The sequence below is a fragment of the Spermophilus citellus genome, assembly GCF_964194105.1.
Source record: "Spermophilus citellus genome assembly, chromosome: 17".
Lineage (NCBI taxonomy): Eukaryota > Metazoa > Chordata > Mammalia > Rodentia > Sciuridae > Spermophilus > Spermophilus citellus.
This window is the reverse complement of record NC_138199.1, coordinates 74,455,335-74,738,000: the sequence shown is the minus strand read 5'-3', so window position 1 is coordinate 74,738,000 and position 282,666 is coordinate 74,455,335. Positions and strand designations below refer to the sequence as shown.

Below are 282,666 nucleotides of genomic sequence, written 5' to 3'. Positions count from 1 at the left end.
AAGAAGGCAAAGAAGCAGTTACATTGACAACAACCTGTCACAGTGGCCAGAAGGTGGAGAGAGCCCAGAGGAGGCCCAGACAGAGAGAAGGTGATGCAGCCATCGCGGGAGCAAGGGAGCACAGAGCATGACGCGGAGGGAAAAGCCAGACGCCAAAGGCCAGGGCTCCGATTCTGTTGACCACTGACGTGAAATATTCACAGTCCTCAGCCCTGGTCAGGGGGCAAGAGGCGGGCATGGAATGGGGTCAGGGGGCAAGAGACGGGCATGGAATGGAGTCAGAGGGCAAGATGCGGGCATGGAATGGGGTCAGGGGGCAAGAGACGGGCATGGAATGGAGTCAGAGGGCAAGATGCGGGCATGGAATGGGGTCAGGGGTGACAGCGCCCACAGAGCACCTGGCGTGCTGCTTTCTCACGGACAGAGAAGGGAAACCAACCCTTCCCTCGAGGCCATTCCGCCCTTCCGCCCTTCCGGCAGCCCCAGCCCAGGGAGCCTTCCCCATTCCTCACTGGAGGCTCTGCTCCCTGCCTCCAGCTCCAGTGTGCGCATGCACCAGAGAGGCCTGGGTCACCTGGGCCACCTCTCCTGCTCCTGTTCTCTTCATGGACAACGTGCAGGTATGGTGGCTGTGAGGGGCCAGCCCACGAGCCTGCACCGTGCAGACCCTCCGGGCCTCTCTCTGTTGGCTCTGGCCTGCACTTTCCAAGGAGCAGGCACTGGCCTGCTGCAGGCGCTGCCCCTGGTATGTGAAAGCACAGACGTCCTGCCTGCACAACGCCAGGCACCAGGCTGAGCAGACTGCAGTGGGCCCGCAGAGAGAGGTGAGGACACCTGCCCAAGGTCACTCAGGTGGGACATGAGCACTAAGACTACCTCAGCTGCCTCAGCCCCAGAGCCACCTTCCTGTCCCTGATGTGACCCTGCCTCCCAGAAGGACAAATGGGGGCTGGGTGGATGGTGGGAAAGGGAGGGAGGTATACCTGCACGGTGAGCGCAGGAGCTTCCCTGCGTGGCCCCTGCGGCTGGCCTGTCATCACGCCCTACAGATCAGTTCAGGGAAACAGACTCCAGCTTCAAGCAGAGACTTAACTTCCATGAAAAGCAGCATATCGGCCCCAAATAATTGCCTCCTATCAGACTATGTTAAAACCCAGGAGTAACCGGGGCTCCAGTACCTGAGGATTTATGGCACCTGACACCCCATTCTTTCCACACAACACATTTGCATAAGATGCTTATATTCCTGCAGCTTCACCGGACCTGAAAATGCAATATGATCCCCATGGCGTCTCTCTGGAGATAGACAATGGGCTGAAACGAAAACAGGGGCTGCCTGGGAGCTGCATCTTTATTAGCAAACATGGCAAGATGCGCTGCTCCAATGGCTCAGTGTGGTCGCACGAAGCCCACCCCGTCAGGGTGGCTCTGCAGCTCCCTGGATCCATCTCTCCATCTCTCCAGTGTCCACGTGCTGCTTCAAATAGGCAATAAAGCCCTCAGCTGAAGGCTAGCCTGGCTGCAGTTGGCCCCTTGCCCATCCTCACTGGGCATGGTCGGGGAGACGAGGGGCAGGAGGTATTAGGTCTCCTGAATCTGTGTTCTCTGCTCTTTCTACTGAAGGCAGTTCCATGTTGGAGCCCGCCCTCCTGAGGCTGGGATTATGGCTCCCTGGGCTCTGATCAGAAGGATAGAGCACAGTCCTGCTGGAGGCCGGGGCTGAATGGCAGGGCTGTCCACACCCTTCCTGCCAGAGAGAGGACTTTGTCCCTGGAGGGTGGGCAGGACTCAGTGGGAGACGGCGCTGCCACCTGATGATGCTCCTTTACTTCATCCTGGGTCTGTCTCTTGAACATCTGGTGGCATGAAAGCTAAGACTAAGGCCAAACGTGGGAAGATGCTCTACCTCATTCATAATTTTTTAAAAATGCAAATTAAAACCATACAATAAATATTTTGCCAACTGGCGAAACAGCAGAGACTTAGAAAGTAGCCAGCTTGGGCTGGGGGTGTGGCTCAGCAGTAGAGCACTCGCCTAGCATGCATGAGGCACTGGGTTCCACCCTCAGCTCCACATAAAGTAAAATAAAAACATCGTGTCCACGTATAACTTTTTAAAAAAGTAAATAATTGTTAAAAAGAAAGAAAGAAAGAAAGAAAGTAGCCAGCTTTGGAAAAGGGGTGGGAATGGAACCCGTCCCCTGCACGATGGCACCTACAAATGGGAGTGATGTCTTTAGATCCTTGCTACTCCACACAGGGTCCAAAACCAGCAGGGGCCAGCCACGGAGCTGGCCAGAGTGCAGATTCCCAGGCACCAACCTGGTCCTGCTGAGTGGGAGTGTGGCCAGGCCCAGCCATACGCAGCGTGCCACCTGCTCCAGGTCATCCTGCGACAGCCCAAAGTTTGAGACTCATTGCTTCAGAGGACGCCTGGGCCCAGAACCCCCCTCCTTTCTCTTGCTATTACATTTTCTAATTGGTCACTGCTGGGGTATAGGAAAGCAATTGATTTCTTAATGTGCGGCCTCCATGTGGTCATCTTGCTGAATCCTCCTGCTCGTCCTGATAATTTCTCCGCTGATTCTATTGGATATTCTAGGTAGGAGTTTCTATTGTCTGCAAATAATGACAGATTTGTCTTGTCCTTTCTAATTCATGTAGCTCTTATTTCTGTTTCTTATCTTCCGTTCCATTTGCTAGGGCCTTCAGAGCAATAATGAAATCTGTTCTGCTTTTAGAAATTATTCCACAAATAGGCCTATTTGGACATGCATGCCAGGAGGCCTGGGCAGGCACGTCTAGGGCAGCTGCAGCCACGAGAGAAAAACATGTTAGGGTGCCCAAATGCCCCTGGGTATGGGGCTGGTTGGTTACACCAGGGCTTAACCCAGGCAATGAAGCATTATGCAACCAATAAAAGGGCTGGGCAGACCTAAAAGCACCAACGTTAAGAGGTATCGCACCTGTCATGACCGGGGAGGACGTGAACAGCACGGAGAAGGTGGAGACACACAAACACCGATATGGAGGAGACAGGAAATTCCCTACTCTTGCTTGTGAGGAAGAATACAGGGGGCCTGAGGTGGCAGCCAGAGGTGAATGCCTCTGTTTATTATGTTACTTTTTATCTTCTGCAAGTATTGCTTTTTCAGTAAGAAATCAAGTGTTTCTTTTCTTTTTTCTTTTTCACCAATTAGCTCGGGCCCACAGAGATGTGTGCCTCCCTGTTCATTAGGCTTCTAAACTGGGCTGTGCACCAGAGTCCCCCAGACCTGGTGTCAGGGGAGGAGAGTGAGGAGAGCCTGGTGTGACGTGTCCCTCCGGCTGATGTCTCTCTGGCCCTGGTCCCCCCTCCAGGTGGGCCCCACGTCAGCTCAGGAGCATTCAGTGGTAGGGCTCAATGGCGCCTTCTCTCTCTCTATTTAACTTGAGTAGTTCCACAGCCAGCAGAGTCGGCTCCGCCCAGGATGCCCTGGCAGCTTGCACTGTGCCCCTCCTATGACCCACGGGTCAAGGGAGTTCCAGGTGCGAGTCCCACCACCGCCTGCAAGTGGTGGGACGCAGCACAGGTTTCCTAACCTCAAGGGGCAGCTTCCTGGTCCATGAAGAGGTGGATCAATGCCAGCTTCCAAGGGACGTTACCAGGGTTACAGGACAGTGTCCAGCGAGGACTCCAGCAGCGTGTTCCTGGAGTACCTCCCAGGGAACTCAGCTCCTGGGCCATGAGTCTCCAAGGTCAGCTCTGCAGCTCCTGTCAGGTCAAGGTCAGGGGCAGGCAGCCTCCTGCTGATGCCTTTCAGGTACCCTGGGCCCCCTGGTTCTTATCCCAGAGCTGGGACCAGGAGGACTTGTGACACCCTCTTGCACTAGGAAACCCAGGACTCAGACTACGACCTGGAAGAGGCAGAGGCAAAGGGGCCCTGGGTCTTTGCACCTGTGAGGCTCCTGCTGCCACCCAGACCCACCCTCCCAGCTCCGGAACACTCTCATCAAAGAGCCTGACCCAAAGCGACAGGCTCTGCGGACGCGTCTTTCCACGTTCGGAGGGCAGGGGAAGATGGGAAGGTGTAGAGCAGTGAGCCACGTGGAAGGTTATGAAGGACACCTCTCTTCCTGTCTTAATTTTCTGAAATTTGCATAACGAAGATGGAAATGCCTCCTCTAGATGCTTGGTACCAATTTTGGAAAACACATTAAGTACTGATACACAGAACTTGAAAAAGCATAAACACGCCTACAAAGTAACAATGGCATAATATTCAATAGCAGAAGCACGACACGAGGCGTGCCTCTGAGCCAGACTGCAGAGCCCAGGATGGGTGGGGGCTCTCAGAGTGACGGCTACTGGTCTTCTGTGTTTTCTGAAATGTCCACCATGACAAATATTACTTTTTAAAATGTTCAAATGTCACCTTTTCAGAGGGAACTTTTGTAAATACTATACTAGAAACAATCTCCTGCTCTCAGAAGAGAAAGCATCTCCGTCCCCTTCTCCCATTTATTTTTATCCGTGGCCCTTATGGCCACCTGGGAGTGTGCTGTGCAGGCAGGTGGCTGCCAGTCTCCCACAGGAGTGCCAGCTCTGAGGGTGGGGTGTTTCTCTGGAGCAGAGTGCGGCACAGGGCAGCATTCAGATAGATGAATGGATGGAAAGACAGGTGAACGGACCAGGGGAGTCACGTGAGCCCACACCCTGGGAAAGGCGGTGGTTCCCCTAGAAGCCGAGCAGCCTCGCCAGGCAGACAGGCTTATGGATCGGCAGACACTGCCCCTTGCGGGCAGACAAATAAGGTCACCACAGGGGCTGCCCGGTTCTCAGGCTGGCATGTGGTGCCAGGGTGACTGGAGACAGGTGCAATGAGAGCTTCGTCATCTCCATACACATTTAGTGCCAGTGATGTACCCATCTCTGCTGGGTGCCTGAGCACAGGTCCCCAAGGAATTTGGCAAGAGTTCAGTGGGGCATAGGAGAGAGGGAGAAAAGGGACATTTATAAGAAATTTATTGTATGCTGAGGTTTGCATAATATTGTGTCATTTAATCTTAAGGGCCTACAAAACCAAGAGTGTAGGAGCAGTTACCCTATGAGGTCAGCAGAGACGAGCTAGAGATCACGGGGGAGCTGGCATGCACTCTGTGAGCTACTGCTTGACACCCACCCTCACAACACCTTCATGGAGCAGGGAATCACACTCCCAAACCAGAGACCAACCTGGGGCATTCAGGGTTGAGGGCGGCGAGGCTGAGTAATTTGGCAAAGAATGGCACTAGACCCCAACCCGGCATGTATATATAAATTCCAGATATTGGTTCACAGCGTCACTGTGAGGGGTAAATGAGAAGATATGTCAGAAATGCATGGCAGGTAGTAGCTCATTACAAAATGAGTTGTGTGATTGACAGATGAGGAAACTGAGGCTCCAAGATGTTCTGTGATTTCCCCAAAGTCACGAAATGTAAGTGATGGAACTAGAATTCAGATCCGCTTCTCTCTGGCACCCAGGCCCTGCCTACCCACATTCCCAGTCTGTAGACAATGACTTAAATGCAGAGGGACAAGGACTGACTGTTAGCAGGAGATGCAAGCTGCTCTGTGAACCTGAGGACCAGGTGAGACGGTGAGCGTAGGAGGTCATGAGGTTCTGTCCAGGAGAGGCAGCGAGGCTGGAGTGCTGGGGGAAGCATCCAGAACATCGAGAGGCGCTGTTCTGCAGACAAGACGGCAGGGGGAAGGCACAGAGGTGTGGAACTGCCCGGGCTCAGGTTTGATGAGACCTGAATGTGGGTCTGGGAGCAGGACAAGGCAGGGGTGGGGAGAGGGAGAAGCTGGAAAGAGGGACTTGGGCCAGGTCAGAGACATGCCAAGGGGGCTTAGCTTCGTCCCAGAGCTCCTGGCTCCCAGCAGGCTGCACACTGGAACCTCAGGGTAGATGAAGAACACCCCCTGTTACTCAGGAAGCAGAGACAGGAGGATCATAAGTTCAAGGCCAGCCTGGGCAACTTAGTGAGACCCTCCTCAAAATAAAAAATAAACAGGGCTGGGATTGGAGCTCAGTGGTAGAGCACCCCTGGGTTCAATCCCCAGGGGAAAAAAAAAGAATTCCCCAGTGTCCAGGGCTGCTGGACCCATGATAGAGAAGGCAGAGCGGCCAGGGTGCTGGAGAGAAGTTGACGTGGGAATGGGCCCAGGCATGGCAGGTCCTGGATGGCCACTGTGAGGACTTGGGCTTTTCATCTAAGATTTTAGCAGGGTCTCTCTGTCCCCATTACCTATGTCTTTGGGTGAGGGAGAGGTTTAGAGGAGGCAGAATCTGCCCAAAGGGGGAGATGTCACTGGGCTACTGCCGAGTCCACATAAGAATTCAAAGTCCTGACCCAGACTCGGCTGCAACAGGAACTGGGAGGAAAGCAGAGGGAGATTCCAGAAATAGCCGTGGGGCAGGAAGGTGCACCAGGCCTCGGTGCTCAGTCCTGGCAGGTACCAGGCCTGGTGGCACCGGCCTCCACGGCTCTGCACCCCAGATACCACCTGCAGCGGTCCAGCTTGGGTCCCTGCACAAGCTGCCCCTGGACTTGGTTATCACCCAGCAGGGTCAATGGCCCCTGGGGTGGGGGAGGTCAGGGAGGAGGAGTTGGAATCAAGGACAACAGTGGTGGCAAAGGAAGCCTTGCCCGAGCAAAGAGAAGCCACCTGGGGAGGGAACCACCAGGCTTCAAAGGAGGCTGCAGCTGGGCCTTGGAGCCTGGCATCTTGGTCTGTCACCAAGTGTGGGTTCCAGTCCTGCTTCCCCAGGGAACAGAACATGACAGGCTCATCTCAGTGCGGGACCTGGAAGCTCAAAGCCCAGGGTCTGGGGCAGAGGGGCTGAGACCCAGGCGGGTGTCCCTGGGCATCGGGTCTACCCGGGGTTCAGTCCTTGCCCGAGTCTCTCAATCTCTCCATTTCATATTTCTGTTAAAAAATCATGACAAAGGCCAAGGGTCAGGGAGCAGCCTCCCCTCCTCAGTAATTACCGAATTAACACATTCCGGTGGGCCAGCCCTAGTGCGCTGTGATTAATGCAGGAGGACAATTAGCCGCAGAGCCTTCCCTGGGTTGCAACCTCCCTAAACAGCCCAGACAGGCACGGGTCTCTGGGGCAGCCTCTTCCCAAGCGCTCCTGCCCCCTGCCCCCTCGACTGGAGGATGCCCAGGCTCAGCTTACCCCGCCAGGCGCCCCATCCGGCCCTCCCTCTGGGCCTCAGCGGCAGGTCAGGGAGGCGGCCTCCCCACAAGCAGGAGGCCTGGAAAATGAACCCCCAATTAATTTATTCAGCCAATTCATTAGGCAGGCGCTCACGGAGAGCTGGCTCTGCCCAGCCCAGGGCCGGCTGCAGGGGGCTGCATCGGGAACCGGACACCACCTTCCTGGCGCTTGCTGTCCTGCTGGGGACCAGGGTGCCCACTTTAAGGGGAATGAGGAAGAGGCCCAGGAGACACAAACCCCAGGCTCCTGAGGATTCCCAGGAGAAGGCATGGAGCTGGGTTCTCGGGGCCGTGGTGGCCATGTGCCTGGTGGAGCAGGAGCCGAGCCATGGATCAGGAGCTGGGCCCAAAGCCGAGGGCAGCTCCTGGAAAGACGCGGGGGGTGGGGGGGGGATGGCTGCGTTCATCCGGAGAGCGGGAGCCTGGCCTGGCCTGGCCTCGCAGGATGGGGGGTGGAGTGGTGAGTGACGCCCGGCTTTGGCTGGGGTGGGCTGGTGGGAGGGAGGAGGACGGTGGGGGAGCTCAAGGAGGGTGCGGGACCTATACGCGTGCACATGCGTATGTGCACCTGTGCATGTGCATGTTGAGGGCGAGGTCCACCAACCCTGAGCCACCTGGGCTTCTAACCCACAGGTGGAGGGAAGGCAGGGTGGAAGCTGCGGAGCTGGCATCTGACAAGGCATCTGAAAGTAGGCAGGGGCTGTCCAGGGCCAGAAGACCTCGGGAGGCCACACAGCGCAGGCAACTGAGAAGACGGGCCATAGGGCCTTCCAAGAGGTTCCAGGAGGCACAGGAGACCTCTCCTCGGAACTAGCAGGTTCTTGAGTCATTGCAGAAACGAATTTAAGGACTGATCAGGTTTTAGCGGAGAGAAGAAGAGCTGTCTGGGAAGTCAAGGTGAAGGGCGCTTCCTCAGCGCAGAGTGGGCGCTGCTCCGCTTCGGAGCAGCACTTCTGGGACCGCAGGCTTTTCTTTTAAAGGAAACTGTGCCAGGGGCGGCTTGGGGAGGTCGTGGAACGCTGGCCTGCTGCACCCAGTCTCCAGCTGTGCATCAGGAGACGTTTAGGGCGTCTGGTCCTCCTGTGGGTCTTCACGTTGATATTGTCTCTGCTGTCTAGATGGTGTTTGGAATGCGCCCCGATTGTCGGTTTCTTAAAATACATCTCTCCTGCCGGGCACAGTGGGGCACACCTGTCATGCCAGCGACTCTGACTAGGAAGGCTGAGGCAGGAGGATGGCGAGTTCAAGGCCAGCCTCAGCAACTCAGCAAGGCCCTGTCTCAAGTAAAAAATAAAAAGGGCTGGAGTTGTAGCTCAGTGGTAGAGCACCCTGGGTTCAGTTTTCTGTGCCCCACCCCAATACATCATGCAGGCTAAGAGGGCATAAAAGCATCAATAAATTAAGGCCGTTTTCATAGATGGGTGAATTCACAGTACCTCCACAATTTGTGGGTTTCTCAGGAATCTGGGAATGGCAGGCTGGGGGCAAACAGAGGTCTGAGGAGTACGTCTGACTGGGGGCTTTAGGTCAGACCTACAGCCTCTTTTTCCTTCCCTTTGCCTCTGTATCTTCACTTCTAGCCTACCTCCGGGTTGAAGGGGCATGGGATTGGAGCCACTCAGGTGTCAGTCTCTGGGAACCTGCTCGGGAGCCCAAAGGTGAGAAATGACAGGGTGGGGCTCTGGGTCAGGTCTGGAGACTGGAATTTACCCAGCCCTGGCCTGGGAGTTCTGAGGTAGCATGGCACCCTCTGGACCTCTTCAAGGCATGCCTGGCGGAGGGGGCCCTCTTCCGGGCTTCTTTTTCTGACCCATCTGGCTGCAATGGTGTGGCGAGACAGCACATCCACCCATGCAGCAATCTGCTTTCAAAAACTGCCAGCCTCTCCTGCCCTGACTGCAGGACCTGGAGCTGGGAGGTGAGCAGGGAAGAATTATGGGGCCTCCCCCACCCTCACTCTTTGGTACTGGAGATAGAACCTGGGGGTGCTTATCCACTGAGCCACATCCCCAGCCCGTTTTCTGTTTGAGTCAGGATCTCACGAAGTCGCTCAGGCCCTCACTAAGATGCTGAGGCTGGCTTTGAACTTACGATCTTCCCGTCTCAGTCTCCCAAGCTGCTGGGATCACAGGCGTGCGTCACCACACCCGGCACTGCGGGGCATGTTCAAAGGAGATGCCTGGCAGCTGGCAGCCCACCTGCCCACTCAGAAGAAGGGTCTGGTGGTGCCAGTGTTTCCAGCCTACTCCAAGGCAGATCCGTAACTCCCTGCAAAACCAGCCTGCCTGCTTAACTTCTTTCTTTCTTTCTTTTCTTTTTTTTTTTTTTTTTTTTAGCAACACTAAACACCAGCTTCAGCAACACCCAAAGGGGTAAAAGAAACAGTGAGAAAAGCGTCCGTCACGTCTCCACCCTCAGGAGAAGAGAGGAAAACTCAGTTAAGTCCCTCACAGGTCTGCATGGAAGGGGATCCTGACAAAGCCACCTCCCACAGGCCACATGACAGGCCCTGTCCACCACGCACACAAGGAAACCAAGGCCTGAAGAGGCCACCTGTCCAAGGCTCCAGGCTGGTGTGGCCCCTCCAAAAGGACGCTGAGAGAGTGGTCCAGGGCCACACCCTCAGGGCCAGTAGGATCGGCTCTGAGGCTTCCCCAGGGGCAAGGCCAAGTTCAGCTTCAGCATCCAGCAGCTGTGCATTTGGAGCGAGTTACTGAACATCTCCAGGCCACAGTTTGCTCCAGGGAAACGAGGCTCGTGACATCTCCTATCTTAAAGGTTTCTTAAGAGGATTCATAACATCAGCAGCCACGGTGGCTCCCTGAGGTGAATTTTAAAAGAGCATTAAAGATTAAAGAATGCTCAGGTCAATTATTGATACAAGGAAATGACTTTAGGAGTCATTACATATAATTTTGTCTTATTTATTTGGCATCAGTTGTAAGTGTCCATAATGCTGGGTCCCAGGGGTCCTTCACCTTGGATTTGCTTTTGGCAAACAAAGGGACGTGGCTCCCCTCAAAGAGGTGATGAAGGGGAGGGGGCAGACCTCTCTAGACCCTCTAGTTGATTAGCTTCCAATCTGCAGAGGTTCTACCATCCCAAGTTGTCCCCAGGAAGTGTCTGTCCCTGTCAGGGTTCTCCAGAGAAACCATGATGGGGTTGATGGATGGATAGATAGAGGGATGGATGGATAGAGGGATGGATAGATAGAGGGATGGATGGATAGAGGGATGGATAGATAGAGGGATGGATGGATAGAGGGATGGATAGATAGGGTGATAGGGAGATAGGGAGGTTGACTGTGGGAATTGGCTCCTATCATCATGGTGGCTAAGTCCCATACTGTGCCATCTGCAGGCTGGAGACTGGTAACCCTGTGGTGTCATTTAGCCGAGTCTGAAGGCCTGAGAACCAGGGAGCCAATGGTGTAGCTTCCAGTTCAAGGCTGAAGGCCTGAGAACCTGGAGCTGCTGGCCTGAGTACCGAGGAGCCAAGAACCAGACGCTCTGGTGTCCCAGGGCACATCATGGATGCTCAGCACAAGCAGAGAGAAGACATTTTCCTTTCCTGCAGCTTTTTGTTCTACCTGGGTCCTCACTAGATGGAATGATGTCCCCCACCTTCATGAGGGCAGATCTCTTCAGGAAACACCCTCACAGACCCCCCCCCAGAAGTGATGTTCTAACAGCTGCCTGTACCCACCAATCTGACCCCTAGACTAACCTTGACCGAGCTTGTCCACCAGGCCATGGGAGGCACCAGGACCCTCTGGCTCAGGTGTCCACAGGGGATGTGGATGCTGGTGCTGGGGAAGACAGAAGATGCTTCTGGGGCTGCTGTGGAGCAGGGGAGGAGATCGTGAAGGGCAAGAGTCAGTCACCAGGAGGGAGAGGGAGGGCTGGCGAAGGCCTTGTGTGGACTTAGAAGTCAGGAGGAGGGGAAATTCCTAACCTCAGAAGGAGAGAGGAGAGTTATGGCCAAGGACTCTCTTTGCCTTACCCAAAGGAACAGAAATCTGGGTGACCTCATCTAACCTGATTATACTTGCAAAGAAAAAACAATTTATCCAAACAAGATTGAATTCTTAGGTTGTAGGTGGACCTGAATTTTGGGGGACATGACTCCATCCAGAGCAGAGTCAACAACAGAGACCACCCCCAAGGACTGACATGAGATAGTTCCCTAAGACTGCAGCTGGGAACTGGACCACTGGGGGCCAGCGTGAGACTGCCCCATGGGGCCACTCCTTGCCCAGTCACCATTGACTCCTTATAAGAAAAGCTAGAGGCCAGCAAACAGGAAGCACAAAGGAACAACCAAAGTCCCCAAAGGAAGAATTGTTAGCCTATAACTCTATGTCTCATGAAAACACCCTTAAAGCACAAAGTAAAATAATAAAAAATACAAACTGGGGATTGAACCCAGGGGGTGCTCCATCACTGAGCAACACCCCAGCATGGTTTATTTTTTATCTTGAGACAGGGTCTCACTAAGTTGCTGAGGCAGGCCTTGAACTTGTGATCCTCCTGCCTCAGCTTCCTGAGTGGCTGGGATTACAGGTGTGCACCTCCATGCCTGGCTAGGTAAATACCAAACAAGTCCCAGAATAAATACTGTTCTGGATCTACCCTAAGAAAGCTCAAATAGTTATTCCCCAAGGCTGAGTGTGTGACTCAATGGGAGAGCACCTGCTTACCATGCATGAGGCCTTGGGCTTGACACTCAGTATCTCTCTCTCTCTCTCTCTCTCTCTCTCTCTCTCTCTCTCTCTCTCACACACACACACACACACACACACAGGTTCTCTAAAGGATCAAGTGGATTCCATGTAACCCGACGGGGTCCCACATGGTGCAAAAGTATTTAAATGAATGGAGCAAAAGCTAGCACAGAACAATGTGAAACCAAGATGTCTGGTATTCAATAAAGACATGCAAATTAACAGGAAAATACATCCCGCATCCAGAAAAAAGTCAGTCACTGGGCTGGGGTGGCAGCAGGCCCTGAGATGACAGAAATGATCACATCAGCAAAGGAAAACACAAACGCAATCAGAAGAGACAGAAATCAAACTTCTCGGGAGCAATTGTGTAGTATCTAAAACAAAACACCCTGGATGACATAACATTAGATTACACAGATAAAGAGATCAATGAAATTAAAGAAACAACTGCAAAAATAAGACTGAAAAAAATGAATCAAGCATTAGAGATCCACAGCACAATATTAAAGGTCTACTGTCATGTACATGGAGTCCCAGAAGGAGAAGAAGAAGAGAGGAGAACACCCATATCAGAAAACACAGTGTCTGAAATGTTCCAAACTTGATAAAAATGTACACCCCACAGATCCAAGAGGATTGGCAAACACTAGGGAGGAGAACCATCAAGGAAATGAGGCCAGCTGGGCACGGTGGCACATGCCTGTACCCAGTGACTCAGGAGGCTGAGGCAGGAGGAACATAAATTCAAACCCAGCCTCAGAAACTTAGCGAGGCCCTGGATCTAATAAAATATTTAAAAGGGCTGGGGATGTGGCTTAGTGGTCAAGTGCCCCTGGGCTCAATCCCTGGTACCAAAAAACAAAAAACAAAAAAAAAAAAAAAGAAAGAAAGAAAGAAAAGAAAAGAAGGCCAAGAACATTATAGACAGATTGCTAGAAAATAGCCATGAAGAGAAAATCTTGAAAGCTGAGAGAAAAGACAAAAAAAAAAAAAAAAAAAAAAGAATGATAAGTTGCCTCTCACATAAAACGAGGCAAGTGATATGGAGTGCTCTTTAAAGTCCAAAGAAAACAAAAGTCCATCTAACATTCTGTACACAGAAAAAAAAAATGCCTTTCAGGACAGCAAACAGTAACTGAGGTGTTCCTCACTAGAATAACGGCTCCCTGAGGACCATGGATAAAAGTCCCTCAGACAAACGGAAAATGCCTGGAGGAAATCTGGGTCTGAACAAAGGAATGAGAGGAATCATAAACAGTAAATAAGTGAGTAAATACGAAGCACTTTGGGGTATTTCGTACTTTAACATTTTGTATTGCTTTACAATGTACACATACAGAAGTCAGGTCCAAAGGACAGGGGGAGGGAAAGAAGTCCTGTGAAGTTGGGAAGTTCTAGAGGTACCCACAGAGTTATCCCAAGTGAATTGTGATCTAAGGTACATATTGTAAGCACCATGATAGCCACGGAGACAGAGAGAGAGAAATAAGCTAATTAATAGTAGAGATAAAATTGAATCATAAAAATAGTCAAATAAAATAAGTCTGAAAAAAATAAATTAGAAAAAGAGGGGAAGCAAAATAAGGAACAGATGGACTAAATGGAAAACAAACAGCAAGACAGTGTTGAATACATAACAAAACCACACTAAATATACAGGGCCTAAATACAGTAGCTAAAGGGCAAAGACTGTCCTGTTGGATTTAAAAAAAAAATACAATGATTATATTATCTACAAGAATCCCACTTTAAAATAAAGTGTATATTTGTATCTATAAATAAAAAAAAGAAACACTAAGCAACATTGGTCAGAAGAAAGCAGAAGTGGCTATATTAATACCAGACCCAGTGGATATGAGAAGGAATATCCTTAGAAAAAAAGAGGGGCATTTCATGGGAAGGAGACCCATTTACTATACTGATCTATTTGTACCTAACAGAGCTTCAAAGCACATGAAGAGGGAATAGACAAATCCACAATTATAGGTTTCAGCATCCTTCACTCAATAATTGATTGATCAAGAAGTCTTCTGTCGGTAGAAGCAGGAGACTTGAACGGTCATAATGAATCATAAATGAACATGGAATATATCAAAATTTGAAGGTTGCTGCTAAATCTATGCTTAGAAGTTTATAGGATTTAAAGGCTAATAATATAAAAAAGAAGAAAGGTCTCAAACTGGTGATCTAAGTTTCCATCTTAGGAAACTGGGAAAATGAAGAGCAAATTAAACCTAAAAGTGTGCAGAAGGAAGGAAATAAAAATAATAAGAACAAAAATAAATAAAATAGTAAAAAAAATCCAGATGAAAAGTAAAAAAAATAAACAGAAGTTGAGTCTTCAAAACTTTATTAATTTTTTTACAAACAAAAGTATAGTTTTTTTTACTAATGAGGAAAAAATAGAGAAACAGATTTTTCAATATCAGGAATGAAAGGGGGAATATCACTACAGATTCTGCAGAAATTAAAAGAATTATAGAGGAATATCATAAATGACTTTATGCCAATAAATTTGACAGCTTAGATGAAAGGCACAAATTCCCTGAAAAACACAAACTACCATGCTTACTCAAGAAGAGATAGATAAACTGAATAACAAAATTTGTGTTTTAAAAAGCTAAATTTGTAGTCAAAATTTTCCTACAAAAATTAATCCAGGCACAGATTACTCCACTGATGAATCTGACAAACATTTAAGAAAGATATTATATTCATTTTGCATAATCTTCCCCAAGATTTAAGAGGTGAGAACATTCCTCAACACTTTTTATGAGACTGCATTACCATGATACACAACCAGACAAAATATTACAGTAAAAGAAATATATAGACACCAGTCCCCCTCATGCACACAGATACAAAGACCCTTTTTAAAATTTCAGCAAAATAAATTCACTCTTATTACATAAAGTGGATTGTACATCCTGGCCACATAGTATTTAGCCCCAAAATGCAAGACTGGTTTACTATTCTAAAATCAACCAATGTAATTCACCTAAATTGACAAACTAAAAAAGAAAACCATGTGGCCATCTCAATAGTTACATAAAAGCATCTGACAACATTCAACATCAATTCATATTCAAAACTCAGCAAAATAGAAATAGAATCCCCCCAACAGAATAAAGGGCTTCTAAAAACCAAAACCAAACAAAATTTCAGCCAACACTGTATCTAGTGGTGCATGTCTAATCACAACTAAGGCAAAGATATCCTTTCTTACTACTTCAATTCAACATCAAATGGAATTTCAGCCACTGCAATAAGGCAAGAAAAAGAAGTAAAAGCCAACAGACTAAAGAGGAATAAGTAAACTGTCTTTCATCAACAGATAGCTTGATTTTTTATTTCTACCATGTTAGCTCTCTGGCTTTGGGTTGAGCTCACCTAAGGGGAAGCACCAGCAGGTTTAACAGGCAGGAGGAGAAGGAGGTCAGGTTGTCTATGTCCCCACTTCCTCCCTTAGGGATGCTGAGCTGGTCCCATCGGCTACTCTACTGCTTCAGTAGCCTTTGAAAGTCATCAGATGGACAGCTAAAAGAAACCAGAGCTGGAGTAACAGTGTGTATATTCATGAAGCTGGACTCAGAGTGAGCAGGGCCACGGTTATAAGCTCAGCTCCATTCCTCATGCTGAGATGTTCAGGGGAAGGGGTGTAATTACTTTAGCTAGCAAACGGTTTCTTGTGACTGGAGCAACAGAGCGGCCAAGTGGACCCTAGGTTATTTTGGGGTGATTGTATTAGCAACTTTGTTTTACTGTGAACAAAGTATCTGATAAGAATAACTTAGAGGAGAAAAAGTTTAGTTTGGCTCACGGTTTCAGAACCCTTAGTCCGTGGTCAACCAAATCTATTGCTCTGGGACTGAAGTGAGGCAGAACATGGCAGAAGAGTCTGATGGACCCTTTTAAGTTCAAGGTCATAGCAGAGAGAAAGGGAGAGAGGAATGGAGGAGATAAACCTGTCCAGGGCATGGCTTCACTGACCTACTTCCCCCAACTGGGTCCCACCACCCAATACTCCATTCAGCTGTCAATGGAATGGATCAATCCACTGAGAAGGTCAGAGCCGTGACAATCCAATCTTCGCCTCCACTCTGTACCCATGAGAATCTGGGAGACATTCCAGATCAAAACCATAGCAATGATCTCCAATCACAGCCCCCCTTTAAGGTTTATGAATCTTGTGGGGGGAGGGGAGGGACACAAAACCCTCTAAGACTTTATGCAGTCTGAAGTGACAATCCACACTGCTTAGCCTGAGGCTCCTGTGGCCCCCAGACCTCCCTGTTCCTGCATGATTCATATCTACGTCTTCAATTCTACCTCTTTGTGGAGTAGGAATGCGTGAGTATTCTAAGTGAAATGAATTTCCCTTCCAGATCTTCAGACAATGCTGTCTAGTAAGGCAATTATGTTCACTCTCTTAGTAATTAAGTCATACATGTTCAGGGAGCACCTAACACCACCCTATAGGGGTTTTGAGTGTTAATGAGTCGAAGCATTTAAAGCACACTCAGCAAATGCCTACCACTCAAGAAGTGCTATCCACTGTGGTTACTAGGTTCAGCATCTATCTTGTGTATCCATCAGTCTATCTCAGTGCTCCTGATATTTTTATGGTCTGTTCCTATCAGAATAAAACTTGAATACCCATGATATACATGCAATCATTGGCAAATGAATTCATTTGTAAGAGTTAATTTGGTTCTACTTGTCTTACATGATTTACCTTCATAAAAACCTGTAAGGATGGAACTGGTCTTCTCTAGCATTAAAATCAAAGTACAAGGAGACTTGAATGGCTCAGTAGCTCAACCTCAGCACCATGAGCATTTGGACTGGTTCATTGTCTGCTGTGGATCCATTCTGTGCACAGTAGGATGTTTAACAGCATCTCTGGCCTCTGCCCACAAGATGCCTGTAGCAAACCCATCCCAGTTACAACTGAAAATGTCTCTAGACATGGCCTGATGTCTCTTGGGACAAAATAGTTCCAGCCTGAGGACCACTGACCTAGAATGGTTGGTAGGATACACATTATGAAATGTATACAGTACTCCCTCTGATCTGCAGTTCCACTTTCCATAACCTCAGTTGCCTGGGGTCAACTGCAGTCTGAAAACTTTAATGGAAATTCCAGAAATAAATCATAAGGTTAGGTTTTACCCTGTTCTTCGTGTGATGACGTCCTGTGTGGCCTGCTCTGTACTGTTCAGAATGTGAGTAATCCTCTCCAGCGTATCCACACGGTATATACCACCCTCCTGTTAGTCACTCGGCAGCCTCTTGGAGACTGGATTCCCTGTTACAGTATTAAAGTGCTTGTGTCCAAGTACTCCTCATTTTACTTCATAACGGTCCAAAGAACAAAAGTGGTGTTGCTGGCCATCAGACAGGCCAAAGGGAAGCCATAAAGCGCTTCCTATCAGTGAAAAGGTGAACATTCCCAGCTTCATAAGGAGAGAAAAAACAACCGTGTGCTGAGATGGCGCAACCCCTAGTGAGAACCATTCTACCCCGGAAACTGTGAAGAAGGAAAAATCCACGCTAGTTGTACTGTCACACTTCCACCATAAAGGTCGCCACCACTGTCTGTGGTGGGTGTGCGTTTAAGACGGAGGGGCGGGGTGCAGCTCCGTGGAGGGCTCTTGCCCAGCATGTGTAAGGCCTGGGTTCTAGGGAAAAAAAGAAAAAGAACAAATGGAAGACAGAAAGGAGAGGGGGAGGGAGGGAGGAAAGGAGGAAGGAAGGAAGGAAGGAGATGGAAAGTATCCAATTCTGGACTCCAGTGTTGTGCTTGGTCTCGGGCGTTCCCTGGAGTCTTGGAACACATCCGTGGTGTCCAAGAGGAAACCACTCAGCATAAAATAAGAAAAAAAAAAAGATTATACTAAAAAATAAATACAGGTAGACCTTCTAACGTTCCCTTTTGACCTCTGATGGGGGGTTCTGTGTGGTCCCCTTTCTCAGGCCACCTGCCCTGGGATGCAAAGGCTGTAAACCCTCCTTGGCTTCAGGTTTGAAATCCACAGGGTGAAATGCACATGGAGGAAAGCGAAGGATTCAAGACTGTGGCTGCACAAAGTGTGGCTGGTGAGCGACGGCGTTCCCCTCCCTGCCACCCGGCTGGATTCCAGGCAGACCCTGGGCTGGGCTCAGAGAAGGACGGAGGTGCCCTCGGGGCCCCTGGTTCCCTGCTTCTTCCTCTGTCCTGCCGTCTCCAGCTCCTGGGAGCTTCACTTGTCCGTTCATCTGGCAGGGATTCACCAGGTGCCTACTCTATGCCAGGTGTGGTTTGGGGATTGGTGAGCTGTCAGAACGTGGACAAGCATAGCTGCTTTGGGGGTCTGAGCCGCTAGCACCCCTTTGTGTCCAGCTTTCCTGTCAGTCTCCTGGCTCCAAGCTGGTGGCTGAGCCCCAGCACCCGCTGGAGTCCCCTCCAGGAGGAGTCCAAGGCCGCAGGGAGCAGCCTGTGCCTCAGTCTTCCCACCTGTGAGGTGGGCTGCTAACTGCCCCTCATGACTTTGTGGCAGGTACCGGGAGGTCACGCAGGAAAGCGCTCGGCACGGAGTGGACTGGAAAAGTGGCCGGGGAGGGTGCTCCCTGTGAGCCCAGGGGCTCCTACCAGCTGTGACCCGGAAGCCGAGGTCTGGCCCAGGAGTGAGGAGTCTGCGGTTAAAGCCTGGGCTCAGCCACATGCAGGGCAGCGGCCGGGCAGTCCTGGTCAGCTGTAGGACATGAGCCCCCCTGGGTTCTGCGGGCTCCCTGACACACCTCTTCCTGGTTCCTGCCTGGTCCTCTCCGTAAGCCCACTTTCTCAGGCTCTTTAGAGGCAGCCGCGGGTCCTTCCGGTCTGTCCTCTGAGGCAGGGCAGGGTGGCCGCCCAGGTTTTGTTTCCCCACGTCTACTGCCAGTGCCCCTTTCTCTTCTTTCTTCTGCCAGTGGGTTCTCAAGTGGCCTCATGTCTGTTACCGCACTGCCCCTTCCTCAAAGTCCCAACACAGTCACAGTCGGGCCAGTCGTCCCAGCTCTGCCCCTGTGGCAGACGAGGTGGCCTCAACATTCTCTGATACTCCTCCCATTGAAGGGGGTCTGTGTCCCCACCCCTTGGACCTGGGCACATTGTGAAGCACTTAAACCAACAACATGTGGCAGAAGGGACACTTGTGACCTCTGAGGCCACTAAGATCCCTGCTCGCTCCCTGGGGCACTGGGCTTGGAGCCCTGAGCAGCCATGAACAGTCTGCCTACACCAAGGCCACCATGATGTGAGGAAGCACAAATGACCCAGGGAGGCAGGTGGGACAGGGACTCCAACGTCCCAGCCAACAGCATCGCTCACAGGGCGTGAGTCAAGATGCCCCCAACTGCCACACCATGATGGCAGCGAGCCTCCCCAGCCAATTCCCAGACTCTGGGGAGCAAGAAGAGTCATCCCTCTGTGTCCCACCTCAATTCCTCACCAGAGGATTTAAGTATAATACAATGACAGTTTTATGCCACTAAATGTGGGGGTGGCTTGTTACCGGTTGAACTGTGTCCTTCAAAAATCCACATGTCCTCATCCTAGCAGCTCAGGCCTCCAGAACTTCAGACCTCTGGCCTCCAGAGCTGTGAGGTGACACATTTCTATTGTTGAAGCCACCCGGTCTGAGGTGCTTTGATACAGTTGTGCCAGCAAACTACACAACCTCCACTGCCCGGTGACAGGTGACCAGCACAGGCAGCTGGCTTTCAGCTGATGGCACAGAGACTGGCGTCATGAAGAAGTCACAAAATGTGTTCGTCCTTCCCCACTGGGCTGCCAGTGTCCCCCACACAGACAAGAGGCCTGTCCCTCCCCTGAGGATCCCAGAGCATGCCTGGCTGGGCCTGGCCCTGGGTCTCCTCTGAGTCATGCTCGGTGTCCCTGGGGCTGTTTCCACGTACAGAAGCTGGGCTCCATTCTCCTCTCCAGGTTTCCCCGATTCCGTTTTCTTCACTCGTTATGTTCACAGTCCTGTGCCTCCTCACAGAGTGGCCTCCAACAACCGCCTCCTGCATTATTATTGCCATCTTACGTCTTTGCTGGATTGCCCTTTAAAAATCTTTTGATGTTTTCATTTTTATTCTCTTTTATGGGTCTTCCTGGGCAGCTTCCTTGGCTCTGTAAAAGAGCAGCATTTAATTTTAAGAGCTAAGAGCCGGGCAACCCAAAGCCTGGGAATGCTGTTCATGACCAGGGAAATAAGAGCACCATGGTGTCGGGCTCTGGAGGGTGAGGGCACGATGCACGCTGCACCTTGGGCGGGCACAGGGCCAGGCACTGCCAGAGAGGATGCCAGGCGAGGTGACCCAGGGCTGGAGGAGAATCTACCGCACCAGCCCCGATAGACCTGCCCAGCCCAGAGAGCAGTGGCTGTGTCTGCATGGCACAGTGTCTTGGTGTCTTTTCCAGGCCACTACAGAGCTCCTGGCACACACTAGGTACATAAAAAATATTTGTGCAAGAAAGGAAGTTTCCTAAGGCTGCCATGACAAATCACCCCAAATGGAATGACTTCAAACAACAGAATATTTATTCTTTCACTGTTCTGGAAATTAGAAGTTCAAGGTCAGCAGGCAGGTCTTTCCTTCTGGGGTTCTAAGAAAGCCTGCTTCATGCCTCTCTCCAAGCTTTGAGTGGCGGCCAATCCTTGGTGTTCCTTGACTTGTAGACACATCATGCTGTTATCTGCTTTGCTCCATTGACCTTCTCTGTGTCTCTCTTCTTCCTATAACTCAAATGCCATGTCCTTTCTCTTAGGAAGACACCCGTTGGAGTCTGTTTTCCATTGCTCTAACAAAATACCTGGGAGCAGGAAACTTATAAAGAAAAGAGGTCTATTTAGCTCACAGTCTTGGAAGCTGCAAGTCTGAACAGCACTGCACTAGCTCTGGTGAGGGATTCGTGGCAGAAGACATCGTGGCGGGAGCATGGGTGAGAGGAGGGGACCACACAGTGAGACAGGGAGCCAGAGAGCAGGGAGGGGCCAGACTCACTCTCCTGTCACAACCTATCCTCCCACCCTTGCAAGAAGGGTGGACTGGGAAAGTGGGTCCCACTCATTCCCAGGGCCCCCCAGGGCCCTAACCACCAGGCTCCACCTCGAAGGTTCCCCCGCCTCCCGACACTGCCAGGTTGAGGACCAAGCCCCAAACACACAAACCCAGAGGACAGAGCAAGCACACCAGGCACTGGGTCCCCTCGCGAGACCCTCCTCTCAGTTGTACCCGCAACAACCCTTATTCCAGGCGAGAGCCCTTCCTGGGGTTCCAGGTGGACAGGAATGGGAGGGGCATATCTGACCCACCCGAGGCCCAGGAGAGTCACTTCCCTGGGCCACGCAGAGAAATTGACCAGTCTGAACGGAATCTCACAGCTGGGTTGGACGGGCGGGTTCAGCAGGTGCAGGTGGAGGGGGCAGAGGGTGAGGAGGCAGGGTGAAGGGGCAGAGTGCTTGGGGGGCCTCTGTCCCATGCTGGGATCCGGACCCGCCCCCTGCTCAGCCAGGGCCTGGCTCAGGCCCCAGGAAACCAGGCCTCCTCTGCGGTCTGCTGATGCCCACTCGGCCCTCCCGGCTCCTTCCTGCCCCTCAGACACCAGCAGCTCACAGACCCAAACCCAGCAACTTCCCCGCCCACCTGCTGGCAAGCCGGGACCCTCTCAGGGCATTTACTCCAGAAGGACTCAGTCCTAGAGAGCAGGAGAACCTGGAGGGTGACCAGAAGATTCCCTGGTCTCCGGCCACGTCACTCAGGTCCACTGGGCACTGAAATCCCGGGATGGGCACTGAGTCTTCCTATTGGGCACTGAGATGGCATCCGGGTAGTGATTTCTAATCTCAGATGCAGAATGGCAAGAGACAGCACACTGGAGGTCACTCTGGGTCATCTCGACGGCAGCACCAAACAGTAGGTCAGTTCAGTCGTAGCAGTTGACAGAGACTGGACTGTATCCCGGGAGTGACAGTGACCCAACAGAGTGACAGTTTCCCAAAGCCTGACGCGCTGCAGCTTGGTCTCCGATGAAGCCACGTGCCGAGGTGGGCTTTGGGAGGGTGACCAGAGTTTGACGGTTCTGACCTCAACAGAGGACTGAGAGTTGATGGTGTTATCTGGAGGTGGACGGACCTGGCTGGAGGAGTGGGTGCCTTGGGAGGATTTCTTGTCCCTGTCCTCTTTCTCCCCGTCTTATTCCTGGCTGTCACGAGCTGAGAAGCTTTTCTCTGCCACATCACCATGATGCTCTGCCTCACCTTGGGCCCGAAGACTGCCCCCAGCCCACCCCGGGCTGCAGACTGTGAAACCATGAGCCCAGACCACCCTCTCCTCCCCTGGGTGGATTCTCCAGAGAGTTTGTCACAGCAACACAAAGCTGGCCACGCCACGACCGCCCTAGGGCCTCCTCACACACTTGGCTTTGGTCAAGGTCAGGGGCTCTGGCCTCCAGGTGATGTCTGGGTTCCTAGGGGGACTCCAGGAAGCGCTTGGTGGCTTCCTCCATTGGCAGACCTCCTGCCACCAGGAAGCTTCTCCGTGTATTTGGGAGGGATGATTGACTACGGGGAACCTTTGTTGTGCTATCAGCCCTAATTATTTTAATTCCAGCACCCTCCCTTATAGGACTGACATCATAAATGCTGTTTTCTAGAACAAATAGCTGTCAGAGCTGTCAAGCAGAGCTGCTTACTGTTTTATATCATTACAATATTTAATTTCAACTCTGCTATTTTTTTTTTCTTCTGTGAGCATTTTTTCAAGACGATTTCTTGCACTCATGTCTGGAAAATGAGAGTCAAGAAAGGTAAGAAGGAGACAGCTCTTCAGCTTGCTGAGACCTGGGAGTTCAGAACCAAAAAGGAGCGAGAGAAAGTCAGTCCTGGCGATCTAGTGTCAGAGAAGAGTGGAGATGCAAGGAGAGGAAGAGGGTAGATAGAGAATGGAGGGATGGAGGGATGGATGAGGAGGGATGGAGGGATGGATGGAGGAGTGATGGAGGGATGGATGAGGAGGGATGGAGGGATGGATGGAGGAGGGATGGAGGGATAGATGGAGGAGGGATGGAGGGATGGATGAGGAGGGATGGAGGGATGGATGGAGGAGGGATGGAGGGATGGATGAGGAGGGATGGAGGGATGTATGGAGGAAGGATGGAGGGATGGATGAGGAGGGAGGGATAACGGTTAAGTCAGGAGGAAGGTGGGAGGCGGAGAGGAGAGAGACCAAGGTCAAGGGCACCCCTCATGGTGAGGAGATTTTCTGGCTGACCAGGTGGTAGTAACTACTCACTGAATTTCTTTTGCTGCCTGAGCCCTCAGCAGAGAGAGGACCCAGGAAGCCCTCTCTGGAACCTGGTTAATGGCAAGCTCCTTTGGGATGTTTCAGTGGTTGCATAGAAAGGTCATGACCAAACAAATCCACTTTATATTATGTGACTAGGAGACTCTCAGATCCTAAATCAGGTAGTTTTGTTTTGCTTTTGCTGTTTTGTTTTGGATCCAGTAGTGGGGGGTTGAGCCAAGGGGTGCTGTACCACTAAGTCACATCCCAGCCCTTTATATTTTGAGACAGGGTCAGACTTGGAATCCTCCTGCCTCAGCCCCCTGAGCTGCTGGGATCACTGGGGTGCATGCTGCGCGTGGAGGGCCCCACCTCTTACCGAAGGTTTCCACCACCTCCCACCAGCACCCCAGGCCAGAGACCAAGCCCTTGGCACACAGCCTTGGGGACACTTGTCCCAGCCACAGTGAGCAGCTGCAGGACCTCCCACCCACCCTCCACCAGTCACCACGTTCTGTGCCTTGACGCTGACTTCCTCTTCTCTGGGCGCGTTATTTATTTTCTGCCTGTACCTTGTGGGCCTCGTTGGAGACCTCATGCTCCACTTCTGGATACTTCAGTGTGCATTTTCCTGAGAATAAAAACAGCCTCTCACAGAACCACATATGATGACCAAAATGAGGAAATTCACTATGATTAACACATTATCACTGAATCCACATCCACATTCAAATGCCATCGATTGTCCAAATCGAGTCCCTGTCACCACAAGCTGCCTGGTCCCGAGCCTGACCTGGGCTGGCCAGCGCACTCGACTGGGACATCTCTGCTCCTGCGCACGTGAGCGGCTTCCTGATTTTCATCCTTCTTTACCATGATGTTTCTGAAAAACGCAGACATGATTTTGTGGAATCTTCCTTAACACCGGCTTCTCTGATGCTACGTTGGGAGTTGTTGTTGTTGTTGTTGTTGGGACAAGACAGAAGCAACCAGTGGCCTCCTCAGCACCTGGTCTAGGAGGTTCAAGTGGCCACTTTGCCCCTGCCTGGGTGGGGCTGGTCCTGATGGCTTGATGAAGGCGGCTGGCCGGGTCTTCCCAGCCTGCAGGTTCTCGTTTGTCTTCATAATTAGGAGGTAATTTGTGGGGAGAGGTTGGAGCCATAGAGTGTGGACACCCTGCTCCTGATCATTCTTCTGCCCTCCCACCCTCGAGCATTAGCCCCTGATGATTCTCTGGTCCCCTGGCTCCATGGTCTCTGCGGTGCCCAGGGGTCTCCTCCTACTGCAGAGTCAAGCCTCCTCTGTTGCCTGTCGGTGCACCTATGTCCTTTCTCTTCTCGTGTCTTAGCATCTCCAAACTCCTTCATGGACAATTCTGGCCCCAAGACGGTGGCTTGCCACTACCCAGGTCCCAGGGCTTCCCCTGAGAACGCGAGCTTCTGGCTCAACCCTGGAGCCTGCTTCTCAGGCTGAGCTGCTTTCCCCTGAGAGGCAGGACAGCCCAGAATCCTGGGCGCTCACTGAATTTTACAGCACACTTTACAGAGAGTGCAGCTGAGGCTGGACAGAGAGGAGGGGATTGTGGGGGGAGCCTGCGGCGGGGTGGGGGGGCAGGGGGGCACACCAGGGCGGAGCTGGTGTGAGAAGCCGGCCAGAGGGGCCAGTCATTGTCTGCGTCCCAGGCTTGAGAATTACGATACCCTCTGCAGAGAGTTTGGGGCGAGTGAAAGATGACACACAGGCTCTGAATGCGAGAGGATGCATCCAACGCCTCCCAGAGGAACCCACCTCAAGTGAGCTAGCGAGGCAGACATGCATGTTACGGAAGGTGTGCGGCTACCCACAAGGAGCCAAGTGCAGAGGGTTATGAGGGATCCCCTGGAGATGAGCCAAACTCAGCTCCCCTCTGAAAGGCACACGGTCACAGCCACTGGTCATTTTTAGAAAATTCTAATAACACGCAACACATTGAGCAAAAATTCTCCCGGCCTTGGCGTCTGAACTGCAAGGGACGACAATGGGTTTTGCCCGCTCTAGGGCATCCAGCTCATTGCAAGGGTTCTAGAATCCAGAACTCTGCCTGCCTAGGACCATACAGGCCTTAATGAGTGCAGCGTCTCCCATGCACAACCGAGAAATAATTAGCCCTCACAGAAGCAGAAACAGCGTGCGTTGTGATTCATGATTTCTCTAATTGTTCTCCCTTCTGCACCCTGTACCCTCCCTCCCCTGCCTGGAGTAACATATGCTGCGCGTGCTCACAGACAAATAGCGTGTGCACCAGCGTGAGCAGCGCGGGGGGGGGGGGGGGGGGGCTGAGGCCAGCCAGCTGCTCCCTGCCTTCCTGCTGTAGGTGTCTCTGTGCCCTGGTGTTGAGGTACGGGCTCCTGTCGCTGCACGTACAGGCCTGAATGTGCTCTGACACCCCCGTAAATTTCCTGACATTCCAGTGACCTTCATGGGGTCTGGAGGAACCACACCACAGATGGAGCTGTAAATATTCTATCCGTGCAGTAAACACCGCACTGACGCTGGCACCTCACTCCTGTCCTCCTGCGCCTGCCACCTCTCGGAGGAGATGTATTTACTGCCATGGAAAATTCCGCCCCAAGGCAGGCGGCTTGCCATCGCCCAGCGTGGAGCATCTTGCTTCTTCTGCTGCCTGTGCCACACACACACATGCACACATGCACACACACACAGGCATGCAAACACACACACATGCACACATGCACACACACACAGACACACACACACACATCTCCTCCCCTCCTCTGATCCTAAAGCTGGCAGCAGGAAAGCCCCCCGAGAAAACTAGAGCAGAACGCAGTCTGTGGCGTTAGCAGTCTCTTCTGGGCGGTGGGGCTCTGGAATGATTTACATTTAATTTAGTTTTCTCTTTGCTCAACTGAATTTTAATTTTTTGGCAACAGTCCAATAGTTCTTACATGGTCGTTTCACAGTGGCACTGTCCGCTGGGAGAAAGGGAGCGCGGAACGGCCAGGCTTCGCCTTCTCCCCACTCCGGCACCTTCCTGGTGGGTCAGTTGGCCAGTGGACAGCCCAGAAGAACCCTCCTGTCTTGGGTGGGTAAATGGCAGCCCTTGGAGCTGCAGAGACCTCTGGGGGGTCATGGCCTGGGGGAGGCTGCTATAATCACTGTCTTACAGCTGAGAGGTACCTACGGCTTTCAAAATAGTGTCTTCATTCTTCTGTTGAGATGGGCCTGGAGGCCACTGTGGCTTTCCACCCTGGCTGGGCCTGCCCAGTGTGAGCCCGGCCAGGATTCCCAACGAGAGGAAGCTGGAGCCCTGCCCTACCCCCAGCCTCTGTCGAGCCACAGGAGCATCCGAAGCAGGAACTGCAGTCAGGGTGCAGAGGGCTGGAGGGCAGCTGGGAAGCCCAGGCAGGTAGGGGCACGGCTCTGAGCTCCCAGCAGGCCCCCGGCAGACCAACCCCACAGCCTGTCTCTAGAGACCCTCCTCCAGGTCTGGGACCACCTCTGCAATATTGACCTTCAGTTCTCCATTCCGCCCGAGAGCCAGGTTAGGATTCCCAGTGGAGATTCAGAAACAGCAGCTCAGAGACAGACGGGCTTCACCTGAGGTCTCCCAGCACAGGGGAATCCACAAGCTGCAGACTCCCCTCTGCTACTTGCCGCCTCCAGGGGCACAGCAGAGAGACTCACAGACACCATTTTGTGACCCAAAAGGTTTTAGGGGCAGCCCTTCCAAAGCAGGGGCCTCAGGGGGGTACTTGGAGTCTCTGGGCTCCAGACCTTACCCATGGGAAAGCTGTCCCTACCCCAGCTGTATGCAGGAGAAAGCCAGGCAGAAGTGCCCTCTCCTTTCTCTTATCCCTCCCCAGAAATGCCGGCCTCTTAAACCCCATACTCCCTCCCTGGAGAGGAGGACCCTACTTCACCCCCTGTCCCACCAGGAAATCAGGGGTTAAGGATACCCCCACCCACACAGCTCCCAGCTATCACTCCCTACCCCCCAATTTATTTCTGCAATTGTAATTAAGGTCCTGGCAGAAGGGGTTAGCTGCCCGAGTTATTTGTTCAATTTATTGATTAGCTATTTCTCAGAAGTTCATTACCATCTCGAGGCGGGGGGTGGGGGGTGGGGAACTGGGTCTCCGAGGTTTCTCCAGGCTTGGGCTGCTCTGGTGATTAAATGCAGCCAGGACACATCCATCCTGCTGCGAGCAGCTCTACCCAAGGTCAAACATGCATGCAAAACAGCAGCCAAGATCTGCATGTCTAAATATCAGCAGCCCAGCGAGCGACTGAGAGCCAGGGGAGGGGAGAGAAGGGGAGAAAAGGAAGGAGAGAGAGAAATGGCTGTAGAGGGAAAGCCAGCTCCAAGGAAAACCAGAGGCTGGGCGAGGTGCCTGCTTCTCCCAGGACACCCAGCCGATGAATTCAGGCCCCACCCCGAACGAGGTCTGCAAACTGGGCTTTCCTCCCAGGGACCTGCGTGTCCTCATGGTCAAAAAGCCAAGGGGAGGATGAAACCCCTGTGTCTTATCCTGGGGGACCAGGACAGAGCCTGGCTGAGATGCAGGCTTCTGGGCAAGGACCATGGACCCCAGGGACAGGCAGGAGGGACAGAGGGGTGCGGGCAGCAAATGCAGAGCAATTCCTTGCTCCACACACAGGTGTTCCTCTCCGGGCTGCAGAGGCCCAGCATGTGGTTTCCCATCTCCAAAGAAAGAACAAGGAGGACTCAGCGAATGGGACATTTTATTACTCCGGGGGGCGGGAGGGCAGGGGTACAATGATGGGCCACCCGTGCCTGCCAGCAGGGGGACATATGGGATGGGGTGCGTGCCCACTGCCAGGCGGCTGTCTCCAGATGTCTCCTTCACTTCTCGTCGGCTTCGCCCTGTTCAGACCCTCCCAGGGACTGGAGGTAAGGAGAGTGGCCGGCTCCCTCCCCTCCTCACCACACTCTTGTCCACTGCAAGTCTCCAGGGCTCTGATGAGGGTTTAACCCGGCAACAGGCCAGAGAGGAGCATGTGTGTGTGGAGGGGGCCTGTGCTTCCGGGGGGCTCAGGCCTTGCCCGGACGAGGTGCTCCTGTGGGTGGGACATGGTCTGAGAGTGTCCGGCAAAGGCTCACGTGTTGGGGGCTGTCCCCTGGGTGGAGGCCCTCTCAGGGAAAGCTGCTCTGCTGTGGTCTGGCTCTCATCGGATCCAGGTGCTGTCAGAGCCCGAGCTCAATCTCTGACATGCTCTCTGGCTTCCTGCTTGGAGATGTGTTCTCTTCCTCCCTCAGGCACATCCACCAGGAGGCCATGAGGTCCTCACCAGAGCTGAGCTGAGGCCAGCACTGTGCCCTGAGTGTTCAGAACTGAGAGCTAAATGAGCCTCTTTTCTTTATGAAGTCAGCCTGTCCCCGGGAGTCTGTTGCAGTAATGAAACGCTGACGCGTGCAGGCACCGCACGATGGGGAGCCCCAGAGAGCGTGAGCCCAAGGGAAAGAACACCCCAGAGACAGGGCACGTACTGGATAGCTCCTCTCTCTCTCTCTGTCTCTCTGTCTCTCTGTCTCTCTCTCTCTCTCTCTCTCTCTCTCTCCCTCCCTCCCTCCCCCCTCTCTGTTTTTGGCTGAGTCTCATCTGTCTGTCTGTCTGACTCCTGTGCACTCACACCCCACAACAAGGGCAGCTGAACATGAAAGCCTCAAGGGGTGCCCTCTTCAGAGCGGAATGTGAGCTGAGGACTTCCTTCGCCAGCCGTTTACTCAAACAGAATTCAGGAGTGCCTTTCCATGGAGCAGAAAGCGGTCACCCAGGGTGGCACCTCCACCCAGGGCCTGCCCAAGACTCAGCCCCTGAGTCTCCAGTCTGTTGCTGCCTACTCAGCTTCTCCCTGGGGGCGGCCCTGGTCAGTGTGCAGCAGGCCCCTAGGAGCCCCAGGGGCTCCTCTGGAGAGCATCATCAGATCTGAGGACCCCCAGAAGGAAGGCCCTCGTCCACGAGAGTGTGGCCTCCCTGGCCCTCCCACCCCGCCCACTGGCCACCTAGCTGCAGCTAACCGGTGCCTTGTTCGGGGTTTGTCTCCAACTCCGACGGTTTTTGCTCTCAGATCCTCATCTCCCAGGGTCACCTTGAGAACTGCAAACCCAGGGTGCCAAAAGAGGTGGAACTTGGCCCTCTGAGTCCCACTCCTGTGCCTGGCCCCGGTAGGATCCAGACCCCAAGTGAGCCTCTGATGGCCGTGATGGTCCTCCTCCCCACTCCCTGGGGCCGGAAGCCCTGCTGAACTTGAGCTCTGAGCTTGGACAGATCTGAGGCCAAGTTAGTTCTCCTAACTGCAAAACCCCCCGTGGAAATGGCAGGCTAGCTGCGAAGTGACCACGTCCCCCGATGGCCCTGCTGTGCAGGAACAGGGTCGGGAGGTCTTGGTGCCCAGTGAATGGGGCAGGTGGATTTGTGGGTTCATGGGGGAGGAGAGAAGAGGGAGGAAGGGGCCGCTCCCCCCGGCCAGGCCATTTCACTCCTTCTTTAGCGTGGAGCTTAGGCTAAAAGGGCATTTCACAGGGACTTGCTGTTCCAGGCGCTGCTCCCCGCGCCCTGTCCTGACCCACCCCCCATGCAGGAGTGTCAGAGCGAAGCCTCACCCAAACGAACGTGTGCAAGATGTGATCGTTTGTCACCGAGATGGAGTATATGATATGAACCATGGCAAACACCGTAATGACTGATTTCAAACATTTATTACAATTCTTGAGAGACTTGAAAGCTGTCCCCGCTCTTGATTTTAATAAATGCAGTCTTGAAGCAGCCGCTTATCAAAGTGACACAAATTGTGTGGTAAATAGATTATGGCACAGCTGAAATACTGGAAAATGAGATCAGAAATGCTCCTTCTCTCCCATTTAAAACTCCCGGCGATCCTTCAGCCCCAGCCCCAGCACCAGGCAGCCTTGGGAAGTGCGACAATTGGCTTTTCATCAGCTTCTCACAGACCCTCCCTGCAGGGGAGCTGGCAGCTGGGGGCCCTGGCCGGCAGGCTGGGGGTGTCCAGGAGGGAGGGAGGCTGGTCTGGGGTGGGGCTGCTTAGGGAAGCTGTGGTAAAGAACGCTGTGTCCCCAACCTCACGTCCCCAATCTCTCGTCTGACTAGATCAGGTTCGAAGGTGCCCGCGTTCTTACTAGTTCGGTTTGGGTGCTCCTGGCTGAGCCCCTGTTCCCTACCCTCTGCCGGCTTCCTCCCACAGACCCAGCTCCTGTCCTGCACTCTGAAGTGCACCTGGGGTGGGACACTCAGGGTGAGCCCCCGCAGGCGCCCTCCAAAGGCTCCAGGTCCCATGGCGGAGGCCAAGGTGCACACGGCAACGGCGTCCACAGATGACACACGCCAGGCTGGGCCTGCCCGGACGCCTTGGCTGGAGGGGACCAGAGACCCTGGGGCAGCTGTGCTGCTCAGCGGTGGCTGGCCAGCAGTGTGGCACTTCTCCCTGGTCAGATGGCCTGTGTAAACACCAGGACCCTGCCCTGCCCACATCTCTGGGCTTCGTGTTCAGACTGCCTTGTTCTTCCCCCAAAAACGGAATGACCAGGGGAAGGCGTGTGCATCCAGAGAGGACAGGAAGTGGAGGGCACTTCCCTGTTTGCTGAGAACACCCGGGACTCGCCCACCCCATGCCCACCCCACCTACTCACCCTCAGGTTCTTGCTCGCAGTACTCTCGGAAGTGGGGCGGGGGCCGCAGGGGGCCACCCTCTGCCACCAGGATGTGTCCCCCGGCTGCCTGGGGAAAGCCAGTGTGCTTCTCCGCCTCAGAATGAACAGAAGCAGCCTGGCACTCCAGATCCTCGTTGGCAACTAATTGCTGGTGTAACTTGTCACATGCCATCTATCAATGCCAATTAATATTCAAATAAAAGCACAGTGTGTCTACTCATGTGCAGCTCCGTCTCCCACAAGAAGCCCCGCCCTCCCCTCTGGGGGGGCCGCCCTGGGGAGTTTGGTAGTGGGGATACTGTGCAGCTGAGAGGTGACTCCCCAGGTATGGGGCAGGGGGAGTGATGGCCCACACCCCTGTCGGCATGGCAGGGGCACCACCGGGGCTTCTCGCTGGTAGAGAACAGGGGCTGTGGCCTGCTGAGAATCTGCCCTGGGCAGGAGGGCTCTGAGGAGCAATTCCTGTTTTATTTTTTAAAAATAGACATTGATTAAGTAATTAAATCGTTTATTATTTAAACCCAAGTTAATAGATATTAAACTTTATTATTTATTAAATGTTAATCATTCATTAGGTTTTTCAAATTAAACATCAAACCTCTAACAAATTAAATTTAAATAATTAAGTCTGTTATGAGGAGAGGGAGATTGAGGTTGGGAGCAAATGTGTTCCACAACTGTTTTTTTTTTTTTTTCACAAGAGCACCAAGCCGGATTACCCCCATTACAGGTGGGGAAAGGAGAGCTGGGGGGCAGAGGCTGTGACCTTGAACGCATGGCCAGTACAGTTCTGAGCTGGGACCTCGGCCCCATCTGTTGGTTTCTAAGGACTGACGCACCGTTTGGAGTCCGCGGGACGAGTTCGAGTGATTATGGGAGGACGGGAGGACTTGTCAGGATGGGGGTGGGAGGGCTAGAGCAAGATGCAAAATATGTCCGGGTTATCGGAGGAAAGGACGCGAGGAAGTGGGGTGCTGCCTTGAAGGGCAGACACAGGCCAGGCCTGGAGAGGGCACCCAGCCAAGAGCAGAGGAGCTGAGCACCCGGGAGGTGTGAAAGCCGGAGGACAGGTGAAGGAGGGGACAGAGCACAGGCCTCCCACACATGCCAGGAGGGGGACACCCTGCCCCTCCCATGGAACCCGCTGCTCTCCCTGCCTGGGCCTCCATAAAGACATGACCAGATCCTACTCCAGAGCCTGTGACTGGGACATAATGGGTAAAGGGTGTCTGCCAACGTCGTGAGCCGGGGACCCCAGGAGACTGACCAGAGTGCCCGAGGGCCCTCACTCCAGCAACAAGTACCCTCGCCAGAAATGGAAGAGAAGGGGGCCAGGTGAGGATGGCTAGAGGTTAGAGTGCTGGCCTGAACCCAGGAAGGTCCCCAGACACCAGCAGTCGAAAGACAGGGTCACCCCAGAGCCTCAGGGGGAGCCACGTGCAAAACCAGGCCTTCAGGCCGGGCTGTGAGGTTTGAGCTGTGGTTTGAGCCCCGGGTCTGTGCAGCCCGAGGACACTAACACAACGTCAGAGAAACTCACCTGCCCCATCTTGGAAAGGGAGCCTTGTCCCAGCCGTCTGCTGGGCTCTGCCTGTCACCCTCCTGTGCGTCAGACATCAGCCCTTGCCTGGGGTGCTGGCAGGGAGCGGGGATACCCGACCCAGGGGTTCAGCAGAGGGAGACTCTCTCCGTGGCTTGAGCTCAGGCCTGTGGGGACAGGACCGCCCAGTGACACACGGATAAGGGCCATGGGCTCTAAGTTCTAAAACTCCACATGGGGAAATCCAAACCCAGAGGACATGGGCTGTCTGTCGTTAGTCTGCTTAAGATGAGTCTTCCCTTTACAACAGAAAACCAGGGCCAGTGGCACGATGCTTGCCTCACTGTGCGAGGGCTCAGGCTTGGTTCCCTGGCTTCAAAATCAGGGAAGAAAGATCCTTGGTCCATCCTGTACCCATGTTGGGTTTTGCTCCTCAGGTCTCAGCCTCCATCCAGGTCCATCTCCAGCATGACCGCCTCTGTAAGGCCCTTTGGTCTCCCCCAGAGCATGTGACCCCACTCCTCAGACCACACACACACACACACACACACACACACACACACACACACACGGGCTTCACCGTTACGCCCCTCGTTCCGCTGAGTACCTGTGGCCTGCACCACGCTCACTTGCAGCAGAGGAGACCCCCGTCGTCTTGGGGGAGCATGGACTTCAGAGTCAGAAGACCAAGGGCTGCCCCTCCCCGCAGGTGCCAGCTGCTGGGGCTCTCCTGAGCTGCTTTGACCCCTCAGCTCCAGTGGCCAGCTGACAGGGCTGGCCAGATGGTGACTTTCAACTCCTCTTTGCACAAGCAACTCTTCAAATAAAGATCTTAGGTGGAGGGAAGATCTGTACCCCGCAGGCTCAGCCTTCCTCCTCCCCACCAGCTCCACCTGGGCCTCTGCAGAACCTTGGCTCCTCCCCACCTCCCAGGGAGCTGATTGGCAGGAGGAGACAGACCGGTCCACAGGGGCAGGAGGAAAGGACCGGGACTCTGACTTGGGGACTCCATTACGGCTTTTGTGTGTTGTGGAAAATCCATGTCGTTGGTGAGGTAAAAAGGAGAGAAGAAGCTGCGCTGGAGGAAAAGAAATAGACGGAGTGCTACATGTTGCTTAGACAAGGGTCCGGGGATTGGCATCAGGGTTCTCCAGTTATTAGGAGTTGTTAGGAGGGGGCTCACACCACTGGGGCCTGGCAAGTCTGTGATCTCAGCGCAGCCAGTTGTCGGGGACTTCAGACAGGTGAGGCGCTGCTATCTGGAGGCAGAATGTCTTCTCAGGAAAACCTCAATTTGGGGTCTTACAGTTTTCAACTGCTTGCATGAGGCCCGCCCACATTTCCAAGGGACATGTCTCTTATTTAAAGATGGCTTCATGCAAGTGTCCACCACACCCACAAGACAGACGGTCCCTGACTCACCAGGATTTGACTGAGGACATGTTCCACTATGATGGGTTTATGGGGCACTAGTGGTTTTTGACTTCTGACGCTCATCAGGGTCAGAGGTCAGAGCATGGGCACCTTCAGGCCAGCTCCTGGCTTTGTGCTGATGGATGACGAGGGGCTGCAGTCTGGCCCAAGGACCACAAGACTGATGTGACAGTGAATTGGGAATGGTGGCATCTAAGAGAACAAGGACAAGAGGGGGCGTCCTGGACAGCATCCTGGGGGTTAGGACACGGGTCCCATTAGCCTCTTCCCAGTTGCTGCATCCAGCCTCTGCAGGTGTCTGCAGCCTGGGTCACCTGGGGACCTGGCCTAGCCTCAGGTCATACTGATGGGGCAGCTGATAAAGGAGGGGTCAGCCCCCCTCTGCCAGGGAGAGAGGGCTGGGTGGGACCTCCTGGGACCTCAGCCTTCCAGGGCAGGCATGGTCTCCTGTGTAGACTGAGTTATGCCTGGAAAGAGCAGAGGAGCCGGAAGAGAGCCTCGATTGCCTGCCAGGCCCTCCATCACTTTATGAATCCCGGTTGGTAAAGCTACTCGGTTCCTCTCCAGTCCGAAGCCCGGGGTCACGCAGGCCTCATCTCTCCACAATGCAGACCAGGTTCCCACAGGAGACATCCCCACCATGCTTTTGCCCCCCCAGTTGGCACATCAAGTGTGTGCAGAGGGGGACGCATCCCTGCCTGCCACCCGAGGACCCCCAGCTAGGCCTGGGGAGCCTGTGGGGTCATTCAGGCCTAAAGGAGCCCCCAGAGACAGGCAGGGCCTTATCCCAGTTCTGTGCCACCACAGACTGGCTACTCAGGAACCAGAGAAGCTTGGCTCACAGTCGGGAGGCTGAACGCCCAAGAACCGGGCTGGAGGCAGGGACTGTTCTGCTGTGCCACACCATGGCAGAAGGACAAGCAAACCCGGGACACAGCGGGGAGGGAGCCAGTGTCCTCGTGCCAGGATCCCCCTGTTGAGGACCCCACAGACTCCCACGGCCCAACCCTTCCCTGCGGGAGGAGTCCTCGTGACCTAAGCCCCTTCTAATGCAGTCCCAGTGGCAGTCGGACGGCTGAGTGTATTTTGGAAGGCACATGCAACCATAGCAGGCCTCTACACACTCACAGACGGATTCACGGCCTCCACCCCCATCTCTTCCACATGGACGTCTCTCGAGCACCCACGGTCTAGGATCTGGACCAACCACTGCTGCTCCCCACCCAGTGACGTTCTCATTGCAGCGTCAGGACCTGACTGCAAGAGACGCCGCACACTCCCCACCCCATGCCCAGCTCTGCTTCTGCTGTGTCCTCTCTCCGTTTGGGACCCCACGGCTTCTTTCCCACCCAAGGCTGCCTGGAGCCGGGCACAGGCAGCGTTAGCATAGGATGGGAGGCTTGTCGCCATGGCAACCACTCAGCCGATCAGCAAGGCAGCAGCCAGGGCTCTGGGGTCTGTCACTGTGGGGCTGTGGGGCTGAGTGGCTGACAGTGGTCACTGGGGACCGCAGAGGAGGGCTGCCCTGCCAGGCTGGCTCTGGGGAGTCTGGTCATCCCCCAGGCAGGATGTGAGCCTCTCAAGATGGAGACCCTCCCTCAGCAGGAGGAAACTCGGGTCTGAGAGAGCTTGAGCCACCCACAGGAAAAGGGGTTCCCATGCCAAGCTCTGGACACAGCCCTGTCCCTCCGGAAGCCAGAGGGGGGCACAGAGGGGGGGATGTGCTGCCAGCCCACGGGGGGAAGAAAGTCCCAGCCCTGACATTTCCCAAGTGGCTCCTCCACGCACTACTGACTCAGAGAGATGGGCAGAGCACACCTGCGGCTCCACCCACGGCTTCCCTCCCTCACCTGAGTGCACCTGTCCTGCAGCAGATGGGACTGGCACTCTCCGTGTGGCAGGGCGGGTGTCACAGCCCTCCCAGGTGCTGGGCTCTAGCCTCGATTCTTGCTGGCCCTCTGATAAGGAGTATGGATTGTTGGCTCTTGTGGCAGCTGGGGACCCAGAGGCTGTGGGCGATGGAGGACAGGGAGCGTGAGAGGAGGGGGAGGATTCAGCATCCTCAGGCAGAACAGACTCTGCTTGTCTGTCCGTGCCCCAGGGGTGCCCAGGCCCCGGGGAGACAGGAGGCCAATCCACTTAAACCATGGTTTATGTTCCTTCTGTGGCTCAGGGGAAAGGTCATTCTCCAGAACATGGCTCAGAAGCCCTTTCCTGATCTGGTCCCCAACTGCACTCTGCCTGCTATACAATCCCTCTCCTAATTTCTAGAATGTTCTAGCCAAATGAAAACATCTTTATGTTCTCTAAGTCTCTGCAGGGTCTGTGCAGAGAACACTCTCTTCCCACCTGCAGGTCTCAGTTTAGACCTCGATTCTGAGAGGCTCCTCCAGTTCTGGTTAGGAACTGAACTATGTGGGACAGTGCCCCCCTGCCCCAAATCCATGCTCACCTGAAAGCACAGAAGGCGACCTTGTTTGGAAATAGGTTCTTCGCAGACGTTAAGTGGTTAAGATGGGGTCGGGCTGGATTTGAGGGGGCCCTAAATCCAGTGCGTACGATCTCACCTCCCCTCGAGCCTTGTAGGAGGTGTGCCTTGCCATCTTGACTGCAGACTTCAAGTCTGCAGAACTTTGAGACAATGAATTTCTGTTGTTTCAAGCGCCCAGTTTGTGGTAATGTGTCTCAGCACCCCTAGGAGCTAATTCAGGGCCCCTGATATGAAACCTGCCTTTCTGGGCCAATTTGTCGTAGAGGGTAGTCGTGGAGGTTCGTCACTTAGACGATGCTTCTAAGGCAATCTGTGCTCTGGAGCTCCCCACCTGCAGGATCCCGTCTTTTTCAGGAGATCACCCAGTGGGAGGTACTCCCTGCCCAGGAGCAAGACTTTGGGGTCGGATGGACGTGGTGTGGAAGCCCACCCTTCTCTTGAGAGCTGTGCAGCTGGGCAGGTGCCTTGCCTTGGCCCGTAAAGTGGGGGCCTGTCAATGGGCAGAAGGCACCAGCTTGCGCCACTCAGCAGCTTGCAGCCCAGCATTACCAAGCTCTGTGTGTGTGTGTGTGTGTGTGTGTTTGTGTGTGTGTGTGTGCGTGCGCGCGTGTTGATGGAGACGGAACTCTGGACCTTGCACATGCTGGTTCACTGAACTACCACCTCAGCCACAAGTTGCATTTGGGGGTACTGAAAATTGAACTCAGGGGTTCTCTACCACTTAGCTACAACCACATCCCTTTTTAAAATTTTTTTCCTTTTGAGACAGGGTCTTGCTGAGTTGCCCAGGCTGGCCTCCAACTTGCCATCCTCCTGCCTGGGCCTACTGAACAGCTGGGATTGCTGGCGTGGCCACCACCCCGGGTCCAAGCTGCATGTTGCTTATTGTTTACGCTCGTTCCTCTTCCCCAGGACAAGGAGTGCTGCAGCAGGGACTGCATTTCATCTGTACCAACTGAAGGACTGAGACGTGATAACTGTTTGAGGATGAAGAGTGACAAGCTAGCATCTAGCTGTTAGTGGGAGGGAGGTGAGCAGGACCCCCAGGGAGAGAGGGGTTCATGGGGTCCCAGCAGTCACCGATGGTGAGAAGATCAAGCCCTTGGCATCCACTCAGGACTGAAGTCTTATTTTGAAACATCTTGATTCCAAATCTTGCCTCTCTGGGCCCAGCTGGCAGTCCTCCTGGCTGGCCTCTGAAGGTCTGCAGTCTCCCTTTGTGCCCAAGGAGGGAGGATCACCCCTCTGTGTCCTCTGTCCTCTGCCCCTCCCTCCTGCCCGCAGCTCTCCCCTCCGTCCACCCCAGGCCTCGCCTCTCCCTCTTGTGCTGGTGGGATGCAGGCCCCTTTATGGATGGATGGTCCCTCATATATTCACTCAGCTCCTGGGTCACTGCAGGCAGCCCCTGACTGGATGCTGGTGAGCTGAGGCCTGGGCCAGCTCACAGGACAAGTCGCCCCCTGCAGTGGGTTGAATGGAGCCCCCAAAAGATGCACCCACCTGGAACCTAATTTGGAAAGAGGGTCTTTGCAGTGTAATTCAATTAAGGATCTCAGGAGGAGATTGTCCTGGATTATCCAGGTGGACCCTAGATCTCACGACAGGGTCCGTATAAAAGAAGCCAGAGACTCAGACCCAGAGAAAGCCAGGGGAAGACAGCAGCAGAGACTGGAGCCAGGTGGCCACAGGACAAGTGCCTAGGATCCCAGAGCCTAGAAAACACAGGCTCGACTGTCCCCCAAGAGCTCTGGAAGGGTGTGGCCCTGCACACCTGGCGACTCCAGACTCTGGTGTCCACAGCACATTTCTGTTGTGCGTGCAGAGTCGGTTCTTCAGCACCAGGAAGCAGACGCAGCCCCCGTGAGGCATCGCCACCTCCATGTCTTCACGGGGTATAAGGGGCACAGCCCTATGGGGGCCCATTCTGCAGTACCCACGGGAGATTTAATATGTGTCCTTCTGGTCCCCAGGTCTTGCATGGGCTGTGCCATCCCCAGGATATTTTCCCCCACCCTGTTGCCTCCCGACCCGGCCTGGCACCTCCAAGCAGAAGATAATCCCAAACATGCAGGAAGATACCGCACACGTGGAAGCTCAGGTCCACAATTCTTCACAGTTCAGCAGCCCCGAGATGAGCGAGTCTCACGGCAAACGGCATGTCGTCGTTTTCAACTATCGGTATCTTTTTCTTTCTTGGTGCCCCGTAAAGGAACAGTACATTTTGTGATGGGCTGCATCAGACTTTTTGAAATGGAAGGCTAATAGCCCAGGACGTTCACCCCCAGCCTCTCCGGAGGGCTCCCCAGCTCCCCAGCTCTCCTCTAAGGGGCTGAGGCTGGAACGCCGCCTTCCAAGCTCAGGTACCGGCTCTCCCCGGTGAAGAGAGAGCGCAGACGCTCGCCAGAGCTGGGCCGTGGTGGTAGGTGCACAGCCGCACTCAGCCATCAGACTCAGAGAAATGGGCACCTAGAAATCACAGTGGAAATTAGAGCTCACTAAACAGGACTTTTAAAACAGTACAAGAAGGTCTGAACCAAGGGAGAGATTCCATTTCTTGCACAGGATCACGTACAATAAAGATGTCAGTTTTACCAAATTAACATAATTAAGTAAATCCTATTAATCTACATTAATTAATATATAAAAATAATACAATATAAATAAATGTATTATGCAATATAATCCATTTATATTAATTTATAACATAAAACTCATATTATGTGATTAATAGAATCATGTTATTTAGCTAGCACATAAATATAATATTTATATTTAGCTAATATATCATATCAATTAACACAAATACACTTATAAGTTTAATGCAATTGTACCTGAAACCCTTCTTGGTTTTTTGTGCAGAAGTATGATAAACATTCTAAAATTTGTACAGAAAAATTAAATAAGTCATAACCCCTGAAAATGAATGAGGACAGGGTCCTTGCCTTCCTAGACATTAAAGCCCATTGCCCAGCCTTGTCAGGAGCAGTGTAACGGGCCCTGACCCCCAAGTGGGGCACCGTGGACAACCTAGAGAAGGACTGGCACTCCGAGGACAGCAAGCGTGCGTGAGAATGATTGGAAACCCCTGAACAGGAAGGGTCACTGGTAGCATGTTTCTCAATCTGTAAGATTCCCCCTTTTCTGCATTTCAGTGGTGCCCAGTCTTGAGTCACTGTCCTTCTGGTCAGCTGGGAGAATGGGACATCTAGTCACCTGACCTCCTGTAAGCATCAACAGTGCCCATCTCACCGCCATCCAGGTTCCAAGGCCTTGCAGGAAAAGCCTGGTGTGGTCACCAAGGATTCTTCTAAGAAGTGCTGCGTGGCCAAGGCTCGTGGTGACCCAGAGGATCCAGTGAGGAAGGGCCAGGCAGACTTCCTCTCTGCCTTGCTTCTACTGTCCCTTGTATGTCCACGTAAAAGTAAAGTGTGATTTTTAAAAGTCCAGTGTACCCAAGTAATTCTAAAACAGCTCTTGGGCCAGTTCAAGATATCCAAGCAGTACACGACATGAGTGCTCAAGCGAACTCGAAGTTCTGGTTCTCTTGGGGACAAGTTGAAGCGAGAGCTGTCCTCAAGGGAGGTGCAGGGCCACCCAGTGTTGTAGCCCACCCGTGTCCCTGGTGCAGTGGGGGGAAAGGGAAGCAAGTTCGGCTTCTAGTTTGGAGCCTGTTTCTTCAGCATTACGCAATGGCCAGCACTGCCCACCTCCCAGGGTGCCAAAGGGTTCCTCGTGGGAACCTCACAACAAGCCACAGCCCCAACCTTGGGGACAGTGTGACGAGCACCGAGCAAGGCCAGTGTGAGGCCACTCAGACTGGGGAGGCTCAAGGCAGGCTTCTGGGGGGAGAGGGTGTGAGTGGGAAGGAAGTGAAGGGCCGGGAGGGCAGGGGGCCCGAGTGTTGTCCCTGCATAGGGAAGAGCAGGGACGAAAGCCCAGAGCAAAGAAGGGAAGACAGTTTGGGACAAGATCGTCTGACTCATGGAACACAAGAAAGAATGGCAGAACACTCTCAGGAGACTGGAGAGGTGGCCGAACACATCACCAAGTGCCTTCCTATTGGACTGTGAGGTTTAGCTAACCTAAAGGCTCAGTCTGGTTGCCCAGTGGAAAACGTCCTGCAGGGACCAGCCCTTGAGGCTGGGAAAGTGTGAAGACACTGCTCCAAAAACCAAATGAGTTCAGGTACAATGGGGAAGGGAAAATGTCCCCCAGCTTATCAACTGGTAGCCTTTGTTGACCTCATTGAGTCCAGAAGACCAGAGCACCATCCAACAATAGCTCCAGGTTGACAGAACACTCCACCCCGTGACAGAAGGCACATTTTGGGGTGTCCAGGGAACATTTGCCAAGATTGACCTGGGTTATAAAACAAACCCCAACAAATGTAAAAGAGGCAAAATCATCTCGAATGTGTTCTCCAACCAAAATGGAGACAAAAGAAAATTCTAGAAAAAAAAAAAAAACCAGGTCACTGCCATGTGAATCTTTAGAAAAAGAAAGATGATTACAGAGTTGGTTCATGAACACATAGAGTCAGCACGAAACTAGAAACTTCTAGAAATAAGACACAACAGACCTGCCTTCCACTTTGAACAGATCATCAGATTGCTGAATCTAAGAATGCCCGAGGCGGCATACTGGTTGGCGTTCATATTTATACACTAATGTTCACCCAGGGACTAGACGGTCACCCTGGAAGGAGAGCTGCAGGGAGGGCCACAGGGCTCCACCCTTGTTTGGGTGTCAGTGGGCACTTCTAGCGAACCTTAGATAGAAGCAGGTGAGCTTGTCAGATTTGCATACAGCACACACCTGGGGGGCAGAGCCATGATAGAGTCAAGATTCAGAGTTAGTGAAACACGGTGCCTCCGGGTGCAAAACCCGGGTCAGATGCTGCTGGAGATCCCCGGCATCTCCTGGTGCGTTTTTGCAAGCCAGGGCAGCCCGACCTCACCGAGGACTGTCGTGTGGGAAGCTGCCAGCGAGGGGCGGAGGGGCGATCTTCACGGGAGCAGTGGGGACCCCAGGGGAAGAGCAGGGCTGCCTTCGGAAAGCTGAGGCTCGGCTCAGAGGAAAAGCCGTGGTCAGACCACACCTGGAACCCAGCCCCGGACAAGAGTGCCCTTGGGGAGCCCCATCAAGGGCAGCACAGCCCAGGCGGATGCCAAGGGGTCCGGAGCGGAGGAGAGAGGCACTGATGCAAGCTGTGCCTGGAGGGGAGCTGGCAGGGGACCTCAGCCTAGGCAGGGACCTCATTTCCAGAGCTGCAGGGAGAAAAACAAATGGTGGTTGAGAGCCACAGAGACTGCAGCTGGCCCTGCCTCCCAAGGAGGGTGGTGTAAATCCTGTCAGCAGGAAGACAAACCCAGCGGGACCCCACCCTCGCTGGAGGGTGAAGGAAAAGATGGACCGTAGTGGATGCACGCTGCTCTCCTGTCCTGCCTGAGCGGAGGCTGGAGACCTGAGGGGCTGGGGACGGGTGGCCCTAGGAAGCACTGCTGGGACTAGAATCGGGGGAGAAGCAGGAAGGGGCTCCTGAGCGGGACAGTGGCTGAGGTCCTGAGGACAGTCTTGGCTGGGAGGGATTCCTGCTGGCACGGAGCCAGCAGAGACATTGCTGGGCCTGGGGTGGGGGCTGGGGTGTTTGGGGAGCAGTGCTGTGCTGTGCGTCCCCCTCCTCGGGAGCACAGGCTTCCCCAGGAACGCACCTGCGGCTGTTCTTCCAGGCCACAGGCACAGTATGGGGACAGTGTGGGGGATGCCGAGAGCCCATTTGCAAAGGAGGACGGGGTGGTGGGGGGGTACAGAAGCTGCTCGCCATCCCCAGATCACAGGAAGTGGGGGAGAACGTGGGGCCCCACAGTGGGGAGGAGACCTTTTCAAAGCTCAGCTGAAAAAGATGCCCCATGGACAGGTCACCGTGTTTGGAGCTGTTCCCTGGAGAGAATGAGGCCCCTCCATGGGGGCACAGGCAGGGGGTCCCACATGGGGCTGACTCCCCGCAGGCCACCATGGGCCCATGGTGGACTTGGTGGAATGCGGCGGCCTCCTGGGGTGGATGCCCAAGAGTTCTGATGGGCAGGATGGAAGGCCAGCTTGGTGGGCTGAAGTTAAAGACGGTGAGGGGAGCAGGGGGCGTTCATATAACTCAAAGGTCCAGAAGGTTCCACATGGTTGGTCCCCTGTGTGCAGACTGTCCTCGAGAACTGCTCTGTCCCCTGACTCTGCTCTCCCCTGTGCCAGGTTCCTTTCCAGGTGGTCCCCACCCAGGTGGATGCAGGGACACAGGCCTCCAGCCCACGGCCCAGTGAGCCCAGGAGAAGACAGCACACCTTTCCTCCCTTTCTGAGAGGTCCCCAGTGACTCTTTCCTGCTGGAAAAAGTCCCTCTAACCAAGAGGCTCCAACTGGCTGAATGGCCAGGCCTGGGCAGGTGACCGTCTCTGGAGCAGGGCCTGTCTGTGAGGGCAGTGTCCACCCCACAGATGACCTGCCAGTCTCCACCTACGCAGCTGTGACTCTCACAAGCTCCTGTACCTCAGGCACCTCAGGGAGGGCCAGGAGGCACCAGATGCCCAGCAGAACTGGGCGAAGCTTATTTGACTTTAGAAATGCATGGGCAGATTTCCTGCAGTCCCTACCTAATTACATTCTTATCAGACTTGATATTCAAATTAGCTAGGGTCCCCTGGGGTCACCTCCACCCCCGGGAAGGAGCAATTACTCTGGAATATGCTGTGATGAGGCCCAGATATATGCATGGATAATCCCTCTGTGCATAATTAAATACTGGGCCCCCTTTGAAAAATAATTTTGCAAAGATGAGGCCAGAACTTTGTTGCCGTGGGCTGACTGCCATTTCCAAACTCCTGGCACAGGGAACAGGTAGGAAGGCCTCTTCAGAAACGTCACAAGGGTAAGCGGAGCTCTAGGAAGATTCCAGACCCTGCAAACTGATGCCGGTTCAAAGTAGGTTAAGTCAGGGATCCGTGTCACACCACATCTGCCTGATGGCACCCGTGGGAGTCCAGCTCTGGTTATGAAGGCCAAGCTAAGAGTCTTGGAAGCTGTGTGGATGGCACTTTTAGAGTTACCTCTCCCAGAACATTTCAGGTCCATGCTGTTTATGCCCAAGTGAGCACTTGGCTTGCACACAGGAGTGGCAAGATCCACAATCCTGCATCCACAGGCTTGCACACACGAGTGGCAAGACCCACAATCCTGCATCCACTGATGGGTGGGCCTGAGCAGAACGGGCAGGGGGCCCCTTACAGCTGTGGCATGGTCCTTGGGGTCCAAAGCAAGACAGCGCATGAAGGCGGGGCCTATCAGGCAAAGCCTTCGTTAGGATAGCTCTTCATCAACGTGCCACTTGGCAAAGCTGTTCCTAGTACAGTCAACCGAGAAGACATTTGTATTCCTAAACCGGCCTCCTAGATACGCCCCTAAATATCACACCCACCTCCCTGAAAATCTGCCCCAGTTTCAGACCCCAGTGTCTCCCTTTTGTAATGCCTTCCAGTGTTCCTGACTGCCACCCTGTTCCATAGCTTGTCACTTGCACCTTTGAGCAAGCTGTTAAAACCCAACTGGACACCCCTTTCTCTTCTGAAACTCTTCCACAGCTCCACCTCATCTTTAATTTTATTTTAAAATTTTGTTTATTTTTGGCACGGGAGACTGAACCCAGGAGTGCTTACCCACTGAGCCACATCCCAGCACTTTTTCTTTTTCTTTTTTTTTTTTAAAGAGAGAGAGAGAGAGAGAGAGAGAGAGAGAGAGAGAGAGAATTTTTTTAATATTTATTTTTTAGTTCTCGGCGGACACAACATCTTTGTTGGTATGTGGTGCTGAGGATCGAACCCGGGCCGCACGCACACCAGGCGATTGCGCTACCGCTTGAGCCACATCCCAGCCCTTATTTTTCATTTTGAGACAGGGACTGGCTAAGTTGCTGAGGCTGGCTTTGAACTTGCGACCCTCCTGCCTCTACCTCCCGAGTTGCTGGGACTACAGGCGTGCACCACCGCACCCGGCTATCTTTCTATTCTTTAATTAAAATGAAATTCACATAACATCTGTCATTTTAGAAGGAATGGTTCCTAGTTTGTGCAACCACCATCTCCATCCAATTCTGAAACACTTTGTCAGCCCCATTTCCATAATTACACCCCATTCCTCCTCCCTCCATCCCAAGCAACCTCCATTCTGCTTCTGGGCTCTGTGACGTGCCTGTTCTGGGCATGTCGTCTAATGGAGTCACGTGGTCTGGCTTTTCCAAGGTTCATCCACGCTGTAACCGGGTAACCGGTGTCGAGACTTCACTCGTTTAGAAGGCAGAAGCACTTGAATACATTCCACGTGGGCACCACAGTCTGGGTCCCTTCACCTCCTCGGTGTGCTCTGGGGGTGTCCTCGTGTCCTGGTCTACCTTCTTTCCTGCTACGCCCTTCCCATGTGGAGCTCCTGGGTTCCAGGCCTCTCCCGACAACTGATTTCCAGCTCTGCCCTGTTCCTGCTGTTCCCCCAGCTCATGCTCATCCTGTCCCCTCCACTCCTCCCTTAGGACCCACGGAGATGCTCCCGACCCCAATCAGTGTGAGCCAGAGTCCCTGCCTTCTAGTCCCAGGGCTCTCCATGCACTTCTGTGGACCAAGAGTGAAATCTACCAGAGTCAAGCCAGCTGACAATGTGCTCCAAGGGATTCCCAGACAGGGGTCTCGTTTAAATCATAAGACTGCAAGGGTGGCCACACCAGTGCTTCTCAGGAAGAGCAGTCGGTAGCAGCAAGAGTCAAGCTGTCGCGTAAGAAAGGTGGGTGTTGTCTTGTCCCAGTCTCAGGTTGTTTAGGGGAAGCAGGAGGTTTTACAAGCAATGACCAGAAGCTAGTGAATTGCCATTTGGCCCAAATCAAAGGTCAATGTGCATCAGGTAGAGGCAGCCCGGTTCTAAGATTACAGTGGCCTCCTAACTCCATTTCATGTGTCCTGAACCAGAGCTATGCCATGGTGATTTTCTTCCTTGATACCTCTTCCCACACCAAACTACAGTCCTGGTTCCATGTCTGTGCCCCAAGTCTCATCCCTCCACAAGACGAGGCTGGAAGTCTCTGTGCCAGGGCCTCACGCCTGCTTCCTGCTGCACCCCAGCTTGGTACCATTGCCCGGTGTACAGAGGATGCTGAGCTGCCCTGAAAATCCCACCATGCAGAGGCGTCCAGCCAGAAACGAGACTCATTAATCCACTGGCAAAGAATGAGGTTCCCATGTCTACTCCAGCTCTTTTAACCCTGAGACAATACAACACGGTTTTGACAAGGAGGCTTCAAGGGAACCATATAACTTTTAAGGAAAAAGTTTTGAAGATTATATTAGGGCATGTGAACCTGAGCTCTGGGTCCCTTCGGGACAGAGCCCTTGTCCAAGTCTCCCCAGTCATCTCTGCAAGGAACCCTGCTGGTCAGGGAGACCTCTTGGAAGACAGAGCCGCGAGAGTGTGTGGCCTGTGTGCCCACCCATGCTCTCCCATGAGGACTGGGCTGGCCTTTGCTCCTCAGGTCGCCTCTCAGACTAGGCATGGCCATTCCTGGTGCGCTCTGATGGTTTTTGCGAACAGGTGACTCACAGTGAGGGCAGAACTTGCCAGAAAGACAAGCGGGCTGGGGCACTCCCTCAGCCTCCAGGCCAGTGGCTGGAAATGGAGTCCTGTTGATCAGGCCCACACAAAGACCCAATAAAACTGGACGTCGGAAGCTTGGGCGAGTGCCTCGGGTTGGCACACAGCAGCATGCCAGGGGGTTGGCATGTCCCGGGAACAGGGAGGCTCCTTGTGCATCTCTTCCTGTGGCTGGTTCTGTCTGATTGAATCCTTGATAATGAAATCTCCGTCATGAGTACAGCCCTTCCCTGGATTCTGAGAGTTGTTCGGGTGAATTACTGAACATGAGGAGGTTGTGGAAACTCCTACATTTGTAGACAGCTGGTCAGAGCCTGGGTGACCTGGGGACCCCTGGGCTTGTGGCCAGCATGCAAAGTGAGGGCAGTCTTGTGGGGGAGGGTGCCCTTCCCCTTGGATGTCCACCCTTACTCCAGGTACTTGGCGTCAGAATGGCAGTGCAGATGGTCACACATTCGGGTTCTGCCATTACTCTAGAGGGGCACAGAGCAGGGGAGGAGCTTGCTCGTCCCATCCCGCTGCTCAGTGGAGCTGTGTGCTTGGGCCCCTGAGGACACCCTTTCTATGATGCTGGAGGTGAAGTTCTGAGCAGGCTGCTGAGGGGGATGGATCTGGGGGACCTCGGAGCCTCCTGACTGGGCTGAGTCCTGAGGGGAAAGAGTCACAAAAGCATTTGGGTTGGAGCGATGGATCCAGAGGCAGAACCCCAGGGACACCGCATCACCTCCGCCCTTCCTGCGCTCATCCGCACCCTGAGCAGTGTTTATCCACCCAGGGGGGTTCAGTGGGCGATGCTGCTTGCCACCCTTGTCTTCCACAGAGGGCTACAGAGAGGGGAGCATGCGGGACACGTAGGCCTCCTGCAGGCTGAACTGCAGGGCCCGGGATCACTTCCTGCTCATCGCCAGGTTGACTGGGGGCTGGGGAAGGGCATGGTTCACAGGAAGTCATGGAGAAGGGGTCAGAGGCCATTGGGGCTGCAGGAGGGCACAGGAAGCTGGCTCTCAACCACCTCAGAGCTGGGGGTTATCTCCACTTAAGCCTAAGGTTGGAGAGAGGAGGACTTCCGGGCTGGGTACTCAACCCCAGCCTTCAGAGGGATGTGGCTGCTCAGGAAGATATCCTTCCTCCACCATCCATGACGAAAGCCCTCCATCAATCAGGCAAGATGGCGCATCACCAGAGCCATGCACAGAAGAGAGGGTGTGGCTTTCTCAGCAGCACAAGAAGTTCACCCCTGGGGTCCCCAAGTTTCCTCAACTGCTGACCACAACAGCAAAGCAGCAGCCAATTTCTGGAAGGAGGGGAAGAGGAAGTCTCAAATTAAACACCAGACCACAGGTGTCCACATTCCGCAAATCCCAGAAATCCAGCAGGACCCAGGAGGCTCGCTGGACCTCAGAGTGAGGTTTGCAAGCTCCTCTTATTTGCAGGGGGTTTCGGGGGGGGGGGGGCTGATGATCATTGGGGACTGCTAATTACTCATTAGCCCAATCCAGCTGTGGGCACAAAGCTGGCCCTGGAGGACTCTCTCAGTTCCCTCCAATGAGCCACATGAAAAGGGTGGAAAGCAACTTCAAAAGCTTTTGGGACTTCAAATTGCTCTTACAAAACTTTTTAAGGAGTTAAGCAATTAATCCAAACACACATGGATTCAATTTCCTTGAAACTGAAATTTTTTAAAAACCAAGGGAGAAAAGTGCTCAAGGACAAATCCTTCTGAGTTGTGTGACCCCCAGGGCACGTGGAAAGAAACAGCAGGACTGGGGAACTGCTCCCCACCAAGTTTGGAGCCGTCTTCTCAGCAGAGGGAGGGTGGCAGGGCGCGTCCACGTGGACTGTCTTTGGAGGACACAGGCGAAGGAATGAAACCAGAAGACCTACTGGGCATCTGCTCTCTTTCTCTGCAGAACGTTTTTCTCCTGGTTTTCCTTGAGGCAAAAGAAGGGGTTTCAAGGCAAATGTTCTCTTTCCCTCCTGCAGAGGGAAAACCTGGCCTCAAGTATTCACTAGGGACGCCAGGGCTTAACAGAACCACTCTGAAGCCTCTGAATGACCTCCGCAGACAAAGGAAATTAAAGACGTGGCCATGCTGATTTACAGCTCTAGGGCCCCGAGGGGAGCAGAAGGAAACCAGAACTTGGAGCTGTCCCCTCCTGGTCCCACTGACTCTGGTTGAGGAAGGCAGAGGGTGGGGCAGGGCTGACCCCACTTCCCCTTGGGAAGATGGGGAGAAGAGAAGTTGGAATAATACAGAGTTGGGCAGCTCAATGCAGGGGGTACAGCTTCATATATATATGTAAGTATTAAGTGTTTCGCAAACGTCTGTCCTTGCTACCTGCTGGGGTGTGGCCTGGTGCCCCACAGTGAGGGCAGCCCCTGCTGTTGATTGTTAATCCCGCCTCTCCTCCTGCCTCATCTCCTCCACTTTTCCCCTCCTGTGGAAGAAAACAAGCCCCTCTTGGGTATCAGCAATGCAGCCTCCAAACTCTCTGCAAAAGAGTTGGACTTTGTCTCCACTGTGTCCTCACACTCCACAGCCATCTGGGGCAGAGGCTGGCCACTCGGGCACGGGGACACTCCCGGGTCCCAGCCCTTCCCCTCCTCATCTCCACTGCGGTCACCATCATCTTTCAGAAGCCCTTGCAAGTTCCCTTGCCCCGACCCAGGACCCCTCCCCCCCAAGACTGGGCTCCAACATTGAAGTTGGCATTTTATCATGCAAACTGGCTGTCACCCCAGCTCTCATCTCCAGGGGCGCCCCACCCACCAGAGAGGAAGCTGCAGTGCTCACAAGGCCAAGGCTGCCCTCTCGCCAGGCTGCACCCTCTCCCACCGCCCCCCAGCCCCGCCCCCACCTCGCGGCAGCCACACTAGCTCCCAGTTTCCAGGCAGGCCCAACCTCCCAGCCTTCAACTTGCTGTTGCCACTGCCTGGAAGGTCCTTCTGCAAAACATCCCACCTCCTGTGGGGGCACCCTCCTGTCTCTTTCTGTGCAGGAACCTCCCCAGCCAGGGGAGATGCTCCCTGAGCCTGGGTGCTCCCTGAGCCTGCGCTCCTGCCCCAGCCCAGGTCCCCTCTGCTCCCTTTCTGCTTTATTTGCAGTGTCATTGAGTGTTTGTTGCTTTGCCCATCTCCCTCCGGAATGTCAGCCCAGGAGAGCAGGGATCTTGGCAGTGTGTGTGTGGGGGGGTGGGGGGCTCTGGCTGAGAACAGTGCACTCACTACAGCAGGAGGGAACGTGTGGGTGCAGGGATGGTGACCCCAGCACAGGTGTCCAACTCTGCTCCTTATGAGAAATGGCTAGGTGGGCTCCTGCAGTCTGCCCCTCGGGCTTCCCTGGTTACAGCTCAGAGCTCACCCCAGGCCCTCAGGCCCCCTCCCACCTTGGTGCACACTCCGAGGGCGATGCTTGGGTGGCCTGCTCAGAAGGCTGTCCTCGGGTTGCAGACCACTCGGCAGGAGGACCAGAGTGCCTGGGAATTTCTGTCCCTCTGACCCCTGACTAACGGTGAGGTCTACACCCTGGCTCCTGAGCCCTGACCGGAACTGCTCTCAGGGTCCTCGCCAAGCTTGCCTGGGCCTGAGGCCCTCCCACTCCCCACTCTGCTTCTCTGCTTTCCTCCTGACCCCTTTGCGTAGGTCCCCACATCAGGGTCTGCTCCCGGGCACCCCAGCCTCAGACAGTTCCAGTGTCATGAAAATTAAAGTAAGATTTGGGGCAAACACGTGAAGCCCCACGGCATGCATTCCCACACAGAGTCCTCACCAGGTTCCCAGAGGCATTATCCCACCCAGTGAAAAGATGAGAAAACAGAGGCCCCGCCCCCATGGTAAAGGGCAGCACCAGCACTGGATAAACATGCATGTATTTCATGTTCCTAATAAGTGGAGGCAGCTATGAAACCCCTCTGTGTTTCCGGGTGTACAATGTAGCACCTACAGAACCCCAGGGCGTTACACACTGTAGCCGGGCCTCAGTGTTGGTGGTACACACCTCCAGCTGCACAGCTACCCACTAGACACATTGTTTCATATTACAAAGACAGGTGGGCTTGTTACTCCTCCGCCAACACATTCTCTAAAACTTTTTTCCCCTTTTCAGAAAGAGAGGGACTTACAACTGTGCCCCTGTCCCATCCCTGAAGAATTTGCTCCAGGAGAAGAAAAAAAAAATCAACCCACATATTTTTAACAGATCGCTTGCTTGTGCCTGTTTGGTAAGATTTATTCTCTCATTAATCACTGCCCTCCCTTCATTCATGTTAAATAGAAAATTGATTAGGAAAGATCCCCATCATGGTTAAAAAAATAATTAGCTGCTACATCATGTTGCCTACAGTGCGACAGAAAGGAGTGATTAAATTAGGAATATTAAAACCCCATTAATCTGCACTCAACTTAAGCTCTGCTTGTTCATCTCATGGTGGCGCTTATTATTTCTGACACTGAAAGATATTTGAATTACCAGCTGCTACAAGGTCACTCACTGAAAGATGTCAGGTCGGCCATTAGTCAAAGGTGGAATAGGAGACCAGAAATGAGAGCTGTCTGCGTATCAAGGAGACCCTCCCCATGGACGTCATTCCAGAAGTGAGCAACACCCCACAACCGAGTGGGCCGGGCCCAGGCACCGGGGGCTTCCATACACACCTCTCCCCATCGCTCTCATGGGTCACCTGTGACATCAGGGCCTTGGTGCGTCCTCTGGTGGCACCAGCAGCTCTGCCAGTCTCCTCTTACTGTGGCTCTTGGTGGCCGTGTTGTGGTGATGGCAGTGACAATAAGATTGGCACACGAGGCTGGTGCACCCCCAGCCCCATACTGAGCCTGTGTCCTCTTTCCTCTTGCTCATGTCCCCACTAGCCCTGCAACGAGGCCTTCTCTGCCTTTAGTAATCAGAGGAGAGGCCAGAGGCTCTCAGACACTTCACTAAGGTCACACATCTGGCAAACCACAGAACCAGCGCTTGGCCCCCACTCGGTTGGCTCCAAGGGGACCCATTTAGCCTCACTCTAGAAGCTTCTGAAGCCTGTCCACCTGGAGTCTGCAGGGCCTCTTCAAGAGGACGCTGCTGGCAAAGGCAAATGGACGTGCTCTGGGGAATCGTCCCTGTTTTTCAAGCTTTTAACCGTCAAACTCCACCGGCACCTGAGCCACCTGCTACCGCAGGGTGAGCTGGGTAAGGGTGAGCTGCCCCGGAGACCGGCTGAGCCCAGAAGGGCTGTTACCCGAGAACCCAGGACAAGTGATCAACGGAGGATGAAAACTCCTCACCTTCTCCTTTTTCTTTAGAGTAAAAATTTAGGGACGGGGCGTGCAGCTCAGTGGCAGAGCATTTGCCTGACATGCTTGAGGCCCCGGGTTCAATTCATGAAAAAGGCAGCTAAGCTCTGCCTTTGGCTGTATTTAAATTGATTTCTCCTTCCCTTGTGTACCACTTGCTGCTCTGTTAAATGAACCCAAATCGCACCCAATGCATTCATTTCTGTGACTCTGGGGGGGAGAGACTGGCCAGGTCACTCCTCCTGGGTATCCTGTTTATACTGCCCTCGCCCCCATCCTGTCAGCTGGGCCTGAGGGTGGCAGTCTTGAGGGTCTGTGTTTGGGGTGCACCTTGGGGACTGGACTAAACCAAGGACATATCTCTAGGACACTGTGAGTGGCAACATCAAAGACAGGGACACATTGGAAGGATGGTGGGATCCTTGTCAGTGAGGGAGAGGCAGCGGCAGGGCCTCCAAGCAGGCGCTCCACGGGCTCTTTCCCAAATGAATGAATGAAGTAAAAGGAGCCGGGAGGTCAGCACTGGTTTGGGAGGACAGGAAGAGCTGTCCAAGGCCAAGGGTACAGAGCAAGAGGATAGGGGTGGGGAGAGGAGGCTGGCCTTTCTCCCCAGGTCAGGGCCGTGGGTTCCACGGTCCAGGACCCTCTGGTGCAGAGCTGAGCACACACTGCCCTTCCTGCCCAACTGGACAGAATCTCCTCTTCCTGGAGTGCTCTGTGCTCCCTGGGGACCCTTCCCCCACAAAGCGACCCTTGACCTCCCTGAACAGGGAAATCATTTAGCATGGACAAAACCAGATCTCCTGGTCCTTTGTGCTGTGTGTCTTTGTGGCCTCCCCATCCACTAGCCAGGTCCATTCAGAGGCCTGTTTACTCCACTCCTGAGACCTGCTGCCCAGTGCACATGAGTCTCAGCTCACCCACAGGCTGGGGATGCCGTGGCACATGCCCCTCAGTACTGATTCTGTCCTGCTGGCACAGCTGGTGGGCAGCAGGCTGCTTAGGAGAAACGGCTTGAGTTACTTAAGGGCGAAGCGTTCGGACTCCATAGAGATGATCTTCTCCATAGGGATGCCTGTGCTATGCCAGAGCTGCCCCTTACAGCGCTCTCCATCTTGGTGAGAGGATCACCAGATGCGTCCACAAGAGTCAGGCCCAGGGAGAGGCACGTGGGTCTGGGCACCACTGTTCATCCCAGATAACCACAGTCACCTGCTGGCCACAGGGCCAGTCGGCCCAGAAATAGCCAAACTGCTGGCAGCACGGAGCCTGTTGTCCCTTCCCAAGTGGCAGAGGGACGATCCCCCTGCTCCTGCAATTCTCAGGCGTGGCCCAGGAGCGCTCTGCAGGATGACTGGAAAAATAAAGACGGGACCTCTAAAGGCCGCGTGCCCTCCTGTCCGTGGAGTCAGTCAGGACTATGCCAAACCCACAGGAGGAACCTGGGCAGCCTGGATGGATGTCACAGGACCATAGTTTTGTGGAATGCCGGGCACTCTTGTCAGCCACATACTCTGGCTGGGACCCTGAGCAGGCTCAGACCCCAGGCTCCTTGGACAGCTGTGTTGTTCAGGGTGAGGACCAAGTTTAGGTCCCCAGTCCCCAGCACAAATGTGGTGTCAGGGTCAGCTGGGGTGGGGCATAGCTCTGTGGCAGAGCTCTTGCTTGCAGCCCACAGTGCCCAGTTCCATACTGCAGTAAAAAAGAAAATGACCTTTTGACAGTTTGACTAGCATAGAATATAAAGTGTTCACCGTGACTTCTGGACAAAGTGTATTGCAAGATCAAGAGAAATCACTTCTTCACCTGAGAGTCTTGGTCATGCAGCAGACCTGGGCGTGGCCAGGGAGGAGCCAAGTGTTCGCTGGCTCTGGCCTCCCACGTCCTCCACCCCACCTGCCCCTTGGGAGCACAAGGCTGGCCTTGTGCTGTGGCCCTGGGATTGCCCCAGCCCGCCACACTGCAAGGTCACGAGGAAGCCAACAGGAAAAGGCGAAGAGGCCAGTGAGCCTCGGGGAAGGTGGTCCCCCCCTAGGGGTCCTGGGGTCCCTGCCTTTGCCAGAACAGAGCTTCCTTCTTCTCTGAGTCTGGGACTTGGGTCCCTGGTGACCAGAAGTCTCCTGGTTAACACAAGCCCCTGCCGTGTGCTGGGAGCGTCATTTCCCCTAATCCCCCCTGCAAGGACGGGTGGAGCCAGGGCCAGAAGTCAGGGTGGTCTAAGTCAAAAGCTCCTGATCATTTTTCTCTCCCTCCGAGTCTGAGTTAAACACAAAACGGCTGCTAAGAGATCAGGGCAGCTCCAGCCTTCACCTGAAATGTCACCCTAAAATCTCAGCTTTCCCCAACACCCCAATGACTCCCAGTGGCTCTGTTTACTTAGTATCTCTTTTATTTTGATGAATCGCAATTCTGACTTAGAGAGCCAAGATCAGGGCGTTGTGTCCTGATGTGTCTTCCTTGCTGAGCAGACTAGGTACAGCAGGGGCTAACCCACACCTGCCCACCTGGGGACGGAGCCCTGGTACCAGCACGGCCTGCCTCTGGGGGCCAGGCTGATGGCCTCCACCTTCATTCAGAGATGGACCCCACTGTCACAGTCCGGCTGCAGCAAAATAACCGGGAGGTGACGAACAACTTGTGTAGATTGATGCAGCAGGAGTGGGAGCCGTTTATTGTAGGACAGGAGGGGTATATATACATTCCACACAGCTTATCTTAATTAACATAAGCTAGATACAGCAGTCAACCAATAAGGAATCTCCACACTTAATGGCTCACTGGCAAACCACTCCCTCTGGCAAAATGCCAGGCCCCATCCCGACTTGTTTACAGACCCTAACACCCCACCATGCTGTAATAAGGGAAGGCCTGGTGGCCAGTACAGGAACATCTGGACAGAGAGTGGTTGACCCAGCTGGTCCCATCCTAAATGGAGGCACAGCCCACTCAGCTCTGGGCGGTAGCAACACAAATTGTCCCCAAACTGGCTTGTGACGGAAGCTTCAAAAGTCTAGCTCATCCCAGAGCCATGTGCACAGCCCACCCATCACCCCCGTCCTCTCCAGCAGGAGAGAATTGCCCCTGCTCTCAGGGTGGCCAGGAACAATAGATCTAGGCTAAGCATGAAAACCAAGCAGCACTTTATTCTAATTGTCAGGGACTCTAAGATTCTTAATGAGGTGCAGAAGAAAGTCTAGGGTGAGGGTTGGGACACCAGGCCGGAGACCCCCAACTCAGGGCCTGTGGTCTCCGCACCACTCACCTGCCACCTGGGCCTCAAGTCCTCTTCTGTGCAGGGCACGGGCTCTCTCTAAATAGGCCGGGGGTACCCTCCCGGGACCACCAGGCCAGTACAGGGTCAAGAGGACCCGTCCTGGCCCTCAGCGCTGCTTCTTGGACTCCCCACGTGCATCTCCGGTGGCACGTGCCTCTGACCACGTCCAGAGTTCTCTGTGGCTCTCTCCTGTTCCCAAAATCTGCCTCAGCCCAGTCCTGTCCTGGGGTGGCCACAGCCTCTGCAGCCCAGGCCTTACCTGCTGGGCCAAGCACCTTGCTCAGGGCCAGGGTGACCGCTGTGCAAGAGCCCCGGGAGTGACAGTGTGGCTTGAGCTGGACGGAGTATAGACAGACTCCCCAGCTGGGGCCCAGGGGCAGCGGTAGGTCATGTTTATCCTGTCACCAGGAGGGCCCCACAGGGCTTCCGTGGACACTTGTTGATGGACGCAGCTCACGGAGGCTGCTTCAGATTGGGGATCCTATTGGGGGGCCCGCCTGGGGAGGCAGTGGCTCCTCTGGGTGAGCACAGAGGAGGAGAGGCAGGGAGGGAGGCCTCAGGGTCCCCTGGATGCTGCATCGCAAGGGGCCACCTGTGGTCCTGAGGATCACACTTGGGAATGAGAGCTGCCTCTTGGCACCAGACCCGCAATCCACCTGGCACAGGGAACCACAAAGCCGAGGACGCGGTGGGGCCCAGGGAAGCGAGGCTGGGAGGGAGAAGCGGCTGCAAGCGATGGGGGAAGTTTGCCACCGGCAGGTGCACGCTTAGCAGGCAGCCTCCTCCCTCACCTCCAGGCCCACCTGCCCCTGTGCAGCTCCTGCTCTCCCGGGCAGTGGGGGGAAACAGAAACAGGCTCAGTTCACAAACCCCTACAGCACTGTGCTTTATGGCTGCCCACCTGTGCCCCGGCCCTGTTGGATGCCGGCATCTCCCCGAGGAGGAAGGGACAGCCGGGCAGCTCGGGGGCAGCAGCCGGGCTCTGGAGGAGCTCACTTACCTGTGGAGCTCAGGCTGGGCCAGCCACAGGATGGGCGCGTTTACTGTTCTCTTTGGAGGAGGGGAGAGAAAAGTTTCAAAACTCACTATTTGTGCATTTCAAAAACAAAACAGGGGCTCGGCTCAGGGGAAGGGCGCTTGCCTGGCATGTGTGAGGCACTGGGCTCAATTCTCAGCATCTCATATAAATAAATAAATAAAGTTCCATCCACAACTTCAAAAATATTTTAAAGAACACACACCAAGCAATCAAAACGCCCATGCCTTTACCCACTCTCGTCCCAGATGATGGGGACACAACTGGCTTGTCAGGCAGCCACCTTGGAACGACGAGGCCCACTCTAGAGGGTGAGAAGAGGATGATTATACACACCTCCGTCCCCGCAGAGCTTGGGGCTCGTGGTCCCTGGGGTGGGTCATTGCTGCATCTCAGGCTGCTGTGTAGGGCTGGGCTGCCTGCTCAGCCCCAGGGAGCACCCAATTTGCAGGTAACGATTCCCAGGCCCCATATGTGTTGGCATCAGGAACAGGGCATTTTGATTGCTTTGTGTGTGTTCTTTAAAATATTTTTCAAGTTGTGGATGGAACCCAGAGTCCCGCACACAGAGACATTGATGGAAGGCGAGGAAGGCGGGGCCCTCTGCACTTCTCCACCACAGGGAAGGGAGCAGGCTGCAGAGGGCCAGGGTGTCAGTGGAGAAGAGGTGTCTCATCAGAGAAGCCAAGGGGACAGGGGACAAGCGCTATCTTTAAGCAGCCAGAGCCAGAGTGGACCTGCCCAATCAGGCTCTTTCCAGAAATCAGTGCTGTGGCCACATAGGGGGGTGGGGTGATGTGCCAGGCTGTTCATTTTGGGGAAAAAGCAGGACACTTGAGCTACCAATGACAGAGCGAGGCTCTGCTGGACTTGGTCCTCCCCTGCCAGGCTCCTGGTGGAGCCTCTGCCCGGTGGGGTCAGAGGATCTGCTTCGGGTTTGTCCTGAGACAGTTGGGAGTCACTTGCAGGTCCTCATCTGAGGTCTCAGCTGTGCCTGGTCCACTTTGGCCTGAAATGAAATAGCCAGTTCTTTGGGTTGAGGCATAGATGCTAAAGGCTGTGCAATCTCATCAGCTCCAACGGCTCCGAGGCCCACCCCAGGGCCTGCTCTAGCTCTGCTGCACCTGATTGCTCACCCAAGGCCTGTGGGTTGAAACGGCTGACCCTGCGTCAGAGTGTGTGCTCAAAGACCCTCTTCCTAGAGCCCGGGAACCCAGCTCTCTCTGCTACATGAGCTCTTCTCTGTCCTCTGCCCTGTTCTTCATTCAGATGCATGGGTTTGGGAGGGAAAGAACTAGCTCCATGTTGAGCTCCACTGGAGAACTTCCCCACTGTGCGAGCGACTAGAGCTTGTCCTCCCCACCAACCAGACTCTGCCCCCTTCCCAGCCTAGGTTCTGGGTTTCTGAGCTCCTCCTTTCCCAGTTCTCTTGCTTCCCCCTCCCCAGAAGAATGCTCAGAAAATTGTCTCTGGCAGGAGAGGGCGTCTTTGTTACTGGAACTCAGGTCAGAGTTAGGTTGCTGTTGCAAACCGTCTGCATATTTCTGTCTGCAAGTGTCTTTGTTGCAGTGGGGAGCAGTGCTCTCTGAAAAACCAACCCAAATAAATGCAAGCAAAACCCATTTGATTGATTGATTTTACCTTAAAAACTGGAACAGATGCATGCTCCCGGGGTGGAGACTGGCGTGGACAGGCTTTCTTCCGTCTTGCCTTTGCTGTGTGGAACCAGAGATGTGCAGAGGGGGAATTTGGGACGGGTGCATCAGCCACACTCCAAAGGAGAAGGAAGTCACAGGATACTCCTCTTAGCTCCAGAAGAGGGGGCGAAATGCCCAAAGCCAAAGCTGCAAGGAGATGAGGGTCTGGTTGTGAGTGGTGTGAAGCCCAGAGACGGGCAGCACCCCGGGAAGAGTGGAGGGAGGCCAGATGTGTGGTCAGGACCCTAAGACAGGACCCAGCCGGCCACGAGCTGCCTTGTGACTTTGTTGAGCTATTTAGCTTCTCTGGGCTTCCTTTTCCTCGGCCCCAAAAGGTGGCTGGAACCAATCTACTACTTTCTTTCCAGCACTGAACTCTGTTTCTATGACTAGGAATTATGGAAAATGAGAATAGTTGGAGAAAACACATGATAACCACCTGTTCACTTATTCAAGTTTGATCTGCTGTGTGATCTCTTGACCAGGGAAATCTGTTTAGGTGATAAAGCTGGCCAAGCTTGGTTTTTAAATAATTTGGTCCTTATAATCTTTGAACTAGTGATTCCCCTTCTAGATGTCTCTCTGAATAAAGGGTCAGAAAAAAGATGAAACAGAGACAAAAAGAAAAAGAAAACAATAAAGTATGGAATAGCCATTAAAATGTTTCCAATGAGATTGTAAAACATGAGAAAGTAAACCCAACAGTGTTGACTGTACCATGTTCTGAGAGACTGGATTCGGCTCGGAGTCCTTCTTAACCCTTAGTACTCCAAACCCCCACTAGCCATCAATTTCAGAGGAAGCCCCCGAGGACCTCAGGACGGACATTCTTCAGCAGTAAATGTTAACACTCAAGTCGGGAAGGAAAAAGGAAGCTGTGTGGGAAATCCAGAGCCTAGAGGGCAGGGGCAGGGCAGATCGGGTCCTTGGAGCCGTGGTCATTTGTTTCAGACCCAAGACCAGATTGGAGGCCCAGAGGCGTCTGCAGTCCAGGAGGAGCGGGGAAGATGGTGCAGAGCATCAGGCAGAGGGTCAGGGCCTGAGAAGGTCAAGCAGAGGCAAGTGTGGGGCGGGCAGCCATTCCCAGGACGGGGCTGTTGGCCTTCACTTCCCGTCCTACTGCCTGGCCTCAAATGGTAGCAGCAAAATCTGTACTTTTGAGACACTCACAAGATTTTAGGTTTTCCTTATTTCCCCAGAGGCCAAGTGACCCGAGAGCAAGCAGAGTGCGGCTGTTGCCAGAGGCCAGGCTCCCGGAACTGAGTGGACAATGGGCACAGTCACTTCTTGCTCCTCAGGGTGCCACCCGGGCTCTTGGGGCTGGCAGAGGAGGGATGGACAGTCCTCCGGGACATCCTGAGAAGGAGGCTGGGAACGTGGATGGGCCACCTCCCTGCTGGTGGAGCTGATGCTCTGAGGCTGAGCCAGGGAAACGCAGGGGCCATGCAGGGGGCAGGCAGAGATAGTGCTGCTGCCCGGGACACCTAGGTCAGCCAGAATCTAACACGGAGGGATGCCCCCTGGGGCCACGGGTCCCTCCTCCACCGACACACTTCACTGCCCCCGTGGGACTGTTTGAATCCAGGGATGGACTTTTCTAGATTAGGCCCTTTATTAACCCCAGGCTGGGAGGGGAAATGGGCGGAGACGAGGGTCTTCTCGGAGTCTTCATTTCTTCTCCCCCCGACTCCATAAATCCATTCCAAGCCGATGACATTTGCAGAGTGTGTCTTCATGGGTCTCCATAATCCCCTCAGAATATTAAGGCTGCGTTCCTTTATCTTTGGTTACATTAACTTCGATTTTCCTTATGAGTAAGTATTTGGCTAAAAATTAATATAGTGAAGTTGAAAAGAATCTTATGATAGGAAAAAGACTCATTCCGTCTCTGGCTGCTCAGATCCCGGAGTACACCGGGGTTAATGTAATTAACTTACAATTTGAGCCTGGGTTGTGTACATACACTGAATCTCCCCGCTGGAAACGAGATTAGATTTTATTACTCTATATATCCTGGTTATCTTCACGGCGCCTCCAATATTACTTCCCACAATGACTTCAAGGCTCTGCGCCGTAATGAAAATGCAGAACCATCTGGTACTGAGCCCATGCCGTTTATTTAAGGATTTAATTAAATGCTCTAAATGGAGAGCTTCTCTGAATTAACATTTTAAATGTGACTTATTGCAGGTTTAATATTGTCTTAATGCCAACCTGGGAAACTCCATCGCCAAGTTGTTGACGTTCAAATTGAATTCATTTGGGTGGCTCCAGGGGGACCCATTAATTAATCTAAACAACTAATGGGGATTGGTTCTGACTTTTGATGAAGATTATTTACTGAGACAATTTGCAATGAATAAAGAGTCACAGTAGGCAAATGCTTAATTGAATTCAAAAAAAGAAGTCTCATTGTGTTTAATATCAGGGATGCATCGTGTGAGTGAGCTTTGAAATAGCATGAAAGGGGCGATTGCTTCAATCTTCTTAGCTGTGCACTAATAACAAAGCGAACGGGTAATTACATTTTCCTGGGTGATTTGCCGCTTGCAAAAGGACAACAGGTCTGCCCGGCTAATTGCTTCCTTGAAAAGAAATTTCCGAAAGCACAAACTTTGCCCTGGGATGGCACTCTGCGGCCCCACCAGTTGCCCAAGGCGAGAGGATGGGACACTTCCTAGTCACATCCAGAAACCCCACGGCCACAGGCGCTGCCTGCAGCCCGCCCCCACCTGGAGTGGGCTTGCTGACAAAGCTCTTCCCCCTCCCTTGCCACCAGACTCTCCAGGGTCTCCCTCGACACTCCAGGTGAACTAGGTGGGAGGGAGGCTGCCCTGTCCGTGTTTCCTTCCGTTTTCACCTTTGAGGTCAAAGCAGCTCAGATCTCTGCTCCCAGGAAAACGAACCGTCTAGAGAGTAAAATCTCTGCAGGGTCAGAGCAGCCCCAGCAAGCCTGGGGCTGGCTTTCTGCCCTCCCGGCCAGCCCGTGGCTGGTGACAACCTGGCCTCAGCAGCTGGGACCTCCTGCATCCTGTCCCTCCCGTGGGGTCTAGGGCAGCCCCTGCTGCGTGCAGCCTCCCCAGATGCTGGAGGCTCACTGTGCCTCCTTCCTGTTCTGGGTCGTGGGGCTTTGCCTGGCTTCTCAAAGCGTGGCTCAGGGGCAGCATCGTCCACCTCACCTGGGCATCTTGGCAACGCAGGTCTCGGGCCCTGTGCCACCATGAATGTGCTGAACAGGGCGTGCATTTTATGATGCCTCCTGATGATTCCTGTGCACGTCAATCTCAGATGCACTGACCCACGGTGGGTGCAGCCTGTCCACCCTGTTGGACAGCCTTCCCTCAACTCTCACTCACCTGCAGGCAGCTCCCTGGGCTCAGGGCTCAGAGCTTTGCTTCTCATGCCTGCAGTAGCACCTGGGCTGGGAGGAGCCAATGAAAATGTGGCCACTTGGGGTTTCTCTCACCCCGCCACCTGGCCCAGTGGGGACCTTGGGAGCTGCCTCTGTTACACAGGGTACCATAGAAACCACGCCTGCCACGGACGAGCAGGAAGCACCTGCTCCTCCCGTGACCCCTGAGAGCCCAGGGCAGGGGGACGCTCCGTAATTACAGGTTGACTCCACAGGGAGGGTCCTTGGCATCTGCAGCTCAAAGCAGGCAAATGCCTGTGGGTGGCAGTTCCAGAGGGGACTGACCTCAAGGGAGAGGACTTGGTGTCCCCAGTAAGGGTCATCCTTCTGGGCATCCTGCCACCCAGATCTCTTCCCCAAGCGCAGGCTTGTCAATGCTTTCATGGAAACACTCCTGGTTCTGACTTTATAAAGCCTGTCCCAAGGGTACGTCACCAACCAACCAGTGACAACCAGTGACAGAAGGGGGAGGAGCAGTAGAGGGCCTCGTGTGGTCAGGCAGCTGTTTCAGCCCACCAGAGACTCCCTCAAGAGGACAAGGAGCAAAGGCATAAAGAAATTAAAGTGTTAAAAAGTCAAGTGGTTGTTCCAGCCAAGAAAACAGTCAGCAGGTGAGAGGCACCGGACGAGCGGGAGAAGATATCTTCCTACCAAATATCTGATAAGGGGTTAATATCCACAATATATAAAGAGCTTCTGTAACTCAATAGCAACAAAACAAATAATAAGTTAAAAGCGGGCAAAAGACTTGAACAGACATTTCCCCAAAAAAGACAGACAACTGGGCAACGGCTTTGTGAAAAGGTGTTCAGGATCATTGACCAGCAGGACGTGCAAACAAAACTGCCGCGGGCTACTGCCTCCCGGCAGATGGAGTCACAGTCATTCAACAATAGCCACAGGGAGGCTGCTGGGGACGGGGAGAAAGTGGCAGACTGGGCCCTGTTGGTGGGGACATAAGATGACGCAGCCACTTATGGAAAGCTGTCTGGGGTTCCTCAAAGAATTAAAAGTAGAACTACTGCATAGTCCAGAGATCTCACCTCCATTATTCATCCAGAACTGGAATCAGAATCTCAAAGAGATCTCTGTGCTCCCGTATCCCCTGTGCAGGGTTGAGACAGCCCCGAGGCAGGAGCCACCTCAACGTCCACCGCTGAATGGAGGCTTAAGTGAACGTTTCATCATGTGGATGGAATATTATTCACCCTGAAAAAAAAGAAAACCCTGCCATACGGGACCACAGGGGTGAGCCTGGAGGACTTGGTGAGTGAGATGATTCCGTGGTCGAGGGGAAACGTTGCCTGCTCTGCTGTGTGAGGCAGCTCACGTGGTCAGACTCACAGAAGCAGAGAGCAGACGGCAGTTGCCAGGGATTGAAAAACAGGGAGCTGCTGTTTAGAGTGTGGAAGGCATCCGTGATGAAAGAGGAAGAAGTCTTAGAGCTCTGCCGTGCAGCTCGTCTTTAAAAACTCCTCGGCAGAGCTGGGCGCGTGGCACACACCTGTGGTCCCAGCGGCTCAGGAGGCTGAGGCAGGAGGATCCAGAGTTCAAAGCCAGCCTCAGAGACTTAGTGAGACCCTGTCTCTAAATAAAATATTTTTAAAAGGGCTGGGGCTGCGGCTCAGTGGTCGAGCACCCCTGGGTTCAATCCCTGGTACCAAAAAAAAAAAAAAAGCCTAACTCCCATGCGATGGTGTCAGGGTGGGGCCTTGGGGAGGTGGTTAGAGCAGACCCGACCCACTGACCCACTGACCCACTGACCCACTGACCGCTCCGCCCTTGAGACCTGGATCAGTGACCTTATAGAAAACCCTGAGGGACCTTGCTCTCCCCTTCTGCCCCGTGAGGGCCCAGAGGGGACCTCCAGGAGGAATCTGCTTGCCACTTGACCTCGGATCAGTTACCCTACGGTGTTGGTCACGGCAGCCCCAAGGGACGCAGGCGGTGACCACGGGGTTGTACAGGGCTAACTGTGGTCGCCGTGGGAGGAAGTGGGTGAAGGGCTTGCCAGGGCCGAACTGCTCTGCTTGGTGGGCCCCGGGGCCCAGGCTGCGGAAACTGTCTTTTGTGTCGCAGGATCTTTAGGGCGTCCCTGTCCTCCACCCACCAAGATGGCCTGGTCACCCGGAATCCTCACGTTGGCCTTGCTCCTCACACTAAGCTCTGTCTTTGCCTCATTCTATCAACCTAAAATTATTTCAAAGTAAAGCAGCTTAAACAAAAAACTCAATTGAGGTTAAAGCTTTTGCAAACCAATGATGTCCCGCGAGTCCCTGGGGGAGTCATTCCAATCATCAGCACTTTGTGGACACACAGGTCTGAAAACTGCTGCTCCTAGGGCCCCGCGCATCTGACTCTGACCCCATCCACACCCACTGCTGGCCAGGCTGAATGGCCTGTCCTCTGCCCGTCTGCTGTAGGCAGTTGGACCCTAAGACGTGAACCGATTTCAAATGTGAGGTTCAAAAGCCATGCACAGCGGCACGTGCTTGTGGTCCCAGCAACGTGGGAGGCTGAGGCAGGAGGACCACTCAAGTCCAGGAATCCAAGGTCAGCCTGGGCAGCTCAGTGAGAGCCTGTCTTTAAAGAATAAACAAATAAAACAAATAACACAAAACGAGGAGGAAGCGAGGTGTCGCGGTGCACTCCTGTCATCCCAGCAACCTGGGAGGCTAAGGCAATGGGACGGTGAGTGTGAGGCCAACCTGGGCAACCTAGCAGGACCCCATCTCAAAATAAACTCAAAAGAGCTGGAGACGTAGCTCGGTGGAGAGCACCCCTGAGTGCAATCCCCAGGACTGCAGAGAAGAAGAAGTGAAGGGCCGAGGTGTTCGAGGACTGCCCTCCACCAGTTCTGGTCCTTCCTGGTGAGAGGTGCAGCTGTGGCTCTCATAATGTGAGAACAACAACACTTAATCAAAGCTTAATCCTTAGCCTTTTAAAACTCATTGTTAGTTCCCTAGTCTTCTAGGTACAAAAGGACCCTGGGGCCAGAGTGGACTTGCATTCAAATCTGACATAATCGGAACCTTCTATTAGCAACCCACTAGCACAGCAGCAGAGAGATCCTTATACAGAGATCCGCACGCACTTCTAAGACTGACTGTTTGGTCAAAGTACCTAATTAAACAAATCGGGGGCTGAGCCATCCACTGGAATACGCCTTGCCCACTAAAACCAGAACTGAACTCGAGCTCCATCTGAATAAAGGTGTCCAAGGTTTATTACAGAGTGGAAAAGAACAAGTGTGGAGATTGTGAACATGGTGTGGCCCTCAGTGTGCAAAAATGGCAAAATAGAAGACACACGTGTTAGCTGTGTGTGCAGGATCTCCAGCACGGTCAGGAGCCTACCAGTCAGGGCGGCCTGAGAAGCAAGACCGAGCCACAGGGTTGCAGGAGGCAGGGCCTCTTACTGCAGACTCAGTGCTTCTGGGTCTTTCTACTTACACGCACATTATTTTTAAACAACCGATTAAGAATTCAACTTCCAGGTACATCAGTATGATAGGTCTCATCACTTATCATCAGAAATCTGGGGCCTCCGTTGTTATCTGTTCCAGAACTAACTTTCTCAAATGAAATGAGTCCTCCCCAGAGGTGAACTGGTTTCTTCCCAGTGCTTGGTGACCTTCTCTGGCCAGTGGCCTCTTGAAATGCAGACAGGCCAGAAAAATAAATTCCAAATGGACACTTTGAATGAGCAGGATTGGAGGTGTGCATCTCTTCCCTGGGGGGAGCCCCCTGTTTCCCTCCCCCCAACTCACTGCACAGAGGGGCTCACCACACATTGCCCCAAAATGATTCGGTTTGTAAAACCTTTAAGAAACCCATACAATTTTTGAACAGGTAATGTACGTACAGCCCTTAAGTACAACCGTGGTAGCAGTGGTGGGTCCTTGTAGTAGAGAACCTCAGCCAGAAACGGGGCTCAGAGGAGCACTGGCTGTTCCTTGGAGGAGTATGGGGGTCTCAGATCCAGAAGCACCCACTTTCCATCCACGAGACACGTTTCCTCAAAGCTGCAGGACTCAGGGGCCTCTGTGGCACTCATGGGGCCTCCCACCCACCCGAGAGACCTGCTCTCCCCTGGTAGGATCCCCTCCAGGTGGGGAGGGCTGTGGCAAACTTCTTAACTGTCGTGCACCGGTGTTGGCAGCAGGACGTCACTTGTACCTGCCGCGTCAGAGAGTGTACATCGTCCCTCGAGACCTGGGAGTGCCTCTGTATCCCTGGGGCACACAGAGGGATGATGGCCACAGATGAAAACCACCATGCCCCCTGACGACTGGGGAGGCCAGCTGAGCACTGAAACCCCTGCTCCTGGGACCCCTTGGTCCTGTGCCATCCAACAGTTGTCCCCTCCACACTATTACGAAACACAAGTCCAGCAAAGCATGAGGCCCAGGAGGCTGAGAGGACAGCAGGGAGGACCAGCCTTTAACAAGGGTCCAGGGACCAAGGGGAATCGGCCCCAGTGCCTGTGTGTCCACCCACCCTGCAGCACAAACATCCCCTGAGGGGAGGCCTCTGAGGCTGGCCTCCACAGGATCCCCCAGAGCCCTCACCAGCCCACAGCCTTGGGGCCTGAGGACAGGCAGGTTGGGCAGCGGAGTGTGGGGGCTTTTCCTCTCCCTCTGTAGCCCCTTCTCCAGGGTCTTGAGCTGGTGTCGGGGGAGAGCAGGAAACCACAGTTCCACAGAAGCCACACCTCACCCTTGGCCTGTGATTCTTAGCAAGCCTTAGATAGGACTCTTGAAGAGAAAGCCTGAGATAAGACTCTCAAGAACCTTCAACAGGTGGACACTCGGCTGTAGGGTCCACAGAAGTCAGTGCCCATCAGAGCAGTCGGAGGCTTGGACGTCCTGCTCAGCCTCACGCTGTCATCAGGCAGGTACAGGCTGTCAGTCATCAGGCAGAGGAACAGGCTGTCAGTCATCAGGCAGGGGTTCTGGCTGTCAGTCATCAGGCAGGGTACAGGTTGTCAGTCATCAGGCAGGGGTACAGGCTGTCAGTCATCAGGCAGAGGAACAGGCTGTCAGTCATCAGGCAGGGTACAGGCTGTCATCAGGCAGGGGTTTAGACCATCAGTCATCAGGAAAATACAGTCTGTCAGTTATCAGGAAAGGGTACAGGCTGTCAGTCATCAGGCAGGGGTATGGGCTGTCAGTCATCAGGCAGGAGTACGGGCTGTCAGTCATAAGGCAGGGGTACAGGCTGTCTGTCATCAGGCAGGGGTACAGGCTGTCAGTCATCAGGCAGGGGTTCAGGCTTTCAGTCATCAGGAAGGGGTACAGGCTGTCAGTCATCAGGCAGTGGTTCGGGCTGTCAGTCATCAGGCAGGGGTACAGGCTGTCAGTCATCAGGCAGGGGTTCAGGCTTCAGTCATCAGGAAGGGGTACAGGCTGTCAGTCATCAGGCAGAGGTTCGGGCTGTCAGTCATCAGGCAGGGTAAGGGCTGTCAGTCATCAGGCAGGGTACAGGCTGTCAGTCATCAGGCAGTGGTTCGGGCTGTCAGTCATCAGGCAGGGGTTCGGGCTGTCAGTCATCAGGCAGGGGTTCGGGCTGTCAGTCATCAGGAAGGGGTACAGGCTGTCAGTCATCAGGAAGGGGTACAGGCTGTCAGTCATCAGGCAGGGTACAGGCTGTCAGTCATCAGGTAGGGGTACAGGCTGTCAGTCATCAGGCAGGGGTTCAGGCTGTCAGTCATCAGGCAGTGGTTCAGGCTGTTAGTCATCAGGAAAGGGTATGGGCTGTCAGTCATCAGGCAGGGGTACAGGCTGTCAGTCATCAGGCAGGGGTTCAGGCTGTCAGTCATCAGGCAGGAGTTCAGGCTGTCAGTCATCAGGCAGGGGTTCAGGCTGTCAGTCATCAGGTAGGGGTACAGGCTGTCAGTCATCAGGCAGGGGTACAGGCTGTCAGTCATCAGGCAGGGGTACGGGCTGTCAGTCATCAGGAAGGGGTACAGGCTGTCAGTCATCAGGCAGGGTAAGGGCTGTCACTCATCAGGAAGGGGTACAGGCTGTCAGTCATCAGGCAGGGGTACAGGCTGTCACTCATCAGGAAGGGTACAGGCTGTCAGTCATCAGTCAGGGTACGGGCTGTCAGTCATCAGGAAGGGTACAGGCTGTCAGTCATCAGGCAGGGTACAGGTTGTCAGTCATCAGGCAGGGGTACGGGCTGTCAGTCATCAGGCAGGGGTACGGGCTGTCAGTCATCAGGCAGGAGTTCAGGCTTTCAGTCATCAGGCAGGGGTACGGGCTGTCAGTCATCAGGCAGGGTACAGGCTGTCAGTCATCAGGCAGGGTAAGGGCTGTCAGTCATCAGGCAGGGTAAGGGCTGTCAGTCATCAGGCAGGGTACAGGCTGTCAGTCATCAGGCAGGGTAAGGGCTGTCAGTCATCAGGCAGGGTACAGGCTGTCAGTCATCAGGCAGGGTACAGGCTGTCAGTCATCAGGCAGGGGTACAGGCTGTCAGTCATCAGGCAGGAGTTCAGGCTGTCAGTCATCAGGCAGGGTACGGGCTGTCAGTCATCAGGCAGGGTACGGGCTGTCAGTCATCAGGAAGGGGTACAGGCTGTCAGTCATCAGGAAGGGGTACAGGCTGTCTGTCATCAAGTAGGGGTACAGGCTGTCTGTCATCAAGTAGGGGTACAGGCTGTCAGTCATCAGGCAGGGGTGCGGGCTGTCAGTCATCAGGAAGGGGTACAGGCTGTCAGTCATCAGTCAGGGTACGGGCTGTCAGTCATCAGGAAGGGTACAGGCTGTCAGTCATCAGGCAGGGTACAGGTTGTCAGTCATCAGGCAGGGGTACGGGCTGTTAGTAATCAGGCAGGGGTACGGGCTGTCAGTCATCAGGCAGGAGTTCAGGCTTTCAGTCATCAGGCAGGGGTACGGGCTGTCAGTCATCAGGCAGGGTAAGGGCTGTCAGTCATCAGGCAGGGTAAGGGCTGTCAGTCATCAGGCAGGGTACAGGCTGTCAGTCATCAGGAAGGGTACAGGCTGTCAGTAATCAGGCAGGGGTACGGGCTGTCAGTCATCAGGCAGGAGTTCAGGCTTTCAGTCATCAGGCAGGGGTACAGGCTGTCAGTCATTAGTTAGGGGTAAGAACTTTCAGTCATCAGGAAGGGGTACAGGCTGTCAGTCATTAGTTAGGGGTAAGAACTTTCAGTCATCAGGAAGGGGTACAGGCTGTCAGTCATCAGGCAGGGGTACAGGCTGTCAGTCATCAGGCAGGGTAAGGGCTGTCAGTCATCAGGCAGGGGTACAGGCTGTCAGTCATCAGGCAGGGGTTCGGGCTGTCAGTCATCAGGCAGGGTACAGGCTGTCAGTCATCAAGTAGGGGTTCAGGCTGTCAGTCATCAGGCAGGGGTACAGGCTGTCAGTCATCAGGCAGGGTACAGGCTGTCAGTCATCAGGCAGGGGTACAGGCTGTCATCAGGCAGGGGTACAGGCTGTCAGTCATCAGGAAGGGTACAGGCTGTCATCAGGCAGGGGTACAGGCTGCCACCAGGCAGGGACAAGGCAGGCAGAGATTCCCACTTGGATACAGCAGAGCTGGGTTGGAAAGCCCAGGACCCTGGGCCCCCTGGGAAGCACCACCTGCCACAAGCTCAGAAGCCAGCTCAGCAGTTCTTTCAGGGAAAGAGACTTGGGCTCCGGGGAGTGGTACAGACATGGTCTCCGGGGAGTGTGGTGGGTCCTGGGATTTCTATCTGCAAGTAGGAAAGAATAAATATAAAAGGAAAAGGGCGAGGCTGTGGGGCTAGCGGCAAGGTCAAGGCAGAATAACCCGGTGGACACACGGGTTCTGAGTCCTGCTGGTCCTCGGCTGAGACACAGCCTCCACCCCAGGCTGGGGAGTCTCAGGATGCCTTTGGAAGGCTCCGTGCCACGCAAGGGACAGGGTCTCTATGAAAAAGAACTCAAGACTGAAGGGGGAAGACCAAGGGACATTTGAGCTCTTGTGACCCTGGCGATTCTGAGAGACCAGGCCTGGGGCAGGGCCTCCCCCAGAGGAGCCACCTGCCAACCTGGACGTCAGACGGCTGGCCCCCAGGACTGTGTGAGGACACATGTCCAGTGTTTAAGCCCCTGGTTCGTGGTGCTTGGACCGAACAGCCCAGAGCAAAGGTAAAGGGTCATGTGAGGAAGACCAGTGTGCAGAGGGCCAGGGGCCCGAGCACTGGCCATTGGTCATTCCGTTTCCTTCTGTCTCCTTCATGATGTTCCCCAGAGGGGTTCCCTGGGTGCCACGCCCACCGACCCTTCCTGCTAGGTGGGGGACCCTGCCGCCCCTCCACCCTGTTCTTTCCTCCTGGCACTTCTGTGGTTTTCCTGGACCTGGGCTGTGGCGGTGATGCTGAAATCCACTTAGAAAGGGGGAAAATGGTCAATGCTGATGTCATAAAATCTGGAGTTTGAAGGAGCAGGGACAAGGAAAGATAAGACCAAGTCCCAAGACCTGAGCTGAACTGTCGCCCTTGGAAGGCAAAGGTGGACGAAGGTGATGGACTTAGTGTGAGTCTTGTTGGATGGAGAACAAAGAGCCAGGGAGTCAAAGTCACCAGAGATTCTTTCAAAACAAAACTGAACACTACCACCAAGCAAGCCGCCCCCGAGCTGTCCAACTTAGGACTGCGGGCGGCGAGTTCATCCCTAAATCAGTGCCCAGCAGGCTCCTCCCCTGACCAGGAAGCAGGACAGCGGCCCAGCCCTCCTGCCAATTACTCCGAAAAGAACTAAAGAGGAATACAGAACTATGGCCTGAGCCCCTCACCACACGCAGCTCCCAGCGACACGAGCCCTGAAAGAAGACCTGCCCCCTCCTGCCATTCACTGTCCCCTTTGGGTCTGGTGCCCTCTGAAACCAACCCCCATGGCTACAGGGCCACACTATCCCTCAACACGGGTCCTCAGTCTCCGAGATCCAGCAGCGGCGCTGAGCTAAGATTCTCAGCTCTCTGTTGCACAAACACCGCGGCTTGTTGTCCTGAGAGGACGTCCTTCCAGAACTGGAAGCCGCAGCAGCTAAGGACACTGGGAGCCGTGGGGCAGTGCAGGCGGAGGTCCCCACAGATGGGAACAAGAGGGAGCATGTGTGCAGGACCAGGCTGAGCCCATTCGGCCCACAGCGGGTCCGCAGCTGGCTCCACGGAGCTCACAGATTCCCCCCAAATGCTGCCCCTGACCCAGGGAAAGTGCAGCCAGAGTCGTGGCCCACAGCAAAGCAGTGAGCTCTAGGGAACAGAGGCCAGAGAGGGGTCAGGAGGACGAGGGGAGAGGGCTTGGGAAACAGAGGGACCCAGAGAAGCAGCAGGAGGGCAAACTGAAGGTGACCCAGAAAGAAGCACAGACTCCGCCCAGCTGCAGAGGCAGGTGGGGCCCAGGAGAAGAGGCCGCCCACGAGGTGACCTCTAATGCCCTCAGCTCGGTTCTCCAACTTAGCAGATCGTGGAACCCCGCGTACCATAAAACGTCCATGAACAGGCCAGTGCGCCTGGTGACACAGAACGCAGGCGTTTGGAGCAACGCTGTTCGGCTCCTAGTACTCATCCCGTGGGGATCATGCCCCCCCTCCCCGGAGCACTGAGGGCGTCTGGAGAGACTTTGGTCATCATGACAGAGAAGGCGTCCAGTGTGAGGGGACCAAACTCCACAGCACATGAGGCAGCCCCTCCAACAGGAGCCCCCAGTCCCAACGTCCACTGTGCAACAGTTGATGGGGTGGGGGATGGGGGGATTTGCAATTCTTCTGCAAAAACTACTGAGGTGGCTGAGCGTGCCCTCCTCCGCAGCAGTGGCCTGGGGATTCCCTGTGGTAGGGACTGTACTGGTGGCAGTGATGGGGGAAGGGAGAAGAGCTAACGGGCCTCAGAGCCCTGGGGCAAGCCCACCTGTCACTGGAGCAGGCTGACCGCCATCATCCTGTTGACTCAAGTCTCCTCTCAGCCGCTGCAGAGGTGTGGGTCCCCAACAGGGAGAGCAGACACCCCAGCTGAGCGCGCCTTCCCCAGGTGGAGTGGCTGCCCTCCCCCTGAGAGGGTCCTCAGTACCCAGGGGCTCCTCCAGGTGGCCCTGCAGCGGGCGTCCCCATCTCCCTCCTCTGCCGGACCCCTTCTAGGGCACAGCAAGAAACCTCACGCCAACTCCACCTCACTCCATTTCCTGCACTGCCAACCTTCGAAATGCCACCTGCTGCGGCTCCCCCAGGGGAGGTGACCTTGTCTCACGGTGTCCCTGAATGTCACCACCACCGAGGACACTGACTTCCGTCCCCATGCCCACGGCTGCCTGGCTTCTCCAGCGTTGGCTCCAGCACCAGGCATTAAAGACGGCAGCTCCCCGCTGCCCCGGGGGCTCTGGGTCCACCTCCTGTTCAACTCACAGCTGCCCTGTCCCTTCCTGAAAGGGACAAGCGGTCCCCTCACAAACAGGGCCTGACTGTGATACGTCCGCATCATGAAATTCTATGCAGCTGCTTATAAAAATGAAAGGCTGTGCGTGTCGAGGACTGTTCATGGAACAGGAGAAGCCCCGGTGATGATGTCCACTAAGGAAAAGCGGATGTGGTGTGATCCCAAGTTTGTAAAAATAAAGAGAGGGAACAAAAGAAAAGAAAAAAGAAGACCGTCTTATCTCCATACGGAAAGAGCGTAGATGATTTGTTTAGTTCTTGGTGCTTTTCTCTATTTTCTCTGTGAATACTTGTTTCTTGGACAATATGCAGTTGAAAGCTGCTTTAAGAAGAAAGCGTATGTCCTCTCTTCAGGCTCAGAGCAATGATGTTCTTACGAGGGACACCCCACACTGGAAGCCACCAGCCGTCTTCTACCCTACTTGTCACAGAGAACCCACACAAATGGGCCCACAAAGGACATTTCCAGGAGACTTCTTTCTAGTCGTGGGGGGAGGGGCAGAAGGGGCACTAGGGAGAAGGCGGGACGCACCTGCGGCAGGTGGGAGGCGGAAGATTCCATTCCTAGGGGCCTTTCCACCCGCCTCATTCACACCCATTTCTTGAGCAGGCACAGGTCTGGGGTCAGACAGGGCAAGGGAACACTGTGACACCTACATGTGGCCTTTCTGCAGAGCAGCAGTTCTCAGGTGGCAACAGCATGGGCGTCACCGGGGGCTCTCGGTGAAATACAGGCACTAGCCCTCCTCCAGTTTCCGACTCAGTAGGTCTGCAGGGAGCCCCACGGCTGCATATCTAGCAAGTCCCCAGGCAAGGCTGCCATTGCTGGCCAGGGGACCCCACTTTGAGAATCCTTGAAGAAACAATAAGAAGAGACGCAGTGCCAGGGATGGCAGGACGTGGGCACAGCCCCGAGGGCCACAGCCTTGCTGCCCGCTGGACGTGGGGCTGCCTGCCTGGGCTGGTGAGAGCGGAAGGCAAACTGCTCTCCCCGTAAGCTGGTGTCTGGGTGGAGGGACAGGAGCAGGGTCCGTCCTACCCTTTGTTTCTTGGGGACCTCTGTGTCCAGGGACAGAGTGGTCTCCCAGCCAGCTCCCAGGAGGCCGGCTGCAAGGGACTCATTGGGATTCAGCTGGCTGACCAACACCTGGAGGTTCTGAGATTGTGCTGAGGTCCCAGCTCAGGATTTTGCCTGGGGAGTTTATCACATTAAGTCTGAGGCGTAGGTAAAGAGGTGGCTGCGTCTGGTGGGGGAGGTGCGGGATCCGTGAAGATTAGTAAATTATTCACACATCTCTTTCCACGAGAATGAGGCTCGCCCTCCACTCAAGAATGCTTATCAACACTCTGAGATTTTTTTTTCATCCATTTTTAAAGGAGGCGAAAGGAAAGAATATAATAACATTTAATTAAGAAATTAACCTATCTCCTTCCTAAATATTCCGTTCTGCGTTTATTGCCTCCAGGAAGGGGGAGGGGAGAGTCCAACCACTGCAGGGAAATGGTTTCCATCATCTGCAAAATCCGATGCCCAAAATAGCCCCACGGTTGCCCTGGCAACTAGCATTTGCTCCCCCTCCCCCTTCCTTTGCATATTGCCGCATATTTCTATCATCTCTTTCCAGGCACAGTTCATAAACACGACGGCATAATAAAGAATGTCATCACCAATGACTTACAGCCCAGCTGCGCCCGGCGAGATAGGAAGTGGTAAGCGAATGCAATTTCATGCAGTGAGGGCAACAGATTGATTGGGTGCCCTTCAAATGTGATGCCACTTCTTTCAGTCAGTCCAAATTCAGAAATAAAGTTGGTCTCGCCCTTCCCCGGGCTGCCTAGACAATGCACAGGGATAATGCCCGGGAGTCTCATTAGGGCTGGAAGGATCCTGCCCGAGACAGGGATCATGCAACAGACTCTCAGCGCTCTCCCTGGCCTCCCTCCTCCCGCTTGTCAAAGGGCCAAGGCTTTTTGAATTAATTGTCCTCTCTTCCCAAGGATGGTTCTGGTTCCTGTGGCCAGGGGCGGGGGGGGGGGGGGGGGCGGCGCCCGCTCTGGATGAAGGTCCCCAGAGACTTTGCACATCTGTTTCCAGCTCCTCGAGTTTGGGGGGTGGGGTGGGGTTGCTCTTTGCTGGTAATGTCAGGATCGAGGGCCCTCAGCACAACCCTGGAGAGCCACTTCTACCCAGAGAGGGGAAGGACTTCTCCTGTCCCCGAGGTTTATCCAAGTCCTTCATGAATCCACTCCTCTGTCCTTGTTCCAGATGGGGCCAGAGCTGTGGATTGTGCTTACAAAGATACGAGTGGCTGCCCATGGCGGGGGGACCTGTCCAGAGGAGGGAGGAGTCCCTGGCTGGGGGGTCCCGCGACCTCCTGAGGCAAGGACAAGGAGTCCAATCTCACCTCCCCTGCAGAGCCTGTTGGGCCCTCCCTGGGTGGTGCAGGGACCCTACACTGGGCACCCTGGTTCTCCGGATCTGGTGGACTACACAAGCCAGGGGCCCCGCTCTGCCCTCCACCACCTGTCCCACGCATGTCCCTCCCAGGCCACTCTCAGCCAAATTAGACTGTCCACCTGAGCTCAGGTCTGTCAGTGGCTGCCCCCCAACTCAGGGGAGTGTGGATGGAGGACAGAGGAGCCCCCGAGGCACAGTAGAGGATTGAGGAAGCTGTAGCTTGGGGTGGGGAGGGGGGTCAGGCATCAGGTAAGTCAGGGGCCACAGGGGCCAGTGGTTGGTCACAGCCTCCTGGGCCAGTCTGGCGCCGTGCACAGAAGGCACAGCACATCCTTTAGTGGCAGAAGAGACCAGACTGTGCCCTCAGGTGAGCTGCCCACTATCTAGTCCAGGAAGACCCACTCGCCACACCTGGCTGTCTCTGAGCTTCCTCCAGGACAGGGAGCCACCTACAGCCCGACTGGCCCTCCAGGGGCCTGCTGGCAGGGGAGGAGCTAGCAGACATGCCACCATCCAGGGCCACCTCCAGGTTGCAGGCCAGGATGCTGGACAGGAGGTCGTGTGGGGTGGGGTGGCAGGGGAGGGGCTGTGCGCGGCTCACCCTTCCTGTCACCCTGGGGTTCTTGCTCTTCTGTGATTCCCAAGGCAGCTCCCGGCGGGAGTTTGGCCACTACCCTACACTGTCCCCCAAACCGTTATTCCGGAGCTGTAGGAGGCCAGAGGAGAGCCCCATCTTTACCCACTCACAGCAGCCCCAAGTCGCCTGCCCGGAGCCCAGTGCCCAGGCCCCACCTGGGCCACAGTGGAAGTCACGGTTCCAGATGGCATTTAGCACACCCACAGTGTCACCCACCACTCTACCTGGTTCCAGGACGTTTCTCATCACCCAAGGAAGCTGCTTCCGTTTGACTGTGAGTGTCCCCCAAGGCCCATGGCAGCAGGCTTGGTCCCCAGGGTGGCTCTTTAGGGGGTCACTGTGGGCCTAAAGGTAGAGGGGCCTGTGGGCAGTCCTGAGGTCACTGGGGACATGACCTTGAAGAGGATCTGGGGACCCCAGCCTCCTCCTCCTCCTCCTCCTCCTCCTCCTCCTTTGCATCCTGACCATGAGTGAGCAGTTTGGCCCACGAAACACTCCCCACCATTGCTCACGGGCGACCCAACAGATGCCTAAAAGTCATGGGCCCATCCCATCCTAGACTGGAACCTCTACAACCAAGAGCCAAAATAAACCTTTTCTCTTCATAAGTTAATTATCTCAGATATTTTGTTATAGTGATGGACCGCTGACTAATACAGGAACCCTGTGCTTAGCAAGCAGCTGCTCCCCAGTCTCCCCTCCTCCTATTGGTGGGCAACAATTAATCTGCCTTCCATATCTATGGATCTCTCTGTTCTGGATACTTCATATGAATGAAATCATCCATATGTGACTAGTTTCTTTCATTTAGCTTAATGCTGTTGAGATTCATCCACATTTAAGTATCCCTACTTTATTCCTTTTCATGGCTAAACAGTATTCCATTATTACATACCAGATTTGTCTTTCCACTTATCCAGACATTGAGGTTCCTTCCAGCTTTGGGCTCTGATGAATACTGCGGCTATGAACACTCACGCACAAGTATTTTTTTTTTCCAATTCTTTGGTATAGGTACCATGGAGTGGAATTGCTGAGTCACAAAAGTAATTTTATATTTATATTTGAGAAACCACTGGACGGCTTTCCATTTGGGTGGCAGCACTCGACACTCCTACCAGGAATGCGCAGGGGGTCGATTTCCCCATGTCCCCGCCGGCACTTGCCACCCTCTGTCTGGGTCTGCCCATTGCAGCAGGTGTGAAGTGGATCTCCTGGTGGTTTTAATTTGCATTCCCTAGTGACCAAGCAAGCTGGGGGTCTTTCCACGATTGTTGGCCGCGACTTGAACGTGACCAGGCATCATAGTCACAGGTAACATGACGGGTTCATTTTGACATGACCACACACGTGGGATGATTTGCTCCATGTAAGTCCCCGGTGCTTCCTCCTTCCTCCCTCTCTACTCTTCTGTCTTCTTTCCATTCACTTATTCCATAGACACACATAAAGGTGGGTTCGCTGTGGTACATTCACGTGTGTTCACAGCATGACTTTGTGCACTGCGTTCTGAAGTTCCTGCCTGTCTCCACCCTGCCTGCCCGCCCCCAGTCCCCTTCCACTCGTCTCTGGGTATTTTCAGGGGACCCACCACCCCTCCCCTTGCTCCCTTGCTTTGCTCTGGCTTTTTGCGCAGGATGGAACCCATCCAGCCCTTGACTCTCTGGGGCCCACCTAGTCCACTCACATGATGTTCTCACCCTGTATCTGGAAGACGCAAGACTCCACCAGAAGACACCTGATAAACAAGTTCAGCAGAGGACAGGATCCAAGGTCAACGTACACAGACCCATAGCTTTCCCAGGCTCCAGGAGTGATTCTGCTGAGAAAGGAATCAGAAAAACTGTCCGGCTCACAAGTAATCTCAAAAACAAACAAAAAACCAAAAACAACTTAGGAATAAGTCTAATCAAGGAGGTGAAAGACCTCTACAGGGAAAACTATAGAACACTCAGGAAGGAATCGAAGAAGACCTCAGATGATGGAAAGAGCTCCCATGTTCATGGATAGGGAGACTCACTATTGTTAAAATGGCCTCACCACCAAGAGTGCTGGGCAGACTCAGAGCACTCCCCATCAAAGTAGAACTAGGAGGAGCAGTTCTGGAACTCATTTGGAAAAATGAAAGACCTAGAAGAGCCAAGGCAATACTGAGCAAAAAGAGCAACGCTGGAGGATCCCAAAGCAGATCTGAGAGTTTACTTCAGAGCCATAGTAACAGAGGCCACAGGGCACAGGCACCAAAACAGACATGAAGACCAGTGGGACAGAACAGGAGACACAGAGACAGGACCACATGGTCATCTGATACTCCGACAAGGGGCCAAAAATAATATACACTGGAAGTAAAAAGAAACAGCCTTTTAACAAATGGAGTTGGAAAAGCTGGATGTCCATATCTAGAAGGATGGAACCGGGTCCCTATCTCTCACCCTGCACAAAATTCAAATCAAAATGGATCCAAGACCTGGGAGTCAGGCAGAAACTTTGCAACTGCTAGAAGGAAACACAGACTTAACACTCCAACGGATCGGTGGTGCAGCGCCCACGGGAGGAGAGCTTTGTCCGCCTCTGCTCCGACAGGGGCCCAACAGCAGAATGCACGGAGAGTTCCCAGAGTGTGGCTCCTTCTCCTGCTCCTCCTGGCCAATAAGGGAGTCACTCACACAGATCTCCATTCCCAGGACCAGGCACTGCCCACCGGACCCTGGGACACTGTGGCTTGGGACAGGATCCCTCCGAGCAAGACAGGGTTTCCACCTCTTCTCTCAGACTTTCCTGGTTGTAGAAGACCAAAAGGTTTCAGAAAAGATGAGCATTCTCCACTGTTCCAGGGAGAGCACCTCCAATGTCCCTCTAAGGGGAAAGGGGGGCACATCTGCACCCACCACACCCATTTCCTCCACGACAAATAAGGTGGGCGAGGGGGTTTCTTCCGGCTCTTCGCACACAGGAGGTTAGTGAATCCCATTCATCTTCTCGTCTGGAGGACACTTCCAAGAAAAGCAAAACAAAATCAACTTTACAGACAAGGAGGGTCTTTGTAGGACAAAAATTCACCATTATTTTTTCCCTCTCCGGAAACCTTTTCACCCTGACGCCATCAAACATCTCCATGGGCCATCAGATGATGGGGTCTCATAATCTATGGGACCATTAAATGCAGAAAAATCTGCAGAGAAGTGACACGGTGACTCTGCCCCTCCCCACCCCTCGTGCCTTGGCGGCTCCGTGTGTTTGTCATCGCAGGTCAGACACCCACTTCCTTTTGTCACTCTGCAACGTGACAAACGTCCCTGCACACGACTCGGTCTCATCAGTCTGTGAGCTGGAGGGTTGTCATCCTTTGTCCTGGAGAAGAGCCTGCAGGGGACAGGGGCACTGCACAAGATCCCCCTCCGGGTTGGAGGGGGCGTTGAGCAAGGAACTGTGGCCCCAGGAGAACAGGGGTCACGGTGGCCGCCCAGCCGCCTCCCTACACTGAGTTGGCTGTTAGAACAGAGGGCCATTCCACACCCACCTCCTCCCTCCTGCAACTGCAAGCGCGGTCTCCTACAGCCGCAGGGCACAGAGATCCTCCCCTGAGCCCCCTGTGCCTTGCTGGTCCTCCTCTTCTGTGGAACCCGGTGTTGTACTGGTCAGGAGTGGACCAAGGGGTCAGCCTGGGTACCCTCTCCTCCACCTCAGCACCAGGAGAGCAGAAACAGCATCCACGTGGCTGGAAGGGCCACGCTGTCACACAGGACCAGAGGAACGGCGTCTTGGGGAGGAAGGATGATGGCTCTCCCTGGTTCAGGGGACTGGGAAGGTCCTCGTGGAGGACTGAGTTTGCAGAGAGCCTCTGGGGACGTGGAGGGCTGCCGCAGCCCTGAAGGCAGGGTGGGGCAGGCCTGGGGGGGGAGGTCAGCTGGAGCGAGGTAGGAAGTGGGCAAACTGTGTCCGGGGCTCACTGGGACCATCTCTCTGGACGCTGGGGAAGGGATGGGGGACAATGAAAAGGAAGGGGAGGCCCCCAGGGAAGGCCAGGCCCCAACCCAGGCCGGGGGCTGTGCTTCCTTCTGCCTCCCCCAGACCTGGCCGGGTGAGCCGGGCAGGGCTCCTGGTGGGAGCATCGGCTCTTGTCTGGAAGGAAGTCCCGGCCACCTACTGCCTTTGGAACAGGAAGCAGGGAGACCTCTGCTTGCCTTCTGAGGCCCTGGGGCTGAGGTTAGGTGGCAGGCCAGTGTCCCCTGCTCCGCCCCAGGAGGTGTTGCCCCACGAGCCCTAGCACCTCTCTGCTGACTCTGGTCCCCAGATCCTGGGCCCTGCTCCCTCCCCAGGTCACACCTAGTCACCCCCGCCACCCTGGCCTATGACTCAGGTCCAACCCACATAAACGGCACTGTGGTAAGAAGTTTCCTTTACTCTCATCACTGCCATATCCCCAGCCTGCTGACCAGCACCTGGCACCCAGTAGGCCCTCAGTAAACCATGGGGGCTGGAGGGGCTGAGGAAGTGCCCCGGGACCCCATCTATCTTTCTGTCCTTGCCCATCCCGGACTCCACTGAAGCTCGGTCTGTCCGCGTGAAAGCAGGAGTGCTCTTGGGCAGGGGAGGACAGTGCCTCCTTGACCTTCATCCACGGAGAAGGCTGATCCTCGGCGGCCCTGAAGCCACAGAGGCCGGCACAGCCTCCGGTGGGCCACCGGCCGGTTCCAGGAGTCGACCTGAGCTAGCTACAGAGGCCCCTGGCTGATGGAGATAAGGTTGATAAACAGGCCAGTACCTTCCCGCCGCCCTCTTTTAGAGACCCGCTATTCTTTACGGCTTTGCTCAGGTAGATCATTCGGCACCATAAATTTTCTTATCTCCAGTGCTTTTCCAATTATGGATAACAACAGAAAAGCCGTCATTGGCTTCTAAAAGGTCATCAAGATGTAGAGCCCACGCGGGAAGGGAATGACGGATGCAGTTGGCTTGTATAAATCTCAAGAAGTTTTATGCACGAGTCAGACGAGAAACGTAAGTGAGATTCATAAAATATATAAAGATTTATGGGGTCTCTGTTGATGAAAATTGCCTCTCCTTTTGCTGTTTGTGTGGGAATTATTTGCTCTTCCCAAGTGTTTTACATATGGATTGCGGGGAGCCGAGAAGTCCTTATGAAGCCCTGCCCGTGGCTAGTGGCATCCCAAGGACATGTGGCAATTGGTCTCCACCTCATGGAACAGCTGGACAGAAGAGGTCACAGAAACCGCGGGTCTGAGGGACACCAGAAATGCTGGCGTCTCATGGACAGTCAACTGGCTCCTGGTGACACCGTCCTCCTGACATGTGAGGGGTGGGACTTGTTGGTCTGGCTTTGATTGTCCCAGGGCAGGTCTGAGCCCCCTGCCTGGGAGCCAGTGTGGATTCTCAGCCTCCCCAGGGCAGGTCTGAGCAGCAGCTCTTGTAAGCATTTACCCAGGGGTTTCACACGCACCAAGGAGGAGAGGAAGAGCACCGGTGTGGAGCTTCCTCCTCCCTCTGTGGAGAGTGCAGAAAGGTGAAGTGGCAGTTAGTGACACCGCGGCACCCTCTGCTTTGCAGGGACTTGTGATATTATCAAAGACAGAACCGTGATGCCAATGTGGAGAGCGCCAGGCGGTGCATCTCTGGGAACTGTTGATGTAGGCTGATCAGAAGGCGGACCCCAGCCTGAGGGTCTGCATGCGTCAACTTCGCATGACTGTGAGGAGATACTGGAGGCCGGCTTCTTGGGAAGACAAGGAGGGTTTTTGAGCTCACTGTTTTGGAGGTCAGGGGACCCCTTGCTTTGGGCCTCTGGTGAGGGTGGTCATGCACGTTGGAGAGAATACCCTCTCCACCAGCCAGCAAACAGGGAGACTGAGGTCCCACGGCCCCTAGGTCCCCTGGAGGCTATGTCCCCAGTGACCCGAGGACCTCCCACCAGGCCCACAGCATCTCCAGCAGGTCTACCCTGGGGACCAAGTCTTTAAAACAAAGCCTGGGGACACTGCCCCTATTCACACCATAGGTCTCTGCTGCTCTTCAGCTGTCCCTTGCTGTGCCAATGCAGCAGCTGTACCCACCCAGAGCAAGGCACAGAGGGGAACCTCAGACGCGATGGAGTCCCGCACCATGGTGCAGAGGTGGGCTGCTGAGTGTCCCACAGCTGGCCCCAGGGGCGGGCAGTCCTGATGGCCTCATTTCCTCATGCCCATGATAAAAATACTCCCACTGTGGCCAATCTCAAGGGCACTCTGCTGACCTTGGAGCCAGGGTGGGCTGTGCCAATGGGCTGTCTCAAACTGGGCTGAGCCAACCCAGCACCCACCGCACCTGCCGCACGGGGAATGGGCTGCAGTGAGGTGGAAGGGCCCAGGTGAGAGCAGGAGCCGGCAGCCACCTCAGGGCCAGGCAGGCTAAGCCTAGGATCAGCCTTCTCCGTGGATGAAGGTCAAGGAGGTGCTGTCCTCCCCTGCCCAAGAGCACTCCTGCTTTCACGCGGACAGACCGAGCTTCAGTGGAGTCTGGGATGGGCAAGGACAGAAAGATAGATGGGGTCCCGGGGCACTTCCTCAGCCCCTCCAGCCCCCATGGTTTACTGAGGGCCTACTGGGTGCCAGGTGCTGGTCAGCAGGCTGGGGATATGGCAGTGATGAGAGTAAAGGAAACTTCCTACCACAGTGCCATTTATGTGGGGTTGGACCTGAGTCATAGTCCTGTGTCCAGCCACAGAAAGGAGCCAAAATGACCCTGCGTGGCCAGAAGAGGACCAGTCAGTCCCCATCCCTCTGACTGGCCTTGTGGAACCTGACTATCCACCATGCAGGGATGATGAGCTGACAGAATTCACGGTGTTAATCCTGGCCACCAGGAGAGCATGAGCATATCAACCAGCAGAATTAAGCACCACTGGGGTACGCAGAGCTTGAACACCCGAGCACACCTTCTAGGTCTCTAAGGAGCTCACAGTTGGTGGCTCATGGCCACCTGGGGGCAAACATCGTGTCCCTGAGCTAGAACAGGGGGAATGGGGGGAGTGCCTTGCTCCTGGAACTACACCTCTCAGGGTGGACAGCAGAGCTCAGAGCCCTGAGGGGCTCCCATCCAGAGCGCCACCTCTTCCTGGCTGTGCCAGGAGACCAAGCACCTCATTCCCCTGGGCCTCCAATTTCCACAAGTGGAGAGGGTGGCCAGTGAGGGACCCCAGACAACAGCAGAGGGAAGGGGTACCGGAGACCAAGACCCACAGCAGGCAACAGGAGGAGCCCAGAGCCCACCGCTCAGCCCAGGCCGTGGCTCCCTCCGCCGCCCTGACCACCACACATCCGTGCCTGAGAGCGCTTCGCATGGTTCCTGATGCCCGACTTGCAGCCCACATTTGGGAGCCTCACAGGCTTCTCATGGACCAACAGTGCCCCAAAAGAGCAGACGGGCAAAGTGAGTCGTTGATGATGGTTGTGGTTCTGAGCTGGCCAGTGGCCAGTCCCTGGGGCCATTTTAGAGGCTTCCTCCAGGGTACCTGGAGGGACCCAGAGGCCTGTGGTGTGTGTGCACACATTCACAGAAGGGGCCCTTGTGCCCAAGGGGCATGACCCCCCTAAGCCAGGGCTGCTGCTCCCCGTCTGCCTTTCTCAGGGAGACTCCAGGCTTCCTCTGCACTGGGAACACAGCCTGAGGGAACCAATCTCCCACCTGGACTCCATGTCACCTGACAGGGCACAGCATGAAGGCAATGCGTCCTAAGAGCCCTGTGGCAGGCCTCAGTCCTCCATCCACAGAAAGGCTTCTGGGAAGCCGGCCCTGGCTGGCGTCTGGGTGCGCAGATTTCAGGAGGGTTACCCCAGACCTTACTGACGGGGACTCACTGTGCCTAGACCCTTTGTGCCAACAGTGGTTTGTGATCCCCCACTTTCCATCTAGAATCCAGGTGCATGCTCCATGCCAAGCCCTTCATTCCATTATCTCGACCGACCCTCGCCAGTCCTGGGAGGGTGCTGCTGTCACCCCATTTTACAGAAGGGGAATGTGGAACCAGGGAGCCCAGGTCAGACAGGGGCTTAGACATAGATTCAGAGGCGTGTAGGCAGAAGATGCCTGTGACCAGAGCCCAGTGAGAAGGTTAGGTGCCACCATTCAGAGGAAGGAAATTCTGATGCACACGTGGATCGACCTTGGGAGACACGATGCCAAGGGGCACGAGCGAGTCACCAACAGGACAAATGCTACATGGCCTCACTCACAGGAGGTCCCTAGAGCAATCAAATTCATAGAGAAGGAAAGTAGAGTGGGGTCCCAAGGGCTGGGGGAGGGCAGTTGGTGTTTAATGAGGACACTTTGGGAAGATAAAAATATTTCAGAGATAGATGGTGGTGATGTGGGTACACACTGGAGATGTATTCAATGCCACCGAACTATCCACTTAAAAATGGTCAAAATGGTGTGTTTTACATTGTGTATATTTTACTACAACTTAAAAAAAAACAAACCTTCAGGAATTGGGAGTGTAGCTTGGTGGCACAGTGCTTGCCTAGCATGCTCAAGGCCCTGGGCTTGATCCCCAGCACAAAATTTTTTTTAAATTTAATTAAAAATATTTTTTCATCACATCAGTCACTCCCGCTTAGCCCCTCCCACATGCCATCCCCTGGCACCTGGAAGGAGATCCCAGCTTTTTCTGCTGGGGTACAAAGCCCTGCAACCTGATCTGGCCCTGCTGCCATCTCCCCTCTGCCACACATGTCACATCAGAGACCTCTTCTCTGTCCCTTGAACATGACAACTTTGTACCACCTTGAGTCTTTGCACCTGCTGTCCCTCTGTCTGGAAATTTATTTATTTCATTCTTCAGAATTGCTGGCTCCTCCTTGTCATTCAAATTTCTTTTTAAATGTCACTTGCTCAGAAGGCCCTGCCTGGCCACCCTATATAAAGTGGGGTCCCCTCCCCCTGCCAGTTCCTAGCTCATCACCCTGATTCAGCCTGCAGAGAGCACACACACCCAATCTTCTTCCTGCTGTTCATTTGTTTTCTGTCTTTTGAACAAACTGTCCAAAAGAAGAGGAACCTAGCCCTGTGGACAGAGTGTGGCACACAGTAGGACTCGGGGAGGGGGGCTGGAAGAAAAGAAGGTGCTCAGCAGTCACAGACCTTCACAGGGCCTCCTGCAGGGAGGTGACTTGGAGAGGAGACAGGGAGCTGCTGGGCAGCCCCCACACAGCCCCCCATCCTGCAGCAGCTCTGGAGCTCGGGGCCCTGGAGTTGTTCCAGGTGAGACAAGGCGACCAGCCTTCACCCACCGTGTCTGCCGGGCAAGGGAAATACAGGCAGCTGGCGAAGGCGGGTGACTCTGGGGAGGCTGGTTTCTCCAGCTGAAGACAAGTTCAAGGAGGACTCAGCAAAAAGCCGAGGAGAGGGGCTCCCAGAACTGGGGAGGGGGCTCTGGGGGACCACCGCCCACTAGGGCGGGGAGAGCCTCTTCCCAAACACTCCGGCTGCAAACGCTTTCTCCCTGAGGCAGGAAACGCAGAGGGGAGCGGGAGAGGTTAGACCCAGGCGGGCGCCTTCCCCAGCCGGCCCCAGCCCGCTCCGCGCCCGCTCCCCGGAGGACACGGATCTGGACCTGGGCCCGCCCCAGCATGCCAGGATGCTTCCAGAGCCCTGCCCCGCTCTCCTAGGCTGCCTGCTGCCCTCCACCCACGAAGGCCCTAGACAGGCTCTCCCAGGGGGCGCCTCGCCCCGCTCCCCTCCCCGGGGTGGGCATCTCCGCGTCGGGTCTCGGCGCTCCTGGGGGCGGGGCCTGACCTTCCCGCGGGGCATGCGCGCGCGGGCGCGTGTCAGCGGGATGCTGCGGAGCCACTCGGTTTCCTAGGCGACGGTGCGGCGGGGCGCAGGGTGCTGCGGAGTGCGCGGGGGGGGGGGGGGGGGGTCATCCTCCGCCGGCTGCCCGCTGGAGCCCCGCCCACCGCTGCCCGGCTGGAGCGGCCGCGCGAGGAGCCTGGAGAGGCCCGGGGCCCGCCGACGGGTCCGGCAGGTGACCCGGGGAAGCCGGCGACGCCCTCGCGACACCCGTCCCTCGCTCTCTGCCCGGGCGGGGGAGCCGGGCAGGCGGGCAGCAGGCCATCCCGGCCCACTCCACCGCTAATTATTTTCCATGATGAACATGTTATTATGTCTTACACTCGAAATAATCAATTTGGAATCACCACTCTGATGAGTTAATGGGCACTTGGTGGGTGTCATTTGAGAATCTCTCTGCAAAGTGCGGTTCTATTTTTAACAGCGGGTGGCTGAGCAGGGTACATGAAGCACAGGTTAAGTGTGCCTGGCCAGGCCCCGCTAGGCACCCAGGGTCCCCTCGCGCAGGGGCACGCGCTCTCCCTTTCTCTTTCCCCTGCTCTCTCTCCCGGCCCCTCCCTCCTCTCCCAGGCCCCTCCTTCCCTCTGCCCTCCCTTGCCGGGGATCTCTGGCACAAGGACTGGGTGCTCAGGCTTCATCAAGACTGGCACCAGAACCAGACCACCAACCCCCTGCACCGTTGACCCTCCTCCAGTCTCCTCCTGCTCCACGGGGCGGCGGGCTGTTGCAGTGGTCTGGGTGCCTGTGGACCAGCTCTGCTCCGTGATCCAGGCCACACCTCCCCACCTGGATAAGCCCCTGGCATGTGTTGGCTGCAGAATTTTGCAAACGTTCCCAAATGGTGATTGTGATTATTAATTCCATTGCACAGACGAGGAAACTGAGGCTCTGGGGTTTGAAACCAGAGAGCCTGACCCCAGTGGAAGTCTGCATGATCCTTCCCAACAGCCCAACCACATGACCATGAAATAAGAAGCAGGAAGAATTTCTATTCATAGAATTCTTTAAATTGCAAAGATGAACACTAGAACACAGAGGTTTCTCTCATTTCTGCAAATGTCAGAAAGGGTGGTGGACAGAAGAGAGCTAAAAGCTCTCACCCCCAGGTAAGAGTCACAGGCAAGTCTGCAGCTAAGCACCTGCATCGGCATGATGGGTGGACACTGGAGAGGGGGATGTGGGCATGAGGGGTGGATACTGGAGAGGGGGACAGCAGCATGATGGGTGGACGCTGGAGAGGGGGACAGCAGCATGATGGGTGGATGCTGGAGAAGGGGAAGTGGGCATGATGGGTGGACACTGGAGGGGGCGATGTTGGCATAATGGGTGGACACTGGAGAAGGGTCGCGGCATGATGGGTGGACGCTGGAGAAGGGGACTTGGAGGGGAAGGCGCAGGCAGACGCTCCTGTCACTGGGGCCTGTCCGTGTGCAGTGGTGGGAGCACTCTGGGCTTGGACGGATGGACTGGGCTGGCAGCAATGCTGGCGAGGGCCAGGCTATAGACAAGGGCTTTTACAGAAGAGGATCTGAGACTCACAGGGAATGCTGCACCCTACATAAGCTCCCTGGAGTCAGGGCTGGTTTTTGTCTTTGGCTTCCCTCAACCCACCCCCATGTGATCCTTGGATCCAGGCCATCTTTACACTGTGATGCATTCACACTGTCCAGGTGTGAATGGACAATGCATCCAGCCCACGGGCCAGTGCACACCAGCCTTGGCACCACAGACTTGCCAGTGACCATACCTTTGCTCCTTTGACCCTTCCCTCCCAGTACTCAGCCCTCTCTGTCAGTGAGAGACACCCCTAACCTCAGTTAGATAGAAACCTACTGGTTATCTGCTTGGCCCCTGTGCCCTCTTCCCTACAGCCTCCGTCTCTCAAAGTGAGGGTCTAATTGGGCCTCAGGAGCCTGACCCAGGTCCAGGGATAAAGCACACGACCTGGACTAAGCCAGTCAGTGAATTCCCATCCTCTTTCCACATGATTGGTTCAAAGGTAGGTCTACCATGCGGCCTGCGCAGTGGTTTCATTAATGAGGTTCTAGGCATAAAGTTAGTTAGAAGAGATCGAAATAAAACACACAAACCAGTTACCTTATTTATATTGCTAGGTCCAAGACGGCTCACCTCCCTGGTTCCCGCCTCTAGCCGCCCAGCAGGGCAGCGAGGATTACTCTGGGCTAGCATGAGAGAGAGAGAGAGAGAGAGAGAGAGCGAACACGCCGGGGAGTAGCCTTTTATTTGGGGAACAAGAGATTCAGGGGAGAATTCCATCCAATGAAGGTTGAGGGGGGGCTGCACTCCAAGGTCAGGGTCAGTGATTGGGTCCCCGGGGTCAGTGGTCAGGCACACCCCTACACGGATGGGCTCTCTCATCAGGAAAGGGTCGGGAAAGCTTCGACACAGCCAAAGCACCTCAGGCCCTTAACGGGAGTCACCCAATCACGCGTCAGAATGGCCCCCGACAGGTAGGCACCCTGGCCAATCCAGACCAGTGGACATGAGGCTCAGTACCTTCACTTGGAGCATTAAGGCAAAGAGGCCTTCTATTTCTTACTGGGCATAACCAGAAATGCCCAAGGAGCTGCCAACAGCCACCTGCTGAAGGAAGAACTTAGAGATGAAAACACACACACACACACACACACTGCCTTGGTCCTCACACAGCAGAAGGCCCTGGCTCTCATACACACAGGCCCCCCGTGGGGAAAGAGAACAGCAGGCAACCTTCTTTCAGCCTGTTCTTCAAAAGCTGGGCCAGACCTGCCTTTTCCATCTGAGAACAGAGGGAAGCTGTACCGGCCAAAGCAGAGGGGCCTCCCGTTGCAGCCAGCTCCTGTTGCAGCCAAATGCTCGTCCTCAGCAAGGAGAAGCCATGGACTGCCCCTCTCCTCAGCAAATCCCAGCTTCTCGATGGTTCCAGAGGCAGGGAACTAAGCTCTCTTTATTCCTCACATCATTTCATGCCCTGTGGCTAGGATCCGTGCAGGAGGAAGGAAGGCATGGAAATTCTTCTCTCCAGGGTGCCTAGCCTGAACCCTGCACAGCTCATGTGGTCATGGTCAAGGCCTTGCTGGACACTGAGGAATCCACGGGGTTTGTAGAGCCCATCAAAGCAAAGAACAGAGAAGCCACCAGGGTTCCTTCCCAAGAACAGAGGTGCAGTACAGGGGTGGAGGGGGAAGCTTGAGGAGGCTTGGAGGAAATTGAATTTGAGTGACTCCTGCCCAAGCTCATAGAATAAGGGGCTTTTCAAAGCCACTGGCAAAAGCACGCAAATCCCAAATTCAAATTGTGGTCCCTGAGACCCCAGAGGGTGTGTGGACCAACCACTTAGTGTAAACAGTAGGCTTGGTGGGTACCCCCTCTCCCATTGCCAGACACCCAGGGCAGAGGTGTCCACGGGGCCACAGGCCACATGCCAGCACATCACCCGGAGCACTGAAGGCTGCACAGTCCCAGCTGTTTACTGATCCCAGAAAAGAACTTGGAGGACTCAAAAGAGAGGTTTTGGACATTTTATCACTCACATGCTTCTTGGCGGTGTGGGGGGTACAGTGGAGAGCCCCCTGTGCTAATGAGCTGAGGAGGTGCATGAGCTCAGTCTCTGTCCCCAAGCAGGTGGAGTTCTGCGGATGTGGTGAGCACCTCCTTACTCTGCAACCAGGCTTGCTCTGCTTTGACTCTCACCTAAAGACTGAAGATAAGGGAGGTGGCCAGCTTCCCCCTCCAGTTCCTTCCTCACTGGGTTCTGTGAGTCCTGGTCTCACTACAAGCTTTCCTGGGTGCTGGTCAGTGTTCACCCCACACCTGCACTCGCTGGGTGAGAGGAGAGCTCTCCATCTCTAGGACCACCGGATGCACCCAGCCCCAGCCTGTGATCTACGACAGCCTCACTCATGTTCAAAGGAAGGCCCAGGGGAGCCACGAGAGGACCCCAGCAGGATTCAAGAAGAGCCTCAGGAACGCACCAGCTCTGGAGGAGGAGTGCGCCAACCAGGTGATGGCGGGAAGCCGCAGGGCACTTGGGAGGTGCTGCCTGAGGACGTCAGCCCCCATCTCCAAACAGAAAACCTCCCATCACAACCTGCCAACGTTATTGAACAGGTCCGGACAGCGAGAGAGCGGTGGGATGCGTCGACAATCCAAACACTACAAGTGCAAATGTTTAGCATTTTACAGAGAGCTAAGTGTCCCTGATATTTGTGAGTGACTGAGCACCTCACATGGTCCCTGTGTCATGTTCCTTGCCTGGTGTTGCGTATCCAGAAGTAAAAGTGGGAAGTCCTCCGCTGGGACTAGTGCCCACCCTTACTGCCAAATACAATGCACCTCCTGAGATACTTTAAAAATATCTTAGACCTGACTTTGGACTCAGAAGCAGTTTCCTAACATGTTTGTAAAAATAATCTGGAGGAAGAGATCTGTGGGTCTCGAATTCATTTACTGAAAAACAAAATGTGCAACACCTTTTAAGGCTGCAAGAACAACGGCTTGACACAGGGAAGGCTGCTAATGAAAGCAGAGAATCACAACTAAGAAGCAAGCAAGCTTGACCCGATCCTAGATGGGTAACCAGCTTCCTGGTGAGCAGGGGCGGCTGTCACTCTCCCACTGCGTGGGTCTGCCTACCTCTGCCATTTCAAAACACAGAAGGCAGTTTCAGCCCATACCCACCAAAAAAGAGCTCACAGTGAAACACAGACCTAAATATAAAACCCCAAATCTAGAATTTCCAGAAGAAAACATAGGAGAACATTGGACCAGGGACGATTTCTTAGACACAAACCATGTAGTAGAATCTGTTAAAGAAAAAAAAATGATGAACTGGACTTATTCAAAATTGTAAGTGTCTACACTTTAAGAGACACCATTAAGATAACAAAAAGAGGGGCTGGGGCTGTAGTTCAGTGATAGAGCACTTACATAGCGCATGTGAGGCCCTGGGTTCGATCCTCAGCACCACATAAAAAGTGAATAAACAAATAAAGGTATTATGTCCATCTACAACTAAAAATATATTTTAAAAAAAAGATAGCAAAAAGATAAGCCTCAGACTGGGAGCAAGCATTTGAAAAACATATCTGTTAACATATGTTAATATGTTAAATATCCAGGATATTTAAGGAGTTCTCAAACCTTAATAATGTGAAGACAAAAAACTCAGTTTTTAAAGTGGGCAAAAGATTTGAACAGATATTTCACTAAAGAAGACGTACAGACGGCTGGGTTGTGGCTCAGTGGTAGAGTGCTCGCCTCACATGTGGAGGGCACTGGGTTTGATCCTCAGCACCACATAAAAATAAAATAAAGGTATTATGTCCATCTATAACTAAAAAAAATTTAAAAAGAAGACATACAGATGGCAAATAATCCCACCAAAGGGTGTTCAACACCATTGCTTATTAGAGAAAGGTGAATTCAAACCACGTGAGAAACCACTGTACAGCACACAATCTCACCTCTGCAGCCCCGGCTGCAAAAGAAGAGTTGATGAGTCAGATTGAAACATGACTTTGTTGGGCTAGGGACGCAGCTCAGTCGCAGAGCACCCACCTGGCTTCTGTCCCCAGCCCTCTGCAGAGCTCCTCTGCAAAAGCTAAGAAACAGAAATGAGTAGTTTGCCTTAGCGATGTAACATTTATTGTCCACAAATGGGACCTGTCGGCCCAGTCAGGGCGCCATGTTCTTGAGTTGTTTTGAACAGTTTGTTCCCTGGTTGTGGGTTTGGACGTCTGTAGGGCCCCACAGCCTTTCTTCTCCCTGACGTAGAGGATGGTGACAGCAGGCAGAAGCTCTGGCAGGGTGGGTCTGCCATTCTCCCCACGCCCTGTCTTCCACATCCCCCGCTGGTTCAGTCTGGAAGCCTTGGGGCCACCACTGAGACTGTGGTCACTTGAAAGGGAAGACCCTTTTGGGACTCATCAGGATGAGAAGTGCTCTCCAGGTACATGATTGGGACAGCTTAGGCAGAAAGATGGAGGGGCAGAAAAAGGATCAAGCAGAGGAGGGGACATGGGGGCAGCGCCTCGGGAGGGGCGGGCGGGGTCACCTGAGTGGTGCAGGTGGCCCTCTGGGCAGCTCTTGGCCATCCTCTCCTCGAATCGTGAGGTGGGCAGGTGCAGGTGGAGGTGTAAGGGCCACGAGCCAGCCCTCCTGCTGGGGGTCATCCCGGCTCGTGCACAAGTGCCCTAGTGACCCCTTAAGAGCAAGCTGAAAGGGGTCTGCCGCAGTCTGGCTGGGCACAATTCAGGAGCCACTTGTCAAAAGAAACGAACTTTATTTTTAGAACTACAAACGCCAAACAAAACAGCTCCTCAGGAAAAAACCCTCAGAGCCCAACTGCCACCACCGGCTTCCACAAGCCTCTCACCCACACAAGCCTCTCCACCTCCCACAGTCCTCCTGCTCTTGAGGCCGATTGGCTGGGTTGCATGGGCGGAGCCAAAGAAGTCCCCCAATGAGCAGCTCCGTGGAGGAGCCAATCAGCTAGATGTTGCTGGGGCCACTGTGAGCCAATCATCAGCTGGCAGTCTGAAGGGCAGGGAAACAGCCCAATGAACATCACCGCAGAGGAGCCAATCAGCTAGATGTTGCTGGGGCCGCTGTGAGCCAATCATCAGCTGGCAGTCTGAAGGGCAGGGAAACAGCCCAATGAACATCATCGCAGAGGAGCCAATCAGCTAGATGTTGCTGGGGCCGCTGTGAGCCAATCATCAGCTGGAAGTCTGAAGGGCAGGGAAACAGCCCAATGAACATCACCGCAGAGGAGCCAATCAGCTAGATGTTTCTGGGGCCGCTGTGAACCAATCATAAGCTGGCAGCTGGAAGTTTGCTGGCAGCTGAAAGTTTGCTGGGGCCCCTTTGGCTGTGGCTCTCAACATCTCCCCCTCTCTGTTTAAACAACAAGCATGTGGCTTGGGGACCGTGCCTGCCGTAGGTTGTCCAATACTACATATGGTCCTTACCCGTCTTCAGATGAGCTGACCTCAGGGCGTCAGCCTCCTGTCTTAGGTTGGTACCATTGTAATTGGATCTTACCCGTCATTGACTACTGGTCCAGTATACAGCCACACCTGTGGAGAGGTCTTTGTCATGACAAGCAGAAGGGAGGAAGATACACCACGCCAATTGACAGCTCTTGTTGGAAAAATTGTACCACCGATGACATCATCAGCAAAACTACCCCAACACTACCACAAGTCGCTGCACCAACAGATAGTTCACAATGCATACAAGTGACACATAGTTTAGGCAAGTTCTGCAAGCAGTTCAGTGATGGCTATTGCAGAAACTGTAGATTAGTTTTATCTTTGTCTTCACCGGCACTGGGATGAAGATAGGAATTCTGGCAATAATGGCTAAAGAAAAAATTATGTAACATTCCAGAAGGCACTAAAAGAAAACAATTTTCTTAACAATTTACATTGTCTTCACCAGCACTGGGATGAAGATAGGAATTCTGGCAATAATGGCTAAAGAAAAAATTATGTAACATTCCAGAAGGCACTAAAAGAAAACAATTTTCTTAACAATTTACATTATCTTGAAGAGAATTATTAAATATAATGAAAAGGAAAGGTGAGAATTATTAAATATAATGAAAAGGAAAGGTGAAAGTAAACAAACAGATCTGTTAACCTCCTTTTTTGTTTACATATTAAAACAATCCTTAACAGTTATTTACCCAATTTAAATTAAACCATTTAAATCACGTGAATAAAAAAATATTTGGATCCATTTTTTCATGAGCGCTCATCATATATGATATATGGACATACGTACATTCAAACATATAACACAAAACACAAGTGTGCATGCATAATATAATACATACAACACATAACATAATAGTAAACATAATAGTAAAGGTGAAACCTCCATTGCAATGTTTAAAAACTCTATAGTCAAAAAATAGAACTCATCAGCAAAATATTAACCTAGGTCTATATGAGCTCAAAAAACAAACTTAGAACTTCATGATATGGGAAAGGGCAATAATAAAATAGATATTGAAAAAAGCATCCTGGTTCTGTCGCAGATGTAAGGATAACCAAATTGGAGTTTTGGATATTAGCTGTTATGGATTTGAGCCAAATCATCTTCTTTTTGGTCTGTAGAAATCGCTTTAGTTAATCTCTCTGGAATCCAAATCAGCTGCTGTTCTTCCTGTGGAAACACACAAACAGGCCCCCAACTCCAGACAATTACTGGGTCAGGACCTTTCCATTGTCCTGTTAGAATATCTTTCCAAAGTACCTTGGGCTTATGTACATTTTTTGGACACATATGCCTTTCTGCAGCACTAAGTCCTGATGAATCCAAATTTAAAAAGTTTAGAGTAAAAAGGGTTATTTTAAGTTTATCTTTGGGGAATATATACCCCTTCCCAATTCCGTCTTTTTGCTTTAATAAGTACATTTTAATAGTTTGATGAGCTCTTTCAACTATTCCTTGTCCCTGTGGATTGTATGGGATTCCTGTTATATGAGTAATGCCAAATGATGAGCAAAATTGTTTAAAAGAGGTAGAAGTATAGCCAGGGGCATTATCTGTTTTTAACTGTTTTGGAATGCCCACAGTGGCAAAATTTTGTAAGCAATGAGCTATAACATCTTTAGTTTTTTCTCCGGCATGAAGGGAGCCCATCAAAAATCCAGAAGAAGTATCAACTGTAACATGCAAATATTTTAATTTTCCAAATTCTGGCAAATGTGTGACGTCCATCTGCCAAATATGGTTAGGTATCAATCCTCTAGGATTGACTCCAAGATTAACTTGTGGTAAAAAGGTCACACAATTTTGACATTATTTTATTATTTGTCTAGCTTGTTCCTTAGTTATTTTAAAACGCTTTTGTAAAGTATTAGCATTGACATGGAACCTTTTATGAAAATTTATAGCTTCTTCTAGTGTAGAGAAAATATGTATGTCATGTGTAGTTTTATCTGCTAAATCATTGTCCAAACTAAGGGCTCCAGGCAATCCTGTATGTGCCCTGATATGTCCTATAAAGAATGGATATTTTCTGTCCCAGATTAAACTTTGTATAGTGGAAAACAAAGAGAAAACAGTAGAAGAAGGGGAAATCCTACCAGCATCTTCAAGGGATACTATAGCATTAACTATATACTGACTATCAGAAAATAAATTAAATACAGAATCTTTAAACATCACAAAAGCTTGTAATACTGCATTAAGCTCTACCTTTTGAGCTGATTGTTTGGGTACTAAAAATGTAAAAGTTTGATCAGGTGTAACTATTGCTGCTGTACCATTATTTGACCCATCAGTGAATATATTTGGAGCATTCATGATAGGTGTTTTTCTTGTCATTTTTGGAAAAATTACAGGATGCAATGACCAAAAAGACAATAAAGGATTAGATGGTAAGTGGTTATCAAATGAAACATTAGATTTGCACATGATTATTGCCCAAGTACTTAACTCATTAGCTAATTCATCAATTTGATTCATAGTATATGGAGTAATAATTTTATTGGGAGAAATTCCAAATACTCCCTTTGCTGTTTTTATTCCTTTGAGAATTAATTGTCCTACAGCCTCAGGATACCTAGTAAGAATAGTGTTAGGAGAATAAGATAAATGTATCCATAATAATGGACCTTCTTGCCAAAATACTCCTGTAGGAATATTTTTTGTTGGTAGTACAATAAATAATAAAGGCAAACTTATATCAATTCTATCCAAATGCATATTTTCCATATATGTTTCAATGATTTTTAATGCCTTTCTTGCTTCAGGCGTTAACATTCGGGGTGAATTTGGATCTGATGGACCTTTTAGGATATCAAATAAAGGTCCCAATTCTCCTGTTGGAATACCTAGATAAGGCCTTATCCAATTTATGTCTCCTAATAACTTTTGAAAGTCATTAAGTGATTTGAGTTGATCTACTCGTATTTGAATTTTCGGTGGACGGACCATGGTTGAGGATAATAGAACTCCTAAATAATTAATTGGAAAATTTAATTGTACTTTATCTATTGCTATCTCTAGATTATAATTTTTAATAAGTTTGTAAGTGTGGCATAACATTCTAGCAATGTGTTTTTAGCTTTGTGTGCTAATAATACATCATCCATATAGTGAAATATTTGTAGTTCAGGATTTTGATTTCTAAGTGGCTGGATTACTTTGTTAACATAAATTTGACACATAGTTGGGCTGTTAGCCATCCCGTGAGGGAGTACTTTCCATTCATATCTCTGATCAGGACCTTCATGATTCAGTGCAGAGATAGTAAATGCAAAACGTGGACTATCCTCCGGATGAATTGGAATTGAAAAAAAAAAACAATCTTTAATGTCTATAACTAAAACATACCAAGTTTTTGGCAAAGCAGACAATTGAGGAATCCCCAATTGAGCAGGTCCCATAATGACCATTTCATTATTAATGGCTCTTAAATCTTGCAATAATCTCCATTTACCAGATTTCTTTTTGATGACAAAAATGGGAGTATTATGGGGAGATACAGAAGGTTGTATATGTCCTTCCGCTAATTGTTGTTTGACCAGACCATGGGCTACTTGTATCTTTTCTTTAGTCAAGGGCCACTGAGGAACCCACACTGGTCTTTCTGATTTCCATGTAATTTTTATTGTCTCAGTGGCCCTTTGTGAAAATCCAACCCATGTCTGTCTGTTCCTTGATCTATTTGTATTGGTGCTGCTATACCTTGTTCTTGTTTTTCTAATCTTTTTCCTTTCCTAAAACCTTGTCTAGCCATAATAGTGGGTGCATTTTGATTGATGTTATTTGTTAATGTCAAACCTAATTGATCTAAGACATCTCGTCCCCATAAATTTACGGGAAGATGATCCAATACATATGGCTGTATAGTTCCTTCACATCCTTCAGGATCCTTCCAATCTAATACCATTGCACTTCTATGGGGATTAGTCGCCACTCCTAGGCCTCAAAGCGTTTGAGTGGCTTGTTGTAATGGCCAATGTTTTGGCCATTCTTGACGAGAGATGATGCTAAGGTCTGCACCTGTATCCAGTAGCCCATTAAATTCATGTCCTTGAATATTTAGTTTTAGCATGGGGCGAGAATCTAAATTTAAAGAAAGCATAGCCCAATCTACACCTGTGGAGCCTAATCCCTTGGAACCTCTTTCTACAGCATGACTGGAAAATTTATCATGTAGGCTTGGTATTATTAGTAACTGTGCTATTCTATCTCCTGGTGAAATTACTGATATACCCTTTGGAGAACTGGCTATAATTTTTATTTCACCTTCATAATCGGGATCAATTACCCCAGGACTTATCAAAAGTCCTTTTAGAGTAGAAGAGCTGCGTCCCAATAATAAGCCTACTGTTCCTTTGGGAAGAGGTCCTTTTACCCCTGTGGGAATGATTTGAACTCCCATCTCTGGAGTTAGTACTGATCTGGCGGAGGCGCAGATGTCCAACCCTGCGCTCCCTCTGGTTTGTCTGATGAGGGATCTGATGGACAATGTGTCCTGGGCACTACCCTGATGGGGTTGCTGGGTTCCTCCAGTGCTCCGTATATTTGTGGTTTGGGGCCCCGGAGCATTGGGGCCCCCTGTCCATTTTTTGGCAACGGAGCCCGATGCCTTTGTCCACGATATTGTGGATAAACACCTTGTCCTTGTTCGTTTTTTGATAATGGAGTACCCTCTATGGTGGTTTGAGAACGGCATTCATTAGCCCAATGTAATGGAGTACCCTCTATGGTGGTTTGAGAACGGCATTCATTAGCCCAAGGTCTCCCTCTACGGCATCGTGGGCAAATACCCGGTATTCTACTCCTTTGATACCTAGTTTTGTTAAACCCTCCTCCTATGGGGCAATTCCTTTTAAAATGTCCTGTTTGTTGACAATTGTAGCATGTTCTTGGCCTGGTATATAAAGCCTGTTTTACTGTAGCTGCCACAATTTGCCCTTGTTCATTAATGTCTCTGGCATCTAAAGCCTGTTTTACTGCAGCTGCCATGACTTGCTCTTGTTCATTAATGTCTCTACATAATTTAATATATGTGTTTAAATCTTCCTGTTTCCATGGTCTAATGATATCTCTGCACCAACGATTCGCTTGGTCATAAGCCAGTTGTTTTATTAATGGCATTGCTTGTTCTGTATTCCCAAAAACTCTGTTTGAATAAGCCTATCTACAAATTCAGTGTAAGGTTCATTAGCTCCTTGTATTATCTTAGATAATTGACCTTGTAAACCTCCATGTCCTTGTAAAGTCTTCCATGCCTTAACTGCATCTACAGCAATTTGTAAATATACACCAGGATCATATGCAATTTGTTGCTGCCGATCCTCATAAGGTCCCTTTCCTAACAACATATCTAGATTTCTCTGAGGATAACCAGCTGCTGCATTTCGCCTAGCCGTCTCCTTGCAAAATTCCTCATTGGCAACCTTCCATAACAGGTATTGACCTCCATTTAGCACAGCTTTACACATTTTAGCCCAATCTGCTGGTGTCATGTTCAAGTTGTTAATGGATTCGACCAAGCTTACAGTGAAGGGTGCTTGAGGACCATAGGTTGTTACAGCCTCTTTTAGCTCCTTCACTGTTTTGAAATTTAAACCCTGGTAAATTCGCTGCCCTCCTACCTCAAATACAGGGCATACTTGAGATCCTGTCTCAGGATCCCAACTATCAACTGCGGGGGTTGGGAGCCTCCCAGCATATGGAGGTGGTGCTGTTGATTGGACACTTATGCCCTCTGGTGATAGAATGCTGTTAGTAGCAGTCTCCTGTAGAGGTGGTGCTGATGGTTGGACACTTATGCTCTCTGATAGAAAGGTGTTATTAGCAGTCTCCTGTTGTAACTTTTCCCCTGATGGCTTTTTCTGCTCTAAACTTCCTTCCTCTGTCTCACTAGCTCAAAAGACCTTCTCTTTTACTTGAATCTTTTCCTCTTTCTGACTAATTTGAGAGACCTTCTCTTTTACTTGAATCAATATGTCTTCTCCTTCCTCTACCTTTGTCTGAATTGAAGGCTTTGGACTAAGCAAACCAGATACGAACATCCACAATGGCAATGTGCCAACTGGCAGAGTCCCTGGGTTGTTCTTTTCTATCTTTTTAAATCTTCACCATGATGGTTCCATTGTGATATATCTAACAACTCCTCCTTAAAAAGCCATGGGCTACATTTTTGTATTGTATCAACGTATGCCCTGACTGTTCTTGATTTTACTGAGATGCCTCCTTCCTCTAACAATTTACTTAACAGTCTTTTGGTTTGTTTTTTACTAATTTCTGTTCCCGTATTTCTACTATAATACAACCCAACAAGATGACGCCAAACAAAACCGAGACAGAATGAAATAAAAATGGAACCACACAAAATCATTATATCAGCCTTTCTATCCTCCTGACATGTGCATCCGTCCTTTCTCCCTATCTGTTCCTCAGACGCAAATAGTTTTTCCTCAGATGTGAGCGGTTTTTCTTCCGCCTCACTCATCTCCAGGGACAGGCAACTTAAAACAAAAATGAAGCAAAACAAAAGAGGAAACTTAGAATGGCTACCCATCCTCTCGCCCTGCCCTCAGGGGCGAGCAGTTTACTTACCCTCAGTCGCTCCCCATGCGAGCCACCAAATGCCGCAGTCTGGCTGGGCACAATTCAGGAGCCACTTGTCAAAAGAAACTAACTTTATTTTTAGAACCACAAACGCCAAACAAAACAGCTCCTCAGGAAAAAACCCTCAGAGCCCAACTGCCACCACCGGCTTCCACAAGCCTCTTATCCACACAAGCCTCTCCACCTCCCACAATCCTCCTGCTCTTGAGGCTGATTGGCTGGGTTGTGTGGGTGGAGCCAAAGAAGTCCCCCAATGAGCAGCTCCGTGGAGGAGCCAATCAGCTAGATGTTGCTGGGGCCGCTGTGAGCCAATCATCAGCCGGCAGCTGGAAGTTTGCTGGGGCCCCTTTGGCTGTGGCTCTCAACAGGGTCACAGCTTTTTGACCTCCACGTGGTTTGACTGGAGGCAAACAAAACTTCCTGTTGGTTTAAGGAATCTTCTCTCAAACCAGGGGCCTTAGTAGATCGCTGCTTCCTTCCACGTAGACTAAGGGACTCTCCCCAGAGCCTGGGGCTTGCTGGGAGCTCTGCAGAAGGCCATGCCCACATGGCTCCGTGCCTGTGGGGCCCTCCCCTCACCACGTTTTTTTTTTTTTTTTTTTTTTTAAGAGAGAGAGAGAGAGAGAGAATTTTTTTAATATTTATTTTCTTACTTCTGGGCAGACACAACATCTTTGTATGTGGTGCTGAGGATCGAACCTGAGCCGCACACATGCCAGGCGAGCATGCTACCGCTTGAGCCACATCCCCAGCCCTCAAGTCTGTCTTCTAAATGTTGGTGTCTTGTGCTGATTAACCAGAGGCACTGTCCCCTGGAGGACACACCTCCACCCTCCAGCTCCACATCCAGCACCCTGCCCAGTCCTCCCCAGTAGGACAGGTGCAGGATGGAAACCCACGGTGAGCTGCCAGCTGCCCCCCCGCCCTCACACTGGCAAAGGTGAAGGACCCAGAAGCCGACAGGCAGAAGCCCTCGGGGGGAACAGAATGTGGAACCAACCTTGGCAGGGGAGGGTCTTCCCCAGGGGGGCTGGTCTAGGCATCTACCACAGCCTGGGAGGAGGAGGAGGGCACAGCCACCTGCTGAGTGAGGTCCAGCGTCCTGGGTTCCAGGGGTACTTCCCCCACGCCCCCTCTTGCTTATTGAGGTGACAGCAAGCAGGCTCTGCCCCTGGAGGAGGGATTGTTTCACTGGTCAGGACTCCGAGGTTCAGGAAGGTGAAGTTGTTGGCCCGGTGTCATGTGGTCAGCAAGGAGACAGCCAGGACTCGAGCCCAGATAGATTCCCAGGACAGAGCTCCCGCAGGAGGGCTCCGGAGAAGTCAGAGAAGTCTTGTGAGCTGGCCAGCTCCCTCCAGAAGCCTTGCAGGGGCTCTCTGCCCAGCCACCAGTCAAACCATGTGCACAGCTTTGGAAAAGTCGACATCTTGTCCCTAAAGAACCGCACCCCAGGGTGGCTGTGGAGCGTTCCTGATTCTCAGCCAGGACAGCCTGTCTGTCCTGGAGCCTCTGGACACTGCTGGGCCCAGCCAACCACCTTCCCCTTGAGCCCGTCAACTGGTCTCCATTTCCTCAAGGCCCGGGTCCCAAAGCCCACCTGAGGAGAGGACAAGAGGGTCAGAAAGGAGCTGCTGTGACACAGATCTGCACAGTAAGGGGCTGACTCTGGCTGGGCAGTCAGCCTGGAAAGGGACGCAGAGACCTGAGGATGACCAGCGCAGGGCCTGCTGTTGCCAGGGCAGGCAGTGGGCGGGGCCTGCCCTGCTGCTCACCTGAGAAGAGGGTGGGGCACAGGAGCCAGGCTCACAGGTGTTGGCAGCCTGGAGGGAGGCTGCAGGTGGATCCTACCAGGTAGGCAGGGGCAGACAGATGGGATGGCTCCCAGCTGAACTTACCCTACCCTCCAGTACCTGGCAGAGATTAGCCTGGTAGGCAGAGACCTGGCTATCACCATTGCTTCTCTGGCAACCAGTGCAGAGCTAGCGTCCACCTGGAACAGGACGTACATAGGCTGAACGGCAGCCCTCTCCTGGGGTCCTGTCTTCCTTGGGCCAAGATTCGGTCCACACGTCCCCAGTGAGCAAGCCGGGCCTGAACCAAGCACCACCAGGTAGCTCCCGCTGTACCTCTGAGCCCCTAAGTTTGTAAAAACAGAAGTGGGGGGCTCAAGACAAGGAAGTAAGTAGCAAGACGCACTTTCCAGAAAGCCAGCAAGATTACCAGGTGCCCTGGGCTGGGCTCCCCTGGAGTAGGGCCCTCACCACGCCTCCCAGCCCAGCCCGGAACCCTCCCAGCCAGCTGCCAAGGGCCCACAGCAGCCTCGCACCCCGCCTGCCTCTCAGGAAGGAAACCCCTCTTCCTGGTGAAGCCCCACAGCTGAGTGGGGTCCCCACTTCCCACCAGTCCAGTTAACATCAGCTTTGGCGAGGGCAGAGGCCCTGATGCACACAGCCGTCCCTTCTCCTCCTGTGGCCCCAGCACTCCCCGTTCAGTCCTGTCCCCTCCTCTGCCATAGCACAAGCCCAGGGACACCCACCCCCGTCAGACCCCAGTCCTCCCAGGCCTCAAGAGCAGGTTCCCGCACCCAAGGCCCAACCGCTTCCCTCCAGGCAAGCCTCCTGGAGCAGCCTGGGAGGTGGGGTGTCAGCCTGGGAGTTGGGGTGTCAGCCTCCTGCACTGAGTCAGCAGGCCTAGAAACAGTGGCATCACTCTACACCTGCAGGCCATGGTTCCCCAAGGGCACCACAGGCATCTTCTGTACCCACAGAGCCCTGATCAGGCAGCAGCTGATGATCCTGTCGAGCTGGGTTGGAACGCTGGCGGGGTCCCCAGGACGATGCCTGTTCATAGTGCACCCTGCCTTCCTGCAGGCGTCATAACAAGTCTCCCCAGTTGAGAGCCTTAAAATAATCCAGACTCTTTGGGTCAGGAGGACAGTGCGGGTCTCGCTGGGCGACCATCCACGTGTCAGCGCGCGGCTCCCTTCCTTTCCCAGGCTCTAGGGGGAGTTTGTTCCCTGGCCTGATCCAGTTTCCACAGGCCACCATATGCCTTTGCTCCCGGTCCCCTCCTCTGTCTTCAAAGCCAGCAACGTTGCAGCCCTGGTCCCTTCCTCTATCATTGCATGTCCCTCTAACCACACACAGGCCTTGCGATTGGCTGAGGTGAAGGGATAACCCGAATGGTCCCCGCATCGCTGATCCTACCCGCTCGAGGCTCACTAGGTCAAGCACAGTTGAACAGGACACCTCTGCAAAACTACTACCCACCAGGTGCCTGAGGGTATTCTCACTGAGCCCAGCCATTAGCCAAGGGTCAAGTTCACTGGTAGATGAAATCTCCCTCCCTCCTGCAGAGGCCCGGGCAAGACGTGTCCTACTGGCCAGGAGTTCAAATTCACACTTGGGACAGATGACTGAAGTGACTTCTCTAGGGGACCAGGGCCCAGGCCAGCCAAGCTGTGTGGGGATGACCTCATCCTCTCCTGCTGGCAGGGATGGCCTGTTGCCGTCGTCCTGCACAAACAAAAGCAGTGCTTCTAGCTCCCTGGCATCATGGCAGCACCTTGCTCCCTCCCCCTGGCACCGCTCCAGCCCAATTTCCTGCAATGCAGACCACAGGACAGAAACTCCCTGGGTGGGGGGGGCCGGCCCACACTGCACCCCGAGTCTGCCCCAGAGAGCCCTGTGATCTTGGGTATATTTCTGTACCCCCAGGACCTCCCTCCTCTCCGCTAAGCTGAGTGGGGTCAGACCAGACCCTTTCCACAGCCTCTTCCAGCTTGAGGACCGGCTTTCCTTCCTGACACCCCAAACCCACATCCAGAGGAGAATGATATGTATCTCCAAAGAGACCCTCCCACCCGAGCATCTTGGATGTGGCTCTTTTCTACCTGTATCTCGAGGCTCCAGGGAAGGAATTATTTAATCTCGTTGTACAGCACTGTGATCATTAGCTGCACTTTAGTCATTGAAGAAATTCAAGGCCATAAATAATAATGATTATAAAAATAACAGGCATGTTCTCCTCCCTCCCCACGTCAAAGTGCTGGATTCCTTTTCTTTCTTCTTCTTCCTCTATTTTTTTTTAATGCCACTTTGTGCCAGAGGCCTTCAGAAAAAGAGTTAATTAATATCCCTTGCTGTGGACTAATTCTCGTTCCAACATGTGGCTGTCATTTCCCTGTCATCAGAGCTGATTTACAACAGGGTTTAATTAAATTCTCCGTACATTATTCAGCATTCTCCAAAGACAACACCACCGTGGCCCGGGGTATTTAAAATGTCACCTGCTGAGACATATCACCTTTCCCTAAATAAATATGACAGTGATCAAACTTTGGCTAATTACAGTGACTTAGTTATTTGTTTGTATGTTTTAATATTTAATTGCTTTCATGTTCATCCAATTACTGAGCAACAGCAAATAGAAATTAACTTTTTTATCAGCGTGTTCCCAGCCCAGCTAATAAGCACTCCAAAGCCTCAGTACAATGGGAACTGCCCAAGCTGAGAGGATTGTAGACATGTTCTCAGCTCAGTGGACGGAGAGATTAAATTAAGGAAGAGCCCTTCCGGTCTCCCCAGCAGTGAGGAGCTGCAGCCCCCTTCCAGGAAGGCAGGAGAGAGCCTTTGATGTCACCAGGCACTTGCAGGGCTTTTGGTTCCACACTGCCACCCCATGGCCACTCGGTGCAATTGCCCCAGCTCCTTTGCATGCTTAGGATTCCTGGAAAACGACAAAAGTCCAGAACTCCTGGAAACACATGCATGGAGAGTCAACTTCCCACATGGGTGACCTGAGAGCTCCTCCCTGTGGAGGCACGTCTTGAGCCTCCAGCTTCAGGGGGTCTTTGGCTCCTGGAGAGAGGCTCTAGCACCTTCTGCCAAGCTCCCTGGGTCAGCAGCAGCCCCTGAGGACAGGTGGAGTGCATGCTTTGCAGCGGAGGGTGCTGCCCTCCAGGAAGTGGGAGCCGGGAGGTGCACACAGCCCATCAGGGGGCAGCAGCCTGTCCTGGGAACAGCACACCCGGCCCCAGAGCCAGCTGCTCTGCCTTATCTGAGAGTTCCCACCCTTCCGCGTCAATCATCTGACATTCCAGCATCCGCTTATGTCCCAAGCCTGACCTCAGCATCGCAGAATCTCCACAGAGTTTAGAAATTTAAAAAAGGATGAGGAATTAAGATCTTCGCGATCCTGAACTGGATCCTAACCCACAGCCTCATGGGAGGTGGGCTTAAAACAGTTCAACCTTCCAAAAATAGAGAATCTTCCCGTGCGCTCAGCTACATGCCCTGGAGCATCTGAGAGCTGACAGAGGAGCACTGTAAGAGCTGGACAACAGAGCGGCTGGCTAGCCACCCTATGGCCCTGGACTGGACTTTGTGTAGATCTGGTTCTCAAAGGGACCAGGCATCCCATAAGGGGATCCAGCCGTTGAACAAGTACACCTACTAAGCGCTAGGTGTTGGATTTACTGGCAGTGAGTGGCCAATCTCTGTCCTTGGGGTGCTGGAGTCTGGGAAGAAACACTCCCACAAATAAGTGCAGCCAGTTGGGGTACCTGGAGGAGAGAGCGGGGGACCTGGTCAGAGAAGCGCCCTGAGAAGCCATGGGAGCTGACAGCTGAAGAAAGACAAAGGGACTTTTTCAATTAAAAAAGAAAAGTAGACCTTGAGGGACAGTTTTCCTGGGGCAGAGTTTACGAGGAGGAGCCCATCCCAGCAGAGCCTCGGTGGCAGACGCAGCCCCAGCCCACACCTGGTGAGCATCTGCATGGGGTCCTGGGGCCGATGTCACTGTCAGGCCCACTCTGGGGACTCCAGAGACTTCTACCTTAAGTTCCACACCGTCTCTGTGCCTCTTCCTCTCAAACTAATTCTCCTCTACAGACAAGTCCTTGAGAAAGTGGCCAGGTGTCAAGTCCTGGGGCTTGGCCGAGATTCGAGATCAATCCACCAAGAGAGCAGCCCAGGGAGAGACAGGAAAGAAGGCAGCCCAGGGTGGGTGAGCAATAGGAGAAGCCGGGGTCCCACCAACTGGGCCAGCCCTGGGCCCCTCTGGAAGGCAAAGGAGAGCCATTGAGGGCTTCCTGGAGGTGAGGGAGCCCAGTACAAAGGTGCTCATTAAACACCATGGCACTGTCAACAAGTACTCAGTACCTCTGCAGGGGAGGCAAGAGGCCAGGCTGCTTGGGGAAGCCCATTTTCCTCCATGCCTTTTAAATCCAATCAAAATTCTTTACTCCCCAAAGTGTGCAGCACTAACACTATTAAGTACTGATCAAGATTTTCATTCCAGGGTGTCACATAAATGTGACAGCTTGCATTTTCCAAAAATGGTCACAGCAATATTTCTGGTCTCACAAGTTCTTCCAGAGCTTTGCCACTCCCATCAGGAAGTGGAGTCCATTGGTCTCACTGGGAATCTTGGTGAGCCTTTGTGACTGGCTTGGCAATTAAAATGTAGTAGAGATAATGCTTTGTGACCAGTTGGACGATGAGAACCTGTCTGAAGGAATGTGTGCATTAAAGCTGACCCAACTTCACCTCGCTACCTCTGTCTCCCCCTCTCGCAAGTTGTTCATCCTGGGACTGAGGCCACCATATTGTCAGGAAGCCCAAACCATACAAAGAGGCAACATTGTAGGCATTCTTGCTGACAGTTAAGGTTCCGGATGACAGCCTCATCACCTTCAGACTTGAGTGAACAGATCTGTAGATGATTCCAGCCCCAGCCTTTTAGTCATGCAGCTGATGCCATGGGGCAGAGAAAGACTGTCGCCACCAAGCCCAGGAGAAAAATTAATGTCACAGTTTAAAGCCACTAAGTTTTGGAGTGTTGCACAACCCCAAATGACCAGAACAAAACCTCTCTGTTCAGTTTCAACCTCATCTGTCTGATGGCAAAGGGTATTCCCACTTTTACATCAAAGTTCTTCAACTCACTTCCTTCCCCTCTGGGCTAAGATGTTTATCTTTATCTGAATTATGTAGTTACCTAAGCAACTTGGGCATACCCAAGATGATGGGAGAAACCTACTTTCATTGGAACTGTCTGTAAGTACATCGATTATAACATCTATTTGCATATAACTAAGTTACATTCCAATCACAAAGCAAATTTATCTACTTGTTTTACCCCTTTCCTGGAAACTTTGAGACATTAGAGTGTATTGAATTGTCACTACAGATGTTTTAAAATAATTCAACAGTGCTTTTTTAAAATGTGCAATGAAGAGTGGCCGTGGTGGTTCATGCCTATAATCCTGGCTGAGGCAGAAGGATCTGAAGTTCAAGGCCAGCTTGAGCAATTGCAAGACTCTGTCTCAAAATAAAATAAAAAGAGCTGTGGATTTGGCTTAGTGGAGAAAGCCCTGGATTCAATCCCCATTGAAAAAAAAAAATTAAAATTAAAAAATTTATAAAGTTCAGTGATCAGCTAACTCCAGCATTCCCCCAGTGACCATCAGCCAAATCTTAGATCAGCAAATCCTGGAGGATCTACGTGAAGGTGTCCTGTGAGAAGCAGCTTGAGCACAAATCTACTCTTGCAAGTCACACGCCTGGTCTTGGCCTTTCCTTTGAGACTTATCCCTGTAACCAATGTGTTTTCTCTGTCCTCAGCATCTAACCAGATTTCAACTACAACCCCCTTCTTGGGTGACATGATTAGATGCACAGGGCTCAGTATGGGGAAGAGGTAGAGAGCTGCCCCGTCCTCTCTGTTGACCAGCTGGATGAGCCCCAAATCCTACAGTTTGGGAGATTCGTGGTAGTTTCGAGACGAGGCAGGATTGATTTAACCATTGGCCATTCATGACTAACTCAGGGCGAGGGCTGAAAGTTGGGTCCTCTGGTAATCCCCTTTTTTCCTAAAGCTATTTAGGTGTCCATCAAGATTCACCTCATTAACATGACTGAAAGGGGCTCGTTGTGAATAACAAGAGACTCTCACCTCCAACACAGACTTTTAGAAACTCTTGTACTAGGAACCAAGAATAAGGATTTTATAGACAGATTGATAGATACACAGAGATATGGATCTATGTCAATCACAACATCACATAGGGTAATCCCTAAATCAACTATTATTACAAGTATAAATAAGTACGAATAAAAATGCCAATAGAGAAATTAAAGTGGAACACCAAAAAGTATGTGATGAGCCTAAAAGAAGTCAGGGACACAGGAGCAAAACACAGAAGGGGCCAAAAGAGAACAAATGAGCCCGGACAGATATAATCCAGCTATATGAACAACCACACTTAACAGAAACGGACTTTACATCCCAGTTAAAAAGCAGCAACAGTCTGGCTGGACCAAATAGCAAGACCCAACTTTGTGCTGATTCAAGAGAAGCACTTTAAACATTAAAAAGACACAGATAGGCTACACGTGAAATAAGGGAAAGGCCCTGCCCGGCCTCTGCTGTAAGTACTGCAAGCAGGCATGGCCACACTCACATCAGACAGTCCAAACAGTACCTCTGAGGAGTAGAGGAATACTGCATAATGACAGAAGGATCAGTTCACTGGGAAAACACAATACTGAATGTATATGCGCCAAATAACAAAAGTTCAAAATACATAAAGCAAAACTTGACAGAATTAAACGGAGAAATAGACAAATCCAAAAATCAAAATTAAAGATTTTATATTGTACCTATCTTTCAGTCACTGATAGAACAAGTCAACAAAAATCAGTATGAACATTGCATATCTGGGTGACTAATTTGACCTAATTGATATTTAAAGAATACAACACCTAATGATGGCGAAATGCAAGTTTACAAATACACACAGGGCCTTCTCCAAGGTAAATCATATGCTGGGCCATAAAATAAATCTGGACAAATTTTAAAGATCAAAATCTTGCAGAATGTTAGACACAAAGGGAATCTATGAAAGTAAGCTCTTTTAAGCTAAGCCACTTCAAACATGATCACCCAAATTTGGGAAGCCCTTAGAGCCACACCAGATACATAAATTGAAATATACTTTTACTAATATCTAACGTTATTATCCATTTGGAGTAACATGCATGGCCTCTCCCCAGGGATGTGACTCTGTGAGGTTTTGCCGGCCCCACCATTCCCTGTTGGCACTGAGAAGCGGAAGCTCTTTGTCATGGTCAAAACCTGCCAGTACCCAACCCGGCAGCCCTCCTGGACCCTGCTCACCCTCTTCCTTGCTCTGTGGTTGGGCAAGACAGCACCTTCCTGATCTCTCCCCTGGCTGTAAGTTCCTCAAGAGGAGCACTGGGCCTGGGCACAGTGACAGCCACATACACAAAGTTATGGTGTGTAGAAGAAGCCTTTGTCATCATCGTCATCGCCATTGTCACCACCATGAGGAAATGCCATGAGGCTGCAGACTCACGTGGTACCCCAGTGACCAACCAGGGAGACCCTGCCTCCTAAGTGCACAGACCCACTGCTTCTGAGCCTCTTTCACACCCAGCAGGAAGGATTGCTGAGGGCCATTACCAAGTAGAAATGACGCATCGAAATTTCCTTGCCAGCGTACCCCATGTTAATTTCGCTGTTGACCTTGCATGTGTGTTTGAGAAAGGTGACCCTGCTCAACGACCAGGGTGGATCCAGGTTTAGAGCTGATCCAGATTTGAGGAAGTATCCCGGTCCTTGGGTTTAGGGCGTTCCCGGTTTAAGACAAGGGTTTTAGGGAAGTTGGAGGTTGAAGATTATTGCTGCCGGGATTAGGGCGTTCCTGCTGCCTGAGCTCCCATTGAGTTCTCGTGAGATTCAGAGAGCATTTTGGGAAAGAAGCCTCGTGGAGGAGGTGAATTGGGCGGTAGCAGAACTGGGATTGCCCCAGAATGTGTGTGGAGGCCGGTGTGAGTTCGGGAATAAAGAATTGCTGTTTGAATCTACAAAGCTGTGTGGTGGCTCGTGATTCTGTGCCCAGCCGAGACTGCGGCAAAGGATGGTTGCCCACAGACCCTCCTGAGAGCTCAGGGCCAAATGAGGCCTCCAGGAGCCCGCACGAGCCAGGGCGTGGGCAGGCAGAGGCGCATCTCACGTGAGGTCTTTTGCCCAATGACTGGGGTTCGAAGCCCAGTTCTACCACTTCCTAGCCATGTGACCTCCAGCACTGACTTAAATAAGCCTCCATTGCTCCTAAAGGATGGGAACAGTCCTAGCACCTCACCCCATAGGGTTGAAGGAGCGCTGAGCCACAGAGCTCACGTCCAGCGTGGGCCTGCTATTTTAACCACCCTGGAACCCGTGTGCAGTGGCCATCATCCATTTTAAAGGGAGGGCCCAGGGTTCAGACCAGGCATCTGTGGAGTGGGAGAGAGGGAGTCACACTTGAACGCACCACTGACCCCGATGTGCCCGCTCGCTCGGGTCAACACAGGTGCATTTCAATATTTTTCATAAAATAAAATATGTAAAATGACAAAGAGGACCAATGAGATTAAAATCCAGGCCTTCCTTAAAATATAAAAATTGATAGATAATACAGGCGCTTCTATGTTACCTAGAGCATTATCTAGCATTACCTAGAGCGCAGTTGCTGGTTAATAACGGCCAACATTTCTGAGAAACAACTGTGGGTGCCAGGGTGCTTCCTTAATCCTATTTATAATTCAAGGAAATGCTAGATTTCAAGGAAAGTTTCCTAAAAACAGAGATGTGAATTTACTGGATCCGACCTCGTGGACTCCCTGACTCCTTCCGTAGACCCGAGGAGCCTGGGTTGAGGACCAGCCAGGGCAGACTATGTGGGTCCTGAGTGGCGCAGTCTTCTGCTATTTGGGATATGGATTCCCTCTGAACATTGCTGACCCCCGGCCCCCTTCCTCGGGAGGTCAGGGGAGCTGAGCCAGCACACGGACCTGTGTTCTCCTGACAACTGCAAGTGGCCCGGCCCTCAGGGGCCCCTGAAACCCCGGCCAAGGTGCTCACCCTCTAAACCAACGTCAAAGCTCTCAGCCACTCAGAGTCCCTTCGAGAGGAAAACACCATGATGTTTCCAAGAATCCAAAAACCTCCAAAGAAAGAGAGACCAGGAGCAGAAACCGTCCACGGGAGAATAAAGTGAAAATGCCCCTCGCTGTGGAGGTTGGTGGCAGTTCCCACCAGGGTGCCCCATTCCAGCTCTGATGACCTCCTGGGACCCAGGTCTCCGGGAGCCGCCGGCAGCTGGAGCCGGAGGGGAGCGCGGTTATGGATGACGGTGTTCGATTCCACTAATTACTAATAATGGCCCAAACCAGGAACCAGCCACAAGTCAATTCATCTTAAAAGCTGTACAATAATGTGTAGGATGAGGAATTAATTTTTATAGCCACTAGAGCAGCTGAACATCCACCGTAACACAGATTTATTACAAATTGAATCTTCCTCAAGTGGCTAATGTGAGGACAGGTGTCCGGCAGAAAGGACGCCACCGTGCTCCCCTAGGGCTGTGCCGCACACCGAGGGCAGTTGAGTGGGGGACTGCGTCCCTCCACGCTTCCCAAGTGGCCTGTGGCTCCTACTCAGTCTCATCCCTGGCCCTTCCGCAGGCGGGAAGGTGAACTGCGCCCTCAGGCAAGGACACTGCCTCCCTGTTTTCTACCAAAGAGACCAAGGGCACCTTGCAGGCCCAGCCCTCTGAGGGCATCCCTGCTGTCTGGCTCCGACCCTGGAAGAGGGCATCAGGAGGGAGCGAGACGGGAACCCACAGCGGCCCCCCATATCAGCCCCCCACTTCAGCCTTGCGCTCACCCCTGGGGGGCTCTGCTCAGGGAATACATTTTGTTAAGTCTCTACTCACAGAACTCCCCACCGTTAGCCAATGAGAGACCTACGGGAACCCTGGGGTTCCTGGGTAGGCCAGGCCCCGCCCTTTCTACATCAGCAAGGTGCTCTTGGTGGGGCCCAGGCAAGGTAGGTGTGAGAGTCCCCTCCTCTGCCCGGCAGCCCCATCCAGCTGTGGCTCTGCACCCAGCTGGGCTTCCCAGGGTCCTGGCTAGCAGGCTGGGATGTGCATGGTGGGCTGCTCTGTGGACCTCCGTGGGAGTCAGCCTCTGCCTGAGGGGACGAGGGAGCAGCCTTCTCACCCTGCTCACCTGCAAGGGTGGAGACCTGCTCCCTCCCAGGTGCACAGCCTCTCAGCCCTCAGGAATGGCCATGGAGACCAGCCCAGGGCTGCTGGCTGCAGGGACTGCTGTGCTTCCCGACCTCGAGGTCACTTCCTTCTGGCTGCAGGTTGCTGGGCAGCACGGCCTGGCTCCGCGGGCTGCCCACTTTCACCCACCGGGTAATCGGCTCTTGTCCAGGTCCCCGCAGGGCAGCTCAGTGGTTGCGCCCGGGCGGGCGCACAGGGGCAGGCAGTGTGAGTACTTGCATGTCCCACGGGCTTGTTTCCTGGCCCAGAGCTGGATTCTTTTGACTCAGCATTTCCTCAGTCTTGAGGAGGACCTCAGGTCCCCTCCTGGGCATTTTGGACCCACTCTTCTGGTTTTATGTCTTCAAAGAACACCCAGAAATCCAGGAGACAGACCACAGGGGGAGTCATCTCCAGGACTGCCATCTTCTGGGCCTTTCACGCCCTGAGAGTGACAGGCAAGGCCGCCATGGCTCCCGTCCACCTGTTTTCTTCAACCCACAGGGAGCTCCCAGAGCCTGGGGACACAACAAGAACCAAAGCAAAGCCCTGGCCCTGTGAAGTCCACTGTCCCAGCAGGAAAGGAAGACAATCAACAGATGAATGAAATAAGGATCACCTGTCCCGAGGGACAGTGGCTGTGCAAACAAAGTCAGGTCAGTCAGGAGGTGAGGGACACCCTGGAGTGGCCAAAGACCTGATGAGCAGCATGGAGCAGGGTGTAGGACGTGCGGGCTCCTGGACAAGAGTGTCCCCAGGAAGGGGACAGCCAGCACAGAGCCCTGAGGCAGGAGGGCCAACAGGTGCCCTGTGATCCCTGCCTCCTGGGGTTCAGGGAACACAGCTCAGAAAAGCCGGGCCTCACAGGAAAAATAAGACTTTCGCAGAGTTTTTCCTGAAGTCGTGGGAAGTCTGGAGCCAACATGACCTCAGCTGCAGAAGGCTCACCTGGACCAGGTGGGCTGCTGGAGGGAGCCAGACAGGCTCCTTAAGGGACAGTTACAGCCGGGCTCTGTGGCACACACCTGCAATCCCAGTGGCTTGGAGGCTGAGGCAGCGGGATTGGGAGTTCAAAGCAGCCTCGGCAAAAGCAAGGCGCTGAACACCTCAGTGAAGCTCTGTCTCTATAAAATACAGAACTGGGTTGGGGAGGTGGCTCAGTGGTCGAGTGTCCCTGAGTCCAATCCTGGGAAACCCCCTAAAAAAGAGACTATTTCAATGATTCAGTTTGGGGCCCAGTGCCTGCATTGGAGGCCCAAGCAGTGTGGCGGGGACGTGGTGGGCGGAAGCCCCCAGGGCTGCTGAAGGCTTGGGCGTGAGCAGGGAGGACAGAGAGAAGGCAGATTGCTAGGGGTCAACAGGGCCCTAGTCACTCAGCGAGAGGCTGTGCTACCAACTGGGACAGGACAGACTGCGGGAGGTGCAGGTCTGGGCACATGGATCCAGAGGTCAGTGTTGGTCACACTGTTCTGAGATCTCAAGTGACCAGGCCAACCTGGAGTTTGGGAAAAAAGAGACAGAAATTTGGGGCTGTCCGTCCCAGATGGTATGGAGAGGGAGGTCCAAGAGCCACCTTTGGGATTCTTCAGCATTTGTGGTCACTCTGAGAAGCCATCAAGAAGGTGACGGGCAGGAAAGGAGGAAAACCAAGGAATGTGCTGTCCTGAGAGCCAGGTGAGCAGCTGTCTGAAGAGGGGCCAAGGAGGGCCAGCTAAGCTTACCCACCGTCCCACGGGAAGGGCCAACGGCCACCCAGAAGCACTGGGGGAGGGGAGAAGCCCAAGGCCCTGGGAGGAATTCAGACCTCACCGTCCCCCTCCTAGAGAAAAAGAAGAAAGAGCAGCAAGGACAGCTCCTGAGGCCACCTGAGAATCCTAGGCAAGGGGGTGGCTGGACAGGAGCTGCAGGCCTGGAGCCCCGACAGGAGGGGTCCTGCCGAGTTAGGTCCTGGGTCCCCTTCCTCCTCATGGCCCCAGCTCCAGGTGACAGCTCTTGGAATCTTGCCCTCAGCTGGCCCCCGGGATCCCTGCCTCCTGGTGCCCCTCCCCCAGCGCCACATGCATGACCATGAACATGACGTGTGTCCGCCCCCCCCCCCAGGGCCCTGCGGTGCTGTTCCCTGGGGAAGGCCATCCCTGCCCTACTTGGTAAGTAGCTATGGACACATCCTCCTCCTGAAGAAAAGCTTCCTGACCCCTACAGCAATGATGTCGCCCCAGACTGGTGACCTGCTGGTAAATGGCTTCCTGGAACGTCCAGGTGTGGACAAGATGGGGACGTGAAAACCCAAGCCCTCGACCAAGCCAGCTTGTGCCACGTGCTGCTCTGTGAGAGGGGGTCAGTCCTGTCCAGTTTCGCAAGTTCCCCATGGTGAGCAAGGACCCAGGGCAGCTGGGCTAGTGGACGGCAGATGCACCCCTCCAGGAGCTCCGGGGTCCCGGGCACCAGCTGAAGGCTCCACCAGTGCCATCAAGGGCCCATGCCCACGAGCTCTGCCCGTCTTCAGGGAGGCCGCAGCCTATAGCTATAGCCCTCCTTGGCCCAGAGAGTGGCTCCGAGGACCCACTGAAATCAATAATGTTGCAGGACATGGACACAACTATTAGGCATGTTCCTATCCCCACTGTCATCATTGCTGTCCCCTCTGAGTGCACCTGGTATGGTCACGCTAACACTTTGGTCTCCCACCAGCTCCACAGATGCAGTGTGGGCCATGAGGGTGACGGTGTCTGCCAGGTACACACGGCATCGGTGACCTTGATGAGTGTCGGGGTGTGGATATGAGGTGTCCCCCAAAAGCACATGTTTGAGACAATGCAAGATTGTTCAGAGGTGAAAGGATCAGGTCATGAGAGGTCTGACCTAATCAGTGGATTCATGCATTTCATAGGTTAATAATGTGAACGGATTAACTGGGGGTAACTGCAGGCAGGTGGGTGTGGCTGGAGGAATCGGGTCACTGAGCCTGCCTTTGGGTTCATATTTTGCCCCTGAGAGCAAAGCACCCCCCTCTCCCTCCCCCTCCCCTTCCCCCTCTCCCTCCCTCCCTCTCTCTCTCTCTCTCTCTCTCTCTCTCTCTCTCTCTCTCTCTCTCTGATTCCCAACAGCCCTGAGCTGAGCAGCTTCCTCATCTTAGGCCAGAGCTATGGAGTCTGCTGACCATAAATTGGGCCTCTGAAACCGTGAGCCAGTTTCCTCCTCTGAGTTGTTCTTGTCGGGTGTATTGGTCACAGTGACACAAGGCTGACCAACACAGTGTCCTCAGTGGGTTTTGCTGCCCAACACTAACACGGCACACACTAAGCCAAGGCCACCTGTGCAGACCAGGTCAACGGGCTCCTTGTTGAGATAAGCAGAAACAGCGGCTGGCCAGCGGCAGGCCCTCTGCACAGAGAGGCCATCGGTGTGACCTCAACAGGAACACCCACCTGGATGGTTGTTAGGACTCTGGCTTCAGAGATACAGAAGTGAGGGTGTCCAGGAGGGGACTCTGGCCAGGGAACCTCCAGTGCACACCAAGGGACAACCAGGTGCCTGAGGCCACTAGGCATCCAGGTGTGCCCGAGGGTGCCACTTCATGTCAGAGGCAGGCTCTAGTGACCCCTCCTGCCAGGGCACCAGGAGCAGTTACACTTGAGCATGGAGCATAGGTCCTGTCCCCTCTCCAGTGACCATGTGGATGGCAGGGGCCACACCTCTTGACCACACACCAGGAGACCCTCCCAGTAAGTGGGTCACAGATACAGAAAGCTGAGTCCTCCTAGGGGCCTCCCCCCTTCTGACCCTTCCCAACTGGCCCTCCCTAGGATTTTAGAAAGTGGTCAAAATTTGAACGGTGGGGACGGGCTTGGGGGGACAAGCTCTGAAACCCACTCCTGTCTTCCATTGGAATCACACTCCTCATCAGCCACAGAGGAGAATGACCCACATAATCACAGAGATGGGGACAGTCACACAGGGAGAGCACCCCCGTGACCTCCTCTCAAACGTCGTGGACACGCTGGCCTGAGTGCCAGGGACCTTTGAAACGAGCAGGTTATAAACTGGACGATCCGCAGGTGGACGGCAGTTAAGCAGAGTGTCTGGGGCCGCGGCTGGGAACACGAAGCTTTGTGCCCACCTGGGGAAACGTCAGCACCGAGGTCTTCCGAGGGCCTTGGCCCTTTCAGGACCGTGCCTGCACCTGTGTCTTTGGGAACACACTTGCCTCCATCTTGTCCGGCGGCTCTGCCTGGCTTGGCCAGGGTGACCAGAGCCGGGTGCCACCTCTGCCTAAACAGCCGAAGGCTACCTTCTCGCCTCCTGGAGGCCGCAAGCCCAAGGTCCAGGTGCCAGGCTTGGCCCTCTCTCCTGCCCTCCTCCCTGAGCCCCTTCATGTGGCCGTCAGGCTGTGCGTCGGTGCCCTCGTCCCTTCTCAGAAGGACACCAGCACTCCGGATCACAGCCGTCCCGACGTCTGCCTTGGAACCTCCCCACCTTTTGTGAGGCCCCACCTCACACCGCGCCCCCTGAGCGCTGCGAGTGCAGGGCTTTGTGCGTGAACGTGGGGGGCACGTTCAGCCTTCACAGGGGCTCTCTGCAAAAGTCGAACCCCCTGCTGCCCAGGAGGGGAGGGGTCACCGAGAACCATGCCCTGCAGAGCCCAGAGCCTCGTGAAAGGCCTGGCCCTGGCAGCTGGTTCTAAGGATAAATACAACAATAATAGTAAATAAAGTAAAGCAGACAGAAGGCCTAGAACATCTCACATGAAGGGCCCTCCCGATAAGACAGGCCACGTGCTACTTTCCAGGACCAGCGGTGGAGACTCAGAGGTAGCCGGAGCACAGGGCAGGGCAGCCTTTCACCGGCCTCCCAGGCAGGGCCGTGCCCTCGCTGCTCCTGCGTAGCCCCATGGGCAGCTCCCAGCAGGCTCCTTAGCAGCTGTCCTCAGCCTGGGGACCTGTGGTCACCTCCAGGAGCAGCAGCAGCTCTTCCCTGGGGGACACAGGCAAGGGGCCAGGGCCCACCTGACAAGTCAGATCACCATTCTCCTGGAAAAATCTTCCTCTCCTGTCTCCCTGGCCCCCAGCGGGGCCATGCCAGCATGGACGAAGACAGACAGTCCCCGTAACCATGCCATGCTGTCCCCCGCCCCCAGGGATCCACTGACAGCATGGCCCCCCAGGACCAGCAAAAAGCCTCCACCAAGCGCCCTGTGCCAGCAGGGGACGGGGACCTGGTTTCTTGCCCAGCCCCTCCCTACCAGCAGCAGAGGGGAAAGGAAGGAGGGACCCAGTGCCCAGGGGCTGCTCCTCTGCATCCTGGTGGCTGGCTGTGGCCTCTGCCTGCTGGCCCAGCAGTGGCACAGAAATGTCATTCGTGCCCCTGGGCATCCCGAGCTCCACAGGAGGCAGAGTGGGCGGAGGGTTGCAGCCCCTGCCCCCCTGCTCACTCCAGGCATGTTCTCAGCTACTGCTCTAGACACCCTTCTGGAAGATTCCTGGCTGGCTACACTCTGCTCCCACCCAGCCCTCCTTGTAGCCCTGCCCACCCTGCTTCCTGGCAACGGCTACTGTGGATGGGCTGTGCCGCGTCTCCCCTCTGCCTCAGCCTCTTCAGCCCGGCCTGGGAGGGAGGGAGAAGTGAGGGGACGAGCAGGGGGCAGAGAGGAATCAGCAACACCTGGCACAGGGGCTCCCAGCCACCAATGGGCTGTGTGACCCATGCAGAGGAGCACAGGGCAGGAGGGGTGGCCCCGGGTGGCAGGCCACCCACAACCACTGGAGGACGGTGCAGGAGGGTTGGCCTGTCCATCGCCTTGCAAACAGGAGAAACTGGACAGCTGGGAACGAGGAAGGGCACAGGGCAGAGAGGAGGGTAGGGTCCTCCCTACCTCTTCCTCTGGCTGCTTCGGGTCCCAGAGAGGAGCAGACGGTAAGCAAAGGCAGGAGCCTCCGCGTTCCCACCTCCCCCACTTCCCCTCCCCACCCCAGGGTGCCTGTGGCTGTTCATCTGCTCCTGGGTGACCACGGGACACTCGGTGTGGCCACTGCCACTCCAGGGGACCCCTCTGTGTTCTTCCCTTTCCAACTTTGTCCTTTGTTGTGAAGCAGGGGTGAGGGCCCCAGAGTGCACCCAAGATTAGACAGGCCTCCCATGGGGGGCCTCAAGGGAGGGGCTTGGTGAAGGAAGAGCCCTTGGCTGGTCCCCTAAATCACCCACCCCGAGAGGCCCATCCCGCCCACATGCATGTGAGGTTCCAAACCCCAGTGGCCACTGATGCCCGCACACAGAGGGCACTCAACGCCCGCGTGCGGAACTGCCCTCCACGGCCCAGCCCCACCCAGGTCTCACCTGAGTCGCTCCCCTCTGATCTAAGAGCAGAGGACCCCCGCCTTGTCCCCCAGGGTGACTGGCAGGAGGAGTAGTCACACTGCAGGGGGGTGGGGTGCCCGGTGAGGGTAAAGGGGCACCAGAAGGAAAGAGCCTTCCAGACCCACCCTGGCCTTCTGCAAGAAGCCACCTCAGCTCAAGTCACCCAGAAACAGCACCCGGGAGCACCTGCCACCATGGAGGGCGGCACCCTGGCCTAGCGGGGAGCCTGCAGGAGGTCCCGTGTCATCATGGGGGCTTATTATGCTCCAGCCAGACCAGAAAAGCCGGAGCCCATTACTGCTCTCTTGGTAGGATTCAAAAATAAAAAGCCCTTGTATATTACAAGGACGCAGTTAAGCTCTGATGAATGCGATATTAATTAATTGCATGAAGCTCATGCGGGAGGCGGGCCGTGCGGGTGGGGAGGAAGCGGCTGGAGCTCTGCTGCTCACATCTCTCCCTCAGAACCCGGCTCAGCCGGGGAGGTGTACCTGCAGGCAGCAGCTGTGGCTGCCACAAGATTGAAAGCCCCTGGCACCAGGCACCATTACGAGAGGGGCGGGGGCTGGGGATCGCATCACCGTGGAGGGAGGGAAAGGGGGACCCTGGCCCAGGCGCCATCTTCTCTCCCTGCAAGCGCAGATTTGAAATCCATTTCACACGTTCAGATGGCTGCTGTCAGTCGGGAGCCTGGGGAGGCTACAGAGAGAGGCCCGTGTGGCTCAGGCGCCTCCTGCATTCATTCTGTCCATAAAACAGTCTGAGCTTTGCAAGAACGCGGCCCTGTCTGCCAAAGCAGATCAATCTCCTCCAGAATATTCTACAGAAGCCACTTTAAACTCCTCTCCAGGTCTGGGCCCAGAGGAGGGCCGCTGCCATGGGAACCGGCAAAGCTGACAGATACTTCAAAGGAGAGTTCGGGGTTCCTCAAAAATCACGGACAGGAACCTGCCTCCTGAGCATCAAACAGCCCAGAGGCCACTGCCACTTCCCTGGTGGCCCCGATCACTATCAGGACTCACTCTCACCCTCCACCTCCCGCTTCCAGCCTGAAGTAGAATGAGCCCAGGACACGGTAAACCTCTCTCCTTAGGACCAGAGACTTGTCCCTGGGGACACTGAATAGATCCTTAGTGTCAAGTGGCTGGGCAGGATCTGGACCGAATGGGAAGGTAATCAGTAGGTCCAGTGAAGTGAGCCAGCGGTAACCCAGAGGCCTGCAAAGGCATGAGGTGCGAGTCCAGGCAGCAGAGAAGCAGGTCCACCAGAAGACTGAGCCCAGGCTGGAGACCCAGGGAACAGGGAGGCAGCAGGGATGTGGGGCTTGGGAAGGGTCTGAGCCACTGGGAAAGCCAGCATCAAGAATGGCTTTTGATCTTGCTGGAGGGGCTCAGGAGCTCAGGGGGTCTAGCCTAATGCCACAAATGTCACTCAAAGGGCTGGGATGCAGGCAGAAGCCGCAGGCTGAGTAAGGAAGTCAGGGTGGGGGCAGATGTGGGGCTCCTGTAACCCCTGCCCCTTTTCTCTCCTCCATTTGAACGTTGGTCAGAGCTCTAGAATCTGACATCAAGGTTTGTTTGTTTGTTTTTAAGGCGTTCTTTTGACCAATCTAGAAAACTTCAAAGCACCGTCCATAGAATGTGAGACATTTCATGATGTTGTGATGGTTAATGTCATGTGTCAACTCGATTGGGCCACAGGGCACCCACATATTTGATCAAACATTATTCTGAGTATTTCTGCAAAGCTGTTTTAGGATAAGTACAGCAGATTTTTCTCCCCTAATGTGGGTGGGCCTTATCCAATCAGTTGAAAGCCTGAACAGAACAAAGGGCCGGCCCTCCCCTAAGCATGAACAAATTCCTCCCACCTGAGGGCCTTCGGATTGGGACGCAGCTTTTCCTGCCTTTGGGCTTGAACTGACCTTAACTCTCTGGGTCTCCAACTTCCTGAATGCAGATCTTGGGACTTCTCATCCTCCAAGATCACATGAGCCAGTTCCATAATAGATCCCTTTATGTCTAGAGAAACAGAATCCGTAAGACAGATGCATATGTATGTGTATATAAGTCTCCTATTGGTTCTTTGGAGAAGCTGGATTAATAAAAATATTCACAGATCATTTTCTATGCTTCCCCTGGGCTGAGGACCTGGAGAAACTCAAGATGGGTTTGGAGCTGAAGCAGATCCTATTACCATCTCTGAAAACCAGAAGACAATTTTCCTATATGTGTGTCTCAATATTTTCAATGGCGTTCAGCACTGGTCTCCCCCACTCTGGGAGCAAGGCAAGATGGTACCTTCCCAGACACCCTGCTGTTGTAGAGGACCAGCTGCTTGGTGGGTAACCCTGGATGGTGAAGGGACACAGGAAACCTGATTCCTCCCTGCAGTGGGAAGCTCGGGAGCGAGCTCCATCACCTTCCCTGAGCAGCTCCACCTACCTGAGGCCAGCCTCGCTCCCCAGGCTTCGGCTTCACAGGTGTGAACCTGTGGTGGTGGCAGCTCTGGATCATCAAGGACCTCTGGATCATCGAGACCTTGGAGCTGGTGATGCAGGCTACCATCTGCTGCTTCAGCCTCCCATGGATTCCACGAACTCCTAATTTCCTGCACTTTAGCTACATGTATGCATGGGAGAGACCTGGAAGAACCCAGCATAAAGTGAGGCCAAACAGAGTTGTCTTCAAATGTACTGTCAAACCCACACCCGGAGGCAGCGGAGGGGAGGATGCCTGGGCTCAGGGTGTTGGACACCCACTTGGACCAAATCTGGTTGACCAGTAAGCCGCACAGACTCACGGTGAGCCCAAGGAAGGCAGGAGAAACAGAGTCGCCTCCATAGGGTAAGTTCAGGAAAGAGAAATAAAATAAAAACTCAGAAAAAGAAATGGAATCCAGAGCTACTACACTATATGATTTTAACCAAAAATTATGAGACATGGAAATAAATGGAGAAATATGACTCCTATTTGGAAGGAAATCAGTCAGTAGAAACTGACTCAGAGTGATCTCCAATTGGCTTTAGTGAAGACACCAGAACAGTGCTAAGAGCTTGGAACTACAAAAATGACAAGTTACATGCTGTGCTTATTCCACCACTATATGTAAAGATATGAGGACAAGAGAAAAACTGAAGGAAACTATATACAAAGAATTAAAGGAAACATGATGATGATGATTCAACAAATAGGGAATCTTGCTGGACATGGTAGTGCATGCCTGTAATTCCAGCAACTTGGGAGGCTAAGGCAGGAGGATTGCAAAATTTGAGGCCAACCTCAGCAACTTAGTGAGACCCTGTTTCAAAAATAAATGAATAAAAAGAACTGGGGATGTAGCTCAGTTGTAGAGAACCCTTGGGCTCAATCCCCAGTACCACAAAACAAAACAAAACAAAAATAAAAACGACAGGGCTGGGGATGTGGCTCCAATGGTAGCGTGCTCCCCTGGCATGCGTGCGGCCCAGGTTCGATCCTCAGCACCACATACAAACAAAGATGTGTGTCCTCCAAGAACTAAAAAATAAATATTAAAAAATTCTCTCTCTCTCTCTCTCTTTAAAAAAATTTTTAAAAATGACAGAGGGGGCTCTCAATAGAGACATAGAAACTATATAATTCTAGAGATTGAAGGTAATATAAAAATTCAGAAGAAACAAAAATAATAATATGAGCTCAACAGATTCGAGATAGCAGAAGAATCCAATAATTCAACAATAGATTGATCTGAAGAACAGAAATGAAAAATATTGAAGAAAATGAACAGAGTTCCAGAGACTTATAAGATGACATCAAACAAACTAACACATATGTAGTGGGACTTCCAAAAGGACAGAAGAGAAATAAAGGGGCAAAAAGTTCTTGAAGAAATTTTATCTGAAAACATCCTATATTTGATGAATAACAATAAAAATATTAACCTAAATATTCAAGCAGTTCGACAAGTTCCATAGAGTAGACACAAAGTGATACACACCTGGACGCATCATAGTTGAACTGCTAATCCAAAAACAGAGAGAATCTTAAAAGCCACAGAAGAAAAATGATGCGTTCCATACAGGAGAAGACCACTATGTACGGCTGACTTTTCATCCGAAACAATGGAGGCCACACGGCGATGTGTGGGCATATTCATCCAGTAATTATATTTCCTGTAAAATTACATTTCAAAAATAAATGCATTCCTAAATAAACTAACATGCAACATTCCCTGCTCACAGATCCACCCCACAGGAAATATTAGAGGAAATCCATCAGACCAGGCAGCTTCTCAGCCTCTGAATTATTGACATTTAGGCCAAATGATTCTCTGCTGTGGGATGCTGTGTTGTAAGATGTTTATCTGCGTCTCTGGTCTCTGGCCAGTAGGGGCCAATTGCAGCCCCCCAGCTACAGGAACAGTGTCTCCAGACACAGCTGAAAGTCTCCTTGAGAGAAACTTGGCCCTGGTTGAAAAATCATTGGGGTAAAACAAAGTGATACCAGACGTAATTCAAATGCATGTGAAGCAATAAAAAGCAATGGGAGTGGGATTCCTGAGTGAATGTTAACAAGCACATGTGCCTGTTCTTTCTTCATCTCCTTAAAAGCTTTGTGTTCGTGTAATGAATGGTACTTTTATGTCTGAAGATTTTCTAGAGAGAAGCTAGAATGTTTTGCAATAAACCCTGTTTGTGACTAGATGTTCTTTGCTCGTATGCTTATTTGTTTAAATATTTTTTTGCTGGATTTGGCTTGCTAATGCTTTCTTTTGAATTTTGTATCAGGTTTCAAATGTGAGCCTGGCCTGTAATTTTCTGTTTTATGCTGTTCTTTTCCTTGGGCTGTAGATTAGACTAGCCACATAAAATCAGTTGGGAAACTTCCCTCTATTGCCCAGTCTCTGAGCAGTTAAAAAAAATAGGATTTATCTGTTTTCCTAAATCTATTTATAAAACCATCAAGACTTGATGGGATTCTGATAGATTTTTAGCACATAGTTCAATTTCTTTAATGATTTTAATTCTAATCTTCATGAGTTTACTTAAATAAGATATGATTATACATAATAGTGATATATAATAAACACAAAATATATTTGTGGTTTTTTAAAAAAGTATATAGTTGGTTTTTAGAAATTATTGTATCCAAATTTATCTTTTGAAGATATTTATTTCCACGATTTTCCTTTCCATTCTTAATGTTGTAAGATCATCCTCTACTCTCTTCTATATTGATCCATTCTTATCTCCTTACAAGCATCAGCTTTGGGTTTTGATGAGCTCTCTGTTCTCATCTTTATTATTCTGTCCTGACACTTTTTTACTTGATGTCCTCTTTCAAACTAATTTAGTTTGATTCTTCCGTCACTTTTAATGTTTCTCTTTTCTACACACACACTTAAGGCTACCCAGGTTGGCATGAGTTTTGTGTTCTATATTTAAAATCATTTAATTCTACATATTTACTAGTTTCTAACAGTTCACACAGTTACTCTTAACATTCATTATTTAAATCCTTTGTTCCTTAACTCATTATTACATCTATAGAGTTTATAATTTTTTTCTGGGTATTTTGGTTAACTTTTGTTACTGGCTTTGATTCTCTGCTGTTGCACTCAGAGATCGTGGTCTCCACATAGCAGTCTTGGGCTGCGTTGACCCCCCCACACACTTGGCCATCTCCAGCGTAGCCAGTTTCTGCAAATGTCCCACGGTGCCATGTTAGTCAGCTCCTGGCTGTTGACACCAAGATACTAGACAAGAGCAATTAAGGAGGAAACGTTTATTGGGATTCATGGTTTCAAAAGTTTGGTCCTTGCTCTGGGCAATGGCAGAACATCCTGGTGAAGGGTGTGGTGGAGAGAAGCGGCTCAGCTCCTGGTGGGGTCAGGAATCAAAGAAAGAGGAAGGGGCACAGGGCAGATGCACCCTGGAGGGCACATCCCAGGGGCTGACTCCCCAGCCACACCCCAGCTGCCCACGGTCACCACCCGGTCAGTCCACGCAAACAAGGGCAGACTGGTGAGGCTACAGCCACCATCCAATCATCTCACCTCCAGCCATTCCTGCATTGATGGGCACCTTGGGGACACCTCATATCCAACCACAACGCGCCTGTGAAGAATTCTCCAATGGGTATGGGGGCACTAGTATCTTGGATCCAGTTTTTTAACTGCTTTATTCAAATCTGCTACAAACTCAGCAAAACTATTTGATGCCTAACTCACCCTAAATAAAGGTGTGGGTTGAGTATCCAGCATCTCTGTGGTTGCTGATTTCCCTTTTTGGTCTACAGTCTTCTGCTCTGTGCATTTTGAGCCCCTGTTACCAGGTACATACACATGTGGGATTGTTGATGAATTACTTTATCGTTATGTAATCATCTCTTTATCCCTCATATTATTCCTAGTGTATGAGTCTACTTTTTTGAAATATATTTACATGGTATGTCCTTGTTCTTTTAACATTTAACCTATTTATGCTCTTGTAGAATGGGTCTCTATGGACAGTACACAATTGGATAGTTGGGTCTTGCTTTTTTATCCAATCTGACAATTGCAGTCTTTTAATTTGATCATGTGGATCACGTACTGTTGGGTTTACAGGTATGGTTTCCGCCTGCCACAAAAAGAAAGAATCTCGATGGTCATAGCACTTAGTGAGGTAAGGAAAACATGGTATCTATAAAACACATGTAAAGATTGTTTCTTAGAAAGAGAATAATCTTCAGAATAATCAGATAATATCACTAAGTGCTTTTTTGGAAGTTAAGAACTATCATGATATTAGAAAGTTTTAAAAGTTTGGTAAAGGAAAGTTGGAAGACATCATTGAAAATATCTTTTAAAATCAAGGCAACGAAATGGAAGGTGGGAGAGAAATGACAAGACCATCGGACAGTTAATCATGAAGCAGGTTCCACCAGGGGCAGCTCCTGTCACCAGCAAGAGCCCTCCTCTAAAGGCTAACGAACCAGCCAATAAAACTATTCCTATATGCAATATGCTAATTAGCAAGGTCTCAGTTGTTGATTGGGCACAGGAGGCACGGGGCACCCCTGGGGTGAGAACAGAAAGGGGCGAGAACCAATCTGCTTACCCAGGGGCCCATCAGAGCCCATGAGCCAGCGGCGGTGCTAGGAGGGAGATGGCCTCTGTCCACCCTCTGAAATGTGCCAGCCCACGCAGCACCACTGACCAGGTTTGGGCTGGAGGTGGCGGGGGGAGGGTCCACTGCCCAGGCGGGAAGGGCCGCCAGCTTTGCAGGGTGTTCTTGACTCTGCATTTGGGAGTTGACCTGGGAGGCTGCCCCAGGGCTGGCTAGTTCCTGGAGATAAAATACCTTCCTGTGAGCACACCTTGGTGCACAAGCCAACTCACCTGAGCCACAGCCACTCTGCCTCCCCACCCCCAGTCACACACTGTGCCATGTTCCCGGCCTCCAACTGGGTGGTGGGGGACCACCCCACACACAGAGCCTGCCACAGCTGTCCCTTCCCGTCCTCAGAGCTCTCAGCTTGCCTCACCCACCCGCCCTGGAGAACCCCAGAGAGGGGTTCACCTCTGCCTAAGGCTGGTGCCTCCCCAGGTGGCCCTGCATGGTGCCTTCTGAACAAACATTCCTCATGACAATCATTTCTGTGTCCACGTGTCTCACATGCCTGACGAAAATAAATCCCAATTACAACTTTTTACACAATCAACCACGGAGACCACTAGCCTTCCGGATGCCAAAGCAGACTTTTATTGGTGAGTCCAGCGGCCTGCTAACTGGCGTGTTGGAAGCAGGCTCTCACCGCCAAAATGAAAGTTAATCAAGATACATCGAAGGCTGACTCTGATAACGGACTCCCCGCTCAAGTGACCAGCCAGGATTGTCATCTGTACCCTTAGGAACTGTGCCTGATGCTATCCCCACGGGCCGAGTGCAGCCAGTGTCTTCACTGCACTGGCCACTGGCCCCGGAGCCCAGAGCCCCACTCTGGCAGGTTCTGGAAGCCGTGCACACTGGGAAGCTGGAGACTGGCAGACAGTCACTGGGGCTACCTGAGGCTCTTGTGCCCTTAGAGCACATGTTGGTCCAACAGCTATTTGCACACGTGGGAGTTTTTCTAAGTCTGTGGTCATGGTGTCTGGAGGCCCAGTGTGAGGGGCAGCTGGCACCTCCTTCCTGCGTCGGCTACCGCCATCTAAGGCTACAGTCAGATTCGTGTGGGCCACTTCACAAGGAAAGGCCTACCAAGGGCCCAGCAAAGTGGATTCCAGTGACCACACGGAGGTGCGTCGTGATGACCACATCGAATTCCAGGACTAGAGAGGAAGAGGGTGGACCAGACATCACCAGGAAAGGAGAAAGGAGAAATGACAAAGCCAGCCGTCCACATTCCCAGAGAAGCTATTCCAAGCAGAATCCCACGTCCAGTCCAAGGATAGAGCTCAAGGCTCTGCGGGCAGTCTCAAGACTTGTTGGGAAGCCACTGGAAGGAGCTGGATCTAGGAAAAAGGAACCCCAACACAGTAGAGAGGAAAGAGGATGTCCCGCTGATGGCCGGGGCTGCGCAGCCATCCTGGGGAAAGACGGAGCAGCAGGCACCAGAGCCCAGTGGAGGCTGGCAGGCAGGGCTCACCACCTCTGGCGTGGGGAAGACGGGCAAATGTCAGCTGCGACTAACCACCCAGAAGACAGAATAGGGCACGATTTTACCATCCAGTCCGAGAGTCTAGAAAGAAATCGCAACAGTGACCTAGTAAACCAAGTCATCAGGAACAGGAGCCTCAAGATGCCTCTCCCCCTAAGAGCTGAAAGCTACCGAGAGGAAAATAAGACCCAAAGAGTTCCACCCTCAGAGCTGAAATTAAACATGCTTCTCCCAAGTCCCCCATGCCGCCCGGCAGGCAGTGGAGATTCAACCCAAACAGGACACAGGGGACAGATGGAGCTGGGAAGGAGCAGGGTGGGAAGGGGGAACCAGGGCGGATCTCCAGCCTCGGTCACTGGAGCTCGGCCACACTGCCAAGGAGGGGCCGATCCTTCAGAAACGAGGATCTGAGTAACAAGAAAATGACCAAATGTGCTTGAGAAAGGGGCCCCAGAAGCAGGCTGGAGAGAGAAGCCCAGAAGCTGGTGGCCCCTCCTCACCCCCTTTCCTATCCCTCGACATCGACTCCTGCCTACGTGCATTAGTGCGATTTTAAAAATGATTTAAAAATAGACATAGATTTTAGCGCTCTCCGAGTTAAAGGCGGAAAGGTTCTAGTGAAAAGTGCCCAACCTGCCAACGTCTAGCGGAGATGAGAGGAAGTCACCCAGCCCCCCTCAGAGCAGAGTCCAGAAAGTGGGCAGAACACAGAGGCCAAGAGGCCTTCCAAGCCAACATGCACCCTGCAACAATAAACGTAAACGATCGACATTCCTTATTAAAAATCAAAGAGGGAGCTGTGCGGTGTTGACGGGAGACGCACCCCAACAAAAGAGAAATCAAAGATTAATCGGAGATGAAAAATTAAAACGGCAGGCAAAGATGATCAGGTAAAGGCAGACGAACAGAAAGCAGAAGTGGAGACATTATCCGGCATCGCAGCGTCACCAGCAAAGGACATTGGAATGAATAAAGCCATTTCAGGTTGATAAAGGGCATAATCCACCAAAGAAAATGCATAGCACAAAATGTCGCTCTGCCAATTCCTGCGGAATCAGATGCATGAGGGAAAATGGTCAAAGCTCAAAGAAAGTTAATAGAATTCCATGTGTGGCATGAGCCATCACGGCCAGTCTGTGGTGGACAAAAAATATAACCCACAAGGTTAAGTACGTTGCTCCCTCTATCTATGACCATGAATCGAGCAGGATGCCCTCCTCCGTGAAGGGCCTCCAGAGCTCTGATTGTTGGTACCCACACCCCGCAGATTCCCCTCCCGCATAGTAGCAGGGTTGTGAATGTGCCTGTCACTACCAGGCTTCAGGTACAAAGGACATTGCCGCCTCCCTGGGTCTCTGTCTCTGTCGGACACGTTGACCTCCTCACGAGGTGCCCAGAGCCGGACGCCCCTGGCTAAGCTGCTTCTGAATGTCTGACCCACAGAAACCCTGAGATCCCAAATGTCAGTTGTTTTAAGCCCCCAAGGGCTGGAGTGACAGAAAACCATTAAACAGTCACGGGCCACATGGTGACATCTCGGTCAACGGTGCGCCAAGTCTCTGACGATGGTCCTTCCAGACAACCCGGCCCACTCAGGCCACAGCCACCTGAGTTTATGTAATGACAATCCGTGACGTTTGCACAACAAAATTGCTCACAACTCGTTTCTCAGAACGTCCCCGTCATTAGTAGGCCAAGTGTGACCGTGCAGGTGAGCAGGTGGGTGGAGAGATTTTAAATCTGCCTCCCGGGCTCCACCTGGCCCTCTTTCAAACCTCAGTGACACACTCACAGCACTGCTCCGGGTTGGACCCAGCCTGGCCTTCTGCACCCGCCTTCTGCTCCATCCCACATGGTAAGATCGGATCAGGGGTCTACACCAAATCCAAAGACCCTCACGGTGCAGAGATGAGGTGGCTGGCCCACGGGTCCAGACCCTACCGCCAGCTCTGGTGTCTGGTAGTGTGGGTCGTTTCCCTCGATAAATATATTTTTTAAAAAATATTCTCCAGTTGTAGATGGACACAATACCTTTATTTATTAATCCTTAGTGGGGCTGAGGATCGAACCCCGTGCCTCACGTGTGAGAGGCGAGCATCTACCACTGACCCCGGCCCAGCCCCTCTTAAACACATTGGCTCCTTAGAAGCCGAGTGACGTGGGGAGGCCGTGCGTCCGGCTGTCGGAGGCTCCGTGTTCTGGATACGCGAGGCCTCTGCGCTCTCTCCACGTTGCTGTGCTCACTTGTCCAAAGGTGGCACAGCCAAGAGGTGATCATTTTACTCAGTCTGACTCGATCCAAGTGCTAGTTTGTTAGCTGAAGAAAGCAACAAATATTTAAGGACAGATGGACCCAGACAGCAGGCAGAGGGGCGAGTAGGGCGTGCTCCAGCCGCGGCAGAGAAAGCTAGATCCAGGAACCCAGGCAGTCCAGGGACATGCAGGAAGTGCCGTCGGCTCTACGGAGTTTTGACAGTGAAATATCTACTACCCTTCGGTTGCTGCCTCGGTATTAAAAAGAAAAGGGTTGTGAGTAGAACACTTTAAAATCCTCCTGCCAGCGGAGGGCACCTCAAGGTCATCTGACTCAACCCAAACCAAGACTGCTCACGTCTGCTCATCTGGACACTTGGTTTTCTGACTAATTTCATAAAGCAGAGAGGGGACAGGCTCTATTTCCTACCAGAGGGTTTTTTTTAATGTAAAACAGAAATAAATTGTCCCCCCCCAAAAAAATCAAACTCTCTCTTTTGTAGGGGATTTTAATCTATTCACATTACACCTAAAGAGACAATCAATGGTTTGGAAAATTTGAAACCATCTCCTAAATAATGATTGGGTCAAAAAAGAAGTCAAAACCTCATGCAGATTACTCATAAAATAATGGGATAGTGTCAAAGTCAAATTTAGGAGTGAATTCAAAGATTTAAGAATCCTTACCAAGGAAAATAAAAAAGACAAGAAAGTGTGTTCGCTCTATTTTTTCAAAGAACAAGGTGACAGAAATAAGTCCAAATCTGTCAATGTCAATACTCACAAATAATGTGAATAGATGAAAATCCCCTATAAAAGAGAGAGTTTGATTTTTTTTTTCTTTAATTGGTTGGTTTTTAGTGAAGCAAAATTTACCTGTGGTGATCGTAAGTGCAAAACCCTGTGAATTCTGAGTGACGCATAAATGCTGTGCAGCCAGAACCCAATGCACTGTTCCGTACCCCACGGTGCTCTCATCTGCCCTTTTCCCCCAAACTCCACCTCCCTGTGGACAACCCACCTGCTAGTTTTTATCTCCATGAATTCATCTGCCCACGGCTCAGGAGGCTGAGGCAGGAGGATCGTGAGTTTGAGGCCAGCCTGGGCAACTGGGTAAGACCCTGCCTCAAAATACAAATTAAAAGGGCTGGGGGTGTAGCTCACTGGTGGAGTGCCCCTGGGTTCGAGTCTCAGTACTAAAAGAGAAAGAGAGAGAACGGGAATCATGCCTGTGTGTCTACAGTTCACTTTTAATTGCTAAGTAGAATTCCAAATCCTCTACTGGTGAACACTTGAATTTGTTCCCATCTGGCCATAATTTAAGCACAGCTTCTAGAACATTCCAGCCCTGGGTGTTTGTGGTCCCTCCTCCCTGGGCTTTGGACCTGGAATGTCTTTCCTCCTCCGCACCTGGCTGCCTGCTCTCCAGGGCAGCTCTGTCCGACGGGTTCTACGCTGTCCTCAGCACCCCTGGCCCTCAGTGCCCACCGTGCCACAGTAGCGACGCCTGATCTAGTGACCACGTGTCACTGTCTTCCCCAGCAGGCTGCCATCTCCTTGAGTCCGTCTGTGTTTCTGGGCTTAGGCTCCCGGGGGGGGGGGGGGGGGGGGCAGAGTGCCTGTCCACAGAGGATCTCAAAATCATAGAAAACGTCTTAACTGAACAAACAAGTTACTGGTCACAGTACCCGAGGATGAAGATGGAGAAGTAAAACTCACCTGTGTGCCTCGGGAGCAGCCAGGGGCTGGGGGAATCCCAGAACCGGGGAGGGGCCGCCTCCCGTCCCAGGCTGCAGCCCACCCTGACAGGCAAACCAGTGGGGGAATCAGAGCCCTGAACTCTGCAAGAAGCAAACAGTTTCTCTCTGGAGATGCGGGACACTAGACTAGCCCTTCGGGTCCTTAGTCCCCACCCAGGGTACACACTTCGCTGTGCTCCACGGCTGGCTGGGGGAGGGGCGGCACATGCCAATGTTCAGAGCACGGGAGAAAAAGCTATTAAACTGCATATTTGTTGAAAGAGAGAGAAAGAGTACAAAGAAGAATTACAAGAAACCCCCTAAATTACAAGTGTGGGTTACAGTAATTGCTAAATTACAGAGCTTCGCCTTTATGAGACACACACCCTCTCAGCTCCCACGACTTCCTAGGCCTGCCTCAAGCTGACAAAAGCCAGAAAGTTCTGCGGGAAGTCTGGCAGGCAGCAGAGGGGGCTCGCGGTGGGGGCCAGGAGCCAGAGAGCCGGGCCAGGAGCAGGGGGCTTCTGCTTTCTAAGGTGAGCACCCCTGGCCGCCGGGCTCTGCCTGCTGTGGCTGGAAGCAGGACGGGATGCCAGCCTCGTGGATCCGAGGAAGCAGCAGGGGCCTGTGGCCGATTGATCTGGAGTCCTGAGACCCTGGCCACCCCGGTCCCGAGTCACTGAGGAGGTGAGATGGAGGCAGAGCGCCCATCCTGAGATGGTGAGATCTGCTGTCTTCAGGGACTCAGCAACTGGAGCTTCCAGGATCAACACTCCCATCTCTGGTCAGTCACCGCCCGCGCCTGCACGTCTGCGGTGCCACCTTGCCTAGTAGCGCTGACCTCCACGTCCCGTGTTCACATCCTCCGTGCCCTCCGACACCACACCCACCCGGAGGCGTGCGCCACCTGCCTTCTCGCAGAGACACGTGTGAGGCGACTCATGCAATCCTCTTCTCTCCAAAGCACTTGATTCAGGGAAGACCTGATGAAGTGGGTGGAAGACTTCACCAAAGCCAGAGCCAACCCATCAGACCCGCATGGTGGAAATATATTTATTTTACACACTGCTTTAAAAAAATGCATTATGCTTGGCATACATTTTAAAAAGTTGCAAAGAAGCAGGAAAAACATGCCCCCTAATCAGGAGAAAAATCGTCAATAGAAGTAGATCCAACAGTGGCTGAGATGTTGGAATTATTAGATGAGGTCTTTGAATCAACCAAAATGAAGATGTGAAGAGACCCAGTGAAGGGAATGGTAGCCAGGATGTGTGAACAGATAGGACTTTCTGCAGAGAAATGGGAACTGTAAAAATCATCCAATGGATCTGGACATGGTGGCGTGCTCCCCCGTAATCCCAGTGACCCAGGAGGCTGAGGCAGGAGGATTGAAACTAAGGCCAGCCTCAGCAACTTAATAAGACCTCTCTCAAAGTGAAAATGCTGAGGATGTAGCTCAGGGACAAAGCACCCCTGGGTCAATCCCGGTACCAAAACTAAATCTGACAAATGACGGAGCCGGAGGTGTGGGCGTATCCACAGTCTCCGTCATGGGGATGCAAAGTCTGGACAAAGTCTTGATTCTGGGCCGCAGCTGGGCCAGTGACTCTGCTCCTGAGCATCCCAGGTATCCCCAGGAGGTTTCCTGGGCAGGCTCCTCCACCTGGCCCTTTCCCCTTGGGGACTTATATTTCCCCTGGGACAGGGCTCTGATGAAGTTATTAATCAGCAGGATGGAGATGCTCTGGCAGTTTTCCATGTGCCAGGACTGATTGATGAGCCGGCTGCCCATGCCTCTGGTGCCCCAGGAGGAGGCGGCCAGTTGTGGGTGACATGCAGCATCTCCCTGGCTGTGAGGACTCTCCAAGTCATTAGTTCTTAAATCAGGCAGGCAGTTCAAGGAGCCTCGCTGTGGGAGACTTAATCATGCCTGCTCCCTCTCCCTTCTGATCATTTGTCATCATCCTCTCTGGAAGCCGTGGGGGGGGGGAGATGTTTTCTCCACTGGACTTCCTGTGTTCCTGCAGCTCTGACCTCTGTGGGATGCGTGGAGCCACTGGGTGCCTGGAAGCTGGGCAGGACTCTTGAAGGGACCCACACTGGGCTGCCAGGGGTCCAGTGTCCTGAAATAGGATGCTTCCTGGGTCCGCCTGCTGATGGACGTGCTGCCGTGGCCCTGCTGAGAGAATGAGCAGATGTGCAGGGGGAGCGACGCACAGACTGGGGCTCAGAGCCATAGCTGGACCTGGAAAGGGAGTGGGGCCCTCCTTTTGGGGTGTAGGAGTGACTGTGACACCGGAGACAGACGGGTAGGTGCTTGCTGCAGGCAGCCCTCGGCTTAGCCGGAAATCCACCGGTGCTGGGCCCCTTCCTGCCCCGTTCCCCAGGCAGAAGGACGCCGTTCGTCAGGTGAGGGGGCTCAGTTAACCCTAGTCCTCCCCGTGCCACAATGGGGGATTGAATCAGGTGCTCTCTGCCACCAAGCTATACACCCCAGTATTTTTGCCATCCTCCTGCCTCAACCTCTGGAGCAGGGGGATTACTGGCATGTGCCACGGCACTCGGCTGGTTCTACAATGTGCTGCCCACCTTGCTGTGCCACCTTGGCCCAGGGGTGCCTGAGGGTCCTTGGCATCTGCTCTCGGCCCCTCTCCCCCAGCCCATCCTGCTCTGACCTCTAGGGGCTCCTCATTCGTGATCTAGGCGGGGTGACCTCTTTACAGGACCCAAGTTCAAGAGAGGCCAAGCTGCCTACTGCATCTACGTGGAAGAGCACTCGAAAGTGAGCATTTCAGGAATGAGATGGCAGGGGTGACTTCGTGCCTTGACCTCTGAGCATCAAGACTGTGTGTAAGACACAGGTCAGCGTGTGAGACCCAGAAGGCAGGAAGCAGGGACCAGAGACGAGGGTCTTGTCCCGATTTCTCACCCGCTTGTCCCCTACTGTCCCCCTGCTTGGATTCTGGGCAAGCCCAGTGGCTTCGGCTTCTTTCCCATGCGTTTGCCCAGCAAGTGCCAGCCGCCTCTCACCCAACCACGAGAAGGGACGGAGGGCTCAGCCTTGAGGGTCCCCACTGGGCGCCAACTGCGGCTGACTGACAGGAGCAAAGAGGGCAGAAGCTGTCACTGCAGAGGCCTAGGTGTGCTTCTATGGCAGGGTGCTACCCAGCTGCGAAGTCCTGTTTATAAAACATGAAATGGACAGGATCAGGTGGGTATCAAAGGATACGCACAACGTGAGCCTGATTTGGGGAAAACAAAACTAAAGAATGTTTGCAAATGCATTGTTTTTAATTGGCAGGGCCGGGGCTGGGGGTGGCTCAGTGCGACAGTACTTCCTAGGTCCTAGGTTCCATCCCAGCCACAAAAAAAAAAAAAAAAAAAAATTTAATTAAAACAATTTTAACTCTGTTTTATTTATTTATTTTTTTGTACTGGGGACTTCGCTCAGGGGCACTCACCCACTGAGCCACATCCCAGCCCTATTTTGACTTTTATTTAGAGACAGGGCCTCACTGAGTGGCTCAGCACCTCTCTTTTGCTGAGGCTGACTTTGAACTGTGGTCCTCCTGCCTCAGCCTCCGGAGCCGCCGGACTCAACAGGTGTGCACCACCGCACCTGCCTTGTGTTTTTGTTCTTGAGTCTCTTTTTCAAACGCTTCATCAAGAGCTGGCATCGCTTCATTATCAGGGAGACACCAGGACATTTCCTCCACGTTGAGCTGCTGGGAAAGAGCAGGGAGCTGGGTGGGGGTAGCCCCCTGGGGGTCTAGGGGCCCGCCCGCCCTGACGGACCAAGCCTGTCCTGATGCCCGTTGTGCCTGGCATTGACGGGCATCGCAGCCCACCTGGGACTCTGCCAGGAGAGACCTGAAGGTGATGTAATGGGTGACGGCTGTGTCTTGGCGCAGGGCCAGCGGCCCCCACACCGCCGGCTCTGCTTCACGGGCCCCTCCTGACAGCATCTTGGGGCAGAACAAACATCTGGAAGGTGTTTCTGCTCCAACACAGGAAGTGTGCCTGGCCCCGCACAGATCCCAGAGCAGGACACAGGAGCTGGCCCAGCAGTGGGGCCTCTCCCCTCCTTCCTGCCGCAGGGGTGTGAGGGGCTGGGGGTGGGGAGCTGCGAGGAGGGGAGCAGAGGGTGGGGGAGGGGCGCTTCACGGGGCTGGCCTCTGAGGCTGCCCCCAGGACACCTGCTTGGAGAGCCTCACCTGGGCGGCAGGAGAGACGTCCTCCAGGTGCTGGACACCAGGTCTGGCCCGGAGCTCGGCAGCGGTTTTCTTTTCTCCCTCCCTCCCAGCAGCTGCAGCCTCTTCCCTCCCAGGGACAGCCCCCACCCCCCAAGACCCCCAAGTCCGCCCAACACCAGATGCAGCAGGAAGCAAAGCAATACACAGAACCGGTTCCTCCCAGCCCTGAAGACAGTACCCTGCCATGCCAGGAGGGGCCGGGCCCGCAGCCCAGGGCCAGGGCTGGACGGCATCGTCCACATCAAGGGGCCTTTCCATTTTCTTCATGGGATATTTTTTTTCTGGCATTTTCCACATTGTCCCTACTACTTTTGTGGTCATAACCTAGTGTTTAAAAATGGGCAGGGGGATGCCGGGCGTGGGGGCACACACCTATAACCTAGCAACTCAGGAAGCTGGGGCAGGAGGATCGCGAGTTCGAGACCAGCCCGGGCAACTTAGGAGCCCCTCCACAACTTTGTAAGAGCCTGTCTCAAAATTATTTAAAAGGGTTGGGGGTGTGGGGGTGTAGCTCAGTGGCCTGGGTTTGATCCCCAGTACCAAAAAAGCAAGACCCACAAAAGGAGGGGGGCATCCATAAATAAAAATCCAAAAGCAGACCCCCGGCCGGCCTGCACTCTCCTGGTTTCCATCTGGCTCCCTGCCCAGGCCGGGGGACCCTCCCCCACCCCACTACACACACCACGGACTCTCGCTGGCCCCTGAGCTCGGGGGCTTCAAGAATCCCCAAGGCTGGGTCTGGAAGGGCCTGTTTATCCTTATTTTCTGGCTCTAAACCTAACAGCTCAGAACAGGGGGAGGAGGCAGTGAGGAACCCGGCCTCCCCATTCCCACAGAGGTCCCCCAGCCAGCCTGAGGTGGGGGTGGCTCCTTCTTGGGGCCTTCTGGGTCTCCCTGAGTCCCACCTTGGTGGCAGCCTGGCCTGGACCTCGGGCTGCTTAAGGAAGGTGGGTAGGGGGATGTGAGGCTCTACCGCAGGGTTCTGCTTGGTTGGGTGGAGGCACCCACTGGGCTGGGAGGTGTGGGGTGGGCTGGGCAGAGCTGGTGGGCAGTTTCATCAATGAGATGACAAGGGTCCACGGTCAGAGAGCTGGACTGAGGTGGCTGGGGCATGCTGGCCTGGTAAGGAGGCCCTGGCGAAGGCCACGTCGGCCCAAGTGTGGAAGCAGCTGGACCCCTGAAGCTGGGGCGGAGAGGGTCTTGGGCCCTGGAGAGGAGAGTCAGGCCCAGAGAGTGCTGCTTGACGGTGGTGATGGCAATGGGGACAGGTCAGTCTGGAGCAAGGAGGGATTCAAGGTGCAGGACCTGCCAAGAGCAAAGCCACGGCAGCTCGAAGGGCCTTGGAGATGGAGGCTCCGGGCTAGTGGCCCCCAAACATGTGGACTGACCCTCTCAGCTGTCCATGTCCACAGCAGATGCTGGCAGCCAGTGACGCCTCAGAATCCTTGAAGCAAAAGCCCCATGTGGCCACTGCCCGTCCACTCATTTTGAGATGATTTCAGAGGTCAGGTGGCCCCTGAAGAGCCAGAGCGGTCAAGAGCATCCTGAGGCTGCCTGGCCCCTGTGCAGCTGAGTGGAGGCCGAGCGAGGCTGGAGCCCTTTAGGTCCAAGTTCAAGGCTTTCCCACTCTTCTCCTGCACTGCCCAAGACGGCGGGAAGGGGGTGCAGTGGGTCAAACAGAACCCCCCAAATTCACGTCCACTCAGAACCTTGGAATGTACCCTCATTCCTTGCAGATGTAACAAAAGACCAGATTATACAGATCAGGGTGGACCCTAAGTCCACGGTGCTGCAGAAGAGGCTGGGCAAGGCCATGTGAGGACAGAAACAGAGACTAGGGTGCCACAGCCCTCAGGGGCTGGAAGGGCAGGGAGGTGCCTCCCCTAGAGCCTTGGGAGGAGCAGCCTCCCTGACACCTTGAGCTCAGCCGTCCGAGAACTCTGGGATACATTTCCAGTCTCACCCAGGCTGGGGTTATTTGTCACAGCAGCCACCGGGCACTGAGACACAGGACTCTCTGCCCACACCAGGGGCTGCTGAACCAAGATTCCTTGGGCCTCAGTCCCCACACCTTGCACACAGACAAGCTTGCCCGGCCAGGCCTGGACTGTGTGGGGACACGCTCTCTCGAGACACGTTAAGTTGGTGTGAAATTACTGCTAATCACTCACCAGCTGCTAGGTTAACCTCATAAATTTCAAAAAGAAAAACTTTCTAGACCTCCCCAGCAGAAACCCTCCAGTCCCCGGTGGCGGGTGATTTAAGGCCCACCATTTGCTTTCCTCCACAGCGGACAGCTTCTCAGTCCTACCCCTTCCTTGCCCTGTGTAACTGAGACAGCGCCAGGAGACACCTTGATGTGACCCCGACTCCCAGCAAGTCTTGTGTAGGATGTTTCCCACCACAGCTCCAGGTTCCAATCTGGCCTGACTTTTCTTGCCTGAGCCCCTCGTCCACCTGCAGTGGACCCCGGCCAGTCCTGAGGCCGGGAGAAGGGCACTCTCAGGGTAGAAATGACATTTCCACTCCCGGAGCCTCTGAGTTTGCATTTGAAACATTTATTTCAGGAAATACATTTCAACACTTTTGTTATTTATACAAAAAGAGACGAATTTCTCAGGAGGCACAGAGCTAAAGGCCATTACGGAACACAGCCCAGCAAAACGGTTCAAAATCTGGTTACAGAGAAAGGAAGCAAAGCCTTCCGGAGCCCGGGATGCTGCTAACCCCCCAGGCGACATGGGGGCTGGGGAGGGCGGGGCCATGCGTCCTGGACCCTGGGCTGCACACTTTCAAAGTCTTGGTTTTGGCAAAAACTTGGCAAGTCGGTAGTTGGCATGTAAACTGTGGGGCAGAGGGTTTGTCTTCTCCTGGAATGGGAGGCAGAAGGTCAGCTGTGCATGGTCCCTACCAGTCCCCTCTTGGGGACCAGGCTGTGTCACGGTTAAGCCTTTCTCTGCAGCCTAGGTGTATTCTGTGTATCTCTGACCCCTTGTCTCTCCCTCTCTGGGGACTTTAAAATGGACTCTAGGGTACAGAGGCCCAGGAACATGGAGGACAACCAGCAGCCAGGCTCTGTGGCCCCCCGTGTACCCAGGTCTCTGGGGCAGAGAGGGCTGAGCAGGAGCAAAGCTGGTGAAGGTGGAGGAGGGGCATGAGTGTAGCCGGAGCATCTGGGCCAAGCCGAACTCCACAGGTGCAGACGTACCTCCTGCGCCCACAGGGTGGGCCCCCGCTTCGCCCCTCACCCCTCCACCAGAGTGCGGGACATGCCCAAAATTCAGGGTGGAGGTACCTCCGTCCTTTAATCCTCACCAGACCGCACTGCAGCACCCACAGGCAAAGGGAGGAGAGGGGACACCACAGGCCTCCTGCCTGCAGCCTGTCTGGCCTGAGGGGACACACAGGGATGCTGAGATAAGGCACTTTCTGCTCCGGGCTCATGGGCGGGCAGGGGCAGCCGGGGACTTGCCACCTCTAAGCAGTGGGCAAGCTGGGCTGTGGAACTCTCTAGTCTCCCCTTGGGAGCAGGGGCAGGCAGGGTGCTGAGTCATGTCCCATGACATGTAGGGGGCAGGAGGGGCTCCAGGTCCACCTGCTGGCTCTGTCCTCCCCTGGGTACAGCCTCCGACAGGGGCCAGGGGATGTGGCCACTGGGACAGAGTGTGGCCCAGTGGTCATCCCTGCACCCTGGACCTGGCCCAAGCACAGACCCCCCAGCTCTGCAGGCTCTGCGCAGGGGGTTGGATCCAGGGGGCCCTCCCTTCTGCCCACCGCCCAGCCCTCCCAGCCCTCAGGAAGGCCAGAGGCTGGCCCGGGCCCAGGACCAGACCGAGGTCCAGCCACGTGCCTGGAGACCTCGGGCTGGTGAAGAGCACATGGGGTGACCCGGCAGTGTGTAAAAGGGGCGGAGACGGGTGACAAATGGAGAGAATGATATGAAATAAGACGGGTGAGTGGGCGGGCCTGGGGCGTGGGGGACTCGGGTGGGTCCCGGGGGCGTCTACATCTCCTCGGCGTCTGGCTCCTTCTCGAGCCCGTTGGCCAGGGTGCTGCTGCCCTCGCTGAGGCGCTTCACGCGGTAGGCTTCGAAGTGGATGCTGCTGGTGATGTCCTTGATGTTCTGCATGTGCGTCCTGCGGGGAGCGGGGTCAGCGGCCACCTGCCCCTGCCCGCCCCACCCCAGTGGCCGGGCGCTCCACGGGTCCCCTGGGCTCACCAGGCCTGGTGCCCTGAGCATGCTTCCCTCCCCAGGCTGCTGCCGCCCACCAGGCACCGGGCTCTCACCTGATGAGCAGGTCCCGCAGGTAGGCAAACTCACAGTGCGTGGTGTTCTCGACTGGGGAGAGACGGGGCTTCAGCACCACGCGGACACCCCCTCCCCCCACCCAGTAATGCTGCCGGGAGCAGCTTCTGCGGACAGTCGGCTGGAGCCGCACAGGGGCGGGAGGGGGAGTCCTGGGCACCTGCAGCACCCGGCACTGATCCCAGCACCTGGGATGTGGGCAGCAGGAAGAACTCAGCCCCTGCCCCCCAGAAGGTCCAGCCTACTAGGGAGATGGCCCTGCCACCAGGTCAAGAGCCATAGGAGGCCCCTGCTCCCTGGGTGGCCAGGGAGATGGCTGGGAAGAACTGGATGTCCCCGCACCAGCCTGAAGGCAGGTGGGGGCTAGAGTGCAGGGAGCGGGATGAGGTGGGAGTTGGGGGGCTTTTCAAGGAAACCCGGACCCCAGCTACAGAGGCACAGAGTGGGCACCGAGTACACGCACATAGAGACTGTGACAGCGGCCACCCTCCGTACAGGAACTCAGGAACGGCACAACGGAATGAGACACTGCCTGGGACTCCTGCACAGCGGACATGACCAACCAAGGGGACCCCAGGGAGGGGTGAGCACAGCTGGGGCTCACTTCTGGGGCCACCAGGGGGCGACATGCACGTCCGTGGGCTCCCCTGAGCACGCCGGTGCAGGGTGGAGCGCTGTGGGCGGCAGCGAGGTTCCTCTCATGGCTGTGGCTAACTCACACACGGCCAGGTGCGTGTGACCGTCATCAGGGGTGGGGGCGGCGTGGCATTGGTGGAGGGACTAGGGAAGCTACTCTCCCTGGGTGGCCAGTGCAGTCTCCTCAGGCCCTGCAGGCCCAGCTAGGGCATGCCCGGGAAGGTCACAGAGGGATTTGGAACCCAGGCCCCAGCTCCACAGTCCCGTCTGCCCCGTCACAGAGCAGTAGGTCTTCCCCGGTTTTGCCTGACGAGCCAGCAGGCAGGGCCCAGGCTGTGAAGAGCCGTCCCCTGGACCCCATCCCTGCAGGGCTGGGCCCCACGGGAGGCTCTGCGGCAGGCCCCACGCATGCAGCATGGTTTCCCGAGTCTGAGAGCTGGCAGGAACCGGAGCTCGGGTCTGATCTGTGTGATCGGTTTCCTGGCTTGGGCAAGTGATTCTGCTCTCCCTGACCCTGTTTCCTCATCTGTAAAGTGGGATAACAGTGTCACACACTTCTCAGAGACGCGAGGACCAAATGAGCTCATGGTGTGATCTGCAAACCCACTTCCTCTTCCAGGAAAAACCATCTCATGACCACACCTGCAGGGGTGCACCAAGCAGCAGGTTCTCTGGTCAACTCACGAGGTCTCTGGTCTGGACCCATGATGTTCTGGGGAAGTCTCTAGGGTCTTCATGAAAGCCAGGTGGCTTGAGAATCGCTACCCTGTAAGCATCTTTACAGGTGCCAAAGGGCTGCTACTTAGAGGGTCCCTCAGCTGAGTCCTGACATGCAGCTGCCTGAAGTGCCTGGCGCTGGCCACCAGGGGGCAGCAGCAGAATGCCTATGTCCAGAGTCCCCTCCCTGGGTCCCTGAAGGCTCCTTTTGATCCCAAGCGTCTCTGTTCTCTAAAACATGATTTTCGTAAAAGGGTTCCTGGAGCTAGGTTTGGGGGGTGGGCAGGGAGGAAGAGAGGAAGTGGAGGAGGGGCCTAGGGGAGGTGTCCAGGGAAAAGCCTGACAGAGCCTCCTAGTTCTGATGGCCCCCCAAAGCTGCCCCCAAAATACCTGACCACTCCCCTGGAGTGGGAGAGAAAACCAGGTCCAGCACGTGGTGCAGACCCGAGAGATGCCCAGACTGGCTGGTTTAGAAAAGCACCAGAAGGCTGGCACTCAGGTAGGGGGCACATGGGCATGGGTGGGCAGGACAGGGCAAGCAGACAGGGTTCTCGGGGTGCTGACCCTGAGAAAGGCCTGGTGCTACTCTATGAGCTCCTGCAGACAAGAACCCCTGGCCAGAGGAGTTGCCTTCGGGGCTGGGACCCTCGCTGCAGCACCTTCCTGAAAGGAGGGTGGGTGCAGGGACCTTGTGACAAGGGTTCCAAGGATTAAACAAGGACCGGCACCCTGAAGGACCAGTGCCTGCTACCTGTTATAACCTGTTTCTTTCTTTTTTCTTTTTGGTACCAAGGATTGAACACAGGGGCACCTGACCACCGAACCATATCCCGGCCCTTTTTATATTTTATTTAGAGACGGGGCCTCACTACGTTGCTGAGACTGGCTTTGAACTCTCCAACCTCCTGTCTCGGCCTCCGGAGCTGCTGGGATGACAGGCATGTGCCACTGTGTCTGGCTATAACCTGTTTCTTAAACCAACGGCTCCCTGCAAAGCTCCAGTGGTCTGTGGGACGTTTGATTTGCTGAATTCTTGGCACACGGTACCCACTTTATAGATGGTGAAAACCGAGGCTCTGGAGGATGGAGGACTTGCCCAAACTCACAGCAAGGAGACTTTCTGCCCCTTCTCTCCTGGTCTTTGGGCAAAGCCAGGCCTCCCTCCTCCATGCTGAGGAGTATGGAAGGAACAAAGGAGAGGAAAGAAGTGTCCAGGGCCCACCCCCCGAGGAGCTGCCGCCGGAGCTGAATGTGCCCCAGACATGGCCAACGTGTGTGTGGACCTTGTCCAGAAGACGTCTTTGAAGAGGTAATAAAGGGTTTCAAAAGGTACCAGCCTGCACTCAGTGTGGGCCAAGGAGAGTGACAGCGGTCTTCAGTGGCCCTGGGCCACGTGTCCTAGATGCAGAGACTCATTGTCCCCCTCCCCCGGGGCCCCAGGAGGGGGAGTACCTTCGATGGTGCCCCACTTGGTCTTCCTCCCGAGGATCCGCTTGCCATTGACTTGGTACTCTTGGTCACTGCCCACAACGGCAAACGGGATCATCTCCTGGGGGAGGGGCGGGTGGGTTGGTCCCCTGCTCAGAGAGGCCAGCTCAGTCCTGAGGCCTGGGGCCCTCCCCGCCCAGCCCAAAAGGCAGTTCCCCAGGGCTCAGGCCAGACCTCCTCGATGGGCAGACCCTCCCCACCCCCGCATGCCCACCGGCAAGCCCTGGGACCTGGGAGCAGCGCCGTGGCTGAGGCACTCACCCGGAACTTCTCGTTCACCAGCCTGTCCTCCGAGTCCTCGTCAAACTCCTTCTGGGGGTACACGTCGATGCCGTTGGACAGCAGGTCTGCGGTGATCTGGGGGACCAAGGGGCAAGCTGGAGCCACCCTGCAGCCAGCTATGCCCACCAGCTGGTATGGTGACCTCAATGCTGCGAGCTGCCCCTGGCTCAGGGTGAAGGGCAAGCTCTGGGGGCGGGACCCTGGGGCCTCCTGAGTAGGAGAGGGGTATTGCAGACCTGCCTGCCCTGAGATTCTGTGGACCTCCAAGGGCCCTGGGGTCACTCATTGCCCTGTGTCTCCCCTGACCAGCTCAGAATTCAGGGTTGCTGAGCCCCTCCTGCCGAAACCCTGGTCATAGCCACCTCCGGTGCATCTGCTGTGTTAAACTGTCTGGCCCCAGACCGCAGCGCCAGCCATGCGATGGGCAATGGAGAATGTCCCAGGGAACAGCTGTCACATCTACCCTGAGCTCCACGTGCACCTGGCCGCGGGTCCCTTTCCCTCCAGGAGCTGCGTCTCTGCATGGTGAACTGTCCTTCCCTAGGCATGCTGGAAAACCCCCACCTGGCCCCCGATGGAGGCCCTTGGAGCTGGGGATGAGACTGGAGGGCCTCCCCAGGCACCAGGCTGGCGCGCGGGCACCTCAACATGAAGAGTTCCCTGGCTGTGTGCCTCCTGGGCTGGGGTGGCCTCTTCCAGGCCCACAGCCTGCCTCGAACACCAGTCCCCAAGAAGCAGGGGACCCGGTGGAGGCGGAGCATCCTACCCGCTGTTTGAAGTAGACCCTCTCCTCCAGGGTCAGTGTGTCAGCCTTGGCAATGACGGGGACGATGTTGACCACCTTGCTTAGGCGCTTCATGAACTCGATGTCCAGGGGCCTGAGGCTAAGACGGAAGGAATCGGGTGAGACTCGGCTGCCCTGCAGCAGGGGACTGAGGGAGGCCTCACTGCCAGGACTGGGGATGAGCTGCCCGGACTGCCAGCTGGGGCTGTCCAGTGGGTCCACACTGATGAGGACCAAGTGGTGAGTGCAGGGTACGGGAGGGGCAGGGCAGGTCCCCAACAGCACCACTGAAGCACCACTGAGCTGGAGCAGAAGGGCAAGGCCAGCTCCCAGCAACCTCGTCCACGAGGTTCCCAGAGCCCAACTGCCCTGGACAGGTCCACGTGGAGGAGCTGCCCCTGCCCAGATGGCCAGGGGTTTCCCTGGCGGGGACAAGGGGGAGGATGGGAGCCAGCGTCCAGCAGCTCTGAGCCCTGAGGCTGGCTGCTCCGCAGGGCACCTGGCCTGGTGAGCCTGGGTCTCAGGTGGGGAAAGGTATGGATGGAGGTCGGGGCTAGCAAGCCCTGAGGAGTGGGCGTCACGTTCCCACTGGAGCAGACCCCCCCACAGTAATAAGTCACAGTCAGGCCAAAGCGGGGATCTGGGCAGAGTCAGAGCAAAGATGGCCAAGGTCACCCCTGCCCCCTGGGATGGGTGCTGGTGAGGGGACAGGGACCAAGCCCAGTGCCCAGCTAGGGTCCCAGTCCAGAGGGTCTTCTCCAGAGAAGCACCCTTAGCTCTCCCTTCTGGGTCTCAGCCAGAGCCTGAAACAGCTGGATCAGCTGCTCAACTCCCCAGGAACAGGGCACAGACCCCTCACATCTCAGCGGCCAATCACAGTCCCTGACACAGCCCCTCTGTGCCTGGCAGCAGGGTGGACAGACCGTGCAGGCAGCCCTGGTGCCACGGGACCTGGGGCACCCACACCAGCACATGGGGCATGACCAGGACGTACGAGTGGCCTGTGGCAGGGATGAAGTAGAGGCAGCAGTGGACGCGCGTGTCCGGGATGCGCTTCTTCCGGTTGATGTTGACCTCCTCCTGCAAGTACTTCTCGTACTGTTCGTTGATGAACTTCATGATCGGCTGCCAGCTGTGTGGAGACCCAGGTCAGCACACAGGACCCTCTCCAGGCCCCGACAGGCAGTCAAGGACCCCCACCTTCCTGTCACACCCGGGGACGTGGGGCACCCTGATATTACAACTCCCTGCCCCAGCGTGCCCATGCTGACCTTTCACCTGGGGGGGGGGGTCAAGATTCCCATGGTGACTGATCCACAGTTTTCAGACCCCAGGACGGGTGTTATAGGCACATCAGGCCCGAAGGGACCAGCCCTCGACATGGCCACAGAGTCCTCAGGGTTCTGACCCCAGGGCCCACTCCCAGAATGGCTCCCCAGCTCTCGGACCCCAGGCCTCACTGTCCCCGGGAGGCTCACCAGTTCTCGTTATTGATGTGGTCCCCAAAGCCCGGCGTGTCGATTACCGTCAGCTTCATCCGGACGCCCTTCTCCTCAATATCTGCAGGAACACAGCACCCCAGGCTCAGAGGGGAGACCAGGACCCTCGGGTTGTCTGGTCAACCCCGGGGTCCCCTGTGGGCAGTGGTGGCAGACAAGGTGGCACTGAGGAGATCGACCTCAGGCAAGGAAGCTGGTGGTGATCTGGGTGACCCCCCACTCATCCTGCCAGGGTGCACACCACTCATCCCCGAGTCTCAACACGCCCAGGGCTGTCACAGCAAGTCCCTGCTGAAGGGGCCCCGCTGCCTGGCCCAGGCTGTGGTGCTGACCGTGTGTGATGGATTTGATCTCGATGGTCTTGGGGATGCGCTCCTCGGAGGGGGGCTGCACCGACTTCCGGCTGATCTTGGATTTGAAGAGGGTGTTGATTAAGGTGGATTTCCCCAAGCCGCTCTGCCCTGGGAGGAGAACCAGAGGTAGGTTGGCAGGCTCTCTGGGGAGACAGTTCCCAGCATGGGACACAGGGACGCCAGGCTCACAGCACCCTGCAGCGTCCCTGCCAAGTGGGCGGGAATTCCTCCTCCCCAGAGTTTCTGTCCAGTGACATACGAACCCCCACAGCCGGGCTCCAGGGCCTAGTCAGACTCAGCCAGAGTCCCTTCCTGAGAGGTGGCCACCCAGGCCCCGAGAGAGTCCAGGGAGGCCTCAACAAATACAGAATGCCAAGGCCCCAGAGGTAGGTAGGGGCCGGTGCACACAGACCTGGGCAGGTGGCTCCCCAGGACAGAGGGGAAGCCCACCAGACTTGTGCTTGGTTAGGCCTGAGCTTGGGGTGCACTTCCCAGACCCCTCCTGCTGCCCCATGAAGCAGCAGGGCTCCGTGCTGAGATGGGCTTGTTTCTACCTGAGAAGCCGGGCAACCCCTACCGGGCTCCTGGGAGACCCCACGGAGCCCCAAGCCCTCAGGAACAAGAGGCCGCCCATCACACCCAGCCTGCACCCTGCTGGGCCCCCCCCCATCAGTGACCTCCCCCTGTGACACCAGTTTTTATAGCCCCCCACCCCCCACTCCCCAGGCAGGCTGTCAGACAGGCCATTGAGAAGCCTCCAGCCAGGGGACAGGCAGCAGAAGGCACGCGAACGTCATGGCCCCAGAGCCACCGCTCACCCCTCTTACCAGGGCTCTTAATGGAGGGAGCTGGCGGGAGCTGGGGCCTCCTCCCAGACACCCGTGAGCACACAGGCCACTGGCCAGAGCTGTCACCACTTTACAGAGGGACGCATGGGGCCCAGGCTGGTGTGCCTGGCCCACGTGCGGGCTGGCGGGGTCCCACGTGGGCCTGGAGCGACGGGCGGGCGCGGGACTCACCCACCACCATGATGTTGAACTCGAAGCCCTGCTTCATGGCCTTCCTCCGCATCTGCTCCAGGATCGAGTCGATGCCCACGTAGCCGAACTCCACGGGGGCCTTCTCGTTCCGCGTGGCCGCGGCCTGCTTGAGGGCAGCGTCCCTGGAGCAGTCAGCCATGTTGCCAGTGCTGCCGGGAGCTGCCTCGGGGACTGCGAGAGAGCAGAGGTGTCGGTGCTGGGGTGTCCCCAGGCCTCCCACCCCCAGGCCTGTTCGCAGATGAAAACCGAGGCTGAGAGGCCAGCCCTTGTCCCAGTGTCACCCACAGGCCACAGCCAGCTCTTGGCATTCAGCACCCCCCTCCGTGCCCACTGTGCCAAATGGGGCCTCCCCTGCCGCCAGGCGCCAGGCGGCAAGCACTTCGTCCCCTCTCCTTGGCCTCAGGCTTGGGGGACCCCTGGGGGTCCTCTGGGCAACAGAGGGTCAGCATTGCTCCGTCCTGGCCTGGCCTCGTGAAGGTATGTCCACTCTGTGTACCCACCAGCAGCCCAGGGGTGGGGTGGGATGCGGCGGCAGAGTGCCCAGGGCTGCCTGCGCCTGCCCCCACCTGGCCCAGGTGACCACCCAGGTAGTGCCTGGCCCCAGGTGCTCCTCACCCACAGGCGAGGCCCAGGGTGGGCTTCAGGTCAGACAGGCCTCTCTGTGTAAGAGTCCATTCTGTGGGTCAGAGGCTGGGGTCGGGGAGGACGCCTGAAGGTGGTCACTGGGCACCTCAGGAGCTCACAGCCAGCAGGGGTGCGCAGGGCTGTCCACTCCAGACACACCCCATCACAGGTGGGCAGGCGCGGGGGGTGCCCACCAGGTGAGACACCCTTCTACCCACTGCGTAGCACTGCCCTGGCACCCAGCTCCGGCTGCCCTAGGTCCCCTTCCCTGACCGAGCTCGGTCAGGGACTTCCCACCCCCTCAGGGCACTGAGGGGGACACTCTGCCCAGTCCTTCTTCCCAGGGAAGGCCCAGCTCCCCCCGCTCTTTCCAGAGCACCCTGGGCTCAAAGGAAAGGACCACACGGCCCATCTGATGCCTCCTCCCCCAGGACACCAGGACGCTGACCAGGGATGACCACAGGGAAGACAGAGGGGACAGGCTTCCAGGACTGAGGGACATGAGCTGACTTTGGTTAAACTGTCCTTCAGCCAACCTCACCCACTGGGCTGAGTCCCCACGTCCCCAGCTACAAGCTCTGAGGCCAGCATCTCTTCCCCCGCCCTCCCCAGGCCACGGTGGGGAAGAGACCGAGGATGAGTGGCTTCCCAAGTCAGTCCAGGGAGGGGGCGTGAGCGGTCACCCTCACAAGCAGGTCCTTCCCTGATTCTCAGCCTCTGCTGGGCCCAATAATCGACTTCACGGAATCGAGGACACAAGGAAAGAGCAGAATGCGTGTAAGACTGCCAGGAGCTGCCGGGCCCACCATCTCCATTCCCAAGCACCGTCCCCAACAAAGGCAGCCCCTGGAGTCACGCTGCTGCCCCAGCCCCAGGCGCCAGGCTGCCTGTGCCCACCCCGACCAGGGAAAAGCCCAGAGGCTTCCAGCAGGGGCTTCTGCTCCCTGCTCAGAAAGGTCCTCCTGGGCTTCCAGGATCTTTAAATAAACAAAGACTCAGCGCTGCATCTGGCCCCAGAACCTGTGGCTTTGGGCTGCTTCCTGGAGACAGCCGTGGGGCCTGCCTTGTGGGGCAGCCGTTCAGCCTCGCCCACGTGACTCGAAATTGCTTCCATCTGTCTGTGGGTCTGGGAGCCATTTTGCCCAGACGGGGGCCAGCCCCCACCCCACGGCCCCCTCGCTGGCAGTGCGCAGGGGGAGGGTGCCCCCTGAACTCTCCCACTGTGGCGAGGAAGGGTCCTCCCGGGCTCCAGCGGGCCCCCTCCACAGGCACCAACGTTCCCTGCAGAAATTCAGACCAAGCCAAACATCCTGCCCACCAGGGTCCTGCTGAGAAATAATAATAAAAGCAAGAAAGAGCCCCAGCTTCCCTCTGTTGGGGAAGCCTCTGGCCTGCACATTCCTGCAGCCCCCTCCTCAGCGGCATCCTCTGCCAGAGGCGCCCAGGAGGCAGGAAACGCTGGCCCTGGGACACTCCAGGAACAGCACCCTCGCTCTTGGGGTGCTGGAGCAGGCTGGACGGGGGCGGAGTCCACCCACCCATGGCCTGTGCTCACCACCACTCTGGACCCACCTGGTACAACACCAGGCAATACTAACTAACCTCAACTAACTAACCTCAACAAGACCCTGTGTCCATGAGAGAACAGCTCCCCACTCCCGCAGCCCCTGGACCCCCACCCCTCTCTCTGTCTCTACAAATGTGATGGCTCTAGGGAGCCTGGGTCAGTGGAAATCGCACAGTACTTTGTGTCCTTTGAAATGGGCCTGTGTCACTGCACAACACCCTCAATGTGCACCCACGCTGCAGCACATGCAGAAATCCCCTTCCTTTCTGAGGCCACATGATGTTCCTCATATGTACAGACCGCATTCCATGTGGCCGTCAGAGCTGCCACTGGGCACCACGCTGTGGCATACGGCTCTTGGGCACGCTGCTCCAACTCTCCTGGGTCCGCGCCCGGCAGTGGGGTAGAGCTGCTGGCTCCCACGGCAGCTCTATTTTTAATTTTTGAGGCTCTGCCACAGTGTGTTCACACGTGACTTCTAGCCCTGCAAATGGCAAGTCCAACGAGGAACTGCTTTTTAATTTAACTAATTTAAATAGCTACATGCCTCCCATGACAACTAAACTGGCCGGCGCCAAATCCTAGCCCAGCCCTCTTTTACAAACTGGGGAGGCGTCCCCCACCCCCAAAACACCACTGGAAATGGTCAGGCCACATTCCCTCCGTGATGCATGTTGGATACCCAGTCCCCAAACAGACCGCGACCCTAGCCCTGGGGAGCAGGCTGCACGTTTCCCAATACCCATCATCTCCAAGCTCCTGGAAGCCCAAGGCTGTGGCTCATTCAGGGGTATCCCCAACCCTCAGTCCAGGGAGGAGCACAAAGCAACTACCCAAGAAACATCTAGCCCAGCACCGTGACACACGCCTGTGATCCCAGCAACTCTGGAGGCTGAGACAGAGGATGGCAAGTTTGAGGCCGGCCTCAGCAACTTAGCAAGACCCTGTTTCAAAGTAAAAATAAAAGGGCTGGGGTGCAGCTCAGTGGGTGAGTGCCCCTCCATGGATCAATGACATGTGGCAAATCCCTGCAATGGAGCTTCCCCAGCCACAGAGAGGAAGAGAGCACTGGCCGGTGCCACACCTGGGTGAGCCCCAGAGACGCCACTCTCGGTGGAAACAACCAAGCTGCGTGGCTCGTGCCTCCACGCACACGAATCGTCCCCCACGGGTGACTCGAGAGATGGAAAGCAGATTCACGTTGCCAGTGGCTGGGGGTGGGGGGAGGTACTTTCTGAGTATGGAATATGAGGTGAGAAAATTCTAGAAGTAGACAGAGGTGATGGCTGCACGAGGCTGAGAATAAACGCCTGGGACCTGCACCTGAGGGGTGGCGGAGGGGCAGGAGGCATCTCTAGCGGAGCTGGACCACAGAGCTGGACCACAGCAGCCAGCTGACGGGGCAGAGGACAGCTGAGGCTCACGTGCCAACACTCAGGCCCGACGTGTTGCCAAGCCCCGACCCGGCAAGCAGCCTGTCACCTCCCAGCAAGGGCGTCTCGGGTGGTGACCAGCCAGAGGTGCTGGTGCAGACTGGGTCTCTCTGTAGGTTCCCGTTCTGCTCTCAGGTCCACCTGTCGCTCCCTCCCTCCCTGGGCACCTGCTGGTCCCTCTTTTCCCCAGAGTCTAAGGCGGGTCCAACTTGAAGAGAAGGGCGGCTGCCATCAGTGGAGCCCAGGCCAGTCCCACCTGCCCCCCACCCCAGCACCCACCAAGGATGGCAGAATCGAGTCACCCCTGTAGTGGGGAGGGCTGTGGGCTGCACGCCTGGCAGAGGTGCCCAGGGGCAGGAAACTCAAGGCCTTCTGGGGTCTCGCACCTCATGCCAGCAGGCTTGCAGGCCAGACCTGGGAACCAGCACCAGGGGACGCCCTCCCGCCCCTGCTGGTCTGGCTGCTCTGAATCCCAGGGGAGTCCACACAGCCCCAGGGGCCAAACGCAGAGGCAGCTCTGTCAGGCAACAGCCTCGGCTCCAAGGAAACATCTAGAAGCTGCAGGGTGACAACCAGGGTGACGCCTTTGCCCTGTCTCACGCCCAGGCATGCAACCCCTGCAAACCCGGGAGCCTCCCCCCAGACACCCCCCACACCGTGCTCAATAACTGCCCGCGGAGGGCAGCAGAACACAAAGCCAGCCTGCCCCGGACACCTGCAGGGCCCACCAAATGTCAGGGCAGTGGGGACACGGCACCCAGAGACAGCCTCTCACTCACCTGCCAGGCCTCCAGGGGCACCTGCAGCCAGCATCCTCCGGCAGGCTGGCCTTCTGTCAGCAGCGGGGCACACAGGAAGAAGCCACCGCCGCCTGGAGCTCACTCCCAGGGACTGTGGGCAAGGCTGCCAGGTGGGCTGCAGTGAGCCCCGCGGAGCACCCGACTGCAGAAAGGATGTCACACCCCATAAACATGAGATGACCCCGGTCCCCTGCAGAGCGACTTCTTAAAGGTGGCCGTGACCTGGGCACAGGAATGGTGACCAGAGCTGCTGCTCCCTCTTCTCTCACCTCCCCGGTGAGAGAACTGGCTCTGCAGGCCGTGGGCTCTCCCCAGGCCTCTCCTGGGCTTTCCCACCTGGATTTCCATGACCTCTAAGAAAAGGCACCTGAGCGCCAAGGGCTGGCCAGTGCTCCCAAGCTCTCCCAGCCTGATGAGGGCAGACCCTGGTGCACCAGAGGTTCTGGGCCCCCAAACAGGAGGCCAAGCAGGCCCGGTGCCCTGTCAAAGCTCCCAGGGACCTACACCCCAAGTAGACAGCAAAATGTCCACCCTCATCTGGAAACTGCACCTCCAGGAGCTCACCCCAGGTCGGGCTGACCAAATCCAAAGGCCCAACTCAGATGACTCCCTCTTCTGGTAGGAGAGTGGGTGGAGGGAGAAGCCGGCAGGAACCAGTTCAGGAAAGAGGTGAAGGAGAGACAGGGAGAGCCATGGGGCTAGACACCAGACCCGCGCCAGGCGGCAGACCTGGAAGGAACTGCCCTGGAGGAGGTGGTAAACCAACAGCTATAAACAACAACGGGAAAAAACGATCCCGGGGCCCCAGTGGGACAGGACCACAAACTTAAGTGTTTTGTAAATATCTATCACTTCCTTCCTTCCTAATAATAAACCAAAAGATGGCGTCAGATGTCAGTTGCTCTCTATCGCTGTGACCGAATACCCAAGAGCCACAACTAAATGGGTGCAAGACTCATTTGGGCTCAGTTTCAGTCCACGGTAACCAGTGCCTTTACTCTTGCTCCCCCCCCTCCCCGCCAGGAGGCAGAGTCTCAGGGTAGGGTGGGTGTGGCAGCGCAGAGAGGGAGGGCTAAGGTCGGACACGCCCCCAACCAGGCCCCACCTCCTACAGTTTCCACCACGTCCCAGGTTGCCATTAAACTGTGACTCCATCCATGGGTTGATCCCTTGGTGAGGCAGACCCCTCAGGATCCAATCACTTCCATAAAGCTCCCCCTCTGTACTCGAGGACCAGGCATGGGGGACACTGAACACCCAGCCCAAGACTTGAGATCAGGCTGAACGAAAACAGAGGCGGTGCATGGCACCATGGTCATTTGCTCGCAGGCAGGTTGCCTGTTGGTTCTTCTGAGGCGCTGGGGATGGAACCCCTGGCCTCACACCGGCGCGCAGGGGTCCGGCACCGAGCTCCATCCCCAGGCCCCCGAAATTCATGCATTTGAAGATCTATCAGCCAAGCCTTCCAGATGATGCAAGTCCCTTCCAGGTAAGGTGGTCACAGAGGTGCTGGACCTGTGTGTCACCAACCTTATAGAAGCTGATGGAGGGAAAGGACCCTTCAGGGAAGGGACAAAGGACACACACACACACACACACACACACACACAGATATCTGGGCAATTCAGAGGGGCCCTCCAGGCGCCCTAGGCCTGTGAATGAGCCACCAATTTAAAAAACCAACTTGGCCTAAGGGGAATTTAGGATTGAACTGGGTTATCTATCCCTGGATTAAGCTTCAGCACTTGATGAAGTTTTATCAACACACACAAAGTAGTCTTGTGTCCCCAGCTGGAGAAGGACAGGAACATGAAATGACGAGAGGTCAAAGGCCAGAGAAGAAGTCCAAGAAGCGCAGGGGAGAGGGAAAGGCTGGGTTCCCACCAGCTGGGCTGCATCCCTGGGCCTCGGAGGCTGGCGCCTGGGTTGGGCAGAGGTGGGACTGCCGCTCTCTGCAGGGCTCTGGAACCGGGGTCTGTTCTCATGTTCTCAACTCTGCTTGTCACTGAGCCGCGTCCCCATGAACGACCCAAGCCACCCCAAGCTCCTCGTAAATGTCACAAGGAACTTCCTGTTATTTTCTAAAGATGGAAACACTGAATATAAATGAGCGAATTTTGCAAATTTGCACAGGCCGGGATCAGGGGCCGGATTGTAAAAGCGCGCACGGCTCACAAGCACCCTAACGTGGTAAGTAGCTCCACTTGGAACCACACTTCTCACTTTGTGGGGGCGGGAGGTGTCTCCCTGGAGCCGGCTAAGAGCTGGCAAGCCAGAAACCGGAGCCTCTGCCCCCACCTGAGACTGCGCGGAAATCCAACACAAAAGCCCAGAGAGAGCTGGGCCTGCCAGTGCAGGAGGCTGCGCCCAGTTGGGGACTGGAAACTAAATCAGGTTCTCCTTCTCAGGAGCAGGAGTGGCAGTGTGGGAAGGCTGAGGCCCCCAGTGGCCCCATGCCCCGGCAGGACCCGGGAGGGGCAGGGTGGCCAGGCTCTGCCCCCACACAACTCTTCCTTTGTTCAGGGGCCCAAGGCGCCCCACTTTCCCCACTCCCACTGCCAGTCTGGCCGCCCCCTGCTCTTCCCACCAACCCTCTCTTCCATTGTCACAAGGAGCCTGCAATTCCGCCAAGACAGTTTCACGGGCCCAGTGCACAAAGTCACATTTGGACCAAGTCCAAGGCGCGGCCCCACCCCCCCCACCCCCTGGAGGGCTCCCTTTCAGTTCTGCCTCCTCCTTCCTCCTTCCTCCTCCGGGGCCCCTCCCCCTCCTCCTGGGGAGCTGCTGACGATTGAGACATCAATCTTGGGTCAGAACAGGCTGCAACCTGCAAGCCATCCCCAAGCACTTCCCCAAAGTCACGGAGGCCACGGAGGAGCCCTGACTTCCTGTGTCAGGGATCTACTCTGCCTCTCAGTTTTCCACAGCCCCCCCATCTCCAGCTGGGGCGGGACGGGAATGCCCCCCACACCTCCCCTCTCCCAGGGAGCAGGGAATCCACGCAGCAGCCGCACCCCACAAAGCGCACCCAAGACCCGGCCCCCACCAGGCTGACCCCATCCAGAGGCTGCCATCCAGATTCCTGCAAAGTTCAGAAAAGAAGAGTCCCCAACACCCCACCCCCATCCCCGCCAGCAAAATGGTGGCAACTGGCCATTTGTTACAGGGTGGAATTTCCTCTTATCAGGGATGTCCCCCTAGGCGGAGGGGGCTGGGGCTGGGCCTCCTCTCCCCAGACCCTCTCCTATCAGCGCGGCTGTTAGCAGATACACACCAGAGCCCCATGGTGAGACCGGCCTGAGGTGACCCAAGGTAGACCAGGGTCTGAGGGGCACCGCAGTTTGTCCCCTGGCAGGACCTCAGCAGACAAGGGCCTTTCCCCAAAGACACCAAGCGAGTCCCTTCTGCACAGACCGGCCCACACTGCCTGAGGCTTCCTGAGGCCCAGGTCACTTCAGAGAGGCTGGGGGCTGAAGGTGGACCTTCAGGGAGGGGCCCATTCCTGGGCTCTGAGTGGGAGCCTGAGCAAAGACCCCCTAAGGAGGGAGAAAGGTGTCTCCTACAGCCCTCCGACTGTGCCAGAGGCCCAGGAGGGGTGGGTGTAGGACGGTCACCTGCCCAGGTGGCAGCAGCTGCAGACTGACCATGCTGAAAGAGCCGGGTGGTCTCTCCCACCTCAGGACAGGTGGGGAGCTCGGGGAACACCGGCCTGCCGGCCTCGGGTCACCTCCCAGCTCAGCTGCTGGCTTCCTGCACGTCTGAAAGACCCTCGCCCAGTGCCACTCCAGTCCCCCTCAAGGGGAGCCAAGCAGCCAGTGGGTGAGCCAGAGGCTGAGAAAGCCTGTGAAGCATTTCCCCAGCACAGAGCTCGGCAAGTCCAAAGGCCTGAGGCAAGGAGGCGGGTCAACGTGGGCAGCTGAGTGGGCAGGAGGAAGGTGAATGAATGAGTGGACGAGGGGCGGAGAGGTGGAGGAGTGGGTAGACGTGTCATCGGGTAGGTGGATGGATGGGGATGGAAGGGTTGTGGACGGAGGGATGGGGACAGATGGATGAATGAGTGGGCAGATGAGTGGATGGACAGGTGGGTGGGCAGACAGGTGAATGGACAGGTAGCCTATCCAAGGAATCTCAGAAACACATCACCGCAGGCTCTCCCCCAGCTGCCGGGGCACCATGCAGTCAGACACCTTCATCACCTCTGGGACGCCCAGGAGAAAAGGCTGCAGACAGGACGTCCTTGCGCCCACGAGCCAGGAACGAGCAGGTGGCGCAGCCTGACCCGGTAGGAAGTTGAGCCGCACCTCTGGATTGGAGGTTCTGACCAGGCAGAGCTGCCAGTCCTCTGGAGGTGGAGGACACGGGCCACACCTTCCCCAAGCCAGGGAAATAGGATCCTGACCGCCTCTCCTCTCCCCTAATTTCCCCCCCAGCCTGCGTGCTGACCCCTGTTCCGTGGGCACCAGCTCTGGCAGAGACAGGCCTGGCTCCCCGCTGACGTCACCCTCCCCTGGACGGCTGAACCAACTTCTCCACCCAGATTCACACACCAGTGCCAGCCTCACAGCTCCGGGAGTCCATGGTGGCTCTGCACCCGTGTCCCAAGGCCCCTCCATGCCAGGCCCGGCACCAGGCGCCGCCCTGGTCAAAGCAACATGTGAAAGGCACCTGGAACTGGACCGGCCCCACCCTGAGCCCACCCTCTCCCCACCTCCCCTCAGCAGCCCCAGCCACAAGTGGTCACAGCTGACAGCCAGGCTCCTCCCTTGCCAACACCCCCAGTTCTACCAATTCAGCCCAGTGTCCCCTCACTTGCTGACCATCCCCTGAGGCACGAACTGACTGTCCCAGTCTCCCCAGGGGACTTCCTGGTGCTCTGGAGTTGGATACTTAAACTGAGGTGACCCTTTCCCTCCTTGCTACTGTGACTGATGTCCACCGTGCCTGGGGCAGCAGAGTCCTGGGCTCCAGAATCCTGTTCCACTGACAAGCTGTGTGACCCTGAGCCAGCAACCCAACTTCTCTGTGCCTCCACGTTCTTATGTGTGAAATGGGATAATATGTGTGCCGGGAGATTATGAGGATCAGGTCAGATGTTGACAAAGGGCGCAGCACTGAGCCCCCTCAGCCAATGCTCTTTGTAAGTAAAATGCCCGACCCCTTGTTCACTCTCCAGAGCCTCACGGGCACAGTCTCCCTGGCTCCCTCTCAGCCCTTCAAACAAGGCTCCACACAGCCTCCCTGCCCAGTTCTCCCCCCTGCTGCTCCTGGGAACTGCCTCTTGTCTTGTCGGACCCGCAGGGTCTCTCTATTCTGGGGCCCTGCTCAGTGAGTGGCTGCTTGTTCCTGGGCCTCCCCTGCTGGCTGCGGCACCCGGGGGTCCGTCTGCGGGGTCTGTCTGTCTGCAGGGTCTGTCTGACTGCGAGCACAAAGCCTCACACCCCCCAAACACCTACCAGGAAGCTGCAGATGAGTGGTGGGTCAGCCGGCTGTGCTCTCCTGGGCACCTCCCTTCCTAGAGCACTCCAGGGCGGCCGCGGCTCCCCAGTGAGCCCAGGTGCCCCTGCTCCCTCCTGGCCTGCGGGCCGGCCGGTGCTGGCCAGTGTCCTTTCCCACGGCTGCCGTGTGTGTGGCAGCATATGAATGAGATGCTAACAATTTCCGGTTTCCATCATCTGCTGGAGCCCAGAGCAGAGGCACAGGGAGGGATGGAAGGGCTTCCTGGGGCGGGGGCCACTGAGGACATGCTCAGGAAATGGTCAGGGGTGGGGTGGGGCGGAGAATGGGCGGCCTGGCTGGGCCCTAATCCTCCCACACCAACGCGGGGCTCTGGGCTGCGGGCAGAGGCGGAGGGCAGTGGGCAAGGGCCTCACCTGGGCCCGCCTCCCCCACAGCCCGCACTACCTGGGAGGGGTCGTCACCAGCCCAGGCTTAGGAGTGCCGTGCACAGCTGGCAAAGGGAATCCACCAGGTGAGGCGCGGCCAGGGCAGTGGAGCGCCCCACGTCCACGGCGCCCTGACCTGCACACGCTCAGCCACAGGCAGGCACCCTGGGCCTCAGGCCTGACGCGGGGCCCACCGAGGCACAGCACTTCACATCCATCGTGGGCCCAGGCCCGTCGCAGGGGCCACATTCCTATGGCAACTGGCTGTGTCTTGAAATCAGTCAACACCGAAGCGAAGTCAGCTCAATGAGGGGCTCTGGGGCCTGCTGCGGGGACCCTCCTGGGCTGCGTCCCCTCCACCCCGCAGGACCAGGGCCGCCCGGGTTTACCTACGTGGGATTCAAGCAGCGACCTCTGGGGCAACCTCTGGGAACCTGCCGACGATGGCGACGAAGGCTGTGGCCGGATTTTGCAGTCAGTGCTGGGACCTGGAGGCCCAGGAGGGTGGGAGCCAGTCCCCTCCCAGTCCCCTTTCAGCCCAGGCTCCGGGAAGGAGTCACATTCATATGGTAATTTCTCCCAGGAACCAGGAGGGACAGAGGGGGAGGGGCCGTGGCCTTCCTGAGGCTGTGCCCAGTGGGCCTTCCAAGTTGGCTGGAGAGTCAGTCCCTGAAGAGGACGCAGCAGGACACAGCCCAGGAAGGCAGACCCTGGCGGCCTAGCCAAAGGGAGAGAGCTTTGCTCTGCACACCAGGTGGGGGTTTAGAGTGACCTGGGCTCTCATTTCTTCTAGAGTTTACCTTTTGTGCCTGAGATGCACAGAACATTCCAGAAACGCTATAGCAGGGTGCCCAGCCCTGGAGACCAGTGGGCCGCCCCGCCCCCTCCTGTGCTCACATCCTCCCCCAGGAGGGCCGCTCCTGCCCTGGACTGAGGCTGGCCTGGGGGGAACAATCAGGAAAGTCACTGTCCCAGGCCTTCTGAGGCAGAGCAGGCCAAACCCACCCACCCCGCCCACCCACTTCCTGTCTCACACTGCAACAGCCCACCCACCCGTGCCCAGGGCCTGCCGATCTCCTGCAGGGAATACACACAACTCCCACTTCCCCTTTCTGACACGGCCTGCCCTGAGCCAGCAGAGGAAGCTAGAAGTCGGCGTCCAGGACCCCACTGCAGACCCAAATGGCCACTCCACACCCCCCACCCGCACCCCAAGTCATCCAGTGAGCTCAAGGAGAGAAAAAGGGACCCTTGGCCTCCTGGGGCATAGGGTGGCTGTGGGAGCAAACCTCAGAGAAACAGCTACAGTTAAAGAGAAATAAAAATTAACAGAGGGGCTGGGGCTGGGGCTCAGAGGTAGAGCGCTTGCCTGCCATGCATGGGGCCCTGGGTTCCATTCTCAGCACCACATAACCATAAAATGAAGATGTTGTGTCCACCTATAACTAAAAAAATAAATATTTTAAAAAATTAATAGAAATGATTAACCATGCTCCAAGCTGGACCAGGATCCGTCCTCTGACACACGGCGGCATAGAGGCTACTGTGCTCAAATGGACCCAGCAACCACCCCAGGGAGAGAAAACCTGGGTCCCCGTGAAGGCCACACCAAGACCACGCACTGGAGCTCAGGGCAGCCCAGGGGGGCAGCCCAGCGGCCATCACCTGAGGGTGGTCAGCACAGAGGAACGGAGCGCCAGCATGGGTGCGGCTTGGTGGCAGAGCGTTGCCTCGTAGGCCGCAGCCCTGGGTCCCGTCCCAGCACTGAGAACAAGGATGAGGCATGCCCAGGCTAGAGCAAGGACCAACCTCGAAATCACCATTCCAGCCAGACAGAGAAGGTCACGTGTCACGTGATGATAAAGGCATCTAGAACAGGCAAATGCAGAGCCGGGAAGCAGGTGGGTGGACACCAGGGGCCAGGAGGGGAGGGGACAGAGATAGGCGAAGGGCAGCGCACGTCCAGGAGTCGGGGGTAATGGCTGCACAGTCATGATGGTTATTTTAATGTGTCACCTTGACTGGGCTCCAGGGCCCCCTGGTGTTTGAATCTGTAGGGAGTCTGGGATGAGCTTAGTAAAGCCAGTGTCCCCTGATGTGGACGGGCCCCTCCTATCAGGCGAAGGTGACAGGGTTCAGAAGCTGCCCGACGAGGCACCTTGGCATGAGAAATGGCTGGAGCGGAAAGGACTGTGGCCTCTCCCTGTTCCCTTGAAGGAGGTCCTAAGACCCTGGCTTGGTAGGTCCCCTCCGCACCTGCAGAAGAGCACCCTCATCTCCTAAGACGAGGCACCTGACAGACAGACTACAGGCTGCGCCCACTTCCCCAGGCGACCATTGAGCTGACCCAAGTCACCACTGTTCCCATGCTTCGTCCAACCTAGCGCAAACCCCGGGCTCCGCCATTGCTGTGGGGCTATTTCCTTATAATGTCTTCTGTGTGTCGGGAATTCTGTGTGTCGGGAATTCCGTGTGCCGGTCTCCTATTCACTCTCCTTCACACTTAAACTGAGGCGTCGGGCCATGAACCTCCCACCTCCGAGATCGGGGGAGTGATCCTGACGATAAATCTGGTCCGCACAGGGCCAGCCCCTCTGGGCCCTCCCTCTCCGTGGCTGCAGTCACCCACCGCTGGCCACAGCCTGAACACCCTGACCTGAGCCGAGGTCCACAGGTCAGCAATCCGTTAGTTTGAAATGACCGCTCCTGTGTACTACGCAGCGGTCGCTTCCTGGCTCGTGACTGTTAATCTCCTACTGTGTCTGATTAACAAGTCAAGCTTCATCACAGGTAAAGTGGACAGGAAAAGCAGGACCTCTGGGTCCAGGAGCACCTGAGGCTCCAGGCAGGGGCACCTTGGGCACCTTGTCCCAAGGGACACAGGTTTGCTGTTGACACACACCTCCTGTGGGTCCCATTTCTCTGGGTAACCCTGACTCATACAACTTTGCAAATATACTGAAACCACTGGACGGGATACTTTAAAAGAGTGGATGTCACAACATGTGAATTCCGTCTCCATAAAGCTATTATTAAGGACAGTAAAGGCAGCAAAGAGCAGCGAGATGTGAACACCCGCTCCACCCGCCAGAACAGGGACTGTGGCCTCCGGGCAGGAGCATCCCCGCATGAGCCTGCAGGGAGGGCCTTCAAGCCCCCCACCCCGACCTGCAGCTCCTGGTATCGAGGGTCCTCAGTGGGCTCACCTCTGCTCCCCTTCCTGTTGCTCACCCCAACCGCGGCCATCAACACAAAGCTCTCACAGGCATTTTAAAGAGGGCCCCGTTGGTGCCGAGGGCTGGAGTCTGCAGTCACAGAAGGACGCTCTCGCTCTCACAGAGGAGGCAGGAGCCGCAGCAATAAAAGCAGCCATCAGGAAGCCAGGAAGACTGAGCTCCGCTGTCCCCAGTGTCTCTGGACAGGAGGGAGAGAAGGGAAGCCTTGCCCCAAGACACCCCACTCAGCACCCCACTCCCTGGAGCCCAGGCAGAGGGCTGGAGGTGCGGGGGCTGCAGCCTCCCAACAGGGCCCTGCCCTGGCCAGGGGGAAATGACCGCAGGGGCCCCGCTGCTGGGTCAGGACTTCCTGGGCCACCTCTGCAGTACCCACGCCCTCTCTCCATTCAAGCAAACCAACAGCACCCACCAGGTGCCCTGCTGAAGACGAGCCCCAGAGAGAACTCCCGTCAAGCCTGATTCGGTGACGCTGGCCCAGAGGGAGTGGCCCCTGGGCTGCTCACGGTTTAATGACAACTTTAGCGTTTGGTCTCCAGCATCACATGGGGTTAGTCTTTGTTCCCAGCAGTCCTTGGAAGACAGCCCATGGTGAGCCAGGGAGGGCCAGCCTACCCTGGTGTCGTGTCCACACTCCTGCTCCTCCACACACCCAGGTCCCTCATGGGACCCTCCCCCCTCCCCAGCCATGCTCCTACTCTGTAAACTGGGGCCAGTTTCTGCTGCTTAGTCAAGGCACACACAGCAGGGCCATCTGCCTCCCCTCCACACCTCATGGAGGGCCAGGCTGAGGGCTGCACTCTGGGGAGATGGCTGCCATGAGGTCCTCGCAGACCAGGCCAGGGCCACCATCATGGTGGCATCTCAGTACCTCAAGGCTATCCACAAACGCACAAAGGCACCGTTGAGTGGATGCATGAATGAGGACAGAGGTGGCTATGGGCCCACAGGCACAGGCCCAGGACCCTGGGGAGATGGAACCAGGCAGTCCAGCAACCGTGAGCCCTGGGGGCGGGGGGGGGGGGGCGGCCGTGACAGCTGCGGCCATGGGAAAGGACAGCTGGGGAACCCTTACACTGAGTGGCCTCCCTGTTCCCAGGTGAGCAGGAAGCAGCAGCAGCCTGGAGTGCAGTGTGGGTGGCCTTTGGGGACCAAGGCTGGAGGGACAGTTGTGCAGCAGGCATTGGGTGTGGGGGCTCACCCCTCACTGCCATCACCTCCTGGATGCTGGGATTCCCTTCCATGTCCCCCACACGCCCACACCAGGCTCCACTCCCAGAACCGAGCACTTCCCCACCTCCTGGCCCCACTGTTCCCACTGCCACTGTAGCTGGGCCGTCCCCCAGCCCCTGGCAAAGCCCCAGGGCCCAGAGTCCAATCTCCACCACCCCTGGGCATGCCACAGCATTAGGGTAGTCCATCTGACAGCTGTTTCAGAAGCTTCTGGAAGGCCATGCTCCCCCCACGCTCGGCCAGCAGCTGCCATGCAGTTGGAGTTTAACTGCAGATGCAGCCGTGGCCAGTGACCTTCTTTGAAATGGCCCCTGGTCCTCCATTCCTCCCCAGGGTGGCCCTACAATGTGGCCACCACCACTGTCCGTTTTGCAGCCAGAAGACCGTGGCTTGGAGGGTAGGGAGCCTCGGGGCATGCACGGTGAACACCGCCGCCCTGACCGCCTCCTGCCACGTTTCTGGGAAGCCCACGGGAAGGCAGTCCCAGGGCGAGCAGGACAGGATGGCAGAGCAGGTGCTGGAGGCCATCGGGAGCGTCACCCCTTGGGGACTCACCATGTGACCCATCAGCAGAGGCAGGGCCAGTGCAAATGGGACTCCTCTGCTCCCAGCTTCTGCCTTCATCGGAGCCTCACAGACAGCCTGGCCTGGCCGGGGACAAGCCACCTCTGGGAGTGGGGCTGCTCCTGGAGCACTCAGTGGCAGTGGGCAGGGCCGGCTTCCAGAGGGGCCCCCACTCCATCTGAGTAGTTGGCCCTTGGTGGGTGTCTCTCCCCACTCTGTCGCTGCCCCTGGGGCCCGGCAGTGCACAGCCTGGACCGAGGGCCAAGCAGCCCACTTCCGAGGTCACTCCCCACCCTGGGACCCCTTCCCAGGTAGGCCCTACACAGGCGGCACTCGGGGGTCTGCTGAGTGAGCCAAGATGTGAGGAAAGGCTGTGGCTGGCACCAGGTGACTTGGCACGAGGAAGACACCAGCTGGGTAGAAGCCACAACCCTCCGTGCCCTGCTGGCCCTTCACAGGAGGTGGAGACCAAGGCTGGCCAGGGCCTGCGGGGGGCGCTGACTCTAACTAGGGCTGCGAGGGGCACTGGGGCATGGCCACGCTGGCCTCGGGACAGGTGGGGGGGCAGCTCGAAGGGGTCCAGTGAACCGCTAAAGCCCGTCAGCTCTGAGTAAGTTACGCACATGAGCGAGCGTCACCTGTCCTCTGAGGAGACAGTTACCGAGGCCACTTTCTCACCAATGGGCCACTTCATAGTGACCTCCCAGCTTGCCTCAGCTGTCACGTCGGTGCAATGGGGGCAGGAGCCCAGTTCCCAGAGCATTTAGAAGGAAGCCCTGCGGAGGTCTCCAAGTGAGTGGCCAGGGCTCGAGAGAGAAGAGGACACGCGTTTCCCACGCTCCTCAGACCTCACAGGCTGAGTCCCTACCCGTCCTTCCACCGCATGTGCGTATGCATGTGCATGTGCCTGTGTGTGTGCGGTGCTGGCCGTGAACCCAGGGCCTCGCGCGTGCAAAGCACCTGCTCCACCGCGGAGCCACATGCCAGCCTGTTTCCCCATGTTTAAAACAACCACTGTGAACCGACGGGGGGAGTCTCCAGAGGAAAGGTCAGGAGAAGGCCACAGAAACATGCACCCCCCTGCCTGTTTCCAGCTGCCAGGCGGGAGGTGACCAAGGTGGCCTAAGGAAACAGGGGAGATAATGACCAAGCGCCAAAGCTAGCCAAGGCGCACTTGGAACCGCCCAGACCCCCGCCGCACCCTGGGAACAGGAGCGCCCATCAGCAAGCACCTAACTACCCCTCACAACCACGGTCCTCAAAGACATGGGACCACAGCCCTGCAGACATGGGCAGTGACCCTGAGACACAGGGTGCCCGTCTGCACCAGGCCCTCGACTGCCATTCTTTACCGTCCCCGTCTAGCTGAGCCTCAGAAGGGCAAAGAGAAGGCACAGGATCCCGTTTGGCCTGTCTGAATCTCAAATCCAGAGGCCCCTGCAGAGACCTCAGTCACCCAGCTCAGAACTGCCCAGTCACCAGGCCAGCTCCATAGTGGCTCCACTCACCCACGCTGTCACTAGGTCCCCATGGTGTGGCTGACTGTGCCCTCTGGCTCAGGGCCAGGTGCAGGTGAGCGAGGACTCAATCTTGCCTGTTCCTCACGGGTCTCCTGTCCTCCGGTGACCCGACACCCTCCTCCACCACTTGTCACACTGGGTCTGCCATCCTGCCACCCCTGTCCCCGCCACAGACAGCAGGGATTCTCCCCCCTGCTCGGTCACTGCAGACCCATCATTACTCTTCGGGCCCACACCTGACACCAGCAATTGGCTGTGTTTTCTTGGGCCTCAGCACACAACCCAGAGAAGCTGTGGCTCCCGTCCTGGAGACCTGCCACTCACACGGAGCCGGAGGCCAGGAAGTCAGAGAAGGCATTCAAACCACCCAGGAATGCTGGGTTTTGATCCTTCATTTTAAAAGCTCTCCAAGAAGACCTGTAAGAGAGGAAGGCCCAGAGACAGCTATCCCTCCCGGGGTGGCCTCACCACAAAATATTTGGATAAAAGTTGAAAATCTGCGGTCACCCAAGGCTGACTGTTCATTCAATCAAACATCAACTGAGCAAGCACCTAGGACGTCCAGGAACTGGGGTCACAGATGGATGAGTCCTAATCCTTGCACAAGTGCGTGGAGGTGGGGGCCCCAGGGGTGGGTGTGAGTCACTCTCAGGCCTGGTCTTGGCCTGGGGGTCAGGAAATCTTATCTCCTGCTCAGCAGTGACAGGCACCTGGGTCAGAGCCCAGGAGATAAGATTAGAGATAAGGATCTGGGAGGGGGGAGGAGATCCTCCACATTCCCCTGGGGACACAGGCAAGGACAACTGTGCTCACCTCATGACCACTCTCTGATGACCACATTGCTGTGTCCTCAGTGCCTGGAACCCAAAGAGCTGGATGGAAGCTGCAGATCCTTGGGGGCCTAGAGCCGGGGGGAGGGGTGCTGCGAGCCAGGGTGATGGAACTGACAGCGAGCAGCCCCTCTGCACTGGCTGCACACCCGCTCCCCATGGCCAAAGGGGTCAGGGTCAGCGAGTACTGGGGTCAGCCCCACAAGCCCAGCCTGGAGCTGGCGTTCCAAGGACACTCCTGGGACACTCAGGAGCCGGCGTCTTGCAGGAACCAGTTACTGAACCAAATTAAAGCATTCACAATGGCATTCAGGCTGGCCAGCCAGAGAGAGGGTCCAATCTGTCACCTTCAGGCACTCTGCACTGGTGACACGGAACCCCCCCACAAACCAAGGCCCAGACCCTCCCCCAGGTGCCAGCAGGGGCCAATTGTCATGAGCAGCTTGTGCAGCTGACCATGAACTCTGCCCTTGGCAGGGGCTGGCAAGGTGCCAGGAGGGCAGACGCAGCAGGACAGTGGAATTGGGCCCTGCACCCCGGGCCTCGGGCGGGGAGCCCTCTTCACTGGCCCTCACAGCCTGGAGGGGTGCAGTTCCCAGGGGGAGAAAGGAGGGAGGATGAGCAGGGGTGAGCTCCCCCGGGTCCTGAGCCTGGTCCTGAGCCTGCTGAGAGCTGGGCAGGTGGAGGCCTTGAGCATGGAGCACCTCCCACCGCCCCGGGTGGGGGCAGGCGCCCCTCACTGGCCTGTCATTAGACCTGTGCCCTCCCTGCGGACTCCCCATAAAACAAACCCACAGCAGAGCTCTTGTGCATGGCGCCGCCTGCCAACCACCCTCAGAAGGGTCCTGGGAAAGCTTCCCAAGGCCTCTGCAGCTTCTGAGAACAGGCCCCTACCTGTCCAAGCAGCCAGCCCAGCGCTTACAGACAACCCAAGCTTACACCCAACGGCAGAGTCTGGGGAGAGACCCAGCCAAGGACTAGAGTCCCGCTGCAAGTATCTTCCCTGGAGACCCAGGTGTGGGAAACGGGGACGTGCCAGGCACTGGGCTCCTGACCAGGGGAGTGGGGCTGAGAGGGCAGGCGGTTCCCGTGAGGGGGCACCAGGCATCTGCCTTCGTCCTCGTGCATTTAAATAAGGTCCCTCTTCCCACACACACAGCCAGCGAGAGAGGGGGCCCAGAAGCTTCCGGGGTGGTGTGGGAAAGTTGTTACGGGCTGCAGCGAGCAGAGGGCGTAGGAAAGCGGAAGCTCAGCCCTGGTCACCGGCTCCTGCCCGAGCCCTGAGACCTTTGGCTGCCCCCAGCGCCAGGCCCGCCTGGCCGGGGTCTCCCCTCTGCTGGAGGCGCCTCTCCCCTGCAGAGCGCCCTATCTGACAGGCACAGTCAGGCTCCTGACACAACAGGAAGCAGGGAGGATGTGGTGGCCAGGGCCTGGGGAGGGTGGAGTCAGTGGTTCTGGTGGCCCAAATGGGTACAGGGTTCTGGGACAAAGGTCCTGGGGAGCCGGCCAGTCCCCACAGCCATGGGCAGTCAATCTGGTGCCCAGAAGAGGACTCTGCGGGCCCCAAGAAGGTCCATCTTGACGTGGAGTAATGGCTGACCACAGACTTGCCACATTCTGCCCTGTGACTGGGCCTGCAGGGGAGGGCAGCAGGCCTCCACCTTGGGACGCCCTGGGGCCCATGCAGGGCCTCCCGGGTGCCCGCAGCTGGCTCTCCCCTCTCACCAGGACAGCCCACCCCCAGGAGGGTGTTCTTGGGACACACTGGCACAATCTATGGATGGATCAACGTGGTAGGTGCCCCAGCCCAGAAACGGCCAGGGGACAGGAGGGTTGTTAACAGATACAGATGATAAGAAAGGCGGGTCACAAAGAGGCCACCTTCCACAGCCAGGTCTTAGCCCAAAGGATCCCTAAGAGGGGGAGAGAGGCGTGGCTCCCACCTTCCCAAAGAGAGGGCAGGTGGAGTCGGGGGCCCACCCGGGTGCCCCCACAAGCATATTCTCACCTATTTCCTGAAAAGGAGAGCCCTGGCTATGGGGGGGGGGGTCAGGCTGGTCACCCTGTATCAAGCTTCTGTAAATGCCACAGAGGCCCCCAGGTGTCCTGAAAAGGAGAGCCCTGGCTATGGGGGGGGGGGTCAGGCTGGTCACCCTGTATCAAGCTTCTGTAAATGCCACAGAGGCCCCCAGGTGTCCTGAAAAGGAGAGCCCTGGCTATGGGGGGGGGGGTCAGGCTGGTCACCCTGTATCAAGCTTCTGTAAATGCCACAGAGGCCCCCAGGTGTCCTGAAAAGGAGAGCCCTGGCTATGGGGGGGGGGGGTCAGGCTGGTCACCCTGTATCAAGCTTCTGTAAATGCCACAGAGGCCCCCAGGTGTCCTGAAAAGGAGAGCCCTGGCTATGGGGGGGGGGGGGGTCAGGCTGGTCACCCTGTATCAAGCTTCTGTAAATGCCACAGAGGCCCCCAGGTGTCCTGAAAAGGAGAGCCCTGGCTATGGGGGGGGGGGTCAGGCTGGTCACCCTGTATCAAGCTTCTGTAAATGCCACAGAGGCCCCCAGGTGTCCCAGGAAGCAGGATGAAGGAAGGGGAAGCCCGCACTGTGGGGAAGGGGCTTTCGCCCACCTCCTCCTCCCACGGGTTTTTCAGCGTGGGATCCAAACCAAATTCCAATTCGGTCCAGTGGGGGCCGTCCCCGGTGCCGGAACAGATCTGCCAGAAACCCACTGCCCGGCTGCTTCCGGGTGCTACATTTTTCTCAAAGAAAGGAATTTCAAACTTCTCTTGGGGAGCAGAGGGATGCTGCCCGGACCTGGGCCCAGAGAGCAGGCGAGAGCGCAGGGCAGGGACAGAGCGAGGCAGATTGGAGGCTGAGTCAGTCCTCAGGGGGTGTTTGGGGTGGAGTGTCAGGAGCAGATGGCACTGCCTCTGTCCCTCCATGCTAGGGGGTGTGTAGGGACCACACCGTTGGCCACAGGATTTCAGGCTCTCTCAGCCTCTGCGCTGGCTGCAAAGCCCCCTGGACAGCAGGTCGGCCGAGGAGCTGCTTCCTCCTCCTCCTCGTCCCTGGCCGGCAGAGACCCGGGTTCCCCCACGCTGCATTCTCCAGCTGGAGCAAATGCATGCCAGCCCCCCACCCTGCTCGCTCCCAGGACGTCCCAGGCTTGTCCCAGGAACCTGAAGCTGACCCCGCAGCACAAACCCCCTGCTCCCAGCGCGGGGGCTGGGGTCTCTGCTGGCTGCTTCCTCGGTCATGGAGCTCGGCTCCAGCCCATCCTCGGAGCCTCCCACTCATACGGGCTGAGAAGCCGTGCGGAGCCACTGGAGAGAAGCAATGGCTCATTCCCGCTTCCTCCCGGCCCCTGGAAGTCAGGGCAGCCCCTTGGAGGGAAACCCTCTCCAAGACACTCCCAACAGGAGGAGAGCGGAACCACTCGCCTCCTTGGCCAAATATTTACAAAGAGAGAGCTGTGGCCACACAAAGCCCTTTTCTTCCATTCCGCCACCAAAAATCTGGTCCCCGCGTGGAGAATGAGCTCCCCGCCGCCCCTCTCCCAGGGACTCTGAGTGTCCTGCTGGCCCCAGGCCCTGGCCAAGGGGCGGTGAGGCTCCGGGCCCCACTGCCGTGGCCCCGGGGGCCCACCGGGCAAGCCGCACCACCTGAAGGCCCCGGAGCCAACGGTGCGAGGCTGGGAGAACAAAGAGCAAGGACTCACCCCAGCAGCTGAAAGTCGGGCTGCGCTGGACGCCGGAGAGCCGCGGCCCGCCCACCGGGTCACATGGCTTAGAGCCGAGCAGAGGATCAAAGGGGCTTTGTGGCCGAGGAACAAGGAGCCTCCCAGAGCAAGGGGCAGAGGTAGGAGGGCCCGCGACTGCCTGCCGAGGGAGGCTCGGTGGGGACTGCTCCGAGGGGCAGGGCAGGCAGCAGGAGGCGGGGAGAGGGGTGCAGGCTGCAGGCGCCACAACCACGGGTGCGTGGCGCGCGGGGGCCTTCTCCCTGCACGCAAGACACCCCCAGATGGAAAGGGACAAGGCTCCTGGGGAAGAGCTATGGGGGCCACTGCCCGGACCTTGGCCATGCCACCCTCGCCCTGCATTTGCGAAGTCTGTGCCCATCCTGAGCCACCATCCCCTCCTCTCGGCTGAGACAGGAGAGGTGCCCTCTCCACCCCATGGAGAGGGGTGGTGCTCTCTCAGCCTGCTCAGGTGACAGCTGTGACACCCAGGCTCTCCCGCTGAGCTCTAGCAGGGCCATCCACCCTGAAGGCCCCAAAGGTGTCCAGACCCATCATCCAGATCTGCACCCAGCCGGAAGCCATTGCCCCAGGCTTGGGGGAGGGTGGAGCACAGCCTTCCCCCTGAGTGCAAGGCTGGCTGCGGCCAGGGGAGAAGGCGTGGGCAGGGGGTGGGGGGGGCGGGGCCGCTCACCCTAAGCGCCTCCGGACTCAGGTTCTGATCTGACTCCTGCTTCTCCTGCTGGCCCCTCCTCAAGGCCTGGGCAGTGAGTCACGGGGATCTTCCTCCGCACTCCCTGCAGGCCCTGTGATGTGCTGGGACCCAGCGGGGGATGGGCACGGGGGTCCCCAAGGGGGAGCCCACCCTGCTGGGCTGGGCCTGGGCGCTGGGATCTTCCAGACCCATCCCGATGCCCCCGCCTCTGACCCCAGTGAGTCACTCCCAGGAACAGGCCTGGCCAAGGCGGCCCCACGCCAACTCCCACATGAGTGCTGGGGGGGGCTGGTCTGGGAGGTTTGCTAGGGGCCAGGAGCAAACCCTGAGCCTCTGGTGACACCTGGAAAAGTCATCTTAGGGTCCTGGGCTGGGTTCTCCAAGTGACAGCCATCCCTAGGCATGAGGTGCGGCCATGAGGTGTGGCCATGAGGTGTGGCCATGAGGTTCGACTCTAGCCCAGCCCCCAGGGCCATTCCAGTCCCACCCTGTGCCTGATGGTCAAGACCCCAGGGCACCCACTCCACTGGCCACACATGGGAACCCAAGGCTCCTGGCTGCCACTCCTGGAATCTGACCTTCCCATCTATAAAATGGGCACCGTCAAGTCTGAACTCAAGAAGGAAAGCCAGGCGCAGGTCCAGCCTGGCCCAGCCAGGAGGGGCCGCCCTCCAAACCCTCGGCTCCTCTTTCCCCCAGGAAGGGAGTTCCCAGGCCCGTCCTCCCCACCACCCGCTGCCCGCTCTGGGGCCTCTTCCCTGGTCTTTCACAGGCAGCTCCAGGACCCAGGGAAAGAGCAGGCTGCAGGGGCCCATCTCGGCAGTGTCAGGGCTGACCCAGCCTTGGAGACAGGGCCAGCACCGCCGCCTGTGGCCTCCTCCCGGGGACAGAGGGCTCCCTTCCCGGTGCTCCCCGCTGAACCTCCTGCTTAGACTCGGGCCTTGTTCTGCCTCCAAGCTTCTGGCCACTCAGGTCATTCGCTGCAACCTTTTCCTAGCCACTCTGGCCAACGGCCTGCTCTCCCGATCCCTTTTCCCACCCCCCTCCGGATTCCTGGCTTGGGAGGTGGCAGCTTGGATGCTGTGCACAGGTGCCCATCCCTCTTGCAGCTGACCTGCTCTTGTCACCAAATGAAGTTCTCCAGAGCACAAGAGAGGGAACCCCGGGCTACTCAGCTGCTTCTTCAACCTGAAATGCCACCTTGGGCACTTTCTCAGGTCTCTGCCACTCAGCACTCTCACATTCAGTGTCACAGCTTGTCACCTGCATAGGGGCCACCAACCCTCTGGGAGGAACAGAATTCAAGCCACAGCTATAAGCTCGGACCTCCTAGTTGCCAAATTCAGAACACAAGAATGATCGGGTGACACTCATCCTCATACATTTTTACCTCATCTAAGACACATGATCAACATGAAAACCCTGGAGACACCCCGGTTGCTTTCTCCGTCAATACTGAGACTCTTGAAATCCAGGGTGTTTCCCACTTAGGCCCCTCCCAGTTTGCACACATCCCATTCTACATGCTCATGAGCCACGCGTGGCCAGGAGCCGCTGTGCTGGACGGTGTGGCCCTAGGCAGTGTCCTTTCGCCCTGGGATCACCCAGGTCCTGGAGAACCCTGGACTGAGATGCCTCACTGCAGCCCTGAGTCACTTCCAGAACCGTGTCTGCACTTCCGTGCAGAGGTAGAAACACAGTGGCCTCGGCTCCAGGAGACGGCTGGCCGCCCATGCCCACATCTTGGATTTCAGTATCAGAGAGAACAGAGCTTCTCTGAGGAAATCAACCAGCTGGACCGAGGCTAGGCATCATCCAGACCTGCCCACCTTGTCTTATTAAACTCACTCCCAGTGCCCAGGGCAGGACGCACCTGAGAGCAGGAGGCTGGCCACTGGCTCGTGGCGTCTGGCCCCGGAGGGTGCCCCTAGGCATTGGCGTGGCCCCAGGAGCTGAAGCAGGAGCTTGGCTTGGTGGAGGGCCTGAGGCCGTGGGAAGCTGCCCAGGCCACAGGCAAAGGGAGAGCAGAAAACCTCGGCAGCGCAGGCCGAGACCCCGGCTCCCTCCACCCCTGCCCTTCCGGAGGCGGAGGTATCCACACGCTGGCTTCCACCAACTCACACCCTTCCAACAGCGAGCTCATCAAGCTTGTGTTTATTTATATTAAAGTCACATAGAATTGCACTTAAAAAAGAATTTATGGACACAGAAAGCAGACCAGTGGCTGCCAAGGCCAAGGGCGAGGGGAGGGGAGGGGCCGGCTCTTCGTGGACACGGAGGATGACAGGGTTCTGGAGCTCGACTAACCAACAGCCACGTGACACTGAAGGCACAAGAGGCTACCAGTGGTGCAGCCGACCTTCTGTGTGTCACCACAATAAAATATACCAGGGAAAGGGAATTTAAAGTTCTCCTTTTTATTTTCTGGACCCAGTTTATTTACATTTTAAAATCAAACTGGCCCTAAGACACATCATAAGCCCGAGACAGGCTGGCTCTCTGAGAAAGTGACTTCACCTGGCGAGGGGGACTTGGCAGATTTCTCAGGTGGCCCTAGACGCAACCCCAAGTACCAGACAGGGAGACAGAGGCAGGAGAGGCCCAGCCACCAGCCAAGGAATGACAGCGAGCGGCACCAAAGCCCAAGAGGGCAACGTCCTCATGGGGGACTGAGTCACATCTTCCGGGGCTTGGGGTACTCTGAGCCTGACCCGTACCCACCAAGACTCATCCGAGAGCTGAGGAGCCCGAGGGCACCCGGCCAGTGGGCAGCACTTGAAAGAGGGCCCCACAGGGTCCTTGCCACGTGCCCACCTGACCAGGAGCAGCACCTTCCTGGTGACCATCCCAGCAGAAGGGCTGCCAAGGAGATGGGCAGCAGTGGTGGTCAGTAGGGTCCTGCTCCAGACCTCAGGGGGACAATCACGGTTCCTTCTTCCCAGTCTCGGAGGCTGCCACCTGCCAGGAAGCGCAGGACACCACGTGCTGCCCTCCACACCCGCGGCCTCCTCGGAAAGAGGATGTGGTTTCCCAGCATGCCCCTCTCTCCTGCACACGCACGTACACACCTGCCCCCATTTCCAGGTCCTGCAGTTGCCTTCACGCTTGATCGCCACAGAGCCAGGCCATGAACACAAAGCTCAGCCTTCCCGCCACCTCCTCCGTCCACCTCACCCCCCAGGCCCCGACTCCCGCCCAGATCCCAGGAAACACTCGGCTTCCCTCTGGCCGGCGTGGGGTGGGAAGGGCTGGGCATTCAGAGGCTGACTCCGCTGGCCCATGTGCAGCTGCCCAAGCACCCCCAGGGCCACGTGTCCCTGGGGCTGGGCTGCTGGGGACCGCCCAAACAGCCCCAAAGGGAAGGCCAAGCCCAGGCTCGGTGGGGAGGGGCTGGTCTGTCACCTTCACTTGACCTTTTCCTTCCGGTTCCCTCCCTTAGCCTAGAAGAGGGTGCGCCGGCCCCATCTCAAAACCCAAACAAGCCAGCCCCCTCCCCTGCTTCCTCCTCAGAGGCTGAGCCCCCTCGGAACAGCTCCTTGGTCGATGCCCAGGCTCCATCCTTCCACCACCCCCGGCTTCTTAGCCTGGGCACCTGGTCTCTGCCCACTGCACAGGGCAGGAAAACAGCTCTGGAGAGACTCCTCAGCGCCAGTGTCCAGTCCCACCCACCGGCTCCAGGGCAGCACTTGACACTTGGGACCCCCTTATGGAGGGCAGCTGCCAGCCCCCTCCCTGGCTCCCTCTCTCCCCTTCCCTAATGCAGCAGTGAAACAGCTCCTAGTCCTGGTCCCTCACCTGGGCCTCCCGGGTGACCTCCCCTCTGCCCTGCTCCAGGTCTCAGGGCAGGATCCCTTCCCAGCTCCACCCAGAACTGCAGCTTGCGGGACAGGACCGAGGACAGGGGACAGGCCGGCCTCTCCGCTCTTCCTCTCCTGCTCCCAGTGCCCCTGGCCCTGCCTCACCCAGGCCTCAGGCTGCTGCTTCCCAGCGGGGCCAGCTGTCCCTTCCTGCCCAGTCCTGGGTCGTGCCCTTTGGCCAGTCCCCGGGAGGACTACAACTGCCCCTCACTCCTGCCCATTTCCTGTCTTCTCCCCCCAGGATGACCCTGCCCACTCCTTTCCCACAGTTCAGGGCCTCCTCCAGGAGGAGGAGATTCTTCCCTAGCACTGGGGGACCCCTGTGATCTGACCCACCCACGTCACTCTTCAGCCAGGCCCCAGAATCTCCCAGACCCCACTTATAGACAGCTCCCAACATCCTCCATCCTGTGACCACTGACCGAGTCACGGTGACTTGGAGAACCCGCCGCTCACTGCCTGACAGCTTTGCCTCCCGCCTGCCCCGTCTCCTAGGTAACAGGTCCCGTGTCCACGGTCCTCAGTAGAAGGGGCTCCCTTTCCTTCCTTTCTGTTTTTTATTTCAGGGGTGCTCTCCACTGAGTTACCCAGGCTGGTCCTGAACTTATGGTCCTCCTGCCTCAGCCTCCGGAGTCACTGGGACCCCTGGCCGGTCTCCTCTTCACAGCCCCAGCTAGCATCTGCAGTATGCCTCTTCTTTCCCTCACAAAGCCTCCTTCTGTCAACAGTGTGTCCTGTAAATTACTTGATGCTATCTGAACTTAAAGCGCAACCTCCTGGTCTGCAGCCAACGCTGATATTCACATGTGATGACCACAGATCAGTGACTGCGGCTGCAGGCACATGTCCGAGCCCACGGCCCCCACCTCACCCCGCCCGGCAGGCCCCTCTCCCATTACGGTGCAGAGACGCCAACTGGGGGCAGACACCAATTCAGGATGCTAAACACCAAGGACAAGACAGACCCAGCCCGAGTCTACACCCCACAAACCCCGCCACGCGGGGCCTCCAGGCCTGGGGGGTTCCAGGCGCCTGGTGGGACAGCTTCCCAACCGTCCTGCCTTGAAACAAGGACCAAAACAAACTCTGGGTGGCTTAGGTGTAGACCTTGGGCATTCAGAGGGGGATCCAGGCTCCCAGGCCAGTGTGGCGGGAGGGAGGAAGCAGAAAGGGCTGGGCTCCTGGAAGAGGGTTGGTGAAGTCAAGGGCTCTCTGGCAGCAGGGTACCGTCCCCGGGGGAGCATCTGAAGAATGAAGAGGGCCCACCCAGACCCACCCCGTGACTCTACCTGGACTCATCGGGGCAGCCCATATTTAAAGAGATTCTTGAAGGGACTCTAACGTGTAGCTGGGGTTCAGAACTGCTGGTCAGCACTGAAAGACAGGCACACGGACACCCCCTTCGGCTGCTTCCCGGCTGGGGGGACTGTGCTGCCTCCCTCCGTCACACCCTCCACCACGAAGCGCTGCCTCACCTTGGCCCAGAGCAATGGAGTCGGCCCATCAGGACTGACCCTCCGAACCTCTGAAATCATAAATAGAACCCACTTTCCCTCCTCTGAGTGATTCCTGTCAGGTGTTCCGGTCCCGGCCTTGAGAACCTAACACAAGGCCCGTGTCTCTGTCCCTGCTCCAGCCAGGCATCAGACAAACCCTTTCTCTCTGGACACACTGGGCAGGCAGAGGCAAGAAGCCCCACAGGTAGGAGGGCCCACCTGGGGCAGCCTCAGGTCTGGGAGTATTGTTTTAAAATCCACAAATTCCTATACCAAGGGGGGGTGCTCCCTGCAGTATTGTTCATTAAAATAAAATTAAATTTAAAAATCAGCATAGAGATTGGTTACGGTGGCGAAAGCCAAACGTCCAGAGCAATAGATATGCCGCCCACGAACGGCTAACTCGCAGGCACCGAAGGTAAGCTACGGACAGGGGCCAGCTACGCCAGCTCTGTGACCGCAGAACAAGGCAGAGCATCGCCCGGCACCCGTGGCAGGAAGGCCGGCGCGGACAGAGAGGGCGGCCAGGCGCTGGGCAGGCTGGGACAGGAGGCGGGCGGGCAGGGGCCTCCTGTCGGATGGCACCTGGTGTTCACTGAGATGGTGCCTATTTTAAAAAACTGGAAGAAAAGATCTTGGCGTGCCGGGGTGTGAGAGGCAGTGAGCGTTTCCCTAGCCACCGAGCTGGGTGGCCTGGGAGACCCGTTGGGGCCACCCGAGCCCGTTTTCCTTACCTGTAACTGGAGGGCAAGGAAACCCGGGGCTGCTGGGGAGGCGGCTGTCCACGCTTCCTGCCCTCCCTGGCGGGTTTGGGGAGGATCACGTGAGTTAACATGAAAGAGCTTTGAAAACCACAGGAAGGTCTCGGGGAGTGGGGGCCGGGCGTCTCCAGGCCTGTTTTCTTGAGCAGGCAGAAAACGCCCCAGTCAGGGAGCCTTGTCTCCCCCCCCCCCCAGGGCAGGCGGCCCAGTGGGCGATCCCACGGAGGCGCTGAGCCACTCCTCGTGGGGTCCGAAGCCCTCCTCCCTCTGCACAAACCTGGGACAGGTAGAATCATGGACGGTGGCAAACTAAGCGGCTGGTCTGACTTGAGCCCAAACCAGCCCAGCCCTTGGCTCTCCTCCTCCTCCCCTCCCAGAACTGATCCCCAGAAACAGGGAGACGGGGTGGGGGGTAAGCTGGTGGAACAGCACCTCTTGATGTTTATCCACAGAAGGGGGCATTTACCACCTCCCTGGGTGGCTCTGGCCAGACCCTCCCTGTCAGCAGTTCCTGTCCCCGAGCCACCCAGGGTCTCAGGGCTCCACCACCAGACCTCCTGCCTCATCCAGGCGACAGGCCGGGACAGCAGGAAGGATCCAATCTGGCACATGTTGAGTGACGGGCAAATTCCTTCCTCCCTCCCTCCCTCCCCCTCCCCCAAAATGCCAGGCGAGCCCTCTACCCCGAGCCACACCCCAGTCCTGGCCCAATGTCTTTACCTCTGGGGAAGAGTTTTCTCATCTGCAGAGCTGGGAGGGGGCCTCAGGGGAGAGGGAGGACACAAGCTCAGACTGGCACCTGGCGGGCCCCAGGCAGAGGAGCCAGCAGAGCTGAGGGCGTGGGCGCTCGGCAGCAGGAGGAAGGAGCGGCTGTCAGCCTTGGGCACAGACGCCACCGCCCAAGGACTGGGAAGTGAGGAAAGGAAAGAGCCAGGCTGCTCCCTGCCCACCAGGCGCTGTGTCTGCTTTAAGGCAACCACCGCGCATCCAAAGATCCTCCAGGCAGGGTCTTTAAAAGGTGCGTTGGAGGGGCTGGGGCTCAGCGGTGGAGCGCTCGCCTGGCACGCGCGCGGCCCTGGGTTCCATCCTCAGCACCACGTACAAACAAACAAACAAAGGTATCCTGTCCACCCACAACTAAAGAAAAAATTTTTTAACAAAGTGCATTAGAGGCTTAGAACGCCACGAGTATTTCTCACAATCGGCAAGTCAGCAACACAAGCAGACAGCTTCACGCGGGGGCATCTGACCTCTGCCACGGAGTCCCTTCACACGGACCCCTGGGTGCCGCACTGGCCAGGGCTAGGACCCGGGTGCCTCCTGGTGCACACAGCCCTGCCTGCTCAGGCCTCAGGGTCAGGAGGAGACACAAAGGGTAAGGGGGGGCAGACCAGGGCGACCTGGCAGCACATGGCCAGGGCTTGTGGCACCTAGGAACAGCCCAGAGTCCTAAAGGGACCACTCCTGGGAATGCAGGACCCAAGAGGCAAAGGCCTGGAGGTGGGAGCTGTGTCAAGAGGACGGCAGATGAGGCAGAGGGACATGCCAGGAGGCCGCAGACACGGATGCTCCTAAGGTGCCACCAAGTGTCATCTGGGCTGTTTCCAGCCAGGAACGGAATGACCCCAGGGGCTGGGGTGCAAGGATTCACTCACCCGTCCCCTGTTTAGCTCAGAAAAAGACTTTCATGTGGACAGGCCAGGCCTGGCTAGAGCAAGCTGCTGACCACACAGGGGCTGCTGGGGCAGGTGGACCCCAGGTCCAAGGTCTCCGGGGCCCTGGGCAGCCCAGAGCTCCTGTGGCGGGTGCTGGGCTCACTCTCCACCTCCTGGCTGAGTCCTCGCCTCCTGACAGAGTGTCTCCAGGTCCCTGGGCCCTGAAGGTGGCAGATCACCTGGCCACTGTGGTCCAGGAGGCCTGCTCAGCCTGCTCCACGCTCGGTAACCTGCCCTGCCACCCAGGAGGTAGGTGCTGGGGACCAGGAGGGGGAAATTGGGCTTGAGCTCCCTCCACGGGCCTCGTGGAGCCTCTGCATTTCCTGGGGTCCGTCTCCTTACTACCCTAACGTCTCTTTCAGCTCCAGAATGCCACACCTGCATCTATGGAAAGGGGACAGTTTCATCCTCTTTCCCAGCAGGTTTGGAGGTGAGTGTCCCCAGAAGCTCACAAGTGAGGTGTGAGGGGGCTTGGAGGGGAAATGGCTGGGTTTTGAGAGCCTTACCCAACCAGTGAATTCACCCCGACGGGATTAACTGGGTGGTGACTGCAGGCCGAGGGTGTGGCTGGGGGAGGTGGGCACTGGGGCATGGCTTTGGGGACCCACCTCCCTCCACCCAACGCTCAGCCTGTCCTCCAGCCCTGAGGAGTGGAGCGGCCGCCTATGGACTGAGACTTCTGAAACCGCGAGCCGCCAAATGAGCTCTCCCTCCTCTCAAGTTGCTGTGGTCCCTCAGTCACAGGGTGAAAAACATGACTGACGGGGCATCCTGGGACTGCAGCCCTGGGGGTCTGCAGGCACCTGGAACCTTCCGGGCCCAGAAGCACCAGGGAATTCCTCCGGATCCTTGCAGATCCTCTCTCCCCTTCCCGCCCTGCAGGCAGGAAGCTAATCGTGACCAAGACGCCACCCCTCCTGGCTGGTCAGGGTGTCCCCAAGCCCTTCAGGGGCTCCAGGGGAGAGGGGCTGGCTGGCCTCTCCTGCCGCCTGCATCTGGTGGCCGCAGCCTTCCTCCTCCCTTCTCCTGCTTCACGACCCCAGCCAGCTTTCGCCACTTTGAAGGACCCTGGTGGTCACACCGGGCTCATGCGGATTATCCAGGAAAAAAAATCTCCCCATTTGAAGACGGCTGATTAGCAACCTTGACTCCAGCTCAACCCGAATGGCCCCTGCCATGTCCCCTAACGCGCTCCCAGATTCTGGGGACTGGACTCTCCGGAGCCACGCCAACCCCACCAAGCCTGGTCCTGGACTTGCTCTCTGTAAGGGGGGACGGAGGCACCCGCCATGCTGTCCTGTGGGGCAAGGGACGGCGTGTGCTGGACGCTGGAGCAGCGCTCGGCAGGTGAGGGGATCTGTGACCATCTGTCCCTTCTTCACCAAGTGACCTCATCCAGAGGGACTTTCAAATCTCTCAGCGCTTCCTGGCCACCAGGCTGGAGCCTGTCTGCAGGTGCCTCCCAGGGCCACCCAAGTCCCTGACCCCTGAACGGTCACATCCCACACACCAAGCTCTGAGTAGATGCTGTGAGCTTGTCACCTGTGCCCGGCCACAGAGATGCCAGGATGAAGCCACCTTTGTGTGCACACAGCTCAAGCCAGGGGCCCCCAGTGTCACCTCTGACCCAGGGCAGGGCCCAGGCCCTGTGGCTCTGGACAAGCGAGTCCCCAGTCCCTGTGACTCTCCTAGTGGGACATCTGGCCACCCCAGAAGGGTGATGAATAGGCCAGGGCCACAGGCAATGAGGTGGCTCACCTACCCATGGTCCCCACCCCAGGACCAGGAGCAATCAGGAGTGGTCAACACCCCTCGCCCAGTCCCTGATGGGCCAGGAGGCCTCCCACCTGATTGAAGGTCCCCCAGGAGGACAGAGCCTCCCATGTGGTCTCCACAAGATGACCTCCTCTGGATGAGCCACAGGAGGTCCTGGGCAGGGGTAGGGTGGGAGGAGAGGGGCAGCAGGCCTGGCTCCATGTGGGCTCGGGAGGTGGCTGGGCCTCTCTGGGGCTCCTCTCCAGGTGACGTGCACACTCCGTGTCTGAGGCTTGTCCAGGGGCCTCCGTCCTGCAGGTCCACCTGCTCCAGAGCTAGGCTTCTGGACCACTCACTCCTGGGAAGGAGCACTGGGGAGGCCTTCCCTCTGGTGTCACCGCTAGGGTGGCTCTCAGTCAGAGGGGCTCTGCAGCCAGACAGAAGGCGGCCAGGGGGGTCCCTCCAGGAGGGACAGGGACCAGGGACGGAAGAAAGCCTCTGGCGAGGATCTGGGGGAAGGGCAGCTGCAGACAAAGGGGACAGGAAGCAGGCGCCCCTCCCACTCCCACTGGGGGATGGAGGGTGTCTGTCTACAGCCCCCTCCCCAGCTGGCTGCAGCCCAGACGCCTCGACTCCAGGAGGACCCAGCCCCCGCCTCGTCTGGGGGAGGGGGGAAGTGAGGGTCTTTGCTTTGCCAAGTCCCAGTAATGAATCCCACATTCACTGCGCCTCGCTGCCTGGAGAGCCGCCCTCCACCTTCTGGCTGTGCGCTGAACAGCTGGCCCGCAGAAGAGGCTGGGACCGCGCACGCGGAGGTGCCTGTGCAGAGCCCTCTGTCCCCCACCCACCCCTTCCTCTGGAGATAAGGCCTCTCTGTTCTGGCTGTTTCCCTGGGAAAGCAGGCGGCGGGCAGGAAGCGGATCCACCATCAGCCCTTCCTGCACGCCAGCATCCCCAGCCCTCCCACGTAGGCTCCCAGTGGCTCTGCAGGTTGCAAGCCCTCGCCTGGGTGCTACCTGGGTGCTACCTGGGTGCCATCTGGGTGCAGAGCCAGGTAGAGGTTTTGCAGGTGGAAGAAGGGAAGCCCCAAGAGGTCCAGGTCTGTCAGGCCCTGCACAGGCCCCGCCCAAGCAAATGTTCCTGTATCCACCTAAAACACACAATAGCCCCACAACAGGGGTCACTAGCTGACCGCCCTCACACAGCACAAGCCCTCCAAGGGAGAGGTAAAGACCACAGCAGAGACAGCCATAAAGCCACCCCTAGGCCAGGTACCACACTATGCCGGTGATCCCAGAGACCAGGAGGCTGAGTCGAGAGGATCACAGGTTGGGGCCGGCCTCAGAGATTTAGTGAGGACCGATGTCAAAAGATTAGAAAGGGCTGGGGATGTGGCTCAGTGGTAAAGCGCCCGGGTTCAATCCCCAGGACCAAAAAAATAAAGATCACCAACAATGGTTTTCATGTGTCCCAGGACTTCCAGGCCCTGGGGCCCCCCTTGAGTGACAACCTGGTTTTCATGTGTCCCAGGACTTCCAGGCCCTGGGCCCCCCCCCTTGAGTGACAAGCGCCTTTCAGGAAGGATGAGGTGAGGGTCAGCTGCTCCGATAAGCCCCTGCAGCCTCACCCAGGACACGCCATCTGCTTCCAATCAGGGCCTGGCCAGGTGGGCCTCGGTTGCTCTGCTTCCCCCTGCCTGGGCAAGGACTCCACAGGTAAGAGGAGGGGAGGAGACGGAGCTACCGCAGGGCAGAGGCTGCTTCCTCGGCCTGGGAGGGCCACTCCAGCTTGTCACTGACCTGCTGTGTAACCTTGCCCTAATCACTGCACCTGCATCTTCTACCCTGAGAGGGGACTGATATGAGGGTCAATGACAATGGAAGGGGCCCATATTCAAAGGAGACTTTCGCAGCTTCCTTCAGGGCTCTCAGGGACTGCTGGGTTTGAGGCGTGACGGATGGAGAGGCCACGCGCTGCCTGCACACCTGGAGATAATATGGGGCTGTCTGCATCCAATGGACCGAGAAAAGAATTTGCAAACCATGCAGAGCCCTGGAGACCTTAGATGGCATCGGCAAGACACCAGCAACCCGCAGGGACAGTGCCCCTCCACCCACACTGGCCATGTGACACTCCAGCTGGCCCTGAGAGGTGAGGTGCAATGACACACAGAGAGGTTAAGGGACATGCCCTAGGAGTGCACAGCGGACAAGCACTTGGTGGCGAGACCAGCCTGGGCTCCAGCCGAGTTCTAGAGAACCTTCTACAAAGCCAATGTGCAGCTGCCCAGATTGAGGGGAGGGGTCCTGTGTCTGCCCAGGGTCCCCCGGAAACAGGTACCCTGAAGGAGCAGCAGCCACAGACACAACCTGAGCCTTGGACGGGCAAGAATGTGGACGACGCAGGCGCGGAGAGGCCTGCAGCTCGGCTCTGCAGATGCCTGGACACACACACAAACGCCGGGGTCTGAGGGCACTGGCCACTCAGGAGCAAAGGGCAGTACCCTTCAGACTCAGGGGTCGGGCAGCTGCCCCTTGCTGCAGACTTACCCTGCGGGCGCCTCAGTGCCCACAGACCAACACCCCAGCCCCTGCCCAACGCCCCTCAGCCCTGGAGAGCTGGCCGGTCACTGCCACAGGGCACACTGCTGTTCCCGAGAGGCCGGCCAGCTTGGGGCTGCTGGTCCAGCAGGGAGCTTGGCTCCTCTGGCTGCCACGGGCAGCACAGCTCGAGGACATGGGTGCCACGTGTCCGCCCCGGCTCTCTGCAGACACCAGGCTCTGAAGGGTGTCTCCCTGTCCCACTGCCAAAAGAGGGCCACAGGGTGGGGGTGCTGCTCCCTGGTCCAGCTCCGCCCGCTCTGCCTGGGGCCACAGCATCCAGGCAGGAGCCACCAGGACCAGACTCAGGAACACACACAGCTGGGGGCTGAGCTGCCTGGTGACCCTGCGGGAGGGCAGTGTTTCCTGAAAGGTCTCCGGCCCCCTCCAAGGGTCTCTGGAGGAGGGGGACGCAGGCAGGAGACCTGGATGTGGGGAGGGCCTGGCAGGACCCTGTGATAGTGGGGACACAGTGGCCAGGATGGTAGGATGGGCTCCTCCAAGCCCCAGGCACCCCGTTCTGTGCAAGAGGACATTCTCGCCGGGCACAGTGGCGCACGCCTGTAATCCCAGTGCCTTGGGAGGCTGAGGCAGGAGGATCGTGAGTTCAAAGCCAGCCTCAGCAATGGCGAGGCCCTAAGCGACTCAGTGAGACCCTGTCTCTAAATAGAATACAAAACAGGGCTGGGGTGTGGCTCAGTGGTTGAGTGTCCCTGAGCTCAATCCCTGGTTCCTCTCCCTCCAAAAAAGAGTAGTTGTCCTGAGCACTAAGCCCGAGGAGCCGGGTTTCCGTTACTTGAAAGCAGAGGGTCCTGTGAACAGCGGAGTTTCCTGACCTGAAAATCAGCACCTGCTTCTCCAGCCGAGGGGACGGGCTGCAGGGGGCCAGGCAGGAGGCTGCTCCCCTGTGAACAGGGCTACGGCCTGGCCAGGCGACTCTGTCCATGACCACAGCCGCCGCCCTCTGATGGCTTTCCAGAGAAAGCATCCCACCCCGTCGGTGCCCCCAGGATCCCAGAATGTCCTCAGAGTGGCGAGTGACGAGGACCCACGCTGCGTTCCCAGCTCCTCCCCACGGCCCCCCAGGCCTCCCAGGACCGCGGGGCCTCCCATTCCTCTCCCCACCACCCAGGAACTGGGTGGCCAGGCTCAGACCATGAGCAGCGCCTCCCTGGGTCCCCAGGGGATGGCGCGATGGCACAGCAGGTGACCAGCCTCTGCACCCTCAACCTCAGCTCCAGGCCTGGCACAGAATTAATGAAGGAACGCAGGCCTGGGACAAAGGACAAGAGAGGTGGCCAACAAGAACACGGGGGGGACACTACAGAAGGGGCTTCTGAGCTGGGCACGGTGGACGCCTCTGACCCAGCACCCTGGGAGACTGAGGCAGGAGGACCCAAGTGGGCCCAGGCGGGGCAGCAAAACCTGTCTCGAAACCCAAAGATTCAAAGGTGAGGGCGGAGGCTGCGGACGTGGCTGGGTGGCAAGGCATCCCTGGCCCGTCCCCAGTACCACCGACCAGGCGCTTTGCCAGGCTGAGCCAGCGGACGCCCAGCCCTCACTGTGCCAGGCCAAGCCACGGCAGGTCCCGTGGCCCTACTTCTCATCACGGTCTCTGCGGGGGTCTGTGAGCCCACCTAGCAGAGGGGAAGGCTCGTCCAGGGTCGCACTGCCAGGAAGTCCCGGCCAGGCATGGAGGCTGGGCAGCTCTCTGGCCGGGATCTCGCTCACAGACTGCACAGACCACCCCCTGCGACAGGAAGGGAAACCCTGGGGCAGGTCCTGCCACCGCCCCAGACTGGGGCTGCGGCCTCTGCAGAAACCGCCCCTGTTCCCAAGTGCCCCAGCCTCCAGGTGGCCTTCCCACCCTGTCCCCCCTATAGCAGCTGGGCCTTGGGCACAGGGAGAACAAACCCAGTGATGGGGTCTCTGTCCCCAGCAGGGACAAACACCAACCTCGCTCTCGTTAGGAATCCCTTTTTGAAGCCACATTAAGCTCCGTGTAGGAGAATCTCCCAGACGCGCTCCACGGGGGGTTTCAGGTGGAACTCGATATTCCCGATGCGCATTTCCTAATCAGACTCTTTTTGCCACAGGAGGCAGGAGGCGTGATGAAGAGGAGGCGTGATGAAGGTCGTTCTCCGGCCAGGAGGCGGGTCCAGCGGCCCGGCCGGCCGGCCGGCATCGCTGACCCAGGGAAGGACGTCAGGGAGCCTGGGCTGCAGCCCTTCCCGGGCAGCGCTGGGGGCCACAAGGCCCTGCAGTGAGGTCACCTCCTCGGCCCCAACGCATCGGCCGCTGGCTGTGGGGAGCACGCGGTGCAGCCAGGGCTTGTGTCCATCCCTCAGCGCCCACCCCCATGACCACCCCAGGAACAACATAGGCAGAGAGGAAGCCACTGGGCTGCGGCAGAGACTCTCCAGGGACAGATCTATGAAAACACGCCCTGCCGAGTCCTCTCCAAGAACTCCTGAGACCTCTGCTGGCCTCCCTGGCTGACCACAGCTTGGGGAGAGGAGGACAGGGGCAGAGAACCAGCGGGGCCTTGCGGGAGGCCGGGGAGGCACCCCAGCACCCCAAGACAGGCCAGACAGGGCGGCCTCACCAGCTGGCTCGCGCTGTGGAATCCCCACCCATGGCCGGGAATGGGTGCCTCGTTCAGGGAAAAGCTGCCCTTCCTGGAGGGGCACCCACGGTCACTGTGCCCTTCCTGGAGGGGCACCCACGGTCACTGTGCCCTTCCTGGAGGGGCACCCACGGTCACTGTGCCCTTCCTGGAGGGGCACCCACGGTCACTGTGCCCTGCCTGGAGGGGCACCCACGGTCACTATGCCCTGCCTGGAGGGGCACCTGCAGTCACTAATCCCCACAGAGCCAGCCCCAGGGCCTGTCCTCACATGAAGGACAGCATTGCCACAGATGTCCTGCACCACTGACCCCTGTCCAGTCCACGACAGGCCCACTGTCCCTGAATTTCCAATGAGGGCCCCCGTCCAGCTTGGGGGAGGACTGTTAGCTCCGTGTTCTAGACGAGGAAGCTGGAAGGTTCCAGAAGGCACTCAGTTTGCAAGTGGGCAGGGTGGGGACACAGGGCACAGAGCCCCGTCTCTCCACTGTCTCTCTCCCCAAGTGAGGGCACCACACCCACAGCCGGCACTTTGTAGCGGTTCGGCCTGTATCAGAGTGGCCGTGTCAGCAGGCTGCCAGCACCCCCTGGACTCTGTCTGAGACACCTGGCTTCTTTGCCAGTGTCCTGCCGGAGGCTCTGCAAAGGCCCTGGAGTCAGAGACCTTGCCTGAACTCTGGCACGACCCGGTACTTGCTGGGTGACTATGGGCCAGCAACCCAACCTCTCTGTGCCCCTGGTAGCTGTGAGGATGACCGAGGTATGGAGGGGACTGAGCTCACGGCTAGCACACTGGGAAAGCTGGTTAGATGGCAGCTGTGGGGTAAGGATGCCAGCAACGATGACAGACTCTACGGTGACTTGTGCCTGGGTTGGGGTGCCGGTCACAGACACCAGCTGACGGGGTACTCTGCCGGGATGGGCAGGCAGGGCCAGCTCCAATGGCAGCCGGGCACTGAGTGCCTGGGGAGCGACGGGGGCCAGCGGGGTCCCAGCAGAACTGAGCAGATGGCAGGGCTTGGGCCCCGCAGGCAGGCAGAGCAGGAATGGCCCAGGGGCTGCCAGCCCCCTGGCCCCACCGTCCACCTGCGCTGGACCAGCACCCTAGAAACAGCCTCCCCACAGCGCCCGCTGACCTGGTCTGAGTGTTGGGTTGGTCCAGTCGCTGCCCTGTGCCCACAGCGCCAGTCCCACTGTGGCCCAGGCCCAGGCCATCCCCAGCAGCTCAGGCCAGAAGCAGGCACAGGTAGCCAGCTGTGGCCGTCCCTCAGCACCAGCCCTCAGCACCCCACCGACGGCAGTCTCAGCGGCTTGTGGCCAGGTCACGACAGTGTCCCCTGCTTGTATCTGACTGTCCACATGCAGACCTGCTGCTCCCGCCAGAAAGTCTCCCCGTCCCTCCCTGAGGCTGCCCCGGAGACGGCCCTGCCCCACGCTGCCCACAGGCATTCACTGAGCGCCTGTGACCCAAACCTGGGTCCCTGAAGCAGCCCGGCCAGGGGGCTGGACACCAGTGACAGTGGGTGCCAGGAGCGGCCACCCCGACCAGAGCAGAAGATTTGTGACGGGAAGCTGCCAGCGTGCCATGTGCCACCACTGCACACCTCCAGGGGGCGCCATTGCACACTACCATGTGCAGGAGAGCTCCTAGGGGGCACCGTGGAGGGCAGGCAGGCTGCAGGGCAGGGGGTCATTTCTGGAGGGACGGCAAACTTGCAGACAGGGACAGGGAGGGCAGGGCAGAGCGCTCCAGTACCGCAGCTGCAGCTGGGCGGGCAGGGGCTGCGGGCTGGGCAGGGGCTGAGGGCTGGGCAGGGGCTGAGGGCTGGGCAGGGGGCTGTTGACTGGGCAGCTGCAGCTGGGCGGGCAGGGGCTGCGATCTGGGCAGGGGCTGCAGGCTGGGCAGGGGGCCGTGGGCTGGGCAGGGGGCTATGGGCTGGGCAGGGGCTGCGGGCCAGCCTGGCTGGAAGATGCAGGAGGCCTCGTGTGAATCAGGGGACGGCCGGGCCTGAGAGCGGCCTGGGAGGTCCCCTGCTCCCCACGCCCAGACCTCTAGCCGTCCTGACCTCCCCAGGCCAGGACCCCTTAGGTGGCCTGTCCAAAGGCAGAGCCCTCCAGCTGTGACTTCCCACCTCAGCACGGGGACCGCTGAGCCTCCCCGGGAAGCTCCTGTGGCTCCAGGAGGTGGGGTCCCCAGCCGCCCTGAGACTCGCCCTGAGACTCGGGCAGCACTGGCTCTGCCCTGCACAGAGCCTAAGCAGGCAGGGAAGGACTTTCCTCCTCAGCCTCCACACGCACGCTCCACGTCCCTCAGGGGAGGGGACACCGAGGAGCAATGGAGGGGTCCCTGGGCTGAGACTCCACCTGAGAGGCGAACACAGACCCCGGGGCCAGGGCTCAGGCCCTTCCCTGGACGGGCAGCATCCCCCCGGCTGGCACCAGAGACAGGTCCCCTTGGCTGGCACAGCGACAGGAAGAGGTGTGGGCGGCAGCCAGAGTGGCGCTCCAGGGGAGCAGCCACCCTGGGGACGTGGCCACACCCCTGATGGGCCCTCTGAGTCCACAGGTGAGGGTCGGGGTCTGGGCTGCAGGCAGGAGGCCCCAGCACCACCCCCGAAGTCCAGCCTGCCAAGCAGAGGTCCAGGGCTACGGCGACCAGCCAGCACCCTGCACAGCTGGCCTTCCCTGTGGGCACTCCCTGCACAGCTCCGGCCCACGACCTCCCACCGCTGGGCCACCTCCCATGGCTGGGCCACCTTCCCATGGCTGGGTCACATGGTGCCAAGAACAGCCTGGGGTGCAGCTTTGGCCTGGTGCCCACTGCAGGTGGCAGGGACTAGCCCTCCAATCCTGCGTGGGTCCTGGTGGCCCTTGCCACTGGTGGGAACCTCAGGTCCTGAGGGGACAGGGAACTGGGTTCCCAGCTCTGGGGTCCCCAACCCCTCCTGTGCTGGGCCAGCACCTGCCCTGGGCACCCGGCTCAGAAGCCCCTTCATCCAGGGACCCAGCAAACCACGGCAGAATCTCGTACTTGGTTCTCCCGAAACCCTTGGAGGAGGATGGACGCTGCTCAACCCATTTTATAGCAAAGCCATTGAGTCACAAAGTGACCTGCCACACAGTAGACGTCACGGAGTCACAGAACAAACAGCACTGCTCCGTGATCCCACCCTGACGGGCCTGCTGGGGCCCAGTGACCAGCCTCACACTATCCTTGAGGGGCATCTTGAAGGTCAAGTTGTTGGGCCCAAACGGGGTGGCTGCTCCCTGTCACCACCATCTCCTCCCAAAGCCCTTCCCTGCAGAAGTATCTGTATGGTCTGACGGAGCACCCAGTGGGCAGAGAGCCTGACAAAATTTGTGCCTGTGACTCAGAACCACAGATCTCATTACCATGGAGCCAGAGCTTGGAGTCAGACAGCCCTGTTTCAAACCTAGGGTCGCCCACTGTAGCTGTGTGGCCTCGGGCCAGTTGCTCAGCCTCTCTGTGCCTCCCCACGTTCTTCTCTAGGAGAAGAGCAGTGACTGTTTCCCAAGGTCTGGAGCCCAGCGCTGGAGTGTGTCAGCAGTAAGGGGGGGGTCACTTAGGATTAATGAATCACCAAGAAAGACAGGAGGAGGGCACAGCCGCCGGGAGCTGTCCCTAAAATGGAAACAAATTTGCTCCACTCCCCAAGCAGAGGGAAGCCAGGGGCAGGCGCCCAGGCAGGGCCCGGGGCCGGTGGCTACCTCCAGATGACTTCACAGCTGGCACCTGCTCCCAGAGCACGTGTGTGGACTTCCCAGATCTTCCTTGCCCTTCCTCTGGCCTCGCTCTCTGGGCAGTCCCCCTTCTCACTCACCCTTCCTCTCACTGCTGCTCAGAAACAAGCCGTGGAGGCCAACTGCGACAGCTGGCCTGGAACCGTCCCCCCACAGCAGGGACGTGAGGGGGTGGCCTGAAGGGAGAGGACGACTCCGTGCAGTCAGGAGGGGGAGGCCCAGGGGTGGGGGACCCAGGACCGGTCACCGACAGTGACCAGGCCAGCACCTGCCCCCATGAGGACCCAGCCTCTCCACCTGGTGGGCTGGAGGGCAGAACCGAGCGCCACGGCCTGCGGACACGCAGCAGGGGCCGTGCCCCCGCCTGGTGGCTGACCTCTGCCCCCGGGTGAGGGTGGGGGCGAGGCCCAGCCCACAGGAGGCAGCTCAGGGCACCTCGCCCCTGTCCGCCTGGTGGTCCCAGCTTCCCCAGCCGCGGGTGGCCGCTGGCCTGGCTCCCTGGTCAGGGTGGGCCTGGTGGTGAGGGGAGATGGAGTTCCGTCTTTCCGGTCACTGTCACCCAGTGTCCTCGGCCTCAGTCCCCAGCCAGAGCTCCGGAGGCCTGACCCAGCTCTGGAGCCAGAAAGGAGGGGACAGGGCAACGGCCCCTCCTGCCCTGGGCCATGCTGCCTCCCACACCAGATCCCCCTGTTCCGGCCACCAGCCCAGCCCAGCCCCGGGGCCCTGACGGCAAGAAACCCACCTGCTCCTCCACCTGCGGCCAGGCTGGAGCCTCAGGGGCAGCTCAGGGCCCTACTGTCCAGGCCAGGGACATTCAGAGCAGAGCCCAGGGCTGGCACCAGGAAGCGCCCAGGACAGGGTGAGATGAGCCAGGAGCCGTCAATCCCTGGGGCCATCACTGGCCACTCGCGGTCCACACCCTGGCACTTGGGGAAGACGGGCTCCCGGACCCCATCCCACTCCTCCTTGGCACCTGGCTCTGCCCAATCAGATGGTGGAAGAGTCAGTTCCAGCTCCAAGGAGAACGACCAGACAGCTCGGCAAGCCGTCCAGCAGCTGTCCCTGCACACCAGGGCCCTCCAGGACAAGCGGATGACCCCACCCCCACCCCGGGGGACACGGAGGAGAGGGCAGACATGACAGCCCAGGGTCTCTGCTGTTCCCAGAGCCAGCCTAGAGGTCAAGGGGCCAGAAGAGTCCACCTGAGGGGGACGAGCCCCCAGCCCCCTCATGCCGGCCTGGCCATCCTGCCGGGGCCTCCAGCAGAGGTCAGCCCTGGTCCTGGAGGACGAGCCTGGCGGGGCAGCGGGCGGCGCTGCTCTTGGGCTTCCCACCTGTGCCTGCTCAGCCAGGAGCAGCAGGACCACGTGGTCCCTCCTTCCTAATGGGCACTTCGCCCTCTCGGGGCACCTTGCAGGGGCAGGACACTTGGGCCTTCCCAGCTCCTCTGCCTCCCCGCCAGGGCTGCAGGGCGGGGCCCAGACACAGGGCCCTGCAGTCATAGAGCTGGCCCTAGCCCTGAGGGGGGTCAGCAATGGCAGAGGACTCTGCCCCCACCACTGCCCACCTGCCAGGGTCCCCAGCGCCCAGCCCTCCACACTAAGTGCTGTGGGGCGTTGGGCAAGTGGCTGAAGGTCTCTGGGCCCTGGCCGCCTACCCTGGAGTCCAGGCAGGACGGGGAAGCTGACGGCATTAGGATGGTCACTTGCTGCCTTTCTCCACCCCCTGAGATGAGGCCCGAAAGGCCCGACCCAGAACCCTAGGAAGTCACCCAGTTCTTGAGCCCAGAGAGCAGGGAGGTCCCGGGCCAGCTGCTGCTGCTGCAAGAGAGAGAGGGAAGGAGGCGGCTGGTGGGCCCCCAGACCCCGTGTTGGGACACAGTCACCTACAGTGGGATGAACTGTCCCCCGAGGCTTGTGGGCACAGTGTTTAATGTGGGCAGGTCCCGTAGCCAGAGGGCCCCAGCCGCCCTTGGCTGAATAGGCAAAGACTTAGCCATGGTGACTGGGCTTCAGACTCAGTGGCCAGGGCTTCTTGCCTGAGCAGAAAGCCCCTTGACAGAGTGAGTGACCAGAGGAAGCCATTGGGCAAAGCGAGGTGTGGACTCCAGGTCGCCCTGCAGTCTGACCAATGGCCACTCGCCCTCCTCGGAGACACAGGATGGGCCCCAACTGCCCCAGAGCTACAGGGACAGGTGGCTGTAGAGGGTACGAGGGTCTCTAGGCAAGAGGGTGCCCCCATCAGGGATAAGCCTGCCAAGCCAGCACACAGGCCAAGGAAGGGACCAGGGGACAGAGAGGGGAGGGACGGGCCACCCTCCTCCCCAACCAGGGGCCTGGCTCCTCCTCCACCACACCCTCCCCATCCTCTCCCCACCCCAGAAAGCCACTGCACCCAGCCCACAGGTCCACCTGGCCCGGTGACACCAGCCTGCTGACATGACTTGGGCCTGAAGCCCAGGTGGTCAGTGGGAGAGTGGGGCTGCCCTGCCTGGGCCTCCACAGCCCAGCCCAGCCCAGCCACGGCGGTAGACTGGCACTCCCTCCCTATCGGACATCGCTCAAGCACTGGGCAGAGCCCAGGCCTGGGGAGGCCTGAGATTAGTCCACAGGGACAGGCTCTGAGAGTAATCCCCTTCCTCCTGGGCTGCCCAATGCCCACTATCCTGTCCAGCCCGGGGCAAGCAGGCAGGGTCCGTCTAGGATCAAGCACTGCTGGGTCACCAGTGCAGTGGATGCTGCCCTCTAGCTGGTCCCAGTCCACAAGCGTGAAGAGACAGACACGCCGGCCAGCACCCCCACCCCCAGGCACGTGGAGAAGCCCGTTCTGCCAGAGCAGGAGTCTGGGTCTACACGTGTGACCCTCCCTGGGGAGGGACGCGAGAAACCCAGCAGCCCCCCACGACCCCCATGGCCCCCCACAGCCTTCTGTGAAAGCAGCAGCCTCCTCAGGAACCCCGGGGGGTTCCTATCCCTGCCCAGCCAGGGCCCAGGAACATCAGAACCCAGAGGACAGAGGACCCAGGAAAGCAAGCTCCCTCCAGCCCTTCCCACCAAGCAGCCTCGGGAGTCCCCCACCGTGGCCCCCAGGTAGCGGCCACCTTCACCCTTTTCTATCCCTCAGCTCAGACCAGACTCGCCCAAGACTGGGTTTCAGTCCAGCCTGGGAGCAGGGCCACACCGGTCTCAAATGACCGCCTGACAGTGATCCCAAAAGGGCCCTTCGGCCATCCCAGGGAGCTCCAGGGGGAGTTGGCTTTGGTGGAGCATCTGGAGGCTTGGATGGGGGCAAGGAAAGGACCCACCAGGCGCACAGGGCAAGTCAGCTGGAAGTTCTGTTGGCCGAGGGCCATGGCCAAAGAGGGAGCGAAGCCCTGATCAGGGCTGCCTTCCTGGCGACCCAAGGGACAAGGCCCGCCCAGACCCAAGGCCTCTGCTGACCTGTTCCCTAGGTGCCACCAGCCCCAAACACCCAGGGTGCAGGGAAACGCAGCAGCGGGCAAAGCTCGGGCGGCCAGGGTTGTCACCTACACTCCTGGACGGAGCAGGGGATGGCCCCTGACCACGCCCGGCAGCAGCTGTTCCCAGGGGGACGGGGTCTGCCTTTACTAAAATTCTGACCTCTTCTCACCAAACGGGGTCTGGGCATAACGCGGGTCTTCAAGAAGCATCGTGTGAATGAGCTGCGCGTGCAGCGGGGGGCGGAGCGTGCGGCGGGGGGCGGGGCCTGAGAGGGGCGGGGCCGGCGCCTGGAGAGGGGCGGGGCGGGGCCTGAGAGGGGCGGGGCCGGCGCCTGGAGAGGGGCGGGGCGGCGCCTGGAGAGGGGCGGGGCCGGCGCCTGGAGAGGGGCGGGGCGGCGCCTGGAGAGGGGCGGGGCCGGCGCCTGGAGAGGGGCGGGGCGGGGCCTGAGAGGGGCGGGGCCGGCGCCTGGAGAGGGGCGGGGCGGCGCCTGGAGAGGGGCGGGGCGGCGCCTGGAGAGGGGCGGGGCGGCGCCTGGAGAAGGGCGGGGCGGCGCCCGGCTAGCTCGGCCCTGGGCTCCATCCCCAGCACGGCCGAAAATGAAGCTTTGAAATACTTGGGACCCCCTTAAACTCTGCTCAGGGGGGACGGCCTCGCTCGCTCACCCTCACTGGCCCTGTCCTCACCTTCTCTTAGTGACCTCCAGGTGCCCTCTCAGTGACCTCAAGCCTCCCGCCTGGCACCGCACCTGGCACCACGCCTGGCACTACGGGAGCGCCCTGTCCAGCTGCTTCTTCGGTTTCATCTGCAGCCCTCCTGCCACCCTCCACGCCACACCCCAGGTAAGCACGGAGCTCCCTGGGGACACTGTCCGCTGCAGACTCCCCAGAGCCCCCAACATGCCTTCCACGCAGCAGCTCTCCTGTGACTTTTCTTTGTTAACCTTACCGTAATCCCAACAAGGATCCCAGATCAGAGAGAAGTGCAACCTACATCCTTACACATGCCTTCCCCAACGGTGCTCCACCCGGGCCCAGCCACAGGGACAGTGCGGAGACAGGGATCCTGCCTCCATCACACGTTGGCTGAAATTATCCAAGTTCCAAAAGTTCTCCTGGCATTTGCTTTATGGGTGCGGGTGAGAACATGGCGCAGACCCGGACCAAGCCTCGTTGGAAGGCGGTCATTTCAAAGAGTTGAGAGCAATGCAAAGAACTGGAAATCAACAATAAATTCAAGGTCAAAAGGGAAAATGTTGTCATTGATAAGTACGTTGGACACTTCTGCAGTGGGACAGCAACCCCTGCCCTACACGGTGAAGATTCCACTGTGACGTTTGGGAACCTGTCACAAGATTAATACAACGTTTTCAATGTTTGCTGCCCAAACAAATCACAAAAGATAGTTCAGCTTATATTGAATATGATCCTTGGAAAACTAGACAAGTCTTCAAATCATAAGAGCCCAGTGCAAGGGCGGAGGCCATGGGTGGACAGGAGTCGGCCGTGTGATACTGTGGACCCAGCGTCCCAAGGTCCCCTGCGTTCCAACGCACGCCGACTCCCCTGGGAGGCTCTATTTAGCGGCTCTCGGGCTCTGGAGACAATTTTTAAGATTGGTGCATCTTCTCCTTTGGATTTACTTAACCAACAAGCAGTGAGCAAATAAACACACACTCCTGACATGGGCCTTTCAGCAGATCTGCTCAGGCCTGGCTTACACCACAGACACACCACACACACAGACACACACACCATACACACCACACACACAGACACTGCAGCTCCACCCCGGAGGCTGCATGGGATCTGGCTTCAAGCACCTAGGGACCAGCTACGCATCCCATCTGCTAGCCCAGCACATCCCACAGCAGGTCCAAGGAACAACATCCCACTGACAGCACTTTTTCCTCTAAACAGAAAATATTCATAAAAGCCAAACAGTAGCAGTAGCCCTGCATCTGTCACCTTGTGAGTGCAGAGACCCCAAAAGTGATCCACCCATACTGGAATATCATTCAGCCATGAAAAAGAGTGGAGCACCAACAGATGCTACCAGGATGAACCTTGAAGATGTCACACCAAGTCCACCAAGCCACCCGGTGCAGGGCACCATCCCAAGGAACGCCCAGATGTCAGCCACTGCTTAGGGCTGGGGAAGCGCTAAAGGGAAGGGGTTTCTTTCTTTTTCTTCTCTGTTTTTTTTTGGGGGGTGGGGGGGTACTGGGGCATTTTACCACCGAGCCACATCCCCAGTAAGTTGCTGAGGCCGGCCTTGAACTTGAGATCCTGCAGCCTCCGTCTTCCTATTCACTGGGATCACAGGTGTGCTTCCTGGTGCACCACACCACACAGACACACACACACCACACACATGCCACAGACACACCCCACACCACACCACACACACACACCGCACACATACACACCCTACAATTCAGACACACAGACACCACACATCCCACATATACAGACACACCCCCCCCACACACACATACACACACACACACCACACACACACACTCATACACACCACACACCACACACACTCCTACAGGTATGTGTGCCCTGGTCGTGGTGTGAAATGAGCCTCATAACCCACTTTCTGGAACCTTCCATGACCCCAGACCTCTCGTGACTCCTGAGGCCTGACAGGCTTCTCCTGCCTGGACCTTCTGCCCCCTCAAGGCCCAGCTCCCTGGTCACCAGCTCCTCTGGGGCTGCAGCAGTGAGCACAGGGCGCTCTCTCCTCCGGGTGCAGGGTCCCCTGGACGCGTCCCTCTCAGCACACGTCACACTGCACGCGTGTGCAGCCCGGCCCATCTCTGCGTGCCCCTCTGCAACAGCACCAGGCTCTGGGGAGCTGCTGGGCACACACGTGGCGGCAGGGACTGTCCCCTCTAGTGCCGTCCTTGCTAACTGTGCTACAGTTAGTGGCCCAGGGACCTCTGAATGCCAAGAGGTGATTTTCTAGGGAAATAAATACATTTGAAGGAGGAGGAGGAGGAGGAGGAGGAGAAATACCCCAAACTCATAGCTCTGAGTTTTTAAAGTACTAGATGCCGGCAAAAGTCTCCGGCTCAGATGGTTTCACTCGTGAATTCTTTACAAGTTCCGTGGAGGAGATGATTGTGTCACTGTGAAGATGTTCCAGCACGGGGAGGGGGGGGGGTGAAGGAGCACATCCAACTGCTCGGCTCAGCCAGCAGTCACTGACACTAGAAATGATAAAAATAGCACACCCCACGCTGCAGGGCACACTCACTGCAGGGACGCCTGGGGAGCTGCTTCAGCCGAAATCACTTCCAATGGAGTAATGATTTCAATACATGAAAATAACACCACAGAAGCACTAGAAGAAAACGCGGGTGAAATTCTTTACTGTAATTGTGGAATGCAGGAAGACACAAATTCCAAAGCTAAAAGTAACAGGAGGAATTTGACTACATAAGCCTTAAAATTCTGTTTGGGAGAACACACCATCAACGACAAAGTCCACAACTAGGAGTGGGATGCAGTGTTGCATGTCGGTAATCCCAATGACTGGGGAGGCTGAGGCGGGAGGATCGAAAGGCTGAGGCCGGCCTGGGAACTTAGAGAGGCCCTGTCTCAGACACAGAAAGGGCTGGGGTGCAGCTCAGCAGCAGAGCACCCCGAGTTCATTCCCTAGTACCATAAAAAATAAAAAAAATTAACAACTAGGGAAAGACAATTGTACCAGCTATGACAAATGGGTCTTCAAAGAAATCAGCAAGACTAACACCCAGACTGAAAGGGTAGCAGAGGGTCACGGGCCTGCGGACATAAAAAGGTAACTTCTCTCACTCAAGACGGACAGCTCCAGTTTGCATAAAGCCCGGGTGGGGGAGCGGGGGCCTTGAGGGAGTCTGGGGGCCCCGAAGGGAACCCTGGGGCCTTGCAGGCTCTGCTTCCCAAGGCAGGATGCAAGCCCTTGGGCTCCACCTCGAGGTGACCAAGACAGCCAGGTGACGGACCCTCCAGAAGGTGAGCCTCCAGAAGGTGAGCCTCCAGAAGGTGACCCTCAGAAGGTGACCCTCCAGAAGGTGACCCTCCAAAGGTGACGCTCCAGAAGGTGACCCTCAGAAGGTAACCCTCAGAAGGTGACCCTCAGAAGGTGACCCTCCAGAAGGTGACCCTCAGAAGGTGACCCTCAGAAGGTGACCCTCAGAAGGTGACCCTCCAGAAGGTGACCCTCAGAAGGTGACCCTCCAGAAGGTGACCCTCAGAAGGTGACCCTCCAGAAGGTGCCAACACAAGCCCCGCCTCCGTAAGTGGCCTCCTCCAAAGCTGGGTGATGTGGGCCCCAACAAGACGCCCGTGGGAGTGCTTCTGCCCCACCACCCGCGAGGGCACGGGGTCTCACCGTCATCACTAAAAGGGCTGTGACCACTTTAGGGACAGTTTGGAAACTGGATCAAAATTCAAGACGCACACACCCCTGAATGCCAAACCCCTCCTAGGGGCCGATGGCAGTCACAGGGCACAAAGGCCAGCGTGGGCGCTCAGGGCTGCTCTCAGGGTCTCCTTCACTGTGACAAGCTGGACAGAAACAAGGGGCCTGCGACAGCCTGGACGCAGCTGCCAAGAGGAACCCTCTGCCGCCCGCCTGCGCGAGGCCCTGCGCCACCCGCAGGAGGAAGAGAAGCCAGGAACAGAGTCACCCTAGTGTCCTTAGGAGGCACCGGGGCTTCCGTCTCCTTCCTCTCTCTGCAGGGCTGGGTGGAGCCGGCGTCTTGCTCCTGCTACAAAGTGCTCTGCCCCCAAGTCCACCCCTACCCTGCCAGCCCACCCGGCCCCGTCGAGCCCACCGCGGCCCAGGACACAGACGTTTTGACAGAGTCCTGACAGCACATGAAATCCTGAGGGACAACGGCACAACACGCTGTTGACACCGGCCACCTCGGGGACGGGCGAGGAGAGGCCGGGTTCCCTCTCCTCCTACTCAGGTGGGCACCTTTGCTACCTACCGTGGCTGGGCAGCACCTTCTGGAAGGAAGAAGAAAGAGGAGGAGTGTGAGAGCAGCTCCCGCAGGACGGGGACAGAGCAGCTGGCCGTGCAGACCCTGGGGCCGTGGCTACCGACGCGGCCGCGGCTACCGACGGGGCCGCACCAGAAGGCGCTGCACGGGGACTTTGGACAGCGCTGCCCTTCGCCTGGTCACGCCTGGTCTTCACCTATGGGCTTGTTCCCGGGGGCCGGAAGCAGTCTACTAAGTCACCACTTCTGGTGACACCAGGCAAGAGGAATTGTCACCTTGACCGCGGGGAGATGGGCCACAGCACACATCCTCAGGCCCAGGGCAGGGCAGGAGAGGGAGCCCAGCAGAACAGGGCAAAGTGCACGTCCACAGCCGCTGCCCTTCCCCAGACAGAGGCCAAGGCCCCAGGGTGGCCACATGCACTGCACTTCTGAACTGGAGCCTCTGGGCCATTTGGAAGCAGAGAGTGGAACCGGTGGTGACCAGAGTCACATAGGTTCCAAGTTGCAGATGGGGACAAACACGGTGGAGGAGGGTTTCCATCAGAGGCCACTGAGTGGAATCCAGCTCAAGCCAGGGGAAAGAGGCTGTGTGACCTCTCTGAACAACACTGGGTAAGAACAGGGATCTCCATACTGGGTTCCTCTGAGTCCCTGGGCTGCGGAGGTGAACCCCAGCAGGGTGGGCAGGGAGGCCGAGGGTGGGGCTCTCCACCCCACCATCTCCTCTGAGCCCGGGAAGGCCCAGCCCTGGGCCCTGCTGCTTGGCCTCTCAGCCACATCCCAGGCTGCAGGAGCCCCGGGCTGGGGAGGTCACCTACTCACCCACGGGAGCCCCAGAGAGGAAGCGGGGCCTGGCCTGGGAAGAGCCTCCTGCAGCCCTAAGACAGGAGGCCATGGGGGACACGACTGTCCAGCCAGTGTGGGCGCATGGCATCCTCCCAGGCCCGCCCGCTGGAACCCAGGGTCTGCCCACACTTTGGGGTACAAGGCGAGGAGTCTGCAGGCTCCCCAGGGCGGGGTGTGCCTCTGTGCACAGAGTGCGGCTGCCCGGCTGGCTCGAGGCCCGACAGCCACCCCTCCGTGCAAACCCTGGGTCCCAGCAGCTGTCCCAGGTCTGGAGGCCTTGGACGCGGCTGTGGCACGGCTCCTCTGACAGCTGCTCCGCCTTCCTGCACCCAGGGCAGGCCTCACCCAGGGCCATGTGCCTGGGGCCTAGGCTGGGTGGTCAGGGCCGAGCCCACAGAGGCAGAGGGGGCGCAGCCTCCTTGCCCCACCCGCCCTGCAGCTGTGCGGCTCTATTTAAGGCATTCTGCAGCTGCCTGGCGCATTCCCTGGGCGGCCTGGCTCCCCTCCCGCACACACGGGGCTTGGCAGACAGCTGGGCCACCGGCCAGCCAGGGGAGGGGCTCTTTGTCCTAAACCACAGAGACAGGCTCTGTCCTCGCTGTCCCCACCCTGGAGACCCACCTGGCCTGGCCCGTCCCCCATAGGTCCCCCTGTCCCCCAGGTCAGGGCTTCCCCTGCAGAACAGGCAGCTCAGAAGGTGGGCCTCGGAGCAGGGGAGGGGAAGGCCCGTCACAGGGTAATGGGGTGTCGGTGCCCCCTGGAGCGAGTCAGGAAAACTGGAGGGGCTCGGAGCAGAGGGCTGTCTTCCCAGTAAGAGTCCAGCAGGATGTCCCTCCTGGACACAGGCTGTGTCTCTGCAAAAGCAGAAATGCATCTCCGGCTGGTGCCGGGGACTGCCCAGGCCAGGGATGGCCCACAGGGCACCCCGCAGAATGTGGCATCCTACAAATTCAGGGGACTGCGAAGGGGCTCTGAGGCAGGGACACTTCCTCCCTAAGTCCTGGGGCCACCCTCTCCCCACTTCGCTCTCTGACCCCACGCAGTGCTGGGCACCCTGAGTCCTCCCGGGCGGGGACAGGTACACAGTCCACATCCCCTGGCTGATGACTCCACTCCTCAGACCCTCCAGTCCCCTCCGGTGGTCCCAGGGAACCTTCTGCTGGTTAACCCACTCAGCACCTCACTGTCCTGCAGCCCCCCTCGGCCCCCCGCCCTGCACACAGGCCTGGTGAGGACATCCCCATGTCCCTCAGCGGGGACCTGAGTGCCCCTCCCGCAGCCGCACCCATGCTGTTCCCCAAGGTTTGGAGTCACAGGGCAACGCCTGCCCACCCCTGGCCTCCCTCACACGCAGCCCCTGGCACCACCAGGGCCACCCACTGGCAGCGGAGCCCACGCAGCTCTCGGCCCGGCCTGGGGCCCGCCATCCACACCCTCCTCACTGACAGCTTCAAAAACAGAGGCCTGGAGGGTAAGAGCTCAGGGTTCCTGGGTGGAGCCGGACGTGCCCAGGAACTCAGCCCGGCCTCCCGCAGCCCAGAGAAGGCACCGTCACAGTCGCACAGGGAGCGCACCTTATAAGGCTGCCGGGAGCCCGGGAGCCTGGCCCGGGAGGGACCCAGCCAGCAGCCCTACAGCCCAGCCCTACCCACAGACGGATGGACCAGGGATGACCCTGAAAAGGATGAAGTCCCTTCTGAGAGAAGGACAGCAAGCAGGGGCCAAGGGACAGGGCCAGGGCCAGACTCAGGAAACACAGAATCCAGCGCAGCACAAGCTCAGGCCTCGACAGCCCTGGGCCGGGAGGAGCAAGGCGGCCTCTGCCCTCAGCTGCTCGCGCTCCTCGAGCTCCTCTTCAGCCACCCTCAGCCCACTGCAGCCCCTGAATGCCCACCCTTCCAGGACCACCCCGCGTCACATGCTCAAAACCTGCAGCAAGCCCTGCAGAGTCCTCCGCGGCCACCTGCCCCAGCACCGCGGGAGACCCCAGCCGGGGCCGGCAAGCAGGTGCCCCGGGCGAAGTTGGCAGAAAAAGCATCTGCTCAGTCCTGGGGTCCCCGAGAGATCCGTAGGGTCCCTGCGCCACCTGCAAGAGCCACGAAAAGCCAGCTCATGTCAGCACCCGTGGGCCACTGCCGTGGGCCACTCCCACACTGTCAGTGGAGCACCTGCTGGGCCAAGTCCCTTACCAGCCGTCTGGTGGGATTCTCCCAAAACCAAAGGCAACAGCCCACCTTCCAGGGACCTAGAGGCCACTGAGGGAAGGAAGGGATGCTGAAGAGCATCCAGGAAAATGCTCAGGAGCGCACGCCCGCCCCGGCTAAGGGGCTTCCCTCTACTGTCTGTGATTTCTGCATTCTAAGGAAGGAGAGCTGTTACTTTTTATAACCTGAGAAACTACTTTTCAATTGAAAAAACACATCCAGCCGAGAAAAGAAGGTTCATACCCAAAGAGCTTAGATCCCAAGCCAAATATCAGGTATTTCACAGGAGAAAGAGCAAAACGGACGGAGGATGCTAAGGAGTCGCAGGGACGGGCAGGAGTCGCAGGGACGGGCAGGAGTCGCAGGGACACACAGGAGTCGCAGGGACACACAGGAGTCGCAGGGACACACAGGAGTCACAGGGACGGGCAGGAGTCGCAGGGACACACAGGAGTCACAGGGACGCGCAGGGACACACGGGAGTCGCAGGGACACACAGGAGTCGCAGGGACGCGCAGGGACACACAGGAGTCGCAGGGACACACAGGAGTCGCAGGGACACACAGGAGTCACAGGGACGCGCAGGGACACACGGGAGTCGCAGGGACACACAGGAGTCGCAGGGACACACAGGAGTTCCACAAGGCAGTGATGGGGGCGGGGACCAGGGGGCAGGGCCTGTGGTTGTGAGGAACAGTGTGGAGACCAGAGAAAAGCTGGAGCGCAGGGCCCAGGCGAGCGAGCCCCAGGTGGGAGTGGACCTCACTGCTGTGCCCTTCGGGGCCTTGGTCCCACCATGCCAGCTGGCCCTCGGGCACAGGGGCAGCTTGGTGTGAGTCTGCAGGGGACTCTGGTCTCTTCCAACCTGGTCCCCCCTGAGGTGGAAGGGGACAGCGAGCTGGGTCTACAGGATAGACAGGAGAGAGGGCCAGTCTGTGTCCAGAGGCACAGGTCAGGCTGTGAACAGATGAGGGGACGGAGAAGCAGGCGGGCCAGGGATTCCAGGAACACGGCTCCGTTGGGAAGGCTCTGCCCTCCCCGTCTCCTGCCCTTGCTCCACGCGGACAGAGGAGCACAGGACACATGAGCACAGGCCGTGGCCCTCCCCACAGGAGCTGGGCTCCCAGGCCGGGCCCTCAGTGGCCGGAGCATCTGGGAAGCCGTGGGAGCAACTACTCCCCGGGGCTCTGTGCAGCCCCCAGGCCCCACCATGGGGCCTTCCCCTCCCGCCCTCCCAGGCAGGCCCCCCTCTCTGCCCTTAGCCCCCGTCCACCCACCACCCTTCCTGCGGCTTGGCCAGCTTCGGGGAGCAGAGGCCACAGGCCTGCCCCTGTGCCCCAGCGCCTGGCACAATCTCTGTTTAAAGTGGGGCTGAGCTGTCTGTGCCGGGGAAGACTGGCACCCCGGGGCACTTCCTTGGCAGTGCCACCCTGAGCGGAAGCTGCAGAGCCAGGACCCCTCCTGGTGCGCCCAGCACCAGCTGTCGCAGGATCTGGACGGCCTGCTGCCTCCCCACCACATCCTGTCTGACTCAGCGGAGTGTGAACACCTCTTCCCAGGAGGGGGTGCACACGGTGGCACAGCCAACCAGGACGTGGACCAACAGAAGACTGGGGGTAGGGGAAACAGCCCCACCACCCTGCCCACCCGGGGCAGCCCTGGACGTCCGGCCTGGTGGATGGCGGGGGGGGGGGGGGGGGGGGGGGGAGGGGGACTCTGCAGGGTCAAGTTTAGAGAGACAGACTCACACCCAGGGCTGGAGGAACCTTCAAAGGTCGCCACAGCCTCACAACTCAGGGCAGCCCAGGCACGGTTGGAAATGCAGAGCCCCAGGACCCCAGGCCTGCTGAGCTAAAGGAGCGTGTGCAAGGGCAAGTGGCAAGGGTGTGGCCTGCACATCCTTCCCCACCCTGACCCCGGGGAGGGCCTCATTCCAGAAGGAAAACCAAGGAGAACCGAAAGCAGGTACTGAAAGGGCTGCAGGGCACCCAGGCTCACAGCAGCATTACCCAAAGGCCCTGGGAAACGGAACAAAATGCAGCATATACACACACGGAGTAGTATTCAGCCCTGAAAAGGAAGGAGATTGTGACCCGGTGACCCTCGAGGACATCATACTGAGTGAAATAAGCCAGCCACAAAAAGACCATTACGGTGAGATGCACTTCCAGAGAGACACGGCCCTGTGGGCCACCCAACTCCTGAGACAGACAGGAGGGCCTCGGGGAGCAGAGAGGGGTTGGGAGTGGTTTGAAGGAGACAGAGATGTAAAGTTATGGAGAAGCTGGGACAACAGCCTAAAAGCCTAAAAGCGGCTGAAACAGTCGGTTTTACGCTGCTGTGTTCACTACAGTTAAAAATTACGAAAAGCCAGGTGCTGGCTCACGCCTGTGACCCCGGCAGCCTGTTCGGGTTGTCTAACCAAAGAACACCATGGGACACCGGCGAGTTCCAAGTCCTGCGCCCCACACTCAGCTTGGAGGGGCCCATGACCCAGCACCCTTCATAGGCGCTTCTCACTGGGAGCCTGGGAAGGGCCGAGTTGGGACAAGCACACTTCTGAGGACCACAGTGCCCTCAGCCCCAGCACGCCCCCGCAGGCCTGGCCCGTCTCCCCGGGGGTGCTCTGAGAGGACCACAGAGAGGCACCCCCAGATGAAGGTGGGTGCAGGTACCACAGCTCCCTGGGTCCAGGGACTCTTCCCAGGGGCCTTGGCCATTTCCCCAGCAGGCAGTGGCCAAGGTGCTTGCTCTCCTTGCTGCTGGCCACGGCCATCCCTCCCCAGGGAGGAGGGGGAGGGAGGGAGGGAGGCCAAGGCACAGAGTCAGCAGGAGAGGGGCTCCCCAGCAAGCCCAGGAGGACAAGGGAGCCTGCCTCCCCACTGGGCCTCGGCCCTGTGGTCCCTGTTGGCAGCACCTCTCCCAGCAGCCAGGGGCTGCAGGCCCATCTGCGGCTCTCAACCCCACCCCGTCCAGCACTAACCACTCTTCTCCAAACCTCCGGCCCCCAGGATCACGGCGCAGAGTCCTGCCACAGCCCGTGGGGACCCACGAAGGGGTTCCCTTGCAACCCACGGACTGTTTCCAGAGTCCAAGTCCTCACGCATCTTGGGGTGGTCCCAGGGGTCAGGGAGCCAGGCACCGCCCGAGCGCTGGAACGCTGCCCTGCGTGTCCAGCTCCTCCATCTCCACAGAGAATCTCCCCCACGTGAGCGGCTCCCCCAGTGACCCCACGTCACGCCCATCCCCTCCTGCACAGGCTGGAGGACCCAGCCCCAGATACTCACCCTCCGGGCTCCTGGGCAGGGCCTCGGCCACCGGGGGCTTGGGCTCCAGCCTGCTCTGCAGCTGAGACGTCAGGGCCGGCTCTGAGTTCTCCAAGGTCTGGGGTGGGTGGGGACAGGCGGGAGCCTCGGCCGGCTTGGGCACCTGGATCTCCACCCTCTTGGGGGCTGCGTCGATGGCAGGGCTGGCAGGCACCTCGGGGGTCTTGGAGGCAGGGGCCTCCATCCTGCGGTGGGCTGGCTCCGGGGGCTTGACGATGGTGATCTCCGTCCGCCGAGGGGTCGGGTCTGGGGTCTTGTGGCCCAGCGCCTCGGCCCTCTTGAGCCCGAACCGGGCCGGCCCAGGGGTGGCCGCGTTCTCCACCTGCTTGGACGAGATGTCGATGGAGAGCTCCGTGCGTCGGGACACAGGTTCAGGCACCTTGGGCCCCGCGAGCTCCACCCTCCGCAGGGCAGGCTTGGGGGAGCGCTGGCCCAGGGGGTCTACATGGCGGGCAGAGGGCTCTGAGTTCTTCACACCCAGGTCCTGGAACTTCTGGGTGGAGCTGGCCACAGTGGCACGGAGCAGGGGCGTCTGGACCCGCCGGGGCGGGGTGGAGCTGGGTGGCTCGACCTCCTCGACCTCGAAGGATCTCTTCAAGGCTGAAAGACAGAGGAGGACGTGGTGAGTGGCCGCAGGGGACGCTAGGCAAGTGCGTGCTTTGGGCTAAGGAAGCATCCAGGAAGGTAAAGTGGCTGGACCACAGGGGACTAAGAGAAAGGACAGGCCCCTCCCAGAGGTCTCCCAGGGCACCAGCAATCAGGAGTTCTGGGGACAAAGACAACGGAGCAGGACGGACACTGCCCCGCCAAGGCCACGGCATGGGGGCCCACCTACAGAACGTTCCGGCTCGCAGGGGCCTGGATTTCTTCTAGGTGTGGCTTTCTGGTTCCCCCTCGCCCCCCCACAGCAGGCACTCAGACACCACCAGCAAACACTCCCGCGGCCAGAGGAGGACGCGTCCCCCGGGACCAAACTGCAACCGTAACGGCTCCAAATCAGGACAGGACACGAAGACCCCGTGGACAACGGTGGACGCTGCGACTTCTCCTATCCAGCGCTGGGCTCACCGGCCCAGGCACACCTACGGCCCCCGACAACCTGTGACGGAGACAACATTCTCCCCCTGACACAGACAGGGAAACCGAGGCAGGAGGCACCTCCGCCACGGGCCGATGGCGTGGAGAGCAAGTGGCAGAGCCAGGCTGCTGGTCGGCCCTGTCTCCCTCTTGCTTGTCCAGTTCCCCAGCCGGGTCCACGCTGGCCAGCTCCTCAGTCCTCTCCCTCCCCCACACGTTCCCCATCCTGTACGTCTGGCCCCGAGGGACGCGGACCACTGACCCCACCCTGAAGCCCAGCACCCAGCTCTCTCGCCCCCTCCACCAGGTCCGCTCCCTCAAGGCAGCGGGTGGTGCCTGCAAAGCCGCCCTCCCCCACCCTGCAGCCTCCCACCAAATGAGAACCAGCTGCCTGGTTACGGCCAGCAGGGAGAGGCCCACGTGGCAGGAGCCCTCCCCAGCTCCTTCCCCGAGCGACCCAGCCTGTCCCCACCCTCCTCTGCCCCCCAGCCCCCAGAGCCCAGGACTTCAGGGGACCCCACAGCCTCCTCCCCTCCCCACAGGGAAAAGGGCCGACAGCCGGTCCCGGCACTCAGCGACAGCTCGGCAAGACCCTTCGGCCTTCTTGCCTCCAAACGCAGAAGAGTTCCTGTGTCTGCAGGTCCAGCACCTCCTTCGGAAGACCAGGGGCTGGTGGGTGCTGGAGAGGCAGGGGGCAGGGAGCGGGTGGCAGGGAGGTGGGAGGCAGAGGCGGCCCCGGCTCTGAAGCCTGACCGTGGAGCCTTCCAGCTTCCCAGACACGACACTCACATGAGGACCGTTAGCCCTGGGCTTCCCTCCCTCACTTGTCCTGAGGCCCGACAGGGAAATGTCAGCTGAGTGGCAGGTGTGACCAGGTAGTGACAGGTGCTAATAGCCATCTCTGCCCTGCAGGAACAGGGGCCCAGGGTGGCCAGAGCTTCTGCATTTCTATATGATACCTCCTGATCCTTAAATGCCAGCCGGAAGCAAAACAAGCCCTTTGAAAGATCACACTGCAGCCAGACACGGAGGTGCACATGGTAGCTGATCCCAGCTACTTGGGGGGCTGAGGCAGGAGGATCACAAGTTCGAGGCTTGGGGCTGGGGCTGTCGCTCAGTGGTGGGGGACCTGCCTAGCATGGGAAAGAGCCTGGGTTCCGTCCCCAGCACTGCAAAGTAAATAAATGGTGAGAACAAGGTGCAGCGCAGCCCAACAAGATCACACCCACAAACCTCAGCTGCTCACAGGCCCAGCCAGTGGCCTCCGTGATCATGTGGCCACTGGGCGCAGGGTCCTGAGCCAGGGGGTGCCAGCTCCAGATTCCAACTTGGTGCAGCTCTCCCTGTCACTGGGCCAGCAGGGGGTTCACCCTACGTGCACACTGCATGATAGGCTGGGGTTAAGGTCACCCCAGCCAGGAAGTCCAAGGCTCGGAACTGCACCCCGTGTACTCCCCTGAGTCGCCTGAGGTCACCTGGTCTACCCCCAGCCTCCAGTGCGTGGTCCCAACTGCCCCGGATGGGGCCCCTGTGCTATGAATCCCCCCCAACACCTCCTGCCCTTGTTCCTCGCGGCCAGCAGACACTGGGTGAGGGGAGACCGTGACCAGACTTGCCCCAGGGAGGAAGCAGAGCCTGCCCTCGGAGTCCCGGTGAGTCTGTGCCCCCATCTGGAGAGCCCCTCCCTGGGAGCCCACCTGGAGGCACCCCGCTGCCAAGCACGCACCCACCACACAGCGTCGCAGGTGGAGTATCAGGTGGTGACCCGGCCAGGGCCACCCCTGCACACACACCCTGTCCACGCCGCTCGTCTGGGTCAGTGGCCTCCTGCCAGTCCCAGCTGCCCTCACTTTCTGTGCCGCGTCCCTTCAAGGCTCATGTCACCGCCGTCCTCAAGCACACCCTAGTGACCTCTGTGCTCACGGCCTGGCTGTTATCTACCAGGAGTCTGCTACCCTGCATCACCCGGTCCTCACTGGGGGAGCCACCCTGCCAGCAGGATGGTGACCATCAGGACCCAGGGGGAATTGAGCCCAGGAGCTCGCTGTCTCTGAGCTACACCCCCAGCCCTTTTTGTTTTGAGAAAGGGTCTATGTAAGCTGCCCAGGCTGGCCTTGAACTTTCGATCCTCAGCCTCCTGAGTTGCTAGCACCACAGGCCTGTGCCACCATGCTGGCTGAGTTATTCTTGATGGCTGTGGTGACACAGATCACCGCACTTTAAGAGCAGCTAAAAGGAGCAGCAGGAGAAGCCCCTCCGTGCTGGGGGGCGACCCCTTCCCCAAGGAAACCGTGTTCCAACCACTCCCAACCCTCCCTGCTCCCGGAGGCCCTCCTGTCTATCTCAGAAGGCCATACCTAAATAGAGAGGGGCCAGCCAGGCCATGCCAGCCCCAAACCAGCACCCCTCCTCCTCCTCCTCCTCAAGAACCAGGCCCCCCAAACCAGGCTCACTATGGCCTCCTCCCAAGCCTGCCTGGAGTCCACGTAGTCCACACCCCTCCCTCCCACACCACTGGCTTCAGGGAGAGTGTGTGGGCTCTCTGGGAGCAGAGCTGGACACTGCCACGAGCCTACTCCCAGCCCTTCCGGGAGCTTGGGACTTCTACGGAACTCACTACCGGCTGAAACACGAGTGTTTAACTTGGGCAGAGAGCCCAGAAGGAGCCTCAGAAGACAGGCCTTGGGAACAGAGAAGGAACAGTCTTTTTTTTTCTTTCTTTCTTTCTTTTTTTTTTTTTGGTACTGGGGATTGAATCCAGAGGCACTTACTACTGAGCCACATCCCCAGCCCCTTTTTGTATTTTATTTAGAGACAGCGTCTCACTGAGTTGCTCGGGGCCTCACTAAGTTGCTGGCTTCTAACTTGAATCCTCCTGCCTCAGCCTCCTGACCCGCTGGGATTACAGACGTGCATCACCACACTGGGTGCAACAGTCTTCTTTTTTCAACCTGAGACCCCACTTTCCTCTAAGTTTCCTTAATGGCTTGAATGTCTTCAAAAGAGACATGTCCACCATGTGATGTGGTGCACACCTGTAATCCCAGCAGATTGGGAGGCTGAGGCAGGAAGATCACAAGTTAGAGACCAGCCTCAGCAATTTAGCAAAGCCTTAAGCAGCTTAGCAAGACCTTGTTTCAAAATAAAAAATTGAAAGGGCTGGGGATGTGGCTCAGTGGTTAAGCACCCCGGGTTCAATTCCCAGTACCAAAACAAAAACAAAAAAACGACCCATAAAAGACATGCCCAATGCCAACCTCAGAACTGGGAAGGAGGGGACTTATTTGGAAAAGGTCTTTGGGATGGAATCAAGTTAAGGATCCTGAGAATGAGAATTGACGAGGGACACCAACAAATGTCCTTTTTTTTTTTTTTTTTTTTTTTTTTTAAAGAGAGAGTGAGAGAGGGGGACAGAGAGAGAGAATTTTAACATTTATTTATTCTTAGTTCTCGGCGGACACAACATCTTCGTTTGTATGTGGTGCTGAGGATCGAACCCCGGCCGCACGCACGCTAGGCGAGCGCGCTACCACTTGAGCCACATCGCCAGCCCCCAAATGTCCTTTTAATAAAAAGGCAGAGGGAGATTTCAGAGCCAGAGGCCCAGAGGAGGAGGCCACGTAAAGACCAAGGCAGAGACTGGAGGATACAGCCCAAACTGAGGGACACTAGGGTCCCCAGAGGCTGGGAAAAGGACCCTACCCTGGGCTGCTGGGAGGGAGCAAGGCCCGACCGACTCCTGGATTCAGCCTTCTGGGCCCTGTTAAGCCGCCCGGTTTCCAGTGATTAGTTACGGCGGCCACAGGACACAGACACAGGCCCCACTGCGGGCACAGGCCCTCCCAGTGTCTCCACCAGCCCCAGCCCTGCCCCCCCACACTCAGCAGGGCCCCACAGGGCTGCCTCCCCTCCCTCCCAGAGTCACAAAGGCCCCAGATGGTGGAGGGTCCCTAGGGAGGGCAGCCCTGCCCTAGATTCACAGTGGGACATTTGGCGAGGAGACCAGATTTCTGTCTAAGGCAGGGACGCCCGTGTGCAACGGCCCCCCACAGAGGACTTCATGGAGAGCACCCAGCCACGAAAAGTTAGGAGACAGCTTGCCATGGGTCCTCGGGCACCTCTGCCCTGTCAGGGTCCTAAAATCACCCCTAGGTCCTACACCCACAGGCAGAGCTACCCCCTTCTGCCTACGTGAACATGCCCTAGAGAAGCCCCCACCCCGGGACCCCCCCCCCAACAGGTCACTAGATGTGTCCTCCCTCCCCAGATGCCAGCAAGGGTTTTCACCAGCTCCTTACTTGCAGATCTCAGACCCCATGACCGCATATCACTTCCTCTTCTGTCTGCTAGGAGTTGATGCTACAAAGGGAGCAGGAGATGCCCCACTGGACATCACAGACTTCCACTGCTACACAGTATCAGGCAAATATGGGCCTGGCTGGCCTTGAAGTGTGAGCCTCCTGCCTCAGCCTCCTGAGTCGCTGGGATTATAGTCCCTGCCGCTGGGAGGTAAGACGGAGAGGGAAGGCTCCCTTCTGCCCACCTTCACTGCCTCTACAGATTCTCGGCCCTCCAAAGCCAGCTCAAATCTTCCCGGCCTCCACCCTCCCCAACTTGCAGCAAGACCCTGAAGATGGATCCTGTCTTTGGCCCACTTCTGGGAATCTAACCCAAGGAAACGATCAGAAGTACAGAAAGATTTATGCACCGGGCCATCTGCATCAGCACTACCACTGCAAACACTGGAAATGATTCAGATTCATGCAGATTTTTCTAAACCCATGTGCTGAAGTCCCACAGAGTCATCAAAATCACGCTTCAGAAGATGGGAAATGCTGAGGATATTAAATAAAAATAGCAGGACGCAAGATGTCTACCAAGATCCTAATCCCCCGTCACACACGCGTGCAGTTCACACGCACGCACGCACGCACGCACACACTCACCCTCGCGGAGATGGACCAGCTCCAGACAGAACCACAGTGGGTGTCATTAGACCCCCTGCCTCCCTCTGATAGGCCCATGATAAACGCACTCACTGCAGATTTCCAGGGCTCGACACAACGGGCACTCTAAGAAACATACCTTGCAGCAGACAAGCTGGAGGGTGGGCATGACTGTGCACGCCAGCCCACGACCCCTCCCAGGAGAGCATTTCCAGGCCGGCTTCTTTCCCAGGCTGGGCACAGGGCCACCCTCTCCTGTCCATCAAGCACCTACAGCCTCAGCTGCTCCACAAAGAGGCCAGAGTGGCCTCCCTCCAGATGCAAACTCTGCCGCCTGTGCCCGTGGGGGGCCGAATCAGGAGCGGCCTGGATCTGGGCCTGTTGGGGGAGGAATGCGCCCTGCACAAGGGGCCATTGTGAAGGCCCTGCTCTGACCGCAGGCTGCAAGCCTCTCCCGGCTCCTGGCTCCTGAAACCTGATCGAGCACTTCCTGGTGCACAGATGGGCCTGGTCGGGGGAGGCAGCATCAGGAGAGCCAGGAAGCCCTGCCCAGCCCGGGACAGATGTCCTGTACAGAAATGCTACAGCCCAAGGTCAAAAGAAACCCGGTGCCCGGGAGGGGGTGGGCAGAGAGACAGGAGGGAGCAGCAGGAAGTCCGCACTAGGCTCTGGGACACCCGCCTTGGTCAGAGTCCCCTGCTGCAGCGCAGCAGGTCTGTCCCTGAAGACACTGGCTGCCCAGGAGCCAGGGCCTGACCAGAGACCCCAGCACATAGAGCAGGAGCAGGAGACAAGGCCCAGTGTGCTGTCCTGGCCCACAGAGACCCCACCCACAGCTAAAGCATGTGGAGGAAGGTCCTGGGCACATGGCCACAGCCTCAGTTGACCTCTGCCCCATTCTGTCTCCTCCGAGGGCTGCCCTGCAAGGGTGGTGGGCAACGGGCAGGGCCTCGGCCTTTGCTGCCTGACTGTGAGGCTCCCCTGCTCCCCTTTGCCCGAGCTCCTGGGGCAATTGATGCAAAGCCACAGGCATCGAAGGCCCAAGAAGCACCTCAGCATGTGGCCTGAACTTCAAAGAAGGGATGAGCCAAAAAAACCAAGACCTGGTCTGGAGGTTTGGGTGTCAGGGGACGTGGGCAGTGAGACAGGGGACAGAGGCAGGTCCGGGCGTCTGCATCACATCACGTGCTATCGGAGTTATCAGGGCAAGAGAGCATGGGCGCCGGGGTGGCCCGCAGCAGTATGGCTCGGCTGGCACAAGTGCCCTCTGCTGAGCGTGAGCCGCGGGAGGCCATGCACGCTGACACGTGCACCACCCAGGGCGGCTGAGGCCACACCCACCCGGCCTCACCTGGCCTGATTCTGCTTCTCTGCACAGGGCCTTCCCTGGCACCCGCCTGGTGCCCACCCCTGCAGAAGGCAGGAAGGACTTAACACTGGGCCCTGGCCCCAGATGGGGCCCCCAGCACCCAGCTCCCTCCCCGACGCAGGTGGGACAGCCCTGGGCTCCAGGGGGGCTGAGCTCAGCTGCCCACAGGGCTCCACTGAGCTCCCTTCTCATCCCCACACGGGGATCCCAGGGGTCACCTCCCGCTTGGACCGTGGTCTCACAATCTGCGCCAGGAAGCCTGGGCGGCTGGGTGGAGGAGGGATGTGGATGCCGGGCAGGTGGAGGGAGGGAGGCCTTCACAGACAGAGGGGGAGGCAGATGGGGTGCTGGGGGGGTGCTCAGGAAGCAGGACAGCCCAAGGAAGGGCTTAAAGATAGCCACCGTGGAGCCCGCTTGGGAGGGCAGTAAACACCCTGGGCTCCCCGGGAGGGTCACACTGTGTAACAAGAGCAGGACAGGGGGCCAAGCCCACATACAGGAGGTGCTCCCTCCTTCAAGAGTCCCAGCAACACCTCAAACCTGCTGAGGTGTAAAGGAGAACAACGGTGGCGGCACCCACAGCTCAGGATCCCCACTCTGCCCCCCTCCTTGCCGTCCCCAAAGCCAGGCTTGGCAGGGCCATCAGAGGCCAGAAGCAGCCATCTCTAGTGCCAACCCACTCTGCAAGGGGCTCCGGCTCTGGACCAGGAGGCCAGCACGGCGGCCCAGGGCTCGGGCACCCTGGGCCTATCTGCACATCGGACCTGGGGAGACCAGGGGTCATGGTCCACGGACCCCTGCTCCCTGCCTCTCACCAGACCACGCCTGCCTTCAGGCCAGGACGATCGCACAGAGGTCCCCGCCTGTGTCCCCCGGACAAGGAGGAACAGGCTAAGCATCTCCATCTGCTCCTAGGAGAGGCACGGTAGCGTCATGGGGAACCCTGATTCTGCCAGGAGGGTCCAGCTCCTGGAGAGGAACCAGGGAAGGCCGTTCAGCCCTGACTGTAATGTCCACTTCTCTGATTTATTCCAAGGACTTTAGAAGGAGGCTTCTTCCTCTCTGTGGTCAGCACCCTTGGGCCAGGAAGACATGGAGTCCTTCCTGCCTGTCACAGCCCCCACCCGGGAGGCCTGGCCGGCTCTGGAATGACGATGTGAGAACAAGCAGGTCTACCACGTCACGTGCCTGCGGCGGGATTTCCCAGATGAGGCCAAAAGAAATAAACAAGCCCTCTCCCTTCCTCCCCCTCGGTGCAAGGGACCCTCCCCTCAGCTCCGCCTGGCTGGGGGGCGTGGCGGTCCCCAGCTTTCCTTCCAAAAACTGGGCTCAGAAACCCTGGATCCCTGAAGGCAGGACACAAACAGGTGGACAGCCCAGTGGCCGCTGTGGTCAACACTGCTCTTGAGACATAAGATCTCTGGCTTTTTTTTTTTTTTTTTGGAGTACTGGGCAGGGAACCCAGGGCCTTGGGCACGCTGGGCAAGGGCTCTACCTGAGCTACACCCCCACCCCTTCATTATGGTCACTTGTCCCTGGAATAAAACTCTAATGACCTGGGAAACAAGGACTCAGGCTGGACAGCACCTCCCCAGCCTGGCCACACCACCTCATCCACCCAGGATGGACCAGGGTTCCATCAGAGTCCCTTAAAACTGCCTCCAAAATCTGCTACAGTGTCTGAAGGACAGGGGACGCCACCCTGGGTTTGCCAAAAGTGGGATGAATAGTGTTCCCGCCCCTGATACACCCAGGGCTAACTCCTGGGGCCTGTGAGTGTGACCTTAGCTGGAAAAGGATCTCGAGGTGCCATTAAGGTGAGAATCTGAGACGGAGACGCAGGGATCATCGGGGAACCTCTCTCATCTACCAGAGGCTGGAGAGGCATGGAAGAGAGAGGGTTCCTCAGACCCCTAGAAGGGACCCTGCCAAGACACCTTGATGTCGGACTCTGGGCTCCACAGCCATGGGCTCCCAGGCACCAAGAGAAAATGGGAAAGAAAGGGGACAAGGGGTCGGCTCAGTGAGACAAGCATAAAATCCCAGCGACTCTGGAGGCTGAGACGGAAGGATGGCAAGTTCAAAGCCAGGCTCAGCAACGGCGAGGTGCTGAGCAGCTGGGTGAGACCCTGTCTCTAAATGAAATAGAGAATAGGGCTGGGAGGTGGCTCAGGGGCTGAGTGCCTGAGTTCAATCCCTGGTGTCCAAAACAAAAAGAAGAAAGGGGACAGGGGGCTGGGGTGCAGCTCTGTGGCAGTGCCTGTGAGGCCCTGGGTTCCGTGCCCAGCACCACAGGAAGTCAGTGAAGTAGGAAAGGGCGGGTCTCACGCCCACATGGCCCTCCCCATCCAGCTCAACCTCTTGGCCTTCGGTTCAGCCTGAAGCCACTCTTTGCCTCTGATTCAACGGTGCTTAGAAGGGACACTGGTGCCACCTGGCAGGAGGAGCCTCCGTCCCCTGGGCCCTTGCGGGCCCACCAGCTGCCACCAGGCTTCACACCTGGCCCCCTGGGTCCCTTCTGCTGCCTGGCCCCCGGTTGCCACCAACCCTCCCCCACATCAAGGTGTCCATGTGCGTCCCCTACCTGGGAAGTTCCCGGCTCGCAGTGGCCGCCCTGCCGACATCGTCACAGCTCCTCCTAGGTGTCCCAGGGGGCCGTAAGTCACGTGGTCATCCCCCCTGTGGCAGGTAGGACTCCCCAACTGAGAAGGGCCTTCAACGAGCGCTCAGGGCGGGGAAGACACCTCACAGCCTCGACAGACCCCGCCCGACAGTCCCCGCCCGACAGTCAAGCCCAGCTCCTGATTCTGGAAGTCCCTTCACCCAGCGCAGAGCCGCTGGCCTCCAGGCACAGGCTCCCTCCTGCTGCCTCCTGCCTCCTGCGGGCCCCATCTGGCAGCCTCGGGTCATTCCAGGCTGACGGTAAACAGGGCTCTAAGAAGCAGGACTCCCTTTCTTCTCTCCTAAATTACAGATTGGGGAACGTGGGCACATCTGGAACAACTGGCTGCAATGCCTGGACGGGTCCTACCCTCCCCCTTTCAAGCCAGCTGCGGGCCATCTCCCCAGGATCAGGAGGAGGGAAGTGGGCTGGAGCTGCAGCAAGAAGACAGATGTGGGGTAGATAAGGCGAAGAACTTCCTGGCTCAGGGTGGGGCGGCTGGGTGAGAGGGCAGCTCAGAGCAGAAGTGAAGATCTCTGGGTGTGGCCGGCCTCCGAGAGGGAGGGCTCAGGAGACCTCTGCAGGTCAGAGGTCCCCTGGTAAGGGCAGCTCTTGAGGGAGCCCCTGAGAGACGTGGGCTTCAACACACGACTCCAGCCTGAGCCCTGAGGCCACCGAGGTCACAGGTCCCAGGGGGAGCAGGTTTCCTGAGCTTTAATCCACCCACATCCTCCGGGCAGCCCAGAAACCCGGCAGGGTCCTGCCTGTGGCCCCCGGTCCTTCTGGGGAGAGAGAACTGAGCTCCAAGGAGGGTCCGGCCACGGTCCTCCTCCCAGCCCCGCCCTCCCACCCCCCTGCAGTCCAGTACTTCCACTTCCAAGGCCCCGCTGCAGCCCAGGGAGCCAGGACACGGGCCCTGAGGAAGGTGACCTCGGCCCGTTTCCACCCAAGCACCGGACAGCGCCAGGCGGGGTCCGTGTGCAGCCCAGTGTGCGGGCCAGGCTGTACCTCCTCCTCTGTTCCCAGCCTGGTCACTGGTCACGGCTGGTGGCAGCCACTCCTAATGTGCAAGGAGGCCATCCTCCCTCTTCTCCTGACCAGCTACTGGGAAAATGTTAAAAGCACTTTAAAAATGAAGGGAAAAAAAAAAAAAGGCCTCACAGCAGGGGCCCTGGGCCAGGTGGAGGCCTCCATCAATCACCCAGCCAGGGGCACCGAGGGCCAGATGGCTCTGTGTTGTGGCCTGGAGGCCCAGGCCAGTATGAGCTGCGACCTAATTACAGGGGACGGTGACCCTGGAGAGCGGAGTTCAGGCTCCGGTCAGAGCAGTGCCCAGGACAGCCGGCCTGGGAGCCAGGGAAGGGGCAGGGCCAGCCCTCAGTGAGCAGACCCATGCTCTCCACGCTGCAGCAGAGGTGGGACAGAACTGTGAGCGCACAGCCCTGCGCCTGTCCAGCCAGCCTCACCGGGCGCAGTTCGAGGGCTGGGTGGGCTTGGTTGCCATCCTCAAAAACTAGAGGGGGTCGCCAAAGAAGGGGGTCCCAGAAACCCAAAGGAGGAGATGGAGGGCTGCGTGGGACAGGCCACGGCTGGACACTGAAAAGAGTCCAGAAGGAGATGCCAGGGAGGGAGAGCCTGGGCATTCCAAATGGCCCAGGGGTGGGGGCTTGGCAAGGCCCGGGGTTCCTCCTGCTGAGACCCTCCTGGCTCCCCTCACAGCTCTGGGAAACCCCACAAAGCCATCCAAGGACACCTGCAAAGAGCAGGTGAGGCTCTGGGCCAGGAGGGAAGCCTGGACTCCCCGGGACTGCCCAGAAGGAGGAGTCCAGAGGTGAAGAGCAGCCGCAGGGACCCGGGGAGAGGGTGTCTGCCTGCAGGGGAGGCAGAGCTCTGGGCCTGTGGCAGAGCTGGGAGGGGAGTCTGGACCACACCCCCGCAGTGGCAGAGGCTGGATGTCCCCGCAGTGGCAGAGGTTGGATGTCCCCGCAGTGGCAGAGGCTGGACGTGGCAGGAATCTGCCCACAGAGACAGTGAGTGCCCAGCCCCATTCCCACACTCTCCCAGGGAGAGCGGCGGGGACCTGGGGCCTGGACCAAGCAGGGTTCTGCAGGGGGCAGGTAGACAGGGGAAGGGCCTTGGTCCACCAGCACCAGCCGCCGCCTCAGGCAGCAGCCATCAAAGGATCAGAGACAGGAGGACCACCTGGCCCTGTTAGGCAGGCCAGGCAGCCAGTGGTCACCCCAGCCCCACAACGTGGCACGTCCGGGCCTGATTTCCTAATCCGCTTCGGGGCTCCCCAAGCCCCGAACACTCTGCTTCCCCAAGATCAGCTGCTGCCACAGATGGAACAGTGGCCCTAAAATGCATGTCCAAGTCCTACCACTGGGCACCTGAGTGACCTTGGTGGGAAACAGGGCCTTTGAAGACGCGCTTAGGGACCTCAAGACGAGACCATCCTGGGTTTGGGTGGGCTCCAAACCCAGTCACAAGCGTCCCTCCACTTGTTAAGGACAGGAGACACGGAGACACAGAAAGGATGGAGCAGAGGTTGGAGGGACCCCTGCACACCCCGAGGGAAGATGGGGTGCCGAGAGCCAGCGAGGCTGGGGGGGCTGCCCATCAGAGCCGGGGGGGGGGGTGCCCGCGTTCCCTCTGCTGAACCTTGCCCAAAGCTACCATGCCCTGGAGCCTCGAGGGTGAGTCCCGCTGTCCCCAGACCCTTCCACATCTCACACAGTGGTTCTGCTCGTCTGCTGGCCCTCAACACCCGGTTCCTACCCCGAGGGGCGAACAGTTCACTCCCTTCTCTCTGTGTTTATTCTCTGAGCCTCTGAGCACCCGGCTGTCACCACCAGAGGGTGGAGGAAATGCTCCTGAGGCAGAAGACACTGTGTCCCCAGCAGCACAGAGGGGCCGGGCTCAGTGACCTCCCTCGGACTCGCTTTCTTTCCAAGAGGGAAGGCCCAGAGCCAGCCTGCGGGGCAGGACGGAGGGAGGCCTTGGCTACCTGCCTGCTCAGCTCCCATGGACAGGTAACTGCCCGTCCCAGACCCCACACCATCCACAGATGACCCCTCATTGTGCTTGTGCCCTGTGAAAGAGCAGTGGACAGCAAGCTCCCACCCTCTGTACGGAGAGCCCTCCGGCTGACCCAGGCACCCTCAGCCCCAGGATCTGACGTGCCTGCGGCAGCAGGGACACCAGGCCTGCCAATCACCACCTCCAAAGCTCCATCCCTGAAGCCCCCAGGCTGCCAGGCCCTTCCCTCCACCAGCAGGAGAGTCAGGAGCTCTGAGGACTGGCTGGAACCGGGGGGACCATGGGGCATAGCGTGGAGGAGTCACAAGGCCACCAGTGCTCCACTGGAGCCAGGCAGATGACTTCTCTGTCCTCTGCTTCCTGGAGAGGACTGGAGAGCTGGGCTGAAGGTCCCTTCTGTCCTGGGCATGGTACCCAGACACCAGCTCCCGTGCGCTCTTGATCCTGAACCAACCAGGTCCAAACATGGAGCACAGCAGGAGGGGTCTGGCCAGCAGTGCACAAGCAGGGCCAGAGGCTCACCCTTCTGAGTCAAGGTGGTGGACCCAGCTCTAGTCCACATTCCTGTGGACAGAACTGCCATGGGCAGCAGAGCCCACAGAGGCCCCCACACAGCCTGCACCACGGAGCCAAGGTGGACCACGGTACCCAGAACCCGACCCGGAACTGGAGAGAACCAGCTGGGTCTCAGGCACCCTGGCTCTCCACCGTCCAGGCCGCCACCCCTCAGCTCTCATGCCGAGCTGAGAGGTTTGTCTGGGTGAGTAATTTTTCTGACAATGAACTTCTAAAAATAACATTTGTTGCTTTTTTCTTATAAAAGCATCTGAGGTGCGAGGCAGAAAACAAAGGTGGGGGACGGATCGAACACACACCCAGAAACCGTCGGCACTTCGGCATATATGCTCCCCCTCCAGGGAGCACGGTGTGGCTAGGACCCCACACCCTGGATCCTCCTCTGGACTCCTCTGCAGCTCTGAAGTCCGGATCCAGGTCAACCTTCACAGCCGGGGGTCACAATCATTTCAGGAGCTCGTGAAAAACAGACTGTTGGGGCTGGGATGGGCTCGGGGCGCTTGCCTGCCATGGGCGAGGGCCTGGGTTGCATCCCCAAAACTGCAAAAAAAAAGACTTCGATCCCCCCACTCCTGGTGGTTCTAGCTGAGCAAGGCTGGAGGTGGGGGCAGCCAGGTGTGGACCCCGCCCTCCCATGGGCTCCCTGCCTCACTGAGACCACCCGGCTCTGGGAATCGTGTAAGCAGCCCACTCGACACTCAGCGGAAGCAGCTCTGCTGAGAGACCCCAGGGCCGCCAGCTCCGCAGCCCCAGCCTGCCCCCACCTTCCTGGCAGTCACCCAAGGACAATGTCCAGCTTCAGCCACCACCACTCAGCCCCCCGGGCAGTCACCAACCGAAGGACGCGCACTGCTGGGAAAGAGGGGGTGTGCCGGTCACAAGGTCCCCAAACTGTGTCACCTCAGAAAGAGCAGGTCCCACAGCAGGGCCTGGGAGACTCACGATAAAACCTGGCTCCATGCACTTGTCCCCCACCCACTACAGGACACACGGGGGCAGAGCAAACCCCAGCCACCCCCCCGCGAACCTCCCTGCCCTGGGTCCTGGCCTGCAGCCCGGCAGCAGCTGTGGCCCTCCCCCTGCTGACGGTCACCCTCCTGGGGCAGGAGCCAGGCCTGCTCCTTACTGTCCCCTGAGAAGGACTCGCCACACGGAATCTCTGACGGAGCACCCAGGCCACCTCTGGACCCTCAGGACCACCCACAGACAGGGATGCACTCCTGTCCCCATTTGACAGATGGGGACCGAGGCAGAGAGAGGCTAAGGACTCACCCAACATTGCAGTGCGGACAAGAGTGAAGCCCGAGCTGAGCCACATGCTGCCCTGGTGGCCCACGAGGACCTCTGAGAGCAGGGAGCCTCCTAAGCCCTGAGCACCCACGTGGGTCTCTCCGTCAGAGGCAGACGCCACCCACCAGACCCCAGGCCTGGGAGCCTGGCTGTCCCCTGCAGGGGCAAGCAGGAGCCAGCAAAGACAAGCCAGCGGAGGGCGGCACCAGCAGGGCCAGCAGAAGGCCACAGCGGCAGGTGACACCAGCTACAGGCAAGGGGCATGGACCTGGGCTGCCTGCATCCAGTGCTGGGCTCTCTGGAGGGCTAAAGTAGGTGCTCAACCAAAGGAAGTGGTTCTGATTGCCCAGGGTGGGCTGGGCCAGAGCAGGCTCCTGTGAGCCATGGGGGAGCAGCTGAAGGGCTGGGACTTGGGTCAGAGACAAAGAACACAAGAGGAGAGGGAGGCCACAGCCACCCACAGCTGGCCCGGGGTTCCTGACAGCTGTGTGCAGGAGCCTGGCTTCGTCATTCAAACACTGCCAGCCTGACCTCACTGTGGGCCTGGAGGGCTGCTCCCTCACCAGTGTCCCCATCCTGTCCCCCAGCTGCCCCAAGACTTGGTTTCCCTGGGCCGGGTAGGCAGGTGGGGACAGTCACCCAGCAGAGAGGGGAAGGGGCCGCCCCGGGGTGAACGAAGCCCCTCCTCCCACGACCAGCCCCCAACCCTTGATCAAGGGTCTTCTTTAGTCCAGAAATAAAAACCAGAGTAGCTCTTCAAAGGTTTCCTGAGGGGCCAGCGCTCCAAGCTCCCCACTGCAAACCTGCAGCTGCCCTTGCCCCAGTCCCCCGCCCCTGCTCAGGTGACACAGAGTGAACCTAAGCCAGGGACCCCTGCCCACCCGACTCTCCGCACCACCCACGTTCCTCTAGGCTCCCTGGGCCTCTGGGAAAGGAGCGAGATGCAGAGCCTGAATCCCTGGACAGGGGGCCCCTGGACAAGCTGGGAGCAGGACCCAGGGCGGGGAGGTCCACATGGGGGGCGCCTTAGTGCGGGGGCCACCCGCGCTGGGTATGGCACACACGGGGTTCTGCACGGGAGTCAAGTGGAGCGACGGCAAGGGAAGTCGGCACTTCATGTGGAGCTAAAGGGAAAAACCAAGCCCCAGCTGACTTCCAGAGAACTCCATTCCTGGCCTTCCAGGGGACAGCAGGCAGGGGACAGCAGAGAACATGGCCCCTCCAGGCCTGGTGTGGAGCCAGGAAAACTTGTCCGCTTCTACTACAGATAATATCAGTCTCTAAGGGACACGGGGCAGGGGCCTGGCCTGCCCGCACAGGGAAACTGGCCACCCACGTGGAAAGTAGGGCTCGTAGCCTGCTTAGAGCCGGCTTCCTGCCCCAGGAAGGGGCGAGACCCGGCCCGGAAAGCTAGGAACCCACAGACCAGCCATCACCAACAGAACCAGAAACCTCATGTCTTCCAGGCTGGGCCAGGGGACGGGGGCTGGCACGGAGGCCCATCTGAGCAGACTCCCCGTGCCGGGGACGGCCGCTCTCCTCCTGCCACAAGAAAGTGAGACTGGTCCATCCACTGACCTCTTGGAGGCAGAGAGGGGGCTCCTGGCCCAGCTGGCTCCTCCCACCATGCTCAGGGGGTCTCTCCCAGGTCCTGCCTCAGGGGATCAGCAAACACAGCCCCCAGCTGGGCTCCAGGAGGCCAGAAAACGGGAATCCCTTACGCAGGCCGCCAAGGGTTCCAGAGAGTTCCAGGCCCTCAGGGGAGAAGAACCGTGGAAGGGGACAGGGAGAGGCCAGCTGGCTGCCCCACCTGAAGCTGAAGAGCCACCCCCACCCAGACGGCGTCCCAAGGCGCCCACCTCAGGCAGGGGCTGGCGATTCTGCCAGGAAGGCTGTAGCGAGGGCCTGCCAGGTCTCACTGCCCAGGAGGCCAGGTCCCCTGAGTTCCTGGACTTTAGGCCAGAGACGCCAAGGGGGACTGCAGAGAGAGACCCAGGAGTTCCATGGGGCAAGGGTAGACAGAGAAAAGCTCAAAGAAGCGGAAGGAATGGGGTCTCATCCTGACCGTCAGGGCCAGTTCCCAGGGTGCTGGCCGCTGGTCCCCACAGCGCCTACGCCACCCCCAGCAGAGTGTAGGGCGCCTGGGGGCTCCCTGTTTATGTTCCCCGCTAAACCGAGGTCATCCTCTCGTCCCTGCATCTAAATTTCTGGGCATTGGCAGCACTTTCAAAAATGACAACAAACTTGAAGTTTCTAGAACGTCTGCTGGTCCCGTCTGAGAGGAGCCTCCGGGCTCTGTCCAGACCAGATTAAACAGCCCGATCCCAGAAATGCCCTCCAGGCGCCTGGGGGTGTCCAGAGGCCAACTGGTGGGTCTGTCTGGCTGGAGGGATGACAAGTCCTTGGGCTTCTTGGACTGGGTTCCAGAGAATTCTGGACCATTCCGTCTCATAAGCAGCTGAGAGAGCCTCCAAATTTGGGAAAAACCAAGAGGGCTTTGGAAAGAGAGCCACTGCTTAGCCACCCGCCTCAGGGGCCAAGAGAAAGCACCGGAGACTATTTCCAAGCTGGGTGTTCTGGGATGAGTCAGGAGGTGCCCCGACCCAGTACAGGTCTCCAGCAGAGCAGCCTGGCCCTCTGGCCCACCCCGCCACCCCCCGCCACCACATCCTGAGGGCCTGGCTTGCAGAACACGCGCCCCGCACAACGCTGGCCGTGGAGGCCCCCAAGCCAGGGGCAAGTGCCCAGGACTCTGTCCTGGGTTTGGGGGTCAACCCAGACTCCTAGAGTAGCAGGCCATCCCAGCCCCCCAGAGTGAGGGTCACTGACTGGACACAAAGGATAATGGGCAGTAAGGAGATTCCGGCCCAAACCCCCGTGACCTTCCCCAATCCCAGGCATGCGAGAAGTGGGAGGTGGAGAAAGGAGGGGACCCCAGCTCTGTTCCCCTGCCACCAAGATGACAGGGCCCGGCACATCTGGAGCAGTGGATGGAGACCACAAGTCACCAGGCTGGGAGACCCCGCTGCCACAGAAGAGCACACACCTGCACATTCGTATTTCCCTTGGCGATGCCTATCCCGAGGGCAGGTGCCCCTGCCCCCCATATGAGCATGGCAGATCAAGTGCCACTCCACACAATGCGCTGCACTGGCACCAAGTTCCCCAGCCCCCACCCCAGGCTCAGGCTCCCCAGGCCTCTGCGATAGATGGGCCTGAGGCGACCAAGGAGCACCCAGCTTTGGCCTCAGAGCCCTTGCACTCCCCACTGGCCCAGGGTGGGTCTGTCCCGGCTCAGGGCCACTCTGCACCATGCACAATTTGGCACTTGCAAAGGGCTGGGGCCAAGGACGCTCTGGCCCCCCTGCGCCTCCTGACCCGGGTTCCTGCTTTTCCGTCTGCAGGCCTCTGCTCTAGTCAGAGTCCGGCCACTTAGTGCCTGCCCCCACGGCTGTCAGCACTGGGCCCTAGAAACAGGCACGTGGTCCATCTGTCCATGGACAGAGAGGAGCCCTGCACCCCACATGACTCCAGCTTCCAGGGAGAGAACCCCAGAATGTCAGCCACATGGGAGGAGGGGTCCTCCAGCTTTGCCAGGAGGCTGGGAATCTGCTGCATGCAAGAGACAACACCCCCCTCCGCAGGCTCTCCAAGTCTGCAGGACTGGCCATCTCTGGTGGTGACCATGCTGTCCGGCCTATGGGATCAGGTGACCTCCCATCACCCAGGACCTAGCTGTCCAGTTCCAGCAGCTGCAGCCACGCTCCAAACCCTGCTCAGCACCACTGTCTGCATCCTGAGTCCCCCAGCAAGAAGAGCCGTCCACAGCCCCAGTAACCCAGGAGCGAGCAGAGGCGCTGGAGTGGGCCAGACGCCTACCCGAGGCTTAAGGTTCTCCAACAGCAGAGCAGGCTGCCCACCACCCTGCAAGGCCTCTCCCTCCGGATGCAAACTGCCCACCAGCCTCTCAAAACCTCCCTGGAAAGACTCAGGCCCCAGAAAGCATTTCCAGATAGATCTCCTCAGAAGGGTGTCCCTGTCTTCCGGAGATGTCTGGCCAGGGTACCCCCCGTCCAACTGCAGGACCATCACAGCAGTGCCTGCATCCACCTCCACCTAACAACTTGATCACCGTGGGGTGGCAGGCTTGCCCGTGCCAGGCTCTGGACACACAGAGCACTACGTCAGCGATGCCAACAGCCGTGGGTCCATGGAAGACACCCGCTCCTCTTAGCTGCAGGGCACACCCACCACAGAATCCCCGGCTCCACGAGGTCCTGCTGGGCACCTTCACTAGCACCGTCAGCCTCAGAGGTGCAAACCACAGGGAGACGGCATTCCCAGGAGCCTCAAGAGGCAGGAGCTACAGGCAGGAGCCCCACTGGTACTAATCAGGGACAGGTCTGAAGCCACCTCCCTGGAAGAAAGTGGCACCCAGATCCTGGCATTGCCAACACCCGTGTCCCAGAGGTATCTGCATGATCCCTTCTCACTCAGGAGCCCTCCCCTACCCTCTTGGCCGGCTCTCCTGCTGGGGCACAGGGCCACCACAGCTTCCAGGACACAGCTTAGAGGGTCCTCCCTGGGGAACAGTGGAGGGCCCCAGACAAGGGCCAATGCCACCCAGCTCCGGAGTCAGTGTCTGGGTCTCAGGCCAGGTCTGTTCCAACAATCAAGGACTTAGGGGACTCTTTCTGGGCGTGCAAATCTGGTTACGGCAAACGCGGCAGAGGGTAGGAGGCCAGCAGCCAGCTCTTGGAAGGGCTCCTTACACAAAGACCCAAGTTGTAACTGTGTCTGCGATAACAGATCGGGCCTGCAATCACCAAGGAGCACGCTACCCAACTGCCCTGTGCCTCTGCTGGCCCCGAGCGAGACAGAGGACAAGGTCAGCATTCTTGACATGTGTCACCAGGGAGTGGTGGGTGCCACAGTCACCTCAAGGCCTTTTGTGCCGGGAAGTGGGAAAATAGGAAACTTCGGAGAAGGGGAATATCACCAAGGCGTGGGACGGGAGGTCCAAACCGCATCACAAAATAGGAAACGTTCTCCTTGCCCTTACTTGAGGAGTCCCCACAGAGCTCCAGGACCTTCCTTGAAGGGGGGGCTGAAGAGGGATGCAGGAAGTTTATGGGGAAGGGGGAGGGGGAGGTAAGGGGAAGACAGACTGGAAATTAAGAAGATAAAAAGGCAGTAATTCCAACAACTCAGGAGGCTGAGGCAGGAGGATAAAAAATTCAAGGCCAGCCTGGACAACTTACGGAGACCGTCTCAAAATAAAAAATAAAAAGGGCTAGGGCTGGGGCTCAGTGATAGAGCCTCCTAGGTTCAGTCACCAGTATTGGGCAAAAAATAAAAATAAAAAAGCAAAAAGAAGGGTGCTGTCCAGGGAGGGAGGGGGGAGAGATGCCCAGAATGTGGGGCTTCTGCAGAATTTGTCCACGCACACCCAGAGATGGCTGCCCCTCTGCCCTGCAGGGTGCGCTGCTCTGGCCTGACCCACCCACCCAGTTGCTGGATTCCAGGGTGGGCCGAATGCTCGGCTGGAAAACCCCCCAGAGACTCCATGGCTCGAGCCTGCCCTGCTGTGGGGGTGGCCTTCAGAGCCTCCACCCCTCAGCAGCTACCCATGCTTCAGGACTGCCAGCCTCAGGGAGGAACCCGGGCTGCTGGGGACGCTGCAGAGGACTTGGCCTTTTCCTCCTCCCCTTCCGACCTCCACGGGGAACCCTGGACACCAGGTGACGCCCCATCGGAGGCCCTGGCTTTCTCCCAGGAAAGCAAAGGGGTGCCCCTCCCACTCCTCCAGACCAGCCGAGGGGCACCCGGATACTTCCAGCAGACTGGCACACAGGTATCAGGGTGCCTGGCCCCTCCCCACACCCCAGCCCTCAATGGGCCAGTTCATTCCAACCTCCCACTACTGCCTGGGCTGGCTGCAAAGCTCTCCTCCTTCCTCCTGCAATCAAATTCCTACTTCCACTCAAGGTCCGCCTCCTCCATCACTCCCCGTTAGCCAGAAGTGACCTTACTCTGCCCTGACTTGGAGGCTGCCGGCTCCTATCACCCATGGCTGGGCCGTCACATGCTCCCCTCCTCCCCAGCCACGCCTTCCCATGTCCCACAGTCTGTCTGTCTGTCTAAGGCTGTTCACCTTCCACATGTACATCCTCCCCATTCTCCAACTCCACTCCAAGTTCCTGGGGCCCAGGGAGGGATGCCTGAAGGGGGCGGTGCTGGCCTCACATCCAGGCCGCGGGGCAGGACATGCATACCCACCACGCGTCTACCCGGGATGCCTCGGGCTCTAGGGCCCAACCACTGCCCAGCTGAAGTATTCAGGACACACAGTGGGGGAGACTGACGCACACAGGGAACTAGAAGAACAGAGGCCCTGCTCCCCAAGACTGAGGAGCCTTCCTCCAGAGTCAAAGGGCCTCCAACCATCGCACCAGGATGCTCTCAATGAGGCCCTTGTCTTGGATAAAACTTGAGGGTCAGAAGCTGACTTGGGAGGCACCCAGAGGCCACCAGATGGAGTTACACGCAAGGACCCGGAGGCAGGAGCACTAGCAGCCTCCACAGTGCACTGTGCCAGATGGTAAGACCAGCACCATACCAAACTTCTGCCTCCGCTGCCACCAAAGGACTCCAGGTGGAGACCCCTACATTCACCATAAATCCCACCTTCAACTTAGCGCCTGGTATCAGGGAATGAAAGCAAAGACCCCAATTCACAGGCCAAAAGAGAGAAGCGCAGGGAGCACAGGACCTGAAGGGGGCAGCATCTTTCTCCATCAGTGCCTGCAGGAAAGGCATCCCACTGCTGACTGGCCAAGTGGACATTCGGGAGGAAGAAATGGCCCAAGGAGGAGCTGTGGAGGAGATGCCCGGGTAGAGAGGGCTACAGGAGGGCCGCGCTGTAGCCAGAGGGCAACTTGTAACAAAGCAGACCTGGGGAGACCCCGGGACAAGCATGGCCCCTGAAAGACTCAGATGGTCAGGGGCACAAGACGTCAGCTCTGCAAACCCAGAACACCCCTTGTTCTTGAGAAACACGATGCAAGATGCTAGAATCTGAAAATCTGCGGCAGCCACTGAGTTGACCAAGTGGATGTGCCATGCCAGACTTTGCTCAGGCTGTGCCACCACCAGACGGTGGGTCCCCTCTGAGTGTCCACCCCCATCTCACCCCGTTCCCACCAAACACAGCCAAAGCTCTGGTCCCAAGAAGTCACCTCCACTCAAAGATGAGGCTGACCACAGATGAGCTGTGAGGGCGCTGGGCTCAGGACACCCAGATTCTAGCCTGGTTCTGGCCACGGAGGGTGGAGGGCCTCAGACTGGTCACCTCCAAGCGTGGCCTGGCACCTGGCCGCCGAAACTCCTTTGAGCTCAGCCTCTCCCCCTCGCGGGCTCTGCCCAAGGCTGCTCCGTCTCCGAGCCGCTCGGAGGGGCGGGGGCTCCGGCCGGCAGAGACAGGCCCGCCCTCAGAAAGCCAGTCCCAGAAGCGCCACCGAGACCATTGTGTGCGCCTCCCTTCCCACCGCTTTATTTACTCCTGAGGACACAGGACACAGGGCCACGGCACCGGCAGTCACGAGGCCCCGCGAAAGCGCGCGCACACACAGGCCGGGGCGGGGGCGCCAGACTCAGCCTGGGAGGGAGCACCCCCCAAGTCTCCCTACTTTATAAACTCCGAAGGGAGGAAGAGCCAAAATGCTCCCCTTACCCTCACGCAAGCCCCCTCTGCCCGCACCGCCCTACTCTTGGAGGCGGACGAGGTTGTCCCCAGGCCTGGATGGGGGCCAGGGGACGCCCCACGCCGAACACCAACGCAGCGGGAGCAGTGTCCGCTCGGCTGTGCCTGACCCGGCCGGCTGCGCGACTTGGCGGCCCTCCCCAGCCCGGATTCGGCTCAGCCCCAGCCCAGAAGCTGGCGTGGGGGAGGGGAAGGCTGTCCACCCGCAGGACGCGGCCGCCCACTCGGTCCGAGGCGGGGGACTAAGTCCCTAGCCAGCCGCCAGGCCCGGGGGGCCGAGAGCATCGGGCCAGCGGCTGATTTTCGGGAGTCCAAGTACTCGGTAGTTCCGGGGACGCCCCGCGAGCCCTCGAGGAGGTGGCTGTCGCTGGGCAAACACAAACAACAATAAAAGGAAGGAAACTCGGGCGGCAGCGCGCAGCTCGAGCTCCGGGTCCCGTGCGGGTCCCTCCAAAGGGGGCCTCCACTTCGACGACGCGGGGCCGGGCGCCCGCGGCGCTCCTGGCTGGAGGGCGACCATCGGGGGTCCCGTCTGCTCTCCGCGCACTCCCGTCCCGCCGTCCCGCGCCAGGCCCGCCGAGGGTCCTGCCCAGCTCGCCCGCGGCGGCAGCAGCCAGCCCGGCACCCACCTTCGAAGTCCGAAATGATCCCGTCCAGCTGCGCGTTGACCGCGGGGTCGGACATGGTGGCTGGTGGGCAGGGAGTCGCGCAGAGGGCGGCGGCGAGGAAGCGCCCCCGGCTGGGCCCAAGCCCTGCGCGCTGGCTGGGGCGCCGCGCCCGCGCTCCTGCAGTGCAGAGATCGCCGCCGGAGCCCCTCGGCCCCCAGGATCGGCTGAATGAATGGGGGAGGAAGGCGGGCGCCGGCCCCTCCCCGCGCGCCGTCCCCGCCCGCCGCCCCGGCCCCCGCCCCGCCCCCGCCTCCCGGGCGGATCAGGTTCCCGCACCGCCGGCCTCCCCGGCTCGCACTGGCTACTCCGCCCGCCTGTCAAGGCCCGGCCTGGGGGGCTGGGGCCAGAGCGGGCGCAGCAGGGACCGCGGAGCCCTGGGCACACGACCCGCGCGCCCCCCTTCTCCCGGCCTGGCCTGCGCCCAGGGACGGCGACCGACCCGGCCTCGGCCCCTCCCCCCCGGACGCCCCGCTGCGACCAGATGTGGGCGGATGTGGAGGCCGGGCCGCGGCGCAGGGGCGGGCGCCGAGGGGGACGAGATTCCTCCCCTTTCCCGGGACGTAGGTTTCCTTCTGCGGGAGGTTTTATTTACGCAGCCAAAGTTCGCCGGCGCCTGCTTTGCGCGCCCAGCGCCTGCAAGGGTTAAGCGGGGGCGCGCGGCGAGATCCAAGCTCTGGGCTCCAGAGCCGGGGACGCGGGGCGACCGCGCGAGTCCACAGCATCCTACGGACTGAAGGCAACTGGTCCCCGGGCCGGGGTCGCCGCTGCACCCGCTGGGTGGCCTCCACGGAAGGCGCTGGCCCAGTGCAGGGGCGTGCGCCGGGATGGCGGACCCTGTCACCAGAGCCCCGGGACACGTTCCAACTCCACATCCCCTGCTCAGCAAAGAGTAGACCCGGGGCTTCCCCCCGAGAGTGGACGGTTTGTAGCATCGGACGGAGGATAGGTCACTGGGAGAAAGGGCAGCCGTGGGCTCCCTCTCCCGCTGGGCCCGAACGCGAACCGCTCCCACTCGGCCTTTCTCTGGTCAGTAGTCTCCACTCCTCCAACCACTGGGCAAACGTGATGAAACCCCACTGCACACCGTGGGACAGGGGTGAGCTAGAGGCCAGACAGAAGGGGCAGGAAGTAGTCCCCTGGAAGGGCCCCGGGGTCCCCCAAGGGAGAGGGGTGGTCTCCCACTCTGCCTGGGCCGCGGGCTGTGTGCTCCTGCCCTTACCCTAGGCCCAGGGCCTCTGCCGGTGAGGACCCAGCCCGGAAAAACACCCCTCCAGAGTGGGTGGGCAGCTCTGCCCAAGTGGTCCCCAGGGCAGGGGCCTGAAGCAGGGGGCGAAGGCTCATCCTGGATCAGGGGCTGGCCCCTGGCCACTGCCCACTCCCTCCCCACACCCACCTTTATGAAAGATCCCAAGGGCGCAGGGATCCTGACCCCTGAGGGGAGGCCTAGGCAGGGTCGCAGGGGTCCCTGGAGGGGAGGGTCCTGGGTTTGGCGGGCCTTTCAAGTCGCTGGAATCAGGTCCTTGGTAAGAAAAGCGGTCCCTCCCCTTCATGCCTTGGATGTTTTGAGCTGTTTTCCACCGAGTGAGTTCGGGGACTTGGGAACTGCAAAACCACAGTCAGCTCAGAGGGAGCAGCCCTCAGCTGCCTGGGAGCCTGGGTGACAGGATGGGGTTGTCATGGCCACCACAGCACCCTGATGGCCTCCACACCAGCAGTCCAACCCTGCTGGGGCACCTGCCCACCCACCTCAGGGGATTTAAGTCCTCTCAACAGCCCAGCCCTCAGGAAAATGCCAGGCTCAAGGCTGGGGGCTGCGTCTGCCCTAGGCAGAAGCATGACTCTCCAGGATTTTTATAGAAAGCGCCTGTTGAGTGGAGACCCACCCATGAGATTGCTCTCCTTGTGCCCTGAGTCCCTAGCACAGCAGGGCCAAGCCGACTTGGGTGTGTTTCCTTGGGGAGCCCAGCCAGGGTTCAGGACTCACCGAAATGCCCCCATGGGAATCCGAAGGACAATGGCGGGAGGAAGGCAGTTTCCCAGGCCTGTCGTGACCTGGCTCAAGAGCCCAGGCACCATCCCCTGCTGCCATCCCCCTTCACCTTAACCACAGCCCTTATTACCAGGCCTCTGCTCCCTCAGGAAAGCCAAGCTGGGTTTGGCCACACTCCCAGCAGGAAGTTCACCCTGGTGTCTAACCAACTGCTCTAATTGTACATCATGATTTCCTCCCTTTTCTGCTGACCTCAGAGGAGATGGGAAACAGTTGGGTATCTCCCTTCACATCATAATCACCTCCAAACTCCAGGCACTCTGCCTGCCCCTGGGCCTCTCTCTCAGCTCACACTGCCCTCCTCGAGCCCTGTAGGTACCGCCCTTTGGTCACTCTCTGGGATGCTTCCGTCTGGGGCTCCGGGGCTTTCACCAGGCCAGATGGCCACAGTGTGGGGGGGGCCTTCTGAACCCCTCTCCCCGGGTCTAGGCTGGACAAATGGTCCTGGTGAGGGCCCTGGGCAGGTGAGGTGAGCAGCGGGCGAGAGAGAAAGAGGCTTAGGTCTAGCCAGGGAGAGGCCCGGGGCTCTGCCCTCTGTGATGGTGACCAGTGGCAGGGCCACCTGCAGGCCTGGCCAAAGGGGAAGGTGTGCTCAGAGGGACACCAGAAACCCCCCTCCCAGGTGCACCCAGACCTAGTGGGGGCCAGTTCTGCCCCCAAGACGTCCCCGGGCTCAGACGGCGGCCTGGCTTGGGACAGGGCCTCGGCTGGTGGACTTCAGGTCAGCCTCTCTGGTCAGCAGCTCCTCCTGCGCCAGGGCAGGCCCTGCACCCCGAGGGGGGTCCTCAAAGAGGACAGAAGGGCACAGAGACGGAGAAGAGACTAGAATAACGTGGCCAAGGGCGGCAGGAAGGACCCTCCCCAGAGCCTGCAGAGGGACAGGGCCCTGTGACACAGGGAGTCAGCCCGGCGGCCTCCAGAAAGGGGAGTGACCACCCTTGTGCTGCGCCAGGGGGTGCGTGGCCGGCCGAGTGCGGGGCCAGGCGGGTGCGTGGCCGAATGCGGGCGTCCTCACAGCCTCACAGCCGCAGGGGGAGAGCCCAGACCCGAGCCCCCCGTCTGGATCTCTAGGTGAGCGCTCCTCATCTCTGTCCTGAGGGGGGTTCAGCCCTGGGGGAGGGTCCTGTCCTGAGGGAGGGGTTCAGCCCTGGGGGGGGTCAGACAGCAGCGAGCAGGACAGGTGAGGAGTGGGAGGGAGCCCGCGGGGCCTGGCTGGTAACGGGAGGGAGCGGCCTGGGAGACCACAGTGTGGGAAAAGAGGGCGGAGGAAACGCGGGCGGAAACAGCCGTTTGGCGTGACTTGGGGATGGTGACCCCTGTGCGCCCAGGTACAGCCGTGGGAAGCTGCTGGCCCCGAAGCAGCTCAATAGTGGGGCCTGGAACCGGGCGTCGGTGGCAGTGGGCCCAGCCACTGCTCCTGGACAGGACACCAGCGAGCAGTCTCCTCCCTGGCGGGGGCTCCTCTCCGCCTGGACCTGGCACACAGTAGGACAGCACTGAGCTCCGGGGCCTCAGTCCAGCGGCAGCCGGGCCTCCCTCAGCCCATCCCAGGGAGAGGCACCCTGTGCACCCCGCTGCCCAAGCCCAAAGCCACCACCCCCGGCATCCTCCCTCCCCCACCCCAACAGCTGGTTCCCTCCAGGAACCTGGGGGTCTCCCCGCCCCTGCAGGCTGACCACAGCCAGCCACCCTCAAACACACAGCAGGGCACTGGACTCAGCATGCCTGTGGCTGGGGCAGCTCCACCTTGGACAAGCTCAGCTCCCCCAGGCGACATCACCAGTGAGCGGGAAAGCTGCCCTCCGGCCACCAGACCTCAAGGGCAGGACAGGAGGCCCTGGTAGAGCCTCGAGGGCGCGGCCCGGCCAGCCCCAGCAGCACACACGTGGGGACACAAAACCAACACTAGGACCTGCTGGGCTCCGTGCTTCTCACCGCTGTTTAAACACGACTTGACTGGTTTGTTACATAAGCATAGCTCGTCACTTGATCTTATAACATTTTTCTAATCAAGGCACTTTCACTGTGATCGCACAGGTTCACACATAAAACAGGACGCCTCCCACTGGCCACGTTAGCCGTCTCCAGGCCACCACCGCCGTCCAAGTCCAGTTCTTTCCATCTTCCCAAAGTGGAACTCTGCACCCATTAAACAATGACTCCCGGACTCCAGCAGCCATGGAGTGGAATCATACAATCCTTTGTGACTGGCCTGCTTCCCTTGGCAGAGTGTCTCAAGGTGCCGGGTTTATCCAAGTCACAGCACGTGGCAGAATTTCCTTCTTAAAGGCTAAATAATATTCCACTGTGTGGACGTACCACATTTTGTCTACCCATTGATCCCTCGATGGACATTTGAGTTGCCCCCAGCTTTTGGCCGCTTTGAGTAATGCTGCCGTGAATGTGGATATGCACATATCTTTTTTTTTTTTTTTGAGAGAGTGAGAGAGGAGAGAGAGAGAGAGAATTTTTAATATTTATTTTTCAGTTCTCGGCAGACACAACATCTTTGTTGGTATGTGGTGCTGAGGATCGAACCCGGGCCGCACGCATGCCAGGCGAGCGTGCTACCGCTTGAGCCACATCCCCAGCCCTGCACATATCTGTTTAAGTTCCTGTTTTAGTTCTCACAAGTATAATGGCTGGATCCTATGGTCATTCTACGTAATTTAATTTCAAACAATGTTTTATATGTAATTTGTTTTTAATATATTTACTTTTATATATGATAATCATGTGTATAGTTTTATATTATGTAAGTTCTGTATAATTTAATTTTTGATAACAACCACTTTGCCAGATTCCTCACGGTTTACCCATCTGCTCTGGGTCACCGTGGCCCTCTCTGCTGTGTTCCTGCAGTACACAGCCTGCCTGCCTCCGCTCTTGTTCCCTCCTCGAGCCCTCGAAGTGACCAGACCATGTCAACTCGCTCTGCCTTGCTCACTCTTCAGGTGCCAACTCCTCCCCTGCGTCTGCCCGTTTCCAGAGCCTCGTGACCTCATTCAGCCCCAGGCCTCCTTCCTGTTCTTCACACTGCCTTCTGCCCCAGGACATTTGCACAAGCCCTTCCCTGGGCCTGAACGGCTTCCCCGTCTTCTCCTGGTGACTTTCTGTCTATCATTTCAGTCTTAAATATGAGAGCCCCCACCCCAGGGTTCCCTGTGAGACACAGTTGCTTCCTCAGCTCTAGGCAAGTATCAGGGGCTCCCCTAGTTCCTGTTCAGTCCCACAGAGTGATAAAGTGCAGGATCATGGGGGCTTCTGATGGGGAATCAGCCCCGGAGGACAGCAGGGGTCGTAACCCACGTGGACTCTGCCCTCCTGCCAGCACCAGAGGCAGGCGCTGCTACACCTGGACCCAGCCTCCAGGACCCGCCTCCCTGCCAGCCCCTGCCTGGGCAGCCACCGAAACTCGACCACTGACTGCCTCGCAGGCTGCCAGATTGTGAACGCTCATGTGACAGTGGGGACAGCTGACATTCGTCCAGTGTGCAGCTCAAAGCCCATCACACCATCTGCCCGGAGGCTGAGAGGCAACTGCAGGGTCTCACTTCAGAGAGCACATGACTAACCCGTCCCCCAACTGCCCAGCGGCGGCCTGCTTGGTGCAGAACCGCGGTGAACCCTGCCCCAGGCCTGGCTCTTATCTCGGGGCGGGGACTTTCTAAACTGTGTGTCGGTCTCCGGGCGCGTGAGGGCAGAGGAGGCTCCTGGCCTTGGAACCCGCAGACACTCTGCCCCCGGCTCCTTGTCCCCAGCTCCAGGGCACAGGGCTGCGCAGGCTCAGTGGGCCTGGAGTCCCCGGGCTGCTGGCTCTGGTGACAGGACCTGACGTGACCTGAGGTGACCTGACAGCAGCACCACCTGGCCCTCCCGTGACAGTGACCTTAGACCTGCTGGGAACCAGGGAGCGCTGGCTGGTGAAGCCACGGCCTGCGTGCCAGCGCTGGCCTGGGTGACGACCCGCACACGGCAGGGGGAGGGACACCTTCTCTCCACGGCCACCGCTTTCTTACTGACCAGTTCCATCTTGACACGGTCCCTCGACGCCTGGTGCGACCCTGGTCTCCAAGACACAGCTTTGGAACCGCCTCTAGTCCCCAGTACCCTGGCCACCACCTGAGGCTGGAGTGCAGAGGCAGGGGACATGGTGCGCTCCAGAGAGTGGGGACACCGCCTCTGACCCTCCTGGGCTCCGCGAGGGGCTGAGAGGAGTGGCCAGGCTGGTCCTGACCCCGCCTGAGGGTGCACAGCTCATCCCCTGGCTGGGCCAGCCCGCAGACACCTCACGGCAGCTTCCAGGACCCTTGGACACATGCCTGCCCCGAGGGACAAGGGACGAGGGACAGGCTGTTCCCGGGGCCTACAGTGTCCTGGCCTCCCCTCTACTTTTCCCAAGCAGGCACCCTGCTCTGTGGGGCTGGGGCTGGAGGCAGCTGCCACCCTGCAGTGTGGGGACCAGGGCTGAGTCACCAGCCTGCCCGAGTCCACATCAGCAGGAGAGAAGAAAGCACTTGTTTAAAGTCACCACAGTGGCCGTCCCCCAGGAGCGCCCCTCCCTGCCGGCCGTCTGCAGCCACAGGCTGGAGAACCCCTGCCCACTCGGCTGCCAGGACCCAGCAGGTGGCGGGAGAGAGGGCAGAGGAGTGGCGGCCGGAGCAGAACCCTCTCCCCTCCCTCACCCCTGACAGGGTCCAGGCCACCTGCACCACAGCCCCCAGCCCGGCCTCCTAAAGGCTCGTCACCCGCCCTCAAACTCTTCCCGAGACAGGGAGCTCAGCACCCATCGACACCTCTCACTCTTTCTTTGGACTGTTTAGAGACACACGGAGGCTGGGGTGCGGCTCAGAGGTCGGGCACCTGCCCAGCACCCACCCTGTGCTCCCCCAGCAATGCACAGCCACACGCATAAAAACTGAAATGAGATAAAGGCGGGGCCGGGGACATGGCTCAGTTGGTACAGTGCTTGGCTCGCATGCACGGGGCCCCGGGTTCAACCCTGAGCACCACAAAAAATAATAACAATAGTAAAGGTAGGTGGGGGAGGGGGGAGAGGGGCAGGGAGGAGGGGGAGAGGGGCGGGAGGGGGAGAGAGTGGGGAGGAAAACAGGGAGGGGTCAGCCTGGTGGAGCGCTGGCCACCAAGTGAGTGTCCACTTCAGCTCCTTCTGGAACAGGACGTGGGATGGGGGCCCGGGTCACCGGCAGCTGGTTCTGGGGGCTGGAGTTCGGGGCCTCAGTGCCTCAGTTTGGAGAAAGAAGCTAAGCATCACCGTCCACAGGGAGACTGGCCGGGTCAGGTCGGGGCTGGGACGCAGTCTCCTCTGTGTCCCAGGCAGAGGAGGACAGTGGCTTCCCTCCTCCAGGCACCAGGCTGCAGACACGGCTCTGCTCTCACCACAGCTAGTGTGGCTGGGGACCGAGGTGTCCCCGAGAGGCTCCCGTTCCCGCAGGAGTCCTCAGAGGGTAAGTGGGGACCGTGAGGGCTGGGATGGACCCCTGGGGCCATGCCCTGGGAGGGTGATCTCCCCGGCCTCCCCCTCCCTCTCCCTGGCTGCCAGGAGTGGAGCAGCTTCCCTGCCACACTGCCACCACCACCACCTGCACCTCGCCCAGGCCCACGGCAACGGAGCCGTCAGGGACAGACCGCTGGAGCCCGTCGGGGACAGAGCTCTGGAGCCTGTCAGGGACAGACCACTGGAGCCCCTCGGGGACAGACGGCTGGAGCCCGTCGGGGACAGAGCTCTGGAGCCTGTCAGGGACAGACCACTGGAGCCCCTCGGGGACAGACGGCTGGAGCCCGTCGGGGACGGACCTCTGGAGCCCGTCGGGGACAGAGCTCTGGAGCCCGTCGGGGACAGAGCTCTGGAGCCCCTCGGGGACGGACCTCTGGAGCCGTCGGGGACGGACCTCTGGAGTCCGTCGGGTACAGACCGCTGGAGCCAGAGCTAAAGCAAGCTCCCTCCTCCCAGTTGTTCCTGTCAGGTATTTTGGTCACCAAGCCAACACGGCCAGTGACCCCAGGACCCCCGAGTGCTCTGGCGCACCCCCAGAGGATAGATCTGGGGTCCACTTCTGCCCGTGTCTGTGCCAGGCTCCGATGACCTCATTGGAGCCCCAGATATTAGGGGGCAGCACTGTGAGCGGGCAGGTCCCCAGGCCTGGCCTTTCCTCTCCTCCTCCCTCCCACCCACCGTCCCTGGCTGGCCTGGCCACCTCTGCAGGGCCACGGAGAACAAAGAGGAGGAAGTAGCTGGGCTCTGCAGGGCTCCCTCAGCAGGAGCAGGGAGGGACATCAACAGTCAACAGTCGGCTGAATTCTCTCCCTTCCCAGTCCACCATGAGCTGAGGGGAGGCTCCACTAAAGTAGAAGCCAGGTGCCGTCACTTGCAACTGTATCCCAGCTACTGGGGAGGCCGAGGCAGGAGGATCGCAAGTTCAAGGCCAGTCTACAATCTAGCAAGATGCTGCCTCAAAATGAAAAGGGCAAGGATGTGGCTCAGTGGCAAAGTGGCCCTGTATCCAGTCCCCAGTACCAAAGACCAGAAAGCAAAAAACAGTGCCTGAGCTCACAGTGACCCCTGGGGCGGGCAGCCGCTCTACCTGAGAAGCGGCCTTGGGGCTGGCCCTGCGCCTGGGGACACAGTGCTCCTCTGGATGGAGGCAGAAGAGTGGCCGCTAGCTGGCCCCCCTGGCCAGTCTGGATAATGGAATCTTCCCAGCTCTGAGTGTGCTGGGAGCAGCAGCCAGAGTCACCCAGTGAACCACTTGTCCCCAGCGAGGCGCCGGGTACCACACAGCCGGCCTCTCACTGGCCTGATTCTCCCCGCAACATGAGTCACTGGGCCAGGATGACTCGGCCCAGACAGAGCCCTGCCAGGGGCTTGCCAGCTCTGGCCAGACCTCGGGCGGGGAGAGAGGAGCCAAAGGCCCGACAGAAATCCGGGGCCTGCGTGGAGGCCTCGGCACTGCCCCCGGGGTCCAGAGCAAAGAGAGGCCTCTCTGGCCACCTCCAGCAGCTGCGCCCCTGCCCATGTGGGCACAGACGGCCTTTCAGAGCCTCGGTAACAGCCAGCAGAGTGACCTCATGTGGAAACAGGCCAGGAAGGGCATGAGCGAGACAGGCCTGAGGCCCCCGGGGTCGGTTGTCACCTTCCTGCCCCGGGTGGCAAAGCGCCACGTCAGGGATAGGCTCTGGGTGGTGGTTTTGTTTTTCATTAAGAATAAAAACGCGGCTCCCTCCCCACAGCCCGGGCTTCAGCAGGACCTCCCCCCTCCCGGCTCAGGTGCGCCCACCTGGGCTCCAAGGTGGAAGGACCTTCCTAAAGTGCGACAGTCCCGGGGACGTCCCTTCACCTGCTGGGCCCAGAGGGGGCCACTCAGCCTCCCCTCCTGTGCTTCTCCCTGCCCTCTGGTCCCCAACTCTCACGGGACCCCATGAGCCCCATTCTACTCCCCCGCCCGGTCCCTGCTCCCTGACTCCTCCCCTCTACTCCTGCAGGCTTAGGCTCAGAGCCACTTCTTCCAGGAAGCCCTCCAGGGCCCCAGGGGAGGCTTCTCCTCTAGGGCCTGCTCAGCGTCCCCAGGCCCTGGGCAGCCTCCATCTCAGACCCCGCGGCCTACGAGGTATCAGGAGGCTCTGCACCAGGACTCAGTGAGCGGAGCTGAACCAAGACCCTCAGAAAGCCGCGGAGCTCCGCAGTCGCGCAGCAGATGCAGAATGAGAGCCGGTGCGTCCGCCCCTCCTGGCGCTCACCCCACCTGGGCCTTCCTCTGAAGGGAGGGGACAGGTGGCCGGGACCGGAGGAGGGTTTTGTGGAGAGGGACTCCAGTGATCCTGACCCTTGCTGCAGGGCACCTAGAGGGGACCGTGGGCCAGGAGAATGGAGCAGTGAGCAGCCCGCGGGCAGCTGGGCCAACTCGGCACAGCTGTTCCCCAGCAGGGAGAAATTTCTCACCTTCAGGAACAGGGTGGGGACATTCCCAGACAGGGCCACGTCTTGGCTGCTCAAGGAACCACAGTGATGGGTCTTGGTGGCCAGTCCCATCCCCAGACCTGGCCGGGAGCCTGTCCCTCTGCCTTAGCCGTTTATGGAGGTGCGGCCCCGTGACAGGGCACCTGCCTGTCTGCGGAAGCCGCCCCGACCTGGGGCACAGGACTGCGGCGGTCCCCAGCCAGCCTGACACGAGGCCTCCTCTTCCAGAAGCCAGTGTGGACGTCCAGGGCCAGGATCTCCACAGGCCCTTGGCACGTCCCCGGACGCCGGGGACTGGGGCAATAACGGGGCCTTCGTGGCCAGCAGTGGGGTCCTGGGCCAGCAGGGTGGACAGGGCCCAGAGATGGGCAGGTTTGTCAACTCAGTTGTGAATGATCTAGAGCACAAACCCCGCTTCATCCAAGTGTGGCCTGAAAACTCACAGCCAATGTCCCCTTCAGAACCATGTCACCTCTCCAAGGCCCACCTCACCTCCCTCCTGCCGGCTCACTGGCAGCCACCTGGACACAGCAGCAACTGTGGCTCATCCTGCTGGGTCTCTGAGCCAACCTGTCCACCCCCACAGCTCTCGTCTGAGCAAGAGAGATGGACCTTCAGAGTGGACCCCAGACAGGGAAGACCTTCCGAGGAGCTCGGCTCTGCTTACAAGGGGGCACCTTCTCACCTTCCTTCCTCTCGATGCTGGGTCGGAGCCCAGGCCTGTGCCAGGCAGTGTCCGCAGGGAGCCACGCCCTAGAGAGCCGCCTCAACACAGAGACTGACACTCAACCTAGGCGTCCTCCTGCGGGACAGCCCTGAGGCTGGGGCCTCTTCTCTTTCCTCTTAAGGTTGCAGGACACCTACGGAGCACATGGGTCCCAAGGGCAGAGACCCCCGCCCTCTCCCCCCCAGGCCTGGGCCTGGACGACTCTCCAGTGGCAGGGCCAGCTCTCCACTCGGCCCTCTGAAGATGCCCAGTGAACGTCAGCCCTCCCCGATGCCTCGGGCACCTGCCTTCCCAGAGCGGTCCCAGCAGCTAGCCCGGCCACCCGCCGGGCCTTTATGGACATCTGGCCAACAGCTCTTAGCTATGCCCCAAGTCATGAACGAGGCCCCGCTCACTTGTGTCTCGGCAGCTTCCTCCTCCACCATGCCTTCCCATCCCGCCGACGTCCTGACAGTGGTCGGGACAGGCGAGTGGCCTGTGACCCTCCCTGGGGTCGTCCCAGAGGCTGCTGCCCAGCCCATGCCCTGTGCTGGAGCCCGCCGGGGAGAATGCCCAGCCTCTCTGGGCCTGAGTCCCCACTTAGAGAACCAGCAGGGACAAGGACAGTGAGTGGGAGGCACCTGAGGTCAGAGAGGGCCAGGCTGCCTGTGCCCAGGAGGGTGGAGCTCTAGGACTGGTCAGCGACGTAGCCACCACAGTGGACCAACAGGGTCCCCAGCACAGGAGCTGTGGCAAGGTCCCCACAGGGTCTCTGAGGCCGAGAGGTAGGGAGAGGGGACCGGAGGTGCAGGTGGCCGTGCGGCTGGGGAGCAGCTCAGCAGTCAGCCAGCCCAGGATGCCACTCAGCCTCCCCAAATGTGTCCTGCTCGGAAGCTGGGCCTGGCGCCCAGCATGTGTGTCAGGTCTAGGGCACAGGGACGGGAGGGAGCCATGGGGTGTCCCTAGAAGCCAACAAGCTGGTTTCTTCTGAAGATTGACACCCAGAGCCCAGCCCGGAGGAGGAGCCCAGAGAGATTCCCAAGCCCCCGGGAAGTTCACTTAGGTCCAACTTCAGTCCTCACCACAGAAGGCTTTTGGACGGAGCAGCCCCTGTATGTGTGCCGAGGGTCTCAGCTGCCCAGAGGGAGGAGCACGGGACACACGTGCCACCCAGATCCACTGTCTTTGCACACAGCCATGAGACAGAGAGACGCGCAGCAGCCGGGCACCGCCGAGTGTTGGCCTGGCAGCCCGCCCGGGGGTTGGGCATTTGCACCAATCCTGTGCACACAGATCTTCGCACACATGTGGCTGACAATCACCCGCACAACTGCGCCGGGGAACCTGGCCCAGCGCCCGCCAGCAACAGGGCGCTGTAATCCCCAGCTGCTCGCCGGATGCCACAGGAGACACCATTGGAGGACGGAGAGGGTCACGGTTTTCAAGGCCACACCCCCATGGGAGACACAGGGCCACAGGATGGACATGTGTCAGCCAAAGCATCAGCCCGCCCCCGCCCCCGGGTCACCGGAGGAGCATGCACCCGCTCATTCAGCATTTTTATTGAGCAACTACAAGGAGCTGAACAGCATAGACCAGGACGTAAGCAGCTCATCCCAAACCATCCGACCCTCTCCTGGGCCTGCTGTGAGGGGCAGACTGGCTTCTGGAGGCACACGGACCTGGGTGGACCTCTCAGCCTGGCCAGCCCTGGGCCTGGGTCGGGCAGGTGCACAGCACATGGGGGCTGGGATGGACTCCCCCAATGGGTGCGTGAACAGCGGACGTCGGCCTGCGCTGCTTGGGGAAATGCCCAAGCGCTGACCTGTCCATGCCTGTGGCGAGGAGCACAAAGCAGCAGCAGGAGCCAGCCAGCCACCCAGCTGCTTCCCAGGAGGCAGATGATCTGCTCCAGAGTGTCCCGTCCTTCCCTGACAGCTGCTCCGCCAGCCCGCGGCCCTGGCAACCACGGGAGGCTGGCGGCCGGGCTGCAGGGGATGGGTCTGAAACCATGAGTGACCTCCACAGAGGGGTCACTCAGCCTCTGTCCAGCTGGAATCGGGGCTCTGCCAGGCAGGAGCATTTGGGAGAACCAGTTCCTGGGAGCTGAGCCAGGCCCAGGGACAGGCTGCTAGAACCTTCAATGATGCCCACCGCCTCACCCCGCGGGAGAACAGCAGCCGTGGAGGGGAGGGGCAGGGTGTGTGAGAGCAAGGGAGGGACAGGGACAGATGGGCTTCGGGAGTCCCTTCACCCCTCCCTGCTTCAGCAGGGCCCAGGGCTCCTCTTCACAGGGTCACAGTGAAACGTGGACACCTCAATGTCTGTAATGTGCTGAGAGCCGGGGCTGTCACAGGACAAGAGCCACAGAGCTGGGCAGTGACAACGAGGCGCACACTCACAACCGCTGGGCACACCGTGCGCCTGGCGTCTGCAGCTTGCGTCTGCCAGCACAGCTTGGTTGCCATCCCCCGTGAGAAGCAGGGGCAGCTGCTGGCACCGTGGCCTTGCTCTAGGGACCCTGGTGGCAGCCTGCAGCTGCCTGGGGTCCCAGTGCCTGTGTGCACACGTGGGCACTCATGTGCCACCCACATGCGTGTTCTCACGCACATTCGACTATCATACGTGCCTTCCCAGCACCTGTGCGTCTGTGCGTTTGGCTTCCACGTGGAAGCTCAGGCTGAGTGGGTCGGGACAGAGCCTCTGTTTCCATAGGAACCAGGTGCAGCAAGCTTCTGTCACCACTGGTTGTCAAAAGGACAGATCAAGGTGGGGACACGGGGGGGGGGGGGAGGGGGGGTGCATCGTCAACCCTTTCCCAAGGACAGGCGCAGCCGGGGCCTGGTGGTGGTAGGCAAGTGCTCAGATTCTTTGGAATTCAAGTCTCATACAGCAACAGCCCTGAGCCCCTGAAAGACCCTTCTCCGCAGCCCTGAGCCACGCCCACACGGTCCTTGCTGGAAACTTCTAGACATGGGGGACTCGCTATTGTGAAGTGTCCCATTTCACGGTCACAAAGTGAAAACGGTGAGAAAAACACCTGTTTATGTAACGCGTCACACTCCACGTTCCAGTGTCTCCCGGGGACCTGGTACCGGGCGGTTTCTGGAGGACCTCAGTCCTGTATCTGGCTAAGCCTGAAGCTCCTCTGCACCCACCACGCCTCTGTGTGAGCAGCCTCCATCCCGACCAGAGCCCCTTCCCCACAGGATCTCAAGCCCTCAGGACACACGGTCTCCTGCTGGGCCCTGGCTGGCCTTCCACATCCCCCTGAGGACCACGCCCTGGGGAGTCCTCGGGTGGGGGTTGAATTGCATCCCCAAAACGAATGCCAGTGCTCACCCCATACCTGTGACAGTCGCCTTACTTGGAAAAGGGTGACATCTAGTTAAATGAGGGCACGCTGGGTCCCTAACCCAGTGACTGGCGACTTGGTCACAGACTACAGAGGCAACGTCAAGAGGGGGCAGACCCTGGAGGGACGCTACCAAAGCCAAGGGACACCCCACCCAGAAGCTGGGAGAGAGGCCTGGGACTGATTCCCTTGCAGCCCCCAGAAGGAGCTGGCCCTGTGGACACATGGTTTCAGACTTGTGGCCTCCAAATCCCTCGTGGTGTTCCGGGCGGGGCTGTGTGGGGTGCTCTTCTGGCCCCCCAGGACACAGCTCCAGGCCCCTCCCCCATGGCAGCCAAGCCCTACCCCTTATTTTGTCTCACGGTTAAGGTCACATGGCTGTTCACCCCAGCTCCGGTCAGCCAGCCTGGGCGGATTTCCCACGTCCAGGCAGAAGCAGCCTGGCTCTCGCCCCTCCCCTCCCTCTCCGCCGCTCTCCATTAGACATGGGGTCCTGGTGTCCTGGTGTAGGCCCAGGACCAGGGTCACACTTGACAGCTTCCCGCTGCTGGGCTGGAGCTGACCGAGGCTCCCTGGCGTGGAACCTCATGCCCTGACGTTGGCCCTGGACTCACCGGCAGGGCCTCTGAGGGTCTCTGTGAGGTCAGCCTTCCCCCTGACCAAAGCTCATGAGGCAGGGTGCCCAACCTTGAGGGTGGAGACTCCTGACCTTGACAGACCCCAGGGGACACGATGTGTCTCCCAAGGCCTCAGAGCCACCGGTCTGTCCCTCCACTGTCAATACTTAGGCAAAATCTGCTTTTGAAAGTAGATGCCCCCACCTCGGCCCCTCTGTTGCCATGAATGACCAGCAACAAAAACATGGTCTTGTGCCAAAGGTGGGGCCTGCAGTTCCCAGGGCCAGTTTCCTGCCAGGCCTAGGTGCAAGCCACAGGAGGGCTCACCCGTCAGAGGGTGTGTGTGTGTGTGCACGTGTGCGTGTGCGTCCCCCCACGTGCAGTCGGGAAGGGTGGAGAGGCTCACGGAAATTCTTTCTGGAGCTCGGGAAGACAGGGAGATGGAAATGAGAGCTGTGCATCACACACACGCACACTCACACACACTCACACACTCACACACAGTCACACACACTCACACACTCACACACACTCTCACACACTCACACACTCACACACACTCACACACACCCACTCACGCTCACACACAGTTACACACACTCACACTCACACTCACCCACTCACACACACTCTCACTCACACACTCACACATACTCATACACACACTCATACACACACTTACACACACACACATTCACACACACACTCACGCACGCCCTTCCTCTTCTTTCACCCACAGGCTCTCCAGCTTCACCGACGGGGCCTGGACTTGGGACACCTCCTACTTCAGATCTGCCGTGGGCCTTCGAGGTGTGGACGGCAGCTCTCCCCCGGCCACGCCTCTCTCCCACGGCTTCCTCCCTTCTGCTCCTCTAACCTTCTGCTGCCTGCTTGGACTCCACCCGAGCGCTCGGGTGTGAATCGTTTCCTCCGCACGTAGGTTGCGGGGGAAGGAATGGGCAGGCCCTCTTCCGGATCTGGGGCTCTGGCCAGGGATGAGCTTTCTCCTGGAGAACATGCACAGGGGCCCGGGCTGCGGGGACACGACAGCTCCCGGATGCGCAGAGCAGGCCCCGGCAGGGAGACCCCGCAAACGCCAGGCTCTGTCAGGCCTGGGTAGCCCCCAGCCTGAATGCCCTCTCCTCCACCCCCCCCCCAGGAAGCACAGGGCAGGGACAAGAGAGGACTCTTTCCTTCAGGGGCCCCTCTTCGCATACCTCTGGAGCTGACCCCAGTGTCCTGGGATGCACAGGAAGGAGTAGCAGCCCCCTGTCCCCCAACTCTGCCCCCCAGTGGGGAGAGGACCAGCCGTGTCTGCAGACACATGGAGGTGGAGGTGGTGGACAGGCGGCAGTGGCCCAGGCCCCAGTACAGTGGCCCCGGAGCCCATCACACCAGCAGCTCTCCAAGCAGACCAGGGCACACTGACCTGTGCCACCAGCCTGGTGCTGATGCCCGCTCCACACAGCGCCCAGCAGGAACCCCAAGCCCCCACCATGTCACAACCTCAACCTCCCCTTCCCAAGGAGCAGCAAAAAACAGACGTGGGGCAGGCGGAATGGGATCGCAGGGCTAACCGACAGCGTGGCTACTTGTCCAACCCTGAGTAGCACGAACTCGGACCAACAGTGTTTCCCAAGTGCTATATACACGCTAGACTAGGGGGTCCCCTCTCGCCCTGCAGTAGTTCTGTCCTATGCACAGGTTTAAGTCCTACTCCTGCCCTCGCTCATCCTCTGAGGATGGAATCTCTGGATTTCATTCTTTGGATTTGCAAGAAAGGAGAAATCGGTGGCGAGCTGCTAGGGTCTTCTGCAACATTGGGGGGCACGGCTGCAGCTGACACAGACCCCATCTGCCAGCAGGAGCAGAGAGGCCCCGATTTCACCAGGGTGGAGCCTGTCCCTAGGCGGGGTCACTGTCCTTTCACTCTGCCACCCTGACCAGCGATTTGACTGCTGTACGCTCTGGCAATGAGGAGGATGACTCCCAGCAGGAAGGTGGCTGCTGACAGCTGTGGGCAGAGCATGGAAGGCCACACCCCTGCCAGGAGAAAAGCAGCTGCCATGGGCTCATTCTCCTGCAGGAAACATTGTAACCACGAGAAATATTTAAAGGAGCAAATCCCAAAGATTATCTTTTAACTTTAATTTCTTTAAAAAGGATAGAACTATCTGAAGCAAAATATTTGCATTCTTGGGCTGGGGTTGTACAGCGCTTGCCTAGCATGCGTGAGGCACTGGGTTCCATACTCAGCACCATGTAAAAATAAAATGAAGGTACTGTGTCCACCTACACCTAAAAAAAAAAAATGTTACTTTTTAAAAAAAAATTTGGTATCCATTTTAAATGTATACAGAAAAAAGAAAAATTCAGAAAGACTGTTAGGAAAGAAAAATAGAATAAAATGTATGTAGGTGTGATAAATACATCAAGCTATCACTCAGAGGATGGGAAGCGGCAGATGGATGTTCCCTTAGAGCACCATGGTCCCTACTTTCTTTTTTTCAGGCAGAAACATAATGCTAATTCCAAGTAGATTTTGAAAAGTTGATAACGCAGATTTGAACACATAGCCACTTCTACTGCACCAATACAAAGAGGTGTGAGTAAACAGCCAGTTAAAATAGAATCCTGAATAATATCCAACTAACCTAAAAGAAGAGGAAACAAAGAGAAACAGAGGTGGTAAACCCAGCCATGCCCATAAGTGTACTGAACATAAGTCGCCTGAAAACACCAGTCGAAGGCGGAGGTCGTGAGAATTGAGAATGGATCCAACTCCATCCTGGCAACAAAAGCTGGCGCCTCAGCGTGAGCACAGGTGGAGATTTCCTGTTTGGAAAGAGGTCCGCATTGCAGACAGCAAGCGCAAGGGGCCTCGGGGGCCGCAGGAGCAGGTGGCTGAAGCCAACTCCAGGCTGAAATCGTCGCCACAGATAAAGGAGCGCGTCTCATCCCGATCAAAGGATCCATTTGTCAAGACGACCTAAAATCACAAATGTGTATGCTAAAGAGTTTCACAGCACGGCAACTCCACGATCCTCGCTGGAGGCTGGAATGGGGTCTCTGTCCATCTGGAGGCTACAACAAGACTCCGCAGCCTGGGTAATGGAGGATCAGTAGACGGTGACGTCTGGACTCTGGGATCCCGGGGTCAAAGCACCAGCAGGCTCAGGTCCCCGATGCTGTCCCGCAGGTAAGAGGGACAAACTCCCTCCAGCCACTTTCAAAAGAGCCCTGGTTTATTCACGGGGCTCCACCCTCTTGACCTCATCACTTCCCAGGGCTGTCACCCCCAGCCCCACTACATTAGGTATTATATTTCAGTTTCATAAATTTTAGAGACAAACATTCAGAAGGTAGCAACCCCCATTCTCAGCAGATAAAAAACAGAAATCTGAAGACCGCCACTAACCACCTTGGCCTAATCAGCAATACTATTTTATTTTTTTCTTTTTGGCACCGGGGCTTGACCCCAGGGGCACTGAGCTACATCCCCAGCCCTTTTTATTTTTTTATTTTGAGGCAGGGTCTTGCTACAATGCTGAGCCTAGCCTCAAACTTGCAATCCTCCTACCTCAGCCTCCCAAAACACTGGGATTACATGTTGCACCACCACATCTGGCTTAATCAGCAAATACAAAGCATTGTCCCCAACAAGTGTAAAATCCAGGCTCTTTTTAAGTGAAAATGGCACATTTACCAGGACACACTGTATACTGGGTCATGAGTCTCAAACTTGAAAAGATTGAGATCTTGTAAATGTGTTGTCTGGCCACAATAGGATCACATTAGGAACCAATAACTATTTGATATTTAGAAGAATCTTGACTATCTGCAGTTTAAATAATATACTTCTAAAAACCCATGTATCTAAAAAGAAATCATAAGAGAAATTTTACAATATTTTAAGTAGAATGACTATGAAAACACAGCATATCAAAGAAAAGGAATGAAGCTAAAATGATGCTTAGAGGGAAACTTAAAATGCTTTTATTAGAAAAGAAGAGCACTGGGTGCAGTAGAGCATGCCCATAATCCCAGTGATTTGGAGGCTGAGGAAGGAGGATTGCAAGTTTGAGGTCAGCCTTAGCAATTTAGCAAGGCCCTGCCTCAAAATATAATGAGGACTGGGGGTGTGGCCTAGTGGTAGAGCACCCCTGGGTTCAGTATCCAATACCATAATAAATAATGAATATGTGCAAACAAAAAACCCCATATATCTGAATCCAGAAACTGTCTAGAAAGAAGGAGGAAAAGGGAATCAAGTAGCCAGGTGTGGTGGCCTGCCTCTGTCATCCCAGCAGCTTGGGAGGCTGAGGCAGGAGGATCTTGAGTACCAAGGCAGCCTCAGCAACCTAGTGAGGCCCTGAGCAACTTAGCAAAACCCTGTCTCAAGATAAAGTATAAGAAGGGCTGGGATGTGGCTCAGTGGTTAAGTGCCAGGGCTCAATCCCTGGTACCAACAGAAGGGGGGGCAGCGGCTCCATGTTACAAGGGGCAACAGACTTGAAAGGAGATTTCACAAGGAAGAAACTGTGAGTGGCCAGTAAGTCACCAGGACGACGCAAATGAAAGACAACATGGGATACCCCTCCGCCACCCGCAGACTAAAGGGCAGAGCAACCACCAAACGTTGGCCAGCACCGGGGGCGACCAGACCCTCGCACTGCTGGCGGGACTGTGATGGGGCGGCCACTCTGGGAAAGGCCAGGCAGGTTCCTGGAGCTCAGGTTACCCTCCTCTGTGGCTCTGGCTTCTACTTCTAGGTATTCGCAAAAGGGAACGAAAGCGCTTGTCCAGGGAAGGCCCCGCTGACCAGCGATACTCACAGGCCCTGGTGGGGACAGCCAGGGCTGGAAAGCCACAGAGCACTCGCGCAGTGAGCCGGGCTCAGCGGTCAGAGGAGCTGAGTGCGAGTGTCCCCAGGGGCCCGCGGCTCCCCAACACGCAAACCAGCCAGTCCGCCTGCGGTGGGCGGGGCAGCGGCCAGGTGGGAGGGGCCTGGGGCGTCCTGTATTCTGATGGGGTGCACAGTGTCCCCACCTGTGGAAATCTGGGAGCAGTGCACTGAACGTCCCGTAACATCCAGATGTCCCCTCGAGAAGGAAGAGAGCCCCCAACAGTCCTGGGTCCACACCAACGCGCGGAGGACAAGGGCTCCGGCCTCGGGTACTGATGTCTGCGACTTGAAACGCACCCCCAAAAGCCGACCGCGGGTGGGGAGAGGGACGGCCCAGAGGGAGCTCACAGAGGCCACTGCAGAGCCAGGTGGGCACGAGGGCGAGCGCTGTGACCCTGTCATTTTCTCTGTATCGGGGGGAAATACAGGGCCTGAGACATGGACCCCAAATCGGGAAATGAAAAAGGCACAGAGCGGGGGACCCCTCCCTGTCCCCCTGTCCTGAGCCGGGAGCTTCCAGCTCTCACTTGCCCCACCCAGGTGTCCTGTCCTGTGCCTGCCTGGGGGCTTCCTTCTGTCCTGGCCCTTCCCTCGCCCCTTCCCTGGCCTGCGGCCAGCAGGCAGGCAGAGGAGTCCGCTGAGACCCAAAGAAAATGCCAGCCCAGGCGCAGCGGGCTCTCGAGAGCTGGCAGCGCCACCTGCTGGGAAAGAGGCGCTCTGCACCGGCCCCTGGGCGCCTGGCCCTGGGCCGGTCCCTCCCGGCCACTCCCGCCAGAGCTGACCACTGCACCTCGTGCTGGCAACATAGGGGTGCCCATGCATGGGGAGCAGAAAATGAGCCCCTCTGTCCCACCTCCTCCACCAATTCCCAGGTGCACCCCCACCCACAAATATCACAGGGGCGTGGGCAGAGACCCCCTGCCTGGGGGAGCCCCCCCCCTTTCTCCCTCACCACCAACCTCAGGACCAGGTCACTTTGGAGACTCCTGCACGAGTGAACATGTTGAGGCTCCAGTTCTTCCCGTCCCAAGACGGGGACAGCGAGCAGGACACACCCGCATGGCTGAGAGCCCTGCGCTGGGGCGCCAGCTGCCCCCGGGGCCGAGCATGGAGACCTCTGCTCCAGAGGTGAGGACACAGAAAAGCAGGGGCTCTGCGGCTGGAGCGCCTCCAGATGGCTCGCTCCGGTGCCCCCGACTTCAGGCAGCGTGCCTCTGGGGGACAGTGAGGCCCTGGCTGTGAGGGTTAGGGGCTCTAGGGGTGGGATGCACAGACCCCCCCAACTTATTACAGAGGCTGTCAAATCTCCTGTCCCCAACACCTGCTCACGGCCCTCCTCGGGTGAGCAGAAATGTCACCCAGGAAAGGTCAGAGTCAGGGGAGTCTGCCCCAGGGGCCTGGATGAGCCTGGGATGACCCAAGAGCAGGCCCCCAAAAGTTGGGGGTGGCTCACAGCCACCACCAGGAGGCAGTGTCAATCCCCAGGTCAACGAGTCCCTCTCACAGCTCCTGGGAAGGTGCCCGGCTGGGTGAGTGGCCAGGCTCCTGAGCAGCTCTGCCCCCAGAGCCACCTGCAGGCTCAGAGCCCACAGAGCGGGGACTCAGGGGAGGCACCTGCCCTCCGGGAGTGCCTGAAAGTCCCTCACTGTGTCTCTCCCAAGTGCCACGGGATGCAGAGGGCAGGGCGCTGGGGAAACGCAGGGGGCAGCAGGGTGGCGGAGGCAGGGAGAGCAGAGCTGGGGTGCAGGGTTTGAGGGGCCATGGCCCAACCCCAGGGGCCACAGGAGGGACACAGACTCCATGCCCCAGGGGCGGCCTGGCCTCCCAGCAGCCTCCCTAGTCTGGAGGCCTCTCCCAGGGATGGAACTGGAAGCCCTTGGCCTTGGCTGGTGCTGCAATGAGGGGAGGGAGGTTCTGACTCGGCCCCAGCCCCAAGGGCCAGCTGAGGGCTTTGGGATCTTCATCCCCCCTGAGTCAGGGGCCCAAAGCTGGGGAGAAACGTGGAAGCCACGGGACGGTGGCAGAGCCCAGGCACTAGGCACAAGGCTACCCCGCAGAGGGTCCCACGGGGCTGGCCATGGCCCTGCCAGGGAGGAAATGGGGCTCCGAGCAGTGCCCTCCACCTACACCTGCATCCCCGCCTTGAGGCCACCAGGCTCCTGGGGCCACCTTCCCAGGGTCAGGCCACACCACCTCACCCCGGCCAAGGGAACCAAAGCCCAGCTCGGCCCAGAAGCAGCACACACCCGTCCTAAAGGAGCAGGAGGCCAGGGCCAGCCGACACATCAGCCTGTGTCTTTTGTGACCACCCGGGGCCCCTAGCAAAGACCCCCCACCTGCAATGACTACAAAGCCCCCAACCCTCAACCTCCTGCTTCCCCTTCCTTCCTGCCACCAGCCACCCAGCAGCTGCAGGGCATTGAGACCATAGCCAAGAATAAAGTCAAGTCCTCACCAGGGACTCCAAGGCCCCGCATGACCTGGTCCCACCTGTCCTGGGGCTTCAGGCCTGTCTCCTCCTCCATCACACTCCAGCGCTCAAGCCTGATGAAGTTCAACCTCGGGGCCTTTGCACTTGCTATTGACCTAGCAAGAAATGCACCTTTCTCTCTGAGCGTCCTCACAGCCCTCGTCTAAAGCCATCTAGCGACTTGTTTATTTGCTGCCTAACATCTAGTGCAGGCTGTGAGTCCCAAGCACCAGCCATCGCACCTCCCTCTCCTCACCGTAGACTAGGACTCGAGAGAATGCTGGCAGACACGTTCACTAAGTGAACCAGAACCAGCTGTGTCCAATGGGACCATGTGAGACAAGGTCAAGAAGAGGCTGTGGATGGAGGACCTGGGGCTGCAACTGCTGGGGAATAGGGACAGGGGAAGAGGGGGAGGGGAGGGGGGAGGGGGAGAGGGACAGAGGGGGAGGGGGAGAGGGGGAGGGGGAGAGGGGGAGGGGAAAGGGAGAGGAGGAGAGGGGGAGGAGGAGAGGGGGAGGGGGAGGGGGAGGGGGAGGGGGGAGGGGGAGAGGGGGAGAGGGAGAGGGGAAAGGGGGAGGAGGAAAGGGGGAGAGGGAGAGGGGGAGGGGGAGGGGAAAGGGGGAGGAGGAAAGGGGGAGGGGGAGAGGGAGAGGGGAAGGGGAGAGGGAGAGGGGGAGGGGGAGAGGGGCAGGGGAAGAGGGGGAGAGGGGGAGGGGCAGAGGGGTGGATCTGGGGGCAGAGACCTGACCCCAGCAGACAGGAGCCCTGGGGCTGGAAGCTGTCCTGCTCTGCCCTGAGTCCAGTGTGGCCAGGGCCCAACCAGCTCTCCAAAGGGGGGCTGTCTACTAGGAAGAGGGGTCCCCACACCTACCACATCCCATGCCATCCCATCCCCTCCCCAGAGCACACTGGCCCTGCCGGTCCTGAGAGCCGCTGCCCAGCCTGGGCTTCAGGAGCCCCTCAGGGGACCCTTGGGCTCCCTGCATGGTGGCTTGTGCCCAGGCACCCAGAGCCTCTGCCAAGGACAGGGGCGGCCAGGCAGCGCCCCGGGCCCTGCACACAACAGCATAGGGCTCAAGGGCAGCTCTGGGGGCACCCTGCTGCCCGTGTGGTTTGGGGGCAGGAGGCACAGTGGGAAGCTGGAGCGTCCAACCTGGGCAGGAGGGCAGGAGGGCAGCGCAGGCCTGGGCCGGTGGAGCAGGCTGGGCAGACAAACCCATCTGAGGGTGGAGTGAGATGAGCCCCCGGGCCAGGGAGGAAGCGGAGGGTCTCCTTCCCAACTCCCTCCAATGGTGAGGTTGTCAGAGGCAGGGATGGCAGAGGAGGGCTGTGTCCAGTGGACGTCAGAGGAGCCTGGGGTGTGGGGTGGGACGTGGGAAATGCCTGAGTCCAGAGAGCCACATCCTGAGCCGCTTCCCCTCCAGGGCCTTCCAACACAGCCACTCACAGGGTCCAAGGCCCCGGGTGTGCCAGCACCGGGCAGGCAGTGGACATGTCACGCAGTGAGAATCGAGGCTTCCCCAGACCTGCAGGTCCAGAAGGAGGCCTGACAGCACCCAGGAAGCTGTCAGCATCTGTCTCTCCCCGACTCCCTCAGCCCCCAGGCCTCAGGCCCTGCAGCTCCGGGCAGGCCTGGCTGGGGCCTGGTCCACTCCTCGCCTTCCGAGCTCGGCCTGAGGTGTCTTCCCGAGGGCAGCCTTCCTGACCCAGCTCCCTCCCTCCACGGGCTGCACCTCTGTGCTCTGTCACGCAGGGGTCCTAGTGACGTGATGCAGGGTTCGCGCAGCCCTAGGTCAAGGCCCGTCCAGTTTGTTTTCTATGGTACCCAGCGCAGGTATGCAGTGGGCACGGTTTGTTGAATGAATGAATGAACAGCATCCACTCGATCTCCAGGTCAGAGTCCAGGCAGAGCCCTGGGCACCCCAAGTCCCTGTGAACAGAGTGTCCACAGTGACCACCCAGACAGTAGGAAGCAGCCCTGATCTTGTGCTATGTGGCTATCTAAGGCCCTTCTTTAATGCACAGCACTGTGATGCTCCAGTCACTCTTAGAGGGGCTTCACAAAGAAACAAACACGAGTCAGAAGAATTTCTGGGCAGACATGAAGCTGGCGAGCAATGATATTGACTGGGATCTGTGGGTCTCGCCCCCACCTTACCCCTCTGCCCACTGCCCAGACTGCCCTGGGGAGCTGAGTCAGCTCACCCTGGAATTCCACACAGGGCTGGGCCTCCTCACATCACCAGGAGTAAGCGACCAAGTGCAGGGGCCAGTGGCCACAGCAAAGGCCCAGGCAGGCCAGTGGGGGTCTGGGACTCAGAACCTCTGGTGCATCCAGGACACATGGGGACTGAATGGATGGTGGCCCCCAAATGAGGTCCCCTGGGAGCCTGTGAAGGTGGCTTTATTCAGAAAAAAAGGGGTCTCTGGAGACAGAATTAAGGACCTGGAGATGTGATGATCCCTGGCCCAGTGGGCCCAAAATCCACGAGTGTCCTTATAAGAAAGAGGGGCATTAGGGACAGGGGAGCGGCTGTGTGATGAGGAAGAGGCTGGAGTGAGGTGGCTACCAGCCAAGGAGTGCTGAAGATGTCACCAGCAGCCGGGAGAGTCGCAGAGCAGATGCCCCCGAGCTCCTGAGTGGCCAGCCCCGCGCACCTTGACCTGCATTCTGGCCTCCAGAGCTGGGAAAGAGCAAGCTCCTGAGTGAGCCACCAGGAAATCCCACAGGGACCAAAGTCCGGCCTGTCAGAGCAGGTCAGAGCAGGAAGACAGCGAGGAGGGCCCCAGGGGAACCTCTCACCCTGGAGCTGGGAGCCAAGGTGTACAGCTCCGAGCTGGCAGGAAGCGGTGGCCACAGCGCCCACCCAGGCCAGGATGCCAACTCCCCAGGGGCTCATAGATGAGGGGCCACAAAGCAAGGACAGAAGGGACAGCGAAGCACAGACTCCAGGCACCTCCAGCTACCTGCTGGTCCACGGCAGAGGGCCCACCCTGCCGGGAGCAGGGCCCAGCTCTGCCCCTCTGCACTGGCCAAATACCCACCAGCAGAACACCCAGGCCAGGGCGGCCGGGCGGCTCCAGGACGCTGGGCCAGCATGGTGACCGCACAGCGACTTCAGTGGCTACGCTCCCACCCTCCCGAGGCCCCCTGAGCAGCAGCTCCCAGGGGAAGTCCCCTTCTTGGAGACGCTGTCCCTACTGAAGTACAAGCTCTTGGAACAAGATAAAACTGCTTAATCTGTAAAAGCCACAAAGCCAGTCCAAAACAAAACTCCAGACCTTGGCTGGAGGAACGGCCTTCTGTGCCTCGGCAGCCTGTCCCTGCTCCGTGACTCACACCCCGCTGACAAGCAGACAGCATCTTCCCAGGGGAAGGCAGTGGCTTCAGAGAAGTCGGAGTGGGGGGATCCCAGGGTTCCCCGCTCCTGAGGCAGGTGAGGGGAGAGAGGAAGAAAGAGGAAGCAGATCCAAGGGCCACTGGCATCTGCAGAAGTCCCTTCCCTGAGGCTGGGCAGACCACCGTGGACCCACCAGGGCGGGACCAGGCCACCACCACCCCCAGACAGCGGCTGGGCAGCCAGGCTGGACCCAACAGCCAGGGGTGTGAGCAGCGTCCACAGCTGTGTCTAGGGATCGGCAGGTGGGGCACCCAGCGGGAGGCCTCTGACCACACATGCACTCACCGTGGCCTCCAGCCCCATGGCCATTGGATCACTGGTAAGGACTAAAGGAGCTGTCACCACTGATGGTGGGACAAAGGGGCACAAGCCAGAGGGCCCAGCGCACAGGAAGGCAGAGAGGGAGGGATGCCACCTAGGGGCCTCATGGGTAACCCCTCAAGGTCACCCAGCAGGGACTGGACAAGAGCTTGCCCAGAAACTGGAGCCAAGAGCTCAGCTAAGGACCACAGGGGAGGCCTGGTGGCCTGCAAAGCATGCTGGGAGACATCTCTGGGTTCTCCTCCTGACTCCTAGTGCCGGTTTACAACGGGGTTTCAGGAGGGGGGAACAAAGAAAAGAAAAAATTCTTTTTAAAATAAAAACACATCCAGACAGGGATTGTGCTCTGACATTCGGATCCCCAGGTAGTCACCCAATGGGGTCCTGCATGGTCATCTATAAAATGAAAGCTAAGGTGGGGTGTGGCTCACTGGTAGAGCACTTGCCCAGCATCCCCAGGGCCTGGAGTGTGATCCCCAGCATGACTAAATAAAGAAAGAAAGAAAGGCTGGACCAGAGGCCCCCTCTCAGCCAGAATATTGGAGTGACCTGTCCTCCCCAGCTGCAGCTGAGGAGGCAGCCTGTGGGAGGTGGCCTGCTCTGGGGTCAGCTCCATACCCCACCCAGGTCGAGAGAGGGTCTCTCCCAGTGGCCCCTGCCCCAGTCGCTGCAGACGGCCCAGGGCACCCGGGCTCTGCACCTGTGCCTGAGCTCAAGCAGGATCAGCCGGCCATCCACCTGCGGGTCTCTGGCTGCCCACCTCCAGGGCTCCCTCTACCACGCCTATTATTACGTGCCCCGAAATACTGCACGTTCCCCACTCCCCACGGCAGGACCCTCCCGGCCGGCCTCTCAGAGCTGCCCAGCCAATTCTGACACGGCCTCAAGAGTGGCAGGGGAGGATCCCATCCTTCCAAACGGCCACTGAGGGGTCCTACACACACACAGGATCCCCATCACAACGACAGACCAGGGCCACGGGCACTTATGGGATGGCGTTTTTAGGCTTAGCATGACCCAGGGCACCTCAGGACACCAGGAGCCGGGAGCGCGGCGCACACCTGAGGATTCTGCACCCGCGGGCGACCCCTGGCACCCGGCTTAGAGGGGTGCGCCCAGGCGTGGGCACAGTCTCCAGCGCATCCCGAGGACCGCAGCCCCCTCGCAGCGCCTCGGCACTTCCAGGGCTTGGCCTGGAAATCGGGTTTCCTCACTGGGGAGGTCAAAGCAGGAGACGCCTCTCTTTCATTTATCCACTCACGCCCCGCCCCACGGCCCGTGCCTGCTGGGGGTCCGCGGGAGCCACACGTGCACGTGCGCATGCACACGAGAGCGCACACATGCGCACGCGCGTGTACGCCTCCTCCGAGCGCCGGGAGCCTCCACCTCTATAATCCACTGCCAGGGAGGCCCAGAAAAGCTATTTCGGGGAGGAGACCAAGACAGCCTTGAAGACAGACTTCGGTTGGCAGCAAGAACACAAACCACACAGTGGACAAACAGGCCTGGCGGCGCCCACCCCGAGCGCCACTGCAGGCCCCCACCCTTGCCCGGGCCTTAGTGCCCACATCACCGTGGACGCAGATGCAAAACTGGCATGTTGGAAAATGAAAGAGAAATTGCAAGGAGAGAGGAGAGCCGAGCTTAAATAAAAGCCAGACTTGGAAGCGCTTAGGTTTGGGAGAAACATTCCACCCCACGAACTGAGAACAGTCAAAAGGAAAATATTTCTCAAAAAAATGAGTAAAAGTGACCCTTGGGTGCTTATTTCCCGAAACATCAATAGAGCCCAGTCTGGGGAACTGGGCGGGGGAGTGGGGCGAGGAGGGCCGTCTGCCTACCTGTGATCCGGTCCCTCTCCATTCCTACGGGTATATTTAGCAGCAGGCGGGAGTCCCAGCGGCCCTGGTTCAGAGGCAGGCGTCCTCCCCTTTCTCACCCGTCCGTCGCCCTCCCTCTCTCTGCCTCCTCCTCCTCCTCCTCCAAAAACACTCTTTGTCTGGTCTAATTTCTTCAATCTGTTGCAATCACGAATGCACCCAAATTACCACATTTCCATGTGCTGATCATATGTTTGTGTTCCAAACTGAAGTAGCATTGTCTCTTCAAAACAGGAGGGAAAGGCAGCGAGGAGAGAGACGGGAGGGGGGGAAAGCTGAGGAGAGGGGCCCAGAGGTGGGTCCGGAGGGATCCCGCCGCGCCCAGGGTCCTCCTGCGCGAGGACCGGCCGCCTGGCCTTCGGAGCGGTGGCTTCAGCCGTCCAGCGTCCAGCTTCCGGCGGCGGCGTCCTCTCTCCACCCCCTCCAGCCCCCGCCGCCCTGAGCCTCGCTGCTCCTTTTTAATATCCACTTGGAGATGCTTAACTTAGGCTCTTGGAAACCAACTCGCAGAGTCAAATTCCTGGCGACTTCCAAAGTCTTTCATTTTCCCCCGTCCAGCGATGCCACGATTTCCTGGGGTTTAAGTGTTTAAAAAGCCCAGTTCCTGCTGCCTGCCTCGCCTGCCTCTGGCCCCACTGGCCCGGCCCTTCCTTGGCACCCCGACTGGGCTGGATGGGAGATGGCCACCTCCCTAGGCATGCAGGCTGGGAGAAGGTTCCAGAGCACCTGCCCAGGATGAACCCTAAGAAGGTGCCCCTATGCCGCTAGCCTAGCCTGCTGTGTCAGAGGGAGCTGCCGTCTCCACCCCAGCAGAGGCTTCCTGGAAGATTCCTACCACAGAGCATGAGTCAGTAAGTCTGGGCAGTCCCCTGGGAGGGAGCAAGTCCTCTTGTGGCTCATTTCCCCAGACTCCGAGGCTCCCAGGGGGTGGGCAGCTCCCTGCCTTTTCCCACTGGAGTTCCAGGGGCTGCTCACCTGGAACCTCGGGGTCCCCACCTGCACCTGGTCAGTGTCTGGGCAGGGGTGGAGGAATTGGGCAGAGCAGGTAAGTTCCCGGTGGGGTAGAGGCATCCCCACTGCAAGGGTCCCTGCAAAACTGAGGCAGAGAGAGGTTTTGCTTTCTCATTTCTGTTTAAAGGAAATGTATATTTGTGTCAGTGTTAAACTGAGGCTACTTCCCTAAAAACTCCAGATTTCTAGCTTCTCTTGACAAAGTGCGGGGATGTGGTCAGACGGGGGCACTTCCTTCCTGGCCTGAAGACTGCAGTCCTCCCTTGGCATCTGCTCCAGTCCCCAGGGTCTCTTACGCATTCTCACTAGGTGCCTGCCCCCCAGAGGCCTCCAGATTTACAATCCCTGCCTCAGCACAGGTGAGTTTTGCGTGGCCAGGTAAGGCTCCGGTAACGGTATCGTTTTCAGCTGGACGACAGAGCCAAAGGCCCCAATGTGTCACTGACACTTTGCCACCTGACCCCCTCCCTGCCTGGGACAGGACCCCCCAATGCACTGGCCTACAGCAAGGGCATTTCTTGCAGGATTCGGGGGTGGGGGTATAATCTCCAGCCTCCTGGGAGACACGGAATAGCAACTGCCCCCTCCCAAGGAGCCTGAAGGGCAGCCCCACAGGACAGTCTGCACACAGAGAAGGTGGGAACAGTGTCTTGGTCACGGCATTGGGCTGAATAAGGGCCCTAGTTCCTAGAACCCGCAACTGTGACCGATTTGGAAAAGGGTCTCTATAGGTGTAACTAAGTGAAGGATGGGGACATGGCCTTGGATCATCCAGGTGGACCCTTAAGGCCATCACACGTTCCCATGTAAGAGGGAGCTGTTGCTGCACGGAGCAGGACGGGGAACGTGGAGAGAGAGGGTGAGACTCCGCCTGAAGGCTGGGAGAGCCTGAGCCACTGGAGGCTGGGAGAGGCCCCGGGGCCTCCCCTGGCCTCTGGAGGGAGCCCGGATTTGCAGACAACTCGATTCAGACCAGCGAAGCTCAGGTCAGACATGGTGCCTCCAGAGCCCTGGGAGGGCACAGCGGCGGAGTTTTAGCACCCAGTTTGGGGGAGCTCGCTACAGCAGCCATGAGACCCCCAGCCAGCACCCCAGACGGATCAAGAGGCATGTTCGCTGTGGCTGTTTTCTGTTACTCAACCTCTAAAACACTGTCACCGGCCACGGACCATCACTGACAGAGCAGTGAAAATCGAGGGGGCCTGGGGGTGAGCTGTGTACTCTTCTGACTCTGAAAAAAAACTCTGCTTTTTTCTCTGATTACAACTGTAATGTTTGTTCATTGTATTGAGTTTAGAAACCACAGGAAAAGTACAAAGAAGCCCTGTTAATCCCACACCAGCCTCTCCAGCACCGTGTCCCTCCTGCAGGCAAGCCAGGAAGGCCCCGGAGGCCACCGACCTGGCCAGCTGGCAGAAACGGGGGGAGTGGCCACGGCCAGGGCTGTGCCCGCTCTGGGTTCACTGCTGTGGTCTGTGCAGTGCCCAGCTCAGCCTTGACCCTCAGTTCTCCATGGCATAGCTGAGCTCAAGGTCTGTTTCTCCACTGTGCCTAAAAATGCAAGCATTCTGGCCCAAGCAGGGGACAACATGAAACCAAAAGCCTGGCGGCGCCCATTGGCTCCGAGGAGGCGCACATTAGTCACGAGCCAGCTCTGAGCAGGGTGTGGAGGTAAGGCCAGGCTGCAAGGAGAAACGAGGCTCCCGCCCACTGCCTGTGGTGTCCCGGGCTCAGGTGGGCAGCCTTCCAGGCTAGCCCAAGTCCCAGGAGTGGGTCCCACGTGCTCCTCCCTCGGGGGGACAGTGAGGAGGTTTCTGGGGCTGTGTATCCCCTTACCCCGTCTCACACTCCCCGGGCAATGACAGCGTATTAGGCGCAGTGAGGCGTCCAAGACAGCTCAGTTTCCCAAGTGGACCTGGCTTGCCGCTCGGGGGAGGCAGGGCCCTGGGGCCACAGCTCTGGGAACTCGCTGTGCCAGCCACAAGCCCCAGCTCCCACCCCCGGCCTGCCCCCAGTCAGGGTGCCGTCACCAACAGCCCCTTCCAGAAGATTCTCAAGCAGCACCTCAGTCCTCACCTCACATCAGAACACCCCTGGTGGCTTTGCAGGGTCACTGTCACAGTTCTCAGACCCTCCTAACTGTCGAGTGGAGCTCGCCGGCACAGAGCCCACTTGGAGAAGCAGCCAGGGGCCCGAGGAGGGTAAAGAGGGACGGGGAGGACCACTTCGCCTCTTAGACATGGCCAGGCCCCGGGGCAGCCAGAACCCACAGGTAAGAACGAGGGCGCCACTCACTCTGCTTGGACCCTGCTCAGGGTGAGCAACAGAATGAAGGCCAGAGGCCACCCCTCACTCCAGCAGGGCCTGGGGACCAGCTGCTCTGTCAAGGCTCCTCAGATGCTCCCTCTGTTGGGGAACCATCCATGGTTGTCCCTCCCTCCTGTCCTGCCCCCAAATGCAGCTGGACCCCCAGGGACAGTGCTCCATGGGAGCCTTCTCGGTTTGACTGTCCTCCTCAGTGGAACTTCCGGCCCCAGCCTGCAAGGATCCGCAGATTGAGCCTACTCTCCCTGTGGGGCAAAAGGGTCACTTCTCTGTCCCCACCCACCTCTCACACATCCGGCCCAGCAGTGGGTTCAGTTCTCTCGCCCCAGGCACCACAGCCTCACCTTAGTCCCCTCCAGAAAGCACATGGCATGCCCCGCTCCCGCTCGAGAGGGGACAGAAACTGTGAGGTGTCCCCAGGGTGGCCTGGAGCTGTCAACACCATCCAGGAGGCCCTGGGGCTGGCCCAGCTATCTGGGAAAGCAAGCACACCTCCACGTGATTCTGACGTGGGCAGCAGCGGCCCCGACATCAAGCTGGCAGGGTGGTACCACCTTGCTCCTGGCGCACACCTGGGGAGGGTCCTGCAGGAGTGGGGGAGGATCTGCTGAAAGCACACTTTCTAATGGTCTGGGCTCAGATTTTCTGCCACCCAGCCATGCCCCCCTTCCCTAATGCAGGGACTTGGGAACCTTCGTGGTGAGTACCAGCTACAGGGACGTGCAGGCTCACTTTAAACAGTGACTTCCCCGAGCCAGGTGCTGCAGCACATGCCTGGAATCTTGCTGACTTGGGAAGCTGAGGCAGGAGGATCGCAGATTTGAGGTGAGCCTCTGCAACTTAGGAGACTCTCTCTCAAAGTAAAATAAAAAGGGCTGAGGTTGTAGTCCAGCAGGAAAGTACCCTGGGCTTAATACCTAACACCAACCTGCTTTTTCCCAAACTTGCCCACGTAAGTTTGCCCCCCGAATTAAAAATAAAGGAGCTGGGTCCCATGACCCCGGGGTGCTGACCCGGCCACAGTTGCTGCTGCGGTACCCACCAAGCAGCCTCCAGTGCAGCCGCGACCCAGCCTCGGGGGCTGCATCTTCTCTGGAATCTTCTCAGCTCCTCTCTGCTCCTGGGGCTGCTGCAGGGTTCACTGGTGTCGATGGCATGGGCCAGCCGGCAGCTTTGGGAGCCCCTCCAGGTCAGCGTAGAAGGGAACCAAGGGGATGGGAGAGGCAGCCCAGCCGGGGCGGATTCCACCGCTAACGGCCTCACGCTCAGCCATCCATCCAGGGCTGCAGGCTGACCGGAGCCAGAGCTGGCGCTTCACTCCTACAGGGGCCTCGGCTGGTGTCTGCCCAGAGCAGGAGAGACGAGAGGCCAGGGGAGGCCGGGGGAGGCCGGGGGAGCCGGGGTCCCTCTTAGAGTGAGACAGGAGCTGGCGCTTCCACTTCCCACCAGAGCCCAACTGCCTGCTCCGTAAGTGCCCAAGGACCGAAAGCCAGCGCGTTATGATCCCAACCAGCACCTGCCCACAGAGCTCTCTGCCAGGGTGTCAGTGCTCCATATCTGCAGCCCAGGAGCCACCAGCGGCCAGTGCGCCCGGGCAGTGGGCAGGGCTCTGCACTCACGGTGGTAACTTAAATTTAAGCCCAGCGCTGCCTGACCACTCCAGCCCTTCTCCTGTCTTCCTTGCCCTCCCTGGAGACAGTGGATTGCCGTGACCTTCCTCCCCAGAAGGCAGGCAAAGGGAAGAGCTACTTCTTAGCCAAAGCCCAAGAAGGCCGATACTTCTATTTTAAGTTAACTTCTTTATTTGTTCTTTTTAGGTGCATATGACAGCAGAGTGTATGTTGACATAAACACCTGGAGCGTGACCTCTAACTAGCATCCCGTCCTTGTGGTGTACCCGACGTGGGGTTTCCCGGGTGTGGAGTCAGCCAACTTTTTGTCTCCCCAGCCTTCTCTTATCAGGGTCAGCTGGTCAATGCCCACTGTCTGCTCTGCAAAAACCCGCTGTGGTCCAGAGGGGACAGATGAACCAAGGCAACCTGCTAACAGGACGACACAACTGGAGCCATCATTATCCTGCAGCCCAGCAGGCACCACAGGGAGGGGAGGGCTCTTTCCCAGAGGGAATGCCTGCTGAAGTGACCTCGAGCAGGGACAGAAACACTGATAGAGAGGTAGTCAGGGCCAGGCAGGGAGCAGTTTGAGCCTGGTGCTCGGGGCTTACAGTGGACACACGGGGGGGGGGGGGGACACCCAGGGCTCTGTAAGTAAGAGGACTGTGGCCAGGGTTAGGTGGTGGGAAAGGGTTAGGTGGTGGGATTCTGGCATGGGAGAGGGACGGTAAGTGTCCCCTGGCTGTGTATAGGGAGGGGCTTGTGGCAGGGAGATGGGGTGGGGATGAGGACATCTACGGAGAGACCACAGAGGCCGGACCAGGACATGACCAAGACCATGAGCAGCTCACCCAGGGTTACTGAGGAGAGGGGGGATTGACCTGGGGGTGCTGAGGAAGCAGAGGTCAAGGTCGACACTTGAGTACCTAGGGGGTGGCAAGGCTGGTGCTCTAGAGAAGAGAAGGCGGCGCAGGCATCCATGGAGGGAGAGGAGGGAAGGAGTGAGGTGTACCTGGGGAGCCCAGAGGCAAGGTCCCCAGCAGCAAAGCTTCCACCAGCCTGTCCCGCAGCGGCTCCTCCACTAAGGCGGGCGTTTGCCCACGTGGCCGGGCACACAGGCCCAGAGCAGCCCCTCTGTACTAAGGCACATGGCACGGTGCCCCTGGAGACAGCTGGCGCTGGCTTGGCAGGCCCGCCCCATGGCCCTACTGTCTCCTGGAGTGGTGGCAATTAAACTGCTAGTTGCAGCCAAGTGTCACTGGGTGTTAGGCCAACAGCTCCCTGGGTGGGGCCCGGCCAGGCCTGCAGCAAGGCCTTCTTCCTCTAAGAGGGGTGGGAAGGTGGGTGGGGGAGCTCCTCCTGCGTCAGCGTCCCTCCAGGCTCAGACGCCCAAGGCAGAGTATTTCAGGGCAGTCCTTCCGCGCAAGGGCCACTTACCCACCACAGCCTGGCAGGGGGTGTGTACCAGGGTCCTGTGGCTGCTGTCACCAAGCACCACAAGCTGGGGGCTAATTGTTCTGGAGGCCAGAAGTCCCAGTCCAAGGTGTGGCAGGGCCAGGCTCCTGGGAAGGCTCTGCGGTGGGGGGTGGGGGGTCTTCCTGCCTGAGGCTGCGTACTCCCACCTCTCCTGGCTCCCACGCACTTCTCCTCTGCTTTCTTATGAGGACCCTGCTACTGGAATCCGGCCACCCCTAACCCAGGTGACCTGCCTTAAGTTCTTTCCACCTGAAAAGGTCTGTTTCCAGTCAAGTCACATTCTGGACCTGACCTGTGGGCAGTGACGTCACTCAGTGCAATACTGAGGCCCGATGGCAGGGCTGGGCAGGAGGCCAGAGAGCCCAGAGGTGGGGGAGAGAGGAATGAGCAGACCAGAGACGCACTGGATGCAGCACAGAAGGCTCCAGGGTCCCGGCTGGAGGTAGGAGGTTCAGACACAACCCCGGAACTGAACGCACCGTGGGAAACCGGGCCAAAGGTCGCCTGAGACTGTGGTCTGAAAGGCTGCTGCCGAGGACATAGGAAGGGGTGGCGTGGGAGCAGACCCAGGGCTCTGGAGGGAGCTTTGGCAACATGTAGGAGGGATGGGCATCCGGTAGCCCAACCGAGCCACCTGGGGAACGCCTCTGCCCATCCATGTGTGTGAGAAGGCTCCTGGCCATTTCCGCAGCAGGGGGGCCGCCAGAGAAGCCCACCAACAAGCCCAGGGGCAGGAACCGCCTCCCCCGGCAGAGGAATGCGGTTTGCTGTCAAAATAAAGGAAGCAGAGAAACCCAGATCCTCACAGCAGAATCTCAAAGTCCCTAGTGTGTAGACAAGCAGAGTGCAGAGGACAGCAATTATGTAATGCCGAAGGTATACAAAGGAAACACAGGTCGTTCAAAGAACCACAGGCACAGGCAGGCCTGACTAAGGCCAGCCAGTTCAGGAGAGTGTCATTGAGGGAGCAAGCAGGGGCAGAGGGCCCCTAGGGCTTTGACCTTAACTGTCCTGTCTCATTGCTTAAATGGGAAGGTGGGTACCTGGTGTTCTGCTCTATTATTCTTTATACTTTTTTATTTTATATTTTGGTCCTGGGCCCTGAACCCAGAAGCACTTCACCACGAGCTGCATCTCCAGCCCTTTTTAATTTGGGGGACAGGGTCTTGCTAAGTTGCTGAGCTGGCCTGGAATTTGCAATCTTCCTGCCTCAGCCTCCCAAGTCGCTGGTATTACAGGAGTGCCCACTGCACCTGGCTCATCCTTTACGTTTAAGAAATACATCCAATAGATCTATTTTAGAAAACAAAAAACAAGCACAGAAAGTGAGTGAACTTGTGGGTGTCCTCTGAACTGAGGAACCAGCCTGCACTAGAAATGGCCAAACAGGCCTCAAGACGAACGTGAAGGGGAGGCATGAGATGGGGCCCACTATCCTTCTGGGAAAGGGACAGGGTGGAGTCCTCAGTAGGTCACCAGGGTGTGTGACAGAGGCTGGGAGGAGTGGAGGGGTGAATGAGAGCCCCACATGGACAGCTAGGACTGGGAGTTTGGGTCCAGGAAGGACGCCCTGCCTGGACCCCTGTCATGGCCACAGTGTTAGAGCTGGGAGCCAAGAAAGGGTGTCTCCCTCCGGCCGGAGCCCACAGAGGCGGACTGCGTGTGTCAGCAGGCGGCCGTAGGGAACCTAGATCACCGGCTTGCAGCTTGGGGCTTCAGCAAATTATGCCTTAGGCTTCCAAGGCGACCGAGGCGGTGCTGCCAAGTGCTGACGGCACAGAACCACCCGGTCTGAGCACAGAGAAGCAGCACCCAGAGAGAGGCTTTGTCCCCGCAGTCCGAGGTGCCAGCCCCCCAAAGTGCTGTGGGACCCCTTAGCCCACCCCACCGAGGCTGACCAGCAAGAAGGAGGGAGATGGAGGGGAAGACCAGTCACAAAGCCAAGGGACCCCAGAGAAAAGGCCCCAGACTACCAAGTGGTTGGTGGACCAGCTTGTCTGGGGGTGGGACCACAATCCTGAGTCATCCAGCAGCCCAGGGGACTCCAGCCGGGGCGTCACCTCCTCTACCTCCACCCCCATCTCACCCCGAACTGCAAGGGCCTCACACGTACTGCACATCCACAGTCACCCAGACCACCCATGCCACCCCTATTACCGTGGCCACTCCCTGCAGAGAGCCACCCACAGCCACCCGCAGGCCTGGGGTGGGTAGCACAGAGCACTGGAGGATGGGCCCTGGAATTGGTGCAGGAGGATGCAGGGTACAGAATTCTGGGACCCCAGGCAGCCAACATGGTCTAGGGCTGTCCATGTCCACAGCCGCTAGCCGCATGTCAATACTAACTGGAAACTAATAGAAAATTAACTAATTAATTCTAAGCAAATGAATGAATAAACTTACAAATGTGTATTTGAAGTGCGCGATAGACGCGTGTGGTTAGTACTCTCCTGGACAGAGCTGAGTGGAATGTTCCACAGGACAGAGCTGGCCTCAAAGGGACTGTGGGCTCTGAGGGGCTTGTGGCTCATCCCCCTGGGGCCGGGGCACAGCTGGGAAGGGCCAGAGTAAGTCCGTCTGGCCCGGGTCTACGGCAGGCCTGATTCATGGATGACTTGTCCAAGGGGATTCCCAGGCCCTTCTATGACTCTGATTCCTCCTGCAGAACAGCTGCTCATGAGGGTGCAGCCCTTGCCTGCTCTGTCTCCATATGTCCCTCTGTCTAGCCTGGGTCTGGCACTTCGTCCCCAACACACATGCAGATGAGGGCAACATCGCGGGGCTTCCCCAAGAGCGGATCATCTCTGAGTCCCTTTCATCTCTGTGTCCCAACATCTCTTCTGAACAGAGGCCACCAGAATGAGGACACATGCCCCAGTTTGGCCTCTGGAAGGAAGAGCCAAGGTGGGCTCTGGGAACAGAAGCTGTGATGGCCACACAGCCCTCAGCCCCTGCCCGGGCTGGCCCCGTGGTTGGACGAGCCTCTGCAAGCCTGGGAGAGGCAATTCCTGCCCAGAGCTCAGCCTGGGGAGCATCTGTTTCCCTCCCCACTGGTCATCAGGAGAAAAGCTGACCACAATAGGTCACCACAGGAGCCCCTGACTTAATCCTGGATCATGCAGACTGGATTTGCTCCAGGCTGCAAGGCTGCAGGGGGCTGGCGCCGTGCTCTAGGATCAGCCCTGAGCCGCCCGCACCAAAGCCACCCTTCCACGGCTTGCCACCCTCCACGGCTCTAACAGAGGCCACCCTGCAGCAACCACCTCCGGCTCTCTCCTCTGGCCTGCACACAGGGCTTCTCCCATGCCTGGGGGTGGCTACCTGTGGAGCTGGACTGCCCCTGCTCCCATGTGGACACGGCCCCCACCTTATGTGCAGCACCTGAGACCACATCCCCCAGGGCTGCACCCACCCAGGAAGGCCAGGTGGAGACTCAGGTCCCACAGCAGGACAAGGCCCAACAAACCACTTACCTGGACCCGTTGGGTCACCTAGCCTCCGGAGACGGCCGCTGGAGGTCCGAGTGACTCCTAAAGACAGAGAAGGACAAGGGTCACACGAGGCCATGGCTCTCCCTCCCGCCAGGTGGTGACACAGGTGTGTCTTCACTTTTCCACCTGCCAGGTAACCCCAGACGAGCAGCCACCTGTACCTGGGAGTGACAGCGGCCACCCACCTGGGTGCTGGCACTAGGCCAAGCCCTTACCATCCCATCTTGCAGATAAGGAGCTGAGTCTCAGCTGGGTTGGTAACTTGCCCAAGGCCATAGAGCACCGGGGAGCTGAGCCCACTGTGAATCTAAGTCCATTAAACTCCAAAGTCTGGTCCTGGCTCAAGCATCCTCCTGGGCAGGGTGGCAGCAGGTGTCCACTGAAGTCAGCCAGGCTCAGACCAGCACCCCCTGGAGCCACAGCAGCTTGTTTTATGCACAAAGGTCTCCCTGCTCCACGGTCTCCGTCACGGGCCTAGTCCTGTCCCAGCCCATGTGGATCCCAGGGCTGGGGACTGCTGGACTGGATCTGGGGAAGCTGGGGACCGAGTTTTCTCTCCCACCCCAGGAGGAAATAAGAACAGAGCCCAGACCCACACAGCCTCGTGCAGCACGCGCTGCCTCCACCCTGGCCCCTTGGCCCAGGGCTGGCTGCTTGGAGAGGCTTATGGAGGGCAAGTCCTAACTCGAGAAGATTTGCAAGGTGCTAAGCTGAGCAAACCCCCAAACTGCCAGGTGGAACAGGCTCAAGAATACGGCCACCAACCCATGGCTGCCAGGTTGCCAGCATCTAGGGCCACGCCATGCCGCCCCTCCTTCAGAGAGCCGCAGGGATACTCCAGGCTAGCCCAGCAGAGGACCTCCCCACCCCCACCACAGACGAGGGCCCAGGCTAGACCCAGACAACTGCCTGCGGCCTCCACCATCTGACACCGCCTAGCTGCTGGTCAGAGGGGGTGGCTTCCCCTGGGATCCCAGAGACTCTGGCAGACCCATCCACCCATCTAGCCGTTCACCCCTCCACCACCCCAGCCCACCCCTAGGCCAGGCCCAGGCACAAGTGGGTGTGGCCAGCCTTGTTTCTGAAGGTCCTGGGCAGTTCCCCCCAATCGCCAGGGAAGCCTCAACGAGGTGGCCAGGGCAAGCTGGGCCTCCGAGGAGAGGCTTCCACCGGCCCAGGCTCTGGCCACAGGCCGAAATCAGGTTCGCACTCCTGGAACTCAATTCACCAACCCCAGAAGGCGGTGCTACCACCCCCATTTCACAGCAGAGGGAGGGAAATGGGCTCCTAGCTGAGCAAGTCACCCAGAGTCAGCAGCAGCTGGATTCTCCTGCAGGCCTCTTCTGTGTCACCTGGAGGGACGCCCGCCTCCTGGGCACCCACCAACTGATGAGATCTCCGCTCTGGGTGGAGCTCTGAGGACCCTGCAGGAGGCCCAAGGATGCCGGGCGGACACAGGCTGCCCAGGGCTTCAGCCCCGTCAGGCCAGGAGGGGGTGCGGGGAGGGGAGAGGCGTAGGGAGTCTGGGTTCAACTCACAGCCATGAAAGGCTGTGGCCCTCCCACAGACACACTGTAGGTCTGTCACATGATCGTCACAGCCTTCTGTTCCACAGCCTCGGTGAACGACTGGGAGGCTCAGCAGTCCAGAACGGAGTGGCCCTAGTGAATGGCAGTTATGTCCGTACGTCTAGCGGGCCCCGGACATGGGAACCTCAGACATGGGAACCTCGGGTGAGGAAGGACAAACATTCCTGTGGACTGAGTCGCTTCTGGTTGAGCTGTCTCTGCAGGGGATGCCCAGGACAGAGGCGGCCCTGTCCTCCCCCTGGGAGGGTGCTGGGTGGGGCCACTGGACGCCCACCCCCACCCCCTGCCCTCTGGCTTCCAGTCCAAAGTAAAGCTGAAGGGGACCCATGCAGGTCAGGCAACCCCAGGCCTCTGAGCCCTTCTCCCCAAACTGGGGGCGGGGCAGAGCTGGGGAGAGGAAGAAGACGGCACTCAGACTCCCAGGGCGGGGCGCGGGGGTGTGGTGGGGGCGTCCTATTTTATTTACACTGTTTATTTTTCCAATCTTCCAAAACGGAAATCTGGTGTCAGGCAGCCCCTGGCAGAAAGAATACAAAGTGTGCTCCCATCATAAAAAGGGGAGCAGTCCAGAGCACCCCAGCAAGTTCCCAGGCTCAGGCCCCCACCACCGCATCGTGGGAGAGACCTGGGCCCAGGAGCAGCTCCAGCGCGGCCCTCCGACCTCATCCCTCAGGCCGGCATCCAGTGACCGCGTACCAGTTGAGCACTGAGCTATTTTTATGTGATTTTAAAATAAAACACATTGGGGAGGAGAGGAAACCATGCTACTCTGGTGTCAGTCGGCCCAGACCAAAGGCCCCAGCGGCTCCGAGGCCCAGGCGGCAGGAGGCCTGCAGTCCAGGGCCAGGTTCAAATCCAGACCTCCCTGGTGCTGGCTTCCTGGTCGGCCCAATGGGGACAGAGATGGTGTCTCCTCATGGGTCATTAAGATTAAGTGAAACAGGCCAAGAGAAAAGACTTTGGATTCTCACCATAAAAAAAAGGGACCTATGTTTGGGGAGATAGGAATGTTTGCCCTGACTTAAACATTGCACAATGTATGGAAATATCCCGTGGTGCCCCATAAATCACGTGGTGCCCCATAATCATGCACAATTTTGGGCTGGGGACATAGCTCAGTGGTAGAGTGTGTTAAGCATGTGCAAGGCTCTGGGTTGAACCCTCTGTACCACAAAGAAAGAAAGAAAGAACAATTTTGATATATTTGTGAAAAAATTTTTCTCTGCTACAAGAAAGATTAAATGGTACACATTGTGAGTACTGAGCACGGCGCCTGGCACAGAATAAACACTAGCAAATGATGTTATTATTATTGTGTTAATTATTATGATAATTGCATTGTATAATATGGTTGTTATCATACACCAGCCCAGACCCAGGGACCTATAATTAGGAGTCAGCAAAACTTGGCTGCTCTGTGTGAATGCATTTTAATAAAATGTGAGTTACAACCAAGGTCCCTCCTGCCATGGCCAAGACACTGCTCTCCCAAGCAAGGGACATCTACCGACTCCCTCCCAATTCAGTGGGTCGGAGCCCTCCTGGCCCCACCAGGGCAGGTGCATTAGGGGGAGATGGTCAGGATGGAAGGAGCGCTCCCCTGGAACCTCCCTCCCGGCTGCGGCTCACCCAGCCCAGGACAAAGGCCGGTTCATAAAAGTTCCCGGATCCCAGGTCAGGGACCAACATCAGTAAAATGTACTGTCAAGGCCACAGGATGAAAACAGATGACAGAGGACAGAGACAGCAGGAGGCGTAACTGGGAACGGTCACTGGCTGGCACCCGAAACAGAAAGAAAACACGACACTGGAAAACAGGAAGGAAGAGCCATATTCAAGGAGATAGTTCCCTGTCCTCAAAAGGAGCAGGTGGCCCTGGGCAGAGGAGGAGCCCCAGGCTGCCTGGGAAGCGTGTGCCCCACTGAGCCAGCAACACGGGCCCGGTGCGCCTGGCTGCACCCTCCTGCCCTCTGCCACCAAGTGCAGTCTCCGCTGGACACGGCAGCCTTGCCCAGACAGGCGCTGGCCTGGGAACCCAATGCCCATCCGAGCGCAGTGCTGGGGATGGAACCCAGGGCCTGGCTCTCCCACGGAGCCTCATCCCCAGCCCCGACCCATGCTAATGATTTGGGAGCCTAAAAAAGACAAAGATAGAATTGATGCGAAGAACTTTGACTTTTTTCTTTCAAACAAATGTTTATGACAGAAGCTGATAAATTACAGAGCTGAAACGGTTAAATAGGACCGCGAGGCTACAGTGAGCCTGGATGGGACATTTCCTTGTGGTCATTTCTTCAGTGATCACCACGCCCATCTCCCCAGGGAGGCAGCCCAGGTCCAGTGGCCCATCTGAGATCCGGAACTAGTGCTTGCAACCCCGCTGGGGCCTCACGCAGCTCAGATGTCTGTCTTGACCCCCAGGGGAGGTGACGCCCCTCCGCCCAGCTCTGCTCTGTGCTGACCACCCAGGGGGCCTGGACAGGCCTCCTCTATCAAGTCACTCATTGCGCTCAAACACCCATTTCCAATATCCACTCTCTAGAGACGCACATCGAGTTCTGATTTTTTTTCTTAAAACTCAGGGAGCCTCTCAGGAAAGGGTGGGTGGCCCCAGTGACCCTTGGCCAAGGCAGCTCTGCCTGCCACTTCCCCCTTGGGGCCCCCGGATCGGGTGCTCAAGAAGCAAGCTCTCTTCCCCCTCCCCCTGGGCCCACAGGAGCTCCGCGGGGCTGGATCTAAGTCAAGTGCCGCAGGTGGGAGTCAAGAGTCAGATTCCAGCCTTATCTCCAGAAGGAGGAGGCTGAGATGTGCAGATAGCAGTTCCCCTTCCTCTTACTTGTCCTTGGCTTTGCAGACTGTACCCGGGGGCTGCACAGAGAGGTGGCTGAGCTGAGGCCCTCTTGACAGGACCTTTTCCTACCCTCAGAGCCGCACCTGGAGCTGTGGCCTACAGCAAACCTCGGTTTACTAATTCACAAGGCCAGGAAAGCTGTGCCTTGGGACCAGCTCCTGCCGAAGACCCTGCCATTTCCGCAGAGCCCTGGGCCCCGAAGCCAGAGGTCCCAGTCCCCCCTCTGACGCACTCTGACCTGTGGAGCCCCCTGTAAAGCAGAGGCTGCTTCCAGCCCACCAGCCCCTATGAGAAGCAGCAGCCCACCCACCCACAAATCACCAGCCCAGAGGAGGGCCACGCGGGTGCTGGGGATACAAGGGTGACCCAGGGTGGCCAGGCCCCTCTCTTGGTGACAAGCCAGCGACAGTACCTGGCTAACGGATGGGAAAGGTGGCTCCATGGGCGCATGTGGTGGCCTTGCTCCAGCTGCCAGGTGGCAGTGCCCACCCTGGACATCAGGGTCCACCCCAGACCCCCGGGCCCCTCCCTCAAAGGCTCACTAGTGGGTGCCTGGACTAGGTGCCTGGACTCTGAGTAGGGCTGCCATATAAAGTGCAGGACACTGAGTTAAACCTGAACTTCAGGTAAAGGACAAATAATTTTCTAGGCATGAGTTTATCCCAAGTGTTTTCTGGGGCACACCCTTCACTAAAAATCAGTCACCATCAGAAACGCAAGCTGGACACCTCTGGCCTAGTGGCCTCACAGGAGAGCAGAACAATGGCTTCTCCAGCTTCTCGATCACCATGCCTGCCCCGCCCCCCACCCACACACCAAGTGACCTTCCAGAGGGAGAAAGTCCGCGGGCCATTTTCTTGCTTTCTTTTTTGGTGGTGGAGGGGCATTGAACCCAAGGGCACTTAACCACTCAGCCCCATCCCCAGCCATTTTTAAAATTTTACTTAGACACAGGGTCTCACTGAGTCACGTAGCACCTCACTAAGTTGCTGAGGCTGGCTTTGAACTCACGATCTTCCTGCCTCAGCCTCCTGAGCCACTGGGATTACAGGCGTGTGCCACCACTCCCGGCCTGTGGTCCATTTTCAGATACAATATTTAGCATTAAACGTAAAATCACTGAGATGGGGGAAGAAGTCCAAGGGGAACTGGACAGAGTGGTTATCAGCAGTTAACACCTGAGTGTGGCAGAGTCACCACCCTGACAAACAGGAGGTGGGAGACGGGACCGGCCAGCCACCAGAGATAGACTGCATTTCTGCCACAAGAGAGCAAGGAGAGGAAGGGACAACTAAGGGGACATTTGCTTACTTATTTATTTTGATACTGGGGACTGAACTCAGGGACACTTGACACGGAGCCACATCCCAGCCCTGTTTTGTGTTTTATTTAGACACAGGGTCTCACTGAGCTGCTCAGCATCTCACCGTTGGCAAGGCTGGCTTTGAACTCGCGGTCCTCCTGCCTCAGCCTCCCAAGCTGCGAGGATCACAGGTGTGGGCCACCTCACCCGGCAGGACATTTCTTTAAATAATCCTACAGGAGACTGTAAAACCTTGGTTCAGGAAGACTGTGAGCCCTAGTCCTCAGCCGGCGAGGAACCAGAGGAGGGACCTTGCACTAGGGATGCCAATCGCCACCATTCTGGGTGCACCTCCCCCTCAGACACTGATCCTGCAAGACCCTCAGTAAAACGCCTGGCTGCCTCTGCACCCTGTGCCTCTTAGTCATGCCTGGGGTTGGGGCAGCGGAGCTTGTGTCTCGTGTGACCAGAAAGGGACCTGAGAGGACGAGGTCCGAGCATTGAGGCTGAGCTGCACGGGCTGGCCTTGCTCTGGAGCCCCACCACCGTGCGCAGGGACTGGCCAGGAGCTGCGGTCAGGAGACCTTTCCCAGGAGCACCCGCTCAGAGGGAGCGAGGAATCCGGAGAATGAGAGCGCTGACGCGGCCTGTGGGTGACATTGCGTCACCCAAACTGAGGCCAGGTCAGCGAAGTGCAGACTCAGCCTGAAAGGGCAGCAAAGGGAGGTGACACCATCAGACACAGCCAGAGGGAACCAAAGAGAAGAGCCAGAGAGGCCCAGGCTTGGCCAGCCGGCTTCACACTCTGTGACCAGCTTCCCCCGGGGCACCCGGGCCCTTGGGGCCCGTTCACACACCCAGACGAGCACCTCTGCTCTAGACGTGAGGGGGCACAGGGCTTGGAGAAGCAGGGAAACTGCCCCCTCCCGCCACCCTGAGGCCCACCCTGAGCGACTGGGGGCGGCCATGGTGGAGAAGGCTCCCTGGAGGCGGCTGGACCCTCAGACAAATGTTGCCATGCACCGGGGACAACCACGGCTCTCACAACACCCAAAGTACAGAACGCAGGCAGGAAGACCCCACTCTTCCCGGTGGATCCACTGTCCGCCTCTGTTGAAGGATGGCAGTATGCCGGACACTGCTGGCCCTGTGACTTCTGGAGGTGATGCACTCACCCCCTCCAGCCTGGCCCAGGCTCCTCTCCGCCCTCCCCACCCCTCCTCTGCCCTCAGCCCCTCTGGCCTTCCTGCTGTGCTTGGACTCTGTCCAGCTCACCTACCCCCAGGTCCTCACACAGCCAGCTCCTTCCTGGTTTCCTGGCCTCAGCAGGTCTGTCACCTCCTCTGTGAGCTCTCACCACCTGCTCCAATGCAGCCGAGGGTGCTTCCTATCAAACCCCATCTCAACTCTCCCCGTAGCGCTTGGTGCTGTTGGAGACTTTCCTTGACACACTAGCAGATGGCCAGCTTGATTTTCTGTTTGCTTCTCCTAGAATGTAAGCCCCGGGAGAGAAGAGACTTGTTTGCTCACTGCTGAGCCTCGTAGTGCTTGCTACTGCACGTGGCATACAGCAGGCACGTTGGTCAGCTCTACGTCACTGTGACAAAACACCTGGGAAAATTAGCTTAAGAGAAGGAAAGATTTATTTTGGCTCTCAGTTTCAGAGGTTGCTTGGCTCTATTGTTTTCTTTTGGAGTACTGCAAACTGAACCCAGGGGTGCTCTACCTCGGAAGCTCCCGAGATGCAGGGCTACAGGTGTGGCCGCTGCACCCGGCTTGGCTCTGTTGTTTTTGGGGGCCTGTGGCGAGGCAGCGCACCATGGTGGGGAGTGTGTGGTGAAGCAAAGGGCTTGAGTCATGGCGGCCAGGAAGCAGGGACAGACAGGAAGAGGCTGGGGTCCGGATACCCCCTTCATGGGCATGCCCAGTGGCCTAACTTCCTCCCTGCAGGCCCCACCACCTGGAGGTTCCACCTCCCAACAGCACCTGGGGCTGGGCACCAAGCCTTTAGCACCCGGGCTTCTGGGAGGCGCTGAGATCCAACCCACGACAGCAGGTGCTCCACAAAAGCATCCCGTGGTGGCAGGAAGGAACCTCTGCCTTGTGCCCACGGTTCACCCTCGCTTCTTCCCGGCACAGCCACACCCCTGCTCCGAGGGTGTCCCAGCCCACTCCAGCTGCTGTAACAAAACACCCAGGACTGGGGACACGGACGACAGAAATGTGGCTCCCCACGTTCTGGAGGCCGAAAGTCCAGGGTCCACGGGCCGTCGGGGTGGGCTCCTAGCGGGACCTCTCTTCCTTGCTGCTTCCTCACAGGGCCTTTGGTCTGTGCCTGTGTCCATGGAGAGAGGCCTCTGGAGTCTCCTCCCCATTGTAAATGGTCACCAGTGCCTCCCACCAGCCCCATCTCGAGCCGTCACGTTGGGAGGTGGGGCTTCAGCACAGGCGCTCTGGGGGACACAGTTGAGCCCACACCCTGGGATCCATGTCCACTACTGCACCCCCGGTTGAGGGCAGCAGCTGGAGAGGAGGAGCCCAGGTGGCGGAGGCAGGGGCTGTGGGAGGGGGTCTCCTCCTTTCCAACAGCAGGCGGACAGGGTCACCCAGCAGCCACTACTCTTGGCTGAGGAACCAGAAGTTTCCAGAAGAAATGACTGCAAAGCACTCAATCAGCAGAATAAGATCAACAGGAGACCGGGCATTCAGGTGGCCCAAGTGCACAAAGAGGCACCTCCTGGGTACCCAGCACCCATAGGGGCCAGGGAGGGGAAGCCAGGTGGGGCTTGGCACCACAGCCAGTCACAACAGGGAATCAGAAGCTGCACATGGGGACAATCTTTCCAACAAGCTGGGACCTCTGTCACTGAAGACAGAGAAAGAACCCAAATCAAAGGGGCACAAGAATTCACCTGGAGAACACAGCCCCAGGGCGGAAGCCGGTACCCAGCCAGCCCACGCCCCAAGGGCACCAGACAGGCACACGGTCAGCTCAGCTCTGCAGCGCCCTCAGGGAGGTCCGTCAAGGTCTGCAGACTGGGAAGGTCAAGTAAATTAGGGAACATCCACTCTGAAGAGCCAGGAATGGGATGGTCCTGGGCTGTGCCTGGATCTGACTTCCTCCCAGGGAAGAGCAGAACTCAACCCTGCTTCTGTGGGGAGCACGCAACTCGGAAATATGGCGTCTGACTCCTGCCTCTGGCGGTTAAGAGCCCTGCGCACCTATGGGGTCAGGCCCTGCAGAGAGCCGAGGGAGGGCTGGACTTTCCTCTCAGCTTCCTGTTTGCATTGTTTGGCAACAAGTGACAGCCCCGATTGACAGCCGCCCACAGCCGCCCACGACAACAAAGCCAAGGGAAGACAGCTCTGGCCTTTCAGGAAGCTTCCCTGAAACCAAAAACCAACAGAAGGGACGGGGCCTGGCAGTGAACCCCAACTGAGCCGCGCGGCCAGGAGGGCTCTGCTCCCAGCGTGACTCACTGCTCGGAGCCCAGGTTCGCCACACCTTGGCCCCAAGGCAGCCTGCTGCCAGTGCTGGCGAGAAGTCACCACCTCTTCCGCCCCAGCCCCACGATGCCAGCTGCTGTTGGTCCACCGCCTGGTGCCTCATGGTGATGGTGTGATAGGGTCACCTCTGAGTGGCACCCACCACACACACACACACACACACACACACACACACGTCTGACCCCAAGGCCACATAGCCCAAGTCACGTAATCATTAGTGAGTTTCACGGACAAACCCCCCAAATCCCTCTGTGTTGAGTCGGCCGAGTCCTTCGCAGGCTGGACGCTGACCGGGGCTGGATCTAACCCACTTCCAAGTGGCTTGGGTTACATGACAGCCGTCCCCCCGCTGGGAGCTGAGGCTGGATGGAAAGGGCAGCTGTGATTCACGGGGAGGCTGTGAGAGAAGCTCGGGGTGCCGACCTGAGCGCCCGCAGCACAGGCCCGGCCGCCTGGTGCTCACCTGGGGCCCAGCTCCAACCCGGCAGACAGTCGGCGCGGCTCCATGTCAGCCGCTACCCCAGCACGCCTGGCCTGGTGAGGACCAGTGCCCAGGCACAGCACGAAAGGACTTCCTTGGCCACTGAGGCCCACCCCCAGGGGCCCAGGTGCAGTGCCTCAGAGGGTCCTGGCCACCGCCTGGGCTTCGCGGAAGGCCTGGGAGGAGCCAGGGCTCTCCAGGAGCCAGGACGATGGCCATGCACTGCACCTGGGCAGAGCCAGAAACGGCCTTCTCCTGCAGGAAGAGTGGCTCTCCCACCGAGACCCTCCTGAGATCCCCCAGGTCGAGGTGGCCTCTGGCCCCCTGCAGCCCCAGCCCCAGCACTGCAGGGTCCCCGGGCTGCTGGGGCTCCAGGATGACTGGTGACTTGGGTGCCTGTCAGAGGGGGCAGGCAGCCTGGGCCCGCGACCTGAAGCTGCTCTTGCCATTCCCTCCTGCCCGGCTCCCGGTCCCTGTCCTGGAGGTTTCCAGGCTGCCGACAGTCACGCCTCAGAGAACCGGGTCAGATTAGGCCCCGGAACAAAGCTCAGCTGTGGCAGAGCTGTGAGAGGCCACTGTCAAGCAAGACGCTAGGGAGCCGATCAGAGTCCCCTTGGTGGTGGCTGCAAATGGATCCGGGCCCAGGCTAGGGTCAGGAGATAAGGCACTGAGAAACTGGGCTGGGAGCAGAGTGCCCACTCAACCCTGGGGGCCAGGGCCAAGAGCCACCCGGGGCTGCAGAAGAGGGCCTGGCGCTCAGCAGTTCCCAGCAGACTTTCCTGGGATGAATGACCCAATCCACATGGAGAGCTGGGGCAGGCCAGGACCCTCAGGGAGGCAGGCTCCTCATAGTCCAGCAGGGCTGCTCTGATGAGGCTGGCCAGCGCCAGGCTCCTGGCCGTGTTCCCAGGGTCCAGACATAGCTCTCCATCAGGGAAGAGGCAGAAGCCATCAGCTCACCTGCAGGGGACACTCCCCCATCTCCAGGGAAGCTCAGCACCCCACAGGCCTGGCTGCCAACGAGCCCGTGCCTGACACCACAGTGGCTCTGCAGTAGCCCTCTGCGCCCAAGGCAGACTCCTTGGTGGGATGGGATCACAGGATGTCCGGCTGTTGTGGCCAGGACTCTGTCTGAGAAGACCAAGCACTCAGCGTGGCTCTGTCCCAGGCATGGCCCCCCCCCCCGACCCCCACAAATCCCCTGGCACAGCCAGGAGCTGAACATTTCCATGAGGTAACCCCAACAGAGACACAGGAACCTGGCAAGTCACCTCCTTCCCCACTTCCTCCCCCTTGACCCCCCTCTCCCCACCAGCCCCGGTCAGCTGGATACACCCAGAATCTCTTCAACTGGGCCTGCACCAGGGCTGAACCTTCCCTTATCAGGTACATCTTAAGCAAGCTGCAGAGCACACGCCACACTGCTCACAGACAAACACGCAGAACCCAGGGCCTCCTCCAGCCCTCCACGTGGGGCCCTCAGGGTGGCCTGGGATGGGCAGGACAATCTCAGAGGAGGGCAGCCAGAGGGCTCTGAAGGGGACCAGGGTACCTCCTCAGGGCTCTTCAGGTGAGATGTCCTCTGCAGGCACCCACTTGGGACCTCCAAGCACATGGTTGGCCCCCATGGCTACCTGGACTACAGACCACGGCTCCGATGTGGCAATCAAGCCACACCTGTCCTGGCTTGAACTGGTCACACCAGGGATCCAGGTAGGAGATGAACCATCTCAAACCCAAGTCCATTGCCAGGTTCACCATACTAGAATCCCCCTGGGCAAGCTGCGGAGCTGTCGGCCTGGGGTGAGCAGGCAGTGTGGGGAGGCCGCCAGGTACCAGCATGTGTCCTATCTCCGTGCAGGCAGGGAAGAGGGCTAGCCTGGGACCTGGGGGCAGCACAAGCCCAACAGAGCCCTGGACTGGCTCCCTGGACGGCCCTTTGCCTCCACCCAAGTCCCCTGAATGCACCAGAGCAAGCAAGAGGAGACAAGAGGCAGCCCAAACAGGCCGAACCTCGGAAGGGCCGGTGGGGAAGGGGAAGAAGCCTGTGTCTGTGTCCCCTGAAGCTCGCCTCACCAGGGAGCTGCCTTGGGGCGGAGCTCCCCACCACCCCCCACCACCCCACCCCCGACAGCTTGGCCCTGAGCCCCTTCTGGGGCGCAGCCTCCTTCCTGCCTGGGCCTGTGAAGTGTCATCACAGCATAGAGCATGACTGGCACCCTCCAGGGGCACCCTGGCCCCCATGGAGAGCCCCAGAAGAACCCCCAAGTGTGAGCACACACACTCTCTCGCCCGTCTGGTGGCCCACGGGTCTCAGGCAAGTCCTCCTGCTACTGCCACTTGAGGATTCCCAGGGTAGCCAGGGACACCGAGAAGCACGTTCCATGGGACCCAGCATGCAGGGAGAAGTCCCAAACTCAACCCCAAATAGTGGGACGGAGCCGACTGCCGCTGGCTGCAGCATGGAGGGGCACAGTCCTGGCCTCCAAACCACAGGAGGGGCCGGAGGCGGGGAAGCTCAGGGTTGTCCTTGTGCTGGGCAAGCCACGGACACCTCACCCTTCCTCCTGTCGATAACTCGCTCAGGGAGGAGAGACAGAGCAGCCCTTGTGTGGATCAGCTCATTTAACCCTCACAACTTAGCACCGTCCCCCTTTTAACAAATGAGCAAATGAGACGCGAGATCAAGTAACTCGTCCCCAGACTGGGGATGTGGCTCAAGCGGTAGCGCGCTCGCCTGGTTCGATCCTCAGCACCACATACCAACAAAGATGTTGTGTCCGCCGAAAACTAGAAAATAAATATTAAAAATTCTCTCTCTCTCCTCTCTCTCTCTCTCTCTCTCTCTCTCTCTCTCTCTCCTCTCTCACTCTCTCTTAAAAAAAAAAAAAAAAAAAGTAACTCGTCCCCAAAGCAATGAGGCCGCCGGGGATTAATCCCAAGAGTGCAGTGGCTCTGAGCCCATACGCCTAACCACTGGGCAACACTGCCTGTAGACTGCCACTACGCAGCCTCCCTGCAGGAACAGGGAGGTGCATTCAGAAGAAGCCTGGAGTCACCCTGGGGCTGCTGGATCCCGGCCCTGTGGCTTCCTCACAGCCTTGGCTTTGCTCCCCACCTGGAAAGACCCTTGTCATACTCCACACTCCTCCCTCCTCCCTCCTCCAGCCCAGCTCAGGCTCACCTCCGGCTTCTCCCTCCCTCCTGCAAGGCCCTCTGGCATTCAGAGGCTGCACTTGGGAGGCAGGGGTCGTGTCTCACCCACATCTTGCCTCCCCAGTGACAATGCAAGCTCCCCAAAGCAAGAACCACATCTTGTCATTTATTTGTACCCTCCTGGCCTGGCCACATGTGTCCAACACACACACGTGTTCCATGGCAGCGCACAGACCCATCGTCCTGAAGGTCACCCTTCAGAGACGCACGGGGTCTCACACAGGCACTACTGAGGACAGCCTGGTCACCATTCCACGTATTTGCAAGTCCAGAAATAGGTCCACAGCAATAATCCCCCTCAACCAAGGGGAAACACAAAAGCCTTCCTGGTTGCCCTTGGATTTCCAGACTCTGGGGAGATTTTTAACATTCTTGGTTCCATGGCATTGATGGCTGCTGAAGGGCCAGTGTGACTCCAGCAAGTGCCCTCACCCAGGACAGGGCTGGCTCCAGACCTCGAGGACACTCAGCATGGGGCCAAGAGACCCCAGCCCTGGTCAGCACCCGCAGCTCCACCTCAACAACTGCCACAGAGGGACCCAGCACAGCTGGGACCACTGCCAGGCGGGAACCCTCCCTCACACTATCCTCCCAGGGGGCCCACCCCTCAAGGCAAACACCAGGGCCTCGGAGCTGCTTCCTACTCACCCCATAAACTACTGCAGAAAGTTTCAACCTTTTGAAAAGAAAATTTACCTGGGCAGGTGTGGGTAGGTGGAGAGAGGAGCAGGGAGCGAATGCTTGTCTTTCTCCTCTGAAAAGGCCCTAGGCTCAGAGACCTCAAGCCTGTGCAGGAGACCAAGGATCCAAGACCTTAGGGGACCCGGACACCCTCCACCAGCCGGATCCCCCAGCTGGAGATGAGATGAGCAACCAGCAAGAGCAAAGGGCCATCCCAGGCAGGCTAAGGAGCCCAGGGAAGGCTGCGCACCGCGGCCATGCCCACAACCATCCCAGGCATCTGGAGCATGCTGGGGAGGGAGGGAGGTCCGAAGCCAAACCCAAGCATATGCCACCTAGAAGCCCCCTCCTCCCCCACCACGACATCAGTCAACTCGCCCGCTCTCCTGAGACACAGCTGTGCTCAGTGTCTGGGGGCCATGTTTGCAACAAGGAGGTGGACACGGACATTCTAAGTTGCTGACCCAGGAGGGTATTTTAGGAGAAGTTCTGAATGATCCTTTTTGAGACAAGGTCTTCTTTATTGCTCATTTTGTTCCCAAATATGGAAAGCAGGAGGGAACAGAAAATGACCCCAAGGCGGAGGGAATGGCCCAAATGACCTCTTTAGTTCCAACCAAGACCCATGATTCTGACTTAATCAATAAAAGTTAATTCGTGGGTGCTTGGCAGAAAGCTCCATGTCCAAATAGGTTAAGCTTCAGGGTTGGCAGGAGATTCTGGAGATGAAGGACACCACCTGGGTCATCAAGGAAAAAAGAAAACAAGAGTGGGGATCAGGAGTGTCCTTAATCTGCAGGGAGCACATTAAGGAACAGGGAGCAAACGCTGGTCTCCCTCCTCTGAAAAGGCCCTAGGCTCAGAGACCTCAAGCCTGTGCCGGACAGGACACCCTCAGTGGCCCATCTGTGGAATGGGGCTGAGGAGCAGGAGAAGGGGAAAGGCTTACCAAGGATCCCAAGTGCCCTCGGGCTGCCTCTACCTGTGAGTTAGGGTGCAGCACACCCGGTTTCCTGAGACCCAAAGGCAACCAACCAGAGTTGCCGCGCACAGGCTCTGCGCTTTGGTCCCCCTGGGCAGAGGACCAACAGGAGTTAAGGTGAAGAAGGGACCCTGCGGCCTGGACCACCAGCCCAGGAGGCTGAGCGCAAAGCAACCCACTCCCTCGCCCCCCACAGAAATGCACGCGGGGACTCAAAGCACCTCCACCCACATGCCTGGAAGTGAGCGAGTCCAGAGGATGGGCGAGCACGGCCAGGAGGAGGGAGCGTCCCTCAGAGCAGCCGCCCAGACCCCTGAGCCAGCGGGGGCTGAGGGACAGTGGCAGGACCCACGTTAGGCGCTGCACCAACCAGCGCCGCAGAGGTCCGAGGGCTCGGGCACCCGCCCACGTCACACGCGGGGTCCGGGGTCGGCGCGCAGCAGCGGCCACTAGGAGCAAAGGGGAAACCCAAGTGCGTAGACCGGGCGGGGGCGTCCCCGATCCTGATCGCGGGGAGGTGGCTGCTGTAACCTAGCCCGGCGCCAGAGCCAGTCCTGGAGTAAATCGACCTGCTGGGGCTCCGCGGTGGGAAACTGCTCAGCTCCCAGGTGGCCGCGATCGCTCGGGCCGCCAGCGCTCAGGCAAGAAGGGCTCGTCCAGGACACCGACCCTCCCCACGCCGGGCGCGGCGCCCACCTGAGTACGACTTCTTCATAGTGCCGCGGTGGCCGCCGCTCCCAGGAAAGAGTGACCGCCAGGCCGCGGGGCTCGGGCTCCCAGGTCGCTAATCCAGGGCCTGGAGTGGGAGGGAGGACGGCGGCCCCGCCTCGGTCCCGCCCCGCCCCGCCGAGGTGCGCGCCGCGCCCTTTCCTGCGCCCTAGCGCGCGGGCTGCTGCACCTGGCGGCGGGGACAGGCCCGCTCAGGGCAACGCCGGGCCCGAGGGGCCAATCCCGGGCGAAGTCCTGCTGGCGCGGGTCTCTACAGCCCCGAAGCAGCTCCGTCCCAGGGTGGGGATGGCGGATGCGGGCCCCCGCGCCCACAGCTCCTGGCCCCCGCCACACCCCCCTGGCGACAATGGTTGGTTCCGCGAAGTCGAATTTCAACTTTCCTGTTCCGAGCCCGGGAGGGGCGGGGCCCGGTGGAAGAGGGTGGCGGTGCGCAGGGCGCAGCCTAGGGGTTCGGGGCGGGACGCTGGCTTAGGAACCCGGGCGTGCAGGACAGGCGAGGTCCGGTACGCGGCTCGCTACCTTTCTGATAATCAAAAGGCCAGACCTCATCCACTCCTCTGATGAGCTGGGGCCTCAGTTTGTCATCCGTAAAATGGGTGGCTTGAGTCAAACTATTATTTCTGATCCATGTGACAAACGCTGGGCATCGGCTCTGCCCTGGGCACGGTGCGCCGCTCGGTGTCTCCTTGTAGACGGGCCCACCTAGAAACCCGTGTCTTTACAACCCGGGTGGTTTATGCAGCGACGACGTACTAAATTCTCTTTACCTTTGAATCCTTTAAAATAAACGTTTTCCATCACAAAACGGCTTTTTGAAAGGTAAAGAGGAGAAAGTGATTAATTCTGTCTGGAGGGTGGTGAAACAGTTTCATTGAGGTGTTGCCAAACCAAGGTTTTAAAGAATGGGTAGGAATCTGCCAGGTAGCCAAGGTGATGGGGAGGCGGCGGTTCCCGGCCGAGGGAAGGGCGCGGCGGAGCCTGGGGGCGGTGTATCTGGTGAGCCCCAGGGACACGCGGGCAGGACGGTCCACGCCTGCCAACTGCGGTGGGAGGCGATTCTGAAAGCGCCAGCAAATTCTCAGCAGGGGCGCAGCGCTGCCTTCCGTGAACCGTCCCAAAAGCCCTCAGGGAGCTGACAGTATAATTAACACCACCAAAAACATCCCTCTTCCCGCTCCCTGCCCTTCCTACTAGTCCAAGAAGCCCTGTCCTTCGCGCCTGCGTGTGGGAAACTTGCATGCAGATGCGCATGCGTGCAGTGACTTCTCTAGCACCTGTCACCCTCCTCAAGTCATCTATCTGCCCAGCCTTAGCCGGGACAGACTCCCCATCCCCAGGACTCCCTCCTCCTCTGCATCCGGAGGAGGCTCAGAGGCTGAGGGAGGGAGGAGGCATAGGGGAGGCCTGACCCCAAATCCGAAGACATCCACACCCCAATTGCCACTGTACCCAGCACCCAGCAGATTTCCACTCAGGCCAAATGAAAATGCTTAAGCGCCATATGGCGCAGCCAATAACCGACATGATCTTGCATTCCAGAAATCTGAAGGAAGGATAAGGGATGCTCTATGTAAGTGCAGTTTTGAGATGTGTGAAAGCTTTGATTAATTTTATTGATGCATCATAACCATGCATAGTGGGAGCACTTGCTGAGCATGTGTGAGGCCGTGTTTGGTCCCCAGCCAGAGACTCTCCCCATTTCCAGCCACCAGAATTATGAGCCAAAACCTCCTTTCCTTACAGATTAGCCAGTCTCAGGCCCACTGTTCACAGCCAGGCAAAACTAAGACCCTCAGGTGTAAGAAACTCTCCATTCCAGCAGGTCCCGGGTTGCATGCGGGGGATCCCACATGGCAGGGAGCTGGCATCCAGCTGGCTAAAACCCCAGGCCCTTGGCCTAATGGCCTCCAAAGACAGAACTCCACCATGAGCCACAGGGACTTAGAGCAGCTCTTCCTCTGGGGAGTGGCGGAGGAACTGTGAGGCAGGACCAGGACTCTCCTGGACACCGGGACCCACAGGGGCACTGAGACCACACCTGGGTTTTGTCTTAAACACAGTGTGGGGTTTGTTGTGCAGCAATGGATAACAAGCACACTTCCTGGCGCCTTGGCGTCCCCGGGGTGCGGGGGTCTCGGGGCAGCCGTGTGCTGGACAACTCAAGGGTCCCAGAGAGCAAGGCAGAGGCCGCACCCCGTTTCTTAGCATTGGAAGCAGCTCTGCCTCTTCTGTTGGTCGAACCCTAAACCCCCTAGGTGGGGCTGTGGCCATGTGGAAAATCAGCCCTGCCGTAGCCCACCCTCAGCCACCATCTCCCACTGTCACCACACTGAAACCAAAGTTCCAGCATGTGAACCTGGGGGGCAGACCACATCCAAGCCAGGCACTGATCTGGAAATTACCACCCCTCAACATCAGGTCCTCGTTGGTCAGGAGGGGGCTACAGAGGCCAGGAAACCGTGGTCATCGGGCCACCTTGGACGCTACCTGCCCAAGCAGGAGCTCCAGTCCAGCAGTCCTGGTCCCAGGCGCAAGCTGTCCCCACGCCTCAGCCCTCACATGGTCCCTGGCTGAGCCCTGCCACCTCCACCTGCCGGTTCTGCTCTCCCGCCTGTCAGCCCCTTTCTGGTCCATCCCTGCCCACCCCCAGGTTTCCAGGCCCAGGGATCGAGCAGGCTCCACAGGGCAGCTGGGCCGTCCCTGTCTTGGCGGAGAGGCCTGGGCCTTTGCCCCTCCGGCTCTGCTCGGCTGCCCTTGGGCCCCCTGGGCTCAGCAGCTTGGCCGCTGACTCTTCTGGGACTGGGGAGCTGTCCCCGGGGCTTGGACCTGTTGATGGAGGCCTTGCTGCCTGGGTGGGTTTACGGTAGGGCGTGGCCACGTGGGCACACTCACAGCCTTTGCAGGTAGGGGTGTGATCTGCTGCCACCTTCCCAGAAGGCTCGCTGGAGAGATTTCTCAAGAGCATTTAAAATGCCCATATGCTTTGTAATTCACTTTTCAATTTGCTGATTCAACCTGTGTTTTTCAAATATCTCAATATATTGCCCCATACGGGCCCTGGGGAAAAGCAGTTCTCTCTGGGAGGGAAGACCGTGATCAAATAACCACACAAGGCGGGTGCAGTGACAGTGGTGGCCAAGTGAAGAAGGAGAGGGACACCTGGGACCCTCACCTGGGCCGAGACCACAGGATGACAGGGATTAACCAGGAAGAGACTGAATCAGAAAACAGCCCGTGCAAAGGCCCCGTGGGAGGAAGAGTGAGCGGAGCAGGGTCAAGGCTCCTTCTTCCTGGGCAAGGAGCTGCCGGGGGCAGAGCCCAGAAAAGGTGTGGGTCGTGGGGACCAGGCCGTGCAGACACAGCAGACTGGGATTCTTATTCTAGCCCGAGGAAGTCAGAGAAGGGCTCTGGAGGGGCGAGGTGGGGCTGGCGTCCCACAGCACCCGAGCAGCGCTTCAGGCGGGAAGAGGAGCGGCTCAGAGAAACCAAACCTCCAGGCGGGGAGTGGCTGCCTCTGGGGGCCCGAGGGGGCAAGTGTCAGGGGTGACTCAGGACTGGGCGGGAACAGCAGGTGGCAGGTGGCACCTTTGGCAGAGGGAGAGGCCGGAGGATGGAGGCCCCAGAGCTCTGGGGGAGCGGTGGGGGGGGGCAGGTGGGGTCTCAGCTGGAGCACCCCCCCTGCAGGAGTCACCTGGGTGGAGAGGTGGGACACACTGTGGGAGGGCCTGGGCCTGCATAAGGAAATAATCACACCCTGCCACCCAGGAGTGGGCACGACGTCCCCAGGCCGGCTCTCAGGGCCAGGGATGGTGGAACAAGCACCGGTGACAAGTTAGGGCCACGCCACGGTCCTCCTATCTGTGCATGAGTGTCAAACGAGGGCACAGGAAGCACCCTAGAACTCCAGCCAGCCCTGCGCTCACACCTCTGAGATGTCACTTTCAATGGGACACGTTATGTGGATCTTGGCCCACTGGCTTTTTATTTATTTATTTATTTTTTTATTGTTGGTCGTTCAAAACATTACATAGTTCTTAATATATCATATTTCACAGTTTGATATTTCTTTAGAGACAGGGCCTCACTAAATTGATTGCTGAGGCTGGCTTGAACTCACAATCCTCCTGCCTCAGCCTCCTGAGCTGCTGGGATCAGAGGCGTGGGCCAACACTCCCCGCTGTGACTTTTTAAATGAGGGCTTTGAGGGCTGTAAGTATGTAGGATTTTACTTGTGTAGAAAATTAAAAAGAAACTAAAACATAATAAAATGAAAACAGGGAAGCAACCCTCGAAGGTTCACAGTGGCTCCTGTCCACTGGGGGCCGATGGGTGACTTGTTTTCCTCCTTACGGTTTTGTGTTTTCTGCAGTAAACACATTATGGTTTTATAACCTGAAAAATAATCAGATACACAATCCCTGTATGCACCCCTGTATGTATGTATGCCAACATGAATGTGTCAGTGGAAGACGTTATTTTTAATCTCTGGACACTCTCTCTGGAGGTCAACATCAATATACTTTAAAAGGTCCCATTGTTTGTTTGTTTCATTTTTTCACTATTTATTTACTTTTGGTGCTGGGGATTGAACCCAGGGGCACCTAACGACTGAGCCACATCCCAGCCCTTCTTTATATTTTATTTAGAGACAGGGTCTTGCTGAGTTGCTTAGGGTCTTACCAAGTTGCTGAGGCTGGCCTGGAACTTGCCGTCCTCCTGCCTCAGCCTCCCCAGTTGTGGGGACTACTGGGTGTGCCACCGCCCCCAGCTACTATGCCTCTCTCCTGCCCATCTCAAAGGTGGATTTCACACTGTTCACAGGTCTCTTGCTGTACAGAAAAGAGGACACCAGGTCACACAGTGGCCAACATTTCAACATTCAACAAATCTTAAGGCCTAAGGGTAAGGCCTAAGGGGGAGGCTCAGGGTAGAGCACTTCCTAGCATGCATGAGGCCCTGAGTTCCATCCCCAGCACCCCAAAAAATCTTAGTAGGGCGGGGCTGCTCAAAGCACTTAATATGTTAAGGGACACTGAGGCTCCAACAGGGCGACAGCATGTAGCGCTTCCCAAACTCACTGACCCCAGAATCTCATCTCGAGGTACCCTGCATGTTCCACGAGACATCCTTTGGGAACGCCTCTTGTCCCTAGGTCAGGCAGCTTGGAGGGGCCTCCACCAACCACAGGGGGCAGCTGGAGGGGGCGCAGTGCACACCCTGGAGGGCAGCCAGCCTCCTCCTCCAGCCTGCAAGGGAGGCCTCCGATGAACCTCAGCCTCCTGTCCTTCGCCCCGTCACTTCCTGCTGCCCTGCCTCTCCTCAGTCCCTCTTGGCTCCCTCCCCCGGGGGGAGGAGCCAGGGGAGCTTCCTGCAGGCGAAGCCGGCCCAGGAGGGCTGGGGGAAGGACTGGCTGCCTGGCCGGCTTGGGCCCTGCCCTGGAGAAGTTGGGGACCCCCGAGAACCGCCAGGGGACCCCGCACCACCCTCCTCTTTGGTCAGCCTGAGCTAACCTGCAGAGCTGGCTGGTCCCCAGTCCCTAGGCACTCCTGGGCTCTGCCACTCTGGCCTCTGCTGGCCACCCTGTCCCTGGCCCCCCTCTCCACCTGTCCCTTGTGGTCTGTCTCCCCTGAGCAGCCAAGTGCCCTTCGCTCACAGCCAGGGAAGCTGGTGTGGCCTCCCGTGGCCTCTCCCAGGGAACATGTGACAGCCCCTGCTGCCCACTGAGCGTCTCAGGGTGGAACTTTGAACACTCCCCACCCAGGGTGCTGGCGGAGGGCTGGGTTGGAATCCCAGTTCTGCACAGATCAGCCTGCCCCTGAGCCTCTGCTGCAGGGGGTGGCCATGCCGCCCCAGGGCCTGCTGTGGGGGTGGCATGTGAATGGCTCCCTGGTCCCTCCTTCCCTGTGATGAGGCTGGCCTGACAGGGGGGTGATGGCACGGAAGGCCGCCTGAGGAACCGCCTGCGCAGGGCTCCAGGCGGCGGAGAGAGCCAGGTGCCTCCACTTGTCACTAGGGCCATCAGGTTGCGCCCTCAAGAGCAGCGAATCTTAATTTGCTTTCGTTAAAATCATAAATACCAACAATAAAAAAAGAAAAAAAAATCATAAATAAATACAGGGCCTGCCAAGCTGCGTTGGGAACCTTGGGAAACTGGCTGGCGGGCCTCAGGGGCTGGAGCTGCAGGTGGCTGAGGGTCACAGGGAGCCAGAGTCACATCGAGGGTCCCCTAGGCCATGCTGGTGAGCAGGAGGGTGCCCTCTGGGCGCCCTCTGCTCAGTCCTCAGGCTGCTGACGGTAAAACACAGATGCCAGATCAACCTGAACTTCAGATAAGCCCCACGGCCCTGGAGTGTACTTCAGAAATGTAGTGCTTACACTGAAAAAATATTGTTGAGATTCAGATCTGGACTAGCGGCCTGTTTTTTTGTTTGTTTGTTTGTTTGTTTACTTGCTAAGCCTGGTAGCACCGTGACCTAGGAGAACTTTGAGAGTCTCCCCAGACACCAGGCCGAGGACCAGGGCCAGCTAGTGACAAGTTCGTACCTGGCCAAGTCCAATCAAGACAAACAGGAAC

The 282,666-nt window shown here is 57.3% G+C and overlaps 1 protein-coding gene and 1 long non-coding RNA gene across 9 annotated transcripts; one reads left to right on the top strand and one right to left on the bottom strand.

Moving 5' to 3' along the window:
• Nucleotides 1-135,657: 135,657 nt before the first annotated feature.
• On the bottom strand, nt 135,658-276,093 carry SEPTIN9 (septin 9). 6 transcript variants are annotated; one of them, XM_081273042.1, is made up of 12 exons: nt 276,060-276,093; nt 260,736-260,792; nt 199,723-200,361; nt 144,200-144,391; nt 143,160-143,288; nt 142,807-142,888; nt 142,323-142,460; nt 141,311-141,428; nt 140,524-140,619; nt 140,227-140,323; nt 137,403-137,454; nt 135,658-137,251 (listed from the first exon to the last, which is right to left on the bottom strand). In XM_081273042.1, the coding sequence occupies exons 1-12, from the start codon at nt 276,076-276,078 to the stop codon at nt 137,119-137,121; spliced, it is 1,752 nt and encodes a 583-aa protein (XP_081129168.1). In that variant the 5' UTR covers nt 276,079-276,093; the 3' UTR covers nt 135,658-137,118. The 6 variants fall into 6 exon arrangements, with proteins under 6 accessions (XP_081129168.1, XP_081129172.1, XP_081129169.1 ...); XM_081273046.1 differs by lacking the exons at nt 260,736-260,792; nt 276,060-276,093 and adding an exon at nt 250,799-250,954; XM_081273043.1 differs by lacking the exons at nt 260,736-260,792; nt 276,060-276,093 and adding an exon at nt 223,112-223,568.
• Nucleotides 200,369-205,710, top strand: LOC308637040. Of its 3 annotated transcripts, none has more exons than XR_014019535.1 (4): nt 200,369-201,145; nt 201,381-201,510; nt 202,329-202,490; nt 205,189-205,710. It is a non-coding gene; the product is annotated as an uncharacterized lncRNA (long non-coding RNA). The 3 variants fall into 3 exon arrangements; XR_014019536.1 differs by having other exon boundaries at nt 200,369-201,510; nt 205,189-205,347; nt 205,459-205,710; XR_014019537.1 differs by having other exon boundaries at nt 200,369-201,510.
• Nucleotides 276,094-282,666: the final 6,573 nt, after the last annotated feature.

What these genes read in the sequence shown, in the direction of transcription:
- SEPTIN9 (XM_081273041.1), bottom strand. Translation starts at nt 206,047, where the DNA reads ATGGACAGGAGAGGGTGGCCCTGTGCCCAGCCTGGGAAAGAAGCCGGC. An exon ending in GATCAAATCCATCACACACG is followed by an intron (nt 142,889 to 143,159) that starts GTCAGCACCACA and finishes GTGTTCCTGCAG; the next exon opens with ATATTGAGGAGAAGGGCGTC. An exon ending in CAAGTGGGGCACCATCGAAG is followed by an intron (nt 137,455 to 140,226) that starts GTACTCCCCCTC and finishes GTCTCTCCCCAG; the next exon opens with TCGAGAACACCACGCACTGT.